This window comes from Diceros bicornis, chromosome 20 (genome assembly GCF_020826845.1).
Source record: "Diceros bicornis minor isolate mBicDic1 chromosome 20, mDicBic1.mat.cur, whole genome shotgun sequence".
NCBI lineage: Eukaryota > Metazoa > Chordata > Mammalia > Perissodactyla > Rhinocerotidae > Diceros > Diceros bicornis.
The window spans coordinates 48,039,882-48,278,393 of record NC_080759.1 but is presented as its reverse complement, the minus strand read 5'-3'; the positions used below and the strand labels follow the sequence as shown (position 1 = coordinate 48,278,393).

Genomic DNA, 238,512 nt, shown 5'->3' with positions numbered 1-238,512 from the left:
CTGTGTTTCGCTGATCCTAAGACACACGTTTTTTCCCCCCACATTTAACATACCCAGGAATGAAATGTACCTTAAAATCTATGGCATCTTGATTCAATAAAATATAGTAGCTCTCTGACTTTGTGTTACAACACAGACTCTCTGAGTCTTGGTTTCCTCATCTTCTAAAACAGGAATAATACCCGATTTTCAAGACTGTTGTGGGAATTACTTGAAATAACTGCAGTCCAAGAAGAGAATGTCTCCATAGGAATCTGGATTCTATGCCCAGCCATTTTGTAATGATTGCCCAGTATCTCTTAGGAAGACCTGTACCACGTGGAAAAATTGTTGCAACGGTTCCCAAAGTTTGTGTACTATAGAATTTCACAAAATTCTGTGCAGAGTCGGAAAGAGAAAGCAGTCAAACTCACAGGGGTGGTTTAACCACAACACTCTACTGAGAGCTCTGTTCAGAGGAGATAGTGATAGGAGACATTTTTCCGTGGGTAATGGCCCAAGTAGCTTTTTGTTGGAAACGTCACTCGCATGGAGAAAACTACAAAAACAGCTTTGTCCTTAATTTATTCGTTTTTTTTTTCCCCCAAAGCCCTAGTAGATAGTTGTTATGTCATAGCTGCACGTCCTTCTAGTTGCTGTATGTGGGACTCGGCCTCAGCACGGCCGGAGAAGCAGTGCGTCCGTGCGCGCCCGGGATCCGAACCCAGGCTGCCAGCAGCAGAGCGCACTCACTTAACCGCTAAGCCACAGGGCCGGCCCCCTTAATTTATTCTTAAGTAGAAACTCTTCAAAAGCTGATTTTATGTAAAAAGTCCACAGGCAGGTTTCTTAAGCATTGGGTCACAGGTGGATGTTTTGATAATGTTCAATTGGACAATTGCTCTCCCTTGTGAGAGGTCCTGTCCCTTCTGTATAAAGGTTTTCCCACTCCAAGAAGACTGACAGCCAGCCCCCCTGTACAACCAGCTGACTGACAAGGGAATCTTTCCTTCTGTCTCTCTCTGCCGCCACATCAGGGGAAAAGCCCCAAACCCTGGCTGATAGCAGGTCTGAGTTAGGAATATCTTGTGTGCTAGAAAGCAAAGACATGTTCAAAGGCTGTTTAATAGTCCATGTCAAAAGGACACAGAAGCCAGCTTGAAAGGGATCCCACTGACCAAATCTGGGAAACTTTGAGGATCAAAAAGAATAATCCTGGTCAATGATTATAGCACACTGAATTTAAAAAAAAACTCACGACTCCATAGTGATTCTCAAAAGAGAGAGAAAAGCTTGCTTTACAAAAGATTATAAGATAAGTGTAAACTAAATTATAGATTTAGAAAAGCACCTTTTTGGAACTCTCAATGTAGTAATTAATTCAGGCAATGATCATCAATGAATAATATGATCCACTGGGAAAAAGGCTGTAGGCAAGAGGGTGTTTACACGATCATAAGCTACTTATTAATTACAAAGGCAAAAGTGTGTCTTTGCATTGGAGAGATCTGTCGGCCTTCACCTTATCTGCATCTCATCATGCTTGGCATCCCTAGCACTGGGACAGTCTGACCTTATAAGCCCCCTGATCTGATGCCTTGGGAGGGACACAACAAAACTTGCTGGAAACGTTTGACCTGAATCAAATCCTGACAAAACAGAGGCATGCAGAATGTAGGATGTTCTACGGGTCAAGTGGCCTGGATCTTCAAAGCATTTGATGTCAAGAACAGAGGAAGAGTTTGAGGAGATTAAAGAGATGCAACAGCCAAATCAATGTGTGAAACTTGATTGGATTCTGAGTCTAAAAAATAGCTATCAAGGACATTTGGAGGGGAAATTTGAGTCCAGATTGTGTGTTAGATGATTTTGTTGAATTAATATTGATTTTCTTAGGTGTGATAATGGTATTATGGTGGTGTAAGAGAATGGCTCCCTTCTGAGTGATGCAAGATGCAATGTTTAGGAGTGAAATGCCATGATAGCAGCCATCTGCTGTCAGCAAAAGGGAAGTGTGTATGTATATATATGTATAGAGAGAGAGAGAGAGAGAGAGAGAGAGAGGAAATGGGTGTGGCAAGATGCTGGTGAATCTGCGTGAGGGGTGTCTGGGTGTTCACTGTAGTGTTCTTTCAACTTTCTTGTGGGTGTGAAAATTTTCAGAACAACAAAAAAGTTTTTTAGAAGACTGTGAGAGAATAGGAAATAGAGAAAGTTCTTATAAATTTCTTTTAAAAGACAGTTTCCTCTTCCCCAAAACTGTGACCTTCAGTGATTTCTCTTTCCCATGAACTCTTGCTTGACTTAAAATTGTTGTGACACCACTAAGCATGGGAATCCAATGATGGCTGACATATCATAACATCAGGAAATGAAATATTTCTATTTTCTCCAGAAAACTGAAGCTTATCTCTTCAATTCAATCTTCTTGTATTGAGCATCAACTGTGTACAAGATCCTATGAGAGGCACCATGAGTGAAACAAAGATGAACAGCAATATGGTTTTTGCCTTCAAATGGTTTAAAATCTAACACACAAAATTGGATTCAGCAAACATTTTTTGAGTGGCTATTACGAGGTAAATGAAAAACTGGACTAGGGATCTAGTTATGAATAAGACACAGTCCCTGCCATTAAAGAGCATCTTATCTGAGAAATAGAGACACATACATTAATTTCAATACAATAAGACAAGATTTATGAAAAGATCTTTATCATTGTCTAAAAATTATGACCAAGTATCTGGGGACAGCTTAAGAACAAAGAGTACCTCTGGGCTAGGGCTTGAAGAGTAGATCTGAATGTTTTCAAGACAAATTGGTAGGCATTCCAAACAAATGGAACAAAATGTGCAAAAGCATGAAGGTATGAAACAGCATGACATGTTTGGGGATCTACAAATAGTTAAATATAGTGAGAATTTTGGATATTTATTGAGGAGTAAGCGAGATAGAGTTGGGAATATAACTTGGGCTAGTTGATGAAGAGCTTTCCTGTTATTCTGAGGAGTTTGAACTACATCCTGTAGGCGATGGGAAGACTTTGGAGGTAAATGATGTGATTGTGTTTTTATCTTAGAAAGATAACTCTAGTGGTGGAGTGGCAGGTGGACTGGAAGGAGACGAGGCAGAGAGACTGGTTAACAGACTTTTGTAACAGTCCCGATGAGAGAGGCTAAGAGTCTAAACCGTGACTGGGGAGGCGGAAGCAGAGAAAGAGTAGATGCAGGAGACCTTTTGTACACTGCAGCAACAGGTTCTGGTGACTGACTGAATGTCGGGAAGTGAGGCAGAGGAAATCATCAAAGATAACCCTTGTATTAGCGTTCTCCAGAGAAACAGAACCAATAGGATGTGTGTGTGTGTGTGTGTGTGTATGGATGGGAAGGGAGAGAAAAGGAGAGGGATTTAAGGAATTGGCTCATGTAATTGTGGGAATGAGTGAGTCCGAAAACCTGCAGGGTTTTTACCTCCCAGGTAGTCTGGGAGGCTGGAATTCTGGCAGGAGTTAATGTTGCAGTCTTGAGTCTGAAGGCAGTCTGGAGACAGAATTCCTTCCTCCTCAGGGAACTTTAGTCTTTTCTCTTCAGGCTTTCAACAGATTGGATGAGGCCCACTCATGCTATGGAGGGTAATCTGCTTTACTCAAAGTCTACTGATTTAAATGTTAATCACATATAAAAAAAAATAACTTCACAGCAACATCTAGACTAGTGTTTGACCAAACATCTGGGCACCATAGCCTGGCCAACTTGACATACAGAATTAACCATCATCACAACCTTTTAAAAGATTGATGCCATTGCTAAAATATGGAATAGAGCAGAAAAGTTGTGGGCAAAATTGGGGAGAAAAATAACATCAGTTATCAGGTGTTGAATTTCAGTTGGTCATGTCCAGTGGTCAATTGGTATAGACACTCAGGAGACAGATCTTTCTAATGGGCCAAATTTAGAGATCTTAGTGGAAGCAATAGGACCAGATGAAGATGCTCCGTGAGACACTGTTCATTCATTCAACAAGAAATTTTTCTAGGTGCCTCTATGAGCCAGACAGTGTTCCAGGCTGGAGGACCACAGTGTACTCAAGGTAAAGTTCCTATCCTCATAGAGCATAAATTTTAGAAGGGTTGGCAGGCAATGAGCAAATATTCACATAGATATATAATTTCAGACAGTGATAGGTATCATTTACCGTTGCATAACCAACCATCCCCACACTTGGTAGCTTAAAACAATTTTTATTTGCTCATGATTCTATGGATTGGCACTTGAATGGAGATCAGATGGAATGGCATGTCTCAGATCCACATGGTGTTGCTGGGTTCACTTACGCATTTGCCACCAATTGGCAGATGCTGGATGCCAATTGGCTGGGGCTGTTGGTTGATGTGCCTCAGTTGTCCTCTGTGTGGCGTCTCTAGCAGGCTAGCTTAGGCTTCCTCACTTGGCAGCTGGGGTTCCATGAAGACAAGGCCCTAATGTGCAAGCACTTATCAGGCCTCTGCTTGGGTCACATCACAATGGCCAAAAGCAAATCACATGGCCCAGCCCAGAATTGATGTGGGAGGGGACAACACGAAAGCATGGAATTCATTAGGAACCATTATTGAGTGCAATGAAGAAAATCAGAACAGGGTAAAAAGAGAATTCCTTTGGAAGAGGGGGCTTTAATAGACAGCATGGTCAGGGAAGTGATTTTGAGCAGAGACTTAAATGAAGTAAGACAGTCAGTCACGTGAAGTTCTGGAGGCAGGGGCATGGCAGACAGAGGGAATAGTAAGTGCAAGGATCCTGAAGCTAGAACTAGCTTGAAGTGCTCCAGAAACAAGAAGAAGGTAAAACAAGGAGAGCAGAGTGAGCCATGGCTAGGGGTAAAGACATGATGTCAGATCAGGTGGGAGAGGGAGGCAGAGTGGAAGATCGTGGAGGGCTCTGCAGACCACGGCACGGAGTTTAGATTTTATTCTAAAAAATGATGAAAAACCAATGAAGCATTTTGTGTAAGAGGTGACTTAATCCAATTTTCACCTTTAAAAGATTGTTCTGTTCACTGAAGAGAAGAAAAGCATGAAGCAAAGAGATCAGTTAGGGGTTACTGCACTAGTCACAGAAAGAGATATCAGTAATGGTGGAGATGGTGAGAAATGGTTGGATTTGGAATACATTTGGGAATTTGAGCCAACAGGAATCACTAATGGATTAGATGTAGAGTATTAGGGACAGAGAGGAATTAAGGATGATGCCTAACTGTAGAGATAGGGAAGATTTGGGAGAGAAAATCAGGCATTCTCTTTTGGACATGCTATATTTCATATGCCTAATACACATCCAAGTGGAGACACCAAGTAGGAAATTGAATATAAAAACCTTAAGCTCAGGGGAGAGAAAATCAGCAACTAAATGACATTAAAGCCACAGGAATATATAGGATAAGTTGGAAGATGCGACAGAAAGAAGATGCAAGTGTTCTCTGCTTCTTCTTGGGTTTTCACAATGAAATAAGAAATGAGGGATGGGAGGAATACCTATAATGAAATTTAAAAAGAGAGGAATTCTGAGAGTGGCCTTGGTGCACAGGATACCGTGGGAGACTGATTTCTCTAGGGAAGAGTGGGAAGGTGAATGTGAAGGGCAGGCCTCTGAAGATTGTGGTCATAAACTTAACGTGCGAGTCAGCATGTTTGGGTGTTTCTCTGGAAACATTCAGTTGCTCAAATACAGATTTGGAGAATTGGGTTTATCTTTGGTGGGGTTTTTCAAGACAGGTGGAGAAGAGAAAGCGGTGAGGAGAGAGTTGTGGGTGGATATTATTGACTGATTCTAGTGACAGACTAGAGATTCCTGTCTGGAGGAAGAGGGAAATGAAGGCATGAGTGAAGTGATGGGCATTGAAGAAAACGGCAGCCTCTTGGTTTGGAGGTCCTGATGAGGTAGCATTGTTGAAGTGCTGCTATCAAGAGTATGCTGAGAAAAGGTGGAAATGCAGTAGTGGAGGCTAGAGTTTGGAGAGGTAAGAGGAAGTGAGGAGGTCAAATAACCAAGAAGCCAGGGCACTGGATGGATTCTTTATGAGAAGGAAGTCTCCGGAATAATGGAGCAGAGAACAACAGTGAGCCAGACACTTGGAGGAGGAGGGAGAGAGGACGGTGTGGTCCAACAGCATTGCTCTAAAGATCCTGAGGATTTTCAGCGAGGAAGGAAGAGAAACGGTCTAGGAGTACCAAGGGGACAATTGGCACACAGCAGGCCAGTGGCACAGGGCTGGGAACCAAACAGTCCTCTCCTGAGCAAGTTGCCGGGAACACGCCTGGTTTCAGTTTGAGTTAGGAGGTAGAGGGAACATAAGAAGAGGTGGTGATCGTGGGCGGTTTGCAGATGACAGATCATGAGCTGCAGAGGGCACAGGGGAGAGAGAAGAGAGGGGGACACCTGTTGTGTGTGAGGAAAGGGAAGATAAGCTTTTCTGACCCTCTTCTAGCAGAAGTGGAATCAGCAACGGTCACATGGACTTAACAATTATCACTCACATGAAGCCAAGTTTTGCTTCCTCACAGATCCTTGGCCATGTTCTGAATTATTGAATTTGTCAAATAAGTACCATATGAATAATTTATTATTATAGATAATGTCATTTATTAAGCTTCAATTATATAACTCTCTTTGAAAAAAATAAACCCTATCCTACATGTCCTTTGTATCTTTAGACATACCGTGATACATTCTGATTTAAGGTCACTTGAAATTAGTTCAAAAAACAGGATTCCAAGGAAGAATGATTGTTAAATCACATATAACCTGCACTGAGGCCCAGCTATGCTGACCTAGCAATGTTACCACATCTGGCACAGCAGTTGCAATTGAGACTCCTACTTGGTTGACTTTGCTGGGGTGCACTGGATTTATCTGATTTTTGCAGGGTCCAGACGTGTGCATTAAAAGGCAATATGGGGACCTCGCTCTGAATCCTCTAGTTCTTTAGGAATGACACTAATTTCTCCATCCCCACTAGGACGCTGTATCAGTTTTGATTCACTATCTTAGTCATGGAGGGGATTCATTTCAGAGTATTCTCCTTGGTCCTCTGCACTATGGTGGTCTTACCCTAAGCCAAGGTACCAGCATGAGGTTGTGCAACTACCAAGTGTGTCTACTTCCATTATACGTTTGGGGTCTAGGGAAATGACCACCAGGTGGGGCCACTGACCCATTGTAAGTTGGATCCGGGCCGGGTCTCCATTTATTACCTGGTCCCAAATTCCTGCACTTAGCAGAGGCCCATGATGATGATTAGTGTCTCTAGGTATTAATGTCTACTAAGACTTTACCCAACAGTCATCAAAATGCTTGAGTATTCCTCAGAGTTCAGTTACAGAAGTAGATCCCTTTGGTGAGGATCCAGGAGCATATACACTTGTGTGGTGTTGCAGGGTTCTGCCTCCTGGGGACACAGTCTTTTCTTCAATCAATGGGCTTCCGTCCAAAAACTGGCTCAGACTGAAAACTGGGCAAGGGATTGTGACTTTTTATTAGCATGGTGGCCCCTCTGTCTTCTGATCATCCATCTTTGACTTCTTTTGATTGTACTGCTTGAGCAATCTCTTGTTGGCTTCCCATCTGTTTCACCCCTAGGGATGCAGTAACTAATAGGATTTTGAGTTAATTCCCTTGAGTGTTCTTTTTTGGCTGGGGGAAGTTTTCCATATTTGAAGGAAAGGATCTTCATGAATAGTTCTTGGCCAGAGGGGCAGACTGTGGCAAGCGACAGCTAGCTGTCCACCAGAGCTTCAATCTCCCCTTACATAATGTAGAGTTTACTGAACCACCTTTACTGAAAAGGTGGTTCCCAGCCTGGACAACATTTCCCAGCAATCCTTGCATATAAGTAATGCTATGTGACTAGATCTTGCTGGTGGATTGTAAGCAGAAGTGATATCACTTCCAGGTCATGGAGGTTAAAAGGTGTATGTCCTTATCCAACCAGCTGTTCCCTTTCTGCCAACTGTTTGATTATGCCCAGGGTGACATTAAAAGATAAAAGTTGAAGGGCAGAGCCTCTGTCAGCCTGGGCCCCTGAATAACCACAGGAGCAGAACCACCACCCTTCCAACATTACGCCCATATTAGACTGTCATGTAAGTGAGAAATCATCTTTAATAGTGTTAGGTAGTTGAAATGTAAGAGTTTGTTTGCTAAAGCAGCTGGAGTTACCCTAATACATGCTGTCTATAAATTCTATATCAAATCTACACAAAATAAATTTGTTTCTGTCTGAATAGATTTTTACCAAATTCGAAGGTATGTTAGTGATGGTCTGACCTGGTGTATAGATTTTGTCACATATACAAACTTCCCTCTGAGAGGCCCAGGGACATTTTACAGAGCCAGCCAGTTATGCTTCACAACAACTGAAGATGTATAACGAAAGACAGTGTTAATACAATCAACACATACACATTTTCCCTGTCTTCAACTTCTTAATATAAGCAGTCATTTTAAATATGGGTCCCTGTGCACATCTTCAGGACCTCCTCAGGTTCTCTGGCCTTGCCTGTCTCCCAGGCTCTCAGCAGCGTGCTCCATCTCAGTGCCAAGATGGCTGACAGACTCCCTGCAGCTTTTCCACCCCTTGAGACTGACTGGCTGTATATCTGGGGTCTCTGGATCCTCCTGCCACAGATTTCAAGGAAATGCTCCCCTACAGGGCATGTGTGTTTATTTCCTATTGCTACTGTAACAAGTTACCACAAACTCAATAGTTTAAAACACTGTAAGTTTATTTTCTTACAGTTCTGGAGGTCAGAAGTCTGAAATGAGTCTCACATCAAGGTGAGACTAAAATCAAAGTGTCAGCAGGACCGGTTCCTTCTGAGGGCTCCAAGGGAGAATCCATTCCATGCCTCTCCCAGCTTCTAGAGGTTGCCAGCGGCATTCCTTGGCTTGTGGCCCCTTCTTTGCATCACTCCAACCCCTTGCTTCCATCACCACATCTCCTACTACTGACTCTGATCTCCTGCCTCCCTCTTATAAGGACACATGATTACATTGGACCAATATGCATAATCCAGAATAATCTCAAAATCCTCAATTGAATCACATCTGCAAAGGCTGTTTTGCCATAAAGGTAACATTCACAGGTCCTGGGGATTAGGATGTGCACATCTTTGGGGGCCATTATTCAGTCTGCCACAGTGTGGGATATGGCTTCCTACGTGGCTTTTAAAGGTACCAGATGACATGGAAATGTGAGAGAGCTGACTCCCTAGATAGTGAAATTCAACCAATGGGAAACAGGAGACAGGACCACGCCAGGAAGAGAAATTTCTTGTCTTTCCTCTCTCTGGAGGGCTGCTCTGAGGCAGGACTTCCCTATACAGCTTGTGCAGAGACATCCTATGTGGTCACAGAGATGGTCCTGCTGAGCAACTGGTGGGTCTCTTCGTGGCTTATTGGGAAGCAGCGACGGGCATGGTAATACGTTACTTTGTGTTGCTTTCCATCTTTTTCTGCCTCCCTCCCTTATCCTTGCCGCCCTGGGATTGCACTTCCCAAAGCATCGGCAGTTAATTTCTGCCTTGGGCTCTGTTCTCTAGGGAATCTCAGCTGGGGTGGCCCCCCAATTGAAAGTCATGATTTATTCTTTCATTTATTTAAGAAATATTTACTGACTACGCACTATGTTCAGACATGGTTCTAGTTAACAGAGTGACAGTAATAAATATGAAAACATTTCTGCTCTCATGGAGCTCACATTCTAACTGAGGAAGACATAATAGACAAACAAACAAGAAAATATCACTTAGTGGCAAGTGCTGTTGAAAACACTGTAGTACAATAAAGACTATTATTTTATATTTGGTGGTGAGGAAAGACTTTTCTGGAGAGGTGACATTTAAGCTGAGATCTGAATGACAGTCATTTGTGCAGAATCAGGGAAAGGAGATGTGCACTTCATGGCAGGTATCAATTTGCAATCAATGTGCTTCTCACATGGATGATTCTAGGTAGCATGTTCTGGTTGAATAGCAACAGAAATTTACTTTGAAAAAATTCATGATTCTACCAAGCAACAGAAGGCCAGATGGTTTAAAATACAAAATAAACATTTCAAGCAGAAGCTTTCTACTAAATGGGACTTTCTCTGTTGTGAAGGGATGTATCTTGTTTTATTTTAGAAGTTACAGTCTTTTACTACACTTTACAGGCAGCACCATTTAAGAGGAAGGACCATGAAATTAGAAGTTATCAGTCTTTAGCTTCCTCACCTGTATAACTAATAAATCAGGTTATAAACCCATTTCCTTCTATCTCCATCATATATTTGTTTTTACGATTAGCTGATATTTCTTTTTCCTTTTTTTTTTTTTGTTTGTGAGGAAGATCAGCCCTGAGCTAACATCCATGCTAATCCTCCTCTTTTTGCTGAGGAAGACCGGCTCTGAGCTAACACCCACTGCCAATCCTCCTCCTTTTTATCCCCAAAGCCCCAGTAGATAGTTGTATGTCATAGCTGCACATCCTTCTAGTTGCTGTATGTGGGACGCGGCCTCAGCGTGGCCGGACAAGCGGTACGTCGGTGCGCGCCCGGGATCCGAACCCGGGCCGCCAGCAGCGGAGCGCGCGCACTTAACCGCTAAGCCACGGGGCCGGCCCTGATATTTCTATCACAGTACTTTCTGCTTCACCTCATTTCAAATGCTTTTGGAGACCAATTTACATCTTGATTCAGGCTGTAGGAGATGTCATGGGCTTTGACATCAGAGGATACGATATTTCCTTAGATTTTATCTTAGATAGTAAATGTTTTTGATAACATTTTAAAGGATGTGAAACATCCTTTAAAAAATTTTATAATTGGAGTTGCTGCTACATAGAAATGCAATTGCGTTTTTAAAATATTGACCTTTTATCTAGTGGTCTTGCTACACTCATCATTAACTCTAATAGAAAATCCAACATGATCAGCTGATAAAATAAGGGCTTCATCATATCAGCTGTAGATAATGACAGTTTTAAATCTTTTCCATTTCTCATACTTCTGTTGCTCTTTTTGGCTTACTGAAGTGGTTGGAACCTCCTCAGTGGGCACAGCACATCTCTGTTCCCCTTGGCATCAGCTGAGTCACCTTGCAGGCTGGGGGCTGGAATCATTTGAAGTCTCATTCATTTGCGTGTCTGGTTGTCTTCTGGGGAGACTTAAGTAGCTGAAGTTGGCATGGCTGGGATTCCTCAGACGTCTTTCTCTGTGTAGCTTCTCCACATGTCCCCCCAGCATAGTGCCTACAGAGCTCCAAAAACACGTGTCCCGAGAGAGAGTCAACCGAAAGCTGTAGTGTCCCCTTTCATGACTTAGTTTTGGAGTCACATAGTGTCCCTTCTGTCACATTCTATTTGTTAGAAGGAGAGGAGAATTAGAATCCACCTTTTCATGGGAGGATTATCAAAAAATTTGTGGAAATGTTTAAAGCCACCACAATTGGTCTTCTGGCCCAAATTATTCACATTTCTCCTTCATGCATTTCTGCAATCTAGCTGAGCACATGTTACCAATTCCATGATGAGGACTCAGTTCCATTAACAGGGAATCATTCTCCATGGCTTCTTGGATATATCCTGAGTCATCCTTGTTTTTCCATAAATGCTACAGACTAGTGACTGTTATGTGCCTCCTAGTTTCCCCTTTTTTGAATTAGTATCCATAACAGTTATCTTATTCCAGGCCCACTACTGTATGAGGAGAACAGAAAACTTGTCTCTTTAGTACACAGATCTTCCAGTCAAGAAGAATGTTAATCAATGAGCTATACTTCATGAACTACATCCATGGAGCCTCACTCACATGGAACTTGATTTAGATGATATGATCGTAGGCCTCAAGCCTGAACCTGATGCCTTGAGAGGAAGAGGGAGTATATTTTGCGTGAGGGGTGGCTTAAAGCTAGTGGCTAGAATAATCTGAAGACTCACACACATGTCTTATGGTTGTGGTTGAGAAGACAAACAGGTAGGGATGGTACACTTAGGGCTTGTCTGTCTTTATGTGGTCTCCATACATAAGTCTGTTTAGTATGGCAGCTTCAGGTTAGTGCAATTTCTTTCATGTCAGCTCAGAGCTCCTAAGGTGTGTGTCTCAAAAGAAAGAGCAGGCAGAGACGTGTCACCTTTTACGACCTGGCCTCGTAAGCCATACAGTAAGCCATCACATCCACCACATTCTATTTCTTAGAAGTGGAGTTGCTATGGCTGGCCCATAGTCACAGGAATTAGACTTTCCCTTTTGGGGGAGGGGTATCAAGAAGTTGCAACATGTTTTAAAACTAGCACAGACACTAAGCTGCAAGGGAGGCTGGAAAATGTCTTCTGTAGCTTGGCATCCATTGCAAGCTAAAACTTTGGGGAATTCTATTACTAAAATGTAAAAGAAAATGGACAGATTATTGGGGGGGGGGGACAGTGAGCAGTCTCTGCCACAGGCAGCTTTGTGGAGAAATTCAAATCTAGACCAGGTCGTCATGGATGAAAAGAACGTGAGCAGAGAGAAAGGTCATTTCAGGCAAGAGAAGAACACGAGCAGACACTTGGAAAAGGGAATAATATGGTTGCGTGTGTCTGTTTACATTAAAAGTGTGCATCTTATTGGAGGAAGCTGGTGATGGGATAGTGGTAAACTACGCCATATAGAGTGGGTGTGACCATATAAAGAAAAGTAGAGAAAGTATTTGGATTTTAGTATAGCTTTCTGAAAAGAGCGAGATTTCTGTCAGACAAACCTGGATTTGAATTCTCTGTTCATTGTAGTTTTGTGATTTTTCAGCAAGTGTGATAGATTACAAAAATGGCCACAATTCTCCAACCTCTTGTTGAGTGACTTTGAACAACTTCCATCAACATATGGAGTCTGTTTCCCCACCTCTTGGCTCTGGTCTGGCATTGGGTCCTGCTTTGGCCAATAGACTATGGCAGAATGAACAATGTACCAGTTTTGAACCTAAGCCTCAAGAGGCCTAGCCTGTCTCCACCAGCTTTCTTGAGACCTTGCCAAATGCCCTGTGAATCAGCCAAGGCTTGCTAACTGGAGGATGAGAGACCACATGGAGCAGAGCTCCACTGTTTCATGTGAGGCCCCAGACATATGAGAAAGCCAAGGCATGATCCACGAAGTTGACCTGGCTGCAGTTGAACTGAAGAGTCAGGAGTGAGACTAGCAGGGAGAGACTGTCCACCTGAGCCCAGCTCCAACTGAAAACCTATGAAATCACGACCTAAATAAATGATTGTTTTAGCCACTGAATTTTGGAGTGATTTGTTACACAGCAAAGCTAACTGTTACAGCAAGTTAAATAAATTGCTTTCCAAATATCAATATCCTCAATGTAAAATAGCTTTGCTAGCACCTACATAATGGCTTCTGTGAGGACATAATGAGATAGTGATGGAAATGCACCTGACACCAAGCCTGAAACAAAATATGTGCTGAGCAAATGGTAACTAACGCCATTGATCACATCAGAGGAAGACCGTCATGGAAGAAACACAATAAAAGGAGAGTGTAAGGAGGAATTACTTAGAAATCCACATTCTGCTCATTTTTGCCTCGTGGATTTTCTTAATTCATTGGTTCCACTGCCATGTGCTCACACTGCACATCACACATCTGCACTTTTTGGCAAAATATTTTTGAAAACTCTCTTCCTTGCTCTCTTGCTTTCTGGACCTCTTCCACACATATGCACATGGTCCATATACTATGTTACAATCAACTTCTTGTATCAGATATTTACATCTTTCACCCCCAACTGGGCTCTAAAGAACTTAATTAGGACAGTTCTTATGTGTCCTTTGCAAACGCCACTAAGATAGTGTTTTGTCTTTTTATCCAAACAGCAAAAATTTAGTAAATACTTAGGAAATTAAAATCAATTAAATTATGTTATGGTTGGTGTTGATCCCTGGGGTTATCTCTAATCAAGAGGCCTGTTAAATTTCCTCAGGGTCAAGTCACTAAATGATCTCATTGCGAACCATTGCCCAAGAGATCAGAGTTACAGAAATCATTCGTTTTCTTTTCTGACACGTCACGAGGGAATGAGAACTCTAATCTGGCAACCGGTTCCCACCAAGCAACTGTCTGGATGCCTCAGGGGTAGTAGATCCTGTTTATGTCTCAAACTGCTAATCAACTGTAATCCTGTTATTACTTGAAAGAGAAAATAAAAGTCCCAGGGAAAACTATACTTTGAAAACATCTTTAATTTTCTCACATAATTTTTCCCCCACTCAAAGTGGTTAAGGCTTTATAAGTGTCTTCTTTTTTTACTTTCTTCAGAGGTTTTCTTCTGAATAAGAAGATGCCAATTTTTTATTGAAAAATTATTTATTGATGTGTCCTTTCCGTGGTGTGCAGGACCAAGCTCCTGCCAGCTTTAGGGAGCCGACCATGCATCTCGATCCAACTCTGCATTCAGTGATGTCACCTTGGAGCTTGGAATTAGCCCTGGTGGGAATACTGGCACCATGAAAATCAGCAAACACTACAGAGCAGAACTGTTTTTCCCTGGAGAGCCCATGGATAAACATCCACCAGCCCATCACTGCCAGGGCTCCGGGTGCCTGGGAATTACAGCTCTCGTCGTCTTGAGTGCAGTCACTGGGTTTCACCAGGAATCGTGTCACCTTTCTCACCGCTGGGCAGAATACTCTAAGTCGGGAGACTGATAAAGTGGGGATGAAACGAAAGGGTGACCGAGATGTGTGCTGCTGAGGCAGAGCCAGTCTGACTGAAACATGAGTGAGGTAGAGAGTGGAGGTTAGAGGCAGGCAGGGGCAGAAAACACACGGTGCTGTAGTAGATTTATATTTTGGTGAGACAAACTCATAGGAGAGTTTTGAGTGGGAGAGGGATATATTTGGATTTACGTTTTATAAAGATCCCTCTAGGCATTGGGTCTGTGGAGACTAGCGTATATTGGGGGGGAGGGTGATGAGGGGCACCAAAGGTGGAAGCATGGAGACCAAAAATGCCACTTGGGGCTAGGGCAAGGGAGCCCTAATGTGGCTTCTGACCTTTGCCCTGACACCTGTTCCAGGCCGCCTCCGCCTCCACACCTGTGCTTGAGCTCCCTCCTAGGCCTCCGCCCAGGGAATTCCTTCGTCTCTGCCACACTGCAAGACCAGCTCAAGGTCCACTCCCTTCACCTGGAGTCCTCCCCTGGCCATTCCAGTCACATCAACCTAACTGTTTTGGCACCTGGATACTACTTCCTGAAACTCACCTGACTCTTGCTGTGTCACCCTGTGTGGTCATCTAGCACCTTCCTGTGCATCTGTCTGATCTCCATTTGAGAGTTGGGGCTCTGACCTGTTCCCTATTTCTGGTTGATTTCCATTTGAGAGTTGGGGCTGTGACCTGTTCTCTCTTTCTGGCTGATTTCCATTTGAGAGTTGGGGCTGTGTCCTGTTCCCTCTTTCTGTCTGATCTCCATTTGAGAGTTGGGGCTCTGACCTGTTCCCTATTTCTGGTTGATTTCCATTTGAGAGTTGGGGCTGTGACCTGTTCCCTCTTTCTGGCTGATTTCCATTTGAGAGTTGGGGCTCTGACCTGTTCCCTCTTTCTGGCTGATTTCCATTTGAGAGTTGGGGCTGTGACCTGTTCCCTCTTTCTGGCTGATTTCCATTTGAGAGTTGGGGCTCTGACCTGTTCCCTCTTTCTGGCTGATTTCCATTTGAGAGTTGGGGCTGTGACCTGTTCCCTCTTTCTGACTAAGCTCAGTCCCAGGCAGGCACGGTGCTGGATTTCTTGGGGCATGTGGAGGGAAGACAGTTTCTGTCCTGGAGAGGCTCTGGTCCATCTGCTGATTGATCAAGTGGAAATGAGAGCCAGCCAATGCTGAGCCAGTCTGTGCTGATGAGGAAATGCAGAGTCGGGGAGGGAAATCAGGCAGGTCATTAGAAATAGTGGACAAGAAACCTTTAAAGCAATAATCTCAAAACTGGAGACTACATTCCTTGCATAACATGTGGAATCAAAATTCTTACTAAAGCTGACAATTGGTTATAAAGGAAATATTATACTTCTATAATGACGTAAAACGGGTCTGCAAACTCTTTCTATAAACGGCCAGAGAGGAAATATTTTCAGCTTTGTGGGAGGTCTCTTTCACAACTAGTCAACTCTGCTGTTGTAGGGCAAACACAGCCATGGACAAACAACGCACAAATCAGTGGGTAGAGATCTGTTCCAATAAAGCTTTATTTACAAAACAGGTGGTGGCCTAGACTTGGCCTCTGGGCTGTAGTTTGCTGACCCCTGACCTAAAAGATTAAAATTATATACTTCGAAAGTGGCAATGCCAAACCCAGAATCCAGGTCCAATATCATGATGCTTCTTTGATCAATTATATGAGACAGGCATAAATGTACCAGTTAAATTCAGTTTTATGTGTACTTGTTTTGTTCCCCATTAGATAATAAACTTTTGTTGGGTGAGGATTATTTTTCCTATTTTTTAAAGCACTTATTTTTATACCCAGTTGACACAAATATTTCTAGGAGTTTATCAAAGATCCCAATGTATTAGATAATACAGAATTTTACTATAGCATATATATGACCTCAATTTAATGTGCTGAGTAAAAAATCTTATAAAGTGTTTGCTTCTTAGATTTCTGAACTATTTTGAGAAATTAGGTGGACTGCTTTTTTTCCCAAAGCTGTCCAGGACACTAGTCATCAAAAAGAATAAGGCAATCTACAGGTACCACGTGGAATCATATCTAAAAATATTATTCTGGAAAAAAAGCAAGATGCAAAATAATTTATGCTTTTATCTATTTTTTAAAAGGGTCGGGGCCGGCCCCATGGCTTAGCGGTTAAGTGCGTACGCTCCGCTGCTGGCGGCCCAGGTTGGGATCTCGGGCGCCCACCGATGCACCGCTCATCAAGCCATGCTGTGGCAGCGTCCCATATAAAGTGGAGGAAGATGGGCATGGATGTTAGCCCAGGGCCAGTCTTCCTCAGCAAAAAGAGGAGGATTGGCATGGATGTTAGCTCAGGGCTGATCTTCCTCACCAAAAAAAAAAAATAAAAAAAAAAGGGAAGGGGACAGGGGATATATATGTGAGTAATATGCTTGAAATATTTCTGGGAGGATAGTCAAGAAAATGATAAAGAGAGCTGTTTCTGGGGAAGGAAACTGGGTAACCAGGGGGCCATGACTGGGAGGAAAAGAAATTTTATTTCTACCATTTGAATTTTTTTAAAAACCCACCTATGTGTATTCTCTTCCAAAAGACTTAAAAATTAAAATAAATGAAAATACAATTAGGTTGCCCAAGTCAGTCTGCAGTGAAGTCATGTTCCCTGTATTGATGCCTTTCTCTGTAATAAGCAGAGATGTTCAAAATTACTCCACTGACCATATTCAGACCTGTTGAGATCACACACAATTGACTGTGTGTGCATCTGGTGAAATCGGAATCAACTCGGCGGATGGGGAGAGCTCAGTGTTAGTTGCTCAGTTGTGATGTTGTTTGATGGTGATGCAAGATGTCACCACTGGGGAAACCAAGTGGAGGGTGTACAGGCTCCCTCTCCATGCTATTGCGTCTTTCTCTGAGTCTTTGTTTCTAAAGAAAACATTAAAATGAAACAAAATGAAGCTATCAACGTGCAAAGGCTTGTGTGTGAAGAGACCTGGGTCCCAGCGTTGGTGCTGCTGCCACGCCTTCCTTGAGTCCCTTCGCCTTTCTTTGCCTATTTCCTCAAATATAATTGGAGGTGAGGGGCAGCCTTCAGGGGTACAAGGAGTCAGAGGGAATCCCGAGTGGTGAGCAGTGGAAAAGGCACTTCTGACAACTTCTCTCTGGGCCTGAAATGAAAACAAAGATAACAGAACGTCCGAGTCTTAGCTCACCTCATCTGTCACTGGAAGCCACAGGTGCCAGCAGCCCCTGGCTTCGGGTTACTTCCCAATCCCCGTGGAGTGAGAGGAGGCCATTCCTGACACAAGCAGAGGTGGGGATGCGTGGGGAGTAAGAGGAAGCGACTGGGACATCCGGGGGAACTGGGCTGCTCACGTCCCATGTCTGGCTGAGAGGCCTCTGCTGGCGAGACCCCATGTCCTGAGCTGATTCTTGGCGTAAATCAGTGGCTAAACCGCCTGCCTCACAGTCATCAGGGCTGCAAGCAGGTTGCAGGATCATGATTTCATGATCAGGCACATTCTGGGGCTAAGCAATAGGAGCCTTTTGACATAAACACACGTTTCAAGTCCTTAGATCTCTGATTTCATCGAACCCTGTCTTTTACCTTCTCAGCTTTCTTACAGTCATGCTCTGTTTCTAAAAGAGCAGTTGTGATGTCTGTTTTTAGACCCAGTGATCAAGTGCATGAAACACACAACTTAGACACTCTGAAGCCAAAAGCATTAAAACCAAAAGCCAACAAAAACAAAACGACAACCCCATCTGGTACATAGAGCCGCCCTGATAAAGAAAATACACTGCAGGTTAGCTAATATCTTTTATTGTCAGACGTTCTTTGAGCCAACAAACAGCGACTTCACATGGCTGTCCATAAGGGATAAGGCAAATTTCTTTTTTCTTTGTGGGTAGACTTAGTCGGCCTAAGTCTTTACAGCTTTTCCATATAAAAATAAAAGTCCAAGACCAGATTATTTTTCTTCTGGTCATAAATGATTTATTTACAGGTGCCTTGTTCAGACCACCATTATAAACTCGGGATAAAATATGTGTGTATTTTATTAAAGCCTCAGCATTTAATGTCAGGGTCCTTTAGAGATTCACTCACGTGTTAAGCTTTTCCAGAATGCAGCATCTCTCCGCCATATTCAACGTGGTTATAACATAATCTACCCAGAATGATAAAAACTAACCTTCAAAGAAATATTTTTTAACTTAAATCTTTTAGAAACGAAAGACTCCAAAATGACTTCATATTGTTCTAAAAACAGCATTGGAGTCGGCTGTGGAAGAGTGGTTTATAAATACAGTTATTTGCAGGCTGCATATCTGTTTATAATACAGCAGGGACAGAATGCAGTCTTTGCTACATGGAAAACGAAATTGAGTCGAAATGTGGCTTTCGAAATACAGCAAAGACAGGAAAATCCAGGATTCCGGTTTGTTAATAAAACCACCTTATAAAGGAACAATTGAAGACTATAACTCTGAACTATTAAAATATACAGACAGACTGTTTACACCATTGCACATCCTCTTTCCCTTTGCTTTTAATGCTCATGAAACAATGATTAAAGTGATGAGTTTATGAACACACGCATGCACAGGCAGGCACATATACTTAAAAGATGAAACAAAGAAAAAAGTTAATACATGTCCAGGAGGAAGGCTGCCAGCAGCACTCCAGCTAAAATATACTGTCCCCCTGCGCTCCCTCTGTCCCCCCTCCCCACTCCCTCACCTTCCCTCGAAGTCAGGAAATCAGGCTGGGAGGTTAGTGCATAATTGATGGATAAATGCCCCCCCTTCCAAGCTTTGTAAGTCTCCCCAAAAGGGGGAGAAGCATTTCCCTTCAGTAGCACAGTTAAGGTCGATTAGTGTTGGTTCCACAAGTTAAGGCACTTCTGGCTGCTTTGGCGGCAGCGTGGGTTTTCTTCCTCTCTCTTTTTTAAGGCATGTGTCATCTAGGAGTAGTAAAGCTTTGGAAACTGGGTTAAGGTTGACAGCTTAATACGTGATCACTGAAGCTGACAGGGCGAAAGGTCTCTCAGAGACACCTCCCTCCGACGAGGGGCTTCCAGAAAGCCTGGGCAGCTCTGCTTCAGGCTCCAAGCGAAGGAGCCGGCCGAGGCCAGAGGGTGGCGGTCCAGATCCTGAAGACACGTCGACTGGCTCCTGCTTTCACCTGGAGCTGCCCTGGCTGCTCACCGAGCGCGAGGTGCTGTAGCGCTTCTTCACGATCATGCTGATGTAGGCTTTCATGAGCTTGGCCACATCCACCACCTGCCAAGCAGAAGCGGCACACAGTCACAGTCTCCACCAGGCCAGGGGGCCCGGCCTACCAACCACACGTCCTCCGCCCAGCACGGGTAGGCAAGGGCTTGTCCTCCCAGCAGAAGCCAGTGGCGTGCTGTGGGAATCCACAGCTCCAGTCCTGTATAGAGCCGAAAGCTTGGCTGCTTTACCCAGTCCTAGTCAGGGAGAAGAGGAACTGTGGCTTTTCCACATACAGTGTGCACCACCTGGTGGTTCTCACACAAAAACGACATTTTTGCTTGATGTAAAATTGTCCGATTTTGCACATTAAAAAACCCACCCAGGGGCGAGCCCGGTGGCGCAAGTGGTTAAGTGCGTGCGCTCTGCTGTGGCGGCCCGGGGTTCGCCGGTTTGGATCCCAGGCGCACACTGACGCACCACTTGGCAAGCCACACTGTGGCGGCGTCCCATATAAAGTGGAGGAAGATGGGCACAGATGTTAGCCCAGGGTCGGTCTTCCTCAGCAAAAAAAGAAAAAAAAGGAGGATTGGCAGATGTTAGCACAGGGCTGATCTTCCTCACAAAAAAAAAAAAAAAAACCCTACTCAATGACACCAAATGTGTTGGTATCATTAGGGCTGGGATTATTATCCCCACCTTAAATAACGGTAAACGACAGAGCCCACAATCACAGCTTTTAAAGACTGTAACCTAGAGCTCTAGTCAGCTCCTCGTGACGCAGCTGAAAAAATAGCAGTGAGGCTCTAAGGGACTGGCAGAGCACGCAGATGCCCAGTTTTGCTCCATGCCAGCTACGATCTCATGTTAGCTCCTTCCCATGATGCATGCACTGCCACCCCCTTTGGCCCATCCCTTCTCATGGTTGGCCTGGATCTCTGTTAAGACATCTGGCTTCCATTTCCACTTTCTCTCTTCCCTTCCAATCTCACCCCACATCACCGTTTGTAAAAGCACTGTTGTTATGTCACGCACAATCAAAGATCCCATAGCTGTTCCCTGTTGCCTCCTGGAGCTGACCAAACCCGGCAGCCTGGCGCCTGCAACCCTCCAGTCAAATCCCCATCTCTTTCCATCTCCCTGCACGCCTCCCGTCAGCCTAGTCTACCTCCCGTACCACATCCTTGGTCTGATCACTGCCTCCCAGCACCTCCTCTCCGTGACTTTACACCAACAGCCGACCAGGCAGCATGGGATTCATTTCCATTTTCCACCTTAGCTTCCTAGCAGCTCCCTATGTGGAGACCTCAGTAGGCTTCTTATATTACTATTACTACATTTTAAGCTTTGGAGGAGATAGCATACATATTTAGAGGCGTTTTTTGTAATTTTGTGAGCCAGAATTAACTATGCCCAGGATGGTCATGCCCCCGCCCCACTCCCTCCTGCTCCCTGAACACTGCCAGAGCCGAGTCTCTCAGCTATGATTCTCTGCCATAACTGTCTACTGATTTGCACAAAGCTTTATTGCCAAACTATATATTTTTTCTTGGACATCTATATCATTTCTCCTTCTCTTCCTTTCCTCCATGGGTAAGACCCCCTGATACAAAAGAACCAAATTTCTCTGTTGCAAAGGTACAGAGAAGAAATTTGGGATGATCAGATCTTGGCCTGCGAGGACCTGCAGCTGAGAAGGAACCACCATACTGTCTTTCTATATGTCTTAAAGCAAAATACTCAAATAAAATTACTGGGTCAAAGGCATCAGGAAATGGGGTGTCGTTTTTCCATTTTGTCAAGACCACAAATGAAGTGATTTCCTTAGTCTGCCTCTTACCTCACTGGTTTCGAAGAGCAGCTCCCTCTCATCAACTACGATCTTGTAAGTGTTCGCCAGGGGTGCCCCAAAAGAGAGGATGTGTTCATACTGGAAGACTTCTAACGGTCTTCCCTCCCCACGCTTGTAGACGGAGACGGCATCCGCGCTGACGCCCAACCAGAGTTCCTGGGGGAAGCCGCCTTCTTTGCACTGGTGGGCAAGAGTTAGTGTAAGAGTTAGATCATAAAGCATTAGAAACATGAAGCACAGAAACCGCAAGACAGGCTTTGAGTCAAGCACTCTGCACTCAAGCACAGAATACTGAACTCATTCAATGCATGTTTATGCCTGGGGGAAGTGAAACAGGAGAAATGGTATCTCTTTGGCTGTCCGGATTGATTTCTGACTGGTCCATCAATCTTGTGCATTTGGGGAAAATTAATGGTAAATCCCAACATCTTGCTTTGACTCTCCACCTCTCAACATCATCACTCTACTGGTCGTTTGAATCATTTGCCATTTTAGTGTGAAAGCAGCCAGAGAAAATACAGAAAGGAATGAGCACTGCTGTGTTCCAATAAAACTTTATTTACAAAAAAGGAGGCAGGCAGGATTTGGCCCTCAGGCTGCAGTTTGCCAAGCCTTGATCTAGACACTAGTAGGATTTCCTTTCAATAAATGGTCTACTTAAAAAAAAAGATATGAAGATATGATATGAATCAGTACTGGGTTAATGCTAATGGCTAAATTCTAATTGTAAAACGGAAGTTCTGCCCTGCAAACAGTCACAGGACAAAATAAAAATGTAAAATCCAAATAGATCCAAAGTTTCTAATTTTGTGTACACAGGTCTAAAAAATTATTTTTTAATTTTTTAAATGCAGATTTTTACCAGCACTTTTTTATTGGCTCTATGGCTTCCATAAGAATAGAAGTTAAGAATAGGGGACATCTTAATTTTCCATTCACTCCTAATATTATGAAAGGATTTACTATAAAGAGGGAAGAAACCTTTTGGTGGATGGATGGGTGTGTTAAGGGTAAAATTTTGGGGGCTCTAACAAGAGCGTAAGAGAGCAAAGAATTCCATCCCCTCCTCCCTCCTTATGAACTTGGCCATGGTTGCACTGATTTACGTTCTCATCTGCAACCTGGTCCATGAAGCAGCAGCCAGCCCGCCCAGAAAGCACAGCAACCAGAGCTCACCTCCACATCAAAGAGCGTCGACCCGTAACCAGGCCACTCCTTGATCACCGCCATGTACTTGGCCATGGCCTGCTCCTGGCTCATTCCCTGGAACTTCTTCCACTTGTCAATGATATTGGCCCGAGCGGAGGAGACTTCTTCCTTGATCCACATGTCCAACATCTGCTCTTCCTCGACCTTCTGCCGAACGACAGACCCCGTCCGGAAGCTCCTCCTCAGCGTCCCCTCCAGGAAGCTCGTCCGCCTCTTCTCCAGCCGCTCGCATGGGGTGAAGCTTTTGGTCGACTGGCTGATGCGGGCCTTGAGTCTCTGCAGGGAGTAAACCTCTTCGAGAGCGGGGACGGTGGCGTGCAGTGTATAATCCCCCTGCAGGTACTGGAGCCGCAGGGCGGCGAGGACCTGGAGGTTTTCTTCAGGGGCTGGATAGTGGCCGTGGATGACGGCTTCGTGGGCCTGAAAGGAAGCGGGCAACAGCTTTACGAGCCAGAAACTGCTGTTATAGGATGTCCACCTGGCTCACTCCCTTACTCCATCAGGATTTCTCTCAAAGATCACCTTTGCTAAAAATTGTACACTAACCCCCCTTCGCTGCTTTACATTTCTCCCTAACATGGATATCATCTAACACATATATTTTATTCTTTATTGTTTCTCTCTCCCCAACTAGAACAGTTCCTGGTAGAGGAGTTTAAATAAAATGTGTAGGAGTTTCACCCTACAAATGAACTAAAGAGCAGCTGACCCCGTCTGCGCTGGGAAATCTACTGCCATGCATAATTTCTAAGGACCAGCAGTTAACTTAGGAGGGGTATTAACAGGTTTCACCCCCTGCTCGCCAGTAAAGGAATCTGTTTCTAAAAGTTCCTTTTACCTGTTCAAACATGAATGCAAATTCCACACTGTCTTTTGGCACATTGTCTGTGTCCAGGAAGCAGTAAAGTTTGAAGTAGAATTTCCAGGGCATGTCCCCCACCTCTGATGTGGCAGCCAGCCTAGGACAGAAGTCAAGAGAGACTCAGAAAGCGAACAAGAGACGGGCCTTAGGTGACCCACAGCGAGTTGACTTTATATGACTTTTCTAAGGATACAGACATTCCATCAATACTCGGGTAACAGAGTGGTAGGAGATGAGGATGGAGGGAGAGAGAAAACAGAACAAGAGGAAGATCAGAGTTCCTGATTTTATTTAACAAGTGAAAAATATGCTTTCATTCTGGTCTCACTTTAAGACAACAAATAGGCAGCCTTCAATGAACTGTGCTAAAGAGGATTTTCCACGTGTCTCATTTTAATTAGTACCAGTTAAGCTTTAAGCTGAATCCATACAAAGAAACAAAAGCCATTTCTTCAGTCCCTTTACCAACCCCTAAATAAACTACCATAATATTTATAAAAATTGACATGAATATTATGGAGGCTGTGTTTACACTGAGCAGCAATATCTTTTGTGTTACTCTGGGGATGTGAGAGTCATAGATCAAATATTAGAATTCCGAGAGATGGAAATATAGTTTGAAGAGTTGGTAAGTTGGCTTGTGTCTACTAGCCTAGTTTCAAAGCTAATGACAAACGAGAACCTAAGAATCAGGAATTTCCAAGATAATGAGTACAACGGGGGACTAGAGAAAGAATGGGGTAAAGGAACAATGACACATTATATCATATTTGAGACAGCGGCTTTATCTAGGAATCAAGAGAAACAGCCAGCAGATATGAAAAATTAAATACGCTCCAACATAGGTAAAATAAAATGAGCTCAAAGGTACACTGAAGCTGAAGAATAGAAGTTCAAATCCTCAACTCTTGCTCTTAATTTATTTTATTTAATATTCTGGGAGAAGGAACTTACTTTTCAAACTTTGCTAACACATCAGCTACGATGGTCCGGCTTTCGATGGCTTTATCGACATGTCCGTTGTACTCAAACAAGGCAAACATGTTCCTGCTGTCCTCCATGGCGAGGCCTCTGATCAGTTTCTCCACCACCTGGAAGACACAGAGCAAGGTCTCAGCGCCCGAAGCTGTGGCTCTAGAACGTGCCTTCATCTGAACCCAGAGGGAGCTGCCGGCAAAAGTGAGGGTCCAAGCAGCCTCCTAAACTGTCGTGTGTGGTCACCCAGAATTTCAAGGTGATGTTCCTCCCTTGTTCTCTTGAAATCAGTTTTCCCTCTTCCTCGACAAAAAGAACACAGGGTATTTTGCCCACTGGTAGGGGCAGATGTTGGGCTAATTTCCTGCAAACCCATATTAGCATGAAAAGTGCATGAAAACTGAAGCCCTGTGTTTTATGTGATAAATTCATGAACTCCAAAAACAACAGTGACAGCTACTGATGTTTCTTCTACATAAGCTTTTTTGGGTTTTATTGACTACTCTTTTTAGCCAATTGGTTTTATAATACTAAGTTAAATTAAAAAGAGAAAGAAAAGGGCCAGCCCCAGTGGCCTAGTGGTTAAGTTTGGCACGCTCCACTTCGGTGGCCCAGGTATGGATCCTGGGCACGGACCTAACCACTGATTGGTGGCCATGCTGTGGCGGCGACCCACACACAAAATAGAGGAAGACTGGCAACAGATGTTAGCTCAGGGCTAATCTTCCTCAACCAAAAAAAAAAAAAAAAAGAAAACATGTTCCCCTGACCCAACATTCTAGATATTCACGTGGCAAACAGGAACACCTTATGGCAGAAGTGATACGGTAAACTGGTCATAGTGGGAACACTTGAGTCAGATCGGCAACTGCTAGTGGATACTCAACGGCTTCTCACATTAGCAGGATTATGTCTCATACCCTGGCACAAGTTTAATTTGCTGTTTCTACTCAACCTTAATACATATTTTTATCTCTTTATACATGTGGTTGGTTGCAGGTTATTTATTTATTTGTTTATGGGAGCAGCCATCCTATGCAAACCACAACCATACATAACAGCCCTTCTAACTGTGCACAACTTTCCCGACTGAAGCGTATCGACAGGGATGCATCAAACGGAATGCAGTGCAGTGGCCTCTCCCTCACCTCCCCGGCTGTGGTGTGGGAGTTGATGGTGATCTTGCAGGAGCCTCCACCGTGACAATACACTGTGGATGTCATTTCTTGCCTATGGATCAGAGCTTCTATTTCATCTCGGGAAGGCACGAACTCTCTGCATTTGGTTTTCTTAAGAGATTCGTAAATGAAGAGGGCGTATTTTTCCATCTCGGTTCCTGGAAACTGTTCCCGTATCCTAGGAGACAAACACTAACTGTTAATTGCTGGATTGAGGATGGCTGGCTCCAGACTAATGCGGTGAGCAGGCCCCCAGTGGTGAACGGAGCAAACCCCAGCCACTTCCTGGCAGGGCTCTAGTTCGTCCTGCGCAGATTTAGTTTAAATAATAATTTTAAAAAACCCCAAAGAGCCAATGTTTGACCGGGAGCAACTTTTGCTGCCAGTTCACCTCTGTAGCACTGGTATACTTGAAATAATCATGCCTCATACTTAAGTTTGAAAATTATTTTTCCATAGTTAATCAGAATTTGAACCAGATTGTTTCTACCTGTTTGATCTAGAATAATAAAGTTTTTTGGCTATTTTTCTACTTATATAGGGTAGTGGTAATTAAATTTGTCCTATGTCCTACACATCAGGACACTATAGCAAACTTGCCGTGGTCCCCGACACAGCCTTATGTGGCCTAGAGAGAGAAAGGATGCCTGTGTTCCGTCTGTAAGCTTGTTCACGGGACCCACGATCTGAACTGGAGACCCCCGACCCACACCGGGTGTCTTCTCTTCCAGGTCCTCCTTATCAGAACTACAATCTACTGCACCACCTGCTCCGCCCAGACCATCTCACACCTTTTCAGGTGGAACTTGAGGTACTTGAGAATCCCCCGACTCGGCAGGAAGGTGCAGCTCAAGCACGTCAGGATCTGCCAGCTGTACAGGTTGCCCACGCTGCCCGGATGGGGCACCTTGTTGGTCTGTTTGATGAGCTGGCAGTACAGCTCGTCTCGCAGGGGTCGGAGGTCATGCCCTGTCTGTAGGATGCCTTGGATTATGGGAATGGGGTCAGACACGGATTCCAGCTGCTGGAGGGAATTGAATATCTTGATGGCTTCATCCTGAAGTGTTGTGTAGCCTTTGTCCTTCAGCACTAGGAAAACAACACAGACACAGAAGTCTCACGAGGCGTCTGGAGAAGGTATAATCTGAGCAGTAGACAGGAGGAAGGGATGGGGACAGAGATCTACTTCATGATGCAGTGCCCACCACGTTCCCCAACATTTGAATCTGCTACCAAAGCTGTCAAAACACAGAGGTGGGCAGGTTACACTGTTTTGTTATGTCAGTGAACCATTTTATTGTACAAAATGCTTCCTTAAAAGTAGGTCTACTGCCGAACAGGTTCCATACGTGGAATGCAAGACTATTGAGGATCTGGTCCTCTCGGATTTTAAGGCCGAGTTCGTGGGGAGTGCTGGCATTTTCTGACACCCTTTTAAATCTTTTTAGTACAACAATCCTCCCATCACTACAACCAAACTTTGAAATCCCCACTTTCGTAATGAATCTGAGTATATTTTACCTTTTTTTTTCCCTTCATGATGACAAAGAGAGTCTTTGAATTAAAACAAATGGTAATATGATAGAGCTAAAGAATTAATAGGGAACATAAAACCCCAGTGTCTGGGGTCTGGGTGCCAGTGGGGACTTACAGTTGAGATTGATGTCCCCGTAGGGCAGGGGCAGGAGCGGGGAGTGCAGGGGGTGGTGGGTGTGGCGGAGGATCGGGTTCCGCTTGTAAATCTGCTCCACCACATCCGAGTTCAGGCAGTTCTCCTTGAAAATAAGGGAGCCATTCAAGAAAGCAAACAAGCTTACCGTAAAAAACATGTACGTAAAAGAATAAAATCATCTGTATTCTCCTACACGTGAATATTTTTCAAAAGTATAAAACATCCCTAAGCCTAGGGATGGTGGTGGAAATCAAGCACTAATAATTGTAAGCACAAAGATATCCAGAATGTGTGATTGAAGACAAGTCACAAACACATTGTTCTTACATAGCCCATTTGTTGTTGCTTGTGCATATATTTTCCCATGTTATTGAAAAGAAAATTCTCCCCCTGGAGATTACATATACTTAAATTAATTTAGATGTCTCTCGCTAATTATTTAGCCGTCAATCATTTAGCCAAATCATGTTATCTTTATCTATAATTCATTTTAAAAATACATCTTGCTAGTTCTTTAATTGGCCTTCACATTCTTTCTATAGCTGAAAACTACACATGTTAATGTTATTAGTAAGACTGTTCTCCCTCGTGCTTGCCTTCCCTTTCAGTCCTGAAATTTAAGACATCCTCTCATAGAATTTCATCATGTATTTATGCTCTTAAGATGTTAATTTGGGATGTGAAAAAGCCGAAGTTACTTTCGGAACTTCAAATAAACAGAAAAGTTGAAGGAGAGGCAATGAATCATTCTGTCATGGTAAGTTCATTTCCACTATAAGAACTTTTTCAGTAACACCCAACTGACAGACATAAAAAAAATTTTTTTAATTACTTAAATTTTGTATGGACTTCATTAGGGCAACTTGTCTAATTTCTTAAAAAGTATTGTTTCATATTTGGAAAATTCTATTTACTCTTAATGTCTGATTTCAAATTAATTAAAGAACATAGGAATAGATAAGATATAGCTTTGAAGAGAAAGCTCAGCTGATATGTGCTTCACTCCTTTCTCCAAAGAACGCTTCAAAAAATTATTTTTTTTTAGACTAGAAATGAAATTATTAGTATCCAGCACCCTGGGTTCCATGGGAAACTTTGTAGAGTCTTGTAGGATAACAGACTTGCTGGATTTTGGCTTCAAATACCCAGAAAGCACATATCACTTTGGAATCAAGAGGCTGACTTGGATTTGATGGGAAATAATACACTACTGATATAGTAGACCCTCTCCCACCTTCACAAAGGTGGAGTCTGCCTCCCGGATCCGATTAGCTAATTTCCTTTGATGTCTATCGGGAGAAACCTGCCTCCCTATCATTCGAGCACCTTTTCTGTCACAGCTCCAGCTCTTTCCTTTGTGTTGGGAATCAGCCTGCACAGAGAACTTGGAGGAACAGCAGTACAAATAATTTCCTTGACCTGGCTCTGCATCAGGGATTGACCAGCTACGTGAGCAATACAACCAGAATATCCCATGTCTCCGTTTCCATTCCTGGAAAATGAGTGCAGTGATCCTGGTTCATGGCTGCTATTACATCATTCATTCATTCATTCAACATATATTTACAGAGCAACCAATCTTTATAAACAGGAAGTTACAATTGAACACCATCAATATTAGTCTAGAGACTTGGGAGTCTGGAGCACCTGATAAGGATTCCAAGTTTTCTAGACCCATCTGGGTACTTTGTGAATCCATTGTGTGGTCCAGAAACCGTAGTAAGAGTAGAATTATTGTGTTACTCCTAGAAGGTCCCCCACCTGGGTTCAAGTGGAACCTGTGGGATAGCAGGTCGTCCACAACGCAGATCACACCACGTCCCTGTGATGGGGGAGCCCTACACCCCAAACCATAGACCATCGTCCCTCTGCCTACAGGGCCCAACAATTGAGTTTGCCTCAGCAGCAACACCTAATACCTCCCTCGAGACAAAATATTTTTAGCGTAAAATTTCACCTAAAAATCTCAAATTTAGATTCCTAAAAGCAGGGATATGCGAACACAAAATTAACCAAGAGTTGGCTTTGGTTACAGACTATCAATGGAGCTTGACTAATGTTGACATCTTGATGTTCCCAGGGTGAGAATCTGTGAGCTACTATGAAGCACCCTGACGAGCTCGGATCCACCTTACCTTGATGTCTTGAATCAGCTGCTGGGTGGGGGTGTCGATTGGGGCCTTGGCGTCAGTCACATTTTGAATGGCGCTGGACCACCTGGTGGCCTCGTTTAGCAGCTTGGTGTAGAGCCGATAGCAGTGCTTGCGTCCGTACACGGTGACGTTCCAATAGCCTGCAACAACAGCAGCAGACACACAACAGCATCAACCTCTGCGACCAAGGTGACGTTCTGGCACCGAGTCCCAGAAATCCAGCACCATGAGAAGCCTGTGTCATCTCCACCCGAGCCCCTTTAAGTCACTAGTTATTTAATTTAATAAATACTTGCTGAATTCCTACATGTGCCTTGCCCTGCACATCCAAAAGACATGGAGTTTACAGTTGAGAGAGGAAGACAAACATAAAACAATAAACCCAGAATTATATGTACAGATTATCACATTTGCTCTGAAAGCAAAGCAGGCATAAAGTAACGTCCCTTTCAAGGCTCCCGAACAAGAGTGAAAACTCTTTCCTCTGATTCCTGACTTTCCTTCCTCCTCCCTTTCTGTTTCTTCTCTTCCTTTCTTAGACTGTCCCTTGAAAAGAAAACACTGTGCGAAGCAAGCAGCCTATGTGTTCAAAAGCAAGCTATAATTTGGAATGCAGTAACTATATTAAAAAATATATGAATATTTTTTCGAATGGAATAATTATATTTAAAAAGCACAAAATCACAACTAGCCAGAAAAATCAAAATAAACAATCTAGAACATCTTTATAACATCGAAAAGCAGGAAAACTAAGCTTACTGACTGCTTCTTATTCTATTAGGTTATGTTCATTGACAGTCAGGATTTATCTTTTTTAGGTTGCATTATGACTCTTAAGGCACAATGGTGAAAAAGACGAAAACACAAGCGTACAAAAATAAAGCTTCCTGTTGGATAATCTTTGTTTATATGTCATTGTCCTTCGAAGGATCTTTCTGCAACTCAATAAATCAAGACTTCTTTACTTTTTATTTATGGTTTAAATACTAAATGTTCATACAGCTAATGACAGACAGCCTCAGAAGATGAATCAACAAGAAAAGAGCTTCTTATCGGAGAAAAAAAAACTACTATTCCTACACTCTAGGTAGGAATCTCATTCCTTTGCTCCAAGCAAACGCAGACCTCTTATGATCTGACGTGTGGTGTTTTGGGCCCAGCTGGTCACGAGCACACTGCACTGGTTACCTGTCTCTTTGAATATCTTCTCGTCCGGAGGGACAACCGAGCAGAGGCTATTGAGAACCAGGGTGCCCAATTTCAGAGCATTCTTCTCTGAGCTCTTGTAATAATCCAAGGAATTGTGGGTTAGCACAAACCACCGTTTTTTCAATTTCAGTGAAGACATCTTTGGACTGTTTTTTACTTCTTTGTGCAACCATCCTGGAAAGAAAGATTCAAGTGTAAATTAAAAACTGTGAAGAGAAACACCAAATACCAGGTAATCATTTGCATAATGCTTACAAATGGGTTGTTTTTCTACATATTTGCTAGAAACGGCCATGATCCTTTGTTATTTGACTATTTTTAACAACTTCAGGCGTCAAAGTTACTCAGAAAAGCCTGCTCAAAATGGAAAGACAGCAGATATCTATGTAAATGAAAGCAGCACCCTGTGAAAAAGCAAAGCATGGGGGGCAGTCACCTCTCACTATGAACTCCTGGCCCTCCACTCTGGTGTCACCCTTGGACCTCTGCAGCAGCGTTATCCAGTGGTGCATCTCCTCCGGCGTGTCGGCGTTGCAGTGGAGCACCCGGTTGGCCGTGATGATCACAAACGAATTGGGTCTGAGCGACAGGGCGAGAAGGAAGCAAAGCCTCTTAGCTCAACTGTCAGCATCACCTCTGTTTGAACCGAGACTAAATGCCTTTTTCCTGGCATATGGGTCATGGGCATAAAACCTGCGGTGCTATTTGTATTTTATGGTAAGGCAAACCTTGCTCATTCCTGCAGGATTTATTTTATGCATCATTAACCTTTAAACTTGGAGCAACACATTCTGAAGGTCCTGGAAGGGAAAACATTTCTTCATGCAAAACTTTCCAGTTGAAACCCGGTTCTGGGAAGGCTGAATAAGGTGACTGCAGGGGAAAATTTTTTTTTGATGCCTCTCCAAAGTAAATTTCTTTCTGCTTCTGGTTATTGCCTCGGATAATATTTCTGCGGGTCGGTAATGAAATGTCAGGCACATTTCATTAGAAGAAGATCAGTAAATAGGTGTAAGTGGGACATCTTATACACTTGATTATGCCTGGTACAAAGAGCCACCTGGGTCCATGTTTTCAAAGCCATCTGACAAGGGCACATTTGCAGTCAGGGATAACATAATAATGGAAATTTACTTTCTCTCTCATCTCTTTCTGGCTGGCAATGCCCTGAGCCTCTCAGAGGCCCTTGCTCATACTAATTCCTCTTTCTGTTTAAGGTAGTGCCTGTGAACAATTTCTTGCAAGTTTTCAAATGTTCACTGCAGTTAAGGGCTGCAAAAGTTCGGGGGAAAAAAATAAAAGGGAAGATTAACAGGACTGTAGCAGATAGGGAGAGACAGGTGATGCTTAAAAACGAAAAAAAGATTTTTCTATAGTTGAGAAGGGACAAAGGTGGGCACATGAGGAAGAGAAGAAAGCCTGAGCAGGGATGGAAAGTTCTAGGCATTGATCATCATATACTCAGCCTGCTGGAGTGAAGGGGTTTAGAAGACAGATGTAGATAAGGTAGAAACTTGACTGTCGGAACAAAAACCTGGGCTTTGATTACTGACATAACGCATGCGTTAAATGTTCCTGAGTCGTGTATAAGACGGCTCAGGGTAACTACCAGAAACAAAGGCTCTGTGGTTCAGAAGAGCCTTCATTAAGGGTAGAAGAGTGGGGTGATGGAGACTCCAGAATTCTGCCTAGAAGACACTATTTTTGTTGTCAGTTGGAACACATTCTATTCACTTTCTAAAGCCATGTTACCGAAGGCAGAAGCCAATTTTAATTCTTACTCAGAATTCACAAGCAGCAAAGAAAAAGAGAGATGATACAGACAAAGGTTACTGGATACAGAGATTCCTAGACAATCTCCCAAGATGATTTGCCTTCAAAAAACAAAACCAAAAGCATGCTATTTTGAGGGCACAGTTAAGGAAGAAATGTCAAGGAAAATAAACGTTTGTGCTTTAATTTATTAACACTCTACATATAAATTGTCATCAAAATCCTTTTCAAATTCATCATTAAGTTAGAAAGCAGAACTACCCCCACCCCTATGCTGGAATACTGTTTTCCTAAACAGGCATTTTCTTCCCATAGGAATCCTGACTTTGTCCCTGTACCCAAATGAAAAATATTCCTCTTGTAAGTTTTTTCTTTTTTTAGGTTTCCAGTGGCTCCCACAGCACTCCAAAGACAGCCAGAGAGGAAGACCTCCAGCGGATGTACAACCAGGTACCAAGAAAGCAGACTTTGGATTGCTGGGGTTGACCACATGGGAACACGCAGCCTAGGATCACTCACAGCCCAGTCAAGAGGGAAGTGGCTCAGAAGCACAGGGACCTGTGGACGCGTGCAGGGAACCGATCACTTTTGTTAAGAGTCACATTTGAGCTTACCTATCGGGGCTATCGGAGGCGCACACAGAATCAATCAGCCCCACGTCCAAAGTGCCCTGGAAATGAGCAAAATGGAGAGAGAGTGAGAGCCATTCTATAGAGAGCAGATTATCGTAATATCCCCAGACTGACTCTCTAAACAGGCAAACAAAGCAAGCTCCTTCTTTTTGGGTTAACTGCAAAATAACAGTTATCTAAGAAAGGTCCCCCTTCATTTAGTGAGTACAGACAGCCTCTAGACAAGGCAGAACTACAGTTCACTCATTAAAAAAAATTACAAATTAATCTGTCTCGTTCTTAAAATATCTTCAGTGAAGAGTGTTGACAAACTTCTCTTAACGGTACAAATTTTCTGATTTACACTATGATCTGTCATTAAATTTTAAACTTATTCTGCTCAGAAAGTTTGTTTCATGTTGAGTTTTTCTTATGAAGAAATAAAACTTTATTTCTTAAATATGATTTTAGGACTCTGTCTACATGTCTGGGATAGAGTGAAGACAGAAAGAACATGATCTGGAATTCACCAAGTCCTTCCGAGAAAAGTGTAATGTGCTTCCATGATTTCATAAAAATTGGGATTTTTTTTTTTGTTCTTTTAATGGTTTGAGGTGGGAGAATTGGAATCTATTGCTACTTATGATCTTCTATAATTTATTCTATTTAGCTGCATGATTTTTAACCAAAACGTTCCTCTTTTTCTCTTTAATCACTGTACTTTTACTTAAAAAAGAAAAAAAAAAAGATTGTCCAGAAATTCCCAGTCCCTTCATCTCCCTCAGGACGTCCTGCCTCCACCCCCTCTGTGCTCACGCACCACAGCATTTTGCGGGTTGGCCTGCTCATCGTGCATCTCCCGGATCTCCTGGTCTGTGGATGCGTGGACCTGACTCAGCACGCTGAACCACTGGCTGTGGGAAGGAGAGAGTGACTGTCAAAGGGTGGCCAACCTTTCAATTTGTGAAACAGTGGTGCCCTTTCTCCACATGCTCTGTGGAAAATGACATCTCTGAGCAACTTTGCTTTTAATTTGCCTACTTCTCCCCAGTAAATGTGGGTTTCATACTACCAAGGAACAAAATTAGAAGAAACAGCCAAAGCACCTTTAAGTACCATACGTCACAATTTCAGGTCAACGGAAGACTCTTCCCTCCAAGTCCCACAGTCCTTTATAGACATTTAATGATGATGATGAGTTCGTAGAGAAAATGGCAGCAAAACCCTCAGTTTGACCTAAAACACTTATACCAAGGACCTGTACTGAAGATATTATTTAGAACGTAGGGGACATCCAGGTGCCTTTTCTTTTTTAAAAAATAAACTTCAAAGTAAGAACGCCAATAGTGTAGAAGTACCATCTCAGCATGGCCACTTGATGCCTATTTTTCCTACTCATTCCCAGGATGGGGTCTCCAACCACCCAGGATTTCTATGTGAGTGAATAAAACCATAGAGAGCTGGAAATTTAAAGCAACTGCTTGAGGGCCGGCCCCATGGCTTAGCGGTTAAGTGCACGCACTCCGCTACTGGCGGCCCGGGTTTGGATCCCGGGCGCGCACTGACGCACTGCTTCTCCAGCCATGCTGAGGCCACGTCCCACATACAGCAACTAGAAGGATGTGCAGCTATGACATACAACTATCTACTAGGGCTTTGGCAGCGGGGAGGAGGAGGATTGGCAATAGATGTTAGCTCAGAGCTGGTCTTCCTCAGCAAAAAGAGGAGGATTAGCATGGATGTTAGCTCAGGGCTGATCTTCCTCACAAAAAAATAAATAAATAAAGCAACTGCTTGAGGTGGGCAGTGGAAAATTATTTTGACTGGAGAACTCCTCCATCTTCATTTAAATGAGTTTTCTCACTTCCAGCCTCATCAGAATCAGATAATAAAGGAAAACATGTCGACCACAGAAAAGTCAAAGAGAACAAAAGTCATGATGTAACTAGAAACACAATACATGCTTGAGGAAAATGACCATAAATATCCATCAGCCAGCATTTTTTAAGCAACTACAAAAGGTGAGAGGTACCAGACATGAGAGAGATGCTAGAACATCCTTCTCCTCTAGGGGGCTTGAAAGACATACATACACCCTCCCTCTAAATAAGGCAGAGCAGAAAGTACTTGGTATTCAGTGAGATATTTAAGCAAAAAAAAAAAAAGAAAAAAAAAAACCTATATACAACAGTCACGTAAAAGTTATTTATAGCATAGCACTAAAATCTACCTCCTGTGATTACTGAAGAACAATGTGACCCAGAGCCTGAAAATACTCATGACATACAGACTCTTAGGCAGACCAAGGGAAACATCTTAATACAAATTTTCTCCATCAATTCTGGTTAACCCAAAGGCAAGACTTCAGCCACTGCTTTGTGAAGCCCCCAAAATACCCCGAATCAAACACTGAAAATCACATGCCTTCAAAATGAAGGCCCCATGGGATCCCACAGACACAAAGGGATAAAATTTACTGCATTTTCAATCTTTACAGGTGACATTCCTAAATTTACAAATTTCTCCTCCTGACTCAAGTATAACTTGGAATCCAAAAAGGAATTTTTTACAGGTGTTCAACTGGTCAGGGGAAAAAGACCTTGGCTAAAATATTCCAAAGGTTAAATTTAGCAGGTTCATTATGGCACCCAACAGACTCGGGACAGCTGCCAAATGCAGCGCCTATAATTCAGCTGAAAAGCCGTGGGCATTCCCTGGACCACAAAAAGCCACACGTGGTCTCTAGGAGTCCCAGACGGAATGATGGGGCTATAATTCCAGGTCTGCTTGTTTTTTCAGTTTGTGTCAAAATTTATGGACCCAGGCAGAGTTTTAGTTTGTTCCCATGGGAAGAATTATTTTCTTTGCCCTTAGTGCTGCTACCATGGTGTTGTATCAACTCAGCAACATTCAAAGGGCAAGGGGTGGCGAAAGGCCCTGAGAACTCACTAGAAGATTCTAATGATTTCTAAGCTGAAAAGCAAAGAATATAGGCCAAAGGATGTCCCTCATAAATTAGACGATATTCTCTGGGGCTGCTCAACGTGGATGACAGATACCTCCAACATAACCCTACAGAGCAGCAGGAACAGACAAGACAGATGCTCCACTGCATCCCATCCACTGTGGGACCTTGTGACTCATCACACGGAGGAGCAAACACCAGTTCTCCTTATTTTGTGCCACATCTCCTCAGCACTCCAAGATGGAAACCTGACGTCCAGAAGAGTTAGCCAACTTGCCCCAGCCAATGAGGGACACCACTGTCCTCTGAGCTCAGTCATAAGAAATGTAAGAAGCTCAATTCCTCCATTCAATAGAAGTGAGCTTGCATTGTTCCGCAAATTATACTACCCTTTCTCTGTACCTCAGTCTCCTACTCTGTAAATGCGGATAACGGTAATAATACCACCACCCTGCAGGGTTATCATGAGAATTAAATGAGTTAATATATGTGAAGCATTTTAGAATACTGCCTGAAATAAAGCTAAGTTCTGTATCTCTTCTATCATATTGAATTCTTTCAATATTAAGACCTTTAAAACCCTCTAAATGCCAGAGTACTATCATTTATTTAAACAGCTACTGGTTAATCCTCCTGCTTTTTCAATCCTTAAGCAAACACAAGCTGTTCTCTTTCAAAGCTCAGAAGCTTCCAGAAGGTGGGCTTTCAGCATGTGAAGCCGCACAGTTTACATATGCTGTCAGTGACAATAAAAGCCTGAGCAGAGATAAAAGGGGTCTTGTCTAGTGGCATCCGAGCCTGGAAATCCTGAACCGTGTGCTCTGCTACGACACATAAGCCCAGTGGAGGATTGCCCACAGGAAAAGAACATCAATCTCTCATGACTCACAGTTCATCAACCATCCTAACAGAAAACCCCAACTAGAAAATCAATGAGACCCTTTCCAAAGCCAGTAGGTAAACTGCTCTGTGTGGCGTCCAGGCCCGCGCAGGAGTGAGGCTGTAGTTATGATGAAGGCGGCAGCCCAGGACCTCACCTGGCATCTTCTGGGGACTCAGCGATCAGGTGGAAGGTCCTATCGGCCATGATGATATCAATCCCATTCTCTTTGCTGGTGTTATCAATGATCTCTCTGCGCAGGAACAAAAGCACCAAAGACAAATCAGGAACACAGAATTCTGAATAACAGGCGAGAAAAGCAATTTCACAAAACTAATGATGGAGTTAGAAACTGTCACTGAAAAATGAGAGACCTACTTCAGCCTTGTGTTTTTTTGCTTTTAGAAATGATAAAGATCCTCGTGGCCTCTAGAGGGAGTGAGGCTCCTCTCTGCTCCCAAGAAGGGAGCTGCTGGTGTGGCCAGGGGGAGGGTGTTTCCCTGACTTCAGCGAGGGGCCTCTCTCTTCTCACGCTGGCCACCCAATGCCTGCCCCCTCTCAGGCACTTAACCCTTAGCTAAGGTTTAAGGCCTTGCTGACACCTCTGACTTACTCAACCTGATATGGGCACATTATTCCCATTAGAGGTTTTGGGGTGGAGAGCAGGATTTGGGTGTTTCTCGATCTCAATACCATCTTGATGTCATCTCAACACTCCCTAAACAACACTAGACGTTTAAATGTAGTGGACGAGGTTAACAAAATCAGAATAAAAACACAAGCAGATGTTAGGATCAAACCAGAGATGGTAATATAGTTGATGAAGAAGGGTCTTGGGCTTAAGCCAGCTTGCTTTGACAACTGAAGTAGTACAACTGTTCACAGTAAAACATTTATTTTACATCTACAAAACTAAGCAGTCTAACTGGTTTGAAAAAATAAATATATAACCTTATAGCTAGAATCACTGAGATAAAATATTAAAAAAACAATCAAGATCAGAATTCAGAGAGTGATCTGTGATGCCTTCTCTGAGTGAGAGTGAGAGAGGTGATTGATGGGGAGCCATCAGCCAAGTGTTTGGCGATGGAGCCTCTTGAGAAGGATGATAATCCCCGGGGGAAAACCGTGCAGACCACGTCATCCTGGACCAGCCCCTTTGCCTCCCAGGAACTCAGCTACCTTTTATACAATATGAGGAGGTGAGACTATGACCTGGCTGTAAGGCCGTGGTTCTGAACCACCACGGTCCATCAGAATCCTGGGAAACATTCAGAAAACACAAGTTGGAGATCTCTGGGGGTGGGGCCCAGGGACTCGAATTTGTAAAAAGCTTCCCTGGAGATGGGGGAGTGATGATACTGTAGGGCCTTGATACACACAGTCTGGAAACTATAGGATCAATGAGGCAGCATCTTCAATAACAGACAGCAAGTGAAAGAAAAGATGGAAGGGGAATGTAGAAATTAAAAAAGACTTGAGAGATTGGCCAACGGACTAAAAATTATAAGCCTTATTTAGATATATATTGAAGAAATAAACTGACCCAAACCACCAAGCAGACTATCACCTCCATCTATAAGACAATTGGGGAAATCTGAACAATGACGAGTTTGGATGATGTAAGGAGTTCAGGTTAGTTTTTAAATGTGATAATGATATTGTGATTATATATAAGAAACAGTCAATCTGTAAGTGTATACTAAAATAGTTACAGATGAAATTATAGGATGTTAGGACTTGGTTTAAAGAATGTCATTTGTAGGGGAAGCAGTGTGGGGTGGGGTTGTGGATGAAACACCACTGGCCATGGGTGGATTTTCACTTAAAGCTGGGTAATGAGCGTATGGATTTCATTATATTCTCCTACTGACGCTTGCATATGATTGAAATTTTTTATAATAAAACATTTCAAAATATAAAATAAAAAAAATCTTAATCTTTTATTAATCTTAGTTAATAATAAAAAATCTTAGTGTAGTGAAACCCTAACAACTCCTTGCCCTTCCTCTATAAATTGTGACAGAAATGGCTGAAGAAGAGCTAACATTTCCTTACTTCTATAATGTTTACAAAGCACCTGGAGAATAGGGCTTTACTGAACAGCACAGAGTGAGTTGCAAAAGGAACATACATCACTTTACACTGGTGAAATTCAGCACCATGACTGTCTTTCTCTCTCAGCCTCCTGGCATTTGAGGTCCCCTTCTATGGAGTGAGTAAAGAGGAACACCATGGTGTTGAGGGCTGCAGGGAGACTGTGGGATGCACACAGCTGTGCCATGCTGTGAACACTGTTGTAGGATTCAGATTCGAATTCCCACAAACTCACTCTTGCTATGGAGCATGGGCTCCTGATGAAGCCCAAAGGGGCCACCTGGAAAAGTCCAATACTCCGCTGTCTGCACTTCATTGTTTGCCTTTAAAATTAAACATATACAAGACTTCCCTCCCCTCATTTAACTTTCCACTTTTCAAGGAATAATTTTCTAAAGTTTCTGATGCTGGCTCATGAGAAACAATATGTCATTTTCAAGTTTCGTGACTTTAGGAGTTAATTTGATCTCTCAAAGCTAATTTTACCAGTTTTCTAAATATGTGTGGCTACTCAGTTTTGGGTGGAGTATGGCTAGGAGTATGGCTACCGGTTATTTCAAAACAAGTTTTATGCTTAGTATCTAGTTACCCAGGAAAACCAGATGCCCTGAACTCCAACCATTTTCTGAAAAACCTTAGTTTTTAACAAAAATAATAGGCCTTCAATAGTTCAATGCTTTGGTTCTATAAGAAGGTGGCAGAAAAAGGACTTGCGTTGGATTCAAAGACCAGCTCGGTTCCTCTCATTGGTGGGAATGAAGATGGTTAGTATATCAACATAGGTAGAAGACAAATGATTCATTTCAAAAAACACCTCCATATTGGCAGTCTGCTCCCAATTCAGCAATCTGTTGGCTAACAGCCGTGAGTGAGGAGGAACTGAGTGACAAGTTGACGGATAAAAGGATGATAAAATGGTTCTCAATCAATCGCTCAATATTCACACCATGATTCCTGCATACAGCCAATCACATTTCTAGTGGGCTAATTATATGTCCGACTGGCATCTTACAAGAGAGAGTCAAATGTCTGAAACACAAAAAGTGAATTGTACACAGATGAAGTCCTATTTCCCCAGTTTCCTAAGAATTCAACCCACGGAAGTGAATGATTAGGACTCACGGAACACCGACTAGTCTACCTCTTCAAAAACCTTGCACCAGATGGCTTATAGGCATTGACATAAACCATCATGCAGCCCCCCAGCACCACCCAACGGGGCCACACGCAGGGTTCACCCACGTACTTAGCCGTCCGGACGTCCACGGTGCCCTTGAGCTTCTCCTCGCTGTCATTTTCAAAGTACATCAGCTTGGACTGCCGGAGGACGAACCAGCGCTTCTTCCAGTTTCTCCTGGACAGCGTGGAGGAGCCGCCGCCTTTCTTGTGGAGCCAGCCTTGCTTGAGGGCCTCCTGCTTGGAGCGGAACCACAGGAAGGTTTCGTCCTTGAGGACGCACCAGCGGCGTTTCCAGGAGTTCATTAAGCCACCTGTTCCCCCAAGATTGGGTAGGGAGGGGTTTAAGAAAAGTCAATCACATGGGATGACAATATCAGTAGGTCTTAAAGTTCAGCCTATCCTTAACTTTGCCCCAGTTGACCCCTCAATGAAGGATGACGGCAGTGCTGGTTTGTGTTCCGGGGGCGTTGGGCAGCTATTACCCTAGCTTAGCTGGATTATATAAAATGTTGTCCTTTCCTTATATCCAAAGCAGCTCCTACTACCTAGCTGAGAAATCTCCACGAGGAGCTAACAGAAAGACAAGTAATGAACTGACACTCTAACCCGGAAATAAATCAAGGGCCAGGCAGCAAGAACCATTTCCGCACGTATGGGTCATGTTTATCTCCAAACACCTAGGGAAGGGAAATTAGTTTAAAATGATGTCAAAGTTTACACGTTCCTTCCTTACTTGGTCAACGTGGGAAATAAGACTTGTGAGTGATCCCAGAGTTTAGTAATAAACTCTAACTTACAGAGGAAAATATGACTTTTTTAGATAAACACATCTTTTCCAAGAAAAGTATCATGATCTGAAAATGGTTTACATGTATAAAGTATAAGATTTAGATTATGAAACAAATTAAGACGCCACACTGAATTGTGATTAGACCTAAAAAAATGAGAATTTAGCTGTAATTTATTTAGTGGGAAATTTTTTTTTGGTTGAGAGAAATCAGACAAGGATATACAGATGTCATCTTTTACAAGATAAAAAATATTTCTAATACTCTTTTGCAGGATAATTTTATCTTACAATTCTAGATTCTCCAAGGATGCTCCAGAGTGACACCTTACCATCATCATTCAAAAATGTTTTATTGACCCCACCAAAGAACAGAATCTACTTCAATAATTTATTATAAAATGTCCACAAGTTGTTTATTTTTTTGATCAGCGAGTAATAAAAATAAGGGACATTTAAACATGGATATTGAAAGTAAGTAGAAAAAAATGCTTTTCTTTTACAGATTAGAAATAAATTTAAATAAAAGACCTTTTCAGATTAATTTCTTAAACGATTGCTTCAATGATTATAGATCTAAACCTCACATTGGGACAAAGGAAGCAATGACGACACTGGTTTGTGTCCAGTGTGCAAAGGGCACTGGCTTCATTGAATTATGCAGACTGTTACCCTTTCTTATAGCTAAAGCATCTCCTGGTCACCTGGCTGAGAAGTCTGTGACCACGCCAGGCTCTGGAGCTGCTGACTAACAGACAGCAAACTTGCCAAGAACTACCACAACGAAACTTGTTTTCTTTTTGATTTGTGACTTGACCCTGGGTTTCTCAAAACAAACCCAGAGGAAATTGTAGTACAAAGCTATTCTATTATCTTATCGTTAAATGATAAAGGTTATTCACGGTTGTTCAATGACACAGATGACAACAGTCATCACAACCACCATCACCACGAGTTTATTTCCTCTGTTGCTCTTATGGTACTAACAGGACTCTCTACCAGCCTTCCCATCTTCTCCAATTCTAGGTTCTCTCTCAATATTTCATCATTTATAGAATTTGTTCAATGCTATTAATTTCCTAAATGCAAATGCCTTTAGTAGGGTACTAGGCTGGTAACAACTCATTTATGCTCATAAAATAAAATCTGGTGGTTGGATTTTCTTCATCATTGGTTTCTCTGAAACTTTTTGTCACAACTTTAAGACTTTATTAAAGATTAAATGATGATGCAGTTACACAATAACTTTTTTTATTAAGAGATAAGTTTGCCAAAAATTCACTTGCTCGCCTTCATGAGCTTTTAATGCTTTAATCTTGAGATTTTAATGCTTTGAATGTATCTTTTTCCTAAACTTATTTGTTTTAATCATACAACTATGTAATAAATCAATGCCATATATTATAAACAAGAGTGATATCATAGGGAATTTTAAAGCCAACTTAGGGAACTAAAATTAACTAGGGAAAGAGATGAAAACACATTAACAATAAAAAGCTTATATTTATTCTGAGAAACGCATGAGAAAATCTTAAAACGCGGTGATTAGATACTTATTGGACTGTTAGGTTCTGATTTGTGATTCCATTTTTCCTTCATCTAGTGTTCCGATGCTAGCTAGGTCACTTGGTTAGAATTTCTCAATCTTTTTCATGCCAATGCTCCTATAAAAATCTCCACCAACCAGTGACTTCAGGCAATAGGAAGATCTCCCTTAAAACAAACCCTGTGGGGTTTCCATGAGCACCTTGGGGACCTGGGGCTGAAAATGGCAGAACTTGGAAAAGCAAATGACTGATGTTAGTAGCTAGACCGATGTTCAAGAAGGGGGCACAGAAGTAGCAAAAAAAGAAATCCAATGAAAAGAAAAACATAAGTGAAGAACAGAAAAAAATATTAAGGAGGACAAGAGATATGAAAAAAGATAAATATGCCAATATAAAATAGAAACAAAGGTGAAGAACAGAAGAAACAGGAAAAGAGAACATGGAATACAAAGTTTTCCATGGGGAAGAAGAAAAAAAGGAAAAGCAAATGAAGAAAGATGGCCCCAGAAAGAAAGTGAAGAACATGGTCGGAGAAAACAAAAAACCTGAAGATGGGGTCAACAGGAAAAGGAGAGAAAAGAAAGGGCTGCAGAAAAAGGACACAATCTGGGGACGACGGTTCTCATGGTCCCTGCCCCGTCCCCAAGGTCTGGACTCCTTTGCCTCATCCAGTCTACAGGCATACGAGAAACAAGATGGGCACCTCTTGCAATGATCTGTGTAAAACTCCTACCAGAAATGGGTGATGATTATGGTTTTGCACGGTCCCTGTTGCTGACTGAGAAGTCAGAGTCGAGAACGTGAATAAGGCATGAGTACAAGGTCCTAATTAAGTACTTTCCCCTAAAGGAATATGCTTCAAGGTCCCCAGATACTAAGATGCAATACAGTGCATGCAAAGTTTAATAGCAATCAAAACACACAACTAAAATTCTCATCCAAGTGTGGGACAGACAGCAGGTGTTGTAAGCAGTTTGAAGCAAGGTGTGGCCCTCCCTAAGATCTTTACTGCTCTCCATGTATAGAATATCCTTCTAGGCTCTCTAACACCCCGTGGGAGAGGAAAATGCAGTTTATCATTATAACGGGCTACATGAACTCCAGCAGAAGCATACACGTGTGTGTGTGTGTGCGCGCGCACGTGAGAGAGAGACTAAAAATGGTGACACTGGTCGCAAACTCTGTCCTAGCACTGTACCCACCGAGGAGAGTCAAGGCAAGGTTCTTCTTGGTGTGACCATGTCACCCCATCATGGCGCCCTCCATTCACCTAACACCAGGCAAGGGGTATGTGGGGTGATTTTCCCAGTCCCCCTCAATCAGCCTCAGTGAAAACAAAACCTCAGTTTCCATCACTCTACCCCCAACCCAGGGGCCGTAGTGGCCGAAGCTCGTACCTTTCATGTACAGAAAGCTGTGGAAGTAAGGCAGCGTCACACAGCTATACACCGAGTCCCGCCGGTAAGAAAGTTCATCGTCCGTATCGAACCTCGAGTCAAAGTCCTCTTCACTATCTTCAAACTGGACAAGGAGAGACAGAGCCAACAGTGAGCAAAAGGGCAGAGAACAAGCAACAAAAATGCCCAGCATATCCCAACACTGTGAAAATAAAAACAACTGATGAAAGAAGCAACACACCGATTCACAAAATCACAACGGAACATGGTCATCACAAGAATTCAGAATTACAAAATACTGACTTTTAAGGTCAAATGGTCCATTGAATTGATACTTAAAACGCCAGACATACCTTAACCCAAAGGCTATCTCTTCAAAAAACAACACTGCTGTTGAAAGGTGTAACTTAATCACGCCTCGCATGAGTTAATTCCTTTTAAAATTCTATGCTAAAAATATCTTCAAGTCTACTAGAAAGTGAAAGGAGTATTTAACGCATGACCTACAGGAAAAAATAAAGTAAACTATAAATTAATCCAGAAGCTGGAAAGAGCATGTTTAAAGCTCTAAAGATTTCTCCCTTACAACCAGAACAAGATACAACATCTTGTGTTATAGACTGTTAAGATACCGTTAAGAAAGTTCTCTAAAACACCCTTGGCAATGCTAGTTCCAGTTTAGGGTGTGTTTCCTTTCCCAACCTGCTGCAAAGTTATGACAGACACAGCCAAAGTCTCCACTGCAAATGCCAGTTTTCTTAGGCTTTGGGGAAAATGCAGTTCTGGGCTTTGTGTTCAACCTATGACAGACACATCAAAGTTCCATGTACTAACGTCATTGCTTCTGGCAAGAGAAAGGGGTTTAGGATCCCCTTTAAGAGCCTGACTTTGGAATCTTGGCATGTTCTATGGGAGATGTCTTCATCCAAGTGATGGTGCAATAGGGGGGTGGATCACAGACAACTTTCCTCCCAATGTGGGCGAGCCTGGGCCCCAAGGGGACGGTGGGTACTCACCGAGGACTGCGCCCCTTCGGAGCTGAACCGGTATGCCCCAGAGCTGTTGTAGGTCCCCACGGAGCATCGGTAGTCCGGGGACCACTGGCTGCTGCAGGAGTTGGAGAAGGTCACGCTGCTGCCAGAGGTGATGGCGCCGTCCCCGTAGTCATCCTGGTCGTAGTCATAGTCGCCATCCGGGGAGGGGAGGGCCCCGGTGTTCTGGGGCATGCAGTAGGTGGGCTCCCCGCTGGAGGAGCCGTGCTCCGACGGGGCGAGCAGCACGGTGCTGTCAGCACTGGGGCTGGTGGGCACCACAGTGTCATTCATGTAGGGGTCCTCCTCCGAGGACTCGTCACTTGTCCGGATGCCACTTGTGCGCTGGTCCGAGTGGCCGTGCTCGCTGGGGTTGGGCGAGTCCTTGAAGGCATCGTCATCAGCCTCAAAACCCTCGTCGACCTCCTCCTCCGGGTAGGGCTGGCTGAAGTTGAAACTGGGCTTCTCCGCACATGCGCTCTCAGCCAGTTCACCCAGCTCGCCCGAAAACTCGCTGCCCACCGAGAGGGAGCGCTCAATGTTTCGGACGCACTCGTCGATCTCGTCGAAGTTGAGAGACTCCAGGAACTCCTGGGCGGCTCGGCAGGCTTCGTCCTCAAGCCTCTTGAGCTCCTCATCCCGCAGCTGCTGCAGCTTCTGCAGGGAGGCCTCGGTCAAGGACAGCTCCTGCCGCTCCTTCATGCGCTGCAGGTCCTCGATCTCTTTTTCCAGACGCAGGATCTCTTCTACCTGTTTGTTTTCCTTCTGCTTCTCCAGTTCACGGTTCAGTTCAGCTTCCCTCTGACTCTGCTGCAAGGCTTCCAGTTCTTGCTGCTTCCTTGCTGCTTCCTCCTGGACGTAAGAGGAAGGAAGATGTTAGACAGCGTCACTACCAAGAGTATAAGCATTGTTCTTCCTCTGCAGTGAAGAACCGAGATGCGATGTGTGTGTCACGGCCTGAACCGGGTCCTTCCAAAATTGATGCATTGAAGCCCTAATCCCCACTACACCTCAGAATGTGTCTGTATTTGGAGACAGGGCCTTTAAAGAGCTGATTAAGTTAGACTGAGGCTGCGAGGGTGGGCCTTAACACAATCTGACTGGCGTCCTTATAAGAAGAGACTGGGACACACACAGAGACATTAGGGACGCATGCATACAGATGCAAGACCATGTGACACAGCAAGAAGGCAGCCATCTGCAACCTAAGGACAGAAGCCTCAGGAGAAACCAAATCTGCCGACACCTTGATCTTGGACTTCTAACCTCCAGAATTATGAGAAAATCAATTTCTTCTGATTAATCCCCACCCAGGTTGTGGTACTTTGTTATGGCAGCCTGAGCAAAGTAATACAGTGGGTGTACTGGTTTAGAGAAATTATACTGTCATGATTCACACTAAAATCTTAGACATTCACAAATTTCTACCAAATTGTAATGGGTTAGAAATTGCATCATAAACATCTTCTCTGAAGTCCTTCTTCCTCTATCTTTATACTTTATTTTAATTTTGAATCCTAGAGTCAAAGTGTTTGCAGTGGGAAGGAAACGGACTGACGAGCTGCCACATCGTCACAGCATCCTTCACCTGTTGGGCGCGGAGCTCAGCTTCTCTTCGTGCCCTCTCTCTTTCTCTAAAAATAATAAAGAAAAAAGACAGTGAAAATAAACAAAAGCAATGAAAAACATCCTAGAACCACTTTCCAGACAGAGCTAACTTAAGCTAACATCTGTTGCCAATCTTCCTCTCTTTTTTTTTTCCTCCCCAAAGTCCCAGTACATAGTTGTATATTCTAGTTGTAAGTCCTTCTAGTTCTTTGTGAGCCGCCCCCACAGCATGGCCACTGACCGACGAGTGGTGTGGTTCTGCGCCCAGGACCTTAACCCGGGCCGCCGAAGTGGAGTGCGCTGAACTTGAACTACCAGGCCATCAGGGCTGGCTCTTAACATTTTTTTTTAAAGCTTTACTAAAGAGAATGTAAAAAGCATGAAGGACAGAGCCGCTTCCTTTGGCAATACACTTATTCTGTGAATGAATAAAAATATACACAGAACTGGGATTTCAATGCTGCCCAGAATTTTACATCCGAGCCACCAAGAGCTCCTGTTTGAAATGGTAGGTCCTGCAGCATCCACGGGGAATTCTTGCTGCAAAGATGGACATGTAGCATAAAACTCAAAAGGTGCCCTTCGGTTTCGCCCAAGCAAGAAAGGTACTGTACCTCTCCTCTTCCTCCTGTCTCCTCTTTTCCTCTTCCTCCTCCCGTCTCCTCTTCTCTTCTGCCTCTCGTTTCTCCGCCAGCAGCTGTCTATAAATTCTCCGAGCAATCCGACCTCTGAGTTGCTTCTGGAAAACTATGGCTGCTTTTTTCAGGTGCAAAAATCTCCTCCTCAGAAGGAATGCTCTATAATTCTTCTGTATGATCACTACACAGTAAAGGACCTTCCTGTACTGTTTTCTGAAAATGAAAACAAAAACAGCACAACAGAGTAACTGTTGAGGTAATGAGGCTTCAAGCTCTTCAGATGAGTGCACATTAATGCCACAACACAAAAGAACAGGACCTAGGTCCGGAATGATATTCATTATAGACATGGGAGCGAACAGGAGGCCCCTTTGGGCAAAACAAAGCAGAAGAAAAACTAATAAACAAAACTAAAGCAAGGACTGTATCATTATCTTGGCTAAATAAACACATAACCCCTAGTGCTGACTTTGAAAAGTCTTGGCAGGAAGTTGGGTTGTAAACAGAACCAAGAGATTTGATATATTCTCCTGTGCTTGGGAGGGGGAAAAAAAGATTTGCCAGAGCAGGACAGGTTTGCACTTCAGAAAATGTAATGTGTGGGGTTTCATGCGACGCACTGGTCGGCACAGGTGGACAGAACTCAAAGGCACATGAAAAGCAGCAGCCTCATTGAGCAAGCACTGGAGAGTGGGCCTCTGTGGACCCAATGAGATAACGCCAATGTCAATGGCCAAAATACCAATGTCAACAGCCGGGCTGTCTGATGCAGAGGAACTAGGTGAACAATTTAAATATCTCAGCATGGTCCCCTGATGTTACTGCTCTAACGGAGTCACCAGGAGCCCCCATTCCTACTTTCTGCCCAGGTCAAGGTTACACAGGTGCCTGGCATCGCTAAGTTAGGAGCACTGACCTGGGACTCTCCTCAGCCTGGTCCTATCCCTCCATTCAGGACTATTTTGAACGAAAGCCAATGACCGGGGCTACCCTGCCTGGTCACACATAGTGGACAAGGCCTCCTCACCGAGCTTAACAGCTTCTCCCCTCCGCAGGCTTCTTACCGTGCCAAGTAGCCCAAGACGTGGGCCCGGATCACCATGGCTGCCCGCGTAACTTCCTCCTCCCGCCGTTTCTCCAGTTTCTGCTCCAAGGATTCTCGAAGGAAGACCTGCCCAGGAGGGAGTGATATGTCAGAACCAAAGAATGTGGCTGGTAGAAGGAAGGCAATTGAGTCAGAGATATCCTTTGGGGGAAAGGCTTTTCTCTCTCCTTAAGTTTGCTCCACACACACAGCCATGCTTTCCAGTAAGTGCTTCTCAAACGTGCTGTGGGGAAGGTGAGGGAGGGCCCTTGTTTTTTTTCAAACTTTCTGTCATGGACTAAGACATTTGTAATATACAGAAAAAAAAAAAAAAAATATATATATATATATATATACGTATATATATATATATATATAGAAAGAAAAACCCAAAAAGAATATATAAAACAGAAGTCCCATTTTGGGGTTATTATTATTAGATTAAATGAAATGGGTTATTATTATTATTAATTCAAAGTGACTATGAAATTGCTATGGAAGTTTGTAAACACTTATCTCATTGTGGGCTGGGACAGTTTAAGACCAGCATCAGTCCCAAAATAAGTGTAAGTAACAAGAAATACAGAGATAATCCCTATATTATAAAAAGGAAAGAAAGAAGAGAGGGAGGGAGGGACAGCAGGAAAGAAATCTAGCAAGTTTGTAAAATGTTCCTTCGCTATCCCATGGAATCCCTCTCTTCAAGCCTCTCAAGTGCTTATGCTCAGAGCATCTTGGCTTCATCAACTTGAATGCACATTAAAACAAATGACATTAAGAATGTTATTCTGAAAACTGAGTGTGAAATTAGAATTGAACCATTTGATAAACTACATCTCAGTTAAGCCATCACAAGAATTAGGGCTAAATAAATTGTAGCTATTTGCTGGCCTGTTTCCAGGCATGGGCACCTCAATCCTCTGCTTGTCAAATAAGTGTGTCTGATAATTGGCACTCTGTATCAGAATTCCTAGTTTTTGAGAAGATATGAAAATATTAAGACTCTCCCTCAGTCAAGGTAGCTTTTACTTTTGCAATTGCAGATTTAATGCATGCATAAGAAGTTTTGAATTATTCCCTAAAAAAAATAGTGACAAATATTTTCATGCTTTTCTATTAAGAGTCAGCATGAGGCCACGGTGTGGGGAGGCTACATGACATACTCCCTCATTCCTGAGTTTTTGATTTATGCTCCTGTGAGTCATTCTGGCCTATAATGATACATTATGTTTTCTTCATGTCACATTTTTCCAGCCTCTCTGCTCTGTCTCCTCCATGACATTTGGGCAAAAGAGCAAACAAAGAAACCACCATGTAACTCACAGAAGCCCTACCTACTCCTGCACTGGGTTCCCAAGTGTTTGTAAAACTCTACTACAAATAATTCTAGGAAAGCTTTTTGTACGATCCTCTTCTTATACCTGCAATTAATATGCTCTGTTGACGCATGAAGAGACTGCATCTTTAGCACAAAAAACAAGAAAAAAAATTTTAATGTAGAGGACGGAAGTACAAAGCTCGTCTGTTCGATAACGATAAAAAGTTTTCAGAAATACAAATCTCTATCAACACCGTGAATCTGAAGCAGTTTTCAAGACTGGACTTTAAAGAAGTACTAAAAATTCTCTTTAAGATTATTTTTCAATGTTAAGGATCTTACTCTAATGCTTTTGCTCTGGTGAATATTTTGAAAAAAGCAGTAAGTCAAATCTTGGAAAAGACTGGTAGTGGCTGTGACATAAGGAAACAAAAGTGTCAGTTCTAACCAGCGATACATTTATTAGATGAACAAATGGAAACCTTTAAGAAGCAACAAACGTCTCACACCTGATTGGAAGTCTAAATAATGTCTTGGTTGGAATTATTAAAAAGAGAGCTCTCTGCTCTATTAAATTTACTCCCATGTCTTTATCTAGATTCTCTTTCACTAACCTGAAGGGGAAACAAATGGAGCAAGATGCTCTCAGACATCTGACTTGGCTTCACTAACAGCCACCCTGAATTTATGCAACGACACGCGGAAAGTGCTGCCAGTTCTCCTAGCCCTGTGGTGAGCCGTTGTCACATCCCCACGTTCCCGGGATGCAGCCACGATGGAGCCAGTATGACCCAGCTGTGAACAGAGGGGCTTTCCTCTGCAGGCACCGTCGAGCAGCTTAGGGAAGGGCAGTGCCCACTCGAGGGGCTGCTCTGCTGATCTTGACTCAATATCCAACACGAACAATTTCATCCTTTTTCATCCTTATCTTAGCTCAAGAGCCTATGGATTATTCTAGTAAGATGTCTTTACAAACATACCTCTTGCAGGCTTTATTGCCATAGGACAGCGGAAAAAAAAGTCTGGCAATGTAGACCAGGGGTCAGAAAAATGAAATGTACTGGAGTCATGAGGCAGGAAACCAGGAAAAGAGAGAGGAGCAGCTGCTCACCTGGGTCACCCTCAACTCAACCTCTCAGTGGGGAAGACATCAGGATCTCCTGTCCAGGTTGTTCCACGGAGGTCTGGACAGGCCTCCTACCTTCATTAGGAATGCTTCCCCAGCAGACAGGAATTCTCGCCTTCCAAGGACTAAATATGTTTTATTCATGCCGGCTAATTCAGACCTGGCGCCACGTGTAATTTGTTGACTACCATACTGCCCACACTTTCCTGTTGTGTAAGTAAGTATGATGGAAATTTCTTTACCAGAAGATCCAGATGTTCATTAGAGGTTCAAAACTTCAAATGCCAAGACCTTCTGGCAGCAACACCAACAGACACACACGCTAGTGTATAATTAAGTCAAACGCTAGTTGAGGTCAAAGCCATTGAGCTGACACAATTCAAATGCTTTAATGTTTACATTTACTTCCTAATATTTATGTGAAATGATAAGCTTCCATTCTACTTCTACTTCCAACTTTTTACCAATTAAAATTTATCTCCTCTTTAAAGATTTCCTCTTCTTGAATACTTCCCTGATCATTTCAATCCACAATGCTCTCTCCTGGAGAAGCTGTCCTCATTCTTTAAAGAGACTACAACGTATGATTTAATTTATCTGTTGTGCGGTCTCTCTCATCTCCCAGCAACACTGTGAATGGAGGACAATGCCCACGTCTCTGTGTCTCTGTGTCCCTGTGCTACAGTTCTGAGCCTTGCTTGGGCCTGATTTCTATAATGTAAGTTGTAAGTGAAGTTGGATTGGTTCTTCAGAGCTCAGAAGACACTGTTATTGGCTGGGTGAGTCATAACGATCTTTGATGTTACCCCACTGTATAAGGCATGAGACAGGAGGATACCAGTTTACAGCAAATGCAAAAAACAATCAGAGCAGACTGTACTGTACTGCCAAGAGCTTCACCTGAGCCACCTGCCCTAGGAAGTCTGCCTTGAGTGACTACATGTGTCATATCCTGTGCCATCCCTCAGGGGTTTCCAGCACTTAACAGACACTAACTGAGATCCTACTATGTGTACTGTGTAGAAGAATGGGCAAGTAACTCTACATTCGCCATTGGGCAACTGTAGAGAAGTCAACAGGCAATGACAAGACAGCATGACAGCATGTTAAGTGTCACAACGGGGCCAAAAATAGGATGATGTGGGACGACAGAGGAGGAGGTGGCTTAACCCAGTTTAGGGGTGAGCTTTAGGGATGGGGTCCACTGAAGAATGTCAAAAAGTCTACATCTAAGGTGCGACCGGAAGAATGAGTTGGCTAAATAAGGAGGAGGGAGTAGAATTCCAGGTGGAAAGACTATAAACGTGTGAGGACACACCCTAAGGTGACCCCAGTGAGTTACACCTTGTTTAATCCTACCAGTGTGGATGGGACCTGTGACCTCCTTTTAGCCAACAGAATACGGCAAATGCGGTGGGATGTCACTTCTGTGAATACATTACATTATCTAAGACTCCGTCTTAGGAGGCTGGAGTAAGAGTTTCTCCCGCTGGTCTGGAAGAAGTTAGCTGCCATGCTGCAGGAGGGTCTGGGAGGGGGTCATGTGGTCAGGAACTCCAGGGGCCTCTAGGAGCTGAGAGCAGCCCAGGGTGGCAGCAGCAAGAAACCAGGGACCTTAGTCCTACAACTTCAAAGAACTGGATTTTAGCACCACATGAGTGGGGGAGAGGACCGGAGTTCCCGAAGGATTGCAGCCCCTGCCGACACTGATTGCACCTTTGGGAGACCCCGAGCAGAGGACACAGCTAAGCCGGGCCTGGACCCCTGACTCATAGATACCATGAGATAATTAATACGTGTCGATAAAGCTGCTAAGTTTGTGGTTTATTACAGAGCAATAGAAAATTAATACAATACTCTGCATGCCATCTCTACCCTATTAGATGTTTCTATCTTAATCTCTGGCCAGTTAAAATTCCTTAAGAACAGAGGAGTATGTTCATTATACACTTTCCCTTGCTGAATGGCCTCGAGATGATGCCTAAATACTTAGCTTACCGACTGAATGTTTGGGTCCCCGCCCCCAAATTCTTACATTGAAGCCCTAACCCACAATGCGATGGTATTTGGAGGTGGGGCCTTTGGGAGGTAATTAGGTTTAGATGAGGTCAGGAGGGTGGGGTCCCCCTGATGGGATCAGTGCCTTTATAAGAAGAGGAAGAGAGGCCAGAGCTCACGCTGTCTGCCATATGAGGGCACAGCAAGGAGGGAGCCGTCTGTAAACCAGGGAGAGGGTTCTCACCCCAGACCATGCTGGCACCCTGATCTCAGACTTCCAGCCTCCAGATCTGTGAGAAACAAATGCCTGTTGTTGAAGCCGCCAGTCCATGACATTTTATTATAGCAACTCGAGCTGACTAATACAGTCAAACTGCAAGATATGTGTCTTTCTTTCTCTCTTCCTCTCTCCCTCCACTCCTTTCTCCTTTTTACTCTCTCTCCTTTTTTTTTAAAACAAAGGAACTCCTCGGTTAAAAACAATGTAATTTGAGTGGAAACTTTAAAATACTTCTCTGATGCTGCACTGCTACCTGGAGGGTTGGGAGGATCAGGCATGAAGCCCACCTCTTACCTTTGAGGACATCCATAAACCCAAAGGCCAGCCCCCCCGGTGGCTGCATTTCTGGGTCCTGGGTCATATTTCTGTCTTTGCTGGGCGATAAGACACTGGAGGGGGTGGTGGATGAGAGTGGGAGGCCAGTGAGGTTTCTGGCAGTTCCCCGATACGGGAGAAGAGGTCAGACAACCAACTTCATGGCTAATTGTTGGTGTTCAGGCCAGACTGCTGCCACTCAGCTCTCACACCAGCCTGTTCAAAAGTGGATTTTACTTGGCTTTCTGGACTGGACTTTTGGCAACCTATGGGATTTCAGACTGACTGCTGGTCTCCTGCACAACAGCTGCAGTGGTGCAGGGTTATATCCAGCACTTGAACCATGAAAAGTTAGAGGGGTTGGGGGTCTCACTTCTTAGACGCAGGAGGCCGCCCAGCACTTCCACGGCAGTGAGTTACACACCTGCCAACGTTTGTGGACTGCCTGAATGAATGCACACACACAAACACATAGGGTACCATGTTTCAAGGTGTCCTCCAGTGAAAATGAAGCCCCTGAAAAGTTAAGGGCTTCGAATAAAATATTAACTGTGTGGAAGACAACAGATTATGGTGGGCATGATAACATTAGTATCTCCCTAATGTTAGGAAACAAGTGGTCGGCAGTAGCGTAGAACACCGAACCTCTCGGCATCGCCCTAACATCTCTCAGGGGCTTGGTGGGGCGGGTGTTCTTTCTCCGTAACTTTACCTTCGTCTTCCCCAGCTGCCATTCGCTGTTGGAGGCATCGTAGAGCTGCAGCAGGGCTGTGCACTTCCCCCTGACGTCCTCAGGCAGAGACAGGTTCCTCATCAGCACTTTATACCTGCAACAGAAAGATGTCCACGTCACCTCTTGCTGCGACTCCCTCTTTTCCCAATTCGTTTGAAAAGAAAGAGGATCCATTCAGCTCTGTCTTGCCTTTTGTAAAAATCCTGAAAGGGTCTCCGCACCGCGTAGCCCGCCTTGCGGATCCTCACCGTCTCCAGCATCCCGGAGTACCGCAGCTGGTTTAGCACAACCGCCTGGTCAAACTGGTCTGGCATCTAAAACACGCAAAAAGGTAAGAGGATAAAGTTAACGGGGCCACCTGCCACCTCCATCATTGTTTTACACATACACACACATTTTGAACCTATACAAAAATACACATTAGAAAATGAACCCGACCTCCACATACCCATCACCCAGCTTCATAAACCATCACCCCATGTCAATCCTGCCCCACCCATGAGCCCACGCACTGCCCTCCTCTTGGATTTTTTGAAGCAAGTCCCAGACATCACACCATCTCACGCATAAATATATCAGTATCATTTTTTAATATAACCACAACACCATGATCATCTTAAAAAATACCAATAATTTGGGGCCAGCCTGGTGGCGTAGCGGTTATGTTTGCACGCTCTGCTTTGGCGGCCTGGGGTTCACAGGTTCGGATCCTGGGCGCGGACCAAAGCACCGCTTATCAAGCCATGCTGTGGCGGCGTCCCATATAAAGTAGAGGAAGATGGGCACAGATGTTAGCCCAGGGCCAGTCTTCCTCAGCAAAAAGAGGAGGATTGGCAGAAGTTAGGTCAGGGCTGATCTTCCTCACACACACACACACACACACAAAAACAATAATTCCTTAATAGTAATATCCATGTTCAAACTTCTGACAGTTTTACAAATATTATAAATGCATCACCATTTTTAATACTGTTTTCCAAAGAATCTAAAGTGTTGTACAAATATCACTTCATTACTCTTTAAACTTCAATTTCCAATGCATTTTTTAGCTAAAGAATACAGTGACCCAGTGAGGGACTAGGGGAAGTGGGGAGAGAGAGAAAGCACGCACCAGTGGAGAAAAGAGACTAGAAGCATAAAGAATTTTAATTTTCTCAATTTCTAGTCAAATACCCCATTCACTGAGAGCTCCACAGTATGATCACTAAATAAATTAATCCCAGAACACACAAATAAAGCCAGAGGAGATCAAACCAAGACCTAATGTTCTGAAATGCATTCTCTTATCTGCTCAGTTGCCAAACAAACTGGCACTGCTGACAGGACAATAGTCTTTCAGAGCAAAGCCCAAAAGTAGGCCATTTCCCATTTACAGCTTTTGGGGCAGTGGTTTGTTTTTTGATCCAACCACTCATTCCCTTTAATTAATTTGTATTTTCTAATCCTACGCAACTGTGCATAAAACGACTGAAAAACAGCGCCAGAGGACATAAGGGCATTGTTAAAAAAAGCGTAAAAACTGGAAAGTGGCTTAAATTTGTGACTCTTAAAAACACAGTCAGTCATTAACACAAAATTAGGCTTTAAGCCATGTTATTCTGTATGCTTTCCAAACTAGCGAAAATAAATGGAAAGAATGCTCTGCAAATCTCCTTTACAGCTTTTGATGGCGCAGCTGCCATCATCTCCAACAGGCTGACTTCTTTTAAATTTAATGTCTTCTAAAAACGCTGTGGTCAAATTGTCTTCACTCAGCAGTACTCTACCCACGGATAGCCAATAAACTAGGGCAAACCTCCAAAGAATTGCGGCTGCCTGGTTTTTAGCCATGATTATTTAAAATACCCTTAGAAAAGTAAGAAAGACGAAAATATGAAAACAAAATTACCGTTGGTTACTCATATCTTATCTTTGGATTAAAAAATGAGAGAGGCAACTATTCTGAAGGTATTTGGTTAAAATGCTTCCGTTCTATTTATTTGGGAATAGAATCTGACCAGCAGCAATCTACAAAGAGTAGGACAGAACTAACATAAAACAAGCCCTGCATAAATCATCAGACTTGGTCAACTTTGTTAAATTCATAATCGGAGGAAGCTTCTAATTTAATATTTAATCATTGGATGCTCAAAGACTTTTAATAAAAAGTATCTCTAAATATGTTTCAAGCCTTCAGCATTCCTGACCCCTACTGTGTTTCCTTGCTTCTTTCCTTCCAATCTCTATTTAACAGTCTGTACAATTCCTTAGTTTCGCACTAGAGTTATTAAAACATTCTAAAAAATATCACCAAAGGGATGCCCCATCCCAAAAAGTTCAGCCGCACTTACCATCTTCCCGGCTCTCCGATGAGCATTCCACCTTCCGTTTGGCTCTCAGGCCAAAATTCATATGGAAAACAACTGCCACACTGACCTTTTCGCCACAGCTAAAGACACTGAACAATAATGAACACCATTCCAGTGCTTTAAAAAGTGCTCGGTCGTCATGACAACCCCTCCCATTCTTGGGCTAATTAGTGTGGTGTGGTTGTAGGATTTCATACGGCCCAGGGAGGGGAGGGAGAGAGCCCCCAGGAGTGGCCGCTCTTTCCAGACTCCCATCGCGATTGTGTTTCTGCCTCTTCACAGAAATTGAACCAGGGAAGGGGGATCTATAGGCAGATTGTCGCCATGGGCAACCACACTGCAATCACGAGGCGGGTAAACCTGTATTTCCATTGGTGGTTCTCTTTTTAGTTTCAACTTCCTTCCCGGGTGAATTTAATGTTCAAAGATGACACAGCTGGAGGCTGGACAAGTCACCACTTAAAGGCATGTTGCCTTTCAAAACTTCGAGAATGCATTCCAGTCTTCACTGGTAACTGGTTTTCCAGAACCAGAGCTCACTGTGACAAAGACTGCCTGCAGGGTCTAACAGTGAAGTTTTGATGGCAACAAATGGGGTGGAGTTTAGAAGTAACGGCCATAAACTGGGGCAATTATAGTCACAGAAGTCTGGTCATATCCATTTACTGAATATGAAATTATTAAACACCTATGTGCAAGGTTTCACGATTCATGCTTGGGGAGGATTAGAACAAAAAAAGGTGGGGGCTCGATTCTTTTCTGTCTTTAATCAACATCTGTCACCAGAATGGGACATTTGTTACAACTGATAAACTTACACTGACACATCATAATCACCCAAAGTCCATAGTTGACACCAGGGTTCACTCTTGGTGTTGTACATTCTATGGGTTTTGACGAATGTATAATAACATGTATCCACCATCAGAGCATCATACAGAGTAGTTTCATTGCCCTAAAAATCCTCTGTGCTTCGCCTATTCATCTCTACCTCCCCACAACCCCTGGCAACCACTGATCTTTTTACTGTCTCCATAGTTTTTTTTTAAGCAACTTTTTAGGGCAGTTTTAGGTTCACAGCAAAATTGCGAGGAATGTACAGAGATTTCCCTTATACCCCCTGTCCCCACACATGCAGGGCCTCACAGGGGCTGACTGTGTCTCCAAGGACCCTGAAATTTAGGAAGGTGACAGGTGTGCCAAACATCACTATGTATATATTAGAAAGCTCAATATAAATCCATATTAAAGATTAAAATTAAGTTCTCTGGGAACACAGGAGAAAGAAAAATACTGAGGTGGTACAGGTGGTGCACGAATTTGAACCCTGGTCTGAACCAGAGTTTGGGCTCTTAAACTTCTATTCACTGCTGGAGGGGAAGGGCATTCCACATAGAGAACACAGCGTGGGAAAAAGCTAAGAGGCAGAAAAAGAACCTGGCATGTTCAGTAGCTAGTCTGGGACAGAACGGGGGAGGTGGGGAGGGACCCGGGCTGAGGGTGGACACTGCGCTCACGTTTGATGGCCATTTGTAGACTAAGGAGCCACCTGGGGCTCGAGCAGGAGATGAGCGTGCTCAGGCCTGTGCTGTAGAAGAATTCTCTTGCTGGCAGTGGCAAAACTGGAAACCAGACCAGAGGCACGGCTGGGTGTATTTTAATATCATGCACATCATGAAATATTATGCAGCCAATAAAATAAGACCAAATTAAAGATGCACCAGTTGACTCAAGCCTTTTGCAAGGTGAGTGAGAAAAGATGCAGAAAAGCACGAATCACAATCTCATTTTTGTAAAGCAAACCATGTCTCCACCCAAAAAAAACCCTGCTCTATGGATGCATATGTGCATGAATATATACGCCTAGATACGCACGTGCAGAAAAGCATAGAAGGATACATGCTAGGTCCTTACTGAGTCAGGGGCACTATTATGGGCGGTGGGAAGAAGAGAGAGCTAAGAGAAAAGGGGGGGAAATTATCTTTTACAAAGTGAAAAAATCAGATACAGAATGGATTCTAAAGTCCTGCATGGAACAGGGGGAGGGAGGAAAAGGGACGCAGGGTGAGCAGGTGAGAAGCTGCTGTCAGGGTACTTTAAAGTAGTAGCAACCCAAATGTCCAGCAACTAATGAATGGATAAACAAAATGTGGTCTATCCACACAATGGAATATTATTTGGCCATAAAAAGGAATGAAGCACTGATACATGGTACAACATGAACATTATACCAAGTGAAAGAAGCCAGTTACAAAAGACCACATACTATCTGATCCCATTCATAAGAAATGTCCAGGACAGGGAAATCTGCAGAGACAGAAAGTAGAGCAGTGGGGGCCGGCCCCGTGGCTTGGTGGTTGAGTGAGCATGCTCCGCTGCTGGTCGCCCAGGTTCGGATCCCGGGCGTGCACCGACGTACTGCTTCTCCGGCCATGCTGAGGTTGCGTCCCACGTACAGCAACTAAAAGGATGTGCAGCTATGACATACAACTATCTACTGGGGCTTTGGGGGAAAAAAATAAAAATAAAAATAAAAATAAAAATAAAAAAGGAAAGAGCAGTGGTTGCTTAGGGCTGGTGGAAGAGATGGGGATCCAGAGGGGTGGAGAGCCAAAAGGTTTCTTTTCAAGATGATGAAAATGTTCTCAAATCGACTATGATGATGGTTGCACATATCTGTGAATATACAAAAACCCACTGAATTGTACACTTCAAGTGAGTCAATTGTATGGTATGTGAATTATATCTCAATAAAGCTGTTAAAAAAAAAAAAAGAGTATCTTAGAAGTCAGACAGACACAGAGCCATTTACAATGGACAAGAAGAAAGGGATACAAAAGAAAGTTTGCATCCTGGAGACAGGGTTAATTATATTTAGTTTCAGGTAATTGAATTCTACAAAAAAAAAAGAAAAACTTTCCTACAATCTGAAAAAATAAGATTTCAGAATGCCTAGACAAAACAAATGACTGACAACAGAGCATGCTAAGGCCTCCACAAAAATCAACTATGGGCAAGCCCTACCTTCTGCAGCTTAAAATCCAAATAAAGGGCAAGAGAAGTGGGCCCTGGCAAACAAGGACACAGTGCGGGGGAGAGGCTTTACAACGAAGACATAGAAAGAATGCATTTATGCGTTAATGAATCTGATTGCCCTGAGTGTTACCCAGCCTTCCATAATTTCATAAATATTGTATAAAGACAGCAGGAAGTGTGACAGCGGACTTGGAAAGAGCCACCTGACTACAGTACAGGGACATTCAATCTGTGCTTATTAAATTAGAGAAATTAGTGAGTTTACTATCTTTGGACCCTCGAAGTTCCAATGCTTTTCAGCATTTGAGAGATCGTAACAGAAACCAACTGAAGAACCCGGGAAGAGGGGGCGGAGGTGGCAATCCAGCCTGCCACACGCAGGCCCATGGGGTTTGGTGGGGGCCGGCCAAGACTTTAGGGAGAAGGTACTTCTCTCTACTCTGAAGGCAGAAGCAGCCCTGGTGAAGCTACATCGGCAAGACAGCAGGTCAGGCGATGGTGGCGCATCCAGCACACTGCTGCTGAGGGGAGACCCACCCCCTGCCTCGGAGGCTCCTGACGAGCACACACATAACACTCCTCACTCTACTGAGAGGGGACGACACGCCAGACGGCGTGGTAGGGCAGGCACATAACTGATTCTTATTTCACTCTGCCATCATCCACCGTTACCTAATATCACTTAACTTGGATCTGTGAGATCAAATTTTTTAAAATTTGGTTTAAGAGGGGAAAAAATGAGTGTCTCTAAAAGAAATGACATGCTTTATTTGACTATAATTCGTAAACTGACAACCATACAACTCACTGTAATTTACTTATGTCCCATCTTGTGCAAGATAAACATAAATGAAAACTGGGGCCGGCCCGGTGGTGTAGTAGTTAAGTTTGCATGCTCCGTTTCAGCGGCCCGGGGTTCACGGGTTTGGATCCTGGGCACGGACTGACACACTGCTTGTCAAGCCATGCTGTGGCGGTGTTCCATATAAAGCAGAGGAAGATGGGCACAGATGTTAGCCCAGGGCCAATCTTCCTCAGCAAAAAAAAAAAAAAAAAAAAAAAAAGAGGAGGATTGGCAACAGATGTTAGCTCAGGGCTAATCTTCCTCACAAAAACAAATTAAAAAAAAGGAAATAAACGCAGTGATTAAAAGAGGAAAAAAGAGTAGAAAATGTATTGTATTCCCCCTTTTGCCTTGGCTGACAGGAAGCTCAAAGTTAAATTTACTTCTCAATAATAATGGTCATTAACCACGTATTTCATTTTGCCTTAATTTTTGAATGACACTTCATTCTTTAAGAAGCATATATTATTTTTGAAGTCCAAGGTAACAATCACAAAAATATGTTAAAAACATTAATAATTTTTTAAAAAAGAATTCTATTATTCTACCCTCAAAGATCTGCTGTTGATTATACGCACTGAATTTCAAATCCTTGTTCAGCAGCCGTGCAGGCACCAAGTACTCTTTTGTTTGTGTGTGTAAGGTACCGATAGCAATCCCTCCATTCACACAGCAGCTGAACACAGAAACCCGATGGGGTGGGTTAGACGGGTATGATTACTCCATTTTGTAGACGAGGAAACTGGAAGTGGGCAAGGCTAAATGACTTGTTCAAACCAGTTTCAATATTTGCTTAAATCAAACAATTAGGAAAGTTAAGTCTCAAAGAGCTTTGCATTCCTGAAAACTAGTGTGAATCAAACTTGTACACACAAACCATATCTTCCTACTGATACGTTATAAAATTGCTGGCATAGTTCCATAGGATATAATTCTCAGAGGAATGAGTTGGAAACTTCTTTAGGGAAAAGATTACGATGAAATCTAGGAAGAGAATGTGGCCCCCTATGGTAGCATTCCCAGCAGCACCCCGTCTTCTGGGCGCACGGAGGCGTTCTCTGAAGATTATAGCACTGTAGGGGCCTTAGGGACCAACTAGCAGCTGCTGACTTGGTGTAAACACAGTGATATAAAAATCACAATTCTAAGGGCCACGGCAATGTGGTTCACTACACGGGAGTTCAGGCGAATATCTGTACGTGGAAATAACTGGTGAACAGAGGAAACCTTTTGGAAAACCAAATAGCAAACTCGGAACAAATCCATCTCTGGTCACTGTGGTCCCACTAACACAGACAACAAAAGGCTGACAACATCCTGACTTTGCGTCTCAGCCTCAGATAGCTGACAGAGAATTCAAATGTTCTCTGACCTACTTGCAGCTGCAACTGCATTTGCATCTCTTCTCTTCTCCTTGGGTACCTGCCAAGTGTGGGCGTTCGAGAAGAATCGATACACAACAGTGGACAGAAGCATATACTCGCAACGCACTGAACTGCATCCTGTGGAAGGAGACTGCGTGTGACAACATATTTAATAAGGACTGCTTTTGTTTTAGTAACAAATCCCAAATACGGCTTGATGAATTAATTCATGTGGGTGCTTCTGAACACAGGCTATAATTTATTTCTAGAATGAGTCCTTCCCTCTCTCTTGAGGAGAGAATTTATTTAAAGTCTAAAAACTAAACACTTGAAATGATCACAGTGTCTTGGAGATCAGGTAAAAGTAGGCATTACTTATTACTTTAATCAATCTGAAGTATGTTTGAGGAACCGTCTAGACTGAACAACCAGACAGGTAATGGTATGTACGGGATGCACCAGAGCAAACCCAGTCCCTGCTTTGACCCGACAAACGTAGGCTCTCTTTGGCTGCAATCTGCTTAGAATGCAGCATGGCAGCGGGCCCTGGGCCCGGCAATACAGGTCCTCAGAGCACAGAGAAACCGAACACGGCATCTGAGCATCATACCAACACCTGTCTCTTTGCCCTAACTTAGTAGCTTCAAAAAAATTTCTTTAAATGTTGTATCTTATAAGACTTCACCCTTCCATTGGTAGATTGTTTCTCAAAGTGAGTAGCATAACATTCTAAAACAAAATTAAAGAGTTCTACTTTTTATCATTATATTTTAATGGATCCTGACTTACTTCCTCTGTGAAATACTGTAAACTTTATTTACATACATATTAGGTCTGCAACTGGGGGACTTAATACACAGTTCATATTATGGAGGATTAGTCCTGGCATCCTAAGAAATATAAAACAAATTGATTATTTAGTAAAAAGAACCATTAGCTAATTCTTTATGTTGATAAGAAACTCTTGTGGAGTGGGGCACAGGCACAGCAGCCGTACAGAGAGGATGTAAGATTTGAGGTGTATTTGTGTTTGCATTACCATTATGGGATATACCTCTCCTTTATTCAACTTGAAACACAAACAAACCTTACTTTTTTTTTTGGTGAGGAAGACTGGCCCTGAGCTAACGTCTGTTGCCAATCTTCCTCTTTTTGCTTGAGGAAGACTGTCCCTGAGCTAACGTTCATGCCCATCTTCCTCTATTTTGTATGTGGGATGCTGCCACAGCATGGCTTGATGAGCGGTGTGTGGGTCCAAGCCTGGGATCTGAACCTGTGAAGCCTGGGCCGCCAAAGTGGAGCACGCGAACTTAACCACTACGCCACCGGGCTGGCCCCGAAACCCTACTTTTTGGTAACCCTTCACCAACGTTAAGAAGATTACAGAAGAGCTTACCAAAAGTGGATTATGTTACACTAATGAAATATCTTTCCAGCCCTGTATTGACTGAGAAAGTCTTGACACGACTCTCGACCCCACCTCTTACTAATTAACAACAACAAAAAAAAAAAAGAAAAAAGATGCAAGCCCTCTTGATCTTTATTTGCTGTCTTTGCTACATCAAACTCTCAAAAGCAGTTAATAAATATTGGATAGAAGTTTATCATGCTTTGAATAGTTTTCAAAAGCATGGTTACTAGAGCAGCAATATAATTTCCCTGACCTTGAACAGACAGTAAACAAAAGCCAATTAAACCAGTGACAAAGGTTCTTTGTACTTATATCCATTGTTTCTCTCCCTGGCTGTTAAACATTTTACACAGTTGTTGCCACTTGCTGATTTTCCCATTTTGAGAAAAGAGGCCGAAACTAATTTCCCCTGGAGAAGAGGCAACCCCTTCCCGGGTGGGGAACAGGAAGCAACAGGTTACACGACTCACAAAAGCTGTGAGCCCGTCCTGGAGGTCAGATTATAGAGCGTGGAAATTTCTCACTCACCAAGGACAGCCTTCACACCACACCCTGCCGGGCCCACAGTTATCACCCTAAGCAAGGAAAACTTGATTCTGCTACAGCTGGAAGCTGTTGTGCTCACTTCAGACCCACATAAACCCCAACTACCTAACGGGAAAGTAAAAATTTGAACATAAATAATACACATGCACACATGCACATAGATGAAATCTTTCTAAGGCATCGCTTTAGCCATGTCATAACCATTCACAAACTTCCAGCCCACGCCACATTAAGACAAAGGCTTCAATTTCACATTCGAGGCCCCCGCAATATGGCTCCATTCTACCTTCCTCGTCAATATATCCCTACACATACCCTACATTTTAGTCAAATTATAGGTAACTCTAGCTGTTTCTTGACCACAACCTTCACTTCCTGTCTTATCTCAGCTGAGGCTAGTCTCTCCACTTGAAATGTTCTCTCGTTGTCTTCAACTGTTGAGTTTCATGGATCTTTTAGCGGTCTCTCAGATATGCCCTCCTCAATAAAATGGTTCCTGATGCATCCGACCGGTGCCCTCTGTGACCTTGACATGCTCTTCCTCACGTCACATATTTTTGTATATCCGTTAGACGTATCCATGTGAACTCTCCATTAGATTATAAATTCCTTCAGGGTAGGAGCTGAATTTTATGAATTTCTCACTAAATAGCCTACCTTTGGACCTGACACCTCAGATACGTACACACTTACACTTCTGTACTGCATAAATCTGGTTCTGTTTACAGCTAATGTACTTGTTTGGCCATGACTTAGAAACAGTATCAAAAGCACAGTACATGAAAAACCAAACTGATAAGTTGGATTTCATTAAAATTAATAACTTCTCTGTAAAAGACACTGTTAAGACAAGGAAAAAACAAGCAACACATTGGGAAAATATTTGACATAACATATCTGAAAAAAGACTGTATCCAAAATACACAAAGAGCATTTAAAACTCAACAATATAAAAACAACCCAATTTTAAAAAGAGGCAAAAGCTCTGAGCAGACACATCACCAAAGAGTATATAGGGATAGCTAAGAAGCATATGGAAAGACCCTCAACATCAACTGTCTTAGGAAACTGCAAATCAGAACAACAATGACATGCCACTACACACCTGTGAGAGTGATTAAAATCCAGAAAACTGAAAGCACCAAATGCTGGCAAGGATGTACAACAACAGGAACTCTAATTCATAGCTGGTTGAATGCAAAATGATACAGCCAATACAGAAGACAGTTTCTTATGAAGCTAAACGTAGTCTTCACATACGATCCAGCAGTCATGCTGGTAGGTATTTACCCAATTGAGTTGAACACTCATGTTCACACAAAAACATACACATGTATGTTTATATCAGCTTCATTCATAACCGTCAAAAACTGGAAGCAATTGTGATGTCCTTCAATAGGCAAATGGACAAAGAAACTGTGGTACATCCATTCAATGGGATATTATTCAGATGTTAAAAAAAAAAAAAAAGCTATCAAGCTCCCAAAAGACACAGAGGAACCTTAAATACACAGTGCTAGGTGAAAGAAGTCGGTCTGAAATGGGCATATACTATTTGATTCTGATTACATGACATTCTAGATAAGGCAAAGCTACAGAGACAGTACAAAGATGAGTGGTTGTCAGGGGTTCAGGAGGATGAATGACTAAGTAAAGCACAGGGAAATTTTAGGTTGGTGAAACTATTCTGTACGATACTCTAATGATGGATGAATGACATGACACATTTGTCAAAATCCGTAGAACTTTACAGTACAAGAATGAACCTTGGAAAATCCTAAGAAATAATGCACACTGTCACAAAAGAATCTAAATGTATTACAAATATATGAAACAACATCACTGAAGGATTGGGCGGAAAAGATGCCAACTAAAGTAACTTCAGAAATGGAGTCTATTCAGTCTAAGATGAAAGGCAAAGGAGTCCCATATAAGCACTGTACCATAGTTGAAAAAGTTGTTTCCCTTGGGGGTATAAATTAACAATTCTGATCTTACTCTACATGTATACTAAAACTGAACAATTAAATAAATGGACGGCGGAAAAACACCTTAATGAAACTAATTCTATTCAACTATATGTGATTTACTTTCATGAAAACAGCAACAGAAAAACTCAACTCTGACACAGGCTTAATCTTGACTCTAACGAATGCCAGTCACAAAGTCTGCCAAGCAGTCCTCAAAATGCGTTTCTAGAGAACATGCCCAAAACACAGCTTGATACCCATTTATTTTTTCAACAACTTATATGACATAGCTAGAATGTGTTTTCTATGGGAAATAGTTCAGCTGCAAGATGTGACAGAGGAACTTTACAGTACAGAGTTTAATGAGGTTGGAAGTAAAAGAAATTGGGAGATAAAAGTAAACTTGTCTCCTTTTCTCCATTAAGTTGTTATTAAATGAAAGGATAATGCACGTAGGGGTTGTTTTTTTTTAAGTCAGAAATACAGAGAATATATACAATGAAAACCCACAGCTCTCCTGGAGAAAACCACTCTTTTTTTTTTTTTTGTGAGGAAGACCAGCCCTGAGCTAACATCGGATGCCAATCCTCCTCTTTTTTTTCTTTTTTGCTGAGGAAAGTTGGCCCTGAGCTAACATCTTTGCCCATCTTCCTCCACTTTATACAGGATGCCGCCACAGCACAGCTTCACAAGCAATGCGTCAGTGCGCGCCAGGGATCCCAACCTGCGAACCCCGGGCCACCACAGTGGGGTGTACGCACTTAACCACTTGCACCACTGGGCCGGCAAGAGAAAACCACTCTTGCCAGTTTCCTTTATTTCCTTCCAGCTTATTCTACGCATGTATAAACATATGATTGTGTGTGCATGTATACAGATGCTCATGTGCACATACACATACATGCTTTGTTTAAAAAAAAAAAAAGGCAAATTAAAACATGTTCCACATTTTGCTCTTTTCACCTAATGGCATCTTAGAGAGCGAGTTTCCTGTTAGGGCACAGAGGCCCCCCATAGCTGCACAGTATGGCATTACCAGAATGTATTTAATCAGATCCCTACTAACGAACATTTAGGTTGTGCCTACTCTTTGCTGCTTTCTATTCAGCTGTTACTGAATGAACGGAAATACGGTGGAACCGTGGAGTCCTCACCCCAGAGTTTCCTGTAACACTTCCATCCCTGGCCCCCAAGAACCCTCTTTGTTTCACGGTGAATGCAGTCCCATACTTTGAGGGCCAATGGTTAGGAGCACAGAGAACTGGAAGGTGATCGCTCCAGGGTGAAGCTTTATAACCTCCTCTGTCTCCGTCCAGCCTCTAAGGAAATGCGACTACTGAGGTGCCCTATGTGCGAGACAGGCTTCTGTCTCACAAAAAGATTACTCTGAGGGACTCCTTCGGCTCCCAGTTTCTATAAAGTGCCACTATTAGTATGACATTTTAATCAATCAGTCAGAAAGTAATTACTGATGAGAAGACTAACTAGCAATTTAATTCTGCCAAGTTTTTATTATGTTTTAGTGTGTTAGATCATGGAAATTTGAGAGTTTGTCTGTCACATTATATGACAAGGTCATTTAATATTTCTAGTCCAAATGATGGATAGAAATCTAAGGCGATGGGTTACGATAAAAGGCGGTGTCTTAAACTTATTTAATAAAAATAGCAGCTACCTACTCATTGAACAAGGACCGTTTCCCCCAGTGAATTAAGCACTCTACATGTATGATCTCACTTCATCCTCACAACCACCCTATGAATTAAATTGACCCTGATGATCAAATTACATGTGTGATATAAGGCAGAGAGGAAACCACTCAGGAAATGCTATTAGCTAACATTTGCAGAGCACTTCACGGCTTCCAAAGCACTTTACATACAGGATTTCATGGGCTCATCTCTACCGCCCTGGGAGGTGGGCAGGGCAGCTATCAGTATTTTCATTAAACAGGTCCAAAGAATGCGAGTGATCTGAGTCACATCACACAGCAGTCACCAGGACAGAGGAGCAACAGGCACCCACTTCTTCTAACGTCAGAATCCCTGCGGATTCTGCCCCAGCATCCCTGGAGCACAGTGCCTCCTCTACTCATGGACAAGTTCAAGTCCAAAGTGACACCGTGTGAGTAGCTGCTATGATCATCTGTGGGTGGTTGATCCATTGAAGCGCTTCTGTTCTGACGCATGGACTGGTTTGTTTTATGAATCTCTGTGGTGGTGGGGGAGGCAGTAGTAAGGAGTAGCTATACTCATACTACCTGTAGTAACAGCACCAGTGACAGTAACAGCAGCAGCAGTCATGGTAGCAGTAATAATGAAGGCTAACATGGACCAAGGATTTACTCTGTGCCAGGCACTAAGCTAGCTTTATAATGCTAGCTCTTATTTAATTTCAACAATTCTATGAGATACAGATTATCATCACCTCCATTTTACAGACACATAACCTGAAGCACAGAGAGGTTAATTAACTTATCCAGGGTCACAAAGCTCCTCCAGACAGAGCCCGGCAGAGTGACAGCCACGCCAGCACTCTGAACCACTGGCTACACTGCTTGTCGTGCAAGGTGCAAGTCAAGGAGGGGGTGGGGGGTTCCTGCAGGTCCAAAGTATTCATTATTTAACAATGGAGTTTGTTTCCTGGTACATTTTTCCGGAATATTTCTGAATGAAATTCATCACAATAGCTATCTTGGTAGCACACTTTAAGCCAAAACAGAATTCAACTTTTGAGTATTAAAACTAAAATGAGACAATATATTTAGTTAGAGCAGGGGTTGGCAAACTATATCCTGTGAGCCACACTGGCCTGCCACCTGTTTTTGTAAATAAAGTTTTATTGGAACAAAGCCATGCATTGTCTGTGATTGCTTTCATAGGACAATGGCAAAGCCTTAATTATTTACTATCTAGCCAGTTACGGGAAAACTTTGCTGACCCCCGAGTTAGAGAAACGAAAGCCAGGCAAATAGTGCACTCAAATAGTGCAAACTAAATTGTACTCTAAAGCTAATTATACAACAGATTTCAAAAAATCAATATGAAAAAAATAATGTAAAGTTTCATTAATAATTTTCAAATTCATAACATATTGAAATGCTAACATTTTGGATGTATTGGGCTAAAATACATTGTTAAAACCAATTTCACAAAAACTAACTTCTTTTTACACTATTTAAATGTGGTTACTGGAAAAATTTAAATTACATGCATGACTCATTATATTTCTACTGGACAGTGCTGTTCTAACTGGGCTGAGCCTCTGGTCTACTTGGACACTGGAAGAACAAAGCTTAACATTATAATTCTATTTGCATTTGTTTAATACTTGGAGCATGTTTTATGCAAATGAACTGTCAGACTATTTTAATACAAGGCTTATATAGAGACTAAAAGAAAATACATTACTTCTTACTAAAAACATGATTTTTCAAAGATGAAAAACAGCACTCACTCAAATAATGTAAAACAGAAGAGACCCCATGAACAGTTTTCAGGAGGCTAATGACTCTAAACAAATTAGACAGGAAGAATTTCCATTAACTTCAAATAAAGTCTGAACATCAAGACAATGATTCTCAAACAAAACACACTAACTTTATTTTCCTAACAAATTTCTATTTCGTTTTCAACGTCATTCCAAAATATTCCTAGGACATTAAGTTTTGTTTGTTTTTTTAAATGAATCATTGAGCCTAGCATCTTCAGCACCTCCGGTAATGATGAAGAGCAGCCCCAGGGGGGAATTTGTAATAAAGCCAGATTGAACAGGCCAAAATAAGGGCACATACACTCCAATCCTCTTTTTCCCCAAATCTGACAAAGAAATGCTCGGAAAGGCTATGCCTGACAGATCCCCAACGTTCAGTATGAGCATTTTCTCTTTAATTGTGTCCGTGGGATATTTACTCACTTGAATCTTAGCTACCACTGTGCCCCAGTCACACACTTGTTTCCAAAACCCGCAAATGCCTGAAAACCACACGTATTTAATGTTTGGTCGAATGCTTCCTTGAGTTACAAGAACACGAGCCCGCCCTCGTCCACAGCTTCTTTCTTCCATTCTTATCCCTTTCCGGTTTCCTGCTCTGAACAACGGCCCTTGCACCTGCTGCTCTGACTTCCCTTCCTCTCACTGCCCATGACTGTAGAATACCGCACGCTGGTGGGTTTCCTTACCTCCTCTCCTGCACACACCGGATGCAGACACCCCTGCTCTGCCTCCCTCTGGGCCATGAATTCCCAGCAAACCCCGCAAGGAAGTTCCTGGTCTTCACTCCTTGTCTTGCGGATGAGGTGCCTAGGGCTTTCCTGTGGACATCCTGGGCCACCCGTGTGGGGAAGACAGAGAGCAGTGTGTTCTTGCAAAAAGGAGACCCCTAGATCGCCGAAGGTGGAGCTGGCATTTAACCCTCTCTACTGAAAGCAAGCTATGGTTTCCCTCCTGAATTAAAATGAAACCGCAAATAATGGTACCTACTGTTTAAATATGGGTTACTCCGTACCAAGGATTTTCGTTACCTTAATTAAATCTCAAAGAACCCTACTAGGGCGAGTGGGCAAGCCAGGAATATAATTCCATTATACACATGGAGGAAGTGAAGTGGATGCAACCTGAGTGACTTGCCCAAGGTCACGTGACTGGTAAGACTAGGACCTGTGTCTAGATTCCGTGCTCATAGGAAAACCAGAGGGCGAGACTCCAGGCTTGCCTGTGACTGCTGCTGGTCCATGAGGAGATGGATCTCGAAAGTGAGAGTAAGCTCTTAGGAACTTGACAGCAATATGACATGGCCACATCCTTCTTACTGTATTTTTCAAAAGTACCAGTCCACGACAAATGGGCAATAATAAAAAAGAACTGCTCTTTCAATGTATAGTTTGAGAAGTGCTGTTCTAGAAAGTACTAATGGGAATTTTGAGTAATGCTTATAACAAACTTCTTCATATTCTTGTGTACACAAATCCGTTATTACAATATTATTCATTAATTTTGCATAAAGTACTAGACTTATTTTCCCTTTCTATTGTTTAATGTCAGATCAGGCTCAACGGATAAGGAAAGTGTATTTATCTAAATCCTTCCTCAAAACTGTTACAAGTGTAAAACGCCTGTTCAGAAAATCTGATATCACATCTCTGTTAAAAGTTCTCCAAACCATACACAAGATAAAATCCAAACATTTTTGTATTTCTATCTTTCTATCTTCATCTACTCCACTCCTCATCTGAAGTTTTATTCTCCAGAGGGTGCCCATCAAGCCTCCCTTGTTAATGGAACTCCCACTGTACCCAGGGCAGCTGTCCTGGGAGTGAGATCATTCCAAGCCAACTCTGCAAACCCATTCACCTTTGCCAGATATTCACTCTCCTAGCTTCCGGTGGAGCGAGGCTCAGCCACAGGCTCCCGTCTGGCCCTAGAACCAAGCAGAGAAGCCAAGACCAGGGAGATGAGAGGCAAATCTACTAAGGGACTCCTGGGTAAGAGTTTTTCTTCCTAATAAAAGGAGAGCAGCCCCTTTTGGCCCAGCTCCAATTCCTTTCAGGGGTTAATGTTTACTTTAAGAGGACAAGGTCTTTATTTGCTTTATTCAGAGATGCATCCCAAGAGCACAACAGGCGCTTGAAAACTATCTGTTGAAAGAACTGAATAAGGATGTTCTGTAATGATGTGATGGTTACCACCACGGCAGCCATTTTGCAACCTTGCGGAAGGACCAAGAGAATCTCAGACTCACAGATGCGAAGCCCCAATATTGTGGAGCCTCTAAACAAGTGCTTCGTACCAAATGTGACACTTATATGTTAAACTGTATAGGTCGCTGTTGTCTGAGTTATTCTGTGTCTTGTCACTGAAGAGTCAGAGTCTGCCTGGAGAGAGACTGAGGGGGTAGCAAGTGTGTGTGACATATGATGGACAAGGTCCTGTGGAGGGAGAAGGAATACCCCTGGGAAGGAGGGGACGCCAGCAGGGAATGGGCTTAGACTCCAGAAAGATCAGATCCATGGTGATAATGCAAAGTGGGTGCATAGCTTAAAACTCTATAGTGGTTAACACTGTAAGCCTCACATATCCAGAAGGCAAGTCAATAATGGAGCAGAGGTTGGCAGTGGCAACACAAGCTGGTATATTACGCCAAAGCAAGATGGACAACACAGGGTTCAAGTTCAAATCTAGATCAGAATCCAAGACAGAATGTACGGACCCAGGTTTTGTGGCCACAGGGAGAACTACTCGGTGGTGGCCTCATCTGAAGCAGCCAGACAGCCAGATGGCCTGCGACAGGGTAGTTTTAGGAACATAGCACTCAAAACACAGCGAGGACCTGACTAAGGGAGGAAGACAGAGAAACTGGACGCTGCGGAGGAGGGCGAGCGAGTTGGCTACTGACAGATGCTCCCAGTCCTTCGGTGGATTACAAGGTGAGGTCACATGCTGGGGTGGGAAGACTGACATCAGGTTCAGGAGTGTGGGAAGGCACCAACGGAGGGACGGAGGGAGAGCAGGGAGGTCTCCTCCTATGAGGCCAGCACAAATGTGAACGAGAACCCACCAAAGCACGTTTCTCCATATTGTCCAGCAACACCGTGGAATCTGAGACAGGGAGGAAACCACGGGCATTAGCTGAGACAAGCCTGGCCATCTGGAGAGAGGAAGGGTCAGGGATCTCACAGAAGCCACAAGCTGATGACTAAATGGCTCACCACCTCCTCCCTGACCTGGGACATTGTTTTACACCTGGGCTCACATTTTGATCATTCAGACGGACACTTATGATTTGAGCGCTTTTTAAAATATGTATGCTATGCTCTTTAAAAAAATTTTTGAAAGGCTGACCAATGAATCCAACTGAGGCAAAGCATTAATGAAATTCCAAAGGGGACTCACGGAGAGATCCAGAGAAACGAAGGGACGGAGGGTCAGTGCAACGGAAAGGAACACTGTATTCAAGTGAGGGAGTAAAAACAATGGAAGGATGAGAGGTCGGGTTGGAGGGGCAAATTTAAATTTTGAGTTGAAACTTAAAATTAGGGGTTGAGTAATTTAAGATATAAAAAAGAAAAATCTAGGGGCCGGCCCAGTGGTATAGTGGTTAAGTTCAGGTGCTCCGCTGCGGCAGCCCAGGGTTCGCAGGTTCAGATCCCGGGCGCAGACCTACGCACCATTTATTAAGCCATGCTGTGGCGGCGTCCCATATAAAGTGGGAGAAGATGGGCACGAGCCAATCTTCCTCAGCAAAAAAGAGGAGGATTGGCAACAGATGTTAGCTCAGAAGCTAAGCTTCCTCAAAAAAATAAAAATCTATCCTGAGAGTCAATTAATATGTGTTGAAAGAGACTCTTAAAAAGACACAGAGAAAAAGGGGAGGAGGGAGGGAGGGACAAAAGATTTGTTCTAAATCAGACCACAAGCCCTGGTACAGACAACAGAAGGTCCACCCTTTAGCATAAATCCCAGCTGGAAAGCCTCACAGAGCAGCCTCCCTCTTGGGTATGATCTGTTGCCATTTTATCTAATGAATGTCATTAAACGCTTTTTATCTTGCAAAACTAAACTTCAATCTCACTGTGTTCATCACTCTTCTAGTTCTCCTTCTCTGTCCGCCATATTGAACTGGTCATAGGCCCTTTATTCAGACTCGCTCTGAAAAGTCATGCTGAGAAATACAAATTAGGAGGGCAGCTGTGTCTCTTTGTAGATGTTGGCGAGGAGGCTCGAGTCAGTCATTAAAATGCTAAAATAGCTGTGGAACTTACCAACTCACTTATACAATCACCAAGGTTATGTGAAAGCAATAAGGATGCTGAGCTAGAAAAGGGACGATGAGGATGAGGAGGAAAACTAAGAGGGATATGTACCCAGCAGCCACAGGTTCTTCAACGTCCACAGCCCAGAAAATTTGTCAAACTGAGATCTCTAATACCTGGCCAGAGTTATTATTTTTATAATGCTACATCAATAGGTACCAAGACATGCCACCATGATAATGTTAGTATAATGTTAGTATACAGACAATAATCAGGACGATATACTGCGTGGTTTCTTCCTTTAAGGTGTTTGAACTTCAGAGACAAAAAAACTTCTGATCTGCTGGGAGACGGAGATCATTCACTATACCCAGTTTCAAAAAAAAAAAATTTTTCTTTAAAGTTAGGATCCAGAAGAAAATAATGGTTCTCAGAGACAAATAAATAAAAAGTGAAATTAGGAACGAGGAGTTTGAACTGCCATAAAAAGTGTGAAAATAAATAGAGCAACTTGGAAAAATCTGAGCCAAAAACCAGAGACGTCAAGTATTAGGAAGAGTATCATTTCATCAGATTCATGCTAGTTGAGAGCTGGAAGGGCTTGAGAAATCACCCCATCCCATGATCCCATTTATACGGGAAGAAACTGAGCTGAAGTGACCACTCTACATCTGCTCGAAAGAATATAGCTAAGGAAAGAATCACCTCTTTGATAATAGACATAGCTGATTTACAAATATTCACGAATATAGGCTGGCATATCAGAAAAAATCAAAGGGAGAACTTTCCTTGAAAACTGTTCAGTGCAGTCTGCCCTGAGAGAAACGGTAACATACTAGCAAGTCCTTGGTAAATTCTACGGTCCAGAGGGAAAATGAAGGCCTGGTGGGAACGGGGTGTTGGTGAGAGCAGCTTCCTAGGAGTCCTTTCTCTTGCTTATTCATGTATTAAAGTGGTTGTCTGCAAGTCATAATGGGAAATTAGCCAGCCTTGGACACAGCCAATATCGGTTAAGTATAAATTAGGAACGCCACAAAATATTCCTCGGAGCAGTTGGCAGTTGCTAGGAAACGGGAGGTCACCGACGCTCAAAGGCCACGTTATTCCCACCCCCGGGGCCTCGCAAGACTCCCAGCATCGCGGCAGACCCTGAGGCCAGGCTTCTGGGTTGTGTGACTCAAGATGCTTAAATCTGGATGCCCCCTACTTCAGGAAAGTGTCCAACCTGTGAGATGCCACACTGGCTCATGTGCAACCTGGCACTTTTCTTCAAGACACTGGTGCCCAAGAATTAGTATGAAAGAAAGAGTTTTAAGTTGAAGACTGTTCCACTGACTAAGCAAAATGGTAAAAAATAAAAGAGATTTAAAAAGAGGGAAAGAGAGAACATGCCCCTAAATCCAAGACTGACACAGGAAACAGAAAATCTATATATGACAACGAAACACTCTTTCTCCTCCCCCATTCTTGGAATAACATATTTCATTCACTTCCTCTCGTGATCCAATTCACTGAACACTCACCATGCTTCCCATTCTTGGGTTTAAAGAATAGCTTTCAGGGCCAGCCCTGGTGGCCCAGTGGTTGAGTTCAGCACTCTCACTGCTTCAGTGGCCAGGGTTCGGTTCTTGGGCACAGACCTAAACCACTGGCCCGTCAGTGGCCATGCTGCAGTGGCAGCTCACATACAAAAAATAGGAAGCTTGGCGACAGATGTTAGCTCAGGGTGAATCTTCCTCAGCAAAAAAAAAAAAAAAAAAAAAAAAAGTTTTCAGGGGTTCTGATAATACTTTTCCCATGAATTTGTCTTTCCCTACATCTACCCCAAAATGAATGTATGTCCTTCACAAACTCTATTTGAAGACGTGGTGCTGAGTTCAGTAAGTGGTGAGTAAGATCAAACGACAAGTCAGGAGGGGATGAACACCTCTATATGCTGGGATAGCCACACAATTGGTATCAGTGGTCTCTACCAAGACACGTATGTTGCCTCTTTCCATAGTGACAAACGTGATAATTATTATTTATTAGCCACCATGACCATCTGTGGTCAGTGTGTGCCATAGTGTGAGCTAGAGTTTTACAGACATGATCACAATTAATCCTGTAACCACCCTAAAAATGGGTGACTTCTGTCCTCACTCCATCCATGAGAAATTTGAGGCCTAATGACAGACCAATGAGACTTGGCTGGTGAAGGGCAGTGACCACAGCATTTCCTGTAAAACTTCGCTCAGTCCACCAGGATACAAGGCCTCCTGATACAGCTTCGTTAATCATTTCAAACCAGAAATGTTTAAAGAGTAATGTGTTTTATCATCCTGTTAACCATATATTGTCTGAAAGACAGACTGCCTTATTTCACTAGCCAACAGCAACAAAATCAACTAGTTCTCTGAGAATTAGGAAAGTCTTATGCCATTAGTCCCAGAATATGTAAAAACAGGCCCAGTTAACTGAGTGCTACAGTCACTGGGCTGGTTGGGATAAGAGTTGAATTAGAGTTTAAATTCTGTGATTTAGGCAATAAAACCAGGGGACTAGGCCATGTGGGACCAGTGCTGCTTAGAAACACCACTATGATACATCATACACTGGTGAACACTCTAAAAAAATCCTGCTGGGTCTGTCTCCACATTTTCCCCCATCAGTGTTTTGGCACTGTGAACCATGATCTGAGGCCAGTCAGTATGAACAGAAACAGAAATGATTCAGACATGATCTGTTCATCTCTACTCCTTCCTTTATTTCTATACCCAACCCCTCAATGTAGTTAATATTTAACTGAAGAGTGTCTATTCATTGATACCCACACATCAGTGCTCCCTCTCAGCTCTGTATCCTTGGCAGTTTATGGTCCCCACAGCACCCAATAGAGAGCAATCTGTGTTTTAGGCATGTTTACCAAAATGACCAGAACAGAGAACAAAAAAGACCTGTGCACCCAGGCCAGTGGCTAAAGGCCCTTCGAATATTCGCAAACCACCTTCTCAATCATTTAAACACTTTCTATCAACATGCTGTAACAAGGAGAGTGAACGTGCTCTGAGCGGGCAAGGTGAGTAATGCAGAACAAGCGGCAATTGTATTGTAGTTAATTCTTTTTAATCGAGCAGGAGAAGGGAAAGGCTTTAACTCTGTGGACACTGGCAGAGCCCCAAGTTTATGCAAACCAGGAAATGCTTCCAGCACAGCTCCAGACAGCAGGGGCTCCTGCAGAGAAGGGGCCCGTGTGCTGATGCAACAGGCAATAAACAATGGCTGCTCCAAGAGATGGTCAGTTACACGGAGCTTTGCAGTTTTGTTGTACCTTTGTGCTCCTTTGATACCTGGCCGTGAGTACTAACAGGTGTGCTAGAATCCTGGAAATCCCAATCAAATGACATCACAACCAGGTCCAACCTGCCCTTCTGCCTCCACAAAGGACCTCATTTCCCTAATTTGCAAGGTACCTCCAATTAAAGGCTCTAAGAGCTGTAACTGTGGTCCAACATAAATTGAATAGTCCAAGCTGTACTGGAATTGATGTAATGAAGTCAGTGAATAATCAAATACATAGGCCAATGTTTCAGAGTTAACACCAAAACAAACAAACCAAAAAAAAAAAAAAAAGAGAGAAAGAGAAGGAAAAGAAAAGAAGAAATCAGGCTCATTCTTCTTCTGCAATTTCTCAAGCCACAATTAACATATGAAAGATGCTTTAGATTTGGCTCCAATAATCTTGTGGGATTTATTTATCTATTTATTTGGCTCAGCAAAATGTGTCCTAGTTCTCTCCTTGTGTATTGTAATAATCTTAAACTGTTCCATCGAAAACAATATCAAGGTATGCCTGAAAGATTTCATATTTAAACCCTTGTCCCTTTGTCTATCAGCTCCAAAGCTGAAATCTGCTATCCAACCTTATCAGGCATATTCAAACTTTATTTTCCTGTCAATCTAAAGAGACTTTAAAATAACGTCTCTAAATACTATCTGAAACGTGTTTGCTCGTGAAATTTTCACTATTATAAACGTGGAGAGGAGCGGAGTGGGGGGGGTGCTACAATGTTTTTAGCAGAGATACTTTTCCTTCATTTCATAAAGGCAAACTTCGAGTACATCACAGTGCAATTCCAAAGCGGAACAGTATTCCCTTTTAAGTGAAATACTGACAAATGAAGCATTTGGCACACTTTAATGAGCTGTTTTATCCTTTCAGAGTGGCTGAAACTAGGACAGCCATTCATCTGAGAAAGTGGATAGCACAGAGCAATTACATAATCGTGCAAGGCACACTGATATTAAGGGAGCCCTCTCCCATTTAACATTTTCTAATACTACTTACTAGGAAAGGAAACAATAATATGTTTAACTTAATGACTCAATACATCTGGAACACATCAAATGATATGCAATTTTCTATCTTCACCGTATATTCAATAGTTAAACACAAGGCTCAAAGCCATAACGAGTGCTAATAAAAATAAATTGTACATAGATGCCATTTTTACCAAGAACAAAGGAAAAATAAGGATAAAAACCAAGAAATAATCAGCATTGGCACCATAATCCAGTGGCTTTCCACCAGGGGCAGTTTTGCCCCCTGGGGGACGTCCGGAAATGTCTGGAGACATCTCGGGGAGGGGGCTGTTACTGGCATCTGGTGGGTAGGAGGCCGGGCTGCTGTTACACATCTTACAATGTACAGGACAGTGCCCCGCAGCAAAGAACCATCCCATCCAAAAGGTCAGCAGTGCCAAGCTGGAGACACTCTCCCTAACCTGATAAATAGGAAAAGCCCGAGAACTGAGGTGGAAGGTAAAGCCTGTGAGGGCTAATTATGGACACATTTCCATTTGAAGTGCTGGCCAGGTGATGAAGACCAGCACAGAACCAGAAACTTTAGAGGACTAGAAAAAAAGTAGGGTACAAAATTAGGCTAGGAGGCTAAAGCTCAGAGGTGGTTTCAGGCTGGGAGAAAAGAGTGGAATGGTACTCACCTAGGCTGAGAGTTGAGTCAGAGAAGAGAGCATTTCTTTAGGAACGAGGCAGGGGAGGAGGTGAGGGCAGAACCTGCGGCCATACCTATATCTAGGGAGCCAGTCAAGAGCGAGAGGGTCAGAGAGGTGCCAGGAAGGAGGCGGCGGCTGCGGAAGTCACAGGCCTGGGGGTGGGGGTGGGGACTAGGAGGGCAGGGCAGACGGAACTGTACCTGGAAGTGTTCAGCAGAAGGGAGGCAAGGGCAGATTGGATGGCATAGATTAGAAATAAGAAAATGGGTGTGGACTCTTTTTAGAGATGCTTAGCAGTGAAAAGAAGACTGCTCAAGGTGGGGACCCAGTCAAGTTCCTACTCACTCTCACCTCCCCTCCCCTTTATATGTATAAATATATACATATAATTTTTTTTTAATACAAAGAAAGTGTGAGTAGGGAGACAGATTCCAGGGAGAAGGAACTCTTGACACACAAGAGAGAATAACTGATGGAATGTGGTCCCAGGGGAGGCCAGAAAAAGTCAAATCAAGAGGACAGGATGAGATTGTCCTTCAGAAAGTGTGCAACAATTTAAACTCCCAGTAGCAGAGTACATTAATGGTAGTTTCTTCAAATATTCACAGATTCTGGGAAGTGTTATTAAAAAGCAACACAAAACAAAAAAACTCATTCAATCTTTACACTGGCAAAATTATTTCACTATTTTAAGTTTTTTTTCTTTGATTATACTATTGAGGTTATTGGGTAACTTTCCATTTGTATTTCACCTTCTGCAAATTTCTTGTTCATGTGTTTTACTCATTTTTCTACTAAAACATTTGTTATTTTCTTAATGATTTGTAAGGGTTCTTTATATATTAAGGTTCTAAAAGCATGCTTATATATTGCAAAAACTCTTCTCTGTTTGTTGTTGGCCTTAATGAAGAGCAAGTTGGCCATGTGTGTATGTATATATCAAAGTCATAACAATGTGCATACCCTGATTTAGCAAATGAACTTCCCAGAATTTATCTGAAGGAAATGGCTTGAATGTGCACAAGTATTTATACAATGAATAATATAGCAGCTTTGTTTACAACAAATAAAGGAAATAATCCAATAATAGAAATTTGACTTAAAGCACACTGACAGAATTCTATACAGTCATGAAAAAAGCATAGGAATGTTTTAAGATACAGTTAAGTTAAAAAAAAAAAGTAAGTTACAAAATTAAGGTAGACTATAATCCCAATTTAAGGAAAAGAAAGTATACATAATACAGTGTAAGCAGGATTGTCTCTGGGTGGTAAAATTATAGGTAACTGTAAATTAAAGGGTTTTTTGAATTTTGCATATTTTCCAAATATTCTATAATCAGTAAGTACTGCCTTTATATTGGGGAGGGGTGAAGGCAAAACCCAGTAAGCATTGTGGTGGTGTTTTTATTACTGTTACTATTTTTTGTAGTAGTATTTTTGAGTATCAAGAAAAGAGCTGGCCTGAGGGAGAAAAAGGGGACACCCCCAGGGTCAAAGGTGATCACAATGAAACGCTGAGGAGAGGGAGGAGCCACAGAGGACCTTCTCCATGAATGTTCAAAAACCCAGGGAAATTGACACTCTGAGCCTGAACACCCTGCCGCAATCTACCCCCAGTTCTGACCTCTAGTCTCCAGTCTCAAACTCGGGCCCTTTGCTCCAGAGTCATGGAAGGGAGCCACAGCTTTGGTGAGTGAGTTTTAGAGCAAAGTGGCATTAAGTTTAGAACAAATGGAGCGTTAAGGGAGCTGCCTGTAAAAATTCGAATGCAGGGCCACTTATGCTAGAGGACCAAAAAAAAAAATCTGCAGCCTGTCTATGACGGACAGATGGTCTGGGTCAGGGATTGGCTCACACGTTGGAGGGGCACTGCTATTCTGACTGGGCGCTGCTCACTAAGTTCACTGGGCTCAGCCCAAGTAGAAATGCACAGCTGGTGGGCTGCAGTGGGGAGGCCCTGGCTGCCATTCACGGTAGGCACAGGGGAAAATGTTCACCCCATCTTGGCAAACGGCACCTCCCAGGTGGGAAACACACAGGCCAGACTGGGGTGATCTCTCTAATCAAATATCTTCCTGAATGTGTTCTTTAACATGCCATGGTACTGAGAAAGAGTGAATTATTTCCGTATTCTGTCATTCAAGCCCTCTTGCGAGTAACAATGAGATTCTGGAACTGGGGATCCACATATTTAAACTACACAGAAAAGCAGGTGAGACAACACAGAAGTTCAACACGATGCGAGAGGCAGAAATACGTGGTCCCTTTCCGTAGATGACTTCTGCTCCACCTTTCTCTTAGCATGGTAATTAATTTTATGTCAGATTAATTACTCTTAAGCTTTTAAAAACTGAAGGTAAAAACACGAAACATTCTAACATTTGGTTTTCACTGAGCACTAGAAATTTATCTTAATGAAAGCAGATTTAGCTAAGTAGTAGTCGGCCACATTATTATTCATTTCTTTTAAATTGAACTCAATTTAATATGAAAGACTACCTTCACATTTAAAACCTTTACTCCCTTAAAGGGCACTTTTAGCAACTGAAGAGAAATCAACAGGACACAATCATCTGTCCGGGGGAGGCAGAAATTAGCATTTCAGTCGCTCTTCATTATGTCTTTTCTTTGGGAACATCTACTTGGGGGGAATACGAGAATCGTAACAAAATGTGCCTCATCAGGTTTCTCCAGGCAGATTGCAAAATCCCGGCATGTGTGTGCTTGTGTGCAACAGCACATAATATTCAACAGATGACCATTCAACCCCGTAACTTCTCCCGTTTTTATAATACGATTTAAAAAGAGATGATTTTTTTGTGCAGATTTCTTTCAAGGCTCAAATAAAGTGCAAGGCAAGGAAAAGCTGTAAGACTGTAGTGTATAATTTTTAAAGAGAAATTCGTTGAAATAAATTCAAACAAAAGAAACCACCACTAAAAATTTCCTCTTGCCACCTAATATTAAAGACGATTTTTTTTCCTAGGAAAGGTGAATTCCATATCAAAAATATCTTGCATTATCAATGCCTTATCTGATAGGTGGGTTACATCCTTGATTTTTACAAAGCATTAGTAGTTCAAACTTGTCCAGGCAATCAAAATCAGCACTCACCCACTTGTTTAGAAACTAAACAACTCTGGCGCTCAGCGGGACAGTAAAACCTGCTCCTCTCAGTTTAAAAAATTCCTCTGCAAAATTTTACACTACCACGATCATCGCAAGGTACATGAAACTTTTAAGCGGCGCAAATAAGAAAAAAACCCTACCTTGGGTTTCTTTTCCCCCCTTCAGTTTTTGTCCACTGTAAATGGCTGCATCTTTAGCAGTCCAGGCTACGAGCATCTGAGTCGACAGACACAAAAACCGGCTTTCTTCTGCTGGCTGGTGTTCCCAGTCTTTTATGCGGTATCTCGGGCTCTGCTTGCTTAATTCATTCCTGATTCTACTGAAAGGAAGTCCAGCCTGGGGAGGCTGGTGGGAGAGGAATTGCTGAAGACACTTTTGACTGCAGGAGCTAACTAACCACCTCATATGCACCAATAAATGTGCAAATACATTTGAAGGCGCAAAGACTCTCGATTTTAAAAGATAACCTATTACTGAAAAAAAAAAAAAGCCTTGGGACAAAAATCAAGCCATTTAGTTGTGACCTTGGAAAGACTATCCTGAGAACAACAGTCTTCACTTGAGCCTAGCTTCATTTATGGCTATTTATCCTGGTCTTTACATAGCGCTACTGAATAGTTGCCATGACAACTCGGTAAACAGGATTCAAGTGACCACTGAGGGGTTTACCGGGATTGTTTTGTTTAGGGAGAAGAATGGCTGCTTTAATGCTTCCTTTACTAAAATTTCCTGAAAAGGTAGAGCTGCCTTTTTACAGGTTGTTTGCATGTGATGTTCTCAAAAGTCAAAGATGCTGGCCATGGGTGCTACAGCTAGAGACAGGTGACATGAGTGGCAATCAGACAGGAAGAATTATGGAAGGTTACTGAATGCCCTGGGCATTTTCCAGTGAGTATGCAGGGGCAATGGAACCACCTCAAAAGGCTGTAAGACTGTAGAGAGGAGTCAAAGGGGCTGATAATCCAGATAGTTCTAGAAAGTTCTAACTCCCTGGTTCTCCAACACACTTTCGCTCTATTTTAGTCTCCTCTACATAAAACAATATCATTCACATTTTATCATGTGCAATAAAAAATTCATTCTCAATGCTTCACCTTTGGCCAGGCAATTGAAAACTAACCTATTCTTATAAAATATTACTTGAAAAAAATGTTCATTGCATTGTGAACAGATTATGAACATCTGGCATTTTGAAACATCATGACGGCATGCATTTGTCAAAACTCAAAGAACCTAAGACACAGTGAACCTTAATGTTAACTTTGGACTTGAATAATGATGTATCAATATTGGCTCATTATTATAACAAATGTACCACACTAATGAAAGATGTTAATAACGGGGGAAACTGTGTGTGTGTGTGTTGGGAGGAGTAATACGGGAACTCTCTGTATTATATCTTCAATCTTTCTGTAAATTTAAAAATGTTCTAAAAATAGTCTATGAAGTTAAAAAAGACTGAAATAAAAATGTTCATTCCATAACAATGTCAAGGACTAAAGGAAATTTAGAAAAAAAAAAAAGAAGAAGCTAGTTAGGACAATCTGCCAAAGGTATGTGATTTAAAACTAAACCCAAAAGGAAAAGGTCTGGTGATAGTCATAGATTTTCCTGTGATTCAGATTAAATTTGGGGTTAAACTTGGAAGGATGAGGTGAGCTTAAAAACGTCCAGCATATTCTCCATCCCGAACATAAAAGGCAAATATGAATTATTTCATACAGTCGAGTGTAGCCGCTTCACGTCTGCGTTATTTAATACTACAATCGCTCCCTTAAGCAGGCACTGTCATCATACACACTTTAGGAGAGGAGGAAGCAATTCTAAGGCCACATGACTGCTTTGTGACAAGAGGCTGGACAGAAACCTAGGCACACACCTTTGATCTATTTCTATCTCATCCCACTGCCCTACTGGCCCCTGCACCTGTGCGGCTCTGCAACAGCCACACTCACAGGATGTGCTGGGCCTGGGCCGAGGGCACCTCCTCACGCCCGGAGTCCCAGCGGAAGTGGAGCCCTTGATGCGGAGCACGAATGAATGACCTAGTTACCCACATTCTGCAGGTAACCCCTCGACAGCGCAGCACAGAGGGGGCGCAGCTGGGGGTGGGGGCGGTGGCGGGTGGCCTGGTTAAAGCAGCAGTGGGAAAATAGTCCCAGGGGAAGGAACAGAAAAAATAAACACGACTGAGACAAGCATAGTCAGTAGGAAGCAAAGCTCTACCAAACCAGTTGCCCACAAGAGGCTTAAGATTAAGATGTAGCATAATGTGCTGATGTTTGAATGAAAATCCTGAGGTAAAATTTTGCTCAGGAGACTGTTTACTAGAGCAGGGAAATGTGTGCTTACTGAGCTTAATATATTTATTAAGAGCTTAAATATATTTGACATACTCATAAGAGTGAATATCTATCTGACATTTCATTTACTCTCAAATGACCAGATAAAGAACAGCAAAGGGAGACGAAGAAATGCAGATTTCTCATTCAGTACAAGAAAGACCTTTTCCGTAAATAGTAAGGGCTTAAAAAAAAAACAAAGAAAACACAACAGGCTGCCTTTAGGTATAAGGAAAGAGCAAATTCTCTGTCCTCGAGGGTTATTTACAAAGAGGAAGGATGATCCTTTTGTGTCACATTTAAAGGGGATAAATAGACCATATTTCATAAATTCTTCATGCAAACATGTCCCCCTTTCGACATGCCTGAAATTGGGATGTGTCCACGACTCGCTGACATCCAAACAGCCACGGTGACGGAATTCAACACCAGGGCATGAAGAATTTCATTCAAGAAAATCATAGCTTTTCACTGTCTTTGGAAATCATGACACTATTGGAACCACTCGCACTGAGTCCAGCTGTCCTTTAAATGGAATCAAAATATTACACTACCGATTCATCAGTGAAAACGGAAACTTATTTTATCTGCAGAAAAGCCTGGAAACAGAGTGGTGAGGTGTAACTGTGGTATTAGTGAAGCAAATATTTGTAGTGGACGTATGACCTCCATTTCACACTTTTTGCAAAGCAACAACCAAGGGCGGGCGATAAGACAGCCCTGTGCTCCAGTTTAATAGGCAGACCTTTTGCTTCCGTGATGATATATAAATAATCGTGCGTTTTACAATTATGGGAGTCTTAGATTCAATAAAATACGGTTATAGATAATGTTTGAACTGAATGATGTATAATTCCAGAAAGTTCCATCAAAATGCTAAAACCCAATGTTCAACCTTTCAGATTAAACCCTTGTTATGTGGCAGATTTACACATCCAGACCTTCTTGCTCAATCATGGTAGGTGACAAAGGCCCTGGGGGAACGCCCCATTTAGAGATCTGAGTATTTGAGTATGAAGAACCAGGCCCAACTTGAAGAAGTGTTTGTGAATGAGCCCCTGGCCTGTGCTTGCCTTTTCCAAAAGGGCTCTGAACCCTAGGAGGGCCACGTGTGAGAAGGGTCCAGCTGTGAGAGGTAGACAGGAAGAAGTAACACATTAACATAGCAAGACCGAATCATATTAAGGATGTCTCCCTAATACTGACTTGTGGGTACATCCCTAGGGTGACTCCATCTACATAAATCAAAGATGATCCAGAAGTGAAAAATAAAAAAAAATTAACTAGAATGGAATCTGTGGCGATAAGGATTAAAGATAGCACGTAAATCTTTATCTTTGGCAAAGTTAAGCACTCATACCATGAGCATCTCTACAATGTCCTTTTATGAGCAATTTGATTCAACATCTACCGAGCACATACGACAGCCTGGACACTGAGCCATGCACAGGGTGCAAAGATGGATGAGGCAGGTCCTGCAAAGTCGTACTTGGTCAAGGTCTTCTGTATTTATGGAATACTTGATTCAGAAAATAGGATTAAGGTAGAGAGATCAAAGCCTAAAAAGAAATGTGAAAACTTGCTGGAATAAAATTCAGTAACGCTAACGAGAAATAAGATGAATAAAATGAGAGAGAAAAAGATACAGGAAGGATAAAAATAGGAAAAAACAATTCTAGGTAGGAAATGTGTCACATTATCATCAGGAGTTTTAAAAGAAATGTTTGGTCTTTAAAAAAAACAACAGTGGCATCATGGAAGAGAGAGAGACAGGTCATCAGGATTCATTTTAGTGCAAAGCACTGGCATCCTCTGAAGTCTCTCAAAGAGGACTTCTCTGTGAGATGGTTTGCATGTCCTCATGTCTCACGGCATGGAGACAGTGCTTCGAGACAAGGCCAGTACAATCAGGCCAGTCCTATGTCTCCAGCTTCGTTCTCCTGCTTGATATTCCATTTTCTAGCAAATATGACTGCAGTCCACCTCACAGACCCCACAGTTTTCCTTCCTCTGGGGCCTGGTCTCTAGCCTCCCCTCAGCATGGACCTCCCTCTCCTCACTCTTCCCTGGGATAAACTGCCTCTCTTAGAAGACTTCCTCCACCAGCTCCCAGCCCAGGGCCATTCAGGCAACCCAAGTCCTGCCTTTTTGGAGAAGATTCGACAGACTCTTTGAGGATACTGTTATGTCGGGTTAAAGCTTAAAGACGATGCTGCAGGAATCAAGGACGTTTCTCCCCTAGAACTCCAGTGCTCTTCACATCCAACCCACCGGAGGAACAGTGAGCAGAGCCAGCCGGGCATGCTCCAGTGACAGCCCTGACTGCTCCTCAGGGCGTGGGCCCCACCTCACATTCGGGGCTGGGAACTGCACACAACCTGTTCTCACACCCCGGCAAGTTCTCCTGATATTTATCTGTCCGTTCCCTTCTTTAATTTTGCCCTGCACCTCCTCAGGGTTTTTCTGAGGAATGTTAATGACAGACTTTTCTGACTAGAACTTATTGGCTAAAATACCAGGCGAGGAGAGCAGGTGAGATCACAGGCCGTGGGGCACCCTTGGGGAGAAATTCTGAGGAGGCAAAGCAGGTTCCTGTTGATACAGAGATCTCCTGGGGTTGGTGTGGACACTTTGGGCCAGAAACTCTACTGCCTAAGCAAATCACAACAGAAAAAAGCTAACAGGCCACATCGCCAACTAAAAATCGTCCGATGGAGAGGTCTGCCCTTCGTCAACTCCGAAAATTCTCAGCTTAGTGGAGGATCACATCCTTCAGTGCCATCTAAGGCCAAAGGCAGGCTGCAGACTAGCCCCTATGAAGAGGTACGCTTTTTTTATTCCCTTCATAACTTAGCACCAGGAGGATTTCTCAATGAGACTAGTCAAGTGCCTTTTGTACAACACCTAAGATTAGCTATGAGTTGTTTATAAAAAAGAGAACAGTCCACATGTTATTACAGTTGAATTGACACAATTGTTCCAGCATTTCAGTTATATTCTCCCTGCTTGCACCTGCTTTTCAAAGCAAAACACAAAAATCCCAAAAGACAGAAACCCCACAGTATTCCCACAAAGGATTTCTAGATTCTTTAGGCCCAGGTGCCTGTTCTGAGGTTCAGACATTGCCAAGGAGGAGAGGCAGCCTAGGCTACCGGCCTGGGGCCCACGGGGCTGTGTGCTCACACTCACTGGGTCACCATGAGAGTCATGGATGTGCTTCTAAAAGCACAAAAGCAGATACTTGGCTTTTTCTAAGGCCATCGTTTTCAAGGCCATAGACTTTACAGCTGCCGTTCTTATCCCTTTCTGGTCAAGGAGCCAGTCCAAAACAACCTCTAGAATCTGCCAAAACCCCGGATCCACATTCCTGAATGATGCTCAAAATACCTACCTACATATATATATATATATATATATATATATATATTTTTTTTTTTTTTTTTTTTTTTTTTTTTTTTTGCGGAGGAAGATTTGCCCTGAGCTAACATCTGTGCCAGTCCTCCTCTATTTTGTATATGGGAATGGCCACTGACAAGTGGTATAGGTCCGTGCCCAGGAACCGAACCCAGGCTGCCAAAGTGGAGCACGCGGAACTTAACCACTAGTCCATGGGGCCAGCCCCCTGTTTTTTTTTTGAAGAAAGATTCACTCTTTATTTTCAAAAACTTATTTTCACCACTTCCTGAAATCTGATTATTTCCCCGCATCCAGCACTCACCTCCTTGAGCTGAGCCCTAGAAGCTGGGTAGAGGGAGGAGTATTATGAGGTGCGGCCCACCACTCCTGAGGGCTCCACTATCCCTGGGGACTGCACTACCCCACCTCCATCCTGCTTCTTTTCATACCCCAACCTCTGTTCCTATTCCATGATTCCCCCACGACCTTGTCCCAGACAAACCAGTCCTCCTCGCCTCTCCCTCCTTCTGGGGCCCCAGGCTCCACATGTATTTGAACACAACCTCCCAAGCACCCTGATAACAATGACTTGAGAAGAGTACGAGGTGAGGGGAGACAGCCTCATCTCTCTCCGCAGGAAATACACATTCCCCATCACTGGGGCGAGGGAAGGCAAGATTTTCCCTGTGAAATTTCTAGAAGCATCTATCTTTGGACCAAAGAAAATTCATAAGAAACTCCAAATGAGGGTTGTTTACGTACGTTTCATGTAACACAATCACCAGTAACACTCTAATATTTTCAATGGAACCAAATGGATGCTAAGCAAGTCATAATTGAATATCTCCATGTTCTAAATAGCATCTTCACACTTAAAATCACACTTACATCTTAGGCCTCAGACAAGTCAGTTCATGGGTCTGTGCCTTTGCTTTCGGGGTGCCTCTAAAATGGTACCAAGATGTTTTTTCAAAGTCTTCTACAGCCCATCTCTTGGTGTGTATTCAGTGTCTACCGCAGATCAGAAGATGAAAAGGGCTGGGAGCCAGTACCAATGGAACCATGAGGTTGGCTTGGTTCATTTTTTAAAATGCAAAAACCAAAGCAATTAGGCACAATCAAATTCCAGCAAGGAAAAATAAACATCCAAAAGAGGTAATTTCTTCAATATTCTGGCTGCTGAAGTGTTTTCAAGCAGGCCTAATTTCAAAAGCTATTATGATTTAAAGGAAAAACTAACTCCATGCCATCCAAGAAAGAACCAAAACACGGCGGGGGACTGAGTTTTTCAAATTAAAATTTCTATCCTTATAATAGCAATGGCATGGTAGGTCCCCCGTTCACTGAATCTAAGATCCCAATGGCTGTAAAACCGCATGATTAGGTTACACACCGCTAAGAAAGGAAAAGAGCTCCAATTAAACTATGGCTCCCTGTAAGCTGTAAGATGCATCCCAACACCCAAGACTTTATATTGGGAAAAAACATGTGTGTTTGAAGGATGAAATATGGTATTATCATCTCTGTTATAAGAAGAGGAAAGAAACACTGACAGAAGTTAAACAGCTCCTGTGAGTGTAGACGGAAAATGCAAAGCCCATTTATATTGTCTTGTAGATACTGCCCACGGGGTTACGAAACAACGCAAGTGGAATGTAAACCAGCTGACACGGTACATGGTTCTGTTTTAACTATTAATTCCTATATTATGCCAAAAAAGCAACATATTATGTTGTCATTTTTTGTGGTAACCTAAAACATTTTAATATAAATTTGAAAAACGGAAAGATGAGTTACTTTTTAAATTACCTGAACAGATACACATTAAATTAAGTCATCACAGATCTTCTATATAAGACCAGTCTCGGCCACTTCATGTCATACAAATGCCACATTCTCACCATCACACCTTACAGTAAGGTAACAAACTGAACACGTTATTCTTTACTAAAGAGAATACCCAGTTTTTCCTTCCTAAAAGACAGAGAATTCAATATCATGGTTCTTATAAATAAGAATCTTTAAACTATAAATAAGGAATCACTGTAGTATTAAGTTAAAGCAATTGGTAAACAATATAAAAAGTAAGATTTAGCATCAGCAAAGTTATATAAACACAGATCTCATGGGAAACAGATGAGGTCAGATTTCTTATCTTAATCTTTATGAGGATGACACCTAGTTCTTCAACATAAGGGGCCCCTGACATGACTGTCTTGTGGAGGTTTTCCTCTCTTCAGAGGGGTTACTGAGAGCTGATGTTTGCCAAACCAAGATAATTTCAACTTTTTAACAACACTTTAAGGCAAGTTGCCCATTTAGCCCTGGGCTCAGCAACTGTATACATCTGATACTAAATTTCCTTTGTTTAGATAGCTTCTCCTTTTAAAACTCACATTGTTTCTGATCAGCCATGGAATTAAAAAGCTAAAATCACAGAGCCTAGCCATGAAAACTTATGATGACAACATTTCAGGAGTCTTCTAATTAGTTACAACCAACTGAAGTCCTTAAAATTCATTATTACTACTTAGAATTCAGATTCTCTGTCATGTTTAACAATAAAGCAAAAGAAACTAAAATGAAAAAAACCAACCACAACAAAAACCACACCAACTATTTCTTCTAAAAAGGTGTATCCCACCCTGGAGCTTGCCAAAGAATTTCAAACCAAATGTTAAGGAAAAAACATGAAGGCTTTGCAATGCTTCCTTTTAAAGGAGATTTCTTTAAAGCTTAATGGCATCGTTCAAAAGCAGATGAGATAAAGGGAATTTTCCATTTAATGTTATGCTATAATAACGTCATATACATTTCCAACCATCTAGAATGAAAGGACTTCAAAGAAACCAAATCTGTGAGTAACCAGCCCAGGAGGCAGCGTCCTTAGAAGACACAGTCTCCGTCTAGAACTGTCGTCCATCTTACCTTCTGCATGTTTGGCTTGACACAGCGAACAAAGAAAGGATTAGAGGAGCTTAGTGTCGCCATTAAGGAATGCAGTGAGTCCTATTAGAAAGGAAAAAGTATATGTTGATTTAGTCTCTTATTATGTCATTCCTTAAACTTCTCAGCACCCTAGGCACTTACCAGAAACAAGAATAAAGAAAAAAACAATAAAAATTCTATTGTTATTCCTAAGATTTATGTTTTTAAATATAATCCTAATATGAAATAAAGCGAAGATATTACAATTCATTGTCACTGAAATTATTTCACAATATACAAAACTCATTTGTCACTTCCTGGAAATAGTACCATTTAAAGAAAACCATTCTGTTAACAAACAAACAAACAAACAAAAGGCTAGGATATTTCAATGTTTAGTACAGAAAACCTGAGAAGCATCCACTCTCCCATTAGAGATATTCCTCCTATTTCATTATTTCCATCAAAACAATAGCCTATACCAGTACTTCACTGGTTTTTGAGCCACAATCTCTCACCCTTACCTTCAAATCACTAGGCAAATCAATCCTCTGTAAAACTGCTTTTTTTTTTCCCCCAAGTTTTTTTATTGTGAAGCATTTTTAACATATACTAAAACAGACAGAGCATGTAATGAGTATGCATCATCAGCTTCAGCTCATGGCTAATCTCATTTCACCTGATCCCTGTCTCTGTACAGACTACACCCACCCTTTGCAGAGAAGCAAATCCCAGACACCATATTATTTCATCCTTCGCTATTTCAGTATGTATTGTTAAAGGCTAAACACTTTAAAACATATATGCATAACCACCATGTCATCATCCTAAAAAGATTCAACATGAATTCCTTAATATCAATATTAAAACATCCAACTACCTCAGGTTCATATTAAAATACTCAACTGTCCCAAATTTCATAATTTTTAAATGGTTTATTCTTTGAAATCACAATGCAAATAAGGTTATGTATTGTAGTTGGTTGATACGTGTTTTAATCCACTGGTTTTCCCTCCATCTCTTTTTCCTTCTTACAATTTTGTTGTTGCAGAAACTGGGTTGTCTACACCACTACACTGATTAGTTACTTTTCCGCTTAGAAAGCTTCAGGGTTTTTCACAGATGACAAATGTCCTGGCATTCACGGACCTTCATATTCTGGTACCAAATTAGCTTCATACAAGGCGTCCGGTCAGCTGGCCTCCATCTAGTGACAGTCCTCACATTCCTGCCTCAGGACTCCTTCTCTTGCCCTTGTCTCTACCTGGAAGGCCTGCCCACTGTTTTCCATTTCCTTGATTCCTAGTCCAATTTAAGTTCCAAATATCCCCACAGCCTTTCAAGATGACTCCAGGCAATACTGATGTAGAAAAAGAAAATAACTCCACCGGAAGACTAAGAGCTGAGGTTTTACAGTCAGACACACCCAGGTTTAATTCAGTCCTCGGAGGGGCTGAGCAGGTCTCCATTTCTCTAAACCTCAGTTTTCTCATCTATAAAATGCGGACAATAGTATGTGCTTATAAGATTATGGGAGAAGCGAACAAGATAATGTTTATAAAGTGACCAGCCCAATGACTGGCACGTAATAAGTATACAATAAATGGTAGCTATTATTATTATGTCCCATCTGGGTCAAATCTGCCCTTGATGTCCCATTACCCAGGACTGTCACACTCATCACCAAATACAACGTACAATAGACCTCACAGAGAACCCTGCCTGATGCGTCCAACTGTGAGTAAAGGAAAGATAACCTCGTGGAGGGCAGATTTAATAAATGTCTGTTGACTGCCGTGCCTCCATTTCCCCTCATATTGGGATTTGTCCCTTGGGGGTGAAAACGAACAAGGTAGGGACGTGGTCTTCATATGTTCTACCTCTAAACTACATAAAATGCTTATGTATTTCAAATGCAAATAAGAACGTTCCTTCTTTTCCCTGAATTCTAGACATCCGGACAAGGTAACTGACATTGATCTTATTTAAATATGCACTTGATTATTATTCCTAATTATAATACTTAAACATACCTGGGAAAAACACAAAAATTCAGACATTAAAAAAAATCCTCTATTTTCACATGATCACCTAAATACAAATCAGTGATCCTAAATGACCAAACAGTCCTTTTTAAGAAGAATTGCTATTTCATAAGCTTAGAATAAGGAACTATTTTTAACAACAGCAAAAAAGATCCAAATACTTTTATCTGACTCAGAAAAGAACGGATATTTTATTTCTATAGCAGTCTGGTCTAAAACAATAATATAAAAGAAAAAAATAAATATTCTCATAGACCTGTGTATATCTAATCCCTATTTTCAGTTCCTAAATCACACTAATGATTGATTCATTGAAGCCAGCGGCATAGACTAACCTTGAACTGTGAGCTAACCGTGGGCCGCCGATGTTTGCTTCCACATTTCAAGGTATCCTGGTTATTGCGGCTGGAAACGTGCTCAAATAGATCATAGATGAAGTCAAATCTGTGTGAGCAAAGAAAGAGCAGAGGACCATGAGGGGCACACACCCAATTATCAGGTGCTGGATCACTATAATTATAACGCATTTTCCCACTGGAAGTAACACACCAAGGCCTGGAAGAGCTAAGACAGCTTCCAAAGATCTCAAACCAACCATTGCCAAAGAGCTTTAGGCATTGAAAAAAAACGTGGCAGCATTTGGAGCACTAGAGTCTTGCAAAAGAGAAGTGGATTGCGATGAAAGTGACCCAAGGTGACGTGCCACTTAGGAAGCGCTGTGCTTTCCAGAGCACCACCTGAGCGTCTTGATTTCCTCCCACGTGGAAGGGAGATACTTGTTTTGGGCCCCTCACAGTGTTGCGAAGATCCAACCAGTTCACAGATGGAAAGGTGCTAACTCTGGAGTGAGGCAGACTAAGGTTCAAATCCCGCCTCCACCACTTCCTAGCTGCGTGACTGTGCTAGAGGCTTGACTCTTTATAGGCCTCGGTTTTTTCATCTGGAAAATGGGAGTAAATTTTAGAATTTATCCCATAACACTGGGATGAGAATGAAATGAATAATTATGCACAAAAGGGGCATGGTGCCTGGCACATCCCAAGTGCTGATGTTAGTTGTTGTTATTATTAAAAAGTTCTATAAAATCTATTGCCACTACAAGTAAAGTAAAAGGCTTCCCAATAACTTCTTTGTATCTTTCTTGCATGGATGATATTATGGGCTGTAAGCAGGGGGTTTGGTGGCTTCACTGAGATCGGGAAAGGCAGGAAGAAGGAATATGTGGGCATCCTCACCCCCAAGGCAGCAATGTCAGGGCTTCCCCAGTCACTTCTCACTTTGCCCCGATCCTTTTTCGTTGTTGTTCTAGGGTGCTAGTTAATGCTCATTCTTTGAAGTTCTCTAACTGTGCTTTGAGTGCCTTGGAGAAAAAGCCTGGGTTCCATTAAAATGTCACAGAGGGGCCGGCCAGGTGGCGTAGCGGTTAAGTTCGTGCGCTCTGCTTCAGCGGCCCAGGGTTAGCCAGTTTGGATCCTGGGCATGGACATACTCACCACTCAAGCCACGCTGAGGTGGCAGCCCACATAGAAAAACTAGGACATACAACTAGGACATACAACTATGTACTGGGCTTCGGGGAGAAAAAAGGAGGAAACTTGGCAACAGATATTAGCACAGGGCCAATCTTCCTCAAAAAATAAATAAATAAATAAAATAAAATGTCAAAGATGAAAGAGAGCAGAGTGAGCAAACAGCCCGAGCCCCTCAGTTTGCAGAAAGAAACATGTGGCTGAAAGAGAAAGTTCTTTACCCCAGTCACAAAGCCACTTTACATTACGACAGAGGCACCAGCGAGCCGCCATCTTGCTCATCTCCACACCTGTGATCTTTTCACCACAATAAAAGGCTGCCTTTTAACATCAAGACACTGCTTTTATTTAAATGTCTCACTTTAAGTCTAATAACTAAGAAACTGCTCTGAGAGATAACACACGTATTTTTAGAACATCGCCATTTTTACAAGTCTGAAAACCCATCTGAAAATAAAAATAGCTGACAATGCTGTAAAATAGGAAATCTTTATAGAAGAGTCAAAACAAGTTGAAAGACTGAATACTACGAATTCTGAGCTTCTAAGCTGATGCTTTAGACGGGCTCCCTTCACCCCAATTCACAGCTATCTAAGTGACAAGGTGGCCACTTTGTATTTACATTTCTAAAAGTATTACAGCTTTTTAATAATTGTGCTACTTTCCTTCCTTAGATATTAAAAATTTGTTTCTGTTATAGATTCACACTGGATCTGACACAGGTATTGAAAACTTTAAGGCAAGGGCTATTTCCCCCTTCTCTCTCACAAAGCCTCCTAAAAATAGGAAGCCTCCTGGCTTAATATACACAAATAGCTAAACTAATCATTAAAAGTTTCTGCATGTTTTCCTTAATTATTGATTAAATGGTGTGATTTACAATTCATGAATGAATAAATGAGTATAATTAATTATATTTATTCATGAATGAATAAATGAATGTGTAATTAATTTATAATTTTAGCTGACTACTTGTATTTCTTGACATCCTTACACTAACTACAGACATACGGGTCCTATAAACCCGAGGCTGAAGTCAATTTTACACAGAGCTCTAAACTTGCTGTAGAAAATACGTGTTACACTAGTTAAGCTCTTAGGTTCTTGAGCCAAGCAGATCAGATCAAAACCAGCTGTGGGATCTTAGGCAAGTCACTTAACTGCTCCAAGTCTTAATTTCCCCATCTGCAAAACAGGATTAATAATAGTATCTGACTCACACATTGGCTGTTCTTATGGTACCTCATTAAATGGTAGTCACTACTGCTAGTATCATTTTATGTCTCTCGGGTCATTTTATTGATAAAATATTGCCCAGGGAAGAAGATAAATCAAGTTGCTTCCATATTAATTTTTTCTATATTTGTGAATTGAAAGCATTTGCACAAATATTAGTTTGACATCTCAGGGAGGAGACTGACATACCGGCTTTCTCTTAGTAAGTTGAGAAGATCATCTCTGAAAGTATCTCTGTTCTTCTCCAAGATGCCCCGGACATCATACTGCACCTGGTTTAAAAAAAAACAAGAGATAAGTGAAATAAGCCAGACAGAGAAAGACAAACACTGTAAGACCTCTCTCATATGTGGAATATAAACTAACACATGGACAGAGAGTACAGTTGGGCGGTCACCAGGGGGAAGGGAGTTGGGGGGTGGGCACAAGGGGTGAAGGGGCGCATTTTTTTTTTTTTTTTTTTTTTTTTTTTTTTGTGAGGAGATCAGCCCTGAGCTAACATCCGCCAATCCTCCTCCTTTTTTGCTGAGGAAGACGGCCCTGGGCCAACATCGGTGCCTGTCTTCCTCCACTTTATATGGGACGCCGCCACAGCACGGCTTACCAAGCAGTGCGTCGGTGCGCGCCCGGGATCCGAACCAGCGAACCCCGGGCCGCCGCAGCGGAGCGCGCGCACTTAACCGCTTGCGCCACCGGTCCGGCCCCGTGAAGGGGCGCATTTTTATGGTGACTGACAAACAATAATGTACAACTGGAACCTCACAATGTTATAAACTATTATGACACCAAAAAAAAAAGAGAGAGAAGGTAGAATTGATCAGAAGAATAATTTCAGGTCACAAGCATCTCCTTTAAAAGCTAGACCCGTGAAAAGAAGTTATTTCAATATATTTAATAGATTGGTATTTAGAGAAATAGTAATTTCAGAAGCCAAACTGGCAAATATCAATAAGGATCTTAATTAAGAAGTTACCTCTCCAGCATAGTGTTTCACTCCAAAATTGTTGACTGCAACTCTGGGCTTCACGTAAAAGTGGTTATTCTAATAAAAAACAAATACAAATGCCTAATTTCATTTACTGATTTCCATCGACTTCCAGAGAGAACTAAATACAATAGACAGTGAAAACAATTTCAAAACCTGCCACGTATCAGAAGATTAAGAGACATCATGAGATGTCCTTCATCAAAACCATGTAACTCGCCTGTATCATCACATAGGTTAAAAATGTTAATTCTATACTCATAAACTAAACGTGGGCATATTCTGACAAGTAGCCCCAAATCTATCCCTTTGGCTTATTTCAATTTAGCTCTAGCAATCAGAGAAGTGCTTTGGTTTGAGAAAAAAATTAAATGTGGGAGGCATGGCGGGACCAACAGCATGAAATATCTCAGATGTAATCTTTTTTTGTCAGATGGAAAGAACACGTTTTGTTTTGTTTCTTTTTTTCTACCCAAAGCCCTAGTACATAGCTGTGTATCATGGTTGTAGAGTTGTAGCTCTTCTATGTGGGACGCCGCCTCAGCATGGCTTGATGAGCGGTGAGTAGGTCCGTGCCCAGCATCTGAACCCCAATCCTCCGAAGTGGTTAAATGTGAATTTAACCGCTATACCACCAGACCGGCCCCTCAGATGTAAGCTTAATCCACAGATTTGTTATTCACACATAATTAAGAATTGGCGAATTTTGACATACTGCATGCTGATTGTGTAACTTCTCCAGTAAGGTGCTGTCTGTGGCTTGAGGAAAATGACTTTCTTCATTGATAAGGGCTAGGAGGCCAAGTTTCTAGAAGAGGAAAAAAGGTTAAATTAACTAAGAGTTGAATGTATGCCTCTAAACTATTTTACAGCTCCTTTCCTCTCTCTATCAAGTCAGTGGTTAAAAGAAAAGGCATAGCAATTTCTCAGACTGAAAAATTCAGAATGATACACTATGAAGAAATCCAATTAATTTAAATTCCATATCAATGTTTTTAAAAAAAAATCAAACCCACCACAATTTTGCGCACAAAACTTTTACAATTGGCCAATCTACTATGGGTACTGGCAAGGCTTTTGATGTTCACTTAAAATCTAAGTAAAGCCGATTCACACACCATAGATTCTAAAATACTGAGTTCAGTGAGACAATAGGTTTGAAGCAGCCAAGTATTTAAATTCAACCTTGCACATTTACATGTATGTTTCCAAATGGTCCATTGTGTTCTAAAACACTCACAGCTTTGACCTACGTGTTCACACAAGCTATTTTGTTCCTATAAATATGAATCAGCCCAGCTGGACACCCTTGGGAATATAACAATTCTTCAACAATGTATTACCTTCTCAATCAAGTCTAGGCATTCTCCATTGTCTATCCAGTCAATATCTTCCCACACTAATCCTTCCCTGTAGTTGGATTAAAAAGACCAAGTTATAATAAAATATAGCTTTAAAATGATCTAATTTAGTGACTGATTTTTTTTTTAATTTCGAAATGTAATTCTTTGAGTGCTTACCTGCTATATTCTAGCTGTTCTAAAGAAAAAATATGCTTGTTGAAATATTCCTGAAGTTTCTCATTTGCATAGTTTATATTGAACTGCTCGAAGTGATTAACCTAATGGGGAAACCATTCAATAAGTATCTCTCACTATTACATATATAATACATACATATAATAATAATATTATTATAAAGGGGAAGAAAAGGCAAAAAAAAAATCTGCAGAGAAAAATATCAATGTTTGCTTCAAGAGATTTGTTTAACATCAGCCAATAAGTGGACAGAAAAGAATTCATATGTCCCACTCGTCGGAAGCATACCTCAAAGTTTTCAAATCCAAAGATGTCGAGAATGCCAATAGATTTAAAGTCATCTTTGCCTTTGATCCTGCTATTGATCTTCTTAATCACCCACTCGAAGCAGCGTGCATAAAGTGCCATGGCCAAGGAGTCTCTGCTGTCTACTGCCTATGGGGAGAGGAGACGTGGTCACCGTTTCCAGCTGACCACAAACACCACCCCTCCCTCACTTGGGACACACGCTGATCAGGGCTGGCACCTGTGCATCCAATATTAAGTAAATCAATACCACCTAGGAAAACATGGATTCTAAAGAAAGGATAAACTGGAGCTTACTTATTTACTTTACAGTAGGATTCTCCCAGAATTCCTTTAAATATCAGGCTTTCAAACTCCATTTTATACATTGAGTTATAGGAAAGAATTGGAACCAGTAGAGAGAGACAGATGTTACCAGGTTTGAAACAATAATTAAGACCTAAGTTTTCTCATTATCTTCTTCTCATATTCTACTTCATACACATAAAAGTTTTTCTTCATGATATGGTTGGTATTTTTACTAATCGATCAATAAATAGGTATGAGATGGGCTAGTATATATAAATTGGCTCAAGGTAGTGTAAGAAGCAAACATAAGTAATACAACATACTGTTGCATTGTTTTCACATTTCATAATAATAATTATACATTATTATAGCTAATGTTTATTTAGTGCTTACGCTGTGCCAGACATTAAGTATTTAGCATATAATTTTTATTATCACCCTTAAAAAAATCATGTGAATTAGGTATGATAATTATCCTTGTCTTACAGAGGAGGAAACTGAGGCACAGTGGATAAATTTCCCAAGAACAGATAGTCACAAGGGGAAGAGTCAGGACTCAACCACAGGCCATCTACATCAAACCCAATCCTCATAAACACTATGCTACACTGTCTCTTAGCAAACAATTCAATAACTTTGTCTATGCGCCTCAACGTGGATATCATCCTTATTTTAATCATGAACCAAGCTCATCTGAGTGGTTTGTTGTACTTACTTATTCGAATCAAAGCCATGGATTTGAAAACCCAGGGGTGTCTCTTAAGCCTTGATGGCAAAGTGTGCATACCTGTTGAACATTGAGAGGCGTGAGGATCTCTTCTCCCCTGAGGAACATTGATCTCTGGGTCAGAGCATCCGTGAGCTGCGTTGGGTCCAGCCCAAGTAACTCTGCAGACCTGCCCAAGGCTGGAAATGAAGAACAAGGCAAAAGTGGATGCACAGACCTGAGAAGGAACAACCATGGGACCCTGAATGGGTTCAAAGCCAATTACACACAATAACACATTAAAGCAGAGAACATTCCTGAATGACCTCAGGCAAAATGTATGGAACACACATTTTATTGGTAAATTCTTCACTTCCTTAAGGAGTCTTAGGTTAGTAGCAAAACCTGGTGCTTGAACCAAGTGTGGTCTGGAGACCCCAATTGGGGGGGGGGGGAGGTCCCCAAGACCCTGTCAGAGGTTTGCAAGGTCATAACTATCTTCAATAATAATATTAAGATGTTATTTGCTTTTTATTCCCATTTCTTCACCAGTATATGGAAGATTTTTCCAGTGGCTACATGACATGAGGTATCTCAAAAAACTGAATGCAAAAGCAGATATGAGAGTCCAGCTGTCCTCCATTACATTAGACATTAAAGAAATTTGCAAAAATGTAAGACAATGTCACTCTTCTCACTGATTTTTTTTGTTTTGCAAAATAGTCTTTTAAATAAAAATGCTATTTATTTTAATATGCAGTGGGTTTATTATTTTGAAATGAACTAATTTTTAAAAAATGCCTCAGTTTTAATTTCTAACGCAGTAAACATCAACAGATGTGACCCACTTAAACAAAAGCTCTTTGGGGTTCTCTCTGACATTAAGATTCCTAAGAGGTGCTGGGACCAAACGTTTGAGAACTGCTGACCCACAGCCCTGGGCTCCTCTGGAGGCACCGTGAACTTGAACTCAACCGATTCCCAGCCTCCATGCCCTCAATCAGAAAAGTTGAAGAAATAAATACATAAATCACTCCCAGAAAATGACAAATGACATAGCTATGTGTGTATTAACTCATTTAATCTTGACAACACATCTCTGAAGCATTTTACAGACGAGAAGTCGCTGGTGCCGAGGGGATAAATAGGAAACAGCTTGTGACAGAGTCAGGCCATGAACTAAGCATTCCAGCTTGACAACCAACGGTCGTCACTGTTCCATGCCACCCCTCAATAACTATGAAAAACTACGGCAACACTATGTCCCTGACTCATAACATTTTTCCTACATCTAATCCTCGTTGCTCATATTTCCTCTTATCTGGCCCATTTTCCTTCTTTTTCAGTAGGAACAAGAACACGGCCACCATCCTGTCTGTAATCACTTATCCACTTTGATCCTTTATTAGCTGTCAACTCACACCAGATACAAAGTTCTGTAGCTCTCTATTCCAGAGGTCAGAAACTTTTTCTGTAAAGGCCAGATAATAACTATTTTACATCTAAGTTTCCTATGAGGAAAAAGTCAAGGAAGAAAAGGGTGAGGGAGTGAGGGAGGAGCGAGCAATCTTACCTGATTTGAAGGAAACCTGCGCCCCACCAGCAGTGATGAATTCTATGTTCCCAAGATGTAATATACCAGCAAGCAACCTCAACACTTCCCGAACTTCCTCCTTGCTAAACTGCATTACATCCATTGCCATCTAGAAGAAAATAAACATATTTAATTTATGTTGTTTTTTTTCATACTAAAGAAAATGAAAAATGCTCATTACTCAAGAAAATTATTAAGTATTATTCTCAAGGCAAGAAAACAAGAAATAGATGCATGACCATTCACTTTTAAATGATAAAGACTTTACACAGGTACATATAAAAGAGAAGCGTGACATTAGGAAAGAATTGTAGAGTGCTGAGAGACAACCCAATCAATGAAATAAAAATAAATATCTGCTTTACGTACAAGCCTCCTATTTATGCCACAAAAGAATGACCTCGGAGTCACAGTAATGATGGTGATAAAGAAACACTTTTTCCTACAGATAGCAAAGCATAATGGAACATTTATTATTTTCTGACATACAAAAAATTGGGGGGAGGGGTAAGACTTCATGAGAGTCCTCCAGTGTAAACTTTGGGGCCCTGTCTTAATGGTTAAATGTAGCAGGGACCCAAGCAGATGCAATGAAATGCTCTCTCAGGAGCTCTATGGATAGGAGTTTTTTGCTCCTTCTATAATAAACACTGATGGAAAATCTAAATGGATTTAGATCTGTCTTCCTGAGATATTCATTACACCTCTATTTTTCACTTGTCCAAAGAATTTTTTTTTTTTGGTGAGGAAGATTGGCACTGTGTTAACATCTGTTGCCAATCTTCCTCTTTTTGCTTGAGGAAGATTGTCCCTGAGCTAACATTTATGCCCATCTTCCTCTATTTTGCATGTGGGATGCCGCCACAGCATGGCTTGATGAGCAGTGTGTAGGTCTGCGGGCTGGATCCGAACCCGAGAACCCCGGGCCACGGAAGCGGAGCACACGAACTTAACCACTACACCACCAGGCCAGCCCCTCCGAAGAATGTTAATATCTTATCTTGGCCTCTAGATAGCAAATGGAAGTTAACATAACACTATTTTGGGAAAAATAAAAATAAACAGGCACCTACAGGAGCTTTCTTCCCAACAACAAGCATCAAAACAACTGAAGCCAGGCGTCTTCTAAATCATGTTCGAGATTTGCCCATAAACTATGATTTAGGAACCAGATTCTTGTCAGGAAAAAAGCTAAACCCAACCCCCCCTCAACAAACACACACATACAACTGAGGACAGAATTGTTGGCAATACTGATGAAAATGACCTGCAAAGAAAACTTGGACCATAATCACTACAATGACCACAGGAGATTGGGATATAAAGGAAACCATGCACCACTCTGCTGGAATAGAAATTGCAAAGGAAAACAACTGGAGATTTTAAAATGTGAAAAGTTGAATTTCTTTCCAAGGAAAAAACAATAAAGCCAGAAGCAAAGGGCAAAAACAATAGACAGGGAAACAGAATTAAAAGAAAAAAACTATAAGAAAGGAGCAATAGCTATACTAAGAGATACATGAGCAACAAAAATAAAATAGGCACTTCTTATAAGAGGAAATGCAAATCCACAGAGAAATGTTTTCCTCCCAGAAATCAAACATGCACAAATTAAAGAAAATCTGAGATCTCTTCTATTAAATTAGCAAAAAATTTCTGAATGATAAACCTAAAATTGGTGAAACTGAGATACTATGCACTGGTCATTGGTACTATAAATTAGCATAATTTTTTTGGAAAAGAAGATTATGTGGCAGCATTGTGCTGGGCCACATATGTACATAATCTTGTAATGTTCAGAGAGGTTAAATAGCTTTCTCAGGGTTGCACAACTAAGATTCAAAGTCAGTCCCAGTGGACCCAAAGTCTAGGAACTTATTATCCATCCAATTCTATTAATTTCTAAGGACATAAAAAGAAAATAAAAATCTCCTGTGTAATTGCCCATAACTTCAATGTTGGAAATTTGTTCCAAGGAAAATCTCAACAATAGAAAAAAAGTTTTGTCAAATATTCACTACAGTGTTAACACTTTCAGGGAAAAAAATTCTAACTATCCTACAATTAGATGAGTCAATTATAGTAAATAAACTTGTTAGAATAGTGTATAGCTTTTAAAGGAAATTATGAACATTATATAGAAACACAATTATATTTATGATCACTTTACGTAAAAAGTAAAACTATTCAAGAAAATGAAGCTGGGAAGAAAATTTACAAAATTGAAAATAGTTTCGATGTCTATAGTCTCACGAACATTATGTTCTATCACGTGTTTTATTGTTGTTGACATATTTTTACAATAATAGACAAACTATTAATGGGTGAATGGATGAACAAATTGCTGTCTATTCAAGGGACTACAACTCACCATAAAAAAGAAAGAATTGTGTTATGTGGATGTGGATGAGTGAAAGAAACTAAACACAGGACAATTACATTCTGTATGATTTCATTTACATGCAACTCTAGAAAAGACATATACTATAGTGACTGAAAGCAGATCAGTGGTTTCCTCGGGCTAAGAGTGAGGCGGCTGGGATTGTCTGGGAAGGGGTACAAGAAACTTTCTGTTCCTTGTACAGAATTGTCCTTTATTTTGATTGTGATTGTGGTTGTGGGTACCTGGGTGCGTAAATTCAAAATTCATGGAAACATACTATAAAAGGGAGCAATTTATTATATTTATATTATATCTCAATAAAGTTGATTAGAGAAAACAAAAAGGGCCGGCCCGTGGCTTAGCAGTTAAGTGCGCCCGCTCTGCTACTGGAGGCCCGGGTTCGGATCCCGGGCGCGCACCGACGCACCACTTCTCCGGCCATGCTGAGGCCGTGTCCCACATACAGCAACTAGAAGGATGTGCAACTATGATGTACAACTATCTACTGGGGCTTTGGGGAAAAAAAAAAGGAGGAGGATTGGCAATAGATGTTAGCTCAGAGCGGTCTTCCTCGGCAAAGAGAGGAGGTTTAGCACGGATGTTAGCTCAGGGCTGATCTTCCTCACAAAAAAAAACCAAAAAAACAAACGAGAATTCTTTACCAAAAAAAAAAAGAAAAAACAAAAAGACCATGAATTATTTAATCAAGGGTGAAGATTATCATTTCATGGGTACAAACAGAAATTGATGCAAAGAATAATAACTATTAGTCAAGTGCTTATCAATTAAAAAAAGCCTATGGGAAAACAATTATTCAAATTTACTTAAGCAAAGAAATATGGCTAAGAAATACAGAATAATGTATTACACTCAAGACTTTTAAAACTTTTAAATTTCGTAAGGATCAAATCAGACATCAGCAAAATAAAGATAAAACACCTATGTTGTGCAAAAGTTAATATTTTCTCTATGATTAAAATTTCCCTCATATGTTACAAGACATATTCAACACTAATGTATAAAACATTTCTAAGCTCATCTTAGAATGACCACAGAAATGAAAACCTTCACTGTTTAAGTCACCTACCTGGACCTTATACAACACTAAAAAGAAATAAGATTTTTAAAAAAACCAAGTTTACAGCAGCAGAAAATTTCAAACTGTCAAATGAAAAATCTCAAAAGATGCCCCATGAAAACATTTCTGGTTAAGCTCTGAGAACAGAGACAAAGATTATATATGGAGATATGAAAGCAAACGAATAAAGTGTGCTTACTATATTAATAAATTTGTGACTTCTTCACTTTCAAGTCTAACTCTAAGCAAATTAGTTAATTAGTCAGGAGTGTGGTACTAAGTGGTAATTGCATTAATCATGCCATGTGGTAATTTAACGCCTGCGACCAATTATCACCAGTGTGGGCATGTGTGCTAAAACCGCTAGCAAGACCCTCCACTTACTGTCTCTTATTGTTCTATTTAAAATCTTTTTAGTGAAAATCTCCACCCCTTTGGCAAGAGTAACCACTTTACGGCTTATTATAATTATCTTATTTTCTCAACAATATGGCTCAAGACTTAAAAAAAACTCGGGGAAATTCTTGGTATAGTTCAGAAGCGCTAAACAGCAATGTAGTTATAAAACTGGCAGAAGCACAAGGTTATACAAAATATTTTTAATAGTCTTTATTATGCACATAAAAAATAGGTGTTTGTGAAAGTATGTGTGTGTGCGTGTGGGGGCGGGACAAATACGTGATATAGTCTCAACAATTAAGGACCAAAGGAAGCCAGGCTCATTGCACTAGAAACAGAGCAGCTGGGCGAATGTAAAGTGCTTTTGCCAAAAGGTACATCCACTCGGGGTCTCAGGCAGTCAGCTTTGGGGTGTGGAGGCCCCACTCAAGAAGGCAAAGGGACCTCAGACAAATCTTGACCAAATGGAATGACTGCAATGACATAAGGGGAGGCTACTTACAAATTACAAGTAATTTGACCATAATTTATTGTGTAATGTTATGCTATATTAGGCAATGTTATATTATTTTATAATATAAAATTTGCTTATACTCCCAAGTTTTCCAACACTGAAAGAGACTGATGTTCTCAGGCTTGGCAAAATGGAGGTATAAAGTCAGCCCTTTAAATCCTAGTAAGATCTGACTCACGAGGAGTGAATTTATGCATATACATATATACATGTGCTCACACCATTAAAAACCCATGAATATTCCCAGTAAGGCCTATACGGTCAGGAAATCCCAGTCCTGGTCCAGGCCAGGCATGCTGGAAACATTCAATAGTTGTGGAGTAAAAGAATAAAGAGGTTATTGTTCATCAAAGACTCTTGTCACCTCACACACATTTCATCAGCCACCATCCTGGCGGGTCAAATGCAGGCAATAAAATAAACCCGTTGTTACTAGTGACTTGAAATAGCTTTTCATCCTGACTGAACAATTTATACTGCAACTTGGAAGACTGATTAAAAAACAGCTGTGAAATTTAGCGTATGTTCACTGTCTCTGCCCCCAGGAAAAACCAGACCCCCTACAAACTGCTCAAGACACCTCACAGGTACTTATTTGTATTAATGACAGTTGGTGCCAATGATGACTTCTAAAAATACATAAATTCTCAACAGAATAAGCAAAAGTCTTAAAAGGTCCTATTGCATATCCTGACATTAAATGTATACTGACATTAAAGTTGATAAAAAGAGTGATCTTTTTAGTAGTTAAAACTGAACGCCAGACGTGACAGTGTCATACTAATTCATTGAAATAATTTCTCTCCATTCACATTCTAAGACATTCTGCAAACAAATGTCCTTGAGCCCCAACAGAATGTGGTCACTTCCCTTCCAGCAATCTCAAAACCTCTAGGAAAAGGAGCTTTATGGAACTAAAGCATGAAGATACAAATTTAAATGGTATTTGATTTTGGATGGAAATGTTGTCTCCTTGGTGCCTAGAACAGAGCCTGGCACCCAGCAGATGCTCAAACATATTGAATATATAAAATCAACTTCAGCCAGAAGAGTTTAGTGTCTCTTTTTAACCATTTCTGTGTTGCTCCTGGTTAGAGTACTGTGCGCAGCAGAAAAATGAGCTAGCTGGTACTGATAATGCTACTCAACGATTCCCATATTATAGAAATTATAATTTTAGGAAGGTAATCATGTAATATAATGTATATACATTATTCATTATATAATCAAATCCATATAATCATATAATAATGTAATCATTAAAGTTGACACTCATTGTAAAAATATTATAATAGAGAGAATGATAAAGAATAAAAGCCTAGAATTCTTCCTTATAACATTTTTGGTATATTGTTCCAATATTTTTTCTGCACATATAATTACTATATACTTGATATATATAAAACGCTTATTTTTTTAAATAAAAGGATTACATAGTGCTGCATCATGCCTTACTTATGTAATAACTAAGTTTTAAACATACTCGAGCATGTGTTCTGCTTGCTGCGATGGATCTTATTTTATAGATATAACAAATTATTTAAGCCATTCCCCAATTCATGATTCTTAGAGGTTTAGGGGAAGAGAATCTCATTTTTTGTAGGAAAGAATATTTTTCCTCCTTTCTGAGAAGTCGCACATTTATTTTTGTTTCTTTTCTGACTGCATTGCTTAGAACTTCCAGAAGGTTAAATAATAGCAAAAATTACATGTTGCTGATTTTCGCTCATTTCTGATGAGCCAACACTAAAAAGTAATTGCAAAGTAAATATTTAAGATCTATAAATAAAATTCTTATTAGTTTGTTGTGTACATTCATTATGTCAATTTCATGTATAAACTTCTCTTCCTTTCTAGATGATATATCCTTTCATCATAAGACCAGATTTCAAATGCCAAAACCTATCATTTCAATTTAAAAATAAAAGCTAGCAATCACTGAAACGAGGCCAAGCTCCAAAAGTTTACTTGTAGCTATCAAAAAGAACAAACAATCCTGAATCAGAAAAGGATGCCCCAAGAGGGAAGCACCAGAGTACCTTCTGCAGGCACTCCCGGGACGAGGGACGGCCGGCCTCAGTGCCCAGTGCACCCTAGTGGCCAGGGAGCTAGGCAGTATGGGACCTGCAGTGAAACTAGGACTCAGATAATTAGGAGTCCGTCCATCACCAGGCACAATGCCCTTCTATCACAAGGCATTCCTCTCCAGCTTCAAGAAAGAAGCAAAAACAAAACAAAACAGAAAAAACAAAAATCCTGAGACAAGTCTTTTTTTGCAAGTCATCAAAAATAAGAATGAGTTTTCATGTTTATTCTAACACCATCTTTTCAGCAAAGATAGTAATAAATGACTTGTGAATAAAGAAAGTTTGAATAGTGAGAGAAATCTAGGGGGCCAAAATAAAACTGGGAAAGAAAATTAAAATACTTAAACATGTCATAAATCCAATTGGAATCCAATTTGCAGGGCCACACCCCAGGCTGCCTACAGTACACAGCAAAGGTGCCGTCAGCACGGGGCTTTTGGTTAACAGGGTAAAGAAGGGAGAGATGGCAAGGGATGTATCCCTCTGTGTTATAAATAGTAGAACGTGATATCTTTAAAAGGAAGGCAGAGGGAAAGATGATCATGATATTATAGCTTAGTCTGTTTTTAATTTCATTTTCAATTTAAGGATACATACGTTAGACGTGGAGAAATGATATGTGATATACATCCATTTAAAAAATACGTTGAACAAATAAAAATATTATCTTTAAAATTAAAAAAAAATACATTGATTTCATTCCACAAGGCACTCTAACGAACAATCTACAAGAGTAATGTGGATATGGAATAGAGACTTGTTGACAAGAACTAGAAAGATAATCTGGGATGCACTGAAAGCAGGTACGACCCACCCTCGTGGTTTAGAGTTAGACTGTTTAGATAGTGGCTCAATCAGGTACTGTGTGTGGTCTGGCTGGTCACCAAGCTCTCTGCGTCATGGAGTGTAGACAACCACAGTTCCTACCCTCACAGGGTTGCTAGGAGCAACCAGAGAGATGGCCGACATAAAGTGCTCAATGTTAGCTGCACTTATAATGATGAACCAACTCTAGATCTGTTGTAGTCAACCGTTCTAGTAACGACTGGCAAAGGAATTAGGACCACAATGACGAAAGCTACTGGCCACACTCAAGCAGGTAGGGCTGTTAATAATGCTCGATGACCAGGCTTCCTAAATGCAGTCACCTTATACCAAAGTCCTTGTGACACTGGAGAACTGCAAGAGACTGCACGTCTACACCTAGTGTCTTAAGATGGCTACTTTGTGCAATCAGAATTGGTTACCAGAATTAGGCTGTGAGAACAAGATGAGACCCTAACAGGTACTTGGTCTAATTGCTGACAGATTTGTTTTTAGCCATAGAACCAGTTATTGAAAAAAATTTTACTTGTAAGCTCAAAAACAGGGGATCTGCTTGCTCCGGTACCAAGCCCGTGATTTTTTTTGTTCTTTTTTTGAATATGCTGTTTCAAGTCAACCACTCATCGGTCCTGAACGTTACAGACATTCACCCATCTTCTAAGGAGAGGATTCCCCTCCAGTCAGGAATAGTCTTTATCACGACTTGGAACAAGAAGAAAGCACCTATTCTCACACAGTGGTGCAAATGTAATTACTTCTGTTTTTATCAAAAAAAAAAAATTTTTTTTGAAACAGAAAATGAAACTTGTCACTCTTAATAAGGGAAAATAAGGAAGTAACTTACAATCACTTCCCTAAAGGATTCCTGGTCGCTGATTGTCTTGTCTTCTACACATCCAGACTGACTCAAGTAGTGGTAGTTTTCTGGCACAGATAAATAAAATTCTTCTACAGAAAGAAAAATAAAAATGTAACATCAATACTTGACCAGCCAGGAAAAGACCGAATCCAAAAGAGTTTTCACTTTGTGACTTTAAAAAACAAAGTACAAGGGCCGGCCCCATGGCTTAGTGGTTAAGTTGAGCACACTCCACTTCCGAAGCCCAGTTTCAGTTCCCGGGTGCAGACCTACACCACTCACTGGTGGTCACGCTGTGGCGGTGACCCGCGTACAAAATAGAGGAAGACTGACACAGACATTAGCTCACGGTGAATCTTCTTCAAGCAAAAAAAGAAAAATGATAAAGTACATAAATAATTCTATGCTCCTAATAGTTCCCTATTAAGATAAAAATTCTTTCTTCATCATCATCTAGGGAAAATAGAATTTAATTAAACTAGATGGGATGGTAGAAAATGCTACCGAAAAAAATAACTGATGAGGATCCTGTTTTGATTATTTTCTCTTAAAAATCATATGTTTAGAAATTAGCTTTATTTGGGTGTGGTTTAAAAGTAAAACCAGTCTCGGGGCCGGCCCGGTGGCGTAGCGGTTAAGTGCGTGCACTCCGCTTTGGCAGCCCAGGGTTTGCAGATTCGGATCCCAGGCGTGCACTGACGCACCGGTTGCGAAGGCCTGCTGTGGCACATCCCATATAAAGTGGAGGAAGATGGGCACGGATGTTAGCCCAGGGCCAGTCTTCCTCAGCAAAAAGAGGAGGATTGGCATCAGATGTTAGCTCAGGGCTGATCTTCCTCACACACACACACACAAAAGTAAAACCAGTTACAATACATTATACATTTTTCATGAATATCGTTTAAATCAGAAAAGAATCAAGATTCTAAAAACTAACAAAAAATTCAAGATTTCTCTATTGATGATTTCCCGTGTACATTATTTGGCTCTAAAATGAACTCACCATCTTTTGCTACTCTCATACATTTCACTTCAATTGGTGAAATATCCACCAAGTCCAGACAGACGTCTTCTCATTTAGTGATGACTTTTAAAGGAAAAATGAGTTGCGAATCTGCATTTCTCTGCTGTCATCCAGTTCACTCACCTCTCTCTTCGTGTTCCAGCCCCGCCAGCAGCGCATAGAATATGTGATAATTCCTTTCCCCAGGATTCTGCCTTACTACTCGGTTCTGGGGAGAGAAATCAGATTTCTATTCAGAGATGTTTCCTCTGCTTCACTAACACAAGACAATAATTTCCGCAAATTGTTATTGTGGAAGAAAATGTGAATTAAATCACGTTTACTTACTTTTTCTAATAAATCTTCATGTGAAAAGCAATGGCAAGTCAAGGAACAAAACAAAAATATGACACGCTAAATTACTCTTTAATTTTCTATTCTTGGTTATTACCCAAATCATTACAATTCCCTGTTCCTTTGACATTGAGACTTTCGGTGCCAAAAGACAAGCCAACACAGCATCCACTGTTTCATCTAAATCCAATTTCAAGGGTGACACATGGTGCCCTAGGAGGTACCAAACTATGTGACAGAATTGATTTCAAAAACAAATATCTGAGGTTTGATCATGAATCCAATTTTTCAGATTATGGAAATGCTATCAGAGATTTCCAAAAGAAAAAAAATGGTTCTTTATCTCCTAAAATAATTATAGGTCAAGCCTAGTCATATCAGAGCAATAACCAGGTAGAACTAGAAAGAAATACTCCTCATTCTTGACCTGTCCTTATGATAAGCAAGAACAGTTTCTACTTAGAGAGTCAAATACTACAGACAAAAGCTAAATGAAACAGGATACAATCTACAATTTTCCCGCCCTGAATATTTCCCTTCTGGCAGATGTTCAGCTGGACAAACTTCCCAAAGCGACTAGAGTTGTTGTTGTACACGGTCTTCGCGTTGCCGAAAGCTTCCATGATGGGGCTGTGAAGGGAGGGAGGACAGGAACGTGTTAATGAGGGTGGATCTGAAAACAGCGAGAACACTCCTCACAAATGTCAAAACATACAATTGCAAGAAAAATTTGAAATCGAAAGGACCTATGGTGATGATGTCTATTTTTCAAAGCACTTGCTGAAGTGGGTTTGTAACGTATATCCACTCTGAAGGAGAGATCTTACAGCTGGTTGTGCAGGCACAGGAGGTTACCCAGGGTTAAGGAGACCACAATGGCTCATCCTTGCACAAATTAGCTTGGGCTTTATATGCACAAGCCAGGGACTGCACAGAAAAAGCCCCCACGCAAATTCTAAGAACTGAAAAAAGTTTCAGTCCTGGAAATTTCATTTGTTGTATGTCCTGAGGGCAATTCATTTAACTTCTTTGGGTCTTCTCCAGCTGTAAAATGTGGTCAGACTAGATCAGAGGTCAGCACATTTTTTTCTGTAAAGCATCAGATAATAAATATTTTTTACTTTGCAGGCCACGTGGTCTCTGCAGCAAATACTCAGTTTTGTCGCTATAGCTTGAAAGCTGCTACAAACAATACATAAACGAATGAATGGGTCTGTGTTCCAATAAAACCTTATCTATAAAAACAGGCCGCAGGAGGAAGATGAAAACATTCTAGAGACGGATGGTGGTGATGGTTGCACAACAATGTGAATGTATTTAATGCCACTAAGCTATACAGCGAAAAATGTTTCAAGTTATAAATTTTATGTTATGTGTATTTTACTACAATTAAAAATAATAAAGTTTGAATGCTTAAGAAAAAAGAAAAACAGCCTGCTAAATATGGGCATCAGCTGTAGTTTGCTGACTCCTGGACTAATTTCTAAATAATAGCATCTGTCAAGTCCCTATTGGTTCTAAAATCTTATAAGGCACAAATCAGACACTGGGCAACTATATATTTTAAATAAAAATTCATATGGTACTTCACCACACAGCCCTCCTTCAAAGTTCTGAGGCTCACTACCATGGAACCTATCATTGATCTTATGCCACGTGAGAGGCTACTAAAATGCCATTCTGCTCACAAGGCACCTCCAAAGGACTGAATCGGGAATGGCTTGCTCATCTCTGTGCTAAGCCCCCTGTTACACAGAGGTTGGAGGCTGAAATTTCTGCTGACAACAAAGGCCTCCAGAAAGCTAGTCAAGAACTCTCTGGTAGGAGGAGGCTGCAGAACGTTCCTCAGAAGCCCTCACCCACCAACTCAAACCGGGCCCAACGATGGGAGGTCAGAAGTTGTTGCTCAGGTTATTAGAAATCGCTACATGCATGTTAAGACTTTTCCTTGAGAAACTACAATAGAGAAGTGAAGAAAAAGAGAAAATAGACCCACTAATTTTAACTCTGCCTTCACCAAGCCATACTGCGAGGAAAGAGAACCCTATTAGTTGGAACCAAGAAACCTGATAAAGAAATACCTGCTTTCAAGAATAGCTTGCTCCACACAGGATGTCTTCTCCTTTGAGGACAATTCCAAAGATTGTTGACTGATGACTGATAGAAACTTGAGGATCAATTTAGTGCTTTCGGTTTTACCGGCCCCACTTTCACCACTGAAAGACAAAATGAAGAAGTTTCTGCTTCAAAGGATAATCTGTTTAAAAAACCAGCTTGGCCAATGTCACTACAATTCGTCCACAAAACCGTTGAAAAGTGGGAAAGAGCAGATCAAAACGCCCATCTCGAGAGCTGAGTTCAAGGAAGTGAAGTCCTTTCTCTGGCTGGCCACCTGTGTCTGTGTCACGCACGCCTCTGTTGGCGTATGAGGTAAACAGAACTACCTTTACTAAGTGAAGGTAATAAGAGGGACGGTGCCTCTCATGGAATGCAAGCTTTGCAAGAGCAGGGTCTTTGTTTTGTTCACTAGACTATCCTGGACCCCTCAGTGACGCCTGGCTGGTGGCAGGTACTCGGTAAATCTGTGTTAAATGAATGGGCACATTAACAGTATCTTTCTGGGAAACTTAAAGCAGGTACATGTGCATCAAATACAATCATTCATAAATATTATTGAGGGGAGCCAACTAAATCATTTTATTCCCAAAATAATCCTAGGAAGGAGGCAGTGGCTAAGCCTCTGAGTCAGAATTTAATACCAGGTCTGTCTGAGTCCAGCAGAGATCATGCTTTAGGGGTAGTTAAGGAAAAGTGAGCAACGCAATGCAGAGGGGAGTCCAATGAGAGAAGTAAGTAAGGTATGAGTTGTGACTTAAAGGATGGGCAAAAACAAAAGTGGAAGGATATGGAGTAGGACAACAATGTGAGTGAAAAGCACAGAAACCAGAAGAGCCTAGAAAGATCTATATGGGAGCGGGATTCTGGTTAGGTCAGCTGGATGGAGATTAGAGGCAGGGGAGAAAGAAGGGTGAAACGCTTGAGTTTGATGGTTCAGAGGCAACCCCAGGAGACGGAAGGTGAAGACTGGGCTCAGCAAGGCTACCCATAAAGAAGACAGCTCTGGAGATAGTGCTCTAGAAGGAGCGAGGGGTCCATCTAGGCGTGTGGTGGTCAGGTCCCAGATATGGAAAGAAAGGTATGGAGATGAGAGAGATTAGGAAGGAGAAACTTAATCACTTTTGTGTAAGACACTATGCTCGGTACCGTGGGGAGAACAGAAGTAGTAAAAAGGCAGAGAACTTACAAGAGAAGTAAATTAAAGGCATAAGTGACAGTAGAGCAATACCAACAATATCATAAGGTATCAGGTGAACAACTGCCAAATGAGCAAGAGAAACAGATGAGCTCCACCTAAGTTCTCAAGAAGAAGCCCTCGTTGAGCGCCAAGATCTGGGAAGTTATGAAAGGGGAATTTTGCTGGAAATGTGGTAAATGATTAAGCACATGTAGAAAAGGAGAGGAAATGACTCAGAGATGATACCACCTGGCCCGGCTGGGTGCAGCAGGCCCCCGGGGAATCTCCAACGGTCTAAGCCAAATGCAGTAATTCCATTCCCTTTGCAAGTGACAAGGCTGGCCGTGGGCAGATGTCAGGATTTCAGCCAGAGAGACTTACTGTCAAAGTGTGCTGAGGGCTCCTGGGAAGGTTTGCACACACACAAAAGAGGCCAGGCAGAAACGCCTCCCTTGCTGCAGACAACAAATACCTGGGAATCCACACCTATCTCGAGATCATAAAGCAAAAGCCAAGAAAATCAGAGAAGTGCCCAGCGGGAGTGGCTGAATCCACAACTCCAAAACTGCCCTGCCTGGTGTTGTCTGAGATAATAAAGGCCCATGCAAATTAGGCCAACTTTGGTTGGGTTTTCCGTTATCGGCAACCAGAATTTTCCTAGTACAGGGCTTAGCATTCATCTTTGCATCACTGGCACCTGACTTGCCCAGTGGCTGGCACACAGGAGGCATTTGGCAAGGATGCAGCGAATGAGTAACAGAAACTAAGGGAAAGTCGCAAGAAGAGATATAAATAATTCTCCAGAGTTTTAAAAAATGTACATCTACCTAGCAGTTGTTAATGACTAAAGTGTTTTAAAACAAAACTTAAAGGGATAAGTTCTCTAGTTAAAACGTGTGAGGCAGAATAATGTTAAGTGTTCCCCAAACCCAGCTCTTTATCCTGCAGCACACAGAAGTAGATGACATTTCAACCTCCTGTGCAGTCAGGACAGTAATCAGTAACAGGGACTGCATGTGGCCAACTAAACAAGAGGGAGATTGAACAACTGAGTAAGAGGGATATATGCCCTCTCCATGTCTGATGGCTAAAATCCCCTTCCTGGTCCTCTCGGCTCTCTACCTTCCACGCCTGCCATCTGGGGCCCTCAGGGATTACACATCTCCTAAACAAAGTAACATGTGGAATCAAGTCAAGACTCTCACCTGCCCACATGCGGCTGCAAAATGAGCAAAAAATAAACCATTCCTGTGTTATGCCCCTGAGATTTGGGGGCTGTTTGTTACAGCAATTAGCCTACCTTGACCAACATAACATGGCAAAAATACAATCATGGAGAAGATACTGTTGAAACTTGACAGCAAAGACTTGGTCAAGGAGAAGAAAACCCAGGACTCTTGCTGTCGTTAACCAGTCATGGTTAGTCATGGTTAACATGATATAAACAAGAGCTTTTGTTTCTCATTGTAGCATATTTTCAGCCATATTTTTTCTCACTGTAGCATATTTTCTTCAAGCATCTTTAAGTATACGTTTTTTGATATATAAGTAAAACTTGAAACAAAAATGAAACTCAGATTTGTACAGTGCTCTGCAACAGGAGTTCGCAAATTTGGCTGCACATTAGCATCACCTAATGTAGCCCTAATCTGCACCTATAAGGGTAGAACTCAGTCATCAGTATTTTAAAAAATTTTCCAGATGATTCTACTATGAAGCCAGATTTGGGAACTACTGCTCCTGGAAGTAGTTCTACGTAAATCAGACAGGACTGCACCAGCAGACAAGAAGTGGGGCCGTAGTGTTACATGAATAAGGCAAAGAATAAAAATACTTAAATTACTAACAAATTGTTAAAACCCAGCAATATGCTAGATGTCACTCATGTCAAGGTAACAGGATTCTCTGCAGGTAGTTCACTTTTATCCTCTCCTCTCATGCCTCCCTCCACGTGACTTTTCAAGGGGATGCGACTTCAACATCCCCATGAAAACCACTCATTGAGGGTCAAACCAAGGTGATCTTTGAAGCACTGGAGAGAGAGCATCTCCACAGGTATTCCTTTGCTCCTTAAATATTCACCTGCTACTGTCAGGCTGCACTAAGGGCTCGCCCAGTATTCGTCTATGATCCAACAGCAGCGAGAGATCAGAATCACAAAGTATGGTTAATGCTGTCAAGTATAAATGTCAGGAGACAGGAGGATTCATGATTTAGATGGAGGATAAAGGTTCAGTGAAGACCTTTCTGGGAAATGATATTTGGATGGAAATGTGAAGGTATGCACAGGAGTTAAGTGGGTGAACACTGAAGGACGGGGAGGGGAAGGGAGAGGAGGAAGACCCAGCAAGAGGAAACTGCTGGGTGCCCTGGCGGAAGGGAAAGCAGCCTGCACAGCCAGAGTCGGGGAATTGAAGGGACAGTTCTGTGATCCTATTGAGAGGCCACTGTTTCCCAGTCAAGTACGGAACTGGTTCTTTTACCCAGGGGAGTAGGGTGGTGGGGAAGATCATGGATCACAGCCCCCCAACACTTTCAAATTAACCATCATTATAATGATATATATAACAGACACAATATACACACAATACATTATATATTACAAGTTATACACGTGTCATATTGTGACTTATAATAAGAAATACATACTTGGTCTTTGTCCCTTTCCTGGCACAGAGCTCCTAAAACACTTGGAATTTCCCTAAGTGAGGAGAGCATTGTTTTTAAGTCTTTTGTTATGTTAATGAGATGACTTTTAGAAAGCCCCTAGGTAACCAAAAGTTGGGGGTCTGGTTGCCAGGGGCACCAACTACATGATTAGAGGGATGGAACTTTCAGTTCCTGCCCTCCCCCTACCTAAGGGGAGGGGAGAGGGGCTGGAGGTTGAGTTCTATCACCAATGGCCTATGATTTAATCAATCATGCCTATGTAACGAAGCCTCCATAAAACCCCAAAAGGACAGTTTGGAGAGCTTCTGGGTTGGTGAACACATGGAAATTCGGGGGAGATTCATGGAGGCTCTGCACCCTCTCCCCATACCTTGCCCTATGCATCTCTCCCACCTGGCTGTTCCTGAGTTATATCCTTTTGTAACAAACTGGTGATCTCATAAGTAAAATGTTTGAGTTCTGTGAGCCGCTCTAGCAAGTTCATCACACCCAAAGAAGGGGTCATTGATACATCTGATCTATAGCTGGTGGATCAGAAGCACAGGTGACAACTTGCTCGGGAATGGCGTCTGAAGAGGGGGGCTGGCACCTTGTAAAACTGAGCCATTAACCTGTGGGATCTGACACTATCTCCAGATAGATGGTGGTAGAACTGAGTTAACAGTTTGGTGGACTGTATAATATGATATATGCTGTATAATACATAGCATATATATTGTAGCATTAGAATGAGATATATAATTAGGTATATACTTTGCTTATCGTAATCACAGAACTATTAAGCCAAAATAAATTTAAGAATTAAATACAAACAAAACATAACACCCATGAAATCCAAATTAACAAGACTAGTTTAACCCTCTGGTTAACGTCGTTTGGCTCAGACTGAAGAGCGCTTTGCACCGTGACAGCCTCATTGCTCCTCTTTGAGCCTGCGGCGCCTGTTCTACCACAGACTGTGTGGTGACTCATGTTCCAGCTCATTCCTCTATTGCAGCCACTGTAAAACAGTAACGTGTACAGCAATTACGATGTTATTCCACCTTCCCTTACGGCAAACACATCACTTACATAGCCAGTCCTACATTTTTCTCATTAGCCCATGGCAATTATCGTCCTAACCCTCGGCGCCAACATGACTGAAAACACAAACATGGGCTTCAGGGAAAACGTGTTCACCCAGATGAACCCGAAGGAGCTTATCCTGTTAAAAAACTTTATGAAGATAATAGTGAAAAAGAAAAAGAACTCAAAGCACTGATATGGGGCCTCAGAGGCCATATTAAAAGTTTTGAGAATTTTTCGTAGGGAGGATGGAAAGTCATAAGACAGTTGTTAAGCAGGAGAGTGTCATGATCAGTTCAAGGTTTTAAAGATCAGTCTGTGTGGAGCATGGAGTGTGGAGCATGGAGTGTGGAGAATGGATAGAGGGAGGCGAGAGAGGGCACAGGGAGACGAGATGTGAGTGCAGAAGGGTAATGAGAGAGGGGACAGCAGAGATGAGAAGGGAGAGGCCCCAGGAGGGACTATGGAGGGAGACAGGAAGGGACGCTGATGGCCCTGGTCAGCAGGGTGGGTGGTACGTGACAGGAGGCATGAGGAATGACGCCTGAGAGCCCAGGATGATGATCTAGGCGCTGGTAACACATCGAACTGTCTATGGAAGATCAGTACACTTTACTGTATGCAATTTTACCTTAATATGGGAGGTCTGGGGGAGAATGACTTCTAGATCCAAGAATGACTTCTTGATCTCAGGCTAGGGACCTGGTACGATGGAGAATCTACTTGCTAAGGGTGAGAAGCATGAGAGGAGGAACACATTTCTGGGAGAAAACAGGATGAATTTAGGACACACCACCCTGAGATGTCCATGAGACAGTTCTGTGATGACACCTTAGGGGCACTGGGACATATATCTGGAACTTAGAGAAGAGACTGGAGCGGGTAGGCGTTTAAGTCTGGGGAGTCATGCAGACCTAGAGAAGGAAAGGCAGGTTGGTTAGAAGATGAGGAGGTGGAAAATGACTGAGGAGCTGAGGAGTGACCAGAGAACAAGGAAGAAACCCAGACTGACGGGGCCCCATGGAGGAGAGGGGGTAATGTGTGGTGTAAGGGGGCTGTGGAATCAAAGGTGTATCTTTCTTTTTTAAAGATGAAACATTTTAGAAATTTCTGAATGATAATGCCAATGATCCAGTAGAAAGGGAGAGGTCAGAGAATCAGGCGCAGGGAGGCTAAAGACGGAGCAAAGTCCCCAGGAAAGCAGGAAGGAAGGATCTGGAGCATACATGAAGAAAAGGACCTCTGAGGTGAACAGGGCCCTTTATCCACCCCACAGGCTCCAGTCCAGTGCAGGTGTCAGCAAACTACGGCCCCCAGATCTGCCCTGCTGCCTGCTTTTGCAAATAAAGTTTCATCGCCACACAGCCCAGCCCTTCATTTGCTTACTGTCTACGAGCGCTTTTGCACTCCAAGGGCAGAGTTGAGTAGTTGTAACTGAGACGGTCTCACCCACAAAGCCTAAAATATATACTCCCTGGCCCTTCACAGAATACCTTGCTGACACCCGACAAACATTCTCCATCGTATGAATCAAATTCCCCTGGTTCACATGACTTTTCTCAAAATATACATGGATCACTCCCTCCCTCGCTTGCTAGAAGACTTAGGAAGCTGCTCTACTGCCCAGAGGATTTAGTCCAAAGGTCTTAGCAAGTAGGACAAAGCCCTTAAGGTGCAAGCCTGCACCAACAAATAGGATTCTCTTCTGAAACGCACACAGGGAGACTGAATTTCAAATCCTGTGTCTGCTGCTTATAGCGAAACCTCTTTGGCACGTCACTCGACAGCTCCAGGCCTCAGCTTCCCACAGAAATTGTCCCTTGGGCTTCCTTGAGGATTACACACAAATTAGTCTTTCTAGATGAATGTCAGTTCCCTTTCTTTGCCTTTCCAATCCCAGCTCCCTCATGTCCCTTAGCATATCCCATAGCTTTATAGGCATACTTTCCATTTCCTATTATCCTTGTTTTCCAAATATCTACGTTTTTGCAAATGCTTCCATGCCCTTCCTCCCCTCTGTGCTGGCCATATTCCTACATACTGTTTGACTCATGCTCATATGTCACTTTCTCTATGAAATATTTCCTTTATTCCTTTTGAGCATCTATTACCACCTTCTCTGAGCAACCATGTACACGTTTCTATTATAGCATTTGGCAGGCTGTCTTCAAATTACTTATTTACATCAGTTTCTTCCCTTCAGAGTAGACGTTCCTGAAAGGCAGTGACTGGGTCTTATTCTTTAATCCCCAAAGCCTAGCACGTAACCTGCCATATCACACAAGCAAGCTTGATCCATGCCTTATTCTGCTGGGTGCCTTTCTCACCCAGGACACAAGTTTGGTTTTGTTTTGTTTTGTTTGTGGTTGTTTTAATAGAGTACTTTTTTTTTTTTTTGCTGGGAAAGATTCACCCTGAGCTAACATCTGTTGCCAATCTTCCTCATGTTTTTTCCCCTCCCCAAAGCCCCAGTACACAGCTGTATATTCTAGTTGTAAGTCCTTCTAGTTCTTCTATGTGAGCCACTGCTACACCATGACTACTGACAGATGAGTGGTATGATTCTGCAACTGGGAACCGAACCCGGGCTGCCGAGGCAGAGTGCTCTGAACTTTAACCACTAGGCCATCAGGGCTGGCTCCAGGCCACAAGTTTTATTCACTGTTCCAATTCAATCACTTCTAAATATATCACTAGAAATAGAAAAAGACCAAACACTCAATTATCATTTCAGAATATAAAAGACATGGTTAAGACAAAATCACTCCAGTTTTGGAAAACCAAAATATGCAACGCACGCGAAAGTCCTAAACTCATAGTCACCCTGGAAATCCTTCCTTTGATTGACATCTGTTGAACGTTGGCCCCTACCACACCTTGTCCTGAGCAGTGAGCTTCACAGATGAATTAGCCACAGGCCTTGCCTACACTGAATATCTTAAAAGGTCATATATACTGAAAAGACCGTAATAAACTAAACTCTGCCTGCCCAATACAATGTGTGAAAAACTGAAGTCACTGTAAAATGTGCTACACCAACCAAGATCAAACGCTGACCTTGTCAGTTAGATGAAATAAAATTCAAGCCAGTTTTAAACTTATATATTTATATTTTAAAAACTATAATAGCATAAACATTCATTTAAACGTCCACAAAAAGACAAAACGAGAGCTTGCGAGGTAACAACCTTGAAAGTGAGACCAAGAAAAGAGGCTTGGACTAGAAGCCTAGAGACGTGGCATTGCTACCAACTAACTGGGGACCTCGGCCAAGGGACACAGGCTCACAAAGTGAGAGAAAAATTGATCTATGACGTCATGTCTAGTTCCAAATAGGCTTATTGTCTGGTTTTAAAGGTATTCGCATAAGAATGTTTTAAAAGTAGTAAAACATGTTATATCCACCAGGGGGCGGATGAAGCCTGAGGAAATCTAAGCAGGGCTTCTGTACACACCAATTTTTATTTTTATACTCAATTTTCTCTTAATTCCCACAGCCCCAACCTCCACTAAAAAAAAAAATGTGCTGGAGAGATCTATTAAAAACCAAAACACATTTTAATGAGAAATCTATTTTTCAAGACTCCATTCCCTGAGTTAATTTAGATAAAGACAGTTACTCTTTTCACATCAGTATTACACAATGGGAGCTTTCTATCTGGGATCCACTCCCCACTCCCCTCGCCCAGCCCCACACCCTCCACCTTATTTCTAAATACCACAGTCTTCGGCATGAAAATGCCAATCCATTTCCATTTTATTACACACACACACACACACACACACACACACACACACACACATACATGCACAATGATCTCATTTGATTTTGCACTTGCTCCCTAAGCTGCTCTGTCTAGCAAGTGATATATTAGTCATGCTCTCATTTTGCCCACTGAAAGTCACAAACACAAGCAATTATCAACGGCAAATATTTAGGGACCTAAGTCCGGAAAACAATTCCATCTTCTTAAAATAGATTAAGTTGTTCTTCTTTCTTTCTGTTAATCTTATTAAATTATATTCTGTGTGCTGAAACAGTGATCTTAAATTCTAACTTCTGAACTTCAGTGAAGTCATCTGAAAAAGGCCACTAGTCATAAGGCAAGTTACTTTATTGGGAACGTGACTCTTAAAAGCTCTGCTTTTTTGGGGTTTTTTAAAATATATTAAGCAAGTAGCTTCATTTCAATTAGTTGCAAATTATAATGATTCATATTTACTTAACTGAATAAACCAACAGTCCCTCTATCCAAGTTGTTTCTGCAGCCCAGAACATTAGTACCATTAAGGTGAAGAAGAGAAGAGAGTATATCCACCCCGATGCTTCCCCTCCTCTTAGAGAAAGAGGCAGACAGAGGCAGGCAGAGAGAGTGCGAGAAAATGAATGACAAGAAGGCACTCTTCTGCCACATTCATATAATTCTGATTTGTTACAAAAACACAAGAGTAATGGGTAAAAACTGCCAGTCAGAAGAACACAATCCCTGAAAGCAGTTTTCCGTGTGCAGCACCTGTAGATAGCATCACAGAGCACCCACGTCAATGAGCTGTTGGAAGGTTCAATGAGTTGATGCCTGAAAAGTTCTTGTCACAGTGTCCAATACACAGTAACCCTTCAAAAACTGTCAGCCATATTTCTTACCCATCTTCAGATACCACACGGGACAGTGTGAGCACCTCACAAATGTCCTCGGTTGGGGGGTCCTCCATTTCCCTTTCCTGGGGTTGCCAAGAGGGGCCTCCTCTGGCACGTCTGCGTGTCCCACGTCCCTCCCTCCCCACAGGAGCAGGAATGGCTTCTCCAACAGGTGAACTAGGGGGAAGGGCTGGTCTGCTCCTCACCATCTGGAAATTGGTTTCCCACCGTGTTTGTGGCCACCAGTTACCTGCCCGGACCCATGACCAGGTGAGTCTGCCTGCCTAATTTGGGGCTGCCATGGTCAGCAAGCCCGATTGGCTGGAAGTCTGAAGCTGACATATGGCTCTCCATCTGTCTCCTGTGCCTTATTTCCATTGAATTGGAAATCCAGAGGGGGAGACGAGGGTCTTATTTGCTGTCCTCCCAAATCCAAACACCCTTTTCCTTTCCCTTTCCTCTTGAAATAATATAATAATTGTTTTGCCACAAGTTGGGACTAGAAAGCCACCTAAACCAGATGTCAAAATCTTCTTCCACAGCAGCAGTTTTAGTATACTACCGGTTCTCAGTAACAGCCGTGCTCCATGAATCAACGCCTGGAAGGACAAATGAATGAAGTGCTTGGATATTCCATGGAAACCTCACGGAAAGTGACATTCTGCATGTCTGCTCTGGATATCAGCCAGCAGTGTTTTGATCGTCACTAGAACACGATTCCAATATAAAGAATTCATGAGAAGATCCAATAGGATGTTACAGCAATATAGGTGATGAGGCCAATTTGAATTAGTTAATAAAAATTGAGAAATATTTTTAAAGAAATACATTCTATTCCTTTTTTAGACAGTTCCTAGTAATAGTTTTGATAGTGGGGCTTCTAGTAGTTTAATAAATAAGACTTGACTGAAATAGATAAGCCAAGACCCTTCTCCCTCGCCAAAAAAATTAATTGAAATAAGCATACCCTTCTATCATTTCCTTAACATATACATAGTAAGTCCCTTTTCCCTTTTTGGTAGCTAATTCAAAGGTAAACTTTAGGAATATAAAATTAAAATCAATAAAAATTCTTAAATTTGGGAGATTCTATCTAGAGTAATTTTATATTAGGGAAAAAAGGAATCTTGCTCAAATATATAAGGATTCTGACTAGCACTCTGGAATATATAAAGCATTTTAAATTTGAAAGAACTATGCAACATTTCCTTAAATCGACAGAAGGACCACGTCTCAATGGAATAAACCGAAGAATAATTAAGGCAAACAAAAAAAAGAAATGAAACCAGAGTAATTATTCTGAGGCCAAGAGCCGACAAATGTGGTCCATCTTGCTTACCTAAGTCAGCTCCTCGAGTCTTCTGAAGGCTGTAGTTATCAAGCTATTCAAAATAGAAAACTATATCTGAGAAATTCAGGTACTTATTGAAATTTTTTTCATGAATGTTCTAAGCAGGTTTTGTGTTTTGGGAGCTGGTTGAGAAAGAGTTGCTGGTAGACACACCACCGGGTTTGGTTCTAACACCAGCTCTCCAAACGGTCCCCTCTCCAGCCCTTTGCTAGCCTCCTGGTTGGCTGGTTACCTGATGAGGATGCACTGGTTGTCGTGGCGCTTCCACAGGCAGCGGTAGCACTCGTTGGCGACGGCGAAGACGTGGGGGGGCAGCTCCCCCAGGTGGCATTTGCTGTACCGCTCCATGGTGGCACGCTCATACAGGCCGGCGATGGTCTTGTAGGGGTTCACGGAGGCGATGATGGAGCCGATGTAGGTCTGCAAGCACACGGGGTGGGGAGACAGAGCGACACCGGGTTACACACGGCACTGGGTGGGGGAGTGGTAGCTGGACAAAGCCCTCTCGCCTCCACCCACGCTGGGACAGAGACGGAAGAGTCTGGATGCAGCTCCATGCTGGTCCACACTGGGAAAGGAGGAGCTGCCACATCTCCCCAAAGCCACCTGTCTGAGCTCTAACAGAATCCACCTGAGTGCGAATTAAGGGGAAAGATGACTTTTCCCCACTACATGCATTTTTCCTATATCTTTTGGTAAAAATGTTGTCATTCTTAACAAATGATTGAAGCCATTTCAAGGAAGGCTTGCAGCGAGAGGTAAACAAGAGAAAGAAGATGGTGAAGCCCAGGCCCAAATCCCTGCTCTCCGGTGACCTCCTAATCCCGGTGACCTCCTAATCCTGTCCCGAGCACAAAGGACTGTCCAGTTCCAGCCTCCTTCCTCATCAGGTGGCCATTAGGAAATGGCAGGATTTAAGAAATGACAAGAGAGACAGAGGGGCTGGGGGAAGGGGAATGGAGAGTCATTGTTTAATGAGCACAGAGTTTCCGTTTGGGATGGGGAGAAAGTTCTGGAGGTAGCTAGTGGTTATGGCTGCACAACATTGCAAATGTATTTAATGAACTAAATGGTACACTTAAAAACAGTCAAAATGGTAAATTTTATGTTATGTCTGTTGAGCCACAAATTTTAAAAAGTAACAAGACCATTTTGAAAATACTAGGTGTTCTTTCAGTAATCTCAAACATCTCATGAAGTGCCATATAACTTATCTGGAACTTAGCTGAGTGACAATCTTACCTTTCTGGGACAAAATCCAGGCCAGAAATTAAGCAAAATCTTCAGAGCAGCAGAACAGAGGCTACAAAGTTATTAAAGGGTAGAGCCTTATGCCTCCTCCATATGGACATAACTATTCACTTGTACTTCTGCAAGCAACACTAATGAGGTTTGGTTATGTGGCTTCCAGGCTCAGACACAACTGAAGAAGCAAGTCAGAGGAAGTGGAAGTGGAAAGCTACAACCACCACCACCCACCAGTCCACTTCTACAGAGCACGTGCACGGTGCCAAGGGCTTTACAGAGTGTTAGGGGCTGAACTGTGTCCCCCCCAAATTCACATGTTGAAACTACCTCGGAATGAGACTATACATGGAGATAGAGCCTTTAAAGAGATGTTTAAGTTAACCATAAGGGTGGGTCCTAATCCAATCTGACTGGTGTCCTTTATAAGAAGAAATTTGGATACACAAAGAAATACCAGAGACGCGTGCGCACAGATAAAGATGATGTGAGGACACAGCAAGAAGGCAGCCATCTGCGAGCCAGGGAGAGAGGCCTCAACAGTAACCAACCCTGCTGGATATTTTGATCTTGGACTTCTGGCCTCCAGAACTATGAGAAAATTAATTTCTGTTGTTTAAGCCACCCAATGATATGGTGTCATGGCAGCAGACAAATTCACAAGACCTGACCCTTTAACACTCACAATAACCCCAGGAGGTTCACAGAATTACTACACCTATCCTTCAGATGAGGAAACTGAGCCATAGAGGTAAAATTTTGTGTACGAGGGCCAGTCCGGTGGCGCAAGCAGTTGGGTGCACGCGCTCCGCTGTGGCGGCCTGGGGTTCCCCGGTTCGGATCCTGGGTGCACACCGATGCACCACTTGTCAAGCCATGCTGTGACGGTGTCCCATATAAAGTGGAGGAAGACAGGCATGAATGTTAGCCCAGGGCCAGTCTTCCTCAGCAAAAAGAGGAGGATTGGCAGATGTTAGCTCAGGGCTGACCTTCCTCACAAAAAAAAAAAAGAAAAAAATTGTGTACAGTCACACAGCCAGTAAATGGTAGAGATGAGCCCAGGTAACCTAATTCCAGAGTCTTCTCTTCTCCCATTCATTGGCAAGGCATGGCCACGCAGCAGAGAAAAAGAAAAGCAAGAAACACTAGACAGAAAGTCCAAACATCCTGAGAGCATCTGTACCATATTATAGCAATTTGTAATCATTTATATTCATCGTGACTGCTGCCAGGAACATCAAGCAAAGTATTGCATGTACCGTGTAACTGTTTTCAAATGTAGGGAGGTCTATAAGATGTTTTGGAAACATTCTAAACCAAAAAAATATTAAAACATAAAAGAGATATTACCATATGACCCAATGATTCCACTCCTAGGTATATACCCCAAAGAAAAAAAACGGGGACTCTAACAAATATATAGCAGCATTATTCACAATAGCCTAAAGGTGGAAACAGCCCAAATGTCAATCATCAGATAGATGGGTAAACAAGATGTGGTATATCCATACAATGGAATATTATTTGGCTACAAAAAGGAATGAAGCACTGATACTTGCTACAATGTAGATTAACCATGAAAACATTACATTAAGTTTAAGAGGCCAGACACAAAAGTTCTCATATCCAGAACAGGTAAATCCACAGAGACAGAACGATTGGTGGTAGTTATAATATTGCAGGGGTGAGGAGGCAGGAACGGGGAGCGATGGCTTAGTGGGTACAGGGTTTCCATTTGGGGTGATGACAATATTTCGGAACTAAATAGATGTACTGGTTGTACAACACTGTGAAGGTACTAAATGCTACTGAACTGGATACTTGAAAGTGGTTGATTTTATGTTATGTGAATTTCACCTCAATTAAAAAAAAAGATGTGATGCTTTCATGGGTAAATGTTTGGGTTCCCAGAAACTTCGACTCTCTAGAAAGCCCATTTTTCCCTGTCAGAGCACTGTGGGGAAGACTTGGCAGAGACGAAAAGATGGAAGCTGCTTTTTCCTCTGGGGAAGGAAAGTATCCTACTTCTAAAGGAGAAGAGAACCACCTGCTTCCCTGGAGGATGCCATACATCCTCCATCAACACCTTGACCACAGGCATTCCAGTGCCTTCTTTTATGTCAACGATTTGCAGAGGTGAGGGAGGGAGGCAGGCGGTGTGTGAGGCTCTGGGTGTCTGGCCCCTTCCTCTACTTCGTCTAAAATGTCAAGCCTATTTCTACCCTTTTGGTAGTTGTATGATTATTATTTTTTTAATTCTGTAAAATATCAAAAATGTTCATTTTTCTGTGAAATATGTTCTTACTTTTTTCCTACTTTGGGAGAAGTCATCAATGTCGTCTCTCTTCATGTAGCTAGGTAGGTACCCTGCGATCCTCTTTTTCAGTTACAAGTAAAACGTAAAAGCCACAGTCAGGGCATCAAGTTGATTATTAAATTTAATTAACTTAATATTAGGATATTAACCCACCATTAACAGACCCTTTAAAAAAATGATATGCCCATATCTTGAAAATTTTGCACGCCCTGTTCATAACATGTTTGTATAGTTGTAAAATTCTGAGATGAGTTTTTTTTTTTTAAAGTGTTGCTTTACTCATTAAAAACATCATAACCTTTTCACAAAAGCTTTCCTTTGAAAGTGATTAATTTTGGTCAAAACCTCATAGGCATGCCACCCCCTCCTAGTCGGGGAACTCACTAGTTGTACAGCCTCCCTTAAGATACTGCTCATCCTGACAGTGTGGATGACACAGGTTTTGTACGTGGGTAGAAGACCCCTGGGCATTAAGCTTGTTAGCAAAGATGAAGACAGAACATCCAAAATGGTCTGACGCCTAGTTTAGTTTTTAAGTAATTCACATAGCACTTCATTCAGTGAAATCGTTTTAAAGTGTTTCAAGACGACAACGGGGTCAGTGGCTGCGGCCGTTACAGACAACACATGTGTCCTCCCACCCAAATCCACAGTGATTCTGGAGAAGGGAAGCCGGCACTCTGAACAGCAGACATTCAGCAAAAAGGCAGCCCGCAGAACTGGCAGATATTTCACTGGTGGTCACGCGTGGTGGACCCACTAACACATCACGATACCTCTCCCCACGGAGCTCAGTCACCGTCACACAGTCAGAGCTGGCCTGTGAGCTGAGGCCCCACTAGTACCTCTGGCTCAGAAAAATCATTCCAACACGCCTAAAGACTGCTCCATTGTTGAGCTGCCATCTTTCAGGAGGGAAGAGAACAGTGCATGCCATGAAAACAGAGCACTTTCACAAATGGCCTCAAAAGGCACATAATTTGGGGGTGAAAGACAAAATCCAAAGCTGGTTTAGTTCTCAGAAGAACTTACTCGCACAAAATGACTGCCATGGCTCTGGTGGTCGTAAGCTTTTCCTAAAACTTCATCTTCCGGTCCGACTTTCACAACAAAATACTGAAGATGCATTTCTCATCTTTCCATCAGATTAGCGAGTTATGACGAAGAAAACATGGTCCTTTATTATTACACATCGTCGAGAAATTATAAATTCCATATAAATATTGCTAATAACTTTCATCGCTTTATGCAAGAAAGCCTAAATTTTTTGCATTTTGATGGAAAAGTTCTGGAAGCATGCAGCACATGCCTTCATGTTCTCAAACCCAGGGTAGTGTACCTCATTTAATCTTCTCTTGAGGATTTTTGGTCACTCAGGCTCTCAGCCCATAAAATGATGCCCGCCCTGAAGGCATCTTCTAATCTCCACTAACATCACCCCAGGCTCCCGAGCTCCCACCGAGCCTCCATCTGCCGCTTCTCAACTTTGCCATGTGCCCCAGGGGGTACCATTTGAGGGTGGCTCTAAATCTCCTGTGATAAAAGGCTGAAGGCTTTTCCTCCTGGGTCCTGCTATGTTGGAGGAAAGGCGGAAGGTACTGAAAGAGTTTGCAGATAAAAAAGATAGCTTTGCTGTATAGATAACAGAAGATACCAAACCAGGTTTTTATTTTACTTTTCATTCCACACACCATATAATGCATCAAATAAAAAATTTCAAAATGATACTGCATTTCAACTGCTTAAAACGTTCACCATTAAGGTAACTTACAAAGTTGCCTGTCCTTAACCACGTGACAATTCTTCACGCCCCATGAGCACTTTATATCTTTAAACCAGACCGTGAGTTGAATTCCCCTGTCCCAAAAATGTTCAGGACCCTTCTCCTCACTGGGTGTACAGAGATCACTTAAGTATAAAATAAACAGCTGCACTAGATTTTAAAAGATCAAGCATTTAGTGGTCTACGGCTATATTCCAATGTGACTCTTTCTAAGAATGTAGGAGTCACTGTTGGGATCCTTTCTATTTTGTGCTTGGGGCTTCCAACATACAAAATGTATATTCTAAAAAAATTAAGTTTAGACCATATTAAATACTCTAAGCAAAGAGAGACCTAACCTACATACACTTATAACATGTCCTGGATCTGTTGTTCTCAAGGTTTTCCTTAAATCCACGTTCTCCAAGCACATTCTTGTTCTCTTTTGTATATTCCTACTGAGCCAAGAATGGTTTTTCAAACTTTACTTTCTACAGGGTGTATAAAAAAATATTAAGTACACAATAGCCAAAGGTGTAAGCAACTCAAGTATCCATCAATGGATGAATAGATAAGCAAAATGTGGTATATTCATACAGTGGAATATTATTCGGCCCTAAAAAGGAAGGAAATTCTGACACATGCTACAACATGGATGAAACTTGAAGACATTACACTAACTGAAATAAGCCAGTCACAAAAAGATAAATATTATATGATTCCATTCAAATGAAGTACCTTGGGTACTCAAACTCGTAGAGACAGAAAGTAGAAAGGTGGTTGCCATGGGCTGGCTTGAATGGGCAATGAGGAGTTGTTTAATGGGTATGGAGTTCCAGTTTTGCAAGATAAAAAGAGTTCTAAAAGAGTCACAACAACGTGAATATACTTAACACTACTGAATTATCCACTTAAAAATGGTTAAGATAAATTTTGTTATGTGTATCTTACCACAATTAAACATTTTTAAAAATTAAAAAAATATTTAATGTTTTTAGTAGTCCCCCCTTGTCTGCTGGGGATATGTTCCAAGACCCCCCATGGAGGCCTGAAACCACGGATAGCACCAAACCCTATGTATATACTATATATTACATTTTTTCCTATACATGCATTCCTATGATAAAGTTCAATTTATAAATTAGGCACAGCTAGAGATTAACAACAATAACTAATAATAAAATAGAACAATTATAACAATATATTATAATAAAAGTTACTGTAGATCTTAGCAACCTCAGCATAGGATTTTTTTTCTTTCCTTATTGAGTCAAGAGCTTTCACCTTTTCACTTAAAGGAAATACTTGATGGCTTCTCTTTGGCACGTCTGCATTGCCAGCATCACTACTCTTGTGCTTTGGGGCCATTATTAAGTAAAAAGTAATAGTTACTTGAACACAAGCAGCGCGATACCGCAACAGTCGATTTGATAACCCAGACAGCTACTAAGTGACTAACGGGTGGGTACAGGATACAGCTTGGATCCACTGGACAAAGGGACGATTCACGCCCCAGGTGGGACCGAGTGAGATTTTATCACACTACTGAGAATGGCACACAATTTAAAACTTATGAATTGTTTATTTCTGGAATTTTCCATTTAATATTTTTGGACCAAGGTTGACTGCAGGTAACTGAAACCTCGGAAAGCAAAACCTCGGATGGGGGTGTTACACTATTAAGTAATATTGAGAATTCTGGCACTGATAGAATACCTTAGTCTCTGTTTTATAAGTTCAAAGAGAGATCTGAAAACAAGTGCAGAATTAAGGGTAAGTAACAAGAAGCATCACGCTCCTCAACTTTAATAAAAAAGTTTTAAGATACACAACCTTCAAATTTAACCCAAATTGAGAAACAAAAATGCTTTCATGACAAATTACCGGCTATTCAGCAAGGGAGAGAATAAAAGGCATTTAGATTTTCAGGGATGAAATAATCTCATTAGAGTTCATTTATTTATTTATTTATTTTTTGTGAGGCAGATCAGCCCTGAGCTTAACATCCATGCTAATCCTCCTCTTGTTCCTGAGGAAGACCGGCTCTAAGCTAACATCTATTGCCAATCCTCCTCCTTTTTTTCCCCAAAGCCCCAGTAGATAGTTGTATGTCATAGCTGCACATCCTTCTAGTTGCTGTATGTGGGATGCAGCCTCAGCACGGCCGGGGAAGCGGTGCGTCGGTGTGCGCCCGGGATCCGAACCCGGGCCGCCAGCAGCGGAGCTCGCGCACTTAACCGCTAAGCCACGGGGCCAGCCCTAGTACCTCCATTTAGTACCAAGGGTAAACTAGGCTCTTAAAAACACAAATGCACAAGTTTTACTATTTCACTTTCTACTAATGACCTAAGTCATTTCTTAAAAGGCTTGTCACCAGACTTGAAATGACAATTAAGTCTTCATGTTTCCAAAACAACTTTACCTGACATTTCATAATCCTGGGGCACAGAGGACAATCCTACCTGTGCAGACACATCATCACACGCCCTCATTTGCCCTGATGTAACCTTGAGATGTGGGCAGGGCAGAGGCCAGTGTTCTGTCTCCTCTGACAGATGAAGGAATGGTAAGTGCTGCCCCTACAGTCACGGACCCAGTGAGTGTGAGTGAGGACAGGAACCCGGGTTCCCAGCATGTCACACAGTGGGTCTTCGGGGACCCCCTTCACCACTCTCCCATGGACAGAACAGGAATCGTCCCAGACTCTGTCCAGCCTCCTCGCCAGCGGCCAGTGTCTCCATGTCCTGTACACTCTGCTTTCAGTTAACTCTAGAATCTATCTCCTTCCCTCCATCTCTGCCACCCTGGCCTGACTTGCTTAGATTCCCACAAAAGCCTCTTTCCTCACTGATTTCCCACACCGTCTTGCATGCTCAATCCAAACTCACACTTGACACATGAACTTCTCAAGATCAAAACTCCTGCTTAAAACTCTTCAATAACCTCATTAAAACAAAAAACAAAAATACTCTTCAACAGCTCCCATGACCTTCTGGGTCAACCCATAGGAATACTCGAGAAGAGCGTTTGAGCGGCTCCAAAACAGTGACAGAACAGCCCAAGTCTTAACGAATTCTTCTCAGAACAGTTTCACAAGGGAGGCCTTCAGTTACTTACTCATTGAGATTTCACTGTTTGTGCCCATGTTCAGGCCAAATAGCACTTTTGAACCCACCTAAAACAGAGGTATAGACAACATGGCAACAACAGTAATAATTCCTCATAGTTTATTCAAAGAAAGACAAACTAGGTGACATCTTAGAGATCCATTAGCAAAAATGATTACGGCCAAGGACATCTTATCTTTTCTCCCACTACCTTCAACATACCACTTCACATGGGTTATTTTGTCACTGAAAGGCTGCATGGATAAGAGATTCATTGAATAATAAGGCAAGTTCAACATGTAATAAGTAAAAATGGCGACTGGGGATTGGAGGGGGTAGGAGAAGAGCCTAGTTGTAAAGTAGGTGCCAAGTGAAGCAAAGATAAAATGAAGGAGGAAATCCTAAGAGCTGTGAGACAACATCTGTTGCATGCTTGCACCATTTATCACTCTATAAAAAGGTATTATTATGGCTCTAAAAATGGCCATGATAACGCGATGCCGTTTAAGACTCTGGACACATGCACGTCTCAAACATGAGGGGGGGGCCAGGTACTGGTTTCCTCATATTGGATTCCAAATTCCACAAGAATAAATAGCTTGGTCATTTTAACAGCTTTTCAGAAATAGAAAGTACATTCTATTTTGAAGCACATAAAAAAAAATTTCCTAGTCAGAAAAGTTCCACAGAACTCACCAAAAAATACATTTCCTTGCCCATTTTAATAATCTGGAACAGCTGCAGTGCATATTGCTTAAAAATGTTGGGAGAAACTCACTGCATTTCTTCAATCTGAAATCTACCAATTCAAGGTTTTCAAAAGGCATAAGGGTGTAATACCTAGCACCTAACCTCCTTACCAAAAAAAATCAAACATAAGTAAGAAAACTGAAAGTGGCCTCAGATGCCCTCTGCTTGTAGATACGGAGGGATCCGTGCTACCACAGGGAAGTCATTACTCCAACATAGGAGCAAATGATCTAGACAGCAAGGGTTGGTCAAATCAGAGACCCAGAAGTCTTCAGCCTTCCTTCCCTGGTATACTGGTGTAACCCCTCTGGGCCTAAGATTCTCATCAGCGATAACAACACATCCTCTGTTACCCCACATGATTGCTATGTGAAAGTGCTATGTGAATCAGAGGTATTTATTATTGTTTTTGTTAATGAAGATAAAACCACAACTGCTTCTCACCATGTGGTCCTGAAAAACTGGATGTAGACCAAGTACTCTGAAAAGCATTAGGGAAAGTGGTTAAAGTCAGTGCCATGGCATACTTTCCTAAAGAGAAGAACTTGTTTAGAAGTGGGATTCATCAGCCAGATTTATCTCCTACTCATCATTCTCCTCTTTCCTTCTCTCTCCCCCTCTTCCTGTCCCTCTCCCCACCCACCTCTCTCATCTCAGCTAAATATGGCTATGACTTACTTCCCAAATCTTGATCTTGAATGCAGCTTCACTTTTAAATTACAGATCCGTATACTCAATGGCCCACTGGACATCTTCATTTGGATATTTCTTAGCTCAAACTCAACACGGACAAGGCGGATCTCCTCCAAAACACCTGTTTCTTCTCACATAGTCACATCTTGACAAACAGCACCATGGTCTACACAAATGGTTAATCCAGAAATCTTGGAGTCACCCTGTGAAATTCAGCCCACTTGCCCCCAAAACCCAAACACTTAAATTCTGCCTCAGTATCCTTCACACTTCAACTCCCCCAGGACTGGTTCGGAATCCCATCACTTCCCATCTGGTTTGCTGCTCACCCCTCCTCCTAGACTGGACTGGATACCTGTTGCACCCATCCATCACCCCACTGCCAGATTGAGTTTTTCCAGAATGCACGTTTCAAGTCATCCCCTACAGCCCTCACGAATAAACTGGAGCTCAGTAACTTACACAGAGCCCTCCCTCACCCGCTCCTGACCACCTTGCCAGCCAGCTGCACGCAACCTGCCTTTCAGCGTCTTGACCGTCCTGCAGTTGGACAAATGCATCACACTCTTTCACGCCTTGCACATGCTGATCTGCTGGGAATACACCACCCTCTTTCTTGGCCAAATTCCCCTACGAATGCTTCAAAACTCAGCGCAGCTCAGCTGGGAATCATTTTCTGAACTTCTCCTCACCTCCTCCTTCGGATGCTCATTCTTTGTGTTCCCAGTAACTACTTTTATCACACTCATTGTCACCCTGAGCTACTGTCAATGGTTTGCTTGTGTCCATCTTCACCAATAAACTGGGAGGTCTTGGAGGGGCAGCGCCTTTCAATAATCCAATCTTCCAAGAAACAATTACTGTAAATAAGAGTAATTCTGCATCCTTGGAGCTAGCACTCAGCCTGGCACGTATGCAGCGCTGCATCTCTGTAGATATATTGTAGGCACACGATTTGACCACCAATCCACCAAATAATTTCATGTTTTAACTGTGTTCTAGTACTCCATGCCCACTATCTTCTACACAACAAAATTGTTGGCCACTGTTATCCAACTAAACAATTAAAAACATTTTTTAACAATTAAAAAAACTCTTAAGCATTCAAGTGTGTTGAAAAGAAAACTAGATTACAACAGATAACTCAAGTTGTTACTGAAGTCAAACCCTTAAATTTAGAAGTGATGTTCCATTTAATTTGAGTGAATTTCTAACTAAAATTCCCTAATTATTGAAAGGGATCTGACCCAAAAGAGAGGCAGGAAAGGGGAAAAAAAAAAAAATCACAAAAACAAAGTTCCTAATTGCCACCATCATGTGCTGATGTGGAAGTGGCCACTCAAAAGCATAAACGTTCAGTAAAGTTTAAAAATACATATAGTCAGACAGATGGTTACAATCATCTTTTGGCAACACCAGTCTTGATTTCATGTGGAAAAAAACCCCTGACAAACCACACTGTATTCAGCTGTTCCCGGTATGAGATACATGCCAAGACTGCTAACCATCCGGTCTTCAGGCCATCCCTGAATCCGTGAGAGGCACACTGTTACTTGACACTGGCTTTGGGAAGGGACGGAAACCAACCAAAAAACAGTCTACTTTAGGAAAACTCAACTCAAGGAAATGAATCGCAGATTTAGGTTTGCATGTCCAAAACAGTAGACTCCATGGCATGGTAGCCCAGTCTTAACACCACACGCAGCCCATAATTCCCCACAGGTGAACCCAGTTCACCTGCCTGCTGCAATTAATAGGTCTTTCACTGGCTGTTGCCTGCTAACACCTTTTGCTTGACAGGAGCAGGCTTCCAAGTTAATTCAGGAACAACATCAAATACATTTACAGCTTCAGTCTGAAATGCCACCTAACCAAAGGAGGATATTTTTGAAACACCTAAAAATACATTAGCTGTGAAGAATCTTTTGTGCTTGCATAGCATTTATCTTTAGACACAGCCCCATTTCTTAAAATGGGCTCGTTTGATTCTCATCTCTGCACTGTTTGTTCGGCAAGACCAACAAACTAACCAAGGAGCTGGGTGGAACACAGAACGGCTTCCTCTGGAGCCATCCCCAACACCATAATTGCAGACAAGCTCTGAAGTTCTCTGCAGCTTTCCCCGTGATGTGGTTTTGAGCCATTCCTAACAGGCTGGGAGAAGAGTCTCCTCCATACAATTGACCCAGAGCACGACCAACCCTATAATGGGGAGAATGTGCTTCTCTTCCATCCGGCGGAAAACAAAACTGCCACCTCACGGGGCTTGCTTGGCAGTCCCTCCACCGGACGTGGAGCTTACGTTTAATACAACAGAAACCCCATCTGCTCTCGTCAACACCGTGTTTAGATGCTGGGTACGTAACAATTTGAAATGATCCAGGCTCCAGAGAATACAGTACGACAGACATCCAAAACCCAACCCGTCTCTCCCACTCGCCTCTCCTCGAGTTGCTGCCAGGACTGTCGGCGCCATGTTCTCATGGCCATTGGGGCTTGACAAGGCTGGGAGTCATTAAAGCTAATCTTTCCTCCTTCACCTCCTCCCCGACAATTCTCAGATCTATTCTTCTCTAGCTCATACCCATCACTATCCTAGTCTAAAACCCTCATCTCTTCATCCTTGAATTACTGCAACATTCTCTCAGCCAATCCACTCTCTATGGTCCACATCGCATCGCTTCCCATCAACTTTTGTAAATTCTTTCTTAGGGAAGTTCTCTCTTCTAAAACTTTTAACAAAGATGGTGTAGTCTCTATGCCACCAAGCTCAGACGTTGCTGACTAGCTTTAACTAAGGAAGGGATTCTCAGCCTCGGCTCTACTGACATCTTGGGCCAGAGAGCTCTTTGTTGTGGAGCTGTCCTGGGCACTGTGGGATGTTTAGCAGCATCCCTGGCTTCCACCAACTAGATACCATTAGCATCCTCTGCCCTCGCTATGACGACCAAAAATCCTCCAGATATTGCCAAGTGTCCCCTGGGGGCAGAATCACCTGGTTGAGAACCACTGTTTTAAGGGTGTCCTGACCCAGCCTGCCTATCTCTTCTAATTGCTCAATGTTCCCCAATGAACACCAGATTCCATCAGCAAAGGAAACTTCTCCCAATTTAGTGAGGCCATCACACCAAATTCACTCTCATCTCTCCATCTTCATGTATGTGTTTCACTAGCCTTTCCTTCTAACCAACTCTTCTCTCTCCCCTTTGTACTGTCATTATTGCTATCTCCTCCATAGGGCTTTTCACGGCCAACTCAGGCTGACCCACCTCTCTCCACCTCTTATCTCTTTGTACCATAAGCACATATCCTGCCCCTCCTCTCCCCGAGTCTTTAGGAACTTATAGATTTGGGTACTTGTTCTCATCAGGTCTCATCAGTGGTACGAAGAGACAGAGGAGGATGGGACCCTCATCAGACCCTCTCCAAGGGGCAAGGCAATCAGGGGGAGAGCCCCCATGGCAGGAAGCCCATAGACAGGGGTTCAAAGTGGAAGTTTTTGATGGGCTCCCAGGTTGGGAGCTGAAGTGCTGAGCAGGGGTCTCATCTGAGAAGTCACTAGAGAATGGGAAAGGCTGAGAAGGTGAAGCCTTAGGCATGAAGAACCTGAAATTCCAGGAATGGAATGCAGCACTAGGGCATAAGGCAGGGGCTTACACAATGCAATTATGGAAAGAGCAGAGCTGCTCTAACCAGGGTGTCAGCTCCACCAGGACCAGCGGCGAGGCTGGAGTCACACAGACCTCCACACGCTGACAAAAGTCAGTGCAGCCTTGTGCCCTGCAGGACACGGTGCCAAGTTCCAGGCAGGAGCTTTCTAAATAAAGACTTGGTGGTATGAGACGAATAAGATGGGGAGAAAGGTACAAAGGTTAACAATGTTCCTAAAGCGTTCACTTGTCATTTTATTTTAAAACAGCCCTGTTAGATATGGGAGTTACGACATCCGATCTTTCAAAAAACGTAAATTAAAAAACTCACACCCGGAAAGAGTAAACTATTAACACAGAGCCCAAGAGGAAGTGCGTGGAGAAAAGGGAGCTCAGCTCTGTCTTGTCTAGGAGACCTCCATTTTAAACGGAGGATGCTAAGGGCTGGAAAAAATGATTTTCCTGGGGTCTATTCAAGTTCTCAGGCAGTAATGGTGGTCCTCAAGGAGAAAAAGCTAACAGTCCTTTTCAGCACAAGCCAGCAGAACTCTCTACCTGGAGACGGGTCTGCTTACCAGCAACCTGTGTAACCAGCCAATTCGGACCAGAAAGCCAGCAAACAATGCAAGATCCAGAGCGTTGGGGAAGACCCACAGCAGTTCCTTCTGCATAGCGTGACTCAAAGGAGGGCACCTAGGGGAGGCAGAAGAATGTAGCCCCCTCCCGTGATGTCCACGCCCAATTCCCAGAACCTGTGGCTGTGATGCTGCACAACAAAGGGACTTGGAAGATGTGATTCAATTTTGAGACTGGGAGATTATCCAGGTGGGCCCAATCGAAGCACATGAATCCTTAAAAGCTGAGAACCTTCCAGGCTGCAGTCAGAGAGATAAGGGACGAGGAGGAGAGATTTGAAGCATGAGAGGGGCTCGATCCACCACTGCTGGCTCTGAAGGTGAAGGAAGGGGGCCTCTAGAAGCTGGGAACAGCCCTCAGCTGAGAGCCAGCAAGAAAATGGGGACCTCAATCCTACAACTGCAAGTAACTGTCAACAACCAGAATGCGCAGGAAACGGATCCTCCCCAGAACCTCCAGAAAGGACGCCGCCCGCCCACACCTGGAGTTTAGACGGGTGGGACCCCTGTCAGACTGCTGGCCCACAGAACTGCAAAAGAATTCATTTCTGTGGTTTTAAGTTGGTATAGTTATGCTAATTTGTTATGGGAGCAATGGAAAACTAATAGAGCACCTGTGTTACAAGTCATTTTTTTCTCTTTTAAAGACAGACAGGCACCATTTGGAGTTGGGATGAAAGGGGGAAAGCTGTGCTTTTCTGACAGGTGGTGGTTTTGTCTCCATGGGGCAGAGCCTGATAGGTACAGCATCACTGCAAACAGCTTCAGCGATAAGAAAATCATGGTGGCTGCTTTACGGATAATAATACAATTACCCAAGTCTCAAAAGGAAGGCATATAAAGGCATAATTAACTGAATTGAACTGCAAATTGGATGTACAAAAATCCTGTGTTTTTCCTTCAAAGGGGAGGAAAAAGATCTTCATTCTAGGAAAAAAAAGACCAGACCCTATTCACAGGGTTTACTGGGCAATTTAGCTATCAGGTTTATCATCATGAAAAGAGGAAGGAAAAAAACATTTAAAAGGCTCTGCCTTTTAAACCCCTTGGGTAGTTTTTTTTTCCTCCTAATTGACTTACTTTCCCTGGATTATTAAATGTGTAATAAGAACTTGGGTCTAAAAACAGAAGACTATGAACTCTGAAATACCTGCTAGAGACATACACCAATTAAAACATTTTCAATCTAGCTTCACGTTTCATTATCAACTAGACTAGGTTATTTCTAATATGCGTGGCATTTATTTTACAAACATTTATTGCACGACTACCAGGCGCCCGGCAATGTCCTTGGCTCAAAAAGACAATATAAAAGTCCTTGACAAACCAAGGAGGAAACTGCTATGTAAACAAATAGTTACATGGCAGTGTCCAATACTTAATACTAAAAACACAGGCACGGTACATGGTAACCTGGACACCTGTGGAGTGGGTATTCCATGGGAAGGAGGGAGTTCACTGGTCACCTTCGAGAAGATTTTTGGGATAGGAACAGGAGTAAATGCACAGTCTGCCCAACCATGCACAACACAGAATACAGTCAAGCATCACTTAATGACAGGGACACGTTCTGAGAAATTAATTGTTAGTTGATTTCATTGTTGTGCAAACATCATAGGGTGCACTTACACACACTTAGAAGGGATAGCCAACTACACACCTAGGTTGTCTGGTACTAATCTTTTGGGACCACCGTTGTATACGCAGTCCCTCGTGGGCGGGAATGTCGTTATGTGGCGCGTGACTGTATATAGCCACTTTTATATCAACACGCATGAAACGTTACCTTTCCTGAAGAACATATGGAAAACATTTTAATCTAAACACTTAGTGTAAGCAAGCTCAACAAGTCAGAGGACTACAACACGATCGAATTTCTCTAGACAGGGCTGTTTGAAAACATTTGGGAAACATTAGGTCAATCTGGCAAAAATGACACTTTCACAATATAAAAAGAAGGCAAATAAACATACTTTTTTTTTAAGCTGAGGAAAATTAAGCATTAAAAACCCACAAATATTCCTCCCCTTTCCCAGCTCTCGTCTCCCGGTCTAAGAGTAGATCAGTTGGAGGAACCTGAATACAAAGTGTGCCTTGAGTTTCAGTTAGAGCCACTGTGAAGGCTGATACTATTACTATTCACCATAATCACAAACATATTGGCAAAATTAAATATAACTCCTAAAGAACAAAAGATCAATGGTTTTTACAATATTAAAATGTGGGGTTTTAAAAACTATGAATTTGAACTTGACAAGAAAAATAAACATGTATGAGAAGTTGCCTCAGTTTACTATAAAGACTCACACAGATAAAGTAATGAAGCAGATGAAGTAATATACGTACTTTAATGTCAAAAGTGATTATTATAGAAGTGATTTTTAAATATTACTCTTATAATATAGATATAGTCACGTTGCATCAAAGTTGAGAGGAAAATATGCAGGACTGTTTTTTATGGACATGTCTCCATTCGAAATAGCCAACAGGCATCTTACGATTAAGAAAGATGAGTTCCCTTGAATCCAAACATCCCCCCGGATGGGCTCCAGAGCCAGAAAAAAAGTGAAGATCCATAAAAGGAGAAAAAAGAAGAAAACTTGTTTGCAAATCCACATTTTCCCCCAGCCCTGAATTGAGGAAGTCAAACCACTCCGCGTGACTTATATGTAACAGAACACTCAGACACAGAATCACTCACAAGAAGAAAGGCGTCAAATTACCCTTGAATTGAAGTAATCCCCTCTAATAAAATCAAGGCAATAAACACAAAAACATGATTTATTGAATCACGTTTCCAATTTGGCAAATCACCTGAAAACACAGTTTTACATAGATTAACTACAGGTTCTCAAAAGGCGGGAAATACTCTTTGAAAACAAAAATAAACATTCCCTCAAATTTGAGGAATTTTTAAAGGGAATTAAAGCAGAACTTACATATATTTGGTTTCTCTTATATCGCTGGTATAAGTTGTGCATGATGGAGCCCCCGTGGAGCTCCGTCAAGGTGGCCATGTCATCCACGCCCTCCTCATTCATGGGGTGCATAGCAGTCACCTTCTCATGTGTAATTGTCCTCTGCTTGTAAGTGAACACCTGATGGGGGAGAATTAATTCAATCGTTTAGTTATCAGCAACGAAGAGTTTCCGCAGTCGTTTCTCCAACTTGTAATACAAGCTCAGTACAGTTTCAGCCACAAGATCCAGAATTGGCCAATAAAAAATCCACTGCAGAGAACTTTTTCATTTTCTTTGTGTCACCTATCTATTTTTAAAGGAAGCAATTATTTTCACAATTGCTATTGGCTGTTCCTAAAAGACATTAGTTCAAGCGCTCACCATCCTTTGGGAATCCCAGCAACTGTAAATTGACAGTTCCCCTCTCTGCACATTTCTCCAATTGATACAAATCAATAACAGTTAAGAAACAGGCTAACCAAGCTTTTAGAAAGTAATTTGGTTTCACCACACAATGTTTCACACGGGATCATATATGTCAAAGTTTCATAATAAAGCTCTTCCATGTAAGTGTTATAGAAATTCACCATATGTCTATATATTTGTCCAAAGATTAGATCACATCTTCACAGGAATGTTTGAAAAATATCCTTGGACACTATCCCCACGCGATTAGGATATACAGCGTTCATGCGATCTTCAGGCAAAACAAATCCCCTTTCAGATTTAAAATAAAATCAGTTTCTTTGTTTGCTTGACAGTCTGTCTTCCTTAAAATTCCAAACACCAGCTATGAGGGCTGCATACATGCTGTAGCATGTACATGAGACAACTCTGATATTGTAACACTGATTATTTCTAAAATCTACTCAGTGCACTTATCACAACTGATTTGGTTTAAGATTATCCATGATCAAGTCAGCTCCATCTGTCAACCAAAGTGTGACCAGCTTTACATACAAACTCATGTAGTAACAAAAATCATTCAATTACGGAGTCTACTTGATATTCATTTTACACTTTTATTATATTCATCCTTAAAATAAAACAAACACACCAAGATGTAAAAAGCAAGAACCTAAATAACATGAAAAATATGCAGTCTTCATGTGCACACACACTCACGTATGCACACACACACACAAAACAACTTTTTGGAACAGTATTTGTAGACTTCATGATTGGGAAATTCTCTTTTTAAATACGGACCAGTTGCCTACATGGCAACAAATGGTATGTGATTGCAAACGAGAACGACACACTAAGAAAAGCAAAAGTATCAATCCAATGGTTTGCCTAAGCCATGAAGAATGGCATGTTCTATTTTTCTAGAGAAAAATTAAAACAGTGGCATTTCTGCCACATGAACCACAGTCCTGAGAAACTGTGCGAGGTCAGGGCAGACACTCAGCCATCTCTTCTGAGGACCAGCCACTCTCCCCAGTTGCTTCCTGGGCTCAGACATCCACCAGGAGATGCGCCAGCCCCAGCAGCCCCACCTCATGGTGGCGTGGCCAACCCCGCCACGTGAGGGCCCGTGAGCACCCACAGGGTAGGGCAGGCCTGCGGCCTGTTGAGGGAGTGAGGAGTTGGGTGTGCCACGGCCAGGATAACAAGGTATTAAAGAAAAATGCACAGGAACATTCAAGAGTGTAGAAACACTTAAGACACTCAACCTTTCGTTTTAACTCATAAACACCATGGAAGAAAGTTAAAGAAACAGAGACATTGAGGCTAATAGAAGTAGCCTTGGGGCAACCTGGTCAATCTCAGAAGTGAACTGCTGAAACTCTCTGCCCTTAACTTGCTACTTGCTTCTGATGCCAATCCAGGCAGCTTTTCCAGAAACACTACAATTGGGCAGGGAACTTGGTCTGCCATCTAAAGTGATTGTGAGGGTGGGGCCAGAGGTAGAACTTGAACTTCTGGCCAGCTGAGGAGGGCAAAGAAGCGCCCTGCATCACCTCCCCACTCCCAGCACACCAAAGGGTGGGGGCAGGTCTCTCCTCACTCTGCTCAAAGCTCCTGCCAACACAACAGGCAGGCTGGTTCTCAAGTTCCCCAAGAAAATTTTCTTGTAGGAAAGAAGACAGGAAACCAAAGCCAGCATAACTATCGCCTGCTCAACCCCTGCAAACTCACCATCAGCAAGTCTGTCCCAACGTGAAAACAACTTTTTCTAGTTGTCTCTCTGAATATACTGAGAATTCCAGAAATTGAGGATAGAAATAATTTAGAATATTAAAATGGTTGTATTTATATTGACTCTGCTTTTTGGAAATCATACAAAGCCTACAACACTTAGACACTAAAGAAATATAAATATATAACAACTGACTATTTATGTCATGTATAAACATTTCATTGTCCTTTTTATTAAATGTCTGGGAACAGCAAGACTGTGTGAGCTCGACTAAAAGCTCAGAGCGGGCCACGTGGTCACCGAAAAAAATAGCTAACCTGTAAGCAGAGTTCCAAACCTTCATACATCTGACTTTCTCATACATGTTGAGGAGCACACTGCACATAAAATGTGGGCCCATGCCCTTTCTAGGAATGGGAAAATCAAGAAAACTAGAACTCTTCCTTCTCATGACCTTGAGGAGACAGAATCATGGTGGAAGATAATACTTATATCAACAAAACCAGAGGCAATGAATGGAAAAAAAGATACACATATTATGTCGAGAGAGGACTGCAGCTGCTCAAAACAATGATTATTTCAAAGAAAAGTGGACTAGTAGAGAAAATGTATTTGTGGAGGAAAGGCAAGGATAACCATTCATTCAGAGATGGGTTGATATCTGTAAAGATTTTAGAATGGTGCCAGGCACATGGAAGGCACTAAACAAGTCTGATAAATTAACTAAGAAAGTTTATTCATTCAAGCAAATATTTACTGGTGTGTTCTAAGCACTGGGAAGATAGCTTACATTTCAACATGGGGAAGGAAAAATAAACCAAATATACAAGTAAATATATAGTATTACAAATGATGATGAATGTCTATGAAGATGTAAATAAGGCTACATATAGGGACTAAGTTCCAAGAGGGGTTACTTTATGTTAGGTATTTGAGGGGATATACCATAGGGCAACATCAAGTAGAACCCTTAACAAAGTAAGGAATGGAACCAGCCCCTGCATTAAGTGTGCTCATGCATATTGGTTGAATAAACACCTGATTTAACTTAGAAAGATTTCAAAGGATTAATAAGACCCATAATCTTATTCAAGAATTTCAAGGAGAGCCCCTTGAACTATCAAAAGTTATTTCTAAGTGCAAGAGTTAACAGGGTATTTGTTGTACAAGATTATTCTCAAACAGCAGAAAAGAAAATTCTGGGTTTAAAGAAGGGAATTCTTTTCACAGGAATTTTTTGGAAACCAACAAGGCCAAAATACAATAACAAGATGTATTCCTAAAAACCCAACTCAGAATAAGCTGAGTTACTTCAATGAGACTTCTACTTCACATATTAGGAGAAAAGTGGTAAAGTTAAGAAATGGAGCAAAATCTGGAAGGTTAATAGGCAGGAAATTAACTTAGAGAAAACATGGCCTCAGAACAAATAGCTCCTGTTATAGAAACACAAGCCACTGGTCATAAGACGGACTGGATTAAGTGTGGGAGTTGAAAAAGGAAACCAATCAACATTATTGGAAAAACAACTCAGTGAAGGCTTGCTGAATGCTGGATCCACTTCTGTACGAAAAATGAAACGCACAGAGTCAATTAGATAAAAAACAGCTGAGCCATTATTAATCTCCCTTTATTTTTAACCCTAGAATAGTATGCACATTGCAAGGAAACTCCCATCATGCTTATGGGATAGTTTCTATAGAACCGAGTTATATATACGGATTTCTCTTATTACAAGTCATTAGGTACCCCCAGGCATAAAACCTACCTTTTCCAATTGAAGAGAAAGAAAAACAAAAAAAAATCCTATCATGTCTTCTCCTGACGGATAGACGGTATAGAGGACGTTATCAATCTAGGAACTTCATCTCACATTAGCCTGGAATTTTTTCTAGAGCAGATCTCAGTTTTGCCCCCCAGGGGACATCTGGCAATGTCTGTAAACATTTTTGGTTGTCACAACTGAGGGGAAGGAGGGGGAGGGTGCTGCTGGCATCAAGTAAAGGCTAGGAATGCTGCCACACATCAAAGAATCATCCAGCCCAAATGTCAAGAGTGCCAAGGTTGAGATATCCTGCTTGGTCTAGAAACGCCCTGACATGGCAACCAACCAGATGTCTATGTAGATGCTACAAAAGGTGATGAGTGAGCCAATACCTATAAGCAAACCTTTCATAAAACATAAAAACAAATTTTTTAGAAACAAAGAAAAATAAAAACATTGAATAGAGGTAAATCAGAGGTCAGCATGACATTATGTAACTTCGTTTCTGATTCTTCCTTATTTGACCCAAGTTAAGAAGGGTGATGGTGATGGTGATGGTGATGGTGATGGTGATGGTGATGGTGATGGTGATGATGGTGATGGTGATGATGGTGATGATGATGACGACGACTTCTAGGCATTGGGGTTTGCTTATATTTTTGTTGTTATTTTCTAATTGTACTGTGTGATGCTCAGACAATGTGGTCTATACTATTTCTACTTTTGTCCTACTGGCCCAGGGCTGCTCTATCTGCTGTTTCCGTGTCTGGGCGACGGACACCCTGCTACTTTGCTCCTTGGGGTCTCGGCCCAATGTTACCCTCTCAGAAGACACCAGCAGTCTTGTCCGAAGGACACCCTCCTCCCCCTTCTCTCCTGTGTGCTGTCTTCACAGCTCCTTAGGACAGTCTGTCATCACTTATCTAATCTATTATCTCACCTGTTTAAAAATCATCTCACCCGCACTCTGGAATCTCTGGTCAGTAACTTTTAACTCTTTTGACCACAACCTACAGTAAGAAATGTTCTATATTGTAAACTACTGTACACAGAGTTTCATAACAGCTTCATAAAATACTTATCATCACAATGTTCAAAGCATCCCAATATTTTCTATTTCTTTTAAGTGCCAGCTGTGACCTTCTAAACTGATTTCATGCCTCACTATTACGGGTTGCAAACCACAGTTTGAAAACTCTCCAAGGGCAGAAAGATTGCCTATCTTGTTTCTCAGTGCCCAGCCTTGGCCCACCACACAGACTCAGTAAATACCGAATCAATAGTCCTGGACTTCAAAATGGGTATAATATATAAGGAGAGGCAGAGTTGGGTAACGACCAAAACATGGCCTTGGAGTCATTGGAGTCAGATCTGGCTGAACCCATTTCTCCTAGGATCCATGCTTCCTATAGCTCAGGGACAATTAGCAAGATACTTAACTTCTTTGGCCCACAATTTCCCCCTTCTATAAAATAATAATAATCATACCTAACTCACAGAATTATTGTGAAAACTAAGAAAATAATGGAGGTAAAAGTCACAGCAATTGGCACCAATGAGGGCTCAATAAAATGTATCTATTCCTACGAGGGGAATATAATGCAAGGAATGACGTAGAAATTTCTTTAATTAAGGGTCTTAGCACAGATGGAGGAGCCCAGACTCCTTAGACAAGGGCCTGAACACCAGCTGTGTGGGAGAAGGGAATGAGCAAAAGGGAGGGGTGCACATTTAGTTCTACGTTATTTTTTTACAACAATCTTGACCTGTACGCCGACGAAAAACTCTTTGACATAACACTTTCTTCTTCCATTTTAATCCTTTTGCACAAATCTGGCTGGCCTTGTTTAGATTGTTTCTGGGGATGCCTCTCTTAATTTACTTTCCTGCTTCCTATATTGGCTCCTTAATTCACGAATTAAAGTATGATCGATGACAAAGGTTAAGACTTTTGCCTCCTGACATGTGGCTAAAATGAGCAATCGTGTAGACCAAAAGTGAACCTCCTCGTGTTAAGCTTCTCTGACCCTGTCTCTCAATGGCTATGCCCCTAGGACAGACCTAAGAAGGAAGTGGTCCATGCGCTGAAAATCTCCTTGGCCTCTTGTTTTTGCTGCTGCCTCAGGAGACTGGAGAAAGTATCTGGGGCACGAAAATGTCAAGTCCTCTAGAAAGTTCCACTGGAATCTAATCAAAAGCACATTTGTACATGTCTACTCTCCTAGGGTTCAGGGAAAAAATGGCAACAGTGCCTTGCTTTTAGCTCAAATTTGTCAGAGATTTAGCATCTTAATTACATGGCACACGGGGCTAAATTATCTTTAAAAATAAATATTCTGTTACTTTAACCTCCCTTGGGTGAGTTGTTAGATAGCCAACTACTAAATATAGATAAAACAAAGATTGGTATTTTCTTTTTCACAGACTCAAACTAGTTTGTGAGATTAAGTCCTTTAAGTTGTCATCAGGTTTTCAATGCCCAGTGTAGCACGATGCATGGCATTTGGGTACAAAACCAAAAATAAGGAAGACAGCTGGGCAGAGGGAACTGGTACTTACTGAGTGCTGGCTGCATACATCAGGCACATTTGATCTTCAGCAGGGGAAGAAACACCGTTGTTCATTTTTTAAAAGATGAATTCACAAAGGATCAGAGAAGTTAGGAAATCTGCCCAACAGCACACAGCACAGTAGCATTCAATTCCTCGGGATCGTGGCAAAGCACGCACGTTAGAGTCAGGAGGGAGATAAGGCAAAGATGGCCTTTTGAATTCCAGCTCCACCACTTACTGGCTGTGACTCCCCGGCATGTTCAATGGTGTAAATGAGAGAGAACTCCCCGGCCCTTTGAAGGAGAGAACAGGAATGGAGAGGGGTCCAGGACAAACACACTGTGTATTGCCTTCCAGTGTGCTGGGTGTTATCTCCCATGTATTCCACTGTTTTTTGTATTTACTCTCTAGTTCCTCAGTCATTCATGCCAGGCTGTGAGGTGGACCCTGGGAATACAACGATGAATTAAATGGCCCCTCCCTCAAAGAGCTTACTGACCACTGAGGGATCAGAAAAACGAAGAGGTGATCCTAACCACGTGGTGGGGCTGTAACGAGGAAATTTCCAGGGTATGTAGGAACTAGCCACATGGGACTGACCACGTCCAGGGAAGAGCAGATACAGAGGCGAGATGGCACAGGGCATCCACATAGTGGAGTGTGGCTGGAGCAGGGTGTGGAGGCCCTGTCCCCTGCAGTGGCACGTGGGCTCTGACCTGAAGGAAGTGAGCACCATGTAAGCAGCTAAGGGGGGGCGGACACTTCTCTACCTACTCATCATCGTGGACAACTCTAATACCAAACATGACACCGAGACTGTTTTTCTAGAGAAGAGGCAAAGAAGAAAACTCACTACGAAATGCAATTCAGTGAGACCAACTTTCTAGAAACCCCACAGGAAAGCACTGTCTGAATCATTTCTAAGAGCGATCACTACACACACTGTTGTCCCCAAAATGGAGAGTTTCTTTCCACTGTCATGTGCACAAATAACACATCATCAAAAGCATCAGCCACTATACACACAATGTGCACAACCCAACAGGACAGGAGGCTCCAAAGGTCAGTCGCTGAACAGCAGGCCTTAACCGCCGAGCACACATCTTTCTGTTAACACCGCGGAATTCACAGGCAGACCAATAGGATTAAAAGGTCAAGAAGCCCGAAACACCCAGGAAGCTAATCTGTGGACAGCACATCTGCTGACAGAGACGCAGAGCCATGCCACACAGCAAGCAGTGCTACACGAAGCTAACTTGCGTGCACGGGCCATTGCCCACCAACCAGGAGGGCCTAGATGATACACTGGCCCCGACGTCTCCTGGTGAACTTCAGGGACACAAGTTAACTGCTATAGTGAGCTGGCATCGTTGGAAGGAATGGCTAATACACACACACACACACACACACACACACACACACACAAAGGAACATACTAGAGTATTTGCATATAATCACATAAATAAGATCTCAGATAGAAATTTATATGCGACATTAGGAGTTGTGATTTTATAGAAGAATTACATACAGATTTCTCTTAAACGCTAAACTACATCACACTTTTATTCATAAAAGAAAATTTTTTAGGACAATCTCCTGCACAAAGAAGGTCACCTTGATGCTCCACCTGTCCTGTGCTAGGACAGGTCTCATAGAGCGTCCTTGTTGCTTACACTACCATGTGAGCCAAGAAAAGGATGATGTTCATGCCCCTTAAGCCAGTCTTTCCACACTAAAGAACTTAGTGAAGGAAAAGATCATGATATACAAATTTTTTTCATTATCGAGTTACACTAAAATAAATTTATGATAAAATTACACTATGCACACACATAGTATAATCCTAGGTGTATTTTTAAAAATATACGCACATGTGCACACATATCAGCAATTGTACTCTTGGGCATTCATTCTAGGTAAGTGAAAACACGTTTGCACAAAAACTTGCACATGAATGTTCATAGCGGCTTTATCTGTAATAGGCAAAAGCTGAAAAAGCCAGTCCCAGAAGGTTGTATGCTGTAAGATTCCATTTATATAATGTTCTTGAAATGACCAATTATAGAGAATGGAAGACAGATTGGTGGCTGTCAGAGGCTGAGGAGTGGGGGCGGGAGGGCAATGGGTGTGGCTATGACGGGGCAACATGCAGGAGCTTGTGCTGATGGAAAGCTGCCGCATCTTGACTTCATCTGTGTCTATATCCTGGCTGTGACATCGTGCTCAAGTTTTTCGAGATATTATCATTAAGGGAAACTGGGTCAAGGGTACATAGGATCTTTCTGTATTATTGCTTACAAATGCATGTGAATCTATAATGATCTCAAAGCAAAAAAAGTTTGAAAATACAGGCAAAAAGACTGGAAGAAAATATATCAGAACTCCAGTAATGGGTTGCAAGTTTATAGCTGTTTTTAATTTCACTTTCTGTACTTTTCTATGACTCCTTCCCTGTTTTCTAAAATTTTTAAACATTTCTAGGCTTACAAAGAGAACTCAGTCCCATCAATATCACTGCCAATGAACACATCTGGGTAAGTACAACTGATTCAATTAATTTTTTAAAAAATGAGCATTGTAGAACTGCTTTCAAAAAATAACAAAAACAAAACAAAATGAAATAATAAACCTCTCCCAAGACACACCAGCTATTAGAAAGAGAAAGGGGTTCTCCTCCAATCCACTTGTTTTAAGCATAGTAAATTTCAGCCCAGAGAAACTCTACGACACAACAAGCAGGGGTGGGGCGCAAGTCCAGGAACCTCAATTCTTGGGCCCATACTCCTGAGACTACTGGTCAATGAGCTCTCATTTCTGAGAGTCCTTTACTCCTGTCCTAACGTCCTGGTCCTTGTTCTAAATTTAAGTGCCCCTTTCTGATCTCTCTCTTCGCAGTCACAAGCCCCAGACCCCTATAGTATGAACTTGAACTTGGTATAGAATCTCCATTCCTATAATTCCAAACCACCTTGATGTTTCAAAAGCATCTCAGAAAAAAACCCCAACACATGGAGAGGATGTGGAGAAAAGGGAACCCTCACGCACTGCTGGTAGGAATGCAAACTGGTGCAGCCACTACAGAAAACAGTATGGAGGTTTCTCAAAAAATTAAAAATAGAAATACCATATGACCCAGCTATCCCACTACCGGGTATTTATTCAAAGAACTTGAAATCAACAATTCAAAGAGACTTATGCATCCCTATGTTCATTGCAGCATTATTCACTATAGCCAAGAAGTGGAAGCAATCCAAGTGTCCATCCACTGATGATTGGATAAAGAAGATGTGGTATAGATATACAATGGACTACTACTCAGCCATAAAAAAGACAAAATCGTCCCATTCCCAATAACATGGATGGACCTTGAGGGTATGATGTTAAGCAAAATAAGCCAGACAGAGAAAGACAAACACCATATGATTTCACTCATATGTGGAAGATAAACTAACACACGGTCAAAGAGAACAGATTAGTGGTTACCAGAGGGGAAGGGGGTTGGGGGGGTGGGCACAAGGGGTGAAGGGGCACATTTGTACGGTGACTGACAAATAATAATGTACAACTGAAATTTCAAATGTTATAAACTATTATGACCTCAATAAAAAAAAATTAAAAACAAAAAAACCCAACACAACAAAAACAGACCTCCACATCTCCTCCTCACCCCGTGTCTACTTCCTTATCCCTTTCTTAGGAATGACACCTTCCTTACCAGCTCCCCAAGCTAGAAACTGGAGTCAACCTAAAATCCCTGCCCTTTGCTGGCCACCACGTCCACTCTCCAGGTCCTGGTGATTAGATGACCGACAAGGCCTAAAGTCCATCTTCTCTCCCCCTCCTCCTCCTGCTGTTGCTTGTTATGCACGGTTCTCATCAGGACTCCTACAACTGCTTCCTAATTAGTTTCTCTGCCTCAGTGTCCATGGCATGAATCCAATGGTTCTCAAATTGGAGTCCAAGAAGCATTTTTTAGTTTTAATTTTAATGATTTGAAAATTGGGGTGGGGTGGGGTGCACTGATCACTTAGAATGGAAAGAAAATTTCAGAGATAAAACTTTGGTTTCTTTGGCTGGTGTTTCCCAAACTGGGATTGACTAGGATCTTTAAGGGGACACTGCTCAAGTCTGAACAGCACAGACTCTGATGGATTTGAACCCTGCTATGCTTCCCACTGGCTGAGCCATCTTAACTGGCTCTAGTTGCTCTGCTCTTGAACCCTCAGTTTCATCATCTATAAAATAAGGATGATGACACCTACACCTCATAGAGTGCAGTGAGATCAGAGTAAGATAACACATGCAAAGCACCTCAAATATTTCCATTGTTAGTCCTGTTATCAGTGATGTAATGTGATCATGCCTAATTAAAATTCTCTCAGTTTGTTCCCAATCACTTCCAGGATAAAGAATCACCTCCTTCACGTAGTTTCTCTACAGTGCCTTTCCTGAGGGGTCCCTGTTGCTTCTCCCACCAAGCTGACTCCAGCCATATCAGACTGACAGAGTCTCTCGCCCTCTCTCCCATCCCACCCTGTGTTCCACACTGTGGTGAACTCTCCTGGGGTCTGTCCTTCATTCCTCCAGGTCACCCCTCTTCTAAGCCTCAGCCACCACGTGCAGCCCAAGCAGAGCACCCTTCTCTCTCACAGCACCCTGGATAGAATCTCTCCTGTCACTCACACTGTTGTAATCTTGTCTCTCTTATCTCTGCCTAGGAACCAGGGGGGCAAACTTTCAGCTCCTGTGTGGAAGTGGCTGATTTCCTGGGGCATTGTGATCATATCAGTGAGGATCTGGGGCTGTAGATGGGCTGGTGGGAAGGAGGGCCAGACGGAATTGTGATGTCTACAACAGTTGGGGTGTGCTGCCACCTGCGTACTGGACCAACTCGCGAGGACCTGGATCGTGTCTTGCGAAAACCTCTGGATCCTCATTGCCTGGTCGAATGTCTGGCACCAGTGGCTGCATACTCACTGTCTGCTGAAGGGATGAGCACCAGCTGTGCTTCCACGGTGCAGAGATCGTATAATGAGCACCTCGCCTTTGTCAACTAAAACCAAACTCCAAAGTTGCAAGGCTGAGTTGTAAATCAACCTTTTTCATTTACTGCCTGCCTTAAAACTGCCTGAAACTGAATAATGTGACAGTAATTCCATGGCTGCTCTTAAGTGAAATGAAAAAAGCATATCTGAGCCAAATATGCACACATCTTGGAGTCTTAAAACAGAGTCCAAATCAATTTTATGAATCCTGACTTTAAGCATTATGTTTTTTGCATGCCCCTCACTTCCAAGTGTCAAGTAAGAATTAAGAGGATACCACACAAGGCATTTTATTAATCTAGTGAACAAAAATAGAATCGGAATGACTCCAGATTCCAGATTGAATCCAAAAGTCATTTTTGGCTTTTAGTTTGGTAAAATATCTACAAAGAGGGCAAGAGGTCAGCTTGGCTCAAACTTCTGGTAAAAAAACGAGGAGATAACACACCACCCAGAAGATGACAGGAAAGGCTTAGAACATGAGGGTCATGACCTCCCACACTTTCCCTGTATGCCAATCCCACCCCCACTGCCAAAGAAATCCACAGAAATGTCAGGAAAATGCTGCTTGAATTACTGGAAGGATTAGGAAGAGGCAGAAGGCTGGAAAGAGAAAAGGCTGAAAAAAATATAGGTCACTAAGCAAAGACAGCAAAGATCTCTTGAAAAAAGTATATTTAGGGCTGGCCTCATGGCATAGTGGTTGAGTTCATTGCATTCTGCTTCAGTGGCCTGGGTCCGCGGGTTCGGATCCCAGGCGTGGACATTTACCACTTGTCAGCCACGCCGTGGCAGCAACCCACATACAAAATGGAGGAAGATTGACACAGATGTTAGCTCAGGTCTAACCTTCCTCAAGCAAAAAGAGAGGAAGATTGGCAACAGATGTTAGCTCAGGGAGAATATTCCTCAGCAAAAAAAAAAAGTATATTTAATAAGTAAGAATAATTAATACTATGCGCTGAGATATTTTCCCTAGTATATGGACCATGAGAAAATAAGGAGGCTAAAAAGAAGAGTGCTTGTTTGTTTTCCCCCCAAAGGTGTCAACAAGGAATTGTTGTTTCTCTGTAAATGTCTATGAATGCAAAGGATATAAAAAGCCCTGCACAGCTTCTGCCGGAAATCTGGTCCGAATGTCTAAAAGCCAGAGTGCCTGAGGGTTAGAGAACTGGATGGGAATCCGGTTGAGGACTTCTTAAGAGCAAAGGTTATGTGGGATAAACACGGCCATGCTTTTTGTCAATATTGTAATTCTTTGCATAGTTTCCCATCCCCCACTGAGCTTTCCCAGAAAGGGAGTTTGGGAACTTCCTTTCTAGCGATAGCCTTATAAGCTTGCGTCTCTTCAAATTCCCATTTTAGAAGGATAAAGAGTCAAAACACAGTATAAAGACAAAGGGGCCCCTGCACTCTCTCACTCACTACCAACTGGTCAATAGTCCCATCAGACGGCAGCTCCTCCTCCATGGATGCAGACGCCCAACGCTGTAAGCTCAACTCCTCACAACGACTTGCATTATAACACTTGTGCCTACAATGCTTTCAATCTCCATCCATCAATGCCGCTTCACTTTCATCTACTTTCCGGGGGCAAAGATAATGGAGAAGGCCAAAACCAGAAACTCAATGACTCTCACACACACGAGATGGGCAGAGGGAAACAGATCAAGAACATGATGATGAAAATGCACCAAGTGACAGCCTCCCACCTCATGGACATGTGAAAACTGGGAAAAGAAGCATCAAACCCAGAGCAGTCAATTTCCTCAGAGATCTTAGGATTTGCATTAGAAATGAACAAATAAATCCACATTATTTTATCACTACTTATATATAGCTTTAAAAAATTTTTAAATTCTCTGCTCTCTTAATCTCTTTTTTTTTTTTTTGAGGAAGATTGGCCCTGAGCTAACATCTATTACCACTTTCTCCTTTTTTCCTTTTTTTCTCCCCAAAGCACCAGTAGATAGTTGTATGTTATAGTTGTACATCCTTTCAGTTGCTCTATGTGGGACACTGCCTCAGCATGGCTTGATGAGTGGTGCCTAGGTCCGTGCCCAGGATCCAAACCGGCGAACCCCTGGCCTGCCAAAGCAGAGTGTGTGAACTTAACCACTAGGCCACCGGGCTGGCCCCTCTTAATCTCTTGATAGCTATATATGCTCCTGTTAAGTGTATGCGAGTTCATACACTGCTGGAGGGACTGTAAAGTGGTGCTGCTGTCCTGGAAAACAGTCTGGCAGTTCCTCAAAAGGGTAAACGTAGAGTTACCATATGACCCGGCAATTCCACGCCTAGGTGTATACCCAAGGGAAATGAACACACGTGTGCACACAAAAAGCTGTACAGCAATGTTCACAGCAGCATTATTCCTATCAGCCAAAAAGTGGAAAAAATCCAGATGTTCATCAATAGATGAATGGATAAACATCAAATGGTGTACCTATGCAATGGACTATTATTCAGCAATAAAAAGGAATGAAGTACTGAGACATGCTACCACATGGACGAACTGTGAAAGCATTATGCCAAGTGAAAGAGGTCAGACATAAAAAGCCACATATTATACAATTCCAGTTACAGGAAATGTTCAGAATAAGCACATCTAGAGACAGAATGTAGATTAGTGGTTGCCAGGGGCTAGAGGGGATGGGAGGGGGAAACGGAGTGATTGCTAATGGGTCTGAGGTTTCCTTTTGGAGTGATGAAAATGTTCTAAAATTGACTGTGGTGATGATTGCACAACTCTGTGAATGTACTACAAAACAACTGAACTCGACACTCTAAATGGGTGAATTCTATGCGGTGTGAATTATATCTCAATAAAGCTGTTGTTTTTTAAAAAATACATGAGTTAGGCACTTGTCCCAGAAGGTGACACATGCAGACACTCCATATACACTGTGCCTTTCCCTTGCTAGTATGCCAAGCCCACCTCAAATACTGAAACTCACCACTTGGAGTTTCCCTCACAGACGTCAGGCTGACCACTGTGCCAATGATTAAAAGGCAGACGCCGAAGGGGCATGAGGGAACCAAGAGCAGAAATCAGGTAAAACCCACACTCCCAGAACAAGGAGGGTCAGCCTGAGCACAACAAGTGGACCATCTGTAAAGATCAGAAGCCCAGGGCTGAGCATAGAGAAGCAAAGCTGAGCCCAAGGCAGTCTGGAGAGGACAAGTCTCGGGAGAGGCTGGAAAAGATGGAGTGGAGAAGAAACAGGCTGAAGACGCCCAAGTGCCCCTCATATCTGACCAGCCTGGTCACTGCCCCTGTGTCCCCTTTACTCTGAGTGTACCCTGCCCCTCCCCCTAGATCCCCACTGCTCTCCTCCATGGATGTCTCCACCATCTTGCCCCCAAACCCAGCCCTTTCTGGCTTTACTCCTACTTATATGCGTAAAGAAATGCAACACTAACAAGGGGCCTCAGCATGAGTGCCTGGTCCAAGGCACAGCGCTCTTCCTGCATTCGGACAGGAGAATTCTTCACTGTTCACAAGCAGGTGTTTAGTGCCCAGACCCCAGACCCTAAATGCCTCAGGCCTCAGTTTTAGTGGCAACAGGACAGAACCATTTCCAAATGGCATAAAAGCCCTGGCAGGGAAGCACTGAGCTGCATAAAGCACAGGTGTCTTCAGTGAGGCGGAATTGGGGGGATACAGGTACACCAAGCTACACTTGGAGTTTGAGTAGGAAACTTAGGTCTTGAGAAGTCACTAGCAATCAGTTGCCTAATCTGCAGTATATGCAGTAATTGTGAGGCGCCACAAGGCTAGGATCACGGTCTCTGGCATCCCACCAACCCCAGTTCAAACCCCAGCTCACATCCTTGCCACCTCTGATCAAGGCTGCGCGGCCTTAGAATTGACGCCTCCCCACTTTGTGTCTCAGTTTCCGCAACCAGAAACTGGAAAATGAGAGGCCTGCCTCCCGTGGTTGCTGCCATGTAAGGTACTCAGCACCTGCATCAGAGTAAAAACACTTGCTATTCTTGACATCAAGGTCATTCGGCTCACGCAAAAGCAGTCTGCAGGAGCTCCTTCCACTGAAAGTGCATGTTAGACATTAAAAAGCTGACACAGGCGGCCTCTGCTTGAAATCACTTCATTAACCATTACTTCAGGTGATTAGAATATCTCAAAACACATTCTATTTCATTAACAAGAACCAAATAATATAATAATCGTCATAGTAGGGCAAAATTGTTAGGAACCTCGGGTTTCATAATAATTCAGGCCGGCACTTCACACAAGGGCGAATGAGCGCAGGTTACTGCTGCCCTGATGCTGCCCGGGCACGAAGCCACGGCGATCACCTACCACTTTCTGTTCTAAATGCAAGGTCCTCTGACACCAAGTGACAGGCGGCAGAGAACGGTGGGTATTCATAATGAAAGGTGAATGCCCACTGCTATGGGCCTCCTTTCAAATCTCCCCAACAGTCTGGGTAATTTCCAGACTGGACCACTGGTACCACTACTTTCCACAATGGTATCACGTGAAGATGGGCAAAAAGGTCCATGCAAAGAAATCCAACTTCTTTGCTTGCAAGGTATCTGAGAATAGGATCAACATCTCATTTAATCTATGGTAAATATTTTCTTTAATATGGAAAAAGATCTTTCTTTACTCTGTTAGTAGAGACACTACTAATAAATATTTGATAAGCCTTCAAAAATCGTTAAGGGAGTTAACTGAGAATTTTATTTCAGAAATATGTGCCAACAAGTCTTTCTACATGACTTTCTACTGCAAGATACTTTCTATGATGGTTGTGAATGTTACATGAATCGAACAGTGTAGTGCTTTGTTCCACTTACTAATCTCTCAAGTGTAGTATTTATTCTTGCAGAAATGAGGTAAAACCAAAACTTCCAGAAACTTTTATACTGTTTTTGCTAACTCTGCAACGGACTATAGAATCCTGAATTAAATCCCAGGCTAAGAATCCTATTTGAGACTCACACCTCTTTAAGAAGAAATGCTATTGCAAAACGAATAATTGTGAGAGCATCAAACAGCTTCAACAATGTGTTGAGTAGGTTTATAAAAAATATTCTCTGGCTATAATCACCAAGACAAAAAACAACAAGTGTTGGAGAGGATGTGGAGAAACAGGAACCCTCATACACAGCTGGTGGGAATGCAAACTGGTGCAGCCTCTATGGAAAACGGTATGGAGATTCCTCAAAGAATTAAAAATAGAGATGCCCTACAACCCAGCCATCCCACTACTGGGAATCTATCCAACGAACCTGAAATAACAATCCAAAGAGGCTTATGCACCCCTATGTTCATTGCAGCATTATTCACCATAGCCAAGAAGTGGAAGCAACCTAAGTGTCCCTCGACTGACGATTGGATTAAGAAAATGTGGTATATATATACAATGGAATACTACTCAGTAATAAAAAAAGACAAAATCGTCCCATTTGCAACAACATGGATGGGCCTGGAGGGTATTATGTTAAGTGAAGTAAGCCAGAAGGAGAAAGACAAACACTGTATGATCTCACTCATATGTGGAATATAAACCAACACATGGACAGAGAAAATTGTATTGTGGTTACTAGGGGCAATGGGGGTGGGCACAAGGGGTGAAGGGAGACATATATATGGTGATGGACAAACAAAAATGTACAACCCAAAATTTCACAATGTTAAAAACTATTAAAACATCAATTATAAAAAAAAAGAAAGAAATGTAATCTAGCAATGAAAAAAAAAATAAGACTATTACAAGCATGATAGTGTAATAATAAAAGGTTTTATGTCAAAAAAAAAAAAAAAAATTCTCCCCCAAAACATGACACACTGGTAAGCACACTCGACTGAGAGTCACATAGTCACTTTCCTACAGGCACACTGTGACTACCTGGGTGGGTGGGAGGCAGTGTATCCCAGGAAAGCTCAGAGAAGTGGCATCTGTTTAATTCTCACACCGTGTCTGAGCATGAGACACCCCATAACGCGCTTTAGCATGATGCTAATTATGACTTATAAACAAAATCAGCATTGTTACTTTGCTTTTTGAATTGATTTCTGTAATTTCAATGAACACCTGGTTAAATCGGGGAGGAGTGTGCAGTACCAGACAAAGAGTCCTGGGGTCCGAGTGTAAGACTCAGAAGGGAGGACAGGCTGAGGCTAGACGTGGTGGGGGTCATCCTCCAGCTTCAGTGTGCCCAAGAATGATGAGCAGAATTGGTGGACAATGCGGCCACCTGGGCCCCTCCCCCAGAGGTTGTGACCAGGTAGAGGTTTGGAGTGGAGCCAAAAAACTCAGTTTTTGCAGTCAACTGGGAAGACAGCGAAGCAGGTGGCAACTGCAAACCAGTGAACAGCATCCAAGACCACGGTCTCCCCTTGACCCTGGAGCACAATTTGAAAGCCCCTGCTACGTGCCTGAGATGACAGTAGACAGAATTTGAGCAGAGGGCTCACGGGACAATGAAACAGTTATAAAGAGCTTGGCGCTGTACCCAGCCATGTTCAACAAATGCTAACTATCAGTATTATTACTAACGCGATACTTATGTAGCCTGGCGTGACTCGATGGGGAAAGAGAATCCAGGAGACAGGTCTGTAAAACAGTCAGCATGAACAGATGTGCCTCTGAATGCAAGGTGCTGTCAGCACACAAGGACAGAATCTACAGGAGGTTAACCAACTGAATATCAGAGAAGAAGAAGGCTTTGAAGATTTATATGCTTGGGTGACTTAACGATACATTCCAAGGAAATAAAAAAGCTAGGAGGAGGAAGATTTCAGAGATTTTAATAGCAATTCAGTGCCTAAGTAGTAAAAATATAAACAACAACAAAACCCTCACATTCAACATTACCTATAAGAACAGGGTTCAAGTCCCAGTTTTCCTATGACCTATACTTTGGCAAATCACTTTGTTACAGTTGTAAGAGGCTATCAGTGTGCTTTAATTCTAAGTTTAGTGGAAAAGGAAGGAAGAAAGCAAGTAGGAATCTGGGCGGCCAGGTAAACGATGGGCAGACCTGTGGATGCAAGGAGATGAGAAGGAACTGGGTGGACACAATCTAGCAAGTTCTGATAATCTTTGGCCAAGTTTCTGCCTGTAAAACAGTAACTAAGAAGAAAAAATAAAACAGAAAAGCTTAAGCCTACCTGCCCCAAGATACCGTTTCACATTTCACTAGCAACATTTGATCCTTCTGTTCTTGGAAGCCCTTGTGGAAAAGACTATGGTCTACTTACTACTCCGGGAACAGAGCGGGTACACTCACACTGTAAACTAAATCAAATATACAAAATGTTCACAGGTCCTCAGAGGAGATGTTTTACTTGCCAATATGGTACAACAAAAAATAAACTGTAAGCTTTTATTTAAAATTTCTGGTTGCTATAAATAAAGTTAAAACCAATGTATGGGGAAAAAAGATTCAACATAGGGAGAGCTATCTTTGTTTAAAAAATAAAAAAGAAGTGATTTAAAATGTTTAGAAGCTGCTTACATAAGCCTGAAGACAGATTCAGTAAAAAACATTCAGAAACAATGCACATTTTCAAAGGAATTCTGTTTCGAAGTTGTTAAGGTCTATTCACTGTGTATTTGAAGAACTAGGATATTATGGGTAATTATTTTGTGGGTTGAGCTAAGCCTATTAAAATGAAGGCAATATTTCTGTACAAAAGGTCAGAACAAATTATTAACAACCCGAACAATTCTGTTAAGCAGGCTAAAACTCAACAGTCAGAAGGATTTTCCGGCTTTTAGAAAAAAGGCTTAAAATGTGTTTACTTCGTACTGACACCAAAAATTGCCTCTGCGAATTTAATACCCTTTAAATTATGCACGAGCAAGCATGAAACAGCAGAATAGAGGTTAATTTTCATGTGAAAATTTTTAATTTTTCCAATTTCTGAGATAGATAGGACAGGTATGTTTCATGAGCTCCGTAGACCATCAAAACGCAGTAGCCTTTGTGGGTCCTAGACACTAATAACTAATTCAGGCTCTCCTTCCACAAAGCCAAGTTCTATTTGAACTTTTAACAATGGAAGCTGACTTCTATGCCAACTCTCCTCGCAAACTCTTTTTCATTAATAAGCTTTTTTTGTGAGAGTGTCTAATAATAAAGCCCACGATCTCTTTGTCCTGGCTTTGTTATTCAGACTCTGGTGGGCTCTGGGGCTTGGAGTCTTTTTTAACTGGTCCAGTACATATTAGCCCACACCGGGCACAGCCATAACATTTCCCGCTGAGATGAGCACAGTATCAGATAACTACACAAAGAGGGCTCAATCATAGACGCCATGAGACCAATCTTTTGGGAGGATTGTTAGGAGGAGGAATATTACATAACAAACAAAATCAGGTGGCAAGTATTTGGTTCACAGTATAAAGTAGAAAACAGCATCTCATACGGGCCAGCCCCAGTGGCCTAGTGGCTAAGTTTCGCGTGCTCTGCTTCAGCTGCCCAGGTTTGGTTCCTGGGCTGAGACCTACACCACTCATCTATCAGTGTCATGCTGCGGCGGCAGCTCACAGACAAAAAGAGGAAGATTGGCAACGGATGTTAGCTCAGGGCGAATCTTCCTCAGCAAAAGAAAAAAGAAAACAGCATCTTATAGAAAATCCTTTACATGTATGTATATGCACACTTTAGAAAATGTGTCCCCACACATGTCCAAGTTTAAGTAAGTGTAATTTCTGATGGGGTATTGACTGAGATGGGGGTTTAAGTCTGCTCACCTGTCTTTTGCCAAAAGCTCTTTTGTTCAAAATGTATTGATTCCATGCCCGCCACTGTGCAAGATGCTGAGGAAATAAAGATGGATGAGAACGGGTGCTGGGAGCCAGGCAAGGGAAGGGGCTGATGGGGAAACTGATCTTGAAAGTGCCTTGAAAAGGTGCTGCAATAAAGGTGCAGGGGCTCCACGCAGAGGGAGACCAACTCTGCCAGGGAAATCACCTCCTCACACAGTCCCGTCCCTCTGGTGATGTGACCTGACATGAGTCAGTCCACTACTCGGAAACTTCCTACTCTGTCCAAAGGAGGTTTAAAAAAAAAAATACCTCCCTCCCCAGCTACAAGGCTGCTGTGAGCGTCATACAGGTGGTTCCAATGCACAGGTTTAAGGGACCTGGAAGTGCAGGCATTGCTGCTGCCAAGGTAAGATGCCCGCCCGCTCCGATTTGGCAGCTGGCCCATTGGCTCAATTGTGAAACTGTCAAAGGCTTGTTTCCTTGGAAATCCTGCTATGGATTCTCGTTCTACTTGCTCTGCTTCATCCTGTTTCCCTTGTACTCTGACCCCATGGCCACCCATTCACGAAGCCATTCCTGCCCGTCCTAGCAGCCAGCAGAAACCACACCCAGCAGAAACCACACCCAGCCAGCCCAGTTCAGCACTGACCTCCACACGTCATAAAACCTCCCACATGCTCCAGCTTAAAGCATGCTCCCTACCCCACTCTCACCTTTTCCATTTCTATGGCAATGACCTATTCCCAATATTTCTAACTTTTGTGTGCATGCATGTCTATATACACATGTATGCGTAAATATACATATACACACATACACATATAATTACGGCAATTCTTATCTGTATAACCCGGCAAATGTCTACGTTCTATCTGGCAATCAGCCCTCTGGGAAGGTGCTGATCTAATCCTAATTTTATAAATGAGAAAACTAAGGCCCAGAGAACTTGAATAACTTGCCCAAGGTCACACAGTTAGAATGTGGCAGGTAAAGCTGAGAGCCAAAAGGCCACCCATCAGAGCACGCCAGGCTATTGTAGTAAGTGCCGGCTGTATACCATCAGTGTATGCGGTATTTTCAAAATACATTGTTTCATTTGTTTGTTTCCATAACTCCCTTATCTAACCTTCTAAATAACATTAAAAAAGTCACTCTCATCTACCCATTGCTAAAAATCAAGTTAAAATGAAACAGTATTTTAAACCTCATCTATGCTAAGTGCTTCGATGCTAGTGAAGCAAAAACATGAAATACAGAGTGATGGGTAAAATTACAGACAGATTTTCTTTTTTTAAAGGAGTGAAACAGTCATGGGAAACGGAAAGTTAGCACTTAACCAAAAAGCTTCTAAGTCTTCAGAAGTTCATTAATAGCACCAAAACTAGTTTGCACAAGTTAAGCCACGAAGGTTAAGTGAGGGCACCAATAAATAATAATTACGTGGTTACGTAAGAACTTTAAATACTTAGTCAGTATGACTTCACTATAATTTACCCCAACAAACAAAAAGACTGATACCCAAGTGAGAAAAAGCGGGCCCAGCAAGAAAAGTGGGTTGTCCTAAGTCACTCTGTGAATCAGCTGCTGAGTGAGTCACAAACCACAGTCAACTCACGTCTTCTCCCAGTTCCCTCCTCCCCTCAGTAAACCTGGAGAGCTCTGGTCCATTTTTCTATCTAGTTCTCCCCGTGTACCCTTAAAATGATTCTGAAAAAATCATATTACTAGAAAATAATTTTCTTCCAAACAACTGTCATCCACTTTTTCTTTTCCTTTGAATAATTCCTTATGCAACTCAGGGTTGATCAATTGGGCTCTGAGTATTTTACATAAATCACAGACGAAAAATAAGTCTTCCTACTATAGGTCCACATCAGACCCTTCAGTTTGACAGCGTTCCTTCTCAGAGCACCTCAGTGCGATAAGTGGAACAGAGAACAATGATTCCTGAAAATAAAGACTATATCCAACGACTCCAAGATTTATCCACTACACTTTCTCCAACAATTTGTCTAATTAGCTCTTTTTTTAATTATTATTTTTTTGAGGTCATAATAGTTTATAACATTGTGAAATTTCAGCTGTACATTATTATTTGTCAGTCACCATATATATGTGCCCCTTTACCCCTTATGCTCATCCCCCAACCCCCTTCCCCTCTGGTAACCACTAATCTGTTCTCTTCGTCCATGTGTTAGTTTATCTTCCACATATGAGTGACATCACGTGTTGTTTTTCTCTGTTTGGCTTATTTTGCTTAACATCATACCCTCAAGGTCCACCCATGTTGTCGCAAATGGGACAATTTTGTCTTCTTTATGGCTGAGTAGTATTCCATTGTGTGTGTATGTGTGTATATATATATACACACATACACACACCACATTTTCTTTATCCAATCATCAGTCAATGGGCACTTGGGTTGCTTCCACATCTTGGCTACCATGAATAATACTGCAATGAACATAGGGGTACATAAGTCTCTTTGAATTGTTGATTTCAAGTTTGTTGGATAAATACCCAGTAGTGGAATAGCTGGGTCATATGTATTTCTATTTTTAATTTTTTGAGAAATCTCCATATGGTTTTACATAGTGGCTGCACCAGTTTGCATTCCCACCAGCAGTGTATGAGGGTTCCCTTTTCTCCACATCCTCTCCAACATTTGTTATTGTTTGTCTTCGTGATTATAGCCATTCTCCTGGGTGTAAGGAGATAATCTCATTGTAGTTTTGATTTGCATTTCCCTGATGACTAGTGATGTTGAACATCTTTTCACAGTCCTGTTGGCCATCAGTATATCTTCTTTGGAAAAATGTCTGTTCATATCCTCTGCCCATTCTTTGATTGGGTTATTTGCTTTTTTGTTGTGGAGCTGTGTGAGTTCTTTATATATTCTGGAGATTAACTCCTTGTCGGATACATGATTTGCAAATATTTTCTCCCAGTTGGTGGGTTGTCTTTTCATTTTGTTCCTGGTTTCCTTTGCCTTGCAGAAGCTCTTTAGTTTGATGAAGTCCTCTTTGTTTATTTTTTTCCTTTCTTTCCCTTGTAATTGGCTCTTCTTTTAATAGTCACAATCAAAAAGGGCAAATATGTTGTTATGAAAGTAATTATGGTAAGAAAAGAGGAATATTAAAAAATGAAGCAAGAAAACATACTTAGTTTATCTTTTTTCTGGTTAAATTAATCAACCAGAACTGAATGTCTGGTTGTTTTTTGTAAAAGCAAAGGATGAGTGGTGTTACAGGGTATTAGAAGACAAAACTGGCATAAACAGGATTCTAGAACCTAATCTACACTCAACCATTAATTCCAAATTCCACATTGTGTACTAATTTTTGTCCTTCAAACTATGTCAACCCAACTGTGAATTAGGTGAAAGTTACAGCAACATTAAGAACACGTGCTACACTGACTAGATTATTCTCAATCAATGGTTCTTTTTTTGTGTGGGTGTGAGATCAGCCCTGTGCTAACATCTGCCAATCCTCCTCTTTTTGCTGAGGAAGACTGGCACTGGGCTAACATCTGTGCCCATCTTCCTCCACTTTATATGGGACGCCGCCACAGCATGGCTTGCCAAGCAGTGCGTTGGTGCGTGCCCAGGATCTGAACCGGCAAAGCCCGGGCCTCCACAGCGGAGCGCGCGCACTTAACCACTTGCGCCACCCGGCTGGCCCCTCAATCAATGGTTCTTAAATCAAGGTCTGCAAACTCCGAAAGATTCACAGGAACCACAATTAACATCCCTCCTTACATAGTCCGTAAAGTGTGTAAACTCTTCCATAAGATTTTGTCCGAAACAGAGGAATTCCAGATATGTTCTTTTTTGAATATGACTATCTTAATTTTCCTACCAAAACCTGTAACTGAAGACTTAACTAGATATATTAGAATGATCCAAACCTTATCTTCAAGCACAAGAAACGAGAGTAATTTCAAGTGCCCGTTACAGATCTAAACCTCTGGCTGACACAGAATCCAGGAATTATAAGCCTGGAGCTGGGAGCACACTTTCTCCCATTAGGTAAAAGATCCCTATTGTTGAATTAACTGTAGCAGGGACTTGCAAACGCTTAATGGGGGCTGCTAATTTTCAGTAGCCAAATGAGAAATATAAGACAACGGAATGAGTTTTTCATAAAGCTTAATTTCTTCAGTTTAAAAGGTTGTCCTTTTTTCTGAGATTACGTCCTTCTCGCTTTCGGTGTGTTAAAATTGTCTTTTAAAATTAACATGATGGCAAGAGTTATCAAACGCCTTTACCTGACAAAATAAAAGATGGAATAACTCGATGTTGGTCTCCTACAATTTCTGGATGCAGGAATCCAAAGGCCTGGGAACCAATGATCTACATCCAGGCATTTTGGAACAAAGTGCAGATTGATTCTGGCAAACTGCTTTCACGGGGTTATATTATTGATTTTGTTTTCAAAGTAAAATGAGGACAAACAGAAAAACAAGTAATCGGAGGGCTAGTTACAACATTACTGTCTTTAAGAGTCATAAGACGAAACAGGATTTGGATGAAGTTTCCTTCACACCAAGCTTTTTGCAACACTGAAAACCACCTTGAAGTCATTGAAGGGTGACAGTGATTGGGTGTGAGACAAAGTGTTCTAGAATGGACCTGCCAAGTCCCTTTTCTTCCTTCCCTCCCACACCCAATCATAAAGGATGACACCTGGCTCCAAAGAGTCATCATCATAAAAAGAAAGTCTCCTGGATTTTGGTCATCATGAAAGAGCACAGGTTTCACTGATCATCTTCCAACATCTATATTATCTTGGTTCTTTGTTGTCAAAAGTTCCTAAAACAGGATGAAGAGAGGCTGGTGGCCACAGACTGGCTCATAATTAGCCAGTTGGTATTAAAAGGTGCGGAAGACCATCTTCATTGTGTAGGGCCTGCCTCTGGAATGTATGCATTAATACATGACAGGTGCTAAGTATATATGACATCATGCACTCCCTCCTCACTCCTGAAACCAACCCTGAAAAGCAAGTACTACCACAACCATTTCACGGATTAGAAAACAGATGATTAACGTTACGTAATTGTCCAGTCATTCAGTCGGTAGCAGAGTCATAGCTGAAACCCTGCTCTGTCACCAAAGTCATATTTAATCTCTAAGAGACACCCCTCCAGACCATTTAAAATAAAATCATTTCCCCGTGCCCTCGACACAGATGTAACTAAATCCATTTTAGTATGATATCATTTGAAGTGTATATAGTCCAGAACACAAAATTCATCTTCATTCCTTCATCCTTCAATATTTACTGAACACCTATTATGTGGCAATATTTTGGGAGGCACTGGGGTGATGCAGAGGAACAGAACAAACACGGTGCGCACCTCCAAGGAGCTCAGAGTCCAGGAAGGGAGACACAGAATAATCAAATGCACTTTTTAAATTTATTTAAAAATAGTAAAACATCCGATCAGTGCTGCTAATCCAACTCATCACTGTTGGTTTTAGCTGATTAACATTGATAATAAGAACCCAAGTGAAAACAGCAACCACAAAAAAGAAAGAATCATCTGGCTCAGCATTTCCCAAAGTGAATGTGTGTTAATGGGCATTTTTTTTTTTTTTGAGGAAAATTGGCCCTGTGATAACATCTGGTGCCAATTTTCTGCTTTTTTCTTTTGTCTCCCCAAAGCCCCAGCACATAGTTGTGTATCATAATTGTGGAGTTGTAGTTCTTCTATATAGGACGCCGCCTCAGCATGGCTTGATGAGAGGTGAGTAGGTCCTCGCCCAGGATCCGAACCAGGGAACCCCTGGCCGCTGAACTGGAACGCGTGAACTTAACCACTAGGCAACCAGGCCGGCCCCCTAATGGGCACTAATTTTATGAACAGCTTCTCTTGCTGCCTGGGAAGCATTATTAAGCAAAGAATGAAACACATTTCTTTACTGCACAAATTAGGATTAAATGTGTTGCTCTTAATTTCTGCAAAATAATGTAGCCCATCCCCTGCCTGCTTCTCCCAACATCATTTAGGACTGGTGCTCCCTAGTTAAGTCTTTCGGAAACACTAGTAGCTATATTGTCATTAGTGAATCATCTGGAGTTGATACCTACCAGCTGTGTACAGAAGGACCAGTCTCTCTACCAGACAACTCAAGGGGCTGGTGTCTGTGTAACATCACCACATTACTGGTCTCACTTACCATAGTTGGTTATGCTGCTTACGTACAAACCCTAGACGGTAGATTGTGGCTCTTCTTCAGTTGTGTCTAGGGCATCAGCATACTTTGCACGCATATGAATTTTTTCAACTACATTTGGAAATATGAATATTCAGGAAGATTAAAATAATCAACTAGAACGGCCGCCTTTATTATCTGAATTATTTGTAAAGCGTTTTTCTCTTTCCATTTTGATAACTGAAAAATAGCTTCAGTCATAATCTGCACATTACATGCATTTACTGATTGCTACAACCTGATCTGCTGCTGGACAACAATGGAGATTTAATCCCCTGCCCCATCTATTTTTTAAACATAATGGCTTTTTCCACAGGTAACTAAAAATAAATTCCACAGACAGTTTCTAGGCATAATCTTAAGAGAACAGATTCACTTAAAAGTCAGTTATGACTAAATCTGTATTAATGATACAGTCTATCTATGCTACCAGAATAAAGTACACACCTATAAAAGCACAAGTTAGCAAAGAAAAAAGGTAAAGCCGGATTAGGAGGGTACATTTAGAGATTGTTGTAGAGTGTGTGGTTGGGAGGGGAACCATCATCCCACAATACATCAATCCAATACCGAAATATTTCAGGATCTGACATTCTTTTCTTGTATATACTGAAACCAAATCATAGTTGCACGAGTCAGACATAAGTTGAACATCTGGCCAAAAAAACAGATTAACAGCAAATTTAAAGAAACATCCACATGGTGTTAAATAAATGTACTTATTTCAGAGGACGCTTGTTCACAAAATATTTGAACTAGTAAATTTAATCGTGAAAAAAACCAATTTATTTTTTTCTTCCTCAGCTTGGTTTGAAACCTTTCCGACATTTCAAAGCAGCTAAAATATACCAACCCATACAAAAGAAATTAAGATGGCAGGCTGGGTGCTTCTGCCTTACCCTAAAAACAAAAGCCATTTTGCTCTGTCTTTAAAACCAGCATAATAAAAACAGAAAAGGCGCAGATGGCTTAGACTTTCTTTACACAAAGTAACTGAGAAGACTGACATCTAAACTATTTATTCAGCAAGTCTGATCCTAATGGCAATTTTAGACCCGGAATTTCTATGAGACAAAGAGGAATGCTTTTAGGCGAGTAAAAAATTAATTGGTCTACAATGATATCCTTAGCGTATTAGTCCATTCTGCCTGGCCCAGCAATTGTAGGAAAGATGTTTTCATCAAAAAGCACCATCCATTCATTCAGCTATTTCTTATTTATACTGGCTTGACACATTACATCCGACAATCCAACCTCCACCTGCTTACACATTTTTTAAAAAAGACTTTTAGAAAGCAAAATGAAATAAATTCTCAGTTAAAGAGCCTAAGAATGGGAATGGACATTGGCAGGGAGAACGAGATGAGGGAAAGGCCATATGTAGGTAAGCTCGACCTAATGGCAATTCTGACACCTTAAAGTGAGCGCTCAAAAATGTTGGCGGGAGATGGGGTGCAGGGGAGGATAAATGGTTCACCCTGGGTTTTTCCTGCCATGTAAAATGGCTTTTAATTAAAACCGTAGACAACATAATAACTTTATTTCTACCCTGGGGTCAATTTTACATTTCTGAACCTGAAGTCTTTTGGGGAGAGAATGAAAAAGTTGCCATTATGTTGTGGTGTTTTGGGTTTTTTTCCCCAAAGAGGTGGCCTCAGCAATCTCACCTCTAGCTACCTAGTTTTGTTTTATACTAGGACGTCAGGTCCCAAGTACTGACAGACCCCGCAATTGCTTCTGTCTGTGCAACAGAGAAGAAGTGGTAATAAACAGATCTTTATAAATGACATTTTAAAAATCAGCAATTTGGGTCACATGGTTGTTATAAGGATCAAAATGAGATCAAATGAAAATACCTTACCAACTGTAGAGAATTATATAAATGTCAGGCTTATGCACACTTCCATACATATTGTCTCATTTTAGTGCTCACAGGAATAACGTTAGGTAGCGACCTTTGAGACTGTTTAGATTTGCAAAATCGTGACCATGATTTCTCCTATATTTGCTGAATTGGGTCCTCAGGGAAGATCAAACTAAATAATGTAAACTTAGAAAAAAACAGAAGTATCAATTAATATACAAACATATGATATTACCGGTTAATTTAGTTGAGGAAATCAGGAAAGATATGCTAATCATTGGTTAGGAAGTATAAGAGATACAGAGGGATAGACAGACAGAGACATAGATATAGATGCAATCAACAAGCCTTATAAAAAAAAAGTGTGCATATAACTTTAGGCACATTGAAAGGGCAATACAGTTGAGGGTACTGTTAAAAAAGAAAAGTCACAAAAAGTAGACATTCTAGGTCACACAGGATGTTTATTGAACGACACCCATGAATGATTCTGTACACTGGCTTCACCGTGGATGTATAGAAACAGCCCTCCTCTCATGCATATGTAAATTAACTCATTTATTAGTCAGCATCTTATTTTCAGTTTTATCCTAAATGCATTCATTCACAAGGGTTTACCAAGCAGCAGGTACCAAAAAATTAACTCCCTTCTTTGCCTCTGGCTTTCAGACATTAATCAAATTTCCTAACCCGTTTGTGAATTTCCGTGGTGACTCCCTCACCAGCTGGCGGTTAGCAACCCATCTCTCGGGTCCCAGGCAGGGCCTTGCTGGCCCTCACTACCCTCAAGCAGGAGATGACCTACAGAGCCAAATGAGGCCTGATCCACAAATGAGAAGCCCTCTTTCTCCCAAGTCTTCTATTTTCTCTCTCAGATGACCTTGATAAAAGCACTCCTGGCCAAGTCTGCTCACACATAAAAATGACACGGCAAAATGAGATGAACCTCCAGATTCTGAGTTTAGCAAATATCCAACAAATACTTGAACTAAAATGACCTGTGTAAACCTCCTGGGAATTTCTTCCAGGAATTCCTCAAAAGACTTTGCCAGGCAGCCATAGAGTTGATAGGGAATAACAGCAGTAAACTGTAGCCATGGGGACCAGAGAGGCGAGAATTAGAAATGAAATGGGGATGATTCGAGACATCACATAAAGAAAATCTTAAAATTTTATTATTAAAAAAAAAATTCATTATCATAGGTCATCTCTCCTCTTAAAGTTACAACTTCTCTCTTTAAAAACTGCTACACTTCTACAGCGTTGTCAAATAAATGTCGAGGCAACCTGCAGTGAATATTGTTTATCCCCTTGAGGTCAGGGTGATAACACACAGCCTCACCTGTACAAGAAAATATTCATGATGATCTCTCACATGTTTGGATAGAAGAGGCAGGAGGAAAATGATCCTGGCAAGCCTCAGGGCTAAGATCTATGGCATGACTATTTTCCCAGACAGACGAGAGGCTGATTATTTATTCTCAAAGGCTAACTAAACCAGTCCCTCTGTTGTCCTACCAGCCTATCCTTGAGGTCCTCAATGTCAGGATGTCCCTCCCTGAGCCACCAGCTCTCCTATCGAGGCTGACATCCGTTCTTGCACTATCTACGTAAGCATCCTTCATCAGACCTCTGCTTAAATTAACCTCCTACCTCCTCTGGCTAAATAACCCACTTCCGGGGCTGCTTCTGTGGATCCCATTCTCTAAGCCTTAAAGATCTTGCAGTTTTCTCAGAATTATGAAAAAAACATCGTGCCCATTTTCAGATATGAGGCCATAACTAGAAATAGTGCCTAAGAGAAAGTCTAAACTGATTTTTTTTCCACATGTAAGAATTATCTCACTGCTCTTAACTAGAATTCTGATCTCAAACTTAAACAAAATACCACCCTTACTTTTTAGAAATCTTAGATGTGTGACCTATTATAAACCCTATAAAAAGTGGTTGTATATGGCTAGCCATGCTTTTTCTTTTATATTTTTCTTTTCTACTTAGCTTTAAAAGACTATTCCTTTTAAATAAAATGTGGCACATCCATATGATGGAATATTATTCAGCAATGAAAAGAAATGAAGTGCTAGTACATGCTACAACATGAATGAACCTTGAAAACATTCTAAGTGTAAGAAGCCAGTCACTAAAGATCACATTAGTGTATGATTCCATTTATAGGACATGTCCAGAGAAGGCGGATCTATAGTGACAAAGTTGCTGCCCAGGGCTAGGGGAGTGAGAGGGTGAGAGTTTAAGGGTTTAGGTGGGAGGCTAAGGGGTGCAGAGTTCCTTTTTTGGGTAATAAAAATATTCCAAAATTGATTGTGCTGATGGTTGTACAACTCTGTGACTATAATAAAAGCCACTGACTTGTAGCCTTTAAATGGGTGAACTGTATGGGATGTGAATTATATCACAATTAAGCTATTAAAAGAAAAAAAACTATTCCTTTTCATTCCAGACCATAGCACAAACTTATGAAAGTTATTAACGAATCAAATCCTAGGTGCTAAAATGTGGCCACAGATTCTTTTGCTCTTTTAGCTAAAAGTAACATCTGCAAACTATTTTTAAATCGCCATCAAAGAGAGCAATGAGCCAATAATGGATCTTTCTGATTATGACTTTCCTCAAAAGGCAGGAATCATTTTCTCTATGGTATTTACATCTTCATACCATTGCAGAGTGTGTCTCAAACAGGGAACATCCAACTAAGAGTGGGATTTTGAATGGTGACACCTACTCTCACTGGCGCTACCTCTAGCAAATGTTTATAAGGCCCAGGTACTATTTTCTAAGGCAAGTTAAGTCCTTTTAGTGAAGGCGGGAAAAATAAAGTATAATAACTTTTTAAATGAACAATCTTCAAATTTTAATTATGAATATTTTTTAAATCAGAAAAAAATAAATGCTCAAGTTTAAATACCTGCAATTTTAAGCCCTCTGGCTTATGACTGCTCAGGGAAGGAAATTAGGTTAATCAGACAGGATTTGCCCTTTACAAAGGCATGCTGGCAACCTTCCCTGGTGGCCTGATCTCTTTTGAGTCCTTTGTTACAAAAGCTTCCTGAAGCTGGGGACAGCATATGCTCCAGCCCATTGTCACCGAAGTGAGTGGCTCTCAGCATCGCCCAGCAAACATCTGTCATTAGCTCCCTTTGCAAGAAGCAAAGTAGACGCTTGGAGCAAGCCACTGTGAACTCTGACATGGCAGGAAGATGGATACATATCAGAACAGAGGCTCATTCCAGCAGAGAAAAATACTTGAATCCTCAAGGGTTAGCTACTCAGTTACCCTCACTGGAAGACTTAAAAATACTATTAATTATTTCAAAAGTATTACAAGAACCATTTGGAACACCCGAATAGCAGCTAGATTAAAGACTGACTTGAACTTCTGAAATGAAGCCACTCCATTTGGAACTTCTAATACAGTCCATGTGCTGAACTTAAAAACGTTATAGTTTCATGGGAGATTACACAAGCCTGCTATATACAGTCTTCATCTAAGAAACCCTTTGGGGACGTTGTTTCCCCCAAAATTTCATGTGAATAATCGAAACCAACATACGACACGTTGCAGGATGTATTACAGTAATTTAAACAAGTTCACTAAAGCGTATTGACACAGATATTTCAAAACAAATACCAAAGAGAGAACAGTTCAAAATGAGTCGCTTCTCAGAATAGTTTAAAAGTATCAATGAATCATCCAAAGGAGGAGGAAGAGGGGAGTTTAATTCTACAGGTGGGGCCCCTTGTCCTAGGTTCTGAGCCAGGACTAGGGAGAGCCTGGTGCCCGGGGCGCACAGTTTAAGGCTGAGCCAAACCTGGAGGCTGTGCAGATGGCTTCAGCACTCCATACCTGAGTGCTTCTTTAAATTTTGCACCCTATGCACCCCACTCGTCTTACCCTTGTCCTAGCCCCCTTTCTGGTTATGGACTATGGAATAAAGTAGCATATTAAACATAAGGCCAACTATCCAAAGCTTGGGAGTTCTAACAGCAGCTTCTAAATACAGAATCTCTCTCCTTCCTTCTCCAGCTTTGGCACCTCACTTAGAAATGAGGGATGTGCATTTGCCTAGCACGGCAAATGGCATGTTAACAACTGCTCTTCAATATTAAAAATAAGCATTAGGTGTCAAAATTTATACAGCAACTTCTGAAAGTGTATAAGTACAATCGACTCATTTTTTGAAACACTTCCAGGAGGAGACTTCCCTTGGAAATGTGTTGGGATGTAATTAACACATAACACACAGGCTTTTCTTATTTTTGCTGTGCCTGGGAGCGGCTCTCCAGTAACCCAGAAAAAAATACCCGGTTATAGACTAAACCATTGACAGGTGTTAGTATTTAATACTAAGATCGTCAGACTATGTCTTCTTTCCAACACAAGACTGTTCAAGAATGATTCCTTTATGGCTGTGGCAGTCAGAAAAGGTTCTTGGACTGTGTGAGTGACCATCTGTGTTTTAAAGAACATGCTTTTGGAGGGAAGGCTGGGTATCAGATGCTTTTGTTTAGAACATGGATTAACTCCCCTCCACACACACACACACACACACAGCCTGCCAAGCCCTACAAACTGGTTCTCGAAGTGCGCCTTCCACACCAGCAGCACCTGGAAGCTTGTTAGAAATGCAAATTTTCAGGCCCCACCTGAGATTTGCTGAAGCAGAAACTCTGGGGTGAGACCCAGGATTCAGTGGTTTAACGAGTCCTCCAGGGGATTCTGACGCCTCAATTCTGAGAGCCACTGCCCTCCAAGAAGCAGGAAACATGGGGTTTGCCACTGACGACCTTTATCCTCTTGGGCAAGGCATTTCCCCTCACAGGGAAAACAAAGTGATGGGGCTTAACAAATAATTGGTATACTAGCCAGGAGTTCACAGCACAGATGCCTGCTGGCTGGCTGCAAATCCAGATTCCTGGGCCCACCTCCAAGAGACGCTGTCCCACTGGGCACAGTGGCACAGGAGTCCAAGAACCTCAATTAGTAGCTCCTCAAGTGATTCTGATGTGTAGCTGTGACTGAGGACCACTAGAAGGCCTCCTGCAGCACTAAATATCTTATCAGAAATAACTGGGGAAAAGGATCCTTTAGATCAGGGTCAAACTTTTTCCAAAAAGGCCCAAATGGTAAGTACTCAACTGTGCCACTGTAGCTCAAACACAGTCTTAGGTAAGTCAATGAATGGACATGGCTGTGTTCCAACACAACGTCACTAAATTTAATTTCATATCATTTTCATGAGTCATACAATATTCTTCTTTTCATTTTTTTCCCCCAAACTTTTAAAAGTATAAAAATCATTCTTAGCTCGTAGGTGGTACAAAAACAGACAATGGGTGGGGACCGTGCTTTGCTGCTGCTGCTTCAGTTAAACACTGGGGTAATTACATAAACTTCATTGAGGTCAGCGATGCTGCGTTCGTGACATATGTAACTTCAATACAAACAACTGCCTTACAAAAAGCAAGATGCTACTTTTTTTAAAATTGAGGTTTAATTTGCATACAGTAAAATATACAGCTTGATGAATCACACAGAATACAATAAACATTTCCATTACCTTAGCAAGTTCATTGGCGCTCCCTTCCCAAAAGTAACCATTTAGCTTGAATTTTTACCTTTAAAATGGCAGTGCAATTAGTTTGAAATAAAAGCTGCAAGTTCACGCTTTCACTGCAGTTCTAAGTAACAGACACTCCTTAATCGGAAGTTACCAGAATAGGTAACCACTGGGCATAAGTCCCCTTTCCTCTCCAGTGTGGGGCAACTGCTCAGGATTTACCCCACCCTTTCTTTACCCTGCCTCTCATCCAGCCCAGGTGGCATCTTTCAAGCCACGAGGGCAAGTGCATCACTGGAGGAATGGAGGGAACAAGCCCCTTCCAGGGGACACCGCGTTGGCCCTCGTCCACTCAAGCCCTTGCTCTTCACGCCAGGGCCTTGCCCTTCCTTCAGACCCCAATCTTCTCCCTCTCTCCTTGAGATATAAACAGGTAAGCTTTTCCTCAGAAACATCAATATAACTTGAGTTATTTGAACTCAAAGACCACCATTGACGGCCGTCCTGCGTGAAGCTCAGATCAGGGATTTCAGAACGCTGCTTTACCATTGGGATTTCTCTAAACACAAATTAGAAAAACCTTCACAGTATCTCAAAGCTGGAAGGAGAAGTGTCCAAACACTGGATTCTGTTCCAGACACAGAAAGAAAAGGAGGCAGGATCGTGTGAGAGGAAGAAGGGGAAAATGAAAAAAATCAACCCTGTCTGGAGAGTCACCCATCAGGAAGGCCAGCCCTCCCCAGAGCCCCCAGCCTCACAGGGCGGTGGGGAGCAGCCCAGTTTGAAGTAAATGGCAAATGAAAAGCAGGGAGAAGAGGAAGGAGGAAGACTCTCAAGTTATCTCAGATCAAAATACCCACTGGGTCTGTGGTTCTCCATTTCAGTGTGAATAGAACCATCTGGAAACCTTGTTAAAATATAGATGCCAGGACCATATTCACAGAGAAGTGGACTCAGCAGATCTGCAGCAGGACCAAGAAACTCACATTTTTAACAAGGGCCCTGATGATTGATTATGAAGCAGTCAGTCAGAGAACCACACATGGAGAAACACTGCACGAGTGTGTGGGACATTTAAACCCCAATGTCCCACTCTAACAGAGCATTCAACTCGAGAGAGAGTAGCGAGATGGAGATGCGAAGCTCAAGAACAGATGCAGTTCCCTGAAGAGAAAGCGGGATGGACAGATGGACGGATTGAGGGAGCCATAGCCACAAAGCTAATGTGGGCACAGGAGACATTTCACAGAACCATCTAAGAAAAGATGTCCAGAAAAGGAGCGTACGGGAAAACGCAAGGCCTAGAAATCACGGGTAACATCAGCACTTTTGAAGCCCAGTATGTGAAAGCTATGCTTTTTCAACAACTTTTAAGGTAATATTTTGATATGAGGCTCATTCAGTCTATGAAATAGTTCTCAAGTTGGCTGCTCCTTAAAAGGCACCCAGGAAGCTTTTTAAAAACATACCATGGCCGGGCCGGCCCCGTGGCTTAGCGGTTAAGTGCGCGCGCTCCACTGCTGGCGGCCCGGGTTCGGATCCCGGGCGCGCACTGACGCACCGCTTCCCTGGCCATGCTGAGGCCGTGTCCCACATACAGCAGCTAGAAGGATGTGCAGCTATGACATACAACTATCTGCTGGGGCTTTGGAGGGGGGGAAAAAAAAAAAACTATTAAAAAAATAAATAAATAAATAAAATTATTAAAAACATACCATGGCCTAAAGCCTCAACTGAGATTCTGATTTCATTGTTTTGGGGCAGGGCCAAGGCTCTTGGTAAAAGCTTCCCAGTGAAGTATAATTGCAGCAGGGTTGAGAACTACTCCGTCAGAAGCAGCAGCATGGAAGCAAGACTGTGAACATAAGACGATGAAACATTAAAATACAAAATGTGATCTTTGCCGACTCGTCTATTTCCCTAGAGCAATAAAACAAAATGAAGACAAAATGCCACCACAAAGGAGGAAGAAGGTGGGAAGGTGGCATGAGAACCTGCCAATCTAGAAGAGTAATTTCAAAGAAAGCACAAGTGTCACGACAAGAAGATGACAAGTATACAATCCTTGGGCACAGAGAGAAAAGAAATGAACACAAGGAAACAGCCAGGACGGGAAGGAACAGGGCCCAAGAAGTTAAACGGTCAACAATCCCCATCACCAGTCTCACCCCGTCCTACTTCACATCCTCCTTAAGAAGCACTGTGACAAAGTGGAAAGATGATCAACTCTGGATCCAAACTTCAACTCTATCACTCATCACTGATCACGTGTGGACTCGTGGACATGTTATTTCACCAAAGCTCAATTTCCATATCATTAAAATATGGTAATCATGCCTTCCTCATAGGGTAGTTATAAAGATTAAAGAGGACAAACAGTTGGAACGCATCCTCTTCCCTGTACCTATCCTAAATACCAACCCTGATGAGGGGAGCTTGGCTTGGAAATGGGGTGCTCCCTTTTCCCACAGCTCACCAGGGAGGCAATTATGGGGAAAATGTGATTCCCTAATCTCACCACTGTGGCATCCTGCATTGGAACTCTGAACACAGGTTTAAAGTTGGAATCAGGGAATAGAGGGCTTTTGCAACACCCCGATTCTCGCATTGAAGGTACCCACACAGGTCTTTCTAGATGGACTGGATTCCCCACATATATCACCGAATCTTTGGGAAAAACTAATTCCAAGTAACAGGCCTACAAATTAATTTTTGAAATGGAATGCAACTCAGTCACAAACCAACAACTGCCTGAATTTGTATTAACAAATTGCCTCTGCTTTTTCTACTGAAATTACATCCAGCATTAAATGGTGCCATGTCTGAATGCTGTAGATAATTTCTAAATTGTTTTGTTTCCGAACAAGGTCTGCACATACATTGTTCACAAGTGATACTTATAATAAAGGTATAGTACTAAAATTAAAAAAGTTGAGTTTTGATTTAATCTGAGTTTAGCATCCAGCATTAATTAGCTGACTCATTTCAAGTGACTATTTCAAGAATGCAAGCTAGCATCCTGCTTACCCTCAAATATGAGCAATTTAATCTGCTAAGCTAACCACAAAATTGAAAGCAACAATAAGGTCAATGGCACAAAACATCAGCCCTTCTCTTTGTGCCTGGACATTAGCATTGCAGGACCAGGATTCTCACTGGTTGCAGGAAGAGTCTGGATATACCACAGGCTTACACAGGCAAAGTGGCCTGAGCTACCCAGAAGTACAGCCTGGAATCCAGAGGCAACTGAAGACAGATGAGAAGTACAGGCAGGTCAGAGGCAGGCTTGAGTCCAAATAAATAGACTAAAAGGTTGGGAAGAAGAGGCTCATTCAGTGGATCCAGGGAGGAAAGAAGAGGCTAAAGTCGAGAGATATCCACAAAGGAGGAAGTCAACAAGTTGGCCCAAAGGAGTGGCCAGGAAGCCAAAGAAGGTCAAGACCCAGGGCAAAGGGCATGTGCTCTCTCAGGCAAAAAAACATTTAAAGTGTGTGTGTGTTCGGCTAGAGCCTTGCTGGGGCCAGTAAATACTGCTAATAGTGATCCAATCCCCTCCCTACCCACCCAGTGGGTGGGCCAGGCAGGGAGGGGCCCGGATGTTCAGTCCAAAGAGGCTGGAGCCGGAAGGCAAAAGATGTGTTCTGAAAGAAAGGGTCAGAAATAAACTAGACTCCTAATCCACTTAAGCTGGCTTCACTTAAAGGAGGAGGGAGACAGGCCCCAGAGACCAGGGATAAGAGTCTCCCAAGGTCTTACCAGTGGATTTTTCAGAGGTGTGGGGAATATGGCAGGTGAGAGAACAGAAATGGTGTGCGCCCTCAGCAAGCTAAGGTCTCCAACACTGGACAGAGCACACATTCCTTAGAACACCAACATATCTGATAGTGCTTGTCACTGTCAATCGCTTCCTGTTTCAATGCAGATGTTGAAGTATATGGGATAACAATCTTGGGTTTCAAAATGCCAAACTTTGGGAAAATATCCTGAACCAAATTCAACATCTACCCACTCCCCCTTGAAAGATGAAAATGCAATGGAGTTTAATAATTCTTTTGAAAAAGCCTCTCTTTATCTTCAATGCTCTTTATTTCACCCTGGTCCTACAGTGTAAGGGTGGTTTACACACTGCCAGGATAAAAATAACATAGTGAAACTCCCACCATGACTCTTGTGACATGAGGCTCTATCTTCTGTCACTTGAGGTCCTTTAAGACTTATCTTTTTTTTAATTAAAATGTTATATGATAACAGTCTCAACAGAGCACACAGCATTATAATGACTTGTTTGGCTTTGTGCTGATTACAAACGGAGCTTCATTCAGCCACTCAGTATTTGAGTGTCTCCACAGATCAGGCTCAGCTCCTAGGAGCTAAGGACACAGCAATGACAATTCAAGAGAGCTAGGTGAGGACACACGGGGGAAAAAAAACAAAAGCACATGATACAATGTCAAGGTGGCGGCCCTTTTGATTGGATGGAGAGGTCAAGAAGGCCTCTCTGAGAAGGTCTTCATCAGGGCGTTCATCTCTGAATGAAGGCAGGGAGAGTTCTGCACATCTCTGCAGGAACCAGGTTCCCGAAAGGGGAAAGACAAGCACTCAGCCTGCCCAGGTTACAGTAAGTGTTCCGCGCAGAGCCATGTAGATTTGCAAATACACACGTTTTCCTAATAAACAAGCAGACTTTTTTTTCTATAGTCCCGGAGTGAAAATTAATGGAAACATTGGACTTTTTATGTTTGAGCCACAAGATGCCAAACCAAATTCTTGGATGAGATCTAGAGAGTCAGAATCACATGGCTTTCAGAGCATAAAAATATTTTTCACTCAAAACCAAGTAAATTGGACAAATTGCAGTTCACTTGGTCTTCAAAGCAAGACTGAAAGCCCCAGGCGTGTTCAGTCTCTGGAGTATAGACTTCTGATTCTAAGAAACTCCATGTGTTAATATCCATCTCAGAGACGGGTATTTCCAGGATGAAATAGCAAAACGTGGGAAAAGCGCAGAGAACTTAAGTTTCCCGGCTCAATACAATCTTTTCAATACAGCTGCACTGTTTTGATTGAAGTGACTTCCAAAAATAACAGATGGACCCATCCTGAAGTTTCAACAAAAAAAGCCAAATATATCTGATTTTTAAAAATTATCTGCCACTTGTCACCAGCGTTTCTATCTTTCCTCTTACTTTTTGGATGGCTGTGCAGCTACCTTCCTCTTAGGAAGGGCCCTTCACCCACCCACAGGGCAGCACCACCCATCTCCACGCGCACATCACACGGCCAGTGCCAAACACTCAGCAGGGGTCAGCAGACCTGCCACCATCCAATTCTCCACCCCAGGAATGTGGAGCTAGGTCTAAAGCAATTCTTTCTTAACATTGTCTATACCTTAAGAAAGGACACAAACCAGAATTTCTAATGTGCTTTTATTTCTAAAAGCAGCACAAGAAAAGGTACCCAAGAGAAAAGTAGCTTAAAAGTGAATTGCATAGAGAGTTAGTGCTTGATGGTTACAGAGTTTCTGGGCTGATGAAAAAGTTTTAGAAATCGATAATGGTCATGTGGTTGCAAACATTACGAATATAATTAATGTCACTGAATTATACACTTAAAATGGTTAAAATGGTCAATTTCACGTAATTTATAGTTACCATAATACACACACACACACACACACACACACACGCATGACAACAGAGGAAACCCAAGCTCTAGTTCAAAAAAATAAATGGTATATTTATTCATTGATTTTTCTTTCAATGCAAATTTGGACATTTCCAGCAGAGACCAATCACAGCAAATCTTTTAGACACCCATCGGAAAACCTGAAAACCCCAAAAGAAATACAAATGTCACAGCCATTAACAACACACATAAACAACAGAATTCAAGATGGCAGTGGAACTCCAAAACCCAGGGCTGTGGAGTGTTTTAGTGATATGCTTTGCCTCTCAACTGGACTGCAAGAGAATCATTTTGTTAAACTTTACTGTACACCATCAAAAAATTCTATAAGTCATAAAGACACCGATGATAAGCTAAAACACAAAATTAAAATAGAGGGCCATTAACATGATCTTAGGCTGAGCCACACGCAATTGCCCATATTCAACTCTCTTCTCCTGAAGAGATGGCAATTCCACGTGGTTCAATCGGATGCAGGTTAATTGGGCTGGAAGCAGCAATTGAGATACAAAGGACATCTCAGACTCGAGAGGTGCTAGGGAACCAAAATACAAATAATCTTGGGTTTCTTTCCTTTTCGGAAAAAACGGGCAAGACTTCCCCCAAATATGTGCATTAAAACGAAAATGTTTTCCTTCACACACAAAAAAGCAGATAAACGAGATTGAGAAGGGGATAGAATATACTTTTTTTTTAAACATAAAAGGAAGGGAATTATTTCCAGGCCAGTTGACTACAAAGAATTCGTCCTCTTATCGCAAGAGCTTGGCTTTAAGAGTTATGTATTCTTGGGGTCAGCCCTGTGGCTTAGCGGTTAAGTGCGCGCGCTCCGCTACTGGCGGCCCCGGTTTGCCCCGAACCAACGCACGGCTTCTCCGGCCATGCTGAGGCGGCGTCCCACATACAGCAACTAGAATGATGTGCAGCTATGACACACAACTATCTGCTGGGGCTTTGGGGAAAAAAAGGAGGAGGACTGGCAATAGATGTTAGCTCAGAGCTGGTCTTCCCTAGCAAAAAGAGGAGGATTGGCATGGATGTTAGCTCAGGTTTAATCTTCCTTATAAAAAATAAATAAATAAATAAATAAATAAATAAAAGAGTTATGTATTCTAATGACACTACTTCTGCATCATTAATATTGTCTTTCAAACTCCTTTTCCTCCATCTTCATAAGTTTAGGTGTCTCCCTGCTGGTATCCCCCTATCCCCACCATTCACAGCCTGGAGACTCTTTCCAGGGCTGTGAGGGCCCTGGGGACCCCACGTGGTCCCCTCCTACTGGCTGCCCCACTCAGAGGCTGCGCCAGCTGCCGCTCACTCACTTCCCCTGCGCTCATGTAGGAGTTGGCCGGTGAGACTTCTTTACCCAGGCAGCTGCCCCAGCCCACGGCTGGCTTTGCGTGTGAAGCCTGGAATACAGCTGCCGTGGTTGCTGAAAAGTGAGCGCGGGCATTCCTGGGCTCTCAGGGGTCAGCGTGTGCAGCTGAGATTTTTAACTTGGTTAAAATATCCAGGATCCACCACTGCCCTTCAGCATTCAGATCCAACCTGTTGTCGCCTAAAGTTGAAATTACCGAGTCCCAGTTGTCCAGTCCCTGACAATCTGTGGGGTCAGGGTGTTATTCGGAGCTCTGAACTGGGAGACGTGCTGAGCTATCCCACTGTCAACTTTCCAGCAATCAACAGGCTTGGGGGAGATTTCTCCAGGACAAAGGAGTGGACACATATGGTGTATGGAGAGGGAGGGCATGCACAGGTCAAAAGGCTGCCTGTCTCCACATGACATTCAAGGGACACAAAAAGGCACCAATGGGGGCCAAGTGGGAGGAAAAAAAGCCAAAGAAAGGCAGCTGGACAGGGCAGAAAGGATGTGAAAATGACAAGAAATACAATGAAAAATCACTGCACTAACCCACCGATCAAGTTTCACAAAATTGGGCCCATAGCGTTAATCCCAACAAGTCAAAACCAGAAGGTCAAACTGAAAAGGTTAGAGACTGCTTTAAATGGGAGACGTGATTATAAATCATTCCTGAGAAAGTCTGACTTTTTCGGGGGGCAGGGACGACTTGAAAGTACCTGGCAATCTAAAGGCCTTTCTGTGGATTAATAATGAGAATAACTTTTAAAATCAAGTCTAATTATACTTGTTGCAAATTAAAAAGGAGGGAATGAGAAGGGCATTTACTTGTCTCTTGGGGTGATTAAATCCGCCCCCCCCCCAGTAAAAGTTTTCGGAAGACCCCATAGAGAGACAATGCAAACAGAAACCCAACAGAATCACTGCAGAGACTCATCATCTTGATTGGGTTTACTGGGTAAGTTAAATAACTATCCCTTAAAATACAATTAGGTAAATTGATATCACTCTAAGCTATTTCAGAGCAATCATCAAATTAGGCTCTTTTCAGAAAAGATAATAGTTCTCTCTCAAAGTGAAATATGTAATTTAGATCTGATTACTCAATTCTATAATGTTCCTAAAGGGTGCTATAGTGATTGCCCGTGCACCTCACGAATATTCTAGACAAGACAAATGCTCCATGCCGTCTTCCGTGTTACACTTTCACAAGAGTTGATATTTTAGATATATCTAAAGTATGCAAAACCCTGGTGCTTTTTAAAATCTGCTCTTCTAAAACTCTCTCCAAAGCTTGTTGTCCAATAAGTAGTTTCTAACTTTCAGGGCACGTGCTGACCTGCCCATGTGCTGTGTCCTCCAGAGGCCACAACTATGCATATTTTTCAACAAAGTGTGTTAGCACATCACTTGCACATTTCTTTTTCCATCTGCAAATACTTCACGGTGAGTATAACATAAGTTATGAGTCAAATGGGAACATTTTGGTCCTCTGTATTCTTAGCAACAACCTACAGTAGTTTAAATTTTAGTGTGGAATGGAATTTTAAATTAACTTTAAAACTATCTCCCTGGCAAAGAAAGAACAGCTGAATGAATGTGCAAAATTCTGAGACTGCATGAAATAAGAAAACGTGTCCTTTAGTGCTCTCACAAAAAAACAATACCCTATCATCTCCTACCTCTCCAGTGTCCCGGAGGTTCCATTTTAGGATTTTAGTTACACATGGCTCTGCTTGGTTTCTAACACTAAACAGGAGTTTTTAAAGCTGCTTTTTAATCCACTTGAGGATTATTATGCTGCAGTCAGCACAACCCCTGGCCACGCTCCAGGTGAAATTGCTGCTGGAAGGGAGGGCAAGGAGGAGAAAGGAAAAGCTTCGAAAGACCAAAGAAAAATGTTCTAGCTTTATCTAAAGCCCTGCACCTTATCTTTATCTTTCCTTCCTCTAAAACAGTAGTACCGGTGGTTTACACAGGGGCTGGTTTACACAGGGGCGTTGTGAGTACTTCCTGCCCTTAGTGGTAGGTAACTATGACCCTAAGGCGGTTTTCAGGAATGCCTTGAAATCCTCACTACTCAGATGTAGTTCATGAACTCGCAGCATCAATAGCATGGGAGAGCTTGTAAGAAACACAGACTCTCAGGCCCCGCCCCAGACCTGCCAATCATAATCTGCATCTGAACAGGACCCCAGCCCCAGGTGAGTCACATCCAGTAAAGTTTGAGATGCACTGCTCTAAACCACAAGGTAATTTAATAGTTTTGTAAGCTGTTTGCTTTTGTGAGAGGTCACATTTTGGTAACATAAAAATTTCACCTGAATTGTTTTTAAAGATACAGAAAAATACCCATTTGACAGTTTTTACCAATTACCATTTGACCTCAATTATTGATATCTTTTTTTTTTATTGCGGTTAGATATACATACTAACATAAAATTTACCATTTTAACTGTTTTTAACTGTACAGAGCAGTGGCATTAAATACATTCACATTGTTGTGCAACCATCACCACCACCCATCTTCAGAACTCTGAAACCCTGTACCATTAAATAATAACTCCCCATTCTCCTCTTCCCCCAGCAACACCGATAACTTGATACCTTTTAATAACATATCAAATTGGGTTGAAATTAGCCAATACCTTGAAAAGTTACCACAGATAGGCTGGACCAGAAGAAGGCCATGCTCTGCATCTTTGACCCTGATTCCTTCAAGAATCTATCCCTGCCCAGTGAAAGAGCAGGTGTTCCTGTCCTGGGTGGAGGACCAGTTAATAAACTTCTCCTAATCTTTGGTGACCACGCCCGCACGTTCCACAGTGAACTTGTGATATAAGGAGAGGGGGAGAGGGAGAGGCAGGTCACGAGAGAAAGAAACTCGAGTCTTCGGGCCACTGCGAGGTCTTGATCCAAGTCTGAATCTTGTCTCCTTTTCTCATATTTTAAACCCTGCAATTCCTACACAAATTGCCAAGCTAATTATATTTGTTCAACTTGGGAATGACAGAGGGGACAATATAAGACCAAGTATTTTATGACTGATTGAAGACAAGAAGTCAAAGTTGAGAGCTGTTTTCATGTTTAAGTACATACTTTTCTGATTTAGTTCTTTCTAAACCCACAATCCATAAATGCTGTCGGGAGTGAACAGAACCACTGAGCTGACCATCCCACTCTACTCCCTCCTCACTGGGAGCTGCCCATCGACTGGGGCCGGCAGGGGCTTCACAGCACAGACTGCTGACCACGTGTCATAGGCAGTAGCACTAAAAGGCAGCTGGGAGCTGCTGTGGTAGCCTCTGCCAAGCAAAGCACAGTTAGATAGGAATAGAAAGCATCTTAGAACCTCAAGGACACCATGTTAAATGAAATAAGCCAGTCTTAAAAAACGGCAAGCACTGTATGGTTCCACTCATACGAAGTATCTAAAGTAGTCAAAAATCATAGAGACAGAAAGCAGAAAGGTGGTTACCACGGCCGAGGGGAAGAGAGATGAGGAATTAGTGTTTGGTGGGTATAGAGTTCAGTACTGCAGGATGGAAAAGTTCTAGAGATCTGTTACACAGTGTGAACATACTTAGCACTACTGAACTGTACACTTAAAAATGGTTAAGATGGTGGGGCCAGCCTGGTGGCGTAGCAGTTGGGTTCGCACACTCCACTTCGGTGGCCCAGTGTTCGCAGGTTCGGATCCCGGGCATGGACGGGCGCACGGCTTGTCAAGTCATGCTGTGGCAGCGTCCCCTATAGAGGAAGATGGGCACGGATGTTAGCCCAGGGCCAATCCTCCTCAGCAAAAAGAGGAGGATTGGCAACGGATGTTAGCTCAGGGCTAAACTTCCTCAGGAAAAAAAAAAGGTTAAGGTGGTAAATTAAATGTTGTGTTTTTCCCTCAATTTTTTTTTAAAAAAAGAGGAAAAATCTAAAAAAAAGAAAAAGGGTTACAAATGAAAAAGAAAGTCTCTGTGGGATTAAAAAATAAGTCAACAGGGGCCAGCCCAGTGGCACAAGTGGTTAAGTGCGCGCATTCTGCTGTGGCGGCCCAGGGTTCGCAGGTTCGGATCCCGGGCACACACCGACGCACTGCTTGGCAAGCCATGCTGTGGTGGCGTCCCATATAAAGTGGAGGAAGATGGGCATGGATGTTAGCCCAGGGCCAGTCTTCCTCAGCAAAAAAAGAGGAGGATTGGCAGATGTTAGCTCAGGGCCGATCTTCCTCACAAAAAAAAAGAAAAGAATTCTACTAAAAATCTGTTTTATAATACCTTCAGGAACACAGTTACGTCAAGTCAGGTACACTGTGTAAATGCTGTTTTCCTTTTTTATGTCACTTTATGTCTTCTTGAGAAGTAGGTACAGGGCCTGAAAGGAAGTGAATTCCCATCTGAGGAAAGTGAGAAAGGAAGACAGGCAGAGGAATGGCGAGACAGAAAAACGCTGACCAACTCTGCACATGGGAATCCGAACATTGAAGCAGTGGCTGACCTTAAATTTCAGCAAAAGTCACTGAGTCAGTCCTTAGTTTATAGATCCTACTACGCTATCTGGGAGCCTGACGGGAAGGAAACCAGACTGGCAGCGGGTAGCGTCCACACTGGCAACGACTGATATACGATCTCTTTGGCCCTCCACCCCTACCCCGCCAAATCTACATCTACAAACACAGCTATGTCTTCACCACCAGATAAATACTGAAGAGCCATTCAAGACTCTCAGATGAAAAAGAACTGAGGAATTGCAAAATGGCCCAGTAACATCACTGCTTATTAATCCAAGAAAGGAGAACGGTACCACCACGGGGACCATCTCTGCTAAGAGGTTTTGATCACCAAGCAGCTCGTCTGCCTCAACCTTCACAACACTGACCTTGAAGCTTTTGTTCTCAACACAACTTGCAAACGAAATTCAGAAACTAAAACTGACTTGTAAATACTGGCAGAGGACATCCTTTTATTTCTTTACGTCTTAAAATTTTGATATGTGCCTCTGAGGGAGGGATTCATCTGTAACATTAAAATCAGTTTCCTTAATAAAATGGAGAAGCCAGGCGCCTTTCACAGCTGTCCAAATATAATCAGTGAGCCAGTTTCTGGGTTCACAGATGTGTTTTCAGTGATACAGCTTTTCATTTGTTTTACACTAATGAACGGGAACCAGGAGCAGTGGAATTCCCACCAACAGAAGGAACCTCTTCAGCTGCTTAACAAGATGCTAAGGAAGCTCTCAGGTAAGGCAGTTTAGTGGACCTTGTCTTTACAGGGATCAGGACATCGCCGCACTACATTCTCACTGGCAGGCCAGTGTTTCCAACCCTCTATGCAAGTTTAAGAATTTTAAGGGAAAGCGGTCATGAAACCAATCGGCAAACATCAACATATTTGAACTTTTTCTCAAATTGCTTGCATTTCTGATTCTTGGAGAAGATCCCCAGGGAGGAAACCAGCCAAGCGCCGTGCTCTTCTGTCCTGTACTGGTTGGAATACTGGTTCCATTTGGGAGAATTTTATTGCATCTCTCACACACACGAGGTACACCTCGTGTACATGCATTTCTTTTGGGATTTTGTCTCACCACTTAGAAAAAATGTTTAAGGTATGGGGGCGGTGCTGGGGGAGCGAACACACGTGTCCTTATGGAAGACTACCTAAGGAAGCAGAATACAGATGTCACAAAGCTGCAGGGACTTGCGCTCACCTGACCATAGTCTGTCCGGAAGACCACAACGCCCTCTGCACAGGAATTTACAGTACTTGGAAAATGCTGGCCGTTTTCTCTCAGCCAGACCCGTGTTCCCTGTAAACAAAACAAACAGGATTGAACTGAGTTTTGTTGCATTTTGTGGCAAAACACCAGCCTCAAATTTACGACTACTACATTCCTTAAAAAAAACTTTTTAAAACCAAGTGTCTTTCTCAAACAAGCAAGTATGAATCTTCAGAAAGTATCATCCACAGCCTTTACTATATATACAAGTGTGACAGAGAGAGTCCCACCGGACAGAGAAAGCAAATAAGAGACTAAGAAAATAGTAGCCCCTGTGTTACTAAGATGCAACTGGTTTATGTGGGTTATCCCATTTCACTCACAAACACCCTTGGAGACGAGCCCTATTACCATCCCCATTTTACAGATGGAGAAGTGGAGGCCTAGAGGTAAAGAAACTTGCCCAGCATCACTCGACCCCAGGCAGTTGGGTTCCAGAAATCACAAGTTTAACCAGGTCACTGCACTGCTTCACCCCAATTTGAGAACTGTTTGGGACCTGCAGGATCCCATCTTCCTGGGTCCAAGCCCCATGCACTTGTCCACTTGGAGAGCATTAGAACACTCCACTGACTTCCTCCTTGCACCAAATCCATGTGTCAACGGGACTCTCCAAGTGAGAGACTAAAGTTTTAGTAAATATCAGAACCCAATCCAACTAAAGTTTTAGTAAATATCAGAACCCAATCCACTGGTATGGATTTTTCTAGGATTCCACCAGGTACCTAATGCAGTATTTGGAGACTGTAGCCCAAAAGATGCAACTTCCAGATCCTATTGTTTTAACCCGAGGCACATTTTCTTAGGGTTGATTTCATTTTTTATTTCCCCACTGGACAAATGAAACAAGCACAATATTTAGCTTTTCAATGCTGAATTTCTTCTTCCTTTGATCTCACAACATAAAAACCATTTGTTTCCAAGGACACATGATAAAAGTTTGAAGTTGTTACTGGGTGTTCACTGGTCATTCAGATTATAAAGAATTATCTTTATGATGTATGATGTAAAACTCACATGATGGAATGTAACATTGAGCTTCAGTGTCTCATTAAGTTAGTTCTACCCTGCTCAACAATTTCATCAATCTCCACAAAAATGACACTAACTGAGCACAACCTTATGACAGTGTATTAATGTGGAAATATACCAAAGTTATACCTTGAAACAGCACTGAAATCAGAAAACTTTTTCAAGAAATTTCAACCTCATTTCATTGGTCTGTTTAATTTCTGTTTTGATTTGAAATGTTAAGTGAAAAATTTTAAATATATTGGTTACATTATGTTCAACTTCTAATTTAAGGGACTATCACTACTCTCTTAACACAGAGAGTTGGCAGGAAATAAATAATATAGAAGTAAACTCATCGCTTTATGCTACTTTAAATTATTTATCAATAGCAAAAACAGTAGCTTCCAGTAATGGAATATCCATGATGCACCACGGTCATGTGCTAAGAGCCTCAATGACATTATATCTAACATTAACCCTCAGTAAGATAGGAATTTCCTCTCCCTCCCCATCCCCACTCCAGGAGGAAATTGAAGCTCAGAGCCTAAGTCCTTGCCTAATGTCACACAGCTGGTGACCAAGCCAGGTCTCAAATCTCTCCAATTTCTAATCTCATGCTTTTTCCACACATCACACTGACTCTGTTTGTCTCCTTAAAATAATTCATAAATAAATCAAATGCATTAATAGATCAGCCAACAATCAAAATACAACAACACAGAGGTCACTTTAAGTGGCCAGTTACCACACATAACTATTTGCTCTCTCTCATCCTTCTAGGAGGGAAAATTTAATAAGACATAAAAATCCAACTTAAAAATTACTCCCCCAGTGCCAATGACGACCCTGTTTAAAATCCACCAGCCAAGACCTAAAACATTTGCTGCCACTGCTCTGACTCGGGATCCCCAGTGAGCCAACCTTGAGTTCATGAAGGCATTTGGGGCCAGCTAGCTAGACAGCTGGGGCTCTGGAAGGCAGAGGCCATATGCCCATGAGGTCCTATAAGCATTTCTGAGAAGATCAAGGTGACTGAGCCCACGGCTGAAATGGCACCAGCTCCTGTTCCCCTGTGATGGGCTCACATAAATAATTCCCCTTTCGAGTTCTGCGACTCTCCTAGCATTCCCTATTACAACCCTACACAAGGGCCTACCCAGGGACGTTCCCTTTCTCCCTATCATGGGGATTTTAAATTGTTAACTCCGTACTTCTTCAATCCTCCCTCCAAAAACAGGTTGAAATCCTCCATGATCAAGGTGGAAAACAGCATCAAAAATGAATAGGATGTTTCTCTATAAATCCCAAAGCCTGTCTTATTTAAAGAACACACATAACACCAACAGCAGTGAGTCCCCATTTCCACACCAGTGGGTTACACACCTCTGATGTGCACTTCAGGCTGAGACACAGGTAACTCCCAGAAAGAAGGACACAACTGTCTGCGGGTCCTGATTTCTTTATTGGCAAACAACTGCTCCCAAAAAGAGCATTACTTCAGGCATCTTCTAAGACTGTGCTCTCAAATATCATTCCGTACCAAAACCACATTATTTGTATATATATTCACTCTAGAAAAAGGCTTCCAAGTGCCTGAACAACGTTTTCATCCTCTTTTTAATTCACACATCGCAAAGACTACAACATTTGAAAGCTTTGAAATACCTGCACACATACACACACTCAAATAGAAATTTTCAAAGTCATATCAGGTGAGAGCATTTACCCATTAGATAAAATCATGAAATAATAATTCACAGTGGAACCTCCATCCCCAAATCCTGAGTCCGAAGCATTCTGTTTGCTATGACCATCACCTGCATCATTCTCATCAAAAAGGATTTCATGGGGGCCGGCCCCGTGGCCTAGTGGTTAAGTTCGGTGCACTCCGCTTCGGGGGCCTGGGTTCGCGGGTCTGGATCCCAGGCATGGACCTACGCCACTTGTCAGCCATGCTGTGGTGGCGCCCCACATATAAAATAGAGGAAGACTGGGGGCTGGCCCGGTGGCGCAAGCGGTTAAGTGCGCGCGCTCCGCTGCAGCGGCCCGGGGTTCGCTGGTTCGGATCCCGGGCGCACACCGACGCACTGCTTGGTAAGCCATGCTGTGGCGGCGTCCCATATAAAGTGGAGGAAGATAGGCACAGATGTTAGCCCAGGGCCGTCTTCCTCAGCAAAAAAAAAAGAGGAGGATTGGCGGATGTTAGCTCAAGGCTGATCTCCTCACAAAAAAAAAAAAAAAAAAAAAAGAGGAAGACTGGCACAATGTTAGCTTAGGGTTATTCTTCTTCAAGCAAAAAAAAGAGGAAGATTGGCAACAGATGTTAGCTCAGGGCTCATCTTCCACAGCAAAAAGGATTTCATGTACCTGTTTCCCATGTACTAAAATTGTCTCTTTAGTAAGAGTCAAATTAAGATTTTATTATGAAACACTACTGAATTAAGATAAATTGTCACCAGGATTAATTTGATATAAATCTCTCGACTCCCAGAGGTTACACAGCATGCCGTTTCTTTTACTTGAGTTTTGCTGTGGTTCTTTCTCCCTTCTCATTTGAAAGTACTGTAAAGCCCTTTGTTGACACAGTCCTCCAGGATCAAACACACAGTTCGACTTCCTCAGTCCAAAGGTCTTTTTCAACAGGTGTGAAGAGCTGCTGATAAGCAAGTTTTATGAAATCCAGCCTAGATTGCAAATCCAGAGTCCATTGGCCAGTTCCCCTAGACCTATAGCAGCTGTCTTCCACAGGTAGGAAGGGAGATGCATTCAAAATATTCCCTTTGTTCTCTGAAAAAGTTTAAACCGACAATTTTAATAGAGTCGGAATTGCAAAATAAAACCACTGAAATGGTTATTTTTACATAGATTCTTCTCGGTCAGTTTTCTGAGCCCCCAGACTTTCTACTTCCATTCTATTCAAATAGAACACATATGCCCAGGTCCAGAAAAGGGCCACCCACAGGGATTTGAAAATGAAGTCACAAGCAGACATTTACCAGACCATCCAAGTTTGAGTGGGGAAGAAAAATTTGCCCACCATATGCAACCCATTATACTCTGTCATTGTTAAATAAGGCTGATAATTTAATGCATAACGCAGCATATGGAGAAAGCTCATAATTTGAGTAAAAAATGCCTTTAAAAGCAGGTGAAACAAGTTTGATCATAACATACACATTTTATTAAAACTTGGGCAAGTTTTCATCTTTATCTCTGAGATGGATATGTGTTAAATTTAACAGCTAAAAACTTTCCTGCACATAATCACCAGTAACATTTCTACAATTCAAAGCACTTGCACATAAATTCCCATCTCCTTTTGATCTTCAGAGCAATCCTATAAGATAGGGAGGCAAGTAATACCATCCCTTCTTCAAAAGCGAGGTTCCTAGGGGTTCCATTCTCCATTGCCAACAAATGATTTCCTGGGTAATAAAAAGCATGGACTATACCAAGCATTGGTGAGGATGTGGGGATGCGAAATGGTACATCCACTTTGGAAAACAGTTTGGCAGTTTCTTAAAAAGCAAAACATAATCCTACCACATGTCCCAACAATTCACCTCCTAGATATCTGCCTACTCAAAAAGAAATTTTTTAAAAAAGTCTTGTATGCAAGTATTCATAGCAGCATTATTCATAATAGCCAAATACTAGAAACCATTCAAATGTCTATCAACTGGTATAGGGACAAATAAAATGTGATAAATCCATACAATGGAACACTTTAGCAGTAAAAAGCAAATCACCGATAGACTCACCAAAAAGGATGAATCTCAAAAGCATTATGCTAAGTGAAAGAAACCACACACAAGAGTCCATGTTGTAGGGTTCCATTTATATGAAATTTCTGGAAAAGGCAAATCCATAGACACAGAAAGCAGATGAGCAGCTGCCACATGCTGGGTGTGAGGGGGACACTGACTGAGAACGTGGAAGAAGGAACTTTGGAGGGTGATGCAACTGTTCTAAAACAGGACTGTGCTGACAGCTGTGCAACTGCATAAATGTACTAACATTCATTCAACTGTGGGCCTCAATGGGTGCACTTGATTGAATGTAATTAAACCTTGGTAACTTCAACGTTTTTAAAAAATTAATTTCTCAGCCTATATAGCTCTCAATTGCACATGAACATTCTTAACTCTACCATAATGAGAAAAACCCAATCAGGTTTCTATAATTGAGCGACGGAGATATCAAGAAACATACCAAAATACCCCAAAACCCCATAACGACTAAGTGTAAGGGTTGTGTTAAAACTCTGAAAGTCTGGGTTGAATTCATTAAGTCCCTGCTCTCCATTAGTGTGGACCAGGGCGCTAAGAGACCACACAGGAGACCTGCCCAAGCTAATCTAAAGATGAGGTGTGGTAGCCTGCATCCTTGTGTCACGGTGCTCAATTATTAGCCCCCCTCCCTGGAAGATAATCATGAATCCCGGGCCAAGTGCCGGTTACTTGCAGTAACCAGTACTTGCAGTACCTCCCTGGGCAAGGAATTTTGCCTGGCTCCTTCCTGCTACCAGGGCAACAGGAAGTAGCTGGACGAAACCTAAAATATTTACCTCTAGCCCTTTACACAGAAAGATTACTGATACCTACTTTAAAGAAGATAAAATCACTCATCATAGATTTCAACCAACTGCTGCCCTTTTAAAAACTATTATATTTCTCTTCTGATTTTTAAAAATGATTTTCGTGAACTTTGAAAAACTTAAGTTTAAAAATAAGGTAGGGAAACAACCCTCAAAAGAGATAATGATGATGGGCTTTAAATACCATGCTGTGTGGCATGTTCTAATTACAGATTTATGGAAAAGGGAACATTCTTCAGCAAAACACACAACTCGGTCTCGGATCCAGAACAGGCCACCACACCTACTTTGCTCCCTTAACTGCTTACTTGGCCTATGCTAAATACCATGGTTCAGGATTCTTTAACAACCTACATGACAAAGTCACAATTTGTTCCTGAAATATCTTTCTTTTTTTTTTTTTTTTAAAGACAAAGAGGTCAAATCATTTTGTAATAGATAAATTAAAATGGCTATTTAAATCTGCAGTAAATTTAGTAGCCAAAAGAAAGTTCTCCTCTTTTGGCCTGCAGTGACTTAGTAGAGAAGCAACCTGGCTTAGAAGGCAGTAGGGAAGGGGGTCCTTGTTCTTGACGTTACTAAATTCCAGTAACTGGATATGGATACTATACATGGTACCAAGGATTTAAAAAGAACTTTTTCTCCTGTTTTTTTTTTTTTGAGATATAATTGAGATAATATTAGTTTCAGGTGTACAATATGATTGGCTATTTGTATATATTGCAAAATGAACACCACAATAAGTCTAGTTAACATCTGTCACCTTACATAGTTACAGATTTTTTTTCTTGTGATGAGAACTTTTAAGATCCACTCTCTTAGCAACTTTTCCACCCTCTTAGCAACTTTCGAATATACAATATTATTAACTATGGTCACCATGCTGTACATTACATCCTGAGGACTTATTTATCTTATACCTGAAAGTTTGTACCTTTTGACCCCCTTCATCCATTTCACCCACCCCCCAACCCCCTGCCTCTGGCCACTAACAATCTGTTCTCTGCAGCTATAAGTTGTTTTTTTTTTTCCAGATTCCACATATAAGTGAGATCTGTCCTCTTTTACTGTCATTTTTTTTCTGTTGATAGTAGGAATACCTTTTCAACTTAACAGACATTATTTTTTTTTAATCCTTATTACTAAAATCCGTCTCAAAGGACACATGGCTGTTATAACATTCAAAGTTCTAATGCAGGTTTCTCAACCTCAGCACTATTGACATTTGGGACGAGGTGATTATTTGTTGGGGATGCGGGGACTGTACTAGTTGAGAACCCCTGATCTAGATAACATACAAAGTTCTAGAGCCACAGCCAAATTAAAGGAGCTTTCAAAACCATTCACTGTCGGCAACCTAATTAACTGAAAGCAGACTCTGTTGGCTCAATTCTAGGAATTTCCACGACCTTCCTAAGTAGGATCAGCCCAGATACAGTATACCTGGGGCAGATCTAATTTCCGGTGACATTAAACCAGGTGCGTACAGAAGGGAGGGAGTGGCCTCTGCAATATGATTCAAAACACTTGACAAACACAAGGAAAAAGGTCGCAGATGGTGGTGCCAAAAGACTCGCGCCGTTTCCTCCTCTGTCCACTGTGCTCTTTTTTTTAAAAAATGCACTTTACTGTCGATTACAACTGACTTTTAATGTTTTTATGCAAATGACTGAAACTGTACAGACAAAACCTGTCCACTACGCTCTTTCACTTCAGGAGTATTTCAACCCAAGTGCTTGCAAAAACTTGTCAGAAAGTTTGGAAACGACGCAGACCAGAACGGAGAGAGGAACACAGTTACATGTACAAAATGAGTTTGAAAAATGCAGTGCAAACACAAGCAGTGGGGACAAGGGAGGACTATTGGCTGGGGACAGACCCAGGAGACTTAGAAATGAAAGGAAAGGTGGAATCTAAGACTTCTCCCCTGCAGAGAGGGCCACCCCTCAGGAGGGAACCTGGAAACAAAGTGAAGAGGCAAGGGCGGCTGCTCTCTCCAAGCATCCCCATGGCAGTGGGTGGTCTACAGCCCCTCGCCACACAGCATGCAAACAGTGTGGGGCCCACACCGGCTGAGTGATCTCCTGACTCATTTCCTCGCCTCGTGACTGCTGGGTTTTAGATCTGAGGCTGGCAATCATTTCTGAACAACTGTATCAGATTCCAAAGAGGAATGCTTTAACTTGGCCCACGGCTGCTTAGGCTTTGAATGGAACATGGGCAGTTTTAGGCTCAGGCTTCCGAGGAAGCAGAACTCAACTAGGTGCCAAGGCCAGAGAGAGCACCACCCTGCACCAACAGCTGAGAAGGGAAAAGTGATAAAGGGAGGCTCAGGAGAGAAACTGTGGGCATACAGCCCGTAATGTTGGAAATGTGTGCTGTGAGGACCCCAGGTCTGTACCATTTTACTGTTGTTTGTGGAACAGTGATAGCATTTGTTTTCTATACAGGCAACCCCACGAACAACTGTCCTATGCCCATCAGAGCTGACGTCACCATTAAATTCTAGAGGAAAATGTGTTGTTGGCATTCTGCTTCAGAACTCACAGAAATAATTCCCCAACCCAAGGCTATGCCCAAAGCGTTGGGTAACTCCCCAAACTGGCCTACAGAAGTCTTTAATGGCATTGATTTTATAAGAAATGTACTCCAGCTATTTGTAGCTACAATACATTTGTAGCTTTCAGCTATGTCATCATCATCATTAACATCATTTATTGGGCTTGCCTATAAGCCTGAGGATCATTTATAGCACTATTTCCACAAGAAGACGTGTAGTGTTCCAAACAACTAACTCATAAACACACCTGAAATATAGTATGGTTGTAAACTGAGGCTGTCAGCATTCATTACTATAAAGTTCAGACAATTTGTCCCATGTCTTTGGACAGTTCCAGTCTCTAGCGCACCCACCCAAAGAGAAAGATCACATGACATTCACATGTTCTTTCCCGTTGTCCTGCCTATAAGGTCCAACTCTTCACCACTATGAACTACTAGGAGGGGCAGCTTCCATGCAGAGGACACCATGAAAAGTATATGAATAGTAGGAGGTGGAAAGGGAGGAAAAGGGAAAGAAAATGGTAAAAGGTATCACCAACAATAAACTAAGTTTTGCTCAATGTTCCCCAGGTAAAGATACAAAGACTCATTGGCATCCCCCACTCTCAATCAAAACCAAAACAAACTACGCTAAATGGCAAGATGCCTACATTATGAACGTGTGATTCTGTAAAGAGTTTACTCCATGCTTATGGGGTTCTAACTTGCCAACTGATTTAGTCCTAATTTTATATTCTGATTTTCCCTACATTCCTCACAATTACTTAAATCAACTTTTCAGTTACTCTTTTAAAGGTTAGTGACTAGAAATAATTCCAGAAACAATTTAACACTGAAAGAAATGAGACCTCTCCAAGTTGCTGAGACAATCTCAAACACTGTAGGAATGTGACAATGCAAGAAACAAAAATTAAATTATTCCATCTATTAGTTAACCAGTCATCACACGGCCAACACATATGTGTTTAAAAGAAAACAGAAAATGGACCTAAAGAATCAGCCAACATACTTAAAATTCATTCAGTCATCTGTAAGTCACTTCACCCATAAATCCATCCATCCATCCATTCATTCATCCATCCATCCATCCATCCACCCACCAGGCCACTCTGCCACAAGCCCATCCTTCCCACAAATATCTTTTGAGCCCCCATTATATACCAGGCACTACAAAAGATTCAACATATAAAATTGTTCTTGCTCTAAAGAATTTACAATATATTAGAGGTAAACTATGTCTCTTCTCATACCTTCCTCATTTAGTCTCTTTCTTCTGAAGGGAATAATTATGTAACGCAAGGACTAGAACACGAAAGAGAAATAGGTAAGTGGCGAAAGCACACGCAGATTTTATAAACTGAATAAATTGTTCCAAGAACTCTCAAAAACTAGTGGGAAATCCTCTCAAAGGGACACAAACAAAATAGCCGGTTTTAGAACTACATTCCTTTCTTCCTTTTAGTGGAAACAGCAGGAGATATAGAACAGAGGGCCAATAAAAGACCATCACAAGATGTTTGCGCTCCATATGGAATGTAATACCAGAAGTCCCTTACCTCTTAATTCCTAGAGTTTATTGTTTTTTCCTATTCTTGACAAGAATAATTTTTTCCAAAAAAAAAAAAAAAAAAACCAGACCCACAAATAAACAAAAACTGATAGTATTATCTTAATGAAATCCTGGCTGTGTTCTGGCTACCATCTGTTTTTAGAAAAAATATACAAACTTACTCAGAACAGGAGTTTGTCATTAGTTCATAAAAATGAATGACCCCAAAACATAGCAGGAAGTAAATAAACTTGAAATGGCTATTTCTCATTTCTGGTCCATACATACTAATTAATTCCCTTGCAGAATCTTATTAAATTTCAAAAATAGTTAATGTTTTTCATAAAATCATACTCCCTGAATTCAAAGGTGCTTACAAAATAACCTAGACCAATTAAAAAGACAGATAATGCGTTGGCGAGAAGTGGAGAAACGAGAACCCTCACACATTGCTGGTGAGAATGTAAAATGGTGCAGATGCTGTGGAAAATGGTCTGGCAGTTCCTCAAAAAGTTAAACAGAGATACCATATGACCCAGGAATTCCACTCCTAGGTATACACCCAAGAGAAACGAAAACATATCTCCACGCAAAAACTTGTGCATGAATATTTATAAGTATTATTCACAATAGCCCAAAAGTGGAAATAACCCTAATATCCATCAACTGATGAACAGATTTTTTTAAATGTGATATATTCATACAATGGAATATTATTCAGTGACAAAAAGTATGAAGAACTGACACATGTTACAACATAGATGAGCCTTGAAAACATTATGCTAAGTGGAAGAAGCCAGTCACAAAGGACCATATACTGTATGATTCCATTTATATGAAACGTCCAGAAGATAAATCCATAGAGACAGAAAGCAGCTTGCTGGTTGCCTAGAGCTGGGTGTAGGCAATGCCTGGGACTAGGGAGCGACTACTAATAGGTATGGGCTCTCTTTCTGGAGTGATGAAAATGTTCTGGAATTAAGATAGTGGCGATGGTTGCACAACTATTAGTATATACTAAAATACTAGAACTAGTATTTAGTGACTATACTAAAAACCACTGAATTATATACTTTAAAAGGGTGAATTTTATGATATGTGGATTATATTGCAGATAAAAACAAGGAGAGGGAGAGACAGCCAAACAACTACAGAGAAAAACAGGCAGACTCATATCTGACTTCATTCCCTCCCGGCATCCAGTTATCCCAAAGGTCAACTTCATTCCTGACCTCCCTCCTTACATATGCCAAGAAAGGCCTCTTTCCAGTTTACATGGGGTTTTTTTTTTTTTGAGCTTCCATTATTTACAAGTGAAGGAATATCAGCTGTTATTTTCATAACACGTGAATGTCATGACTTTCACAAGACATCTAGAAAGCAATTCACTCATCAAGAGACCTATGCCAATGACCACCACCAGTTCTTATTTGCTTTCCCTAGAACACCAAAACAATAGTTATTTCAGTGCTTTGACTATTCGATGTATGTTATACTAGGATTTACATCACTTGTATTATAGGAGGTTTTATTTCCTATTGAATTCCCGGCACCTAGAACAGGGCTGGACACACTAGATGAGGGTTGAGTACGAATTAATTCACGCTCAATCTCAAATCTACCTCAGTGCTCTGCTCAATGCCCAGTAAACCCACAGTGGCATCTACACTGTGCTCCTCACAGAGAGATGCACGGCCACTCGAGATTTCAGTACGACGTCGCAGAAACTGCACTGGATGCTCCCCCAGCAGGTGTGGACTCAAACGGCAGCTCCACTACCTGTAGCTCAGGACAGTTATTAATTACTTGAGACCTCTCTGTACAAGATGAGGCATCATCTTGTTGGACAACCACGAGAAGATCACAGGAGATGGCTTACCAAAGTGCTTCAAAGCCGCAGGGCGCTTGACACAACATGGCAGTGTCTATATTTGGGGTCTTGGTGCCTGCACCTCCCAGGGTCACACCCAGGATGGCTTCCAGCCATCATATTACTTTAACTTTCCTCTGAATGCCTTGCTAGAGAACCTAAGAATACACAGGCCTTGTTTAACTAACCACATGAACCAACCTTTCCTCCAAGCCACCAAAACTACAACTTCAGTTGTTTTCCAGTCATGAAGCGGTTAAAAATAACTTACAAATACAAGCTACACCCGTCAGGAAGGTGATGGGGGGCTGGAGAGGATGGAAACATTTAAAATCACATAAGTGTCTGTGTTTGTCCCGCTTGGTATCTACCAAGATTTTATCTAAGCAGAATTATTTCTCCCCTACACCAAAACCATTTCCATTTCTCTCCACATTCCATCTCCTCTTGGGTTCCACAGAGATCTGGGAACAGAAGAGCACTTTTTAAGAAAGGCAGCACGTCCAAAGGCCCAATGGCAACAGCTGATTATGTCTCGGCCTGAAATCAGAGGAAATGCTTCTCCAAGGACACGGGCCTCTGCAGCAGAGGGTTGAATACAAGACAGCGAGGAAAGAAGACACACAAACACCTGGAGGGTGACAACCAGAGATGCCGAAGAGTGCAATGGGGTTTGGAGTGGTGTCACCATTGTTGTTAAGTAAACTTTTTATTTTAGAATGGTTTCGGATTTTATTGAGAAGCTGAAAAGATATACAGAGAGGCCCCACACATCCCTCATGCAAGTTCCCCCAACTGTTAATACCTTACATTGCTATGGCACATTTGTCACAACTGAGGAACCAGCGTTGGTACATGACTATGAAGGCAACTCCACACTTCATCTGGATTTCATCAGTGTTCCCCTAATGTCCTTTTTCTATCCCAGGATCCCATCCAGCACATTACATCTAGTCATCATTACCTCCTTAGGTCTTCTCTGGTCTGTGACGGTTCCTCAGACTTTCCTTGTTTAATGACCTTGACAGTTTTGAGGAGTACAGGTCAGGTATTCTGTAGAATGTTCCTCAGTTGGGGACTGTCTGAGGTTTTTCTCAAGGTTAGACTGGAGTGGAGTGGTTTTCAATGATGGCTCAATCCAGGAAGTCAAACTGCCTGACTGGGAATCCTGGGAATTTTAGCCACATGGCCTGGGACAAATGAACCTCCCTAGGCCTGAGTTTCCTCATCTACAGAAGAGGAGAAATAAATACTACTCACCTCCCAGGTTACTGTGGGGATTAGCCGGGCTGACTGAGAATGAAAGTGAGGAGATCATCAGAAATTCTCCATGGAGAGCAGAAGTGGCCACTGACTGATCGAGCAATGAAAATGCTGTGCCAGAGATTCAGTCCAAAGACTAACAGACAAATCCTACTTCCAGAAGCTTGCCATCCAACGGGGACAAAGTTTAAAGAGATCCTTTCAACTTGATGCCACAAGGACTAATTTGGGGATACACACAGAGTACCTGCGCCTGGGGATGTTGAGAAAGGAAGCAGGCCCCCAAAAGAAGAGTTCTGAAGGATGAACAGGACAGACCCCCAAGGGGCAGGTGGAAGGCTCAAGTAGAAAGGTCCAGTTTTATGCAAATGAGCCAGGTGCCAATGAGACACACTGTAAATTGGCTTACCCACTCCACTTAATCACCACCCGTAAACTAGTAACAGCTCCACACAAGTGAACAATGAAGGCATTCACCTTTGTCCACTCCAAGGGAAAAAAAAAAAGTCTCAGACTTGAACCAACCAAGCCCTAGAAACCACTAAAGACTAAAATTGCCTCCCCCCTTACCAATAAAATGTGGGCCCAATTATACTGTTTTACAATGCAATAGACTTTTTTTCCAACTATGTTTTTACAAAAACAAGAAACAAAATAACACAACAGCCAGGCCATTTTGAGGTATCACCTTTTAATTCCATCTCAGTTCAAAAGACCCTCGGTCACCCAAAACTTGGAAATTCTCAAGATCTTCTTGAGTAGAATCGATGGGTGGGCAGAAGCAGGGGCCAGGGGCTGCAGTTAAGACCCCACTGGGTGGACAAGAATAGGCCACACACAGGCTGGCTGAAGTCGAGAGCCTACCAAACAAATCTGGCCAGTCCCATCCTGAGGCAGGTAACACGAAGCTCTGAGTCCTGAAGCCAGGGAAAGACCCTCCTGGCTCCGCGTCAGCTTCCTCCTCACTCCTGGATGCCAGGCCCCATCTAGATCAAAGGGCTCCAAAATGAAGGCCCTTTGCTTCCCCTCTCTCATTCCCAGGAAGCCTCTCACTACCTGAGGGCCAGTGGTGAGAACAGGCTCAACCCGGCAAAGGAGCTGCTTCCCAGCAAGAAGCTAGGGAACCCAAAGGAAATCTCCTAGGAGTGGAATCCAGCAACCCAGCCCTCCCTTGCATCCCACCCCACTCCAATCTTGCCAAACCACTCCAGCCACAATTTAAGCTCCCTCACCACACACACACTAACTACCCCACTCAGGAAAAAGCCCAACTCGTGGGTGGAAACAAGGGCATGCGTGCAATAAAAACCCACAATGGTGACCCCTTAATGCAGAGGGGTTCCGCCTATAGAACAGGATGGGACAGGACCGAGGGCTCCATGGAGGGGGCAGGATTCTGCTCCTAAACCCAATGCAGGTGACAGTCCCAGCTCCCAGACTCTCCTCCCTCAATACTCCTGGCCTCACTTCTTCTCCCTGCAAAATGGAGCCCTTCTCCACACTTCACAGGCTCACGGAAGGAAAGCAACCACAACAGGCAGAGAAAGCTCATGACTCAGATGCCAGGCCAAGCAAACTTCCAATAAACTATCACAGGATAGAAACAATACAGAAGGGAAGCTCTCATCCATGACTTTACAGCAGAATCAAACACCCTCGGAGCTCTTAAACCTCGGGAGCACCCTGGGACCAACTCCAGACGTGCACAGCTGGATGGCTGGGCTGGGTCTTCAGTGGCCCCACCACGACTCCAGGCCCAGTCGGGATGAAGCACTCCTCTACTGTGCCAGTCATTCCAGGTGGCTTTGCAAATAGACCAGGGCTCCTTCCCCTGCCCCTGTCTGAAAAGCACCAATTCAGTGATTCTCAAACCTGGTCTGACTCCTAGGAAACACTTGGTGCTCTCTTTGGAACCCCACATAAGGCAAGCATCAGCTGAAAGATGGAGCACTGGGTTTAAAACCACTCATCCAAACAGCTGCCCCTAGAAGAGAAAGCATTAGGTCCAAGCAAAACCAGGAAGGACAGGAGGGAGGGAAGAGAAAGAAAGGAAGGTAGTTAGTTAACAACGCAAATATTCTGCCCACAAAACGGAATGCACTGCTCCTGAGTCATTTACTACACAATGTTGGCATACATCTCTACAGTGATTTTTTTTTTTTAATTTTATTTATTTATTTTTCCACCAAAGCCCCAGTAGATAGTTGTATGTCATAGCTGCACATCCTTCTAGTTGCTGTATGTGGGACGTGGCCTCAGCATGGCGGGAGAAGCGGTGTGTCTGTGCGCGCCCGGGATCTGAACCCGGGCCGCCAGCAGCAGAGCACGCGCACTTAACCGCTAAGCCACCGGGTCGGCCCTCTACAGTGATTATTTATTCCAATAATTAACGCTCATTGCCAACCAAGTATTTGTTTTGAAATTTGGTTGAAAATCATTTTAAAACATGTCATTTAAAAATTATTTTGGAGGGGCCGGCCCGGTGGCGCAAGCGGTTAAGTGCGCGCGCTCCGCTGCGGCGGCCAGGGGTTCGCTGGTTCGGATCCCGGGCGCGCACAGACGCACTGCTTGGTAAGCCATGCTGTGGCGGCGTCCCATATAAAGTAGAGGAAGATAGGCACAGATGTTAGCCCAGGGCCGTCTTCCTCAGCAAAAAAAGAGGAGGATTGGCGGATGTTAGCTCAGGGCTGATCTCCTCACAAAAAAAAAAAAAAAAATTATTTTGGAAGTTCCAACAAAACTGCACCTATGACAGACAAAGCTGGCTTAAACATCACCTATAAATTTACGCTTTGTAACAAAATGTCCTTTATTATCATTATTTAGGGACTCTGCAATACGACCACAGATATGCCAATAAAATACCATAATGTCCTACTCCAAGACATGTAGAGTGCCCTACTGGCGTGTGAAACCAGCATCCCTAGAGAAACCCACCTCACTCCGTGCCGAAGCCCACAACTCTGCTTTTCAAATGGAACTAAATCTTCCTCACAGACTTACACAAAAAGCCCGTGTGCTGCTCTGTCTTGCTAACACCAGGCAAATTGGAAGGCTTCTTATGTCATACAATCCAAGCTTCTTTGTCCTCTGTACAAACGCCACAGTGGTTTGTCAACAGACACTGGAAATCTAGAGAAACCATCGCTCATCTCCATTGCTTCAATTTATGGGCTACAGTGACAGCTCTCCCTGGGGACATCCTGTCTGGGCTACAAGATCTAGCATCATTTAGAAGCATGGAGCCAAAAGGGTTCGAACCCAGTCAATTGACAAAAACAGAGCAAAAGCCCCCCAAAGAGGTTTGCTTACAATGCAAGTAGATCATAGCAAACTAGCAAGGACAAAACCTGCCTGTGTGGCTGACACAGAATTCAGAGCCCTCATGGGCAACCCACCCAATGCTGTCAAACATCTGAAGAGTGTCATTAAAACTCTGCAGACCCTTCTAACCTCAAGAACTCCTTGAACTCTTTGTTCTAAGAAAGAGTTGACCTACAAGTTTGTGTGCCCTCTTGCTGTCATCAGTCACAGACTGGGAGATAAGCAGAATTCTTCTAAGAAACACCGCTCGCAGGCAGGGGAGGCCTGGAGCAGCTGCTGCGCAAAGCAATGAAGGAAAGTGTGTGGTTCTCCTGGGGTAAGAGCTGCAGGAATTATCACAAGCAGCTCACAGGACTCCAGAGATAAAATTTTCAGGAGCTCCCTGCTCCATGCTCAGCAGGTGCCTATAAACTCTTGCCTCCTGGGTAAGAGCATCTTTAGACCAGTGCTCCCCAACAGAATTGATGCAAGCCACATACGGAATTTTAAATTTTCTAACAGCCACATTTTTTTTTAAAAGTATAAAGAAACAGGTAAGATTAATTTCAATAATATCTGTTATTTAACCCAATAGATGCAAAAATATTATCATGTCAACATATAATAAAAAATGTATTAATGAGATATTTTACATTTTTTTTCCATACTAATTCTCAAAGTCTGAGGGGTATTTTACACTCTCTGCACATCTCAATTCGGAATGGCCATATTTCAAGTGCCAGTAGCTACGTGGGGCTAGTGGCTAAAGTACTAGACAGTACAGTTCTAGACTCTAAAATCTAGAGATGTAATTTTATGAGCTAAGGTGGTGGTGTGTGTACAAAGATATGAACGCAAAGTCTTCTTTTTGTCTGCTTTTTCCCATTTTAGGAAACATACCTACAAAATTCCCCAGGGACAACCGACAGAAGTATGTATGAATTACTCATCATTACCTGCTCCGCCCTAACCCACCTTAGTTCAACATTCACCTGGGGAGATAAGAGAACAATCTTTTTTTCTACCTCTGAAATAATAAAAGAATGTGATAAATTAGAATTGCTCTAACAATGTAAATTCTACACGCCCAGTGTCGAAGATGATTAAAACAGTTTTGGGAACTCAGTACATAAATTGCCCTGTGATATTTTTACCAGAGGAAGGAAGAAAAGTCTATTTACTGCGATACAAAACTCACAGAAATTTCGATGGTAACGTTTTCTAAATTCTTGAACTCTTAATTGCACATGTCGGCTCATTATCTGAGTTACTTGTGGCTTAGAGTTAAGACAAATAAAACTAGACAATGAATTATGCATCAAGCAGCAGAAAGTATGTGCTTTCACCCCAAAAAGTGGCCTCTCCTCCTCCCAATCATGACCAAATATTTTTAATGTGATAACAGAAAGAGGAAAGAGTCTTGCAGACAGAACAAGAATTATCTAAGGCAAACGTGTTTTTAATTGGGGTTTCCAAGAGCTATAGGTTAGAAAGTGTATGTACTTGAGCAACAGTAAAAACTATGCTGGAGGCTAGAGTGTAGGGATCTGAAGACTGACTGACTGCAGAAAAACTTGGAAAATTCCCCCAAGTACCCAGCAGACAGGAAGGTGAGCAGAGAGGTGAGCAGCTCGGAGAGAGGCAAATTAGATATTCAAAACACAGGGGGCTGCTCCATCAGGTGACAAAGGCCAGCCAGGCCACCTGTTCTCACCACTTTCCCACGTCTAATCCTTCCACCCTAGTTCCCCCACACCCACTCCTGGCCCTCTTCAGTCTATGCACCACCTTGAAGCCAGCATGATCCTTGCGGACCCACATTCCTGCCTTGCTTAGAGCCTTTTTCTTGCAGACAAAATCCCTCCCGAAGACTATGGACCATGGAGACTCTGGCCCCTGCCTCCCCCTCCAGACACATCTAGACTTTTCTCAGGCCTTAGCTAGGCTGAGCTCATTTGCACCCAGCCTTCGCTGAGCCTCTCCCCACTGCTCTGCCAACAATACCAATACCCTTTCACTTGGGCATCAACATCACCCCTCTGGGAGGCCCTGGCCCACCTTCCCAACTCAGTCACCTCTGCTCGCTGCACCTTAGTCCGCTCATGGTGAAATCAGTACAAAAATAAATAACTCGTGGGATGCCAGCCTTCCCTGCTAGATGGGCAGGCCAGGACCACCTCTGCTAGGAAGGATGGAAGGACTGACTTCTAACGAAGATCCAAGAACACGGCGGACTTTAGTATAAACTCCACCCATCTTGACACTTCACCAGGAGAATATATCTGTTTTTACCAGCCCTGCTCTATTAACAATGACCTTGACCTTCTGTGTCCAACTCGCGTCCCTAAGCTTACCTCTACAGCATTTAAATAGGGGAGAAGACTCTTTACAGATTCTGGGGTAAAATAAAAAACTAATAACAGCGATAGCTACACCCTAAAAACACATCACATCCTGGACTATCTACCAACACCTGCCATCTTCCCGAGTCCCTACAATGAGCAGTTAGGGGCTAATCATTTTGGAACCCAGGCAACTGATCCACTCCCTGCCCGACCCTACCGTGCCACCCGCAATGCTGGCCAGACTCATTTTCTAGACTGTAGGAAGGACACTAGGAATTCCCATCACCACCCCACCGCTCAGCACCTTGGTTCCCTGGCAGCTTCTAGAACCAGACCATCATGAAGCCATATTTTCCACATTTAAAACGATTGATCTGATAAGCTGTTTGCCTTTTCAGCCCAGGCTAAGGTACGCAAAAGGATTTTCCACAATTCTGAATCTGGTGGTCTACTCCTTTCATGAATCCCAAGGTAGGGTCTCACCTTCTAGCAAATTCATTTTACCTGGAGAAGAACTACCACTCAAATTCCAAATGCATCATTCTACAAGTATTGATAGCGCCCTTGTTGGCTGACGAGGCACTGTGCCAGGGCCAGGAAGGACACAGAAGTCAATGGCAAGGACACGGGCTTCAGAATCCAGCGGACCAGACTCCCATCTCCCAAACGGCCACATAACCTTGGGAGAATAACAGTAACAGCAGACACATCGACCGCGTGCCAGCTGCTGTTCTAAACACTTCACACCACTAACTTGTTTAATTCTAACACCCTGTGAGCAAACAACTAACAATGCCCCCATTTAACAGATGTGAGAAACGAGGCACAGAGCAGTAAAGAACTTGCCCAAGGTCCCAGAACTAACAGGTGGTGGAACAGGTTTGTTTTCTCTTTAAAAAAAAAAAAAACAGCTTTATTAACGTGTAATTTATATGCCGTAAAATTATCTGCACCCAGGCAAGTCCATCCTCCCAATTCCACACAATTCTGCCTCTCCTGACCCTTAGCTTTCCTGAGCCACAGTTTCCTATTTGCAAAATGCAAACGATAAGCTCTAATCCACAGAGCAGTTCAGGGGTTAAGTGAGGGGATGACTATTGGTAAAGCAGCCCAGCCCAGCGCCTGGCCCAGAGAACTGCTCACCAGCCTGAAAACGAATAAAAGATAGTCTGCTCTCAAAGGTTTAATCTAATCAGAGACAAAACTCGTCAATACAGAAAATAGCCATAATAAAATGTAGAGAGAGAGAAACGACACAAGAAGTGCAGATAAAAATACAAAGGGGAATTGTGTATTTAAATGAGAGTGAGGATCTGTGTTCCTTGAGCTGAAGTATTTGCAACAGAGAAACTGGGCTGAGAATGCTGGGTTTAATATGGGCCTAGATCATTTAAAACACAAACTTCATGAGAACGGTCCAGAGCCTCTATTAACAAAATGAGCCTTGCATATTTGACACATGTATCATGAGGCAATGAATCAGGGTTGCTGCAGAGAGTGGTCTAAATCCCTTTTGCTAGAAACGAGCGTGATAGCCTCTAAGGGAACCAACACACACAGCCTCCAAAGGAAGCACTTCCAAGGCTGAATTTAGTGTCCTTGATCTCATCCATTTGTCTGGTCTCATTCTGCAAAGCTTACTGTTGTCTTCTGAGGATCATCATCTCCCTTAATGACCTTGAAACTCTCCTCTCTCAAATGGGTACTGCCCTTGGAGCCGAAGTCCCACTGCTCTCAACAGGAGAGAGGGCAGGGGGGTGAAGAGGCAGCAAAGGAATGTTATCGAGAAAGTTCTGCTCAGAAAGGACAGTATTACCTTAGATGCAACTAACTTTCAAATGTATTTTATGGCTCTCAGGAACCCTATGACACCAACTGAACTTCTTTTGTTTGCTTTAAAGAATAAACTCCCTGCTACCTGTGGAACTGAGAAATTTAACTCCTGATTTCAAAGATACTAACTGGCCGAGCAGAGCCTTCACACACAAATCATCCCAAGCAATGACCCACTCGCAGACAACGTACGGGTCTGTGGGGAGTTAAGAGTAGCTTGTTAACAAAGTGACATCTGAGGAGGGAGAACAATCCAGCAATTGGTGAGTCCAATTTCCTGTTCCATATCTTCCATGGCAAATAAAAAAAAAAAAGAAAGAAAATCACCCATAGATTAGGATGGACACATCTTCCACACAGTCCCTGTCAGAAGCAACAGAGATTTCTTATACTTGGCCTTTTCACAAAAGTGATAAGTGTCTCTCACACATACCGCTCATATGCGTTAACAGGCCCTGACAGAACAGCTGCTGCCTCAGTCCCCAGGCCACCAGCAGGCTTCTCGGGGGTCCCTGGTGGGTACTAGGGGTAGGATCCAGAATGGTCCCCCCCCTCAACCCCCACCACTACAGACCAGAACGGGAACCCAGCGGATTGCTCCTGGGACTAAAGGAACTCGAATCTTTTTCTTCAGGAAGGTTCTAAAGAAGGTTTCTCAACATCAGCACCACTGACATTTGGGGCCGGATAATTCTTTGTTGTGGGTAGGAGGCTGTCCTGTGCGTTGTAGGAAGTTGAGCAGCATCCCTGGCCTCTACTTACTAGATAACTCACTTGTCATTCCTAGTTGTGACGAGCAAAAATTTCTACCAATATTGCCAAATGTTCCCAGGGAGGCAAAATCGCCCCCACTGAGAACCACTGGTCTAAAGGGAAGAAGGCTGTTTCAGGCTCACTGACATCCCATCTGGAAGGAGTTTTAAATCATTAACTACCAAGGACTGGACATCAGAAGCCAGCACGGCCAAAACCACTTTATCATCAGCTCTCCAATTTCCTCCTCCTCCATCCCCATCTTGAAGGTCTCTGCCACGACTAGGTGGAAAGCTGACTTTCTCAACAATCCTATTCTCCACATCCACGATGTGCCAGAAGGCTGAAGATCCTGCCAGTCCTTCCCCGGTGATGTCTCCTGATCCACCACCTCTCCTCTCAATCCCTCTGGATAATGTGAAGAAGAGAAAACTATCTACATTCGAGAATGCTGAAGAACATCAGGATTTCTGATAGCCACTGGAAAAACCTCTGTTTCTGTTCTTTGCTTGCCTCTCTCTAACTTTATTTATTAAATGGTGGAGCCAGGATTCATAACAGAAGTCATTCCAGGGCATGTGCTCTTGTAATTATACGACACTGACTTTCAAATGGGAGACAGAGAAGGAGACAACGAAGGAAACAGAAGAAGGGTGGCATGGTCACAGGAAGGACAACGAAGGCTGGAAAAATCAAAGGAGAAAGTATAAACGCTTGGAGGACCAAAGAAATGACCACTGATCACTCACTCTGATTGACACATCATTGGTGGCAGCGTTTTCCCTGAGAGTTGATTTATTGGAAAAAGAAAAAACAAAGGACAATTTCATCCATCCCTAAATAAGGTCCAAGCACTGTCACCATATCCAAAAGGATTATGCAGACAATATTAAAAGATCTTTTAGTTACAACATTTACATAAGGAGATATATACTCCCTCTTTAAAAAACTACTCACAGCAGACAACTTCAGTGTGGAAAAAAGCAAGCAAAGTATATTTATGGTTTGGTTTTTTAATGTAGCTATTATGGGAAAAATATGGGAAAACCATGCTTTGACATTTCCAGATCTTAGCTGCTAAGAAGGAAATACGGATGCATAAAGCATACATCCAGGTAACTTCCCTTCTCTGAGCTTTAAATTTCACTTAAAAATGTAATATAAAAACTTATCCTTACCATTATGAAAAGAGCAAAACCCTGACCCATCACTTAAAACTAAAGCAAAAAATCACCTCTGAATGTTCTCTTAAGCAGCTGCAAGCAGAAAATCTGTACATTCACATCAGCTGGCATATACTTAAGGTGAATGATGAAATCAACATAAAACTGTGTGATCATACGTGTTACATCACACATATGAGCAAATGAAACTGTTGAAAGATGAGCCTCAGGCTCCTGTGAATGAAATTATGATTAGGTTTTTCTGAAGATCCTTTTACCTCTGGTGTATTTAGGTGGAGGTTGTGGATAAACCATTTTAAATATCTTTATTAGTTAAACCAATTGAAAATAGAGGTACAAAGTGGGATCTATGGAAAAGCTACCATGACACTACTCCAAGAACACAAATGAAGATACATCCATTCTAGTCTCTCTAAATGTGGGCCTCTTGCCAGATAGAAATCAACATAAATATAGAAATATGCACCTTACGCATATAAAATATATCAATAAATATATAGACTTTTTTATACTATGTGTTTCACTAACATTTATATAAAATCAGTGCCAACACTGGAAGATTATTCAGCCATAAAAAGGAATGAAATACTGATACATACTAGACAGCGGATGAAACTTGAAAAGATGCTGAAAGAAGTCAGACACAAAAGGTCATATATTGTACAGTTCCATCTATATGAAATATCCAGAACAGGTAAATCCCACAGAGACAGAAAGCAAATCGGTGGTTGCCAGGGGCTGGGGGACGGGTGAATGTGGAATGACTGTTTAATGGGTTCGGGGTTGCACTTTGGGTTTAAATTAGGTCATAAGAGTGGAGCTCTGATCCAGTAGAATTAGCATCCTTCTAAGAAGAGACACCAGTGAGCTCATGCATGCGCGCACACTCTCCCTCTCTCCTCCATGAGAGGACACAACCAGAAGGCAGCCCCCTCTAAGCCAGGAAGAAAACCCTTACCAGAAATCAGCTAGCATCTTAATCTTGGACGTCTAGCCTCCAGAACTCTGAGGAAATAAATGTCTCTTGGGTAAGCCACCCAGTCTGCAGCATTTTGTTATGGCGGCCTGAGCAGACTAAGACAACAGAGTTATGATCAAATTGATTTTACAAACGGGAGCACCGGGCACCGAATGGTGATGTAGCTCGCTCCAAGTCAGACACCCAGCAAGCATCAGGACAGCATCCAAACCCAGGCAGTGGGCTTCCACAACCTTCCCCTCTAAACCACACTCTATGGGGAGGCACTCGGTCATTGCTGAATGAATGTGAAGTGATAAAGAGGGGTGGGACGGAGTCTTAGTATGACATCCAACGCTCCAAACCTCACATCTCTGCCAAAAAATAAATAAACTTTTAAAATTAGAACATAAAACCTTTTCCCCCTTCAAAAGACAAGATTATCCAGCTTCTATCCTTGGATTAGCAGAGTAAAATGGAAAGAATTGGCCAAAAAGACTGAATAACATGGGGACCCATTCTGAAAATGCAGAAATTTAACCGAGATACCACCCTCTCAAAACGTTCCCAAAATATAGTAAATATTTTTTGGAAGCAAGCTAAAACTAACCCAAAGGCAAATATAAGCCATTGCATTCTCTTCCTTTGCTCCAAAGTTAAAAACCATCACTTCTTCGCTGTTTAGAGAGTATAGCCCTAGTTAAGTTTTGTTTGAACCACTCAGTAAAAACCAAAATGTTCCGCATTTCTTGTCAATGTTTTACAAATTGGAAAAATTCACAGAAATCTACATATCGGGCCTCTCTTTAAAAACTAGAAGGTCTGGCAGACCAAGCCCCGATTCTCCCAGGTCTGTGAGCTCCAGTTAACCGCAGTCCCCACCATTCCCTATCACACACAACCTGGCTCATTTCACTCATTTTCCTCACCTGCTGGCCCCATGGGCCAATATTTGCAATCTTTTACACAGTGCCTCAGGTAGTGTGGGTCTAAATATAGGCTTTAAAAAATGCATTATTTTGTACATAATGCCTCCATTCAGAGTAAGCTTTTGAAGGAAAGTGTTTCAATTATTTAATGGGCTTGTCACACATTGCTCTTAATTAAACTTGGCTCAAAAGAAAAATGAGTGCGTTTTTAGGCCAGTCTTGGACATAATATATTGGATCCTAGCTTAATTCTGACCAAGTGGCAGAATAAAGCCCTTTTTAAAAGCATGAATGTTAGCCACCCAAGTGAGTGAGTATTCTATTTATAGCTGCCAGGGGTTCAGGCTTCCAGACACCTTTCGCCCACCACCCTGCCCCACCACTAACACACACCCACCATGTCACCTCCTCAATATTGAATTTCAGCTTCCAGCAAGTTAGACTTTTTCCATCAGTTTGGTTTGGGATGATTCCTGAGCTACAGGTATGCTGCCTGGCCACCTGCCAAATTGAACACCAGAACGCAAGGGATTTCTGTTCATTCCTCAAAAAAATCAGACCTAATTCCACCTTGCCTTTGGTTTTCATCAAGTTCACCAAAAAGCAGCCTACATTTCTCAGTGCTTCCATTCTTTTGTGATATCCTAACACAAATATCAAAAATCGTTGCTTTCTCCCCAGTTATAAAACAAACCCTTTTCATACTCAGCATTGCAAGGTGCTAAAAACTCATCAAACAAAAAAAAAGTACAGGCAGCTATCAATATTCTCTCAAAGCTCTGGCGAATTAATTCTAAAAATCCAAACCTTGAGTAATCATCAACTCTTCTTTGACGAGCAATAAAGCAGGGAGCTGTATAATTGGTAATTTTGGAAGGAATCCAGGTTTTTATGCTATGAATTGCTTGTGAACATTTCAAACTGCCATTTTCTGCTTCCCCTTGCACGGCCACCTCAAATTCAAGACTGAATGATTAATTTCAGGTTTCACCCCTGGTACTGGAGAATCTCCGCCTTCACAGGTCTATCTTTTGAGAAACTGCATCTGTAGGGTGAATACTCCAGCTGAAGGAGGAGGATGAGACCTGTCATAACTGAGACGCCAGGACAGCAGCAAGTCAGAGACTAGGGAGGAGGCCAGGACAGGACAGTTCTGCACAGAAGCAAGACCAACCCTGGGCAGTGGCCAGTGGCTGAAGCAGGGGCAGGTGTGTGATGCGGGGCTTGGACGTGGTCAGGGGACCACAGGATCCGGAGTCAGAACAAGAGCATCAAGTTAGAACCACGATACATGTGTATATTTTAAAGTTCAGAAATGAGGCTGGCAAATATCGGGGCTCCAAATACAAGAGGCAAAGTCGAGCCTAGACTTATGGGGGGCGGGGTGAGGACTCAGTTGCTGAAGAGGCACAAAAGATGAGGAGGAGGGCCAAGAGGCACCAGCTGAAGAAATAACCTCCATCAGGTGGGGTACTCTCTGCACCTCCATGTTGAAACCTTTTATATCATTTCAGTTATGGCAAGAAACATTATAACACTCAGCTGGCCTGGGCTCCTCACCAGAAGGAGGCACCTGGGAACATGGACTTGGGCAATAAGGAAGGTCAGGAAAGGCACACGAGTAACATCCGATACTGACAAAACAATCGAGATCCTAACGTTCCAGCGTCAGGGCAGCTGGACAGAGAGAGCTCGCCACCAGAGTTCCTCTGCCGATCCCACTTGCCGGCCACGCAGCCTTTCGCTGCCACTCTACATGATTCCAACCCGTGACAACCTTCCCAATGAGCTTCTGCTGGAATACCCTAAGAAGCCCGTAGGGCCCATTCACAAGAGAACCTAATATCCATCATCGGTCAGTCTATGCAATCAGCGAGTGGCCAGCAAAAGAGCAAATCAATACGTCCTAAGACCATCTCCTTGTTGGGACAAGCGATGTCCAAGGAAGCCTACGTGGCCTGTCTATGTCATTGTTAATCCTGTAGACCTGTTATTTCTGCCCAGCCCACTCCTTTTGTTTTGCCTATTTGCAAATACTGAGCTTCTAACCCCAAATGTGTCCTATATTTGAGAGAGTCCTAGACAAAACACACCCTCAACTGGCTACACAAGCCACGAAAATAACCTTGAAATATAATTGTTGCCTAGTCTGGGATCACACAGCACTGGGAAAAAGTCCAAACGTTTGATAAATCCAAAGTCAGTCTTCCAGACTGGCAATCCACCTGGCTGGGAGGGCTGTGATAAGCCTTGAGATAGTAACTTGAAAGAGAAGAAATGAACCACAGGTTCTGGAGTCAGGTAAGAGACTTGGAATCCCATCTACTAGCTATGTGATATGACTAGTTACTTAACCTCTCTAAGCCACAGGTGGTTCAATTCTATATGGGATTAACAATAGTTCCTAACACAGAGGAGTCAATGAGATAATGTATATAAAGGGCTTAGCACAGCAAAGGGCACCAAATACGTATCTTACAAATGTCCTCTATTATTGCTCTTGTTAGTTTTAGAGGTTTATAGCTTCTAGATAAATCTGAAGGACCTTTCAAGGTCATCAGTTAATTAACTTCCTTGGTGTCCTCCAGCGCGCCCTCCATAACATCCTGGTCTCAGAAAGGCAGAGGTGGGAGTCCCAGCTTTAGTACAGCTCTAGTCTCACAGCATGCCAGGACCGCCAGAGGTCCCTTGACACAACTGAATCACGTTGAATCCCATCACACTGGTCTTTAATGAGCAGTGATATCTGAAGCAAAGAAATCACTCACCATACTCAAATTTCTTATTAATCTAAATTAACCGAGCTGGGGAATAGGGACTTGGTGCATGTCCCTCCCCAGCTGAATGGCTTGGTCCCCTGAGTGTTAAGTCCAAGCCTTGGTGACAATGTCATTGATAAAGCCTCATTATCAAGCCCAGATTTCCATTATGAATCATCTCCAGAGACCTTAATTCCATGTCAGGGTCAGCTAATGCCCAACAAATTATCCACTTAATAAATTAATTTTGCATCAACAGATAGTGGTGCAGACTCTTGTTCTAACAAATTAAATATCCCACTTGGCGTCCTGAGGAGTCTTTTTCTTTAAACGGTTCCCAATCAACAAACAAAGCATGCATGACATTAAAGCTCATCTAGAAAGAGGTCTCATTTACAGTGTTTTCCACATCAAAAAGCAACAAAGTCAATAGATCAGATTAAATTATTTCCTTTTCTTTGTCTTCCTGCTGGAAGGGGAAAACATGGTGAGGAGAACATGGAAAGAACTCATTCTTACCACAATATACACTTTAAATGTCTTACAATTTTATGTCAATTATACCTCAATAAAGCTGAAATTTTAAAAAAACAAAAAAACTCCTAAACCACTGTTTAAATCCAGGAACTTTAAAATGAACTCAACTTAATTTCCCTCCTGCCTGAAGGGTTGGTGAGAATAAAGGGGGGAACTTATACGTATTCTTCCATTTATTTTCAGCAAACAAGAATTCTGTCTTCTGATTCAACTGCCTTTACCAAGCTTTCAGTGATTCATTCTGTGGCCTGCAAAAAACAAAACGTTAGGTGAAAATTAAGCACAAAGAAAAATCACACACTTACTCATCAAAATTGGGAGAAGCAGGAAAGGAAAAGAGAAAAGTGTGGAGTTTGCTGGTAAAGGTTCATTTATCCAGTTCAAAGAGGCAGCCTCTTGCATTATCAGGGTTGGTAACTTGAGAGTGCGTGATAATTAACTAATCGAATGACAAGAGAGGCCCAGAGAACAGAGGACAGATCTCTAACGCAGGTCCCTTCCAGCTGTCTTCCGGCTCCGAAACATACATATCGTTTTCCTGGTGTTTTGTGACTGCGTTCTACTGTCTATACCTTTGCTTTTTAGGATAAGTGGAAGCTAATAGTTAAGAAGACCTAGAAAAAAATAACTTCATATTCCACTATATAAATATACAGATTTACATATAATATTTTATTTATTTTTCACTAATGCCACAGAAATCAATCTTGGACTACATATAACTAAGACATAACTACAGATCTAGATATGTAATATAACTAAGCTATAATAAATATAATTTGAATATTAAAATTAACAAAAATCAGATAAATGAATACACACACACACACACACACACACACACACACCCCTAAAAAATGCCCTACAGGGCCAGCCTGGTGGCCCAAGCGGTTAAGTGTGCCTGCTCCGCTGCGGCAGCCCAGGGTTCGCCGGTTCAGATCCTGGGCACACACTGATGCACCGCTTGGCAAGCCATGCTGTGGCGGCGTCCCATATAAAGTAGAGGAAGATGGGCATGGATGTTAGCCCAGGGCCAGTCTTCCTCAGCAAAAAGAGAAGGATTGGCAGATGTTAGCTCAGGGCTGATCTTCCTCACACACACACACAAAAAATGCCCGACAGGAAGTTGCTTTAGCAGTAATAATTTTACTTAGAAAACACAGAAAATTAAAATAAAATGCAGAAGGTTTATAGAATGAAGGCAATCTTTTATATCAGGGTTTCACAATCTCGGCACTACTGACATTTGGACTCAATCAATCTGTGCTGTGGAGGCTGTCCTGTGCATTCTAGGGTGTTTCTACTTGCTAGATGCCAGTGGTACCCTCCCCACATGGTGGTGACAACCAAAAATGTCTCCAGACATTGCCAAATGTCCCCAGGGAGCCAAAGTTGTCCCTTGTTGAAAATCACTATTCTATATAAAACATCCCATCATCTAATCCCATCTCTAATGATGTACTCAGCCCTTAGCAACATCCAGACTGCACTCTATGACAAAGAATATATCTACTGACATAACCATGCTAACACGTTTCTCTTTAAACTGCAAAATCTGTACTTCTTTTGAATGAAAACCATTAGCGGCTACCGAATCACCCCCTTAACTGAATTACAACTTTGAAAAGTTGATTTAAATGTAAACCATTAATTATCTTTTAAAAATCTCACATCAGTTGGAGGAAAGTCAACTTCCAAAAAGGTTTCTTAAAATTTTTATCACTTGCTGTGAACCTAAAACAATAAAGTCTTTACTAAAAAAAAAAAAAAAAAAAAAAAGTACTCCTAAACTTGAACGAAAGAGCACTTTTATCATCTCCACTGTGGAAGACCTGAACAGTCCACATGCCCAAAACTGTGACTAGACAGCTGAGTGCCACTTACATCTACAAGGCAGACAGAAGCCATCAGCTTGCAGATGTGGGAGATCAAAATTATCCACCTCAAAATATGTTTCTTTACCTTGATTATTTTCTCTGACAGACATTTGACCTCCCCCACTAACTGCCTAAAGAATTTAACATAGAAGGCCTGTTACAGGAATGAGCCACTACCATATGATGCCTATAGGATAATGTAAAATATATGCGATAAGAAAGGCACCAACAAGCCCATCTTATCCAAAACTCTGTCTCTCCAGCCATATTCTCTACAGGTGGCCCTGTAAAGAGTTGTCTGACAAATATTTGCATTTCCATCTCCATATGACTTGTCTTCTTCCCCTCTGAAATCCCAAACCACTACCCCCTAGCACCCTTCTCACCTTTAGCTGAAAATACTTAAGTGAGCAGCTTAGTCAAAACGACAAGTTGCTCAGTTTCTATTTTCTGAGTTTCTCCCATATATACAGGTTATTAAACTTTGTTTGATTTTTCTCCTGCTATTCAGTCTCATGTCCATTTAATTTGTAGCCTAGCCAGAAAGGACCGAGAGTGGGTAGAGGATAGTCTTCCTCCCCATTCACAGATAACAGGCAAGATTCACAAACTGCACGCAGATCCCAAAGCAAACATGCCCTCTTGCAACATCACTTCACGGGAATCTGGAGTTTATCAGAAACTGACAAAAGCCAGGAAAAATGATTTAGGAAATTCAGTGTGACCTTCACCTTCAGTAGAGACGCTCCCCAGAAACCTACAAAAACATCACTGAAACTCTTCTTTGAAGCTTCTCCACACAGAACTCCTCTGATGCCTACCACTCAGGATGAACGGTCAGTGGCTGCCATCACAAAAACGATCAGAAGGACTGTGTTTCTGCTTTGTTTGATTATAGGAAAATTTCTATTCCTTGTTGCGGTTGCTGGCAAATTAGGTAATTCTTGGGCTGTGTTACATGACTTGATGGAGAAGCAAATACACCTTCCCTAAGATCTCCACACAGATTCCACCTTCACCTCCTTCCACACGAACCACTACCATCACCTCCAAGTGAATTCAAGTCCCATACAGCTAGACATCTTTGGGTCCAAATCCTGGTTCTACCAGTTCCCAGCTGTGTGAACTTGGGCAAATTACTGCTCTAAGACTCTGTATTCTCATATGTAAAATGGAGATGAGAATGGTACCAATCATATAAGACTATTGGGCATATTAAATGAATTAATCCACGTAAAGAATTTAGTACGGTCCCAGCCCATGGTAAGTGATTGATAATCTTTCCAAAGTTAAAAAATTGGATAAAAGAAAATGCAGATGGCATGGAGACGGAAAGGATAATGTGATGGCTAAACCACAACATAGAATTTCATTTATGCAAATTGTTACCAAAATCCCACATTATAGCAAATCCTAGGTAAACATTGTATTTGCTCCTTTGACAAAACATTGACTTGAGTTAGACAACACTGCTAGAATATTTAAAAAAAAAAATTTTTTTTAAAAGGTAATTTTGTCCTAAGCTAGATTATAGTAAAGACAGGATATACTATCTTTAAAAATATGATTCCAAAATTCTGCTTTCCTTAGGGAAGAGCTATTTAACTTCATCAAACATTTTATAATAACACATAAAAAAAACCCTTAAAGGGTAGCCTTTAATTCTTGTGAGAATATCCTATTTTCTGGTTCACACGCAAATGCCAACTCTCAAGATTCACATTTAGGGATCTGGTGGAGGTTTAAGAGCCCACGGGGATTTTAAGAGACTCAAAGGACACAACCCAAGTTACATTTCTGACCCTATGATTTGGTGGTAGATCTTGGATAAAGTAACCTCATCTCTGTGCCTCAGGATAAAAGGAATCCTTGTACTTGATATCTCAAAGATAACAGGCGAGTAAAGATAAAGTTACATTCCCTTGAAGAGCCTCTGAATTCCTTGAAAGAGATTTTTCAATTTCAGAGGCACATTTTCTAACACTGCATACAATCCACAAAAGAACAAGGCCCACGGCAGCCAAGCTGGAATGATTTTTGCTCCCCATTTTTACTCTTAGAACTGATGACTCATGTTTAATTTTTTATGGTAAAATATTGGAAAAGAATAACTCTGGTGAAAAGACAGATGCACAAATTACCCTTCACATAGGGAAAGAGCCCTTGACTTGCTTACTCTCCAAAATGTTGTATGGCAGAATCCAGTCCTTCTAATTTCACAACCAACAGCCCATTTTATCAGACATTTTTCTTCTGATATATACTTTGAAAAACAGCAAGAGAGTCCATCTTTTAAATATTTACAGAAAAGACACACTGGCCTTTTCGAAGGGAACCTTAAGTGAATATGGTTTTAGAACCTAAAACACAGGAAGCTAACCTACCAGATCTGCCCAAAACCAAGAAAGAAACTGGTACAGCTGAAAAAGCTACCTCACCATGAGAAACATCCAAGAATTTCAGTTGTTCTCAAGGTCTGAAAAAATTAATGCCAGAATTTATAGTCTGTGCTTGAACTCCATATCCTGGAAGTTGAACTTGGCACCTACCTTAGAGAGAATCCCTAAAGAAGGAAAATCTTTTGGAAATGCAGTACCTATGATTAACAAGGCAGGATTCTGATGACCCCATCCTAACAAGGCAAGTAATGTGTGAAAGGAAGGGAAGGCTGCTTCTAACTTTTATCTTAGAAAACTAAGCAGTTCAGAAATACTGACTACTGAAGACTCTACTTCTATACAGCAAATACATCTACTAGATGTGGACAAAGACCCTTCAGTACCATGGCCTTGGGTAAGATACTTCATTTCCCATACCAACAGCCAGGACAGCCTCAGTCAGGAACCATGATGCTACATCTAACATATCTACATATACACACAAATATGTACACACACAAATGATATACGTTGGAGTTATCTCATACATATATATATATATAAACTAGTTTAAACAAAAAAATCCTTATTTCTTTTACACTCGAAAAGCGACAGCTCACCTACTTGTTACTGAAACACTAGACACGCTTTATCTACATACTTGGTGCAGAAAACAAGAGCAAGTGGACATTTTTCCTATAAAACAGGAGTTACAAAAAAAAGAAAACTCCTATGTGGAGAAACTCTCTGACACACAACCTAGGTAATGAGAAGCAGAATACGGGGCGTCTCCCCAGGACTCAGGACTCACTCTCAGCTCAGATCTTAATTACAAAAGGAAAGAGGCAGCAAGATCAAGGATCCAGGGTGGAGACAGATAGAGCACAGTGGAGGGCACAGAAACTGGCAGTCAGTGTGAGGGCAGCTCAGACCGGTCCTACGACTGCAGGGCAGGAGGCAACCCAATCCCTGGCTGATCAAGTGGCCCCTCACCCGGGGGATTCAAAAAGTTAAAGCGAGTTTCTTTTCATGGGATTAGTCTCCAAGTTTTCTTTCCTCCTGTGCCTAATAAACTTTTTTCAAAGCATGGGACCAGAAGCAATAAGATGTAGGCAGTAAGAAAGAGTCCCTGCCCAGAAAGCATAACTGTGGGAAATACTCCCTCATTTCTATACTGGGCTCATCTTCACTGGGCATTTCTCCCAACAGGCAAGACCCAGGGCCAGTGGGAGGGCAAGAATCCCAGGGATGCCTTCCCATCTCTGTGCTCTGGTTCCCAGCGGAGCGCATGTTCTCAGGACCTCAGCCACACTGCTCCTTGCAGAGTGACAAGCCTTTGGGTGGAGTCTGTCCGTTGCCTACTCCAGTGTCTCTTGTCACCTTCCACTTGGATGAGTCCCTCACTGCCACCACCACTGTATGGCTGACTCGAGTCAGGACACTTTTGATGGCCTTAGAAGTCTTGGCTTACATCAAAGAAATCCCCATTCCATTTGGTCCTGCTGATACACTGACGGATGACAGGAATATCTCATTGCGTTTTTGTTCAGTGTCCCAAGAAGTCTTGGCTCTAGTAAACTCCAACATCCACTTGCTCACTTGGCTAGTGCACGTGGGGCTGTGACATGTAGGGTTATGACACCGACAGCGTTAAATGAGCTCGATCCCAAAAGCTTAGCCGTGCAAAACTTTCATGAAGTTTCTGTCTCAGGGAAGGAGACCGGGAATCAGAATCTGCTAATTGGTATGATGATGACCAAGAGGCAGAAAGCACCAGATCTGAGCAAATCTACCTCAAACTACTTGAGGCAGAGTCACAAATCAAAAAGTCTTTGAAAACAGCACTTAAATTTACTAAATTTACTACAAGGAGTAAACAAGGAGGGCCATGAGAATCTGAGCTCTTAATAGCTATGGGACAAAAACAGAGTAACTTATTATGCAAATAACTGCTAGTCTCAGAGTGGTAATGGATGTCAGTGACAGGTATTGCGGCCCGGTGGCACAAGCAGTTAAGTGCACGGGCTCCGCTGTGGTGGCCCAGGGTTCGCCGGTTTGGATCCCGGGAGCGCACCGACGCACCACTTGGCAAGCCATGCTGTGGCAGCGTCCCATATAAAGCGGAGGAAGATGGGCATGGATGTTAGCCCATGGCCAGTCTTCCTCAGCAAAAAAAGAGGAGGATTGGCAGATGTTAGCTCAGGGCCGATCTTCCTCACATACACACAAAAAATTAGTAGCAGAATAATGAATACTACTCAGCAATAAAATGGAACTACTGATACACACAACAGAGCTGGGTCTCAAGGGCACTGAGTAAAAAAAGCCAATCTCAGAAGGTTACATAGTGATTTCATTTATATAACATTCACAAATGACAAAATTATAGAGGAGAACAGATTATGTGGTAGTTGCAACTAGGGGAAGGCTGGGACTATTTCTTGTAGGGTAGCATGAAGTATGGAAAAGTTCTGCATTATGATCGTGCTGGTGGTTACACTAATCTATATGTGTGACAACACTGCTTAGAACTACACACACGTGCATACAGGTGAGTGTATGTAAAAAGTGGTGTAATCTGAAGGAGGTCTGTAGACTGTACCAATGTCAATTTCCTGGTTTTGATATTACACTATGGATCTATAAGATGGCAGTGACTGCGGAACCTGGGTGACAGGGACACAGGACCTCTTTCTACTATTTTGGCAACTTCTGAGTCTGTATTTCAAAAAAAAAAATCATCCCAGAATAAACCATACAAAACATATGGGGAGAGGGCAGTAGATAGAACTTACTACAACATGCTCTTAAAACTTCAAGAGAATATGACCTTCTTTTTCCTAGTGGAGAACAACTGTCAGTTTAATTACTCAATATGATAAATATTTCTCTAATGCTCTGAAGCTAGAGCATTTTGGGAATGAGAGGTAAAACACCAAGGGGGCCCGACGGAAGCCTTAGGGCAGAGGGTACAGCTGGACGTGAGTGTTTTAACCAGACCCAACAACTTAACACATGACTTTCATGATTGACTGATTATTAGTGGCCAGATCTCACGGGCGAGTTTGGATCCTAGAAAGAATAAAATTTCCACACTGATGAATGTGTGCTCCCCAGCCCCAAAGAGGTGAAAAGCAATTAGGAATCAGTATAAATGAGGAAGGATGAAAAAAGTACCAGCGAGACCCAAATTTAAGGTGCGGCCATAAAAGTGTGGACACAGCACAGTGATTCTCAACTGGAGCAATCTGTACCCTCTTCTCCCCAGGGGATATCTGCAATGTCTGGAGACATTTTTGGTTGTCCCAACTGAAGGAGGCGAGTGCTACTGGCTCTAGTGACTAGAGGCCAGGGATGCTGTTCAACATCCTACAATGCGCCCTCCACTACCAAGACTGATTCGGCAGAGAGTGTCAAGGGTGTTGAGATTGAGATCTAGAAATAGGGCACACTTGCCCACATCTGCCTGCTGGAGGGCTGTACAACTTGGCCCTTAGTCCACATCATGTGGGCGGAAATTAACAGAAGTAAACCCGTATTAAATGACAACAGTATACACTGTAAAAGGCGTAGTGTTATTTTCACCTGGCACTCAACACTTCCATTTCAAAGTCCATGGAAAGATTTCCTGGGAGTAATTAATAAGGATAAGAAGGCTTAAAGTCAAACACATACACACACACACACACCCTCCAACAGTATTGTATGTTACCTAAATCCCTCCAGTTAGAACCTCAACCACGACGTAACAACTATTGTGGCCCAGGGTTAACTCACACGGATACTTAACAAATGCAAAAGAATGAAAATTAAAAGAAAAATTCATACAAATGATTCCCCAAATGGCCAATGGCTCCCCATGTAGTGTAAAGCCGCGTCCCATGCGTGGGCTTTGGCCTTAGATGAACATCAGCAACCACACTGGGATTTTCGGGGGAGGAGGCGGGGGGGGGGGGGGGGGGGGCGGGTTGGAATCAACAAGCCTGCTGTAATTAACTGAGAAGAACACAGGGGAGTTCTGCTTTCTCCTCTGCTCTGGCTCAAAGAATCTAACAGTGGATGCAGAAGTCTAGTATTATGTCCTTTCTATGAAACAATCCATGTCATTAAGATTCTAACAAGAAGGTAACAAAATCCCTGCTATCTTAAATATATCATGACAGGGGGTCTCAGCTGTGCCTGCTGTAAGCTGCACTGACACCTCTCATAAAACTCTGCTGCCAAATAATCCAAGTAAAAGTGTGCAAACCCTCTGATCAAACATCTCCATTCCCGGAAAATTTTATCCTCAAGAAATAATCTGACAAGCGTGCAAGGACCTCAGTCCTGTGTTGTTTTCCATAAGAGCAAACAACTAGAAACAACCTGAAAGGGTCATATCAATGATGATACATGCCCAGGAAGAATGGGCAGGGCCCATCTTAGACCCAGACCTGACCCAGGGGACCCAGGACCACTGCCTTGGGCTGCAGGCTTCAGAGTAGCCTGTACATCACAAGACAAAAAAAAAAAGTAAATAAACAGAAGTTCCTCAAATAAAGAGCAAACCATGGTCTTCGGTGGAAAATATTTATTTTGAACCTGCAGAAGTGGCAGTTCTCTGATACAAACTATTGCTTACTATTATTAATATTAGCAAAAGCTTCCAAAAACCTGAAAGAGAACTAATTTGGCCACTTCACTTTAAAAAAATGTGTTTTTAAAATTTTTAGGGAGGAGGGCAAAAGGGATGATTAGGCACATGTGTGTGGTGATGGGTTGTAATTAGTATTTGAGTGGTGAACATGATGTAATCAATGCAGAAACAGAAGTATAATGATGTATGCATGAAATTTACACAATGTTATAAGCCAATGTTACTGCAATAATAAATTAATTAATTAAAACTTAAAAAATAGGGGCCGGCCCCGTGGCTTAGTGGTTAAGGGCGTGCGCTCCGCTACTGGCAGCCCGGGTTCGGATCCCAGGCGCGCACCAATGCACCACTTGTCTGGCCATGCTGAGGCCACATCCCACATACAGCAACTAGAAGGATGTGCAACTATGACATACAACTATCTACTGGGGCTTTGGGGAAAAAAAGGAGGAGGATTGGCAATAGATGTTAGCTCAGAGCCGGTCTTCCTCAGCAAAAAGAGGAGGATTAGCATGGATGTTAGCTTAGGGCTGATCTTCCTCACCAAAAAAAAAAAAAAAAACAAACTTCTGGATTAAAAAAAAAAAAAAAACTTAAAAAATAAATAAATAAAATTTTTAGAGAAAAATTTCCTCAATCAAAAAGGACATTGTGAACCATGCAACAAAAGTCATATTTCAAGAAAATACTAAAAAATCAGATTAAAAAAGAACATTTGCAGGAAGGAAAAGATTCACATACACATAATCCCCAAATGTATTTTTACATAGACTGTTTTCTAGACAATATACATTAAGGTATAGTCTCAGCTGAAAACAGATTTTTAATGAATTAACTTCTGTTTTCAGTTTTCTTTATAATATACACAGCATTGAAAAGTTTGAGGAACAATTTAAGAAACAGTGAAAATTCACAAAATTAATGCTATGACATATAATGGAATTAAAATATTTTGGACATCCTGCAATATTAGTAATCTATCACATATCCTATTCCTTTTTTAAATCTAAGTATTACTATATTGGGGCCGGCCTGGTGGCCTAGTAGTTAAGTTCAGTGTGTTCCTCTGAAGCACACTGAACTTTTTTTTTTTTTTTGGTGGCCCAGGCAGGGCCAGGCGGGGTTCCAGGCGGGGACCTACACCACTCGTCGGTGGCCATGCTGTGGTGGCGACCCACATATAAAAGAGAGGAAGAGTAGCGACAGATGTTAGCTCAGGGTGAAATGTTCCTCAGCAAATAAATAAATTAAAAAATAAATAAATAAATATTACTATACGAATTTTACTGACAATGCCAATAACTACTGTCCTTCCTTAGCAAAGCAGGCCTTCTCCAAGCTGAAATTAATTAAAAAACAATCTAAGAACCAAAATGACTCAAGAAAGGTTTTCTACTTTGGCCTTACTGTCAATAAAATACAAATCATTGTGAAAATCTTGACTATAACCACATAATTAGTGATTTTGCTGAAACATGGACAATAAAAATAGATATATGGAAAATATGATGGCGCATACATCTATTACTCATGCAAACATCACTGGTCCATCAACAGAACACCCAGATGTGTGCAACTATAATTATCTCCCTTCATCTTTGATAGTCTGCTGACTTTCAGCAATAAAAACCATAGCTTGAAACACATTTTTCAATTGTGTCCTAATAAACGTATATTTGTCAAGGTGGGAGAATAGAAGACATTTTACTTACCAGTATAAGCTTGATTTATAACTTTTAAATATTCAGATATGTGATATGGGGCATGCTTTTGTACTCTTGCCCCTGGCCCTGGCATAACAGGGCTGCCCGTGCACATTCAAATTTCTTGACACTTAAAGCTTTTCTCAATCAACTCTTAAGTGAAGAACAACACAAGTGTGCTTTTAGAGAAATACACAGAGGCATAGAAAGCATACACCACAAAACATTAAGAGTAGGACCCAGGGAGTTTTTGCCTTTTACTTAAGACATTTTCTACACTTAGTACATATTCTTTGCAGGATTAAGGAAAGAAAAAATGAATTTAAGAATGACATGGAAAAGTAATATAGCAAATCTATGTTGATCGAAAGCATTTTTTAGCAAGAACAGTCCTAATTCTAAATACATTCCTATAAACATAATTTAAGTACCTACGAAGCTAATAAAACCCCAAAATTTATTAATGGCAGCTGCACACATGAGCAGGCAGTCTATGGATAAATTTCTTTTAAACAGAATTTTGACAAAGTCGATCTCAGGAGCACAGGCTCTTCAAAGAGACAAGTCCACCTCTCCCCACAGTGTATACCGTCGTCAGTAGGTACTACTGGCATGCTATTAACTGACCGGAAAAAACAAAATGACATTTAAAAGAATTTTGGGAGTTTTTGGTGATCCAAGGTTGGGTAGGAGACCATGTAAAAAAGCTACATTTTTTCCAACATCCTCAAATCTCCTTTTCTCCTGGCCTTTGAATCACCAACAGGAAGTAAAGATAAGCATCTTGACTGCAAAGTGTAAAAATCCATCCTTGCCCATCTTTTCTTTTCTAATATAAATATCTCATTTTTTTCAATTACCACAATGTAAAACCTTTACGAATTTTTATTGCGAAGGTAATTTGAACCCTGAACAGCAGACACTGAAGCTTGAGTGAAGGCATTAAGTGTACAACTCCCACATGGCCTCCCTTGCTCTGGCTGTATTTCAACAGATGTGTCATGGCTTTGCCACAAGAGCTCTAACACCTTTTCCTGTAAGTGGCAGAGTCAGATGATGTGACGTCATGTGACAAGAGACGCTGGATTTACACTGGGGACTCAAGTTTCTTAATTCAGGCCTGGCGGACACATTTTCTGAAAAGCTCTTAGCAAGGCAGAAAATGTTTTATTCAAGGAATGCTCTTGGAGAACTGTTCCACTCTGCTGTCGATGATCACTCCACGGGCATTAATAAGCTAACCAGTAAAACAACTGATATGGAGAAACTCTGGGAAAGTAGCCAGAATCTTTCATCGAAAGAGACGATGTCGTCAGCAAACCTCAAAGAGCCATACTGCCATAACTGACAGTGAGATTTGGGGAGGCAAATGAGTCCTACCCTTTCTTTTAATAGAATAAACACGTCTCAAAAATCTAGTTTTCTAAGTGCCTTATTCTATAAATCTTCTTACCATCCTCATGAAGTTGGGGCCGGCAGCTTTAGAAATCACATTTTACAAGGAAACAGAAGGTACTTGTCTAAGCAAAAAGCAAACCAAATAAAAATTAGTGGCATGTTCAAAAGCGGATTAACATTTTCCTGCTGGGTTTGCAACGTTTCTGGGATGTGGACCACTTGCTTCCCCAAACTCCCGTGCAGTTTTCAACTCAAAAAATCATTTACTAACTGCCTACTGTATATGGCACTTCATCAAAGAGCCTAGAAATGATGATGCAAGCATAGCATAAGGCAAATGACACCAAGAGGAGAGAAAAGGATGGCAGTGAAGAGCACTGAGGCTCTGGAGAGAGCTTGTCTAGTTTAAAGCCTGACTATCACTTTCTAGCTGTGTGACCTTGGGCCACTTACTTAACCTCTCTGTGCCTTACTTCATCTATAGAGCCTTACTCATAGGGCTGTTAAATGGATTAAATGAATTACTGAATGTCAAGTGCTCAGAAACATGCCTGGCACTTAGTTTGCACTCAATAAACATCAGCCACATTTATTATTCAAAGAATGGTAAAATGCTTCATCATCAAGGAAAAAAGTTATAAGCATCTCCCCTCTTCCACTATAAAAAAAATCTGTACTTGAGGGAACCATAACGGCTATACAAAGATAGAATCCCATCTTTAAGGACCTTTCAGTGCAAACGAAGTGATAAAACTTATAAATGGGATATTTAACCTCACAAGGCTCTGTTGACTCATTTGAGAAGAGAAAAAGAAAAAGATATGTAAAGCCTCCAGCTAACGGGGGTAAATTCCTAACACGACCAGGACAGGAGGAGGCAGAGCCACATTCAGAGGAAAGGGGTGGGAGGGCTCACTGTGAACTAGACCTGTCAGGGATGGTTTCAAAAAGGAGCCGACAGGCAGGACATCACCAGCACAGAGGAAGGCAGGCTCAAAGGTGTGGCTGGAGCAGGACGGAAAACGGATCCTCCGAAGGAGGAGAATGCACGTGGGAGAAGAGACTAGAGAGTTGCAAGATCAGAAGTCCTCGAAAACCAGACCAAGGAATGTGAACTTGCTTCTATAAGCAGTATGGACATGCTTTAGACAGAATTCTGGAAATACAAAATCTGCCAGAAACGTACAGGTTGAACAGGAGAAAATTAATACATGAAATTTAGCACAAGAAATGATCCTGGGGAACAGCTCTAAGGCTGAGGTTCCCCACATCGTTGAGTACTGGGATGTCAGTCACCATTAAGGGCCACTGGTTCTTAATTTCTAAGTTACTATCACTAACCTTTTATTAGTACTCCCCTACCATATGCCAAGGGCTCTGTAAATCTTATCTCAAATTCCCCAATAACCATGCAAGGCTGACACTATTATGTCCACTTACGGACCAGAGAAATAAAGCCCAGGAAGGGCAGATAACTGGGCTGAGATCCTACAGGTGGGGAGGGGTGCCGCTGGGCTCCTAAAGGCCCCAGCTTTTCAACTTTTAAGGAAGGGGTGCTTTCCCTCCACCTAGGGGCATTTAGGCAAGGGGAAGTATTGCCAAGCTTAAGGTAGAATTCACTGGTTGCTCATTCTTGAATGTTCTCAGCAAATTAATGACATGAAAATGTTACACAGTAGTTACTCTGAATGCAAAATTTTGAAACCTATTAATAATAAGGTACCCTATGTTCTTCCAATCTCAACAGAAGAGCATATTCAAGGCTCTTGTCCTTAAAGGTGACCCCACTTAAAGCCAGAGGAGCTGAAAAAGCAAACACTCTGTTCTCTCCCTCCACCACTCTGGTTAAATAGTGAAGGCCCTGCCCACGCTGGTTTGTGCCTGATTTGGGGAGAGAGCGAGAACAGCAGGCCACATGATATGGTGGGAGCGGCCCTTCCCTCCCCACCCTGGCCAGGGAGACCGGGGCCCCCTGCAAGCAACTGTCCCGCTCACAGCTGCTCCCTGGGCTTTGCTGTCCCCAAGGCGGCAGGGGCCAAAAAAAGAGTACTTGACATACAAATCCTCGCAGTGTGCAGAAGGGGCGAGGCACTATAATAACTCCATCGTGAGGAAAGGGGCCAGCAGTGAATGTCCTGATTCTATTTTATAGTCATCAAAGGGGTCACCTTTAGGATCTGATGGGACAAGAAAGCCCTCAGCTCTTCCCTCTTGCCCTCGAGAAATGATTTGGGGATTGGGGAGAGGGAAGGAGCTGCCTCAAGTAACAATCTTAATTTTTTTTTTTTTTTGTGAGGAAGATCAGCCCCATCCATGGCAATCCTCCTCTTTTTGCTGAGGAAGACTGGCCCTGAGCTAACATCTACTGCCAATCCTCCTCCTTTTTTTTTCCCCCCAAAGCCCCAGTAGATAGTTGTATGTCACAGTTGCACATCCTTCTAGTTGCTGTATGTGGGACGTGGCCTCAGCACGGTCAGACAAGCGGTGTGTCGGTGCGCGCCCGGGATCCGAACCTGGGCCGCCAGTAGTGGAGCACATGCACTTAACCGCTAAGCCACGGGGCCGGCCCCCACAATCTTAATTTTTTTTAACAAGAAAAGAAATATCAATAAGATCCCAAACGAAAAAATATATATACTACGAAAAAGGGAGAAAAATAGTCTCAAGAACTCTATTTCCAGCTTAAAAGCTATTCGAACAACTCCAGGCAACAGCCAAAACCAAGACACCTTCCCAAATTAAGTGGGAACAAGGAAGGTGTTTCCACTTAACATCTTGTAAGTTGGGTATGTTCCAACCCAGCGTGAACCAGGCTGTCAGAAACAGGCACAGCTGGAATGTTTTCCACTAACAATTTATCCCTCAAACAACACCTGCTTTCTATATTTGTATTTGAGTATCATACTTGTGTATATTTTACATATTTATTCTGAAAATCAAAGCATTCATAGTTGTCCCATTAATAATCCTCAAAAGATCTTTTGCTTGAACAGCCATTCCTAAAACAGAAAAGTCATTTATGTGTTCAACTGGTCGCGACCGGCCCCTCCAGTACTGGAGGCACTGTACTCGGCCCTGGGGACATGGAAACAGAGTCCACTTCAAAGATCAACAACACTTTTACACAGCAGTCTCACCACTTTACTGGTTGAGCCTTTTCTGTCTGTTTGGTTTTTTTTTTTTCAATTGCTTCTGGTTACGGACATACCTAAACTTAGTTTTTGCCTGAAGTAAACTTTTTAACGATTTACCTCCAAATGCTGAGAAAACAAGTTTCCCAAAAGTGCACACACAATTTATTCTAGAGAAGCCGTAAAAATCTAAGGAAGGCCATGAAGAAACTGAAACTCCATTGGGGAGTGTGGGGCGCTCAGTTCTCCATTCCTGGGGTACACTGTGGCATGAGTAGCCATCAGCTGAGGAGCACAAGCCTTGCAGGCTTCCTGCTGGTGGGCAGTAAGGTGCCTGATGCTATTTAAAGCAGGCAAGAGAGCGGTGCCTGCAAACACGCACAGGAATTAATTCCAAGAGGCACCCATGGGTCTAGCTCAGTAGTTCTCAACTGGAAGTGATTCTGCTCCCTGTGGCTCATTTGGCAATGTCTGCAGACATTGTGGTTGTCACAACTTGGGGGCGCTATTAGCATCTAGTGAGTAGAGGCCAGGGATGCTGCCCAACATCCTACAGTGCATAGGACAGTCCCTCCACAACAATTAACCAGCCCAGAATGTCAATGGTACCCAGTCTGAGACACCCTGGTCTAGCTCTAAAGAGCAGCTGCTAGTCACAAGTAGCTCTCATTTCCTTATTATTTGGCCACTAATTAAGCTAATACGTGCAACATCTCATTTAATTTTTTTCCATCATTAGCATTAGCTTCAAATTGTTCCACAAGCAACAAGTCATTATCCACAAATCATAATGGGAAAAGTTACCAAAGAACAGGACACCACTAAGTGATAAGGAGGCCCCACAATTCTGCTGTCCTTGGAAATATATCACTTCCACATTACCGTTTCTACTCTAATGGGACATTACAAGATTTTCTTCACCGGACAATTTAACAAAAAGGATGCTCTGGTATACAACACCAAACAGAGAGAGACAGGATCTATGTTAGGAGTTTGTCTCCAATTAACACAACACTGTGTGGCCTCTCTGATGGGCCCTGCTGGCTTCCCACTCAAGTGATTACGTTCAGGGGCAGAACTTTGAAGGCTGATTAGAAATTCATGTTGTAATACAAATACATCACAAGATTAAAAGCATAACTTTAAATACATAAAAGTTTCCCCAAAATGCTCAAGTCACCACAACAGAGGGAAAGGCTTTTCCAACAGAGGAAAAGGAATGAACTCTTCAACCTTGGGCAAATGACAACATCTTTGGGTTAAGATTCTTCACGTAGAAAATGAAGAGGATGGAGTAGATAACTCCTAAAGGCCAACTTCTATAGCACATTAATCATGGAAATAAAATCCAACAACCAGGTCTCCTTACACTAAGATACAGCGCAAGGAGAAAGTACTTAGCATACTTCAACCAGAGAATGTGAGGGCAGGAGGTTGTTGCCATCCCACGTTATCCTGCAGTTCCCCCAACTTGCACTAGGGGGCAGAGTTCATCCCAAGGGGAGGCCACGGACCCCCCGCGGTGCAGACATGCTTCATGGGGACTGAGACCCCAACAAACTGAATACAAATTCTATGTTCTCATCAGATTTCCTAAAGGACCCAGAAAACAAAAACAAAATAAAGCCACAAAAAAAAGTTAAGAATTAGTGTCTTGCAGGCAGAGCCTAGATTTTTTACAGATGAAAGCAATTGAACACGAGCCCCACTCCACCCCCCCCCACGCCCCACCCCACCATTCTTTCATCATTGGTTAACCTGCAACTCGTGCAAAAAAGTTCTGGTACCTTCTTACAGGCATCAAAACAAAGATGTATGGATCAGAAAATGCTACAGTCTCACAATTATATATTGCGTTTCTCTTAAGTAAAAATATGTATCAGTGGATGATTAATTCCTTTCCAGTCCACTTCTCATAGTGCATGTGGGTACACCACTTTGAAAAAACTGGATATTACTATTACACAAGAATATATTTATCACCTTGGCCATATAACTAGTTGTCTGAGAAGACAGTAAGTAGACGTCTAGAAAGCACAATGACTTGAAATATTATATCCAATTAAGTCTGATAAAGCAAGTTAGCCAACACAGAAGGCAAACCCTCACTAATCTAATTTGCTGGAAGATTCCAAAACTGTCCTGGATTCACAAAACTTGCCCTGGCTTTCAATGAAAGTCACATCAGACTCCCTTAAGTCAACTAAGTTTACTTTGAGCCACTTCAAACCTCAAACTTAAACAAAATCTATTAAATAAACACAACCAAGAAAGGAAAGGGAGCCAAGAAACCACAGTAACTCTCGATCCCAGAAAAAAAAAAAGGGTTCTCAAGTCAAGGGTTTCAAGTCACTGTAGTGTCCCGCCCTCAATGACCCTAAAAGGGGCATCAGTTTAATCTTTAAAAATAACCATTGTTTGCCCTAAACGATTTTCTTGAAATTCGAATTCAAAATCTGCCAAGGACAGCCAGTACAAATACATGATCTTTTGATCTCGCCCTCTGGAATGATCCCAAACCCTAAAAGAGCACTGCTGGGTGAGAACTAGAACCTAGACTCCAAACGTCCGGCAGGCAGAGAACACAGGGAACGGTTAAACCCTCGCCTCCCCCTTCTCACACTTCATTAAGCCGTCTCCACTGGAAGTGTTTGCACCCCTCTCACAGGAAGCCGGCACGTTTTGCAAAGGAAATACCAGACCAGACCTTTCTTGGAGAAAGGCAGGTCCCCGGTGAACATTTTATTGGACTTCCTGCACCCCGGCAGTCGGGCATGCAGATCTCCCGGCCCGGGCCAGCCGCCCGCCGCCCCACCTCGCGCGGGGCGCCGCGGGGACACCCGGGGAGCCAGCCACCCACGCAAAAGGAAGCTCACCTTCGCTGCATCCCGGAGCAAAGTGGGAGCGCGGGACAAAACAAAACCTGCCTCGGCTTACTCATGCGGAGAGCCCCGGGGGGTGATTTCAGGCGACTCCCAGAAAGTTTCGCCCTCTCGGGCTTAGCGAAAGGTACCCAGCGCGCGCGCCGCGCGGTGGGCAGATCCTCCGTCCCGGGCATCGGAGGCCGGGTCCGGGCAGGAAGGCAGCCCGAGCCGGCAGGGACCCGGCGCCCGCCCCTCCCGGCCGCGAGCGCACTCACCTCGGGGAAGAAGTTGTCCATTGTTCCGGTGCGCTCCCCAACTTGCCCGAGCCCGGCTTCCAGCTGCGGAAGTCAGCCCAGCAGAAGATCCGGGGAAACCATGCGTGTCACGGCGCGACTCCCAGGAACTCGAGCCCGCGGGGCTCTCCCGCTGCCATCTCCCGATCCCCTTCTCGTCTTTCGCACCTTTTGTTTGCCCAAACCCAGGTCTCTAACTCATCCGTCCCAAACGCAGCCTTTGTCTCCTCTTCCTCCAAGTTGCTCACTTCTGGGCGCCGCGCTCGCGAGCGGAGAACAGCTGGTGGCACATTCTTCCCCGCGGCTGGGGGAGGGCGGCGGGGGGCTGGGGGCGCGCCCCCTCCCTGTGCGCTCGGGCCGGAGGCGCTCGGCGCGGGCAGGGGGACGGCGACCACAAAGCGAGCCCCGCGTCCGAGAGCCGCGGCGGTGAGCACCCGGGCGCCACGGCTCAGCCGGCTGCCCGCCGCACAGACTCGCAGACAGGAGCACACGCCCCGCCCCGCCTCTCGCCCCGCCCACTCGCCCGCCTCGCCCCGCCCACTGGGCGCGCCCGCCCCGCCCCCACCTACCACCCAGGCCCCGCCCACTCCGCGCCCCGGGCGGCCGCACGCTCGGCGGCGGGCGGGGAGGTCCCGGCGGGTGCGGCTGCCCTCCTGTCCCCGCCTCCCCACCTAGGCGCGGGCCGCGGAGGTGCCTCTTCCCTCCCGTGCTAGAGACCAAATAGTAGTCCCTGGGGAGGCGGGGGGGAGGGATTCTTCTGTGCCTTTGATCTTCGCCGACCCAGGACGGGCTCAGCACGGCCCTCGTTAATGCGGCTCGGCAGATGAGCGACCCCGGGGAAGGAAGCGCGGTCCGCCGAGCTGCGCGGCTCTTGGGCCAGATCAAAGCGGAGAACGGAGGCTGATCAGAATTTCTGGAAGCTGTCTTCCGTGTTGAGTGCGTTTCCTGCAGTCAGGTTAAAAGACGTGTTCAAGAAAGGGGGGAAATGTGGTTCTGTAAACTGGAAGAGGACGTGGCCAATTGCAGCTTAAAAAATGTGACCCTTCTCCTGGACCTAAAGGAAACAGAGATAGGCAAATGGAAGTGAGATGGACGGTGGATAAAACCTACCTGGCGTTGAGTCCTGGTTTCCTCCAGGGCGGGTCGTCAAACCTTAGCGTGTACAGGAATCACCAGGGAATCTTGTTAAAATGCGGGTTGGAATTCAGTGTCGTGAGCGCTGACACTCTGCATGTCTAACAAGCGTCCAGGTGCCCTCAGAGGGTTGGCACCTGGCCCTAGGCTGGTCTGCAAACTGTTTGCAGGCTGTCTGTAACAGAAGTTGAGAGCAAAAGTTTACAAACTTTTGTAGCAATTTAAAAATGCCACGAATCCAAGCACGTGATCGGTGGACTCTTTGAACAGGGTGTAGTAAACCAGTTTGGGTGTCGTCAGACTCGGTGGTGAGTCAGACCTGGCACAGCAGGGTTCTCGCATTGGTACCTGGCAGATTGGAAACAAAAACGACTGATTCTTCACCGCAAATGGTATGAGAAGCTCTCTCTAGGGAATTTGCCAAGCGCTACTCATCCTTTAAAACTCAAGTCAGAAAGTCACGTCTTCCAGGGGAATCCTTCCCAGAGATGCCAAGGCACTCATCCTGCTTCCCGCTCCACCCACCCACAGGTGTGGCTTATTCCTAAGACTGTTGAGGAAACATGTTGTAAGGGTCTTTTATTGATGTCCTATCCATCTTCAGTTAGGAGAATCAAAGCTCCTGAAGAGAGGGAACTAAGAGAGGGAGCATGAAGATGCAAAGAAATCAAGTCAATCGTACTCCAAGTGGGCAGAAGATATCATCAAGTGTTTTTATACCATTTATTTATCTCAGTCAACAGGACCAGGACCAAGCCCTTTAAATGGAAATGGATTAATTTATGAAAACAAAATTTAACTGCTTTAAAATCCCCAGCCTGTCTCAGAGAATGAATGACTGAATGAAGCATATTTCTGTAATCCTTGTGTGAAAGTTTAAGCATATTTGTAATCCATCTCGGAGCAGTTCTTCAGCATTAATATCGTTGTACCCACCCCACTTCCCTTTGGAGTCAAGGTATAAGTTAATTAGTGATACTTGCTATGCTATTGCCCTGTCTGACAAGTTGACACATTTAAGCCATTAAAGACTGTGTCCCAGGTTGCAAGGAAAGTTAAGATGGCGCCAGGATAAGTACCAACAATCCCAGGCACCAGCCAAAGTATTCAGTCAAATGAGTCCTGCCGCTGCCTGTGTTCACATACTGGGGTAGAACAATTACAGTCATTATGATGTTAATCTGTACAGAACATCTCTCAAGAGAAATTACCAGGCTGCCTGTTCAAATGAGTGTGTGGGTGTGGCTTGGTTCCCAGCAGCAGCCCAGCCACTGAGGTATTGGGCAGCCTTGGCCGTGTCATTTCAAAGTCACTTTGCAATATTGGCTCATCAGGTGTAACAAATGTACCACACTAATACAACATGTTAATAATAGAGGAAACGGGAGAGGGCGGCAGTGTGGGGGTGAGTGAACACTTTCCCTTCAATTTTTCTGTAAACCTAAAACTGCCCCCAAAAATTGTCTATTAATTTTTTAAGTCACTTCCCTGTTGATTAAGAAGATATGGTTAATAATTACCCCCAGCTTCACTCATATGAAGAACTGTGAGCCAGATCCAATACATGAGGGTTGAATTTTATAGAATTATTATATTTACTTAAAAAGTTTATCCCATCTTATCAAAATCCCCTGGAACAGTTGTTAAAGAGTAAAGGAGCAAAAAGAAACAAAACGTAACTGAATCTCAGAGGTGGGCTGGGTGCCTAAGAATCTGCATTTTAGTGAGCAGCCAAGTAGGCAATTCTGAGTTTGAGAAACATTGCCTGAGGTTGTCAGAATTCATCAGATTTTCCTTATAAATGCACATGCTCAAAAAAGTGTCAAGATAAACTGTAGCAGTAAGACTCTTTGCTGCACAAACAGCCAAGTGCATGTATTTTAAGCATTCTAGATAGGGTCTCTAACTTTCAAGTATTTGGGGTTGAATCACTCATTTAAAAGGACTGTGTTAAATTTACAAGGGCTTTGACAAAATTGGACAGAGAAGAGAAAGCATTTTAAATCAATAGATTTCTAAGAATATCCACTCTTGTTACCATTTTTAAAAAGTTAAGTGCTTCCTTTCAAGGAGCTGTGTTCCCATTGGTCAAAGCAGTTTGGTCTAAAATGGTTAAACCCTGCCCTCTAAGAAGTGACCGTTAGAGGCTCCAGAATGTTAATGCCGGAATGGGCACATTTCTCTGAAGCAAATTTCCTTCTCCATTATGTTACTTATTTTTCAAAGACACCATGCTAAGGAAGTGTTACATTTTCAAAAGAAAACACCAAAAAAGCTCAAGCTACGTTCTCTTATTTAGTTGCAAAAATTAATCCACAATTGACAAAAATTTATTTTTATACAGGTGGGACCATTTCTCTGTTTTAAGGTGGGACCATTTCTCTGTTCTCTGTTTTATACAGGTGGGACCATTTCTCTGTTTTAATCACATACGTGATTGTGTCACGTATGTATACGTGAGTGAAGTAATACAATCTCCCTCTGTTTTTGTTTTCCACCAGGGTTGGTTTTTAGTTGAAATGGGTTGTCTTCCTTTGTGATTTCCAATTGAGTTTCTTTGTTGTTGTTGTTCTGTTGTTGCTGGCATTTCCTAATCTGGATGTGATTTAATGTCTAGAGTCTTTTCCATTACCTTTGTGTTTATAAAATACTCACCTCTAATTGCTCCAGTCAGAGTAATGGTTTAATTACTAGTTACGGAAAGGGAAAGTTCAGGAAGGTTGTTTCACACAAATTAGAAGTTAATAACCGACACAACTCTAAAATCCTGTTTTTCATGCTTAACTGAACAACAGTTCATCCTTTCGGTTCACTTATAGTCTTGGATGTTTAAAAATTCAAATGTTTTTGCCTATTTGAACAAACAAAAATTAAGGGGATTTTTTAATGTTCTTTAAATTGTTGTGTTCCTTTTACTTCTCATAACTTGCAATTCAAAAATCCTGAAGGGAATTTTTTTCATATGAAACTGATAAGGATAGTGAAAGATTTCTATAGAAAGACTAAAATTTGGGGGAGGGGGGATACCTGAAATTCTTCACACTGTAATAGGATTAAACAAATACAAAAGAATAAACGCAGAAATAAGACACTCAAAAACCTAATTTGCTAGCATTTTTCTAAACAAGATGATTTAGGACTAGGATGAAACTGACCTCATCAGAGGGCAGTGGATTCTAACTAAATCTCCATCATTTCAAACTACAAGCAAGAATGCTTTCTAAGTTGATGTCCCCCACAAACACGGAGAGCTGTTTTCATAAATTAATCTATTTCCATTTAAAGGGCTTGGTATTGGTCCTGTTGACTGTGATAAATAAATGGTATAAAAATCCTTGAAACCCTCTGTGATGATACATTCTGCCCACTTAGAGGACGTTTGACTTGATTTCTTTGTATCTTCGTGCTCCCTCTCTTCTATTACTGCGGATTGGCTCCGAGGCTGACTTTCCAGTTTACCATCTCTCCACCTCTGTTGTTAATCCCAACATGTTCACCACTTCCAACCTTTATGCCCTCACTCATTCCCCCCTTCTTCCATCTTCAATCTTTCCTGCTCACGTAGTCTAAGCCAATAGATGTGATTGTGTCTATTCTACTTGGAAATGGCTGTTTCTTAACCCAATTGCTCCCTGAACCACTGGGCCATCTCTCTTCAAACCCCTAAGTTTTCACTGTCTGCACTTCATCCCCAAGGAATCAACTCTTCAACCTCTTCTGATCGGACTTTTGCCCCTCACCCCGCTCTCTTGAAGATCACCATGATATCGAAATAATCAAATTCAAAGCCTGTTCTCAAACTTCATCCTCCTTGACATTGCCTCTCTTTGAAACTTTCCAACTTCTTAGCTTCTGGGCCACCTTCATGGGTATGCAGCCCATAGAGTTAATGGCACAGGGCCCCAAGCTCAGAAGGGTCCCCATGGTGAGTACTCTGTTGTGTTGTCTTAAAATTCCTAATGATTTCTGAACAAGGGGCCTTGCTTTTCCATTTTGCACTGGGCCCTGAAAATTATGTAGCCAGTCCTGGCTAGTTTTCATCACACAGCATTTGTCTGGCTTTCCCATCTCTTTGACCTATTTCTCTGTCACTTTTATAGGCTCCTCCTCTCCCTGCTCCAAAATATGTTCGATCCTAAGCATGCCTTCTCTTCCCTACTCTTACCTTCTCACCGTTAATTCTCAGTGCTTCAGCTGCCGTCTCTTCATCAGTGATTCTCAAATCCAGAACTCGAGCTTTAGGAAGTCTCAGCCGCATATTTCCAACCATCTGTTGGATTTTTCCTAGTGAGATTCATCTTATCCTTCCCACTCCCAAACTAAACCTTCTTCACTCTCCTCATCAACTTCTCTATATTTATTAATGGAATAATCATAATTCAGTCACCTTGATGAGGGGGTATCTGGCATTCAGAGCTGCCCGTATCTTCTGATGATCGTATCCACATGCTGAGAGAGTCCTCACACTGTGAATCCCTCCCACCCAACAGAGAATCTTCAAGCTTCCTTTGCTCCAAACACGTGACTTCAGTTCTACCCATCGGATGCATCCACTCAAGGTTTAATCTGGTGGACAAAGTACATGAGGAAACAGGGGAGGCCGAGAGCGTCAACG

At 42.3% G+C, this 238,512-nt stretch overlaps 1 protein-coding gene across 1 annotated transcript; it reads right to left on the bottom strand.

Annotated features, from left to right (window-relative positions):
* Positions 1-18,485: 18,485 nt before the first annotated feature.
* On the bottom strand, positions 18,486-233,104 carry MYO10 (myosin X). The gene is made up of 41 exons (XM_058564310.1): positions 232,746-233,104; positions 186,959-187,057; positions 140,278-140,436; positions 123,412-123,599; positions 112,241-112,375; positions 110,665-110,789; positions 110,154-110,167; positions 109,950-110,034; positions 108,788-108,891; positions 100,637-100,766; positions 99,145-99,263; positions 98,052-98,198; positions 97,746-97,846; positions 97,569-97,635; positions 96,941-97,033; positions 96,214-96,282; positions 95,430-95,512; positions 92,811-92,919; positions 90,431-90,511; positions 54,559-54,683; positions 54,349-54,463; positions 48,580-48,686; positions 47,492-47,728; positions 46,858-46,903; positions 45,255-46,121; positions 44,239-44,362; positions 40,575-40,818; positions 37,389-37,484; positions 34,207-34,300; positions 33,390-33,445; positions 31,439-31,581; positions 30,982-31,176; positions 29,776-29,933; positions 27,620-27,743; positions 26,760-27,057; positions 25,939-26,146; positions 24,770-24,906; positions 23,792-23,912; positions 22,921-23,373; positions 21,733-21,924; positions 18,486-19,961 (listed from the first exon to the last, which is right to left on the bottom strand). The coding sequence occupies exons 1-41, from the start codon at positions 232,764-232,766 to the stop codon at positions 19,860-19,862; spliced, it is 6,171 nt and encodes a 2,056-aa protein (XP_058420293.1). The 5' UTR covers positions 232,767-233,104; the 3' UTR covers positions 18,486-19,859.
* Between the last annotated feature and the right edge of the window lie 5,408 nt (positions 233,105-238,512).

Excerpts from the sequence above, each read along its gene's own strand:
- MYO10 (XM_058564310.1), bottom strand. The coding sequence starts at position 232,766 with ATGGACAACTTCTTCCCCGAG. Across the intron at positions 98,199-99,144 it reads CGCCTCTCAATGTTCAACAG|GCAGTAGACAGCAGAGACTC; the intron begins GTATGCACACTT and ends CTCTCCCCATAG. Across the intron at positions 23,374-23,791 it reads TTGCATTCATGTTTGAACAG|GCCCACGAAGCCGTCATCCA; the intron begins GTAAAAGGAACT and ends GCTTCCTTTCAG.